The sequence below is a fragment of the Gouania willdenowi genome, chromosome 22 (genome assembly GCF_900634775.1).
Source record: "Gouania willdenowi chromosome 22, fGouWil2.1, whole genome shotgun sequence".
Taxonomy (NCBI): Eukaryota; Metazoa; Chordata; class Actinopteri; order Blenniiformes; family Gobiesocidae; genus Gouania; species Gouania willdenowi.
In genome coordinates this window covers 31,743,426-32,020,956 of record NC_041065.1, presented here as the reverse complement: position 1 = coordinate 32,020,956, position 277,531 = coordinate 31,743,426, and the positions used below count along the sequence as shown (strand labels likewise).

General features: G+C 42.9%; 29 protein-coding genes and 1 non-coding gene across 75 annotated transcripts in view; 13 read left to right on the top strand and 17 right to left on the bottom strand.

Annotated features, from left to right (window-relative positions):
• timm9 (translocase of inner mitochondrial membrane 9 homolog) overlaps positions 1-1,469 on the bottom strand; it is a 4,036-nt gene extending 2,567 nt beyond the window's left edge. The window contains exon 1 of the mRNA XM_028438502.1: positions 1,216-1,469. The gene's annotated coding sequence lies outside the window, so the exon portion shown is untranslated. The remainder of the gene's footprint in view (positions 1-1,215) is intronic.
• Positions 1,470-1,896: 427 nt separating this feature from the next.
• Positions 1,897-3,663, bottom strand: hikeshi (heat shock protein nuclear import factor hikeshi). Its single transcript, XM_028438501.1, has 2 exons — positions 3,573-3,663; positions 1,897-2,775 (listed from the first exon to the last, which is right to left on the bottom strand). The coding sequence occupies exon 2, from the start codon at positions 2,757-2,759 to the stop codon at positions 2,142-2,144; it is 618 nt and encodes a 205-aa protein (XP_028294302.1). The 5' UTR covers positions 2,760-2,775; positions 3,573-3,663; the 3' UTR covers positions 1,897-2,141.
• Positions 3,664-4,328: 665 nt separating this feature from the next.
• On the top strand, positions 4,329-33,471 carry hectd1 (HECT domain containing 1). 2 transcript variants are annotated; one of them, XM_028437310.1, is made up of 44 exons: positions 4,329-4,526; positions 5,683-5,811; positions 5,993-6,142; positions 6,221-6,455; positions 7,073-7,300; positions 7,751-8,032; positions 8,168-8,438; positions 9,059-9,135; positions 10,025-10,123; positions 10,704-10,818; positions 10,898-11,072; positions 11,142-11,280; positions 12,224-12,394; positions 12,463-12,685; positions 12,769-13,032; positions 13,105-13,316; positions 16,845-16,991; positions 17,068-17,162; positions 18,633-18,738; positions 18,854-18,988; positions 19,055-19,194; positions 21,043-21,255; positions 22,261-22,371; positions 22,464-22,630; positions 22,703-22,879; positions 23,457-24,161; positions 25,277-25,498; positions 25,613-25,746; positions 25,841-25,997; positions 26,055-26,125; positions 26,199-26,350; positions 26,451-26,505; positions 28,204-28,417; positions 28,494-28,576; positions 28,643-28,770; positions 29,678-29,879; positions 29,953-30,090; positions 30,498-30,970; positions 31,955-32,113; positions 32,178-32,256; positions 32,491-32,584; positions 32,647-32,797; positions 32,868-33,012; positions 33,089-33,471. In XM_028437310.1, exons 3-44 carry the CDS (start codon positions 6,003-6,005, stop codon positions 33,224-33,226), a joined length of 7,422 nt encoding a protein of 2,473 aa, XP_028293111.1. In that variant the 5' UTR covers positions 4,329-4,526; positions 5,683-5,811; positions 5,993-6,002; the 3' UTR covers positions 33,227-33,471. The 2 variants fall into 2 exon arrangements, with proteins under 2 accessions (XP_028293111.1, XP_028293110.1); XM_028437309.1 differs by having other exon boundaries at positions 23,325-24,161; positions 33,089-33,226.
• Positions 33,472-34,241: 770 nt separating this feature from the next.
• Positions 34,242-45,420, top strand: kiaa0586 (KIAA0586 ortholog). Of its 11 annotated transcripts, XM_028438813.1 has the most exons (26): positions 34,242-34,704; positions 35,128-35,200; positions 35,532-35,709; positions 35,841-35,911; positions 36,071-36,119; positions 36,193-36,286; positions 37,325-37,373; positions 39,371-39,476; positions 39,543-39,673; positions 39,743-39,779; positions 40,052-40,150; positions 40,220-40,400; positions 40,653-40,772; positions 40,885-41,000; positions 41,121-41,261; positions 41,510-41,688; positions 41,854-41,978; positions 42,059-42,222; positions 42,290-42,443; positions 44,192-44,351; positions 44,413-44,612; positions 44,733-44,788; positions 44,845-44,919; positions 44,981-45,053; positions 45,118-45,213; positions 45,282-45,420. In XM_028438813.1, the coding sequence occupies exons 1-25, from the start codon at positions 34,458-34,460 to the stop codon at positions 45,192-45,194; spliced, it is 2,955 nt and encodes a 984-aa protein (XP_028294614.1). In that variant the 5' UTR covers positions 34,242-34,457; the 3' UTR covers positions 45,195-45,213; positions 45,282-45,420. The 11 variants fall into 11 exon arrangements, 10 of the variants coding, with proteins under 10 accessions (XP_028294614.1, XP_028294615.1, XP_028294622.1 ...); XM_028438814.1 differs by having other exon boundaries at positions 35,131-35,200; positions 45,118-45,420; XM_028438821.1 differs by having other exon boundaries at positions 41,139-41,261; positions 41,528-41,688; positions 45,118-45,420.
• Positions 37,417-38,828, bottom strand: irf2bpl (interferon regulatory factor 2 binding protein-like). The gene has a single exon (XM_028438824.1). It carries the CDS (start codon positions 38,760-38,762, stop codon positions 37,581-37,583), a length of 1,182 nt encoding a protein of 393 aa, XP_028294625.1. The 5' UTR covers positions 38,763-38,828; the 3' UTR covers positions 37,417-37,580.
• Positions 45,421-45,863: 443 nt separating the features above from the next.
• Positions 45,864-50,931, top strand: dact1 (dishevelled-binding antagonist of beta-catenin 1). Of its 2 annotated transcripts, none has more exons than XM_028437751.1 (6): positions 45,864-46,210; positions 46,519-46,612; positions 46,805-46,927; positions 47,188-48,323; positions 50,726-50,744; positions 50,860-50,931. In XM_028437751.1, exons 1-4 carry the CDS (start codon positions 46,082-46,084, stop codon positions 48,246-48,248), a joined length of 1,407 nt encoding a protein of 468 aa, XP_028293552.1. In that variant the 5' UTR covers positions 45,864-46,081; the 3' UTR covers positions 48,249-48,323; positions 50,726-50,744; positions 50,860-50,931. The 2 variants fall into 2 exon arrangements, with proteins under 2 accessions (XP_028293552.1, XP_028293553.1); XM_028437752.1 differs by having other exon boundaries at positions 45,865-46,210; positions 47,269-48,323.
• A 3,286-nt stretch (positions 50,932-54,217) lies between these two features.
• Positions 54,218-62,249, top strand: lgals3b (lectin, galactoside binding soluble 3b). The gene is made up of 12 exons (XM_028437191.1): positions 54,218-54,358; positions 54,646-54,721; positions 56,747-56,934; positions 56,998-57,086; positions 57,178-57,337; positions 57,672-57,812; positions 58,582-58,607; positions 59,193-59,218; positions 59,291-59,730; positions 61,606-61,694; positions 61,766-61,937; positions 62,014-62,249. The coding sequence occupies exons 1-12, from the start codon at positions 54,353-54,355 to the stop codon at positions 62,170-62,172; spliced, it is 1,572 nt and encodes a 523-aa protein (XP_028292992.1). The 5' UTR covers positions 54,218-54,352; the 3' UTR covers positions 62,173-62,249.
• A 1,795-nt stretch (positions 62,250-64,044) lies between these two features.
• fbxo34 (F-box protein 34) lies at positions 64,045-66,959 on the top strand. 4 transcript variants are annotated; one of them, XM_028438934.1, is made up of 5 exons: positions 64,045-64,238; positions 64,637-64,747; positions 64,848-65,152; positions 65,235-65,734; positions 65,800-66,959. In XM_028438934.1, exons 3-5 carry the CDS (start codon positions 64,851-64,853, stop codon positions 66,381-66,383), a joined length of 1,386 nt encoding a protein of 461 aa, XP_028294735.1. In that variant the 5' UTR covers positions 64,045-64,238; positions 64,637-64,747; positions 64,848-64,850; the 3' UTR covers positions 66,384-66,959. The 4 variants fall into 4 exon arrangements, with proteins under 4 accessions (XP_028294735.1, XP_028294733.1, XP_028294736.1 ...); XM_028438932.1 differs by having other exon boundaries at positions 64,811-65,152; XM_028438935.1 differs by lacking the exon at positions 64,045-64,238 and adding an exon at positions 64,245-64,532.
• Positions 66,960-67,098: 139 nt separating this feature from the next.
• LOC114456887 (protein Hook homolog) lies at positions 67,099-69,353 on the bottom strand. Of its 2 annotated transcripts, XM_028438931.1 has the most exons (5): positions 69,225-69,353; positions 69,094-69,156; positions 67,662-69,026; positions 67,459-67,584; positions 67,099-67,384 (listed from the first exon to the last, which is right to left on the bottom strand). In XM_028438931.1, the coding sequence occupies exons 1-5, from the start codon at positions 69,283-69,285 to the stop codon at positions 67,104-67,106; spliced, it is 1,896 nt and encodes a 631-aa protein (XP_028294732.1). In that variant the 5' UTR covers positions 69,286-69,353; the 3' UTR covers positions 67,099-67,103. The 2 variants fall into 2 exon arrangements, with proteins under 2 accessions (XP_028294732.1, XP_028294731.1); XM_028438930.1 differs by having other exon boundaries at positions 67,662-69,289.
• A 12,129-nt stretch (positions 69,354-81,482) lies between these two features.
• Positions 81,483-83,205, bottom strand: LOC114456514 (adrenocorticotropic hormone receptor). 2 transcript variants are annotated; one of them, XM_028438327.1, is made up of 4 exons: positions 83,070-83,188; positions 82,095-82,941; positions 81,866-82,019; positions 81,483-81,770 (listed from the first exon to the last, which is right to left on the bottom strand). In XM_028438327.1, the coding sequence occupies exons 2-4, from the start codon at positions 82,786-82,788 to the stop codon at positions 81,599-81,601; spliced, it is 1,020 nt and encodes a 339-aa protein (XP_028294128.1). In that variant the 5' UTR covers positions 82,789-82,941; positions 83,070-83,188; the 3' UTR covers positions 81,483-81,598. The 2 variants fall into 2 exon arrangements, with proteins under 2 accessions (XP_028294128.1, XP_028294127.1); XM_028438326.1 differs by having other exon boundaries at positions 82,095-83,205.
• Positions 83,206-84,912: 1,707 nt separating this feature from the next.
• On the bottom strand, positions 84,913-92,600 carry atg14 (autophagy related 14). Its single transcript, XM_028438358.1, has 11 exons — positions 92,349-92,600; positions 90,167-90,229; positions 89,827-89,869; positions 89,623-89,704; positions 88,426-88,669; positions 86,691-86,896; positions 86,499-86,616; positions 86,234-86,324; positions 86,066-86,151; positions 85,778-85,958; positions 84,913-85,093 (listed from the first exon to the last, which is right to left on the bottom strand). Exons 1-11 carry the CDS (start codon positions 92,522-92,524, stop codon positions 84,971-84,973), a joined length of 1,413 nt encoding a protein of 470 aa, XP_028294159.1. The 5' UTR covers positions 92,525-92,600; the 3' UTR covers positions 84,913-84,970.
• A 13-nt stretch (positions 92,601-92,613) lies between these two features.
• On the bottom strand, positions 92,614-95,572 carry tbpl2 (TATA box binding protein like 2). 2 transcript variants are annotated; one of them, XM_028438367.1, is made up of 7 exons: positions 95,378-95,572; positions 95,220-95,307; positions 95,065-95,156; positions 93,716-93,883; positions 93,528-93,622; positions 93,347-93,456; positions 92,614-92,707 (listed from the first exon to the last, which is right to left on the bottom strand). In XM_028438367.1, the coding sequence occupies exons 1-6, from the start codon at positions 95,446-95,448 to the stop codon at positions 93,380-93,382; spliced, it is 591 nt and encodes a 196-aa protein (XP_028294168.1). In that variant the 5' UTR covers positions 95,449-95,572; the 3' UTR covers positions 92,614-92,707; positions 93,347-93,379. The 2 variants fall into 2 exon arrangements, with proteins under 2 accessions (XP_028294168.1, XP_028294169.1); XM_028438368.1 differs by lacking the exon at positions 93,347-93,456 and having other exon boundaries at positions 92,619-92,707.
• Positions 95,573-97,382: 1,810 nt separating this feature from the next.
• jmjd7 (jumonji domain containing 7) lies at positions 97,383-99,849 on the top strand. Of its 7 annotated transcripts, none has more exons than XM_028438361.1 (9): positions 97,383-97,544; positions 98,300-98,450; positions 98,513-98,651; positions 98,767-98,827; positions 98,903-98,959; positions 99,034-99,189; positions 99,290-99,366; positions 99,433-99,592; positions 99,688-99,849. In XM_028438361.1, exons 1-9 carry the CDS (start codon positions 97,496-97,498, stop codon positions 99,780-99,782), a joined length of 945 nt encoding a protein of 314 aa, XP_028294162.1. In that variant the 5' UTR covers positions 97,383-97,495; the 3' UTR covers positions 99,783-99,849. The 7 variants fall into 7 exon arrangements, with proteins under 7 accessions (XP_028294162.1, XP_028294160.1, XP_028294161.1 ...); XM_028438359.1 differs by having other exon boundaries at positions 98,713-98,827; positions 99,688-99,840; XM_028438360.1 differs by having other exon boundaries at positions 98,713-98,827; positions 99,034-99,171; positions 99,688-99,835.
• Positions 99,780-119,109, bottom strand: mapkbp1 (mitogen-activated protein kinase binding protein 1). 5 transcript variants are annotated; one of them, XM_028438353.1, is made up of 32 exons: positions 118,992-119,109; positions 118,249-118,467; positions 118,073-118,164; positions 117,555-117,617; positions 117,415-117,472; positions 117,138-117,308; positions 111,014-111,151; positions 110,764-110,946; positions 109,873-109,887; positions 109,157-109,317; positions 108,877-109,078; positions 108,688-108,816; positions 106,877-107,079; positions 106,703-106,794; positions 106,355-106,480; positions 106,207-106,277; positions 106,010-106,131; positions 105,848-105,923; positions 105,663-105,774; positions 105,356-105,419; positions 105,175-105,291; positions 104,931-105,034; positions 103,448-103,629; positions 103,212-103,337; positions 103,018-103,142; positions 102,839-102,942; positions 101,488-101,634; positions 101,354-101,408; positions 101,037-101,284; positions 100,404-100,970; positions 100,243-100,328; positions 99,780-100,171 (listed from the first exon to the last, which is right to left on the bottom strand). In XM_028438353.1, the coding sequence occupies exons 2-32, from the start codon at positions 118,384-118,386 to the stop codon at positions 99,935-99,937; spliced, it is 4,314 nt and encodes a 1,437-aa protein (XP_028294154.1). In that variant the 5' UTR covers positions 118,387-118,467; positions 118,992-119,109; the 3' UTR covers positions 99,780-99,934. The 5 variants fall into 5 exon arrangements, with proteins under 5 accessions (XP_028294154.1, XP_028294155.1, XP_028294156.1 ...); XM_028438354.1 differs by having other exon boundaries at positions 104,931-105,031; XM_028438355.1 differs by having other exon boundaries at positions 118,261-118,467.
• A 536-nt stretch (positions 119,110-119,645) lies between these two features.
• On the bottom strand, positions 119,646-145,182 carry mgaa (MAX dimerization protein MGA a). Of its 5 annotated transcripts, none has more exons than XM_028438348.1 (25): positions 144,780-145,180; positions 138,606-139,001; positions 136,733-137,196; positions 134,158-135,952; positions 130,228-130,650; positions 129,115-129,190; positions 128,876-128,974; positions 128,531-128,641; positions 128,241-128,375; positions 127,486-128,123; positions 126,597-126,864; positions 126,403-126,527; positions 124,732-124,788; positions 124,555-124,630; positions 124,126-124,448; positions 123,809-123,940; positions 123,579-123,729; positions 123,392-123,504; positions 123,160-123,276; positions 122,984-123,092; positions 122,861-122,910; positions 122,628-122,802; positions 120,890-121,003; positions 120,740-120,820; positions 119,646-120,647 (listed from the first exon to the last, which is right to left on the bottom strand). In XM_028438348.1, exons 2-25 carry the CDS (start codon positions 138,951-138,953, stop codon positions 119,902-119,904), a joined length of 6,726 nt encoding a protein of 2,241 aa, XP_028294149.1. In that variant the 5' UTR covers positions 138,954-139,001; positions 144,780-145,180; the 3' UTR covers positions 119,646-119,901. The 5 variants fall into 5 exon arrangements, with proteins under 5 accessions (XP_028294149.1, XP_028294148.1, XP_028294150.1 ...); XM_028438347.1 differs by having other exon boundaries at positions 144,851-145,180; XM_028438349.1 differs by having other exon boundaries at positions 123,809-123,937; positions 144,851-145,179.
• Positions 145,183-149,470: 4,288 nt separating this feature from the next.
• Positions 149,471-165,894, bottom strand: tyro3 (TYRO3 protein tyrosine kinase). Of its 2 annotated transcripts, XM_028437733.1 has the most exons (19): positions 165,772-165,894; positions 163,939-164,122; positions 162,685-162,785; positions 162,444-162,614; positions 162,289-162,375; positions 161,622-161,737; positions 161,096-161,273; positions 159,772-159,914; positions 159,538-159,676; positions 159,341-159,464; positions 159,154-159,242; positions 157,437-157,532; positions 155,378-155,458; positions 155,210-155,302; positions 153,791-153,912; positions 153,613-153,722; positions 150,651-150,810; positions 150,415-150,551; positions 149,471-150,030 (listed from the first exon to the last, which is right to left on the bottom strand). In XM_028437733.1, exons 1-19 carry the CDS (start codon positions 165,821-165,823, stop codon positions 149,775-149,777), a joined length of 2,439 nt encoding a protein of 812 aa, XP_028293534.1. In that variant the 5' UTR covers positions 165,824-165,894; the 3' UTR covers positions 149,471-149,774. The 2 variants fall into 2 exon arrangements, with proteins under 2 accessions (XP_028293534.1, XP_028293535.1); XM_028437734.1 differs by lacking the exon at positions 157,437-157,532.
• A 925-nt stretch (positions 165,895-166,819) lies between these two features.
• lrrc57 (leucine rich repeat containing 57) lies at positions 166,820-170,218 on the bottom strand. Its single transcript, XM_028438275.1, has 6 exons — positions 170,046-170,218; positions 169,650-169,815; positions 168,156-168,291; positions 167,816-168,084; positions 167,562-167,747; positions 166,820-167,484 (listed from the first exon to the last, which is right to left on the bottom strand). Exons 2-6 carry the CDS (start codon positions 169,731-169,733, stop codon positions 167,443-167,445), a joined length of 717 nt encoding a protein of 238 aa, XP_028294076.1. The 5' UTR covers positions 169,734-169,815; positions 170,046-170,218; the 3' UTR covers positions 166,820-167,442.
• Positions 170,219-170,449: 231 nt separating this feature from the next.
• Positions 170,450-173,115, top strand: haus2 (HAUS augmin like complex subunit 2). Its single transcript, XM_028438688.1, has 7 exons — positions 170,450-170,523; positions 170,602-170,664; positions 170,837-170,929; positions 172,019-172,088; positions 172,168-172,300; positions 172,782-172,890; positions 172,966-173,115. The coding sequence occupies exons 2-7, from the start codon at positions 170,602-170,604 to the stop codon at positions 173,044-173,046; spliced, it is 549 nt and encodes a 182-aa protein (XP_028294489.1). The 5' UTR covers positions 170,450-170,523; the 3' UTR covers positions 173,047-173,115.
• A 1,991-nt stretch (positions 173,116-175,106) lies between these two features.
• On the top strand, positions 175,107-194,617 carry mipol1 (mirror-image polydactyly 1). Of its 7 annotated transcripts, XM_028438311.1 has the most exons (14): positions 179,199-179,339; positions 179,670-179,731; positions 184,413-184,485; positions 184,744-184,769; positions 184,844-184,949; positions 185,288-185,384; positions 185,461-185,545; positions 185,618-185,744; positions 187,248-187,281; positions 187,351-187,527; positions 189,564-189,605; positions 189,957-190,051; positions 190,209-190,349; positions 194,479-194,617. In XM_028438311.1, exons 1-14 carry the CDS (start codon positions 179,245-179,247, stop codon positions 194,543-194,545), a joined length of 1,227 nt encoding a protein of 408 aa, XP_028294112.1. In that variant the 5' UTR covers positions 179,199-179,244; the 3' UTR covers positions 194,546-194,617. The 7 variants fall into 7 exon arrangements, with proteins under 7 accessions (XP_028294115.1, XP_028294116.1, XP_028294112.1 ...); XM_028438314.1 differs by lacking the exons at positions 179,199-179,339; positions 194,479-194,617 and adding an exon at positions 175,107-175,178 and having other exon boundaries at positions 190,209-192,898; XM_028438315.1 differs by lacking the exons at positions 179,199-179,339; positions 194,479-194,617 and adding an exon at positions 175,141-175,185 and having other exon boundaries at positions 190,209-192,898.
• Positions 194,618-198,637: 4,020 nt separating this feature from the next.
• foxa1 (forkhead box A1) lies at positions 198,638-201,041 on the bottom strand. The gene is made up of 2 exons (XM_028438394.1): positions 200,976-201,041; positions 198,638-199,844 (listed from the first exon to the last, which is right to left on the bottom strand). The coding sequence occupies exons 1-2, from the start codon at positions 201,039-201,041 to the stop codon at positions 198,813-198,815; spliced, it is 1,098 nt and encodes a 365-aa protein (XP_028294195.1). The 3' UTR covers positions 198,638-198,812.
• A 2,353-nt stretch (positions 201,042-203,394) lies between these two features.
• Positions 203,395-205,238, bottom strand: clec14a (C-type lectin domain containing 14A). The gene is made up of 2 exons (XM_028438513.1): positions 205,189-205,238; positions 203,395-204,988 (listed from the first exon to the last, which is right to left on the bottom strand). The coding sequence occupies exon 2, from the start codon at positions 204,959-204,961 to the stop codon at positions 203,804-203,806; it is 1,158 nt and encodes a 385-aa protein (XP_028294314.1). The 5' UTR covers positions 204,962-204,988; positions 205,189-205,238; the 3' UTR covers positions 203,395-203,803.
• Positions 205,239-214,458: 9,220 nt separating this feature from the next.
• Positions 214,459-224,929, bottom strand: srp54 (signal recognition particle 54). 2 transcript variants are annotated; one of them, XM_028438765.1, is made up of 18 exons: positions 224,865-224,929; positions 224,686-224,772; positions 223,122-223,180; positions 222,863-222,950; positions 222,694-222,785; positions 222,358-222,442; positions 220,159-220,263; positions 220,008-220,074; positions 219,871-219,928; positions 219,654-219,804; positions 219,433-219,581; positions 219,258-219,358; positions 218,714-218,800; positions 218,569-218,642; positions 218,374-218,482; positions 216,053-216,223; positions 215,889-215,984; positions 214,459-214,729 (listed from the first exon to the last, which is right to left on the bottom strand). In XM_028438765.1, exons 4-18 carry the CDS (start codon positions 222,938-222,940, stop codon positions 214,638-214,640), a joined length of 1,515 nt encoding a protein of 504 aa, XP_028294566.1. In that variant the 5' UTR covers positions 222,941-222,950; positions 223,122-223,180; positions 224,686-224,772; positions 224,865-224,929; the 3' UTR covers positions 214,459-214,637. The 2 variants fall into 2 exon arrangements, with proteins under 2 accessions (XP_028294566.1, XP_028294567.1); XM_028438766.1 differs by lacking the exon at positions 224,686-224,772.
• A 529-nt stretch (positions 224,930-225,458) lies between these two features.
• On the bottom strand, positions 225,459-233,752 carry traf3 (TNF receptor-associated factor 3). 2 transcript variants are annotated; one of them, XM_028438886.1, is made up of 13 exons: positions 233,484-233,752; positions 232,117-232,222; positions 231,629-231,782; positions 231,492-231,543; positions 229,526-229,630; positions 229,279-229,443; positions 228,866-228,946; positions 228,707-228,781; positions 228,125-228,217; positions 227,755-228,067; positions 226,886-227,229; positions 226,627-226,818; positions 226,150-226,185 (listed from the first exon to the last, which is right to left on the bottom strand). In XM_028438886.1, the coding sequence occupies exons 2-13, from the start codon at positions 232,208-232,210 to the stop codon at positions 226,150-226,152; spliced, it is 1,704 nt and encodes a 567-aa protein (XP_028294687.1). In that variant the 5' UTR covers positions 232,211-232,222; positions 233,484-233,752. The 2 variants fall into 2 exon arrangements, with proteins under 2 accessions (XP_028294686.1, XP_028294687.1); XM_028438885.1 differs by having other exon boundaries at positions 225,459-226,185; positions 227,755-228,217; positions 233,484-233,749.
• tecpr2 (tectonin beta-propeller repeat containing 2) lies at positions 229,246-256,167 on the bottom strand. 4 transcript variants are annotated; one of them, XM_028438880.1, is made up of 28 exons: positions 256,108-256,167; positions 254,610-254,708; positions 253,981-254,121; positions 253,341-253,469; positions 252,922-253,053; positions 252,107-252,264; positions 251,290-251,443; positions 251,067-251,219; positions 250,231-250,363; positions 249,986-250,158; positions 247,813-247,930; positions 247,355-247,466; positions 247,070-247,280; positions 246,827-246,979; positions 246,679-246,746; positions 245,429-245,547; positions 245,205-245,372; positions 244,815-244,995; positions 244,109-244,250; positions 243,803-244,028; positions 242,166-242,255; positions 242,003-242,100; positions 241,736-241,871; positions 240,685-240,833; positions 240,412-240,553; positions 240,179-240,328; positions 239,023-239,948; positions 229,246-229,278 (listed from the first exon to the last, which is right to left on the bottom strand). In XM_028438880.1, the coding sequence occupies exons 2-27, from the start codon at positions 254,682-254,684 to the stop codon at positions 239,803-239,805; spliced, it is 3,657 nt and encodes a 1,218-aa protein (XP_028294681.1). In that variant the 5' UTR covers positions 254,685-254,708; positions 256,108-256,167; the 3' UTR covers positions 229,246-229,278; positions 239,023-239,802. The 4 variants fall into 4 exon arrangements, with proteins under 4 accessions (XP_028294681.1, XP_028294682.1, XP_028294680.1 ...); XM_028438881.1 differs by lacking the exon at positions 256,108-256,167 and adding an exon at positions 255,115-255,245; XM_028438879.1 differs by lacking the exon at positions 256,108-256,167 and adding an exon at positions 254,997-255,192 and having other exon boundaries at positions 229,247-229,278.
• Positions 237,837-238,863, top strand: ankrd9 (ankyrin repeat domain 9). The gene has a single exon (XM_028438887.1). It carries the CDS (start codon positions 237,980-237,982, stop codon positions 238,784-238,786), a length of 807 nt encoding a protein of 268 aa, XP_028294688.1. The 5' UTR covers positions 237,837-237,979; the 3' UTR covers positions 238,787-238,863.
• znf839 (zinc finger protein 839) lies at positions 255,392-261,398 on the top strand. Its single transcript, XM_028438884.1, has 10 exons — positions 255,392-256,056; positions 256,143-257,120; positions 257,919-258,050; positions 258,463-258,564; positions 258,636-258,725; positions 258,807-258,953; positions 259,022-259,120; positions 259,186-259,270; positions 259,790-259,892; positions 260,545-261,398. The coding sequence occupies exons 1-10, from the start codon at positions 255,421-255,423 to the stop codon at positions 260,831-260,833; spliced, it is 2,661 nt and encodes an 886-aa protein (XP_028294685.1). The 5' UTR covers positions 255,392-255,420; the 3' UTR covers positions 260,834-261,398.
• Positions 260,905-262,462, bottom strand: cinp (cyclin dependent kinase 2 interacting protein). Of its 2 annotated transcripts, XM_028438888.1 has the most exons (5): positions 262,394-262,462; positions 262,112-262,264; positions 261,431-261,506; positions 261,229-261,349; positions 260,905-261,153 (listed from the first exon to the last, which is right to left on the bottom strand). In XM_028438888.1, the coding sequence occupies exons 2-5, from the start codon at positions 262,261-262,263 to the stop codon at positions 260,951-260,953; spliced, it is 552 nt and encodes a 183-aa protein (XP_028294689.1). In that variant the 5' UTR covers position 262,264; positions 262,394-262,462; the 3' UTR covers positions 260,905-260,950. The 2 variants fall into 2 exon arrangements, with proteins under 2 accessions (XP_028294689.1, XP_028294690.1); XM_028438889.1 differs by lacking the exon at positions 262,394-262,462 and having other exon boundaries at positions 262,112-262,384.
• Positions 262,463-264,483: 2,021 nt separating this feature from the next.
• On the top strand, positions 264,484-270,414 carry dkc1 (dyskeratosis congenita 1, dyskerin). The gene is made up of 15 exons (XM_028437840.1): positions 264,484-264,568; positions 265,033-265,076; positions 266,188-266,274; positions 266,550-266,641; positions 266,739-266,923; positions 267,081-267,145; positions 267,223-267,349; positions 267,521-267,651; positions 267,851-267,994; positions 268,062-268,182; positions 268,364-268,482; positions 268,551-268,654; positions 269,189-269,228; positions 269,297-269,410; positions 270,282-270,414. The coding sequence occupies exons 1-15, from the start codon at positions 264,553-264,555 to the stop codon at positions 270,345-270,347; spliced, it is 1,455 nt and encodes a 484-aa protein (XP_028293641.1). The 5' UTR covers positions 264,484-264,552; the 3' UTR covers positions 270,348-270,414.
• On the top strand, positions 268,209-268,283 carry LOC114456999 (small nucleolar RNA SNORD83). Its single transcript, XR_003672917.1, has one exon. It is a non-coding gene; the product is annotated as a small nucleolar RNA SNORD83 (small nucleolar RNA).
• A 6,094-nt stretch (positions 270,415-276,508) lies between the features above and the next one.
• Positions 276,509-277,531, top strand: part of ptafr (platelet-activating factor receptor) — a 3,140-nt gene continuing 2,117 nt past the window's right edge. The window contains exon 1 of the mRNA XM_028438328.1: positions 276,509-276,557. The gene's annotated coding sequence lies outside the window, so the exon portion shown is untranslated. The remainder of the gene's footprint in view (positions 276,558-277,531) is intronic.

Sequence of the window (277,531 nt, the reverse complement as noted above, 5' to 3'; positions counted from 1 at the left end):
GGTTCAAATAAAAGGGTTAGCGGGGTAGCTAAAAATAAATATGAGCTAAAATACAACTGACAGAACATTAAGTCACGTGGTGCACCTGTCACGTGACTTAAACGTGCCAATGACGCAGCGCCCCTCATTGAATCAGAATCAGAATCAGAAATGTTTTATTGGCCATGTACAGCCCCAAGGACAGTACAAGGAATTTGACTTGGTGGTTGGTGCACAAAACAAACAACAAAAACAAATAAAAACAAAACAACAAAGAACAACCCAGCAACAATAATAATAATAATAATGATAAATATAAAGGATGAGGGATAAATAAAGGATAGATAGAGAATAAAGGATAAATAGGATAAATATAAATATATATATACTGTGCAGCAGACATCAAGCTGGTGGAGGTGGTGATTGGGTGGGGGGGGGGGGTTCAGTGGGTGACCTGGGGTGTGTTCATGTGGATGGTGGCAGAGGATACGTTAAACGTATCCATATTCAATGAGGGGCCCAATTTTTATTACGCTATTATTTTAATTTCATTTACAAATTTGAAGGAAATGCACAATATGGACTCAACAGGCCGATAAGTGGAAAAAGCAGGAAAAACCTGAATATTTAGCTCGTGTGCAGCTTTAGCAGCAAACTCGGCATTTCTACCTTGCAGACCGATATCACGTTTCCGCTATTTATTTTTTTCAAAGAATCAATACTCCAACAGGGAAAAATGATCTAAACCTGTCAGACGCGCTGTTCACACTACTTGACCTTTGACCTCACGCACGAGAACTGAACAGAGCAAGATTTCCGAGTGTGAAAAGGATTATTAATTAAGTCCTGAAGATTTCATTATGGATAATTCTAACTTTTGTAACAATTTTAATGAGCATAAGTTGTTTAGTTATCTATATTTATCATTCATCGTATTTTTTCTTCTCTCACAAACTTTGGTTCTTTGAATGTTTTTCCCACAAAAAAAAATATTTCAATTAAAAAAATATTCTCGTTAAATTTTCCTGTGCTTCATAAAATAAAAATTATACATTTTAAAATACTTTATGTAGGTTAACACACTGACCTACAGACGCGCAGAGCCCTCTGATGCTAAGCTAAAGCCAACACACACAGATGGAGGCGTTTCCGGTTTGCTTTTTACGATTTTCGCCTCTTCAAGAGTTTAAACTTTAACAACAGGAGCTTCCAGTTTGTTTACATGTTGTTGTTTACCTGAAAAAACGCCTCGTGCAGCAGCTGAAGGTCACGCGGAGTCGCAGAGGTTTAATCAAAATTAGCTTTAAATCCTCACCTATAAATCATCTACTATCATAAATTATACTGTTATTAGCTAAATAACTAATCAGTTTAACAACTACTAGTAGTAGTTATTTAAATACTGTTTATCGTTCTCTCAGCAGCGACTCGGTCTGTGTGCTTCTTTCTAATTCCTCCGGGCCGCTACAGCCGCTCACAGATTAAAGTTCCGACCTCCGTCTGATTATTTCAGTGAAAATAAATGAAATAAAACAGGATTTATTGTGATTCTATTAGATTCAAATTTTGCCTTTAAAAGTTGAATTATGTTTAAATATCTTTAATTTGTTCACATTTCAAAAGCCTCATCAAAAATCCAAATGAATTATATTTGTGTATTTACAAAATATCAATCTATCAAATTACATTTATTATACTGGCTTATAAAACAATTAAGAATAAAACTTTAATAATATATTTATTATTATTTCATTACTACTACTAATAATAATAATAACTAGCAGAGGTGATAATATCTACATCTGTGTGGAGACCCTGCTGGTCAGCTCTGGACTCAGTGAACAGTGACATCACAAAGTTCAAACATAGAAACTTGTGTTGCCATGGAAACAAAAACACATTTTATTAACAAAGATATCTATAAATTTTCATCACAACATTTCCCAGCATGCCTTGCAATATCACACATATCCTGTTTAAAGTGTTTCCATGGCAACCACCCCAGGGTGGCAAGTCCCCCCAGCAACAGCAGCCTGAGAGGAACTAAAAGTCTTGAAGGTTCCTGGGTCAGTTCTTCTACAGGGCGGGGTCTCAGTTTGTTCTTTGTTCTAAAGGTTCCAGGTCTCGCTCTTGGCTTGGGTTCTGAGTCACTGGTTCCTGGGTCAGGTTTTCCAGAAGGTGGGGTTCTGGTCCAGCCGTCTCTTGAAGTTCTCGTACCAGCGCAGGACACAGCTGGAGGGGATGAAGGTCTCTGATTGGCTGGGGGTCATCTGTCCCTGGGTGAGGGCGAATGACGACAGGAAGTTGTAGAAGTTGTCCACCATCTTGTGCGTGAACATCAAGAATGAGTCGGAGGAGGTGGCGGTGGTGCCGCTAGTGGGGGTCTGCTGGGCCAGCTGATCCAGAGCCTCCACAGACACGCCGATCTGGGCCCCGGCCCCGCCCATCCCACCCATTCCTACCATCCCGCCCATGCCTCCCATCCCAAAGGGCTGTGGCACCACCTGCCGGGCTGCCTTTAGCCCTGAGATCTTAAAGATGGCACTGGGTTTGTCGTTGGAGATGAAGCCCAGCAGCTGCCAGGACAGCTCACCTCCAGGGTCCGGAACCGACAGGTAGACGGCCCCGCCCATCCCCGCCGGGAAAGGCTCGGTACCGAGCAGGAAGACCACCACATGGTTCACCTGCTCAAAGTCTGGGAGCAAGAACACAAATTTATCCTGGGACACACGAACCGGGTCAGTCTGGACCAACCGACCCGAAACCAGGCAGCCCAACATTCTGACTGGACCAGCTCTGTGGGACACAGGCACCAGGTTAGGCCGGTTTAAACCAAGTTAGACCAGTTTAGACTATGTTAGACTAGGTTAGACCAGTATAGACCAAGTTAGACTATGTTAGACCAGTTTAGATCAGTTGAGACTAGGTTAGACCAGTTTAGATTATGTTAGACCAGTTTAAACTAGGTTAGACCAGTTTAGACTAGGTTAGGCCAGGTTAGACCAGTTTAAACCTGGTCAAAGTAGTTTAGACCAGGGTTAGACTAGGGTGGACTAGGTTAGACCAGTTTAGACTAGGTTAGACCAGGTTAAACCTGATTAGAGTAGATTAGGTCAGGGTTAGACTAGGGTGGACGAGGTCAGATCAGGTTAGATTAGGGTTAGACTACGTTAGACCAGGTTAGCTCAGGGGGTGTTTCAGCAAAGATTCAATGAGCAGCAGGAAAAGTTAAGCCCGATTTTATCCTGGTTTATCCTGCACTGACTGTGTCTCCATGCCAATTGATGTGTTTAATCTTTAATGAAACAGCTGATCCAGTTACATCCTAGATAAACTCATCCAGGATATCAGGATTAGCCTGGCTATAGCGCGTATTACTCTCAGGTTAACCTGGCTCTGTGGGACAGATGTGAACAGGCCGAATTAACCATAGACCGAGTCTAACTAATTCAGACTCTATCAAGCTGGGTTAGCTAGAAACAGTCTTGGTTAAACAGAACAGAATCTGAACGGATTAGACTGAGTTCTACTGTATACTACCGGGTTATATCGGGTAGACTATAGTAATACCGGGTTTTGATCGGATTACATACCTGAGCCGAACTGTTAGAAAGTTCTGGAATCCTCCACTCCGCTCTGCTCTGCTCCGCTCTGTGATCGACTGCCCAGCCTACTTAGAATGTGCCCTCAGTTAGTTCTGACAGGCACCGAAAAAACCCACAGGCAGCGATTTTTACTGCTATGATAGATTTTTCTAATTAAGTGAAACATGTGTGACAAAAACCTACCTTTAAAACTCATTACATTATATGTTAAATCTATACAATTATATTTACATATTTCTTGTAGGTGAGCTCTGAATTTTATAACCTCGTTATCTTTATATATATATGACGTCACACCTAATATTATTAACTGCATCATTTCTTTAAGTTAAAAAAAAGGTTTAAATGCATAAAAAGACTCCAATATATATAACTTAGTATATATGCGTGTGTTTTTAAATGTTACTTACTAAACTGTCATTTATTTTGTTGTGTCCAAATATCAAACTTTCATACTAAATTTTTACACTTGGCACCCCATATGGGCCTGTTTATAATAATAATAATAATAATAATAATAACTAATTAAATTTATTTGCTGCCCTATTTTAGTTTTATAGTCCTGCATGAGATTTATAAGTGTTTTTTGCCATCATAATATTCATGCAAACCTTGCCCGCTGATGAACATTTTATGAAATATCATGTGGTGAAATCCTTTTTAAAAAAATAATTTAAATCTCTGAACAAAAGCTAGATCGATGAGGTAAAAATCAGTTTTCAGATGTAAATCGCTCGGCTCCGGAAAGCATCGTTCGGCTCCGTTCGGCTAAAGTCGTGTGTGTTCGGCTAAACTCAGCTCGGCTCTGACCTTTCAGACAGGCTCGTCATGGGAACTGGCTGATGTTACTGCGGACCTCCTCACACATACTCGGCCCTTTACACGTCATTGTTCGCGGACAACCGTCCCTGTCGGAGCAGCCGAAGCCTTAAAAAGCAAACGGTGAGTTGGTGCTTGGAGCTCCCGCGGCCTCGGCTCCAGGGCCGAGCTCGCTTGTGATGATTGTCCGCGACGGCAGCGCGGCCTGTCCGCTCTCCTAGAACTTTAGGTCCGAGGCTGTCTTTAAAAACTCAAGGCCGCATCAGGAGTTTTTCATTATTTAAAACACATTTACCCAGAAATTCCATAAAGATATAATAAAAACACATTAACTGAGTGTTGGAGTAAGTTTTAATCTTTGAAAACACGTTTTGATAAATGTCAAATCGAGTGTTGAGATTAGCCTCAGGGTGCTAGCGTTAGCTCAGCGTTAAGTGCTCAGTCTGTGTTTAATTTATTAGTTGGCTGGCTGACGGTGTTAAACTGATAATTCTCCGGTCTGTCGGTGGACCGGGGTGTCAGCCCCCACCAAAAAAACAGTATTTGTTGCTCGGCAGGAGCCCTCGGAGCTCCGAACATAAGCAGCAGAAGCAGAGACACCGGAGCCCAGATCTTCTGAGTCAGAGCTCCGCGGTGATGTTCGGGCCTTCGTGACGTCCAGCCCCTCCATGGATCTCACAGTCCGGCAGAGGCTTTAATTTACTCGGAATGAGGCTGATGGAGGTCTTACAGCTGATGATCTTCATCATTTAAATACAAACCAGTCACAGACATAGACATCAGTGTTGTCGGTGAGATATCTGTGAAGGCTGTCCGTATCGATACACCGATAGGGATTTTATCTTATTGATCCGTCAACCCATAGTTTGAATCTTATAATATCTCTAATAAACTTCAAAAGGTCAGTAGTCACTGAGTGACAGTTCCTATCCTTTACAGAAATAATAAATAGTTCCTGTCCTGTTTTTTTCATGTCTCCATCAGAGGAAATCTGATAACTTTGGACATTGTTCTCCCTGATTTGTTATAACTTTTGGCAGTCGATATAACTCCAAATGTTTTTCACGGTCTGAAACACGGCAATCATTCACCATTTCCTTTAGTTCGACTTTCGGGATCTGCTTTGTTTACCTGTTGAGTACCTCCAATATGGCTACTTCAGGTTTGATGACGCGCCTTGATTGCCCTTTATTAACGTGTGATAAATAACTTAGGCCACACCCACCACATTCCTAGCATGCACCTCTTCACCAACACTGGTGTCTTGTCCTCTCCACAGGAAAGACTGCAATCCCCACAATCCCCTGTGAAAAGGAGCCACGCCCCCTTACCTGTGACTCCACCCCCTGGTTGGTTGGATGAATCCTGAACAGCAGTTTTGAGCCGTGATTGGGCGCTGAGCGGCTAGGTGAGATTACATACACACGCGTGTATGCTTGGATAGAATTGAACACAACTGTCTCAGAGAGGGAGGAGCCATGATTTTGTGTGTGTGTGTGTGTGTGTGTGTGTGTGTGTGTGTGTGTGTGTGTGTGTGTGTGTGTGTGTGTGTGTGTGTGTGTGTGTGTGTGTGTGTGTGTGTGGGGCAGCCCCTGCAGGATGGCGGACGTGGACCCCGACACTCTGCTGGAGTGGCTCCAAATGGGTCAGGGCGAGGAGCGAGACATGCAGCTCATCGCCCTGGAGCAGCTCTGCATGCTGCTGCTCATGTCTGACAATGTGGACCGCTGTTTTGAGACGTGAGCGCCACAGGCTGGACTCAAGTGTAAAGCTTGTGTGTATTAGTGTGTGCGTTAATGCCCCGCCCCCTCCTGCAGGTGCCCCCCTCGGACCTTCCTCCCGGCGCTCTGTAAGATCTTCCTGGATGAGAGCGCTCCTGATAACGTGCTGGAGGTGACGGCCCGTGCCATCACCTACTACCTGGACGTGTCGGCCGAGTGCACGCGAAGGATCGTGGGCGTGGACGGCGCCATTAAAGCTCTGTGTAACCGCCTGGTGGTGGTGGAGCTCAACAACCGCACCAGCAGAGACCTGGCCGAACAGTGTGTCAAGGTAAGCCCCGCCCCCTCTGTCAGATCATCATTAAGGGCGTCAGAAAAAATTGATTTGGCGATATATTGTGAGATTATCATATTGATCTAAAAATGCTACATTTCTGGTTTTTAACAACAACAACAACAAGAAAATTATTTGCGCTAACATTAGCATAGCACGTAAACTCCTGGTCACTAGTTGTCAGAGAACGCATCATCAGACCTTGTTAAATTACCTCACTCCTCAATGCATTTTAGCTTTACTATCGCTTTTATAAATGTATGTAGTTACTTTTTATTAAGAATTAAAGAACTTAACAGAATCAGAATCTGTTGGAGAAGTAACAATTAAACTTTTTTGAAAAATGTAATTTGACACTTGATGAACATATTACTTGTATTTGATATTGGTACTTTAATTACAGTTCGTTACCATTTACTTGTTCTCACAAGTTGATAAACATAAAATAAATTGTATTTCATACCATTTTGTACTTAATTATTGATTGTATTTTTTAGTATCGGGATACATTGTATCGTGACATATAAATCATGAATTATATCGCCAAATTGACAGCCCTAATCATTATTTTTATTATTATCATCATCATCACCTCCCCCTCTATGCTGACCCAGGTCCTGGAGCTGATCTGCACCCGTGAGTCTGGCTCTGTGTTCGAGGCTGGGGGTCTGAACTGCGTGCTGAGCTTCATCAGAGACAGCGGACACCTGGTGCACAAAGACACGCTGCACTCGGCCATGGCTGTCGTCTCCAGGCTCTGCAGTAAGATGGAGCCTCAGGACTCCTCTTTGGAGACCTGTGTGGAGTCTTTGTCCAGCCTGCTGAAGCACGAGGACCACCAGGTACCAGAATTAGGTTAGACCAGGTTAGAACAGGGGGTGTTTCACCAAAGATTCATTAAATGAGCAGCAGGATAAGTTAAGCCTCAATTTATCCTGCTCAGGAGCAGGTTAGCTGCACTGACTGTGTCTCCATGGCAACCAATATATTTTATCTTTAATGAAATGGCTGTTCCATTCACATCCTGGATCAACTCATCCAGGATATCAGGATTAACCTGGATATAGCTCAGCCCTGTGAAACAGATGTTATACTGACCGGGTGTTGTATTACAGACTGAAACGGATAAGACAGCGTTGACCAAATTCAGACTCTATTAAACTGGGTTAACTAGAAGATGATCTGAATAGTATTGACTATAGAGTGAGTCCTACTGTATTATCCTGGGTTAGATTCAGTCTCTGAGCCGTCCAAACAGCGACACAAAGTGACTTCTGACCTCTGTCCTTTAGGTGTCAGACGGCGCTCTGCGCTGCTTTGCGTCGTTGGCCGACCGCTTTACCAGGCGTGGCATTGACCCCGCCCCCTTAGCAAAGCACGGTCTGACGGAGGAGCTGCTGTCCCGAATGGCTGCCGCCGGCGGCACGACAACGGGCCCCGCCTCCGCCTGCAAGCCCGGCCGAGCCTCCACCGGCGCCGCCCCCCCCACCCCCGACTCTAAAGTCAGCAACCAGGTGTCGACCATCGTTAGCCTGTTGTCCACGCTGTGCAGGGGCTCACCGCTTGTCACACATGTACGTTCGTAGAGATGGTAATGCAACTTCCTGTTTCACAGCAGCGCTAATGTCTTTTCCCTCCCCCTTTGTCTTGTTTTTTCTGTCTGTCCTGTGTTTGTTCCGTCTGTCCTGTGTCTGTCCCATACGGTTCAGGACCTGCTGCGCTCTGCGCTGCCTGACTCCATGGAGTCCGCTCTGGGAGGAGACGAGCGCTGTGTGCTGGACACTATGCGTTTGGTGGACTTGCTGCTGGTGCTGCTGTTCGAGGGGAGGAAAGCTCTGCCCAAGTCAACGGCGGGTTCTACCAGTCGGATCCCGGGCCTGAGACGCTTGGACAGCTCAGGAGAGAGGTCACACCGACAGCTGATTGACTGTATACGCAGCAAGGACACGGATGCCCTGATCGATGCCATCGACACTGGAGGTTAGAGTGAATGCATCACAGACTGTCCACGTCTCCTTCTGATGTTTGTGTATTTAATGCTTTAAAGGATTTTCCACTGTCACTGTCTCCACGAACAGCTTTTTTAGTCGCAACGACAACTTGTGCTGCGTTTAGTTGCTCTAAAAAACCAAGAAAAGTTAAAGATGTCGATTTAAATCTTGTTTTTACAGAAAGAGGATAAAACCAACTGTGACATCAGAGGGCAACAATTCCAACTCTGAGGTTTGGTAGTAGACAATGAAACAGAGAAGAGCTCTCCTAAGGGACCTTTACTCTCCCAGAGCTCAGTGTACTGACACGCTCTGGTGAATAAAGTTGATTGAGTAAATCACGGACTGTTGAAGACACACAAACCCTGAGAATAGAGGGACTTTAGGGTGGAAGTCCTTCAACAGTCTGTTAACTTCAGCCACCAGAGTGTGTCAGCACACTGAGCTCTTCTCTGCTTCATTGTCTACTACCAACAGATCGCTTGAACAGAGCGTCAGTTTGTTTATCTGCAGACTAACATTATTTGTTCATTTAAAGACAAACAATGAGATGGTTTCATATCATCCTCATACATGTGTGAATCTAACATGTGAATGTTTGTGTTGCAGCCTTTGAGGTGAACTTTATGGACGATGTTGGACAAACTCTGTTGAACTGGGCTTCAGCCTTTGGAACGCAGGAGATGGTGAGCGCACACACACACACCCACCAAACCCGCTCCCACGTCTGATCTTTTCCCCTAAAGCGATGGCCTAATGTAGCAAAATCTGAGCGACATTTCAAGTCTTCCTCCGAACCTGATGTGATATCAGTGTGTGTTTGTTTCAGTGCATTTCTACTGTGTTCACATTCAAGTTAATAACAATCGTTAACTCCATTAGCAACATTAGAATGTTTGGTACGATTTCAGGAAGTTTGAGTTTGAATAAGGGAAAGACGAGGAAACGGAAATGAAACGAAGAGGCTGTATACACACACACAGACACAAACATTTACACACATTCTCGGTGTCTAAAACAGAGGTCACCAACCTTTCTGAAACTGTGGCTACTTCATAGGTACTGTGTATTCTGAAGGGCTACCAATTAGAAAAGCACTTCTTAAATATTACATTTTCACTGTGTCACGGTAAGATAATAAGGAAGGCTACCAGTAACTTAAAATGGTAGGACAAGTTGAGGTTTTCTTGTGTTTTTAAAAATGTATTTTATACGTATGTAATATAACAATGACCATACACCAAATCTGCAACATTTGCCAGTGTTTCAGTGAAAGTAAACATTTAAAGATGGTTAATTTAATACTAAAACTTTATCACATGCAGCAGTATTTAACACGACTATGTACTAACTACATCTGTCATGTGTTTATTTTTGTGATTTTTGAATCCTGGACAGTAAATCAGATTTCAGATGGAGCTCATTGGTGACTAGAGCTCCTGAGGGCCCCTCACATGGTCCATGTGGGCTACCTGGGGCCCGTGGGCACCATGTTGGTGATTTCTGCTCTAAAATGTTGTCAGACTTTAACCCTTGCTCTCTGTGTTTGTGTGTGTGTGTGTGTGTGTGTTGCAGGTGGAGTTTCTGTGTGAGCGCGGTGCAGATGTAAACAGAGGTCAGAGGTCATCCTCACTGCACTACGCAGCCTGTTTTGGACGTCCACAAGTTGCCAAGGTGACACACACAGCAGCAGTCACTTTATTTATTTAAGAATTTATTTGACAGGGACAATGCAATTCAACGTAGATGCAACAGTTTGCAGCTGATGTGATGTACGTATGTAGCTAATGCTAGTTCACAACTCCTGTCCCTGGTTGGGTCTTTTTATACTACAGTCAAAACAATAAAACTTACCCAGCCACAATACAAAGATTATTAAAACATTCACATATACAAAGCTACTTACAAATGGGTCCAATTTAGATTTTCTTTCAGCCAAGCCTTAAGCCTACAGGTGAACGTTTTAAAATCTGACATGGTCTTGAGTTCCGTTGGTAGTTGATTCTATAGCGTAGCACTTCAGTAGATGAAGGCAGACTGACCAAATAAAGTTCTGCAGTGATGGGTCTGACAGTTGTGATTGATGGAAGCTCTGATGACTCTGTTGTTGATGTTTTTATCTGGACAAAGGAACTGAGCGGTTCAGGTGCTAGGTTATTAATACATTTGAATGTTAGTTTGAAGCTAAAGCTTTCAAAACTTAGCAACTTGTGCTTCTCCAGAATAATGTTATTGTGTGTTTGTGTTTGCGTAGACCCTGCTGCGTCACGGCGCTAACCCTGACCTCAGGGACGAGGATGGAAAGACTCCTCTGGATAAAGCTCGTGAGCGAGGACACAGTGAGGTGGTGGCCATCCTTCAGTCTCCTGGTGAGAGCAGCTTCGCACACAACCACGGCTGCTTCTTCTTCTTCTACTACATCACTGTGTGTTTGTGTGTGTGTATTAGGGGACTGGATGTGTCCGGTGAACAAAGGGGATGATAAGAAGAAGAAGGACGTGAACAGAGAGGAGGAGGAAGGAGGAGAGCCTAAAGGAGACCCTGAGATGGCTCCCATTTATCTGAGGAGGCTTCTGCCTGTGTTCGCTCAAACCTTCCAGCAGACCATGCTCCCTTCTATCAGGTAACACACACACCAGCATGTCACAGCATGTTCACAGTCAGTGGTTAATATGTGTGTTTGTGTGTGTAGGAAAGCAAGTCTGGCTCTGATCAGGAAGATGGTCCACTACAGCAGTGAGCTGCTGCTAAAGGAAGTGTGTGACAGTGAAGCTGGACACAACCTGCCCACTGTACTGGTAGAGATCACTGCCACTGTGCTGGACCAGGAGGTACACACACTAACACACAGGTTTTTCTCCTCAGTCACTTTGAATGTAGGACAGCAGAACCATGGATTAATTTATCCTGACATCTCTGTCAATCCCAGATCATCTGTTCTATGAAGCTGGTTACCAACAGGTTCACTTAACCTGGATCAGTGCGCTTACATCAAAAAGGGGTGGAGTTAGCAGTGTCTGACCAATCCCAAACAGAGCAGCCTACGTTAGCCTACATTAACATGGAGGAACAGACAAATATTGCTACCAAAGAAGAATAATTAAAATGTGAAGTAACACTGTTGGAAGGAAGGAATGCAGACACACTGAGTTAATGTGGAAACTAGAGAGATTCATCACATCATCAACGTTCACCATCATTACAGCACAGATGGGTTTAAAACAGTGGTTCTCAAACAGGGAACAAGTAACATCATAATAAATCAAAAATCTAAAACCAAATTAAACTAATTACCTGCATAAAAACAAATGTCAAAGTGTAGTAGTCGAAAATACAGGAAATAACCAAACGTCGTTTACAATCTGTGCCAAAAAGCATAAAAAACAGACTCTGTGAATCCAGGGCAAAGGTAGCTTTGATATTTTCTTTTTGGTTTGATGCCTCGGCCTGTCTATCCTGTGTGAGGGGCTGGCACGTAAACTTTTGTGGTCTAAAGAAAGTTTGTCTATTGTTCCACTCCATTTCACGTGCCGACGTAAATATTATTTTTACACTTACGTTCCATGCTACATTTTGTTCCCGCTCCATATCGTTATTAATTTCTTTGTATGTAGGCGTTTTGTAGTGTTAATGGTCTTTATTGTCAATGAAGAAGATTGGCATGAAACGGATGTCCTCCTGTTTGTCGTGCCCCAATAAGAGGAAAGCTTTGTAGTACAGTGACCTTTCGATACTGGAGGTGACTAAAAGGTTGTGAACTTGTGTGCGTGTCAGGATGATGACGACGGACACCTGCTGGCGCTGCAGATCATCAGAGACCTGGTGGATAAAGGAGGAGACGTGTTTCTGGACCAGCTTGCTCGTCTCGGAGTCATTAACAAGGTTTCCACGCTGGCCGGACCCACGTCTGACGACGAGAACGAGGACGAAACTAAACCAGAGAAGGTAGGAGACCTCAGACCTCACTTTTTAAAAACTCCAGAACATTGACTGAAGAGGCCGTGGGTCTGCAGGAGGAGGAGGCACAGGAGGACGCTCGTGAGATCCAGCAGGGGAAGCCATACCACTGGAGGGACTGGTCTATCATCAGGGGGAGGGACTGTCTGTACATCTGGTCTGACGCTGCTGCTCTGGAGCTGTCCAATGGATCCAACGGATGGTTCCGCTTCATCCTGGATGGGAAGTTGGCCACCATGTACTCCAGTGGCAGCCCCGAGGGAGGCTCTGACAGCTCAGGTACCACAATGATCAATAATCAATAATACTACTGTTATCAATAACAGTTAAAGCATTGATCGGGCATGGTGTGTGTGTATCAGAGTCTCGCAGTGAGTTCCTGGAGAAGCTGCAGCGAGCACGCTCTCAGGTGAAGGCTCTGAGCGTCAGTCAGCCTGTCCTGTCCTCTGTCAGTCCATCCAAACTGACGGTGGGGAACTGGTCCCTGACCTGTCTGAAGGACGGAGAGTTAGCCATCCACAACTCAGACGGACAGCAGGCCACCATCCTGAAGGAGGAGCTCCCAGGGTTTGTGTTTGAGTCCAACAGAGGAACCAAACACTCCTTCACCGCTGAGACCTCCCTGGGTCAGTCACAGACAGATGGCTCCTCCTTGTCTGTCCCTCACACCTCTAACCTGTTTATCTGTTTGTTTCCAGGCTCAGAGTTTGTGACTGGGTGGACTGGGAAGCGCGGCAGGAAGCTCCAGTCCAAGCTGGAGAAGACGAAACAGAAGGTGAAGCTGATGGCTCGCGAACTTTACGACGACCACTTCAAGGCTGTGGAGAGCCTCGCCAGAGGAGTTATGGTGACTCTGAGGAACATTTCCACTCAGTTGGAGGCAGCGTGGGAGCTGCACACACACAGACAGGTCTGTTAGACACATACTCACAGACAGGTCTGTTAGACACATACTCACAGACAGGTCTGTTAGACACATACTCACAGACAGGTCTGTTAGACACATACTCACAGACAGGTCTGTTAGACACATACTCACAGACAGGTCTGTTAGACACATACTCACAGACAGGTCTGTTAGACACATACTCACAGACAGGTCTGTTAGACACATACTCACAGACAGGTCTGTTAGACACATACTCACAGACAGGTTTGTTATTCACACACTCACAGACACAGACCGGTCTGTTAGTTACACACACACACAGACAGGTCTGGTTAGTTACACTTTCACAGACACAGACAGGTCTGGTTAGTTACACTTTCACAGACACAGACAGGTCTGGTTAGTTACACTTTCACAGACACAGACAGGTCTGGTTAGTTAGACTTTCACAGACACAGACAGGTCTGGTTAGTTAGACTTTCACAGACACAGACAGGTCTGGTTAGTTACACTTTCACAGACACAGACAGGTCTGGTTAGTTACACTTTCACAGACACAGACAGGTCTGGTTAGTTACACTTTCACAGACACAGACAGGTCTGGTTAGTTACACTTTCACAGACACAGACAGGTCTGGTTAGTTACACTTTCACAGACACAGACAGGTCTGGTTAGTTACACACTCACAGACACAGACAGGTCTGTTAGTTACACAGACAGGTTTGTTAGTTACACACACACACACGGATACATCTGTTAGTCTATTTTGCGATTATAACAATATTGCAATGTGATAAATGGTGTAATGACACTTCTTGCCTGATGAACAAACATGCAGAGTAAAAGCGGGCATACACTGTGCGATTTTTGGCAGATTTTTCACTCGTGCATCTCTTTTTGGGATAAGGCGAAGTCTCGGCTAAATCGTATGTCATGCATCATGTAATATACATGATGTAGTGTACATGGGATCACAAGAAGCGATTAATATCTCACGACCAGCTCCCAATCAACAATCGTATGGTCGTAAGTAAATCAAACTTGTCTGAAATCTTGGTCGTTCCTTGTGAGGGTATCGCTGTTGAGGCAGTGCCACGGGCAGGCTTACCTCAAACTCTCACACTACCCATGTGCGAATGAACACCGTAGGACTGCTGTAGAGTAAGGGTGCAACGATTAGTCGACATTGTCGACAAAAATCGATAACAGAATTAGTCACTGACAATTGTATTTCTCGACAATTGTCGGTTAGGTCATCGCCGTCTTTTTCAAGCTGTGGACAGAGCAGAACATTGTTATTCATGCGGAGTGGCTCATCGCACCGTCTATATATCTGTGCTCAGGGCTGTATGCACGTTACGGACAAGATTAGTGAGAGATGTGTTGTCAAAAACATTCCCACTGGTAAGAATGTCGTTGTTACCGGGAGCTCAGTGCTGTCAACGCCGCTCACAAACGTAGCTCCGTTCGTCACAGTCTACCTGAAGCTGTGACGAGCAGCGACACATCACGTACCGCTACTTGGTTAACACCAGACACCCACCCAACAAAGTAAACCAGTCTAAGTTCCTCCATCAGATCCATCCAAAGTTCCCACAAACACGGTGACGGTGTTCTACTGAAGCATGCTAAGCTAACCCACCGACACATAAGACTGAGCTAAGAGCTAACACTAACCAATGCATTAAAGGAATAGACCAAGTAAAATCTACTTGTCTTACTGTCATTAAACCACAAAGGGCCATCGATTTGTTTATGGTAAGATTTAACGCTTGTATGGAAGAAGAAGTACTTTGTGTGAAATAAATGTTAGCATAAATACTAATGTCAATATTAATCGGTCCCAACTTGTGAAATGCAATATATTTTACGTGTTCACAGACAAAGCTGCTCCCATTAGACAGTAATGTAACTTGTGATTATTACACCTAAATATCCTGAGTGATTAAATCATCAAGCTTGATCTGGTTTAATTATAGTAATCAGAGATATTTATCAACCTTAACTTTATGTAATTCATTAGATATAAACTAAACTAGATTCAGCAGCAATCGTTTATATTAAACAGTAAAAACACTAATGTAGTTGTTTTTGCTTTTCATGTGCTTTTTATTTTTTTAGAAAATAATTTCATTGTTAATGAGGAAATAAATTAATTATATACAATAACACTAATGGAATGACCAACATGCACAAACTTTTTAATGTGTAAATGCTATTACTGAAGCAGATTCTAGTGTCGATGTAATCATTTTACATTGTGTTTGTAAGGAATTTGCCCCAAAAAATTCAGACTGACCCGGGCCCGAACCATTACCCTAAATTGTAGGGTTGGGGTTAGCCCATGGGAAATCTCAGCATCAGTTAACCACCGAATACACACAAGTGGAACATAACCAGAACATAGAACCCAGTCCGTTACAGCATTGCAGACCAGACCAGGTGGCCCATGCGTGGAGCACAGACCTGACTGAAGCACCAACCATATTTGTTCCCTGTGCTCCAGCAGCAAGTGAGGAATGAGCAAAATCAGCAAATAATATTCAGTGAATATGAACGCTGAACAACAAAACACAACACAACACCGTCAATATCCCGTCCCACTACTAGCAGAAATCACTTTAGAAATGATACCACAACAATATAGAAGTGTTTTTGTGTTCATTACAAAATAATATTAATGAAATAGAGATTTAAAAAAATAAAAAATGAAGCCTGGCACAACAGCTGAGCGGGAAGATAAGGCCCGAAGTCGGTCTGGCTCGGACCAAGAATCTAAACTCTAGCCCCAAGCCAAATTTAAAAGATTGTAGCAACATAGAGCAAAAAAATTTATGATTTGTCATCAATAATTGATGACTAGTCCACTATTACAATAGTCATTAGTTGCAGCCCTCCTGTAGAGCACCGTCGGACCCCTGTAGAACACCATAGGACCCCTGTAAAGTTGACGGACTGTACTGCCCACGTTCCTCCAGCCAATTCCTGGTCCATCGCATTACCGCCTTTTTCTTTTTAAAGCTTTTTTTTTTACTTAGCGAGTGCTTCTCCACTTTCGTGTTCTTCTTCTGTTTTAATGGCGACACTTCAGAGTTATTATTCTTCTTCTAATTTGTACATTGCATTTCCGAAAACAAGACCCCGACGTGTATGACGGACAGTGTGAGCAGTCAGATCATGTCAGAGTGTTGGTCCGTATAGTGAGACCATGAATCGCGAGTTGAGCACATTTGAACTCTGCAATTGAGTCGCACAGTTTGAGCCGGAGCTGAGAACAACAATTGAAAAAATCACACGGTGTATGCCCGCCATAAGATCATTTACCTTACAACACACACGTATATTTGAATACAAATTAAATATCTTTAATGACTGTTTTCAATTTATTTTTTCCTGAAAAAGAAAAAGCTTTTTTTTTTTTAAAAGTGCAAAGACAATGGTAATGCAGCATTACTGTAGACTTAAGGTATTCCTTTATAAACCTGAAAATACTTGTTGTATTGATAGAGTGGAAACGTATGTGTGTGTGTGTGTGTGTGTGTGCACAGTGTGGTGAGAGCGAGAGCACGTGGAGGGATCTGATGAAGACGGCTCTGGAGAACCTGATCGTGGTGCTGAAGGATGAGAACACCATCTCCCCGTACGAGATGTGCAGCAGCGGATTGGTTCAGGCTCTGTTCACCGTGCTCAACAACGTCAGTGTGCAACACAATACGCTACACAACACTGTTTGTGTGTGTGTGTTAACAGTGTGTGTGTTTGTGTGTGCAGAGTGTGGAGCTGGACCTGAAACATGATTGTAAGCCTCTCATGGAGAGAATCAACGTCTTTAAAGCAGCTTTTAGCGAGAACGAAGATCATGAAAGGTAGTGACATCATCATCATCAGTGTTATTAATAGGGCATTATTGCCCCACCTTCCTCCTGTGATACAATGATCAATATGTTGGCGTGAGATTGCTTTTATTTTAGTTATTGATTTATCGATATTAGGGCTGGGATAAACAATTATTTTTTTAAACGTTTAATCTTGCGATTATTTTTTCGATGTATCGATTAATCTAATGATGAATTTTTCCAGTTCGATTCGACTTTATTCGATTATTGATTATCTCCCCATTAATTGACTAAAAGTAATTTATACATGTTGATTTACATATCTAAAATGAAAAAAAACACGAATTCCTTAAGATTGCAATATGTTTATTGTTCTTCAATTCAAAATTCCAAAATAAAGTTCAAGTGAGAATATAAAAGTACTAAATAATGCATTCAGAGTCAGAGGTAGCATTCAATAAAAAACTAAAAAGGCAGTGGGAGCTGGCAGCCTTTCATGTTTCATCAACCAACAGAATTTAAGATTTATGTTAAAAACACACAGGCCTAGCTTACTGAAAACAGTGCATCTTTTAGTTCTTCATTCACATGAAAACAACAACTTAACGTAATACACTCTGCCCCTCACATTTGTTTTAAACTAAAGTGTTTTTCCAACAAAAAATAAGAGAGAAGTTGGAAAATTATCAAATAAATATGGGGTTTTATAATGTAAAATTATAATAATGATGATGTAAATGATCTTGATCACAACATGAGCTGAAAATACAAGGGTCATTCTTGGTCCCACAGTAGGGGGGAGATGGCACGAAATGATAAAACTAGAGAAATAAATCTATTTAGGAGCTACTTAATACAGTTTTATTCCATTTATTTACAAAATCTGATTCTTTAAAATGTGTGTTATTACTCATTCATTCCATCATTATGATCTTTGTTCATATTTTAATCGTGAGAGCCATTTGATGTTATGCACACTGTTGTAAGGAGAATGTAGTTTTTTTCGTTGATGTCACAGCGGGTGTTTTCCTCCTTGTTCCATCGACGCGCTGCCGTCTGGTCACACCCGGGATAAAGAACGAGGGTTACGGGGAACAGCTACCTTCGCAGAATGAGTGTGTGCCTTCGCTGCCTTGCACGGAGGAGCCTCTCACGTTAGTTATTCTCTTGCGCCGCCATCTTTGTTTTGGTCAGACGATGCATCAGCGCGCATATTTTGCGTCAATTTATTTTTTGCGTTGATAACGACAACGCGTTGTCCTGGCCCTAATTGATATATTTATTCATGTCTGCATTTGTCAAGGAAGGCGGAGCCAAACGTAATTGAGAGAAAAGCTGCGGTGTTACACCTGAGTGAGGGGGGAGATAAAGGGTAAAGGAGTTAGGGAGGACAGGACACCTTATTTAAAGAGATTAAACGGAGGAATCTGCTGGTTTGTCTGACTTTTACTGTTACTGTGTCTGTGTGTTGTTGTGCGTGTAACTGTGTGTGTGTCTCAGTCGTCCTGCTGTGGCTTTGATCCGTAAGCTGATCGCTGTGTTGGAATCAATCGAGCGTTTACCTCTTCATCTGTACGACACTCCGGGATCATCATACAACCTGCAGGTGAGGCTCTGCCTCCTGTGTGTGTGTTTGTGCATGTGCGCGTAGAGACTCATACCTGTGTGTGTGTGTTTGTGCATGTGCGCGTAGAGACTCATACCTGTGTGTGTGTGTGTAGATCCTGACGCGGCGGCTACGTTTCCGTCTGGAGCGCGCTCCTGGAGAAACAGCTCTGATCGATCGTACCGGTCGGATGTTGAAGATGGAGCCACTGGCCACAGTGGAGTCTCTGGAGCAGTACCTGCTGAAAATGGTGGGAACCTGCAAACGCCACTAGGGACGTCACAGCCCTAACACCGCCCCCCTCTCTGTCCCACAGGTGGCAAAGCAGTGGTACGACTTTGAGCGCTCGTCCTTTGTGTTTGTGAGGAAGTTGAGGGAGGGGCAGAGCTTCACCTTCAGACACCAGCACGACTTTGACGAGAACGGCCTAGTCTACTGGGTTGGCACCAACGCCAAGTAAGTTCCGCCCACACAGGACGCCACAAGTCGAAATCTTGACTAAATTGCAATGCAGAAATTGTGGTCATCATGGTTCAATGTGATGGTTTTAACATTTGATCCTTGTTATCTGAACATTATTGATTGTATTGATTTCTTCTTTCATATAAGAGAAGACAAACTGGTGATGTCATCAGTCAAACTAACAATGCAGTAAAAGAGATGCATTGATAATTAAAAAAAAAAAAACCTAAATGGAGACTATAAATGTAAGAAAACAAACACAATATAACAAACTGAACCATCAATAATTTAGCAATATTTTTCAAACTGTTTCATACATGTTAGGAAAAGCTGCACAGACACAATGACGACTGTCCCTGAATGTTTAGAGCAGTGGTCTTCAAACTTTTAAAGTCCAAGATCCCTGACCTCCACCTTGGTGACGGCAAGATCTACTCAATGAAGTGTAAAAAAACTGATTTTACTGCCACGCTTTTTATTCAGGATAACTTTTTTTAAATTACATTAAATGCTTTGGTCCAACATTAAAAAATAAGGAATCCAAAACGCTATCTGTAACTGTGTGCCTGTTACACTGAAAGAATACATAGGACTGGGTTGACAGAAACATTAATCAGCCATAATGTATTTGTTATTTTTTTATTTATGTGATTATTATACATGTCCTATGTTTCATTTGTGTTCCGGGGAGTGGGTGGGTGGGGGAGGGTTACTATTGCAACAACACCATCAGTAGGGTAAAACTAACATGTCTCACGACGGTCTAATCCCGGCTCATATTCCCTATTAGTGGGTGAACAATCCAACGCTTGGTGAATTCTGCTTCACAATGATAGGAAGAGCCGACATCGAAGGATCAAAAAGCGACGTCGCTATGAATGCTTGGCCGCCACAAGCCACTTATCCCTGTGGTAACTTTTCTGACACCTCGGATCGTGAAGTCCCGAATCACACATGTATTGCGCAATTACACATGAATTAGCGGGATCTCCTGAGTCCTTGCTGCCCTCTGCTTGCTGCAACAGATGTGCAGCAAAACCGGAGGCAGTGGGGATTGCTGGACAGCAGATTGAGCTGAAGTCACACAGCGGAGCAGTTTCGGTGCAGATACGCATCCAGTGGAAATTCAGGGTCACACCCCGCAAATGATTGGTGCTCATGAGGAAATACCATTTCATCACATTGTTTATCCTTTACATAAGTGAACTAATGAACAGTTCATCACTGTTGTCATGCTGTGTGCTCTCTGACCAGAGCAATTGTGTGGATGAGGTGTCCCAGCAATCACACACTTTGCGATCGACAGGGAATGTTTCAAAGATCTACCAGTCGATCGCGATTGACAGGTTGGCAACCACTGGTTTAGAGCAACTCTGAAACATTTAAACAAATCCTTCATTTTGGAAAACAAAATTGGCATTTAACCATAATTGAGATTTTCAGTTCAAATGCTAAAGAAACAGACTAGTGACACCATTAGGGAGTTTAACACCAACATATAGAAAGAATAGGCTGCAGTACGTCCATTCATCTGCAGGGGTGTGATCCATTTACTAAATCAGGGGTCCCCAATCCTGGTCCTCAGGGGCCACTATCCTGTACTAAATGGTTAACAAAGCGTCTGTCCTTCATTTCACACTAACAGACATTCATTGTCTGTTCTTCATGTGATTGCTGCTATGACATGAGCGCAGCTTCAAAGAATTACTTGAGAACATTTGTTACAGAAAGTATTAAATACATTTTGATAAAGTTTCTTTTCATGTGTATTTTTTTACGTCAATAATCAACTCGTTTTCATCAATGCAATGAACAGTGTTTCACACGAGTCCTCCTGTGTAGGACGGCGTATGAGTGGGTGAACCCAGCCGCCTATGGCCTGGTGGTGGTAACGTCATCGGAGGGGCGGAACCTCCCGTACGGACGTCTGGAGGATATCCTGAGTCGCGACAGCTCCGCCCTCAACTGTCACACCAACGACGACAAGAATGCCTGGTTCGCCGTCGACCTGGGCCTCTGGGTCGTTCCCTCAGCGTACACTCTGAGACATGCCAGGTACGGAAACAAACATACCCACACTTAGGAGTGTGAAAAAAAAAGATTTTACGATATATCGCAATTTATTTATTTTTTTTTGGGGGGGGGGGGGAGGTATTTAATTAATATTTCTGTGTATTTGTGCAATATTTAACTGTTTACAATGCTTTCAATGTGTTGCATTGGTTACTTGATGCACTGATTTTATGATGGCAGTGTGTAATGCCTGCAATATTTATGTATGCACAGACATTTTATTTTCATATAATCTGTTCAGATCACTGTTAAAACTGACACAATAGGATAAATTATTTGTTCTTATTTATGTGCATTATCAGTAACTCAGGGTGATTTATCCTTAATGTTCTCACTTACAGTTGTCACAATGCAGTCATTATGTTGTCATGGTTACTTTGAGACTTCTACACAGTAGTTTCAGTGAAAAGAAACTTGTTGCACTATATTTTATGATGACAGTGTGTAACACTGCATTTTTTTATTTCAGTGAAAATGTGCAAAAACACTAATAATAAATGGGATGTTTTGAAGCAAATATTTTTGACTCAATTTGTCCTCTGAATGATCAATATCTTCTGATGAACATATACAGCAACTTGATTTTTCATCTCTACGTTTAATTTTGATATTAACTGGGTACAATATTGTATCGTGACCCAAGTATCGTGATACGTATTGTATTGCAAAATCCTTGCCAATACTCACCCCTACCCACACTCTGAGACACGCCAGGTAAGGAAACAAACGCACCCTGAAGCCCGAGGTTGGATGTGCCTAGAGATAGATATTGTATATCTCTGTTGATAATTGATCAATCTTTACAAAACGTGACTTAAGTCGGGTTCGTTCCTCAATTATTTTACGTTGTTTCATGTAGATCGGATCCAGATTGTGTATTTCATGGTGATGATAAAATGGGCGTGTCCACACAGTGTGACCTACTGTATGGTTAGTAAAGATATAAATTAGTTCCAATCTTTTAGTGTGTGTTTGTGTCTCTCACAGAGGTTACGGCCGCTCAGCCCTCAGGAACTGGGTGTTCCAGGTTTCCAAAGACGGTCAGAGTTGGATGACTCTGTACACACACGTGGATGACAGCAGTCTGAATGAACCAGGGTACGTCCTGTTCTTTGACCACGCCCATATCATGCTCACCTGTCTGTGTCTCACCTGTCTGTATGTGTCTCACCTGTCTGTCTTTGTCCCAGGTCCACAGCAACGTGGCCTCTGGATCCGTCCAAAGAAGAGAAGACAGGTTGGAGACACGTGAGGATCAAACAGACAGGAAAGAACGCCAGTGGACAGACCCACTACTTGTCTCTGTCTGGTCTGGAGCTCTATGGGACGGTCACCGCTGTGTGTGAGGACCAGCTGGGTGAGTCACACACACATCTCCCCCCACCCCCACATGGGTCTGTGTCTAACATGTCCTCCTGTCTGTCTCCAGGTAAGGCGGTGAAGGAGGCAGAGGCGAACCTGCGGCGTCAGCGGCGCTTGTTCCGCTCTCAGGTGATGAAGTTCATTGTTCCTGGAGCTCGAGTTGTTCGAGGGATCGACTGGAAGTGGAGGGACCAGGACGGAAACCCCTCAGGAGAGGGGACGGTCACCGGGGACGCCCACAACGGTATGCTTTATTCTGAAAGGACACGTACAGGAAACACAAACGATCAGCTGCTGTCAGGGTTAACATAGGTCACATGACTACTTTGTCCCAACTAACCTGTTTGTCTCTCAGCCTGTCGGTCCTCCTGTCTGTCTCTCAGCTTGTCTATATTCCTCCTGTCTTTTTCTCAACCTGTCTGCCTGTCTGTCTGTCCTCTTGTCTGTCTCTCACTTTGTTTGTCTTTCGCTTTGTCTGTCGCTTAGCCTGTCTGTCCTCCTGTCTGTTTCTTAGCCCGTCTGTGTGCCTGTCCGTCTCTCAGCCTGTCTGTCCTGCTGTTTGTCTCTCAGCCCGTCTGTCCTCCTGTCTGTCCTGCTGTTTGTCTCTCAGCTTGCCTGTCTCTCAGCCTGTCTGTCTCTCAGCCTGTCTGTCTCTCAGCCTGTCTGTCCTCCTGTCTGTGTTCCTACAGGATGGATCGATGTAACCTGGGACTCTGGCGGTTCTAACTCTTACCGTTTGGGCGCTGAGGGGAAGTTTGACCTGAAGCTGGCTCCAGGGTTCGACCCCGAGTCACCCAAACCTGTTTCATCCGCTGTTTCAGGCCCCGCCTCCTGCGTGATGCCGGCGGCCGGTGGCTCCGCCCCTTCCACGTGGGGCTGCGTGCTAAAAAATAACTGTCCCGACAAGAGCGGGGCATCGTGCAGCAGGAAGGGCAGCAGCAGCTCGGTGTGCAGCGTGGCCTCGTCCTCCGACATCAGCCTGGGCTCCAGCGCCGGGCTACGCATGGAGCGCCGCGCCGAGGGGCTGCTGTTGGACCACGGCGCCGGGCCGGGCAGCATCGCCCTCGCCGACGGCCACCCGCAGGAGCCCGTCGTCGTTCTATCCACCGCCACAGAAGGCTCCGCCTCCAGCTCCGGGACGCTCACCGCCGACACAGATGAGTCCAGGAACAAGGAGGAGGGGGTGGACGCCGCGAGCGCCATCTCCATGGGTCTGGTTAGCGTTAGCTCGCCAGATGTCAGCTCCGTCTCCGAGGTGTCCGGTAAGGACGCCCCATCCCAGCGGCCGCTCTGCTCCACCGCCAACGCCCGCCTGTCCGTCAGTTCGCTGCTGGCAGCTGGCGCCCCCATGAGCTCCAGCGCCAGCGTTCCCAACCTGTCGTCCAGGGAGGCCAGCCTCATGGAGTCATTCGTACGCAGAGCGCCAAACATGTCCCGCACCAACGCCACCAACAACATGAACCTGAGCCGCAGCAGCAGCGACAACAACACAAACACCCTGGGACGCAACGTCATGAGCACTGCCAGTGAGTTACTGACACACTACAGACACACACTACTGAAGTACTACTGACACACATGTACTACTGAAACACACTGCTAGTGTCACATGCACTACTGACAGACTACTGACACGCACACTACTGACATCTGCTACTGACAGATGGGTCATTCCAACTAATGTTCAGGACATCCCACGCACTTTGGTGTAAAACAAATTCAGAATTTTTCACCAATTGTTCCTTAATTATTCAATATTTAGACTGTAATTGTTTTCTTTGATCTGATGAATACGTTGAGATATGGACAATATAGTGAGGGAAGTATGTGTCCTTATTTTTTTTCCTATTTTCAGCTTCCAATATCTCAGGAACTCTAGCACGTAGAAGAGGTAAATGTGGTATATGAATACAGCCCCACCTACTCTCTCAGATTATAGAAAAAGATCATATCTGGTGAGTGTGTGTTTGGGCCTTCAGTAAACAACTTAGCATATGCCTCAGCTCCCTGTAATTTGGAGCTATGAACATAGACTGTACACATCACTGGGTGACACGCTCTGGAAATTTTTTTTTTAACTATTTTTATTGGCCCATAACTGCATGTGGGAATGTAAGAAAACATCTGTATCTGTAGTATAAAGGTTACTCTTTGTTGTGATATCAACTAGTTTTCGTTATGGAACTTTTTTTTTATTTTTATTTTGGACCCAAACTTTGGGTTATTTCAGATTAACTGAATATCAATCAATCAATCTTTTATTTGTATAGCGCCAAATCATAACCAATGGTATCTCAAGACACTTTACAGTAGAACAGTCTTAATATTGAATATTGAAAAATTTTCACAGTGTGCCTATTAAATGATCATGGAAGAATTCTTTTTTTTTTTTTTTTTTTTGACCTGGACATTTGTTGAAATGACCCAGAAACTACTGATGACACATTTGTCCCAGTGTTTCAGTGAAACTAGTAGTCAGTGCCTTTGCGTTACAGACTGCTGCACTGACTGTTATTAATGAGTGGAGTGTGTCTGTGTCACCATTCATCACACTCGCTGCTGTTGCCCTTTTTTATCTTCTTTTTTTTAGAAAATGGTACGACTTCAAATGTGTGTGTCTGTCTGTGTGTGTGTGTCACAGCCTCTCCTCTGATGGGTGCTCAGAGCTTTCCTAACCTCACCACCACCGGCACCAACTCCACCGTCACCATGTCCACCTCTATCGTGACCAGCAGTAACAACGTCGCCACAGCAACCACAGGACTGTCAGTGGGACAGTTGCTAAGCAACACCCTGACGACCAGCCTGACGTCCACGTCCAGCGAGAGCGACACGGGACAGGAGGCGGAGTTCTCGCTCTATGGTGGGAACGTAACACACCTGTTACCATAGCAACCGTGGAGGGGGGGTTTTTTTTGGAAGGGAGGGACTGTTTGATCACAACACTGTGTTAACGGATGTGATGCTCTGCCCTCAGACTTCCTGGACAGTTGCCGTGCCAACACGTTGTTAGCAGAGCTGGACGATGAGGAGGACCTCCCTGAACCTGACGACGATGATGACGAGAACGAAGACGACAATCAGGAGGACCAGGAGTACGAGGAGGTCCTGGTACGATCCTGATTTCACTGTGAAGTGACAGTCAGTGAGCCCTGCTGACGTGTGTGTGTGTGTGTCCGTGTGTGTGTGTCCGTGTGTCCATCAGGAGGAGGAGGAGTATGAAACCAAAGGAGGACGTAGGAGGACATGGGACGACGACTTCGTCCTAAAGAGACAGTTCTCTGCTCTGGTTCCTGCGTTCGACCCCCGACCAGGAAGGACTAACGTACAGCAGACCACCGACCTGGAAATCCCCACACCAGGTACTGCACACCCTCAGTTAAACACACACACACACATACTAATGAAGTGTGTTTCAGGGACTCCTCGCTCAGAGGTCCAGGAGGAGGTGGAGTGTGCTCCTTTTCCTCACCTAGCCCTCACTCTGAAGGTAACCTCATTCATTCCCATCATCCTGATTGTTAGCGTCCCCGCTGCATGCTGATTGGCTGTGGTCTGTCCAGGTGTCAGGTCTGGGGACGAACCGTGAGGTGGAGCTGCCTCTGTCCAACTACAGGTCCACCATCTTCTTCTATGTACAGCGCCTGCTGCAGCTCTCTTGTAACGGCTCCGTGAAGACCGACAAACTGAGACGCATCTGGGAACCCACGTACACGTAAGACCTCATGGGGTGGGGCTTAGGGACTGTAGGGATTTTAGATTTCATGGTAAATATTAGCCTATATTTCCCATGTCTAATGTGTGTTTGTGTGTAGGATCATGTACAGGGAGCTGAAGGACTCGGAGAAGGAAAAGGAAAGCAGTAAAATGGTGAGAGCTGCATTAGCTTAGCATATGTTTAGCATTAGCCTAGCAATATATTAACATTATCTTAGCATTTGCCTAGCATTAACATTCACCAATCATGAGCTAGCATTAGCAGTAGTCTAGCATTATCTTAAAGGTCCTATATCATGCAAATCAACTTTTTTGAGCTTTTAACCTTTTTACAATGTTAATTCCTCATCAAAAACACCCCCAAAGTATTATTCGGATTCCTTCCTGCATCTCTGAGAAATCCTCAATAATCATGCTCACTGAGCTGCTTCTTTGCCCTCTTCTGAAAAACTAGCGGTTCAAATTCTAGTGACGTCGCTAGAGTTCTGAACCGTCCCCTCCAGTAAGTGCGTGTTGCTGGTGCCGTGCCTCCACAGTGAACATACACGTCCATTTTCTCTGGTGCTAGAGGCATGCAGGCGACCGAGAAACATCTGTTTGGATGGTCATTGTCCTTTCTTATCCAGTCTGCACAGGGAAAAGAAACGGCCTTTGTTTTTGTACCAAAAGATAATATCTGGTAACAGAAAATACGTGTTCGACTGCGAAAGTCCTTGGAATTAGTTCAAACTTCCTAAAGAAAAGTCTACTCGCCAGAAGTGGTTGGAATTCATCTTTGTGAGCACGCAACACACCATCCAGCATACGTTAGTCTGTGACCGTCACTTTAGAGAAGACTGCTTGGCGAACTTTGGCCAGCTCCAAAGTGGATTGTCAAGTAAATTATTTCTTCAAACAGCAGTGATTCCCACAATAAAACCCACTGATGGAGAGGCCAGAGCCGTAAGTAAAATAAACCTCTCACGAGATGTTAGCCATACTCACTTCTTTGTTTTTATTTGAAATACATTCTCTGGAACCGTTTACAAAGTTTTGTGGGCGGGCCTGTTGCCCATGCTGCCGGGGCTCTAGGGCTACGTCATGAAATGAGAGGCACTCACACGGGGAGAGGCGGTGTTCCGAGAAACCGTGCGTCTCAACTTCCGGGTTGAAAGAAAATAAGTCATATTTTTAATAAATTAGTATTTTATTTTGCTAAATGTAAAATATTACCCATATGTGGCTGTAGTTGATTTTGGAAGGTCTTAATATAGCATGATATTGGACCTTTAAGCATTAGCACAATATTAAGATGAGTATTATCTCAGCATAATCATAGTATTAGCTTAGCATTAGCATTAACCTAGAATTAGTTTAACATTAGCTTAACATTAACTTAGCATTGGCCTAGCACTGGATTAGCATTAACCTTGCATTAATTTAACATTAGTTTAGCATTAATTTGGCATTAGTCTAACAATAGAATTGAATGGCATTAGCCTACCATTAGCACCGTATTAGGATTGTCATTAGTCTTTCACTTTCATTTTATTATAATGTTAGCATTAGGTTAGCATTAGCACTGAATTAGCATTAACCTAGCACTACTTTAATATTATTTTCGCATTAGCTTAGCCTTCTGCATCCTCACTAATGAGCTGTATTACAGTCTGTCACATAATGTGATGTAGTAATAAAACATCACATTTTTTAGTGCTTTTAAAAATCAACAACTTAAGATGTTTACAAAGGAAAAGAAGGAACAAACCCTTAAACTTTAGACAGATTAAAGAACAGGTGAAGTGTTAATGGAGGTTAGGAATGCCTGTTTAACATGAGATCACATTGTCCTTTGACTTCCAACCTTCTCAGGACTTCTGTGAGCATGAGGTCGGGGGTCGATCGGGTGGTCTGAGCCCGGGCTTGTCAAATCAGAGCAGTGAGATCCTGGGGGTGAACAGAGAGTCGGCTCAGGCTAAAGCAGGAAGTGGTCAGAGCGCCTCCTGTGGAGTGGAGGATGTACTGCAGCTGCTCCGCATCCTTTACATCATAGGAGGAGACGACAGGACACACACGCTGCAGGAGGGTATGCACGCACACACACATTGTGTGATCAGTAAGGTTTAGTGTGTGTGTGACACTGTGTGTGTGTGTGTGTTCAGATGTGGATGAACTACAGTTTAATGCGTCTCCTGAAGAATTCACCAGCAAGAAGATCACAACCAAGATCCTTCAGCAGATCGAGGTGTGTGTGTGTGCGCCTGTGTGTGCGTGTGCACGTGTGTGTAATTAAGCTCCGCCCCTCCCACAGGAACCGTTGGCCCTGGCCAGCTCAGCTCTCCCTGAATGGTGTGAGCAGCTCACCTCCAAGTGTCCTTTCCTCATTCCCTTTGAGACCAGACAGCTGTACTTCACCTGCACCGCCTTTGGAGCCTCCAGGTGTGTGTGTGTGTATGAACGTTAGAGCTGCAACTAACGATTATTTTTGTCGTTGACTAATCTATTGATTATTTTTTCGATTTGTCCACTAGTCAGATCCACCCAAAGTTCCACAAACACGGGCACAGAGATGAACCTGTAGCAACGATTATGAACTGTAAACTCAACTAAAACTAACTATGCTAAGCTAACACACCGACACGCAGACTGGGCTAAGAGCTAATGCTAACCACTCCATATAAGGAATAGACCAAGTAAATAGATTAAAAAAAAAACACATTTTACCGTCATAAAGCCAAAGAGAGCCATCGATTTGTTTATGGTAAGATTTAACACTTGCGTGGAAGGAGAAAAGCTAAACATGTCACATGTTGTGTGAAATGTTAGCATAAATACTAATGTCACTATTTCATGTGTTCACAAGACAAACCTTGTGTAACTTTATGTTACTCATTATCAAGTATGAAATAAACAAGATTCATCGGCAGTAAAAACACTATTGGAGTTATTTGTGCTTTTCATGTGCTTTTTTTTTAGAAAATTATTTCATTTCAAGTGAGGAAAGAAATAATTGCATATACAATAACACTTATTGTGATCCACATGCACAAATATATTCCGTAAAATATCAGCTCATGAGCTCTTTGAGTCAGTAGCTATTGTATCCTTTTTTAATGTGTCTAGTGTTGATGTATTCAGATTTATTTGTGTTTGTAAGGAACCTGTTTGTTTACGCTAAGTTGTGAATTTTTACAAATAGTTTTTATTTATCGTGATTTTTGTCATTATCGTGACAATCCCAGAAATTATCGAGATATTTTTTTTTAGTTAATATTGCCCATCTCTAGTTGACAGTATTGATTATTTCAACTAATCATTGCACGTGTGTAAATGTGTTTGTGTGCAGAGCCATTGTGTGGCTGCAGAACAGACGTGAAGCGACGATGGAGCGAACGCGTCCGTCCACTACAGCGCGGCGTGATGACCCGTCAGAGTTCAGAGTGGGACGCCTCAAACACGAGAGGGTCAAAGTTCCTCGAGGGGATGCCATGATGGAGTGGGCCATGTCTGTGATGCAGCTCCACTCAGACAGGAAGTCAGTGCTGGAGGTGAGCACAACCTCTGACCCTCACACAGCAGAGTGATGCTGATTGGCTACTGACCGTCTGTGTGTGTGTCTAGGTGGAGTTTCAGGGGGAGGAAGGAACTGGTCTGGGTCCCACGCTAGAGTTCTACGCTCTGATTGCTGCTGAGTTCCAGAGGACGTCTCTGGGAATCTGGCTCTGTGACGACGACTTCCCCGACGACGAGTCTCGACAGGTGAGTCAGACGGACAGGAAGTAGTCTGTGAGATGGACAGGAAGATCCCCAATAGGGAAGTCAGTTTAAAACCTGCCTTTTCCCCTCACCTCTCCTCCTGTTGTTGACCCACAGTTCTCTTGTTCTCGTCCTCCCATGTTATATGTGATTGTCTTTTTACGTTTCTTTGGACGAGATGAAACTTAAATAAAATGTTGTTGATCTGTGACATGTGCAATGACAAATAAAGCTGATTTTGAGTAGTTTGTTAGACGGACAGGAAGTAGTGTGTTAGACAGCAAGTAGTCCGTGAGACGGACAGGAAGTAGTCTGTGAGACAGGAAATAAATAGTCAGACAGAAACGTGGTTTCCTGGTGTTGCATCACAATCTTTGACCTGTTAGATTTAATGTGTGTGTGTGTTCCAGGTGGACCTGGGTGGGGGTCTGAAGCCTCCAGGTTTCTATGTGCAGCGCTCCTGTGGTCTGTTTCCTGCTCCATTTCCTCAGGACAGTGAGGAAATGGAGCGCGTGGTGAAGCTCTTCCACTTCCTGGGCATCTTCCTGGCCAAGTGCATCCAGGACAGCCGATTGGTGGACCTACCAGTGTCCCCGCCCTTCTTCAAGCTGCTGTGCATGGGCGACATCAAGTCCAACATGAGCAAGCTGCTGTACGCCCCACGTCGCTCCCCTCAGCACAGTGAGCGCTGCCCCCCCACACACACCCCCCTGCTGCTCAGTGAGCACCAGTCTGAGGCGTCAGAGGAGGAAACCTTCTCTGTGGACAGCTTTGACTCTGACTGTAAGTCTGAGTTCATCATGGACCCCCCTAAACCTAAACCTCCAGCCTGGTACCACGGCCTGCTGAGCTGGGACGACTTCACACTAGTTAACACACACAGGTTAGTCTCACTCGCACACATACACACTCCGTGCACTTCAGAGGAGCATTAAGAAGCCCTTTTTTATCTTCTGGTCACAGTAAACAATGCTTTATATTTTTAAAGCATCTGAAACTGCAATTTATTTCGGTATTATTCCTTACCTAACTAACCATGTGTGTCTTGTTGGACAAAAAATGAAAACAACTGTTTCTAAACATGTGCTTTATTCTTCAATATAAACATATACAACATGCAAACAAGGTATAAAGTATATGGAGCTGTAGATAACATAACGTCATGTCTGCTCCTCTGGTAGCCTCCACAGCTGTTAATGAAACACACACACTGTAGGTACAGAGACGAGGCAGTAGTAGTGATGATAACAGAAAACACGCATCTTTTGTCTGTGATTAACTCCTCTTTGGCGGTGCTTCATGTGGTGCAACCATGAAAGAAAAGAATAAAACTCTGGTACTTTTAGTCCGTCTCGGTTCTCTCTTTGACTCGATCCATGAACTCTGGTATCGCTACACTAAAAGTTGAAACATGGCGGTGTTGATTGGAAAAGGCAGTGACCAGGGCTGATTTTTTCCTGTTTACACAAAAGTAAAACACACTCAGTATAGAGCCCTTTCACATAGAGCTGCTGTTTAATTTGTACGTTGCAGGTAGTTGTAGTTCAGGGTTTTCATGATAAAGAAAGATGTGAAACAAATGTTGCTACAATACAGAGGTTGGTTTGATATGTTTGTTAAAGTTGTTTTTTTATTATTATTATAATGAGAAATTAATATTGTAAATTGGAACATTTTTAGGTTTTATTATTTGCCATTTATTACCACACAAAAGTATTAAAATTTGGTACTGTTGAGTACCGATACTGATACACAGGTACTGAGTATCGGTTCAAATATGAAAGGGAACCATCCCTACAGGTTATACACACACCCTCTTTCTCACTAACTCTGTCTGCCTGTCTGTCTTTGTTTGTCTCTGTCTCAGAGCTGTGTTCCTGAAGCAGATGAAGGATCTGGTCCAAAGGAGGAGACAGATCCTCAGCAGTTCAAGTCTGTGTGAGGATGACAAGAACACTCGTCTACAGGAGCTGATGCTGAGGAACCCTCTGGGCTCTGGACCACCACTCATCATCGAGGACCTGGGGTAAGAAACGCTGTTATCGTGTTACCACGGTAACGGGAGTATAACTATGGGCCTGTCTTTGTAGGTTGAACTTCCAGTTCTGTCCATCCTCCAAAGTCCACGGGTTTTCTGCTGTGGACCTGAAGCCCAACGGAGACGATGAGGTGTGTGTGTGTGTGTGTGTGTGTGTGTGTGTGTGTGTGTGTGTGTGTGTGTGTGTGTGTGTGTGTGTGTGTGTGTGTGTGTGTGTGTGTGTGTGTGTGTGTGTGTGTGTGTGTGTGTGTGTGTGTGTGTGTGTGTGTGTGTGTGTGTGTGTGTGTGTGTGTGTGTGTGTGTGTGTGTGTGCACCACGTGCGCATGTTATTCACATGTTGTGTGCTCAATGTGTGTGTGTGTAGATGGTAACGTTGGAGAATGCTGAGGAGTACGTGGAGCTGATGTTTGACTTCTGTATGCATACGGGAATCCAGAAACAGATGGAGGCCTTCAGAGGTACACACACACACACACGAACACGCACACAGAGACAGAGACCGGATGTCTGTGTGTTTCAGAGGGCTTTAACCGTGTGTTCCCGATGGAGAAGCTGAGCTCCTTCAGTCATAAAGAGGTCCAGATGATCCTCTGTGGTAACCAATCACCTTCCTGGACCGCTGATGACATCACTAACTACACCGAGCCAAAACTGGGCTACACCAGGGACAGGTGAGTCATACACACACACACACACAGGTACAGGCGTGTGACTGACAGCTCTGTGGCTTCGCCCCCTCAGCCCTGGCTTCCTTCGATTCGTTCGTGTCCTCTGCTCTATGTCATGTGACGAGAGGAAGTCCTTCCTGCAGTTCACCACAGGCTGCTCCACGCTGCCCCCCGGGGGCCTGGCCAACCTGCACCCCCGCCTCACCATCGTCAGGAAGGTAAGGACGGCGCGCTCTGATTGACTTATGCCCGTGTGACGTGAGTATGGGCTCTGATTGGCTGTTTTTCCTCTAGGTGGACGCCACAGACCTGAGCTACCCATCAGTGAACACGTGTGTGCACTACCTGAAGCTGCCTGAGTATTCATCAGAGGACATCATGAGGGAGAGGCTGCTCACCGCCACCATGGAGAAAGGCTTCCACCTCAACTGAGCCAATCAGAGGGGAGGGGGAGGGGCTTACAGCCGCAGCAGGCTGGGATTGGTCCATGTAGCCTTGTCCTCTGAGCGTGTGTGTCTGAATGTCTGTGTATATCTGACTGTGTGTGTGTGTGTGTGTGCGTGCAGCTCTCTTGTATTTTCTTTGTACATTATAAACTTTATTTAACTGCAGTTTGAGGTTAAACAGATATTTTCAAATGTGTCGCTGAAGAAGAATCATTAAATTGTTTGCAAAGAGTCGACTCAGTCTGTCTCTGCTCTTCACACTACACCCACACTACAGACAATCACACATGCATGGACAACAGAGATGCTCTTGGACTGGTGCATCATGGGAAATGTAGTTTACAACTTATGTTCAGCAGCTGAGGAACATCAATCTGAGAAAAATAAACGGGTTTCTAACACTTCTCTGAATGAAACTACCAACCTTCTGTTAAAATCTGCCTCATTGGGCTGTGGCTACAAATGTAGCTCACCTCCACCATCCTGAGAGGGAAAACATCAGATTTATTATAAATATACGCAAAAAAATGGTCATTGAAAAGAAAATGACCAATAAGGAGCAAAGCTTCTTAACTGTTGTAGTTAAAAGTAGATTTTATATCTGTCAGATTAAACAATAAGAGGTGTCAGATTACGTAAACAGCAGCTTCTGTGGTCCAATAAAAACTGCAAAGATTACAATGATTTTTGTGAATGGTTCCAGTTGATGATGGGCCACATCCCTGATGGTTTACCAGTCTGGCTTTTGATGAAAACTGAAAAATAAAACAGTTGCTAAAGGTGGGAAATAATCTCACTTTGGTGTAAAATATTTAAAATGTTAGTCAAAAAATCTCTACAATAAACAAAGCTCTTTGTGAATGATTTGTAAAAATATATTTTATATATATATTCGTTTTATTTGTGTAACCTGTTTTTACAGCTGTATAACAGAGTGAGACGTGTGTTATTCACAGGAACTTTGAACATCTGTCTTTGCTCAAGAGACGGAGTGACGCGTCGCACTGTATCATCCGCGCATGTCCGGTTTCCTTGGTAACGGATATCGAGGCGTAGTTCAGATGTTGTTTTTAAACTTCTTTGTAACTTTATATAAAGTTTGTTTCCTCGTGTTACCGGTAAAGCAGTTTTTATTCCAACCTCGACACTTTAAGGACTCTCTGACTGCTTGGAGCCACTTTTCAGCAGTTATTAGCCGCTAATGCTAACCCGTTAGCATGCCGCCTCCCGTCAGACACCGGGACCAGTGTTGCTCGGACACAGTGGGGGTCTTATTGCGCTCCACCCGGGTTAATCCACCGGACAGGGGACCGGGAGCCGCTCCGGTCACCGTCCGGGAGCTGCGAGGCTGTCCCCGCGGCCCGCAGCCGAAGATGGGTGACACTCGGCGGGCAGCAGAGGCAGTGCAAGATGGTGCAAGAGACAAACTGGAGACCGAGCTATGTGATGACCAACAGACACACTGCAAGTTTACACTTTTTAATTTACGTTATAGCTTTCTTAGTAATTCAACTCCCACAGAGGTGATTTGTCATTATTTAGGAAAAGAAACTGTTGATAATATTTACGAACAAACCGTGTATTATCATCACAGTGATACCAACTTATCAGGTACTAAACAATATTCAGACAAACAATACATCACAGATTTAAACGCAGCACTAATTTATTTATTCAGTCTGTCAGTTTTAATTTATTTGTCCCACAATGGATAAATCACTGTGAATATTACATAATTACACTAACGACACAGTTTATAGGAACAATAACTGCAATAATATCGACCATAATGTTATTGATAATGATCATATTGATTCATAATAATAATAAGCACATATGTCATCCTGACGTCACACTGACCCCCCAACCCCCCTCTGCTTCCCCCAGCAGCTCCAGAGCTGATGACGTCACGTTTCTCTGCTGGAGGTCGAGAGAAGCTGTTGGCAGCTCTCAGAGAGCGGTGAGAGAACACCTACTATTCATCTGTTTATAAACATCCATCTATCCATGGTGGGTTTGTGGGGGTAGCATCCTGAGCAGCGAAGCCCAGACGTCCTTCTCCCCACCCACTTCCTCCAGCTGTTCCCGGGGTCCCGAAGCGTTCCCAGTCCATCAGAGACACAGAGTGCCCTGATGTTTGGGACGGGCCCTGAACGCCTCACCAGGGTGGAGTCCACCTCATCTGGCTCTTTTTAATGCAAAGGAGCAGCAGCAGCTCTACTCTGAGCTCCTCCCCTCTTCTTTGTGTCACGAGTGTGTGTGAGACTTTAATCCATCGTGTTTCCTTTCAGCTCTCATAGTGCCCCCCACAGGAGGGAGGTCAAGGTCACACTGGCCCAGAAATCATTGTTTAGCTCCCATGATGCGCCAGGCCACGCCCAGGGGAGGGGGGCTCAGTGTGATTACCATGGAAGCGCCAACAACACAGCAGCAGCTTCATTGATGGAAGCCACTGTTCCTTTAATTAAGGTGTGTGTGTGTGTGTGTGTGTGTGTGTGTGTGTGTGTGTGTGTGTGTGTGTGTGTGTGTGTGTGTGTGTGTGTGTGTGTGTGTGTGTGTGTGTGTGTGTGTGAGAGATGATAATGTGTGTGTGTGTTCAGGCTCACACAGCGTTGGATGCTCAGCTAGATCAGCTGAATGATGGAGTGCAGAAGCTGCTGCAGACTGAGAGGTCCTACACACACACACACACAAAACTCTAACTCAGTCACCAGTTAACACAATCACCAGCTGCTTTACAGCATCTCTGATCAGTTTGTTTCAGTCTGTTATTAATTCTTCCAAACATTATGAACCAATAGGAGCTGTTTGTGTTGTCATCTGACTGTAGGGGGCGTGTCCAGCAGCACCAGGAGACGATGCAGAGTCACAGTGAACAGGTAAACCTCTCACCTCTCTGTGTTAGTCCTCACTGCTATCTCACTGCTCATTGGTCCATTCTGCTCCAATCAGAGACGACTGTTGGAGTCTGCCCTGCGCCTCGTCACAAGCCACGCCCAGACTGACAACACAGCTGTAGCTCCACCCACACTCCCCTACACAGCAGGTAAAGTGTGTAGAGCAGTGGTGGCCCCCAAAATAAAGGTTCCAGGGAGCGGGGACCCCCACTGTAGCTGAAGGTGGTTGAACACAGACTTGAACCGTGAAGAACAGTCACGTGGAGACAGGGTCAAATATAAGGGGGAATAAAGGGGAGAGATTTTTGGGGTCCATCCATAAAGTCAGTAAAATAATGGTCCATTGTTCTATGAATCTGTGATAACCACATTTATTTATTCATCTGAATAATATCCACTGTTATCCAGAAACTTTACTATTATTGTAGTCATCTTAAAGATGGAAATCCTTGTTTTAATCACAAATAAAATAAGTTAAACGTAACCAAAAAAATAATAATAAATTGTGGAAAAGGTGGTGAAATGATATTTTAAAAACCACAGAAATTGTTTAAAAGTTCCAAATTAAAGTAAGCAAAATGGACAGAAAACATGGTTTAAAAAAAAAAAAAGTCTCAATATTGGAACAATTAGTTTAAACTTGCAAATAATGGGCATGACAAATGGTGAATGTGCTTAAATTGCCTAAAAGAATCATGAAATATGGCGAAGAGGTTAAAAGTGATAATAATGGGTCAAAATGTGTGACATTAGGTGTAAAAGTGGTGGAAAGGGTTTATAAGTGCTAAACATGTCTTGAAAGTGGAAAAAATAAGACCTTGAAATGTGATGGAGAAGTGTAATGGGAGTAATGTAGCAAAAATGTTTTAAAAGGTCCAAAAATATGGCAAGAAAAAGTGATGAAATTATGTTAAAATGTGGCAAGTTTGGTGGAGTTGCAGAAAAAGGGTAAAAATAGTTAAAATATTTTTAGTTTCTTGAAGGCACCTGGCAACCCCTCCCAGTGTCTCACAACCCCAAATGGGCCCTGATTGTTGTTGTTTACTAACTGTTGCCATGGTATGTTTGTGGTTCTGATCTTTTTCCTGAACACTGATGAGTTCACATGTAGAAATGTTTCACATAGATTCAAGTTTCTCATTATGGGATGTTAGCATAGCTTCATCAGCTTCTGTTCTGTCCTGTAGGACCAATGCCTGTTACCATGGAGACGGAACCATGTCTCCAACAACCCAGGTGTGTGCACATGAACCGGAAGTACAAACACCACGCACTCCACAGTTGTTTTATTGCTGACACAAAAAAATGAAACTTTAATTTAATTAAAAAAGTCAAACTTATTAGAAGATTAAATTGAGGTGAGTCATTAGTTGACACGGACAGGTGGTTCTGGTTCTGGTCCAGGTGTAGGTCGGAGAGTTCACATAAGCGGTGGCTGTGACGTCACTCGGGCTGCTCCCTGGTCACGTGTCCGCTGAGGATGGAGCTGATCTCGGCCTCCATGAAGGCCCAGGGTCCGCGGCCCCCCCTGAGGCCGCAGCGCCCCCCGCTGGGACAGAACACCTCCCCCTCGCCCTGTGCGCGGATGCTGTCCCGCGTGCACGGGAAGCAGAACCTGTGCGCGTGCACGGACGGACACTGAACAAAGTGCGTGTCCTCGAGCCGGTCGTTACACACGGAGCAGCTGAGCGGGGAGCGCGTGCACTCCCGGTCCTTATCAGGAGGCGCGTGCACGGGCGGCGTCTCTCTGTGCACGCGGAGCTCCGGGGACGCGCACAGGTCCGGGTCACTAGGTCTGGGTTCTGGGTCCGGGAGAAGCTCCTCCTCTGGCCCCGCCCTGAAGCCCCGCAGCGGCTCCGGGAGCAGCTCCCCCAGGAGCCGCCAGTCCCCGGTACCGGTGCTAGTCCCGGTAACGGGTCGCCTCTGATACTCCAGGTACCGGAACCCGGAGGACAGGCTCCGGTTCGGGTCTCTCATGCAGTCCTGATACATCTGTCGGGCCGCGGCGGACGCGCTGGAGAACACGGTACCGGAACCGCTCGGGTACTCGATGAAGATCTTCAACTCGTGGTCCGCGCCCGGTTTGGACACCGCGTCGAAGCCGAACACTCGGCCCAGCAGTCCGTGGTCCTTCTTGAACCGGACCATGAACGGGGTGCAGGAGGACAGAAGCCTCAGGGTGTCCCGGACCCCCCGTGGCCGCCCGGTCCAATCCTCCTTCCGGTTCCGGAGACTCTCCTGGAGCTCGTTCAGCGCCTCCGCGTTCCGCTGCTTCTCCCTCACTTCCCGTTCCTGGTCCTGGTCCGGACTGCACTGCACCCCCCCGGCCTCGTTCTGTCCCGGGACCGCGTGGTTCCGGTCTGGTTCCGTACAGTGTGAACTCGGCTCCCGGCCTCGGTCCACTGCGGGCTGATGGAGGTCCTTGGGGGTCTTACCGGGGGTTCGGTGGAACCGCTTCAGGCTCCGGGTGCTCTCGATGACCCGCTCCACGCGCTCAGAACCTTCGTAGTTCACACAGCCCCGACACACCGGCTCAGAGAAGTCCTGGACCACCGCCCACGGTCTCCGGGGGAGGTCACACAGGAAACACTGGGCCCTGACCACCGAGAGAACCGGGGGGGACATACCGACCACTGACCGTCCCTACAACACTACATCCACACACATACACGTAAATGACGTACTGAGGCTGCGCAGAGTGTGTGTGTGTGTGTGTGTGTGTGTGTGTGTGTGTGTGTGTGTGTGTGTGTGTGTGTGTGTGTGTGTGTGTGTGTGTGTGTGTGTGTGTGTGTGTGTGGCGTGCGCGCGGACACTTACACGGACAGACACATGAACACTCAAGCCCTTCAAAATAAATGCGTGTGCCTCATGAATCATCGTTAGGTTTAGATGTGTGTAGGATGCTTCATCAGCGTCTCTTCTACTGTTGCCATGGTTACCTCTGTGGTGTTGCTTAGCAACAGCAGCTGTTTGTCATTTCTGAGCTGCACAGATGCAGCACTGTGTGTGTCATGTTCTTATTGTCTTTAGAGCTATAAGTTACTAACCCTTTATTTTGGTCTATTGATTATTTATTGATGAGTGTCGATAATTTTATTAATTTGCATTACATTTTTGGTCTTCCATTCTAATACATGCTAATATTTCCTTTTTCTCTGACAACATGTTTGACACAAACACATTTAAACAATTTCACGTATAAACTGGTCAGTGTCATGTCTACTTTAACTTAGAGAGAACCTGCAAGTCCACGATGCTTCTAAACCAGCCAATCAGAGCCACAGGGCAGCCATTAGGAGGTTAAAGGAGGCGGGACGTGTGAGAGCTGAGCTGAAACAGGTGAGACTGTAGGTGTGTCTGTAGTTTTTGGTCTGTCCGTAACCAATGTCTGTCCATCCTAACCAGTCTGTAGATCCTGGTCCACTGGAGGAGGCAGCTCAGGTTCTACGTCTGGTCCGTAGACAGAAAACTCTGCTGGAGGAGAACCTCCAATCTATGCAGAGGAACAGCAGTGGACAGGGACTGTCTGTCAACAGGTAAGGGCCACGACCTCATCACTTCATGACCTCAGGACTAGTTACTGACGTGTGTGTGTGTTTCTGTAGAGTCAGGAACACTGTGGAAGCCTGGATCAGTCTACAGGTGAGCTGCTGCCCCCTCTGGAGGAGAGGAGAACTACAGCCTGATAATTTTTGGATTAAATGGATGGATGATGGATGAATTCCATTGATTAATAATGGTTGGATGGAGGAATGGATGAATAATAGTTAGATTAATTGCATATGATGGATGAGCAAAGTGAGCAGTGATGACTTCACAGTGACAGGTGTATTAAATAATGAATGAGTGAATAGATTAATGAAATAATGAATGAATGAATGAACGTAGTAAAACATTAACTTCACCTTCCTCAGACTCAGAGCTCCGCCCATGAAGCTCCAGACACTGCTGTGATGTCACGGCGCCCAGCCAATAGGACAAAGCCAGGAGGTGGAGGACGGCGAGCGGGAAGGGTCAGTTTTTGTGTCCTGCTCTGACTGGTTACGTGATCACACACTGATGTTCTGTGTGTGTGTTTGCAGCCTGAGGGGGCGGAGCCTCACAGGGTGTCGGATGGTGAGAACCTCCTGACCCGTGTGTACGGCCGGGCCCCTCACCAAGGTTTGAGGAGGACTCTGAAGAAGAGTCCGTACCTTCGTCTCAGCTCACCCTCCTCTACGCCCCTAAAGAAGCCCCGCCCCCGCATCGTGGAGAGCGTCAGAGGTGTGGGCGGAGCTTCCTTAGACTCCATCAGTGATTAGAGAAACTTTATTAAACTTTTGTTCTTTGATTAGTGATAAGGCTGATAAAGCTCTGCTCCCTCACTGTTATTAATATTAATCACTGTTATTCATCTGTTATTAATCACTATTATTGTCACTGTGTTATTAACCAGCATATTATTAATATTAACCACTGTTATTAATAGCTATTATTAATCACTGTCATTAAACCATCTACTGATGATGCTTCCAGGGCTGAAGATGAAGTCCTGTAAGACTCAGACCAGCCCACCTGTAGCTCCGCCCCCACTTTGGATACCTCCCATTGCCTTGGCTCCGCCCCCTCCACCTGTTACCATGGCGATCCCCCTGGGTCAGTGAATAGATGTGAACTAAACTCCCCCAAACCAAACGTTTTTTAACTTTCACTGATAATGGAACATTTTATTTTAAAGTAAACTTTAGTGTGTGTTTATTATTCACAGGTCGTCCTCGGATCAAAACTACCTCCAGACACGAGCATCCAACACTGACATCATCACCTCCCACTGAAGCCCCTCCCACTGAAAATCCTCCCACTGATGTAACATCCCAACTTCAGGTCAGAGGACGTGGTGTGAGGCTGATTGGTCACTGGATCATGGGGGAGGGGCTAAAGATACACCAATGACTGCGGAGCCTTTAGGTAAAGGATTGAGCTGTATTTGAATCCCTTTGATAGGTGTTGTTATATCAGCAGGTACAGGTTGATCAAGTCCCGCCCACATTGAATATAGCTGAGGCGGTGGATGGGAGGAGTGACGAAGAGGAGGAGAAGAAGCTCCTCCCACAATCAGAGCTCCTTTGTGTGGCTGATGAGCAGGTACGTGGACATATCTGTAGTCTATAGCAGGGGTGTTGGACTCCAGTCCTCAAGGGCTGGATTTCTGGGACTTTTAGATGTCTCCCTGCTCCGACACACCTCGTTGAAACCAATATGTTGTCATCAAGCTCTGCAGAAGCTTAACTACGAGCCATTCACTTGATTCAGGTGTGTTGGAGCAGGGAGACATCTAAAAGTCTCAGGAATCCGGCCCTCGAGGACTGGAGTCTGACACCCCTGGTTTATAGAGTCTGTCTCCATCACAGGTCTATAAACAGGAGGAGGTTCTAGAGGTGGACGGGGCTCCGTCTCCTCCTCTCGTTCAGTACCAGGGTCCGTCCTTCCCTCCCAGAGCCCCTTCCACACACCATCAAAACCCATTGCAGTCCATCCAGCAGAATGCCATGGAGCACCAGCTGGTGGAGTGGTGAGTAACCAATCGAACCAGTGGACCCATTAGAAACAGTGGAACCAGTAGTACCAGTGGACCCATTAGAACCATTGGAAACAATAGTACCAGTAGAACCAATAGAACCAGTGGACCCAATCGAAACAATAGAACCAGTGTGTTTCTGTGCATGTTTGTGTTTAGGTTGGAGCAACAGCTGATGTTTAAGATGATCTCTGAGATGTTCCCTCCTCCTCCCTCTGACCCCGTGCTCCACCCACACGCTGACCAATCAGATCCTCAGGAGCAAAGCTCAGCCTCTGATACAGGTAGGTCTGACTCCTCCCCCTCCACTCTAACACCTACCTATTCTATGACTCCTCCCCCTCTCTGACTGATAATATTCCAGCGCCCCCTGCTGGAGGCCTCCAGCTCACTGTGGACCTAAACATGGACGTAGACCCTGAGGTTCTCCGACAGCTGGTCAACCAGGTCCTGACTGAGACCCTGAGCCGGATGCTGGGTCAGAGAGAGACCTTGGAACCAAGACTAGAACCAGAACAAGGGCCTGAGGTGCTGAGCAGGTCTATGAGGTCCACACTGGGTCTGGGTCCATGTCTGACTACTGTTTCTGTTACAGGACCAGCTCCTCACACTGCTGCCAACACCTGGACCATCGCCTCAGACCAGCCCCACCCCGTCCAGCACCAGGGCCACGCCCATAACCACGCCTATAGCCACGCCCCCTCCCACACAGCCCAATCAGGACCCTGCTCAGCCAATCACAGAGCCAGGTTTGACCCTATTGACCATTGGAGAGACTTTAGTGACATATATGTATACAGTCAAGTCCGAAATGATTCATACCCCTGGCATATTTTGACTTAAAGTTACTTTTATTCAACCAGCAAGTTTTTTTCTTGATTGAAAATGACACAGATGTCTCCCAGAAGATAAGACAATGTACAAGAGACATCATTGTGGAAAAAAAAAATTCCTAGCTTTTATTTACATTTGAACAAAAAGTGGCATGTCCAAAATTATTCATACAAGAATTAATAGAAAAGCTTTTATTGGCAATAAAAGCAATCAAACGCTTCTTATAGTTGTTGATCAGCTTTTTGTGTCCACTGGTATTTTTGCTCATTCATCATTAGCGATAAGTTACAAATCTTTCAGGTTGGAGGTTCTCCTTGCCATCACCCTGATCTTCAGCTCCCTCCACAGGTTTTCAATTGGATTCAAGTCAGGACTCTGGCTGGGCCACTGCAACACATTGATGTTTTTGTCTGCTAACCGTTTCTTCACTTTTGCTGTATGTTTTGGGTCATTGTCATGCTGAAATGTCCACTGGTGCCCAAAGCCAATTTCTCTGCAGACTGCTTGACGTTGTTGTTGATAATCTTGATGTATTGCTCTTTTTTCATGATGTCGTTTACTGTGATTAGGTTCCCTGGTCCATTGGCTGAAAAACACTCCTAAAGCATTAGGTTTCTATCACCATATTTGACAGTGAGGACAGTGTTCTTAGGGTTGAAGGCTTCTCCTTTTCTTTGCCAAATGAAGGATACGTCATTGTGGCCAAACAGTTCCATTTTTGTTTCATCTGACCATGAAACAGAGGACCAAAAGTCATCTTCTTTGTCCAGATGAACTTTTGCAAAGGCCAAACGGTCTTTTGTGTGCCTTATCTGGAGAAGTGGTGTCCTCCTTGGTCTGCCTCCATGGTACTCAGTAGTGTGCAGTGTCCATTGAACTGTCTGCCTTGAGATGTTGCCACTAGCGGAGCCCAGATTCACCAGAATGGCCTTGGTGGTGATCCTTGGATTCTTTTTCACCTCTCTCACTTTCCTCCAGGCCAGCGCGTGTCACTTTTTGCTTCCGACCACGTCTGCTGAGATTTTCCACAGTGTGGAACGTCTTGTTTTTAATAATACTTTGCACTGTAGCCACTGGAACTTGAAAACATTTTGATATGGCCTTATAGACCTTTCCTGATTTGTGAGCAGCCACAATGCGCAGCCTCAGGTCCTCATTGAGCTCCTTTGTCTTCTTAGCCATGACTGTCCACAAACCAACTGCAGAGAGCTGCTGTTTTTCACCTGTTGAGTTGATTAACAGCTGTTTCCAATGAATCAGGGTCATTATGATGCTTTGGAATGGTGTAGAACTTTGGATTTTCCCATACACTGACAATGTGCAAAGGGTATGAATAATTTTGGACATGCCACTTTTTGTTCAAATGTAAATAAAAGCTAGGATTTTTTTCCCACAATGATTTCTCTTGTACATTGTTTTATTATCTTCTGGGAGACATCTGTGTCATTTTCAACCAAGAAAAAACTTGCTGGTTGAATAAAAGTAACTTTAAGTCAAAATATGCCAGGGGTATGAATAATTTCGGCCTTGACTGTATATGTAAGTGTATATATATATGCACATAAAACATGTATACAGTATGTGTATATATACATATAAACATGTATTTGTAGAATAGTCATTTTAATTTATTCTGATCACTTTATTCTTTCTGTGATGTCAGAAAGGGTAGCCACGCCCACTTCCAGTCCAGGCCCCGCCCATGTAAAAGAAAGTAACGATGCTGATATTGAAGATTCGCCTCCTTTGACCCTGGGAAACCCTGAGCTTCCATTGGACGAAGAGAGACCAGAGGAGGAGCTGAAGCCCCGCCCACAGGCTCTGTGAGACACACACCTTAAACACACACACACACACGCACACTAACAGGATGCTGTCATGCAGGTGGATGTCAGTAGCTGAAGAGGAGCCTCCGCTTTGCTCCCCCTGCCCTTCTCCTGCTCCTCCTCTTCCTCCTGAGCTTGATCAGCGTGCTCTCAGCTCCTCCTCTTCCTCCTCCTTTTCCTCATACCCCTCCAGTTGTGTGCTAACAACTGCTGTCAGACACATCTCAGAAGGAGAGCTGCTCCACAGAGTGACCACAGGTATCTTCATCATCATCATCATCATCATCATCATCATCATCATCCCCATCCTCTTCCTCACTGTATGTGGGTTTGTGTGTGTGTGTGTTTAATATATGTGTGTGTGTGTGTGTGTGTCAGAGGAGGTGCTGCCCAGCCTGTGTAGTTCTCTACAGGAGCTCCAGGACACTGACATGGTGAGCATTCATTAACCATCATCATCATCATCATCATCATCACCTGTTCTCTGTAGGACCTGGACCCCCCCAGTGAGGGACAGGTGGGAGGTCACCAACTGCTGAGGCCTGACACACTCACAGGGACAGAGGTGTGTGTGTATGTTTGTGTGTGTTTGCGTGCATGTGTTTAATGTGTGTGTGTGTGATCAGGACCAGGTGAGCGTGGGGGAGGTGAGGGACTCCACCAATGAGATGTCACCAGGACGGATCAGCCTCACTGCAGGTAAGACACGCCCACTCTGTGACATCACCCTGGGGCCCCACCCTCTGACATCACTCTGTGTCAGACTGCTGCTCAGAGACCAATCAGAGGAGAGCAACCGTGGGACAGGAAGTGGATCAGAGTGACGACAACAGCCTCTGAGCTGGAGACGCACAACACGGCAAGACACACACAGACAGACATTTGAAACATTGATGTAATGATGAAGTACTCTGTCTGTTTGTGCAGGTACTTTCTGTGCAGAGCAGTGACACACACACACACACACACACACACACAGACAGATGTGTGTGTCTACACAAGAGAATTGATCCTATGAAGATGTTTTTACCTTCAATTTAAAGTTTTATTAAAATGTTTAACAATGGCAGCGTTTGTTTGTAATATAAATCATCAGAGGAATTTAAATTGTAACACGAGCAGACCACCAGCAGTCACTAAATAATCTGGTCACCAGTCCCACTGTAACACTAGGAGCAGTTTACAGGTTCTCAGAGTGTAAACTCAGAGCAGGAATGATGAGTGCATCCCTCTCTGTTGCCATAGAAACCCCTCCCCTCCTCCACAGGGTGCAAAGATGGGGTTTCAAAATAAGTGTAGGAACACTTCCTGTCCACCTTGAGTCTATGACATCATTTCAAGTCTTTTTCTAATGAAATAATAATAAAATGAGTCACTATTCTCTGTTGTCTCTGTTTTTTTTTTTTCACTATTCCTTATTGAAGCTCCTCTTGTATTAATGTTTATTATATTTGCTTTGTTTCTCTATTGCTGCGTCACTAACTTTTCTTTTTATCAATAAAAAATGTTTGGGAGGTTTGCATGTTCTAAATACCTTTAATGATGTCACTTTACCATTTTATCAACAAACAAACACGGATAAACAAAGCCACTGATCAATGCATTCGGAGTTTTACTCTGAAGGTACAGAACATGTCCGGTGACGTCATTGAAGGCGTGTCTCACGGACGGAGTGGGCGGAGCTTCATCGGAGGCTGCGTCCAGATCTGTCTGTGTGTGTGTGTGTGATGCCTGAGCTCCAGCAGAGGCTCCGGGCCGCTCTGTGCGGACTGACGGAGCTGCAGGTCCGAAGGGACCGGCAGGAGGTTTTGGTTCGCAGCGCCCTGAGCCTGCACAGCTCCGAGGAGGAGAAGCAGGTAATAACGTTATTATTTATATTTTTTATTAATATTATTGTTGTTATAAAGAAATGTCACTGATAGAACTCTTAAATTAAGACCATTTTTATTTCTGTTGGTGAATTAATTTGAGAAACAACCACAAATCACCTGAAGATGAAAATATGTGACGTCACACACACACAGACTGCTGCTCTGTTACTGTGTGTGTGTGTGCACTGAACAAGCGGCGTGTCCCATCACACTCACACCCGCTGGTTTTGGGGTTAAACTGGTTATTATGTTATCCTGTGACCTAAACCGTTGTGTTTGTGTGTGTGTTTCAGAATCCTGTGACTGACGTGCAACTTGTGGCTCAGCTGCAGGAGCTCCAGCTCCGATTGGACGAGCAGGAGTCACATGATCAGACGGACAGCTCAGGTATTGGCTGCTTCTTTGTTCATTGTTTTATATTTGTAACGTGCAGTGTCATCACATGTTTTATAACACACACACTGGTCCTCAGCAGCGTGTGTGTGCTCCGCCCCCTGTTCTGAACTCATTTCATAGTTTCACGTCTGATAAATTGATAATAAAGGATTAACTGAGGCCGTTTCCATGGTAACGGCCCAGGTTTCTACGAGCTGAGCGACGGCCTTGCTGGTTCTTTGTCCAACTCGTCCAACTCCCTCTTCGGCGACTGTTTCTGCTCCACCAACAACCACGACCAACGGCTACAGATGACGGGATGCTCAGGTCAGCCACGCCCCTTTCAGCTCAGCAGTGTGACTGATGGAGTGTTTTTGTCTCACTAAACACACATTTACATTTGTTTATTTGGAAAACAAGCGTAGGAACCTCCTACATGTGACGCATTAGCATGATTTAAGTGTAACTGTAACTCTCCCCGTAACCACATGCCTCGCCATCTTACTAGGCCACGCCCATGAGTAGATTAAGAGACTCCACCTGTCATGTTTCTCTCACTTCTTCTTTTTCTTCCTCCCCGCCTGTAGCCACGCCCCCCTGCTTGCGCTGCGTCGGACACAAAGACTCCTCCCTCTTCCTCACACTGTCTGCTCCTTGCCTTTCTGCAGGAGGCGGAGCCTCCAACGCTGGCTTGACGACCTGCAACCAGGAGCTGCTTCATGTCTCACTTGCACCAAGCCCCGCCCCTCCGCATTCTGAGGACCAAAGACCAAACTCAAACCCTGCCTTCTTGATGATGACATCACAGCAGAGCGTGCACAGTTATATTCTCGCTCTGCTGTGGCGCCGCAACCATCCGGTAAGAACAGGAAACAGAACCAGCATCAGCACCAGGGAGAGGTCCAGTCCAGGCTCTGCCTCTGGACCCCGCCCAGTGTCCGACCTCAAACCCAGTGGTTCCCCCCAGGGACAGACCAGGACCTCGCTCAGGGTGGGTTATTATAATTTAGGCTCCTTCCCTTCTCTGAATAAAGGCGGAGCCAATCAGAAGACAAGGTTCAACAGGTCTGGTTCCACCCACTTTAAGCTCCCCTGCAAGAGGGCGGAGACGAAGACAAGACAGTCCTCCAAGCATGGTGAGGTTCCACGTAAAGGGGGTGGAGACACCTCTCAGAAAAGGTTAAAGAAGCCCCACCCTCTCAGTAAAACAGTCTCCGCCCACACAGTGGCGTCCAAAAGGGTGACTTCGTCAAGACAACGCCGTCCTGCGTTCATCCCAGAGGAAAAAGCCCCGCCTACAGAAATGTTAGACAGCGTCGGGGGCGGGGCCACCGGGAACGAGCATCGCCGCCATTGTCATCATCACCACCGCAAGTCGAGAACCGGCACCAAAAAAAAGACAAAATGTCTGCTGTGCCGCTCTGATGATGTCATGGGCAGTGACTCCGCCTCTCTGTTTCGTTCCACCACTGTAGAAACCAGTGGGGACGAACGCTCCACGAACCCAGACGGCGAGTGTGAGGAGAGCGCACAGGAAGTGAGGAAGACTCCGCTGAAAGCCTTTGTCAAAATCAAGGCATCGCACGACCTGAAACAAAAGATCCTTCGCTTCAGGGCGGGGCCACTACGACTCATGACCACCATGTGACCAATGCACCAATGAGCTCACGCTTATGTTTATAAAATCAACCAATCACAGCCTGCCGTTTGGATTGTTGCCATGGTAAGGCCGGTTGAAATCCTTTGGAATGTTTATGCGTGTTTTTAAGCGAGGTTGACTGTGATGTGTGGGCGTTGCCCTCTGCTGGTGAGAGAAGGTAAACACTGAACCAACCAATGAGGAAGCTGCTCTTGATTGGTTTCACTTTATCAGCCACTCGTGATTGGCTCTGTCGGTGTGTGTCTGGGAGTGAAGGGGCGGGGCTACAGACCAGTGAACAGGAAAAGATTGTACCGGGAATGAAAGAAATTGGTTATTCAGATTACAGGGTGAAAGGTGAGGGAGACAGAATCAAGTTTAGAGACATGTTAGTGTGATAGAGACGCGTGCACACACACACAAAGGATGGTCCTCTCAAAGAACTCACTGAGGACAGATGGGGGAGGAGTTACACACTGGAGTCAGGACACACACAGAGCCGTCCATCATCACTGACACTACTGACCTTTGTGTCTTAAATAAAACCTTGTGAATCATAAATAATGGATAATTGATGTTCTTTTAACCCATTGTTTATAAATAACTTTAAAATAGTAACTGTTATGTTTCCAGTCGTTTCGTTTGTGTTAAAGAGCAAACTTTCTATTTCAATCACTCTTTAAAAACTGAACGCTGAGGCCATCGTGTGTGTAGGACATTTATATAATGCTTTAATATGGGCGGGGCTCCAGAGGTGTGGACACGCCCCCCAGTCAGGGCTGACAGTGGTGGATCAGTGAAGAAACGTTAACACACACAGGGCACTCAGTCCTACAGTGTTACTACACAATCAACACTTCATAACAAACATTTCATTTCAGAAGGAAAAGGTCATTTAGTTCATCTTTACCGATCTGTTCAATCAGACACTGTAACATTGTGACATCATCAGACTTTAAACATCAGCAAAGATGAATTAAAGTCTGATTTCATGTTGAAATAATGAACAGAGCAACACACACACACACACACAGTGTGTGTTGACATCAACCACATCCACAAGACCCAACATGCACACACACACACACACACACACACACTCACGAGGGGGGGCTGCTAACACACCAAAAAGATACACAGTCGTTTATGTGTTTGCTCCGAGGTGTGTTTGTTTTTCTGTGTGGCTGGGTGAGGGGCGTGGCCTCAGTTTGAACAGACTGAGTTTCTCCTGCTTCAGTTTCTTCTGCTCTCAGGATACCACAGGTATGTTCTGGTGTTCTTTATCAGCTTTGGAAACGTTTAGCAACTGTCTGTCTGTCTGTCTGTCTGTCTGTCTGTCTGTCTGTCTGTCTGTCTGTCTGTCTGTCTGTCTGTCTGTCTGTGTGTGTGTGTGTGTGTGTGTGTGTGTGTGTGTGCGTGTCTGTCTGTCTGTCTGTCTGTCTGTCTGTCTGTCTGTCTGTCTGTCTGTGTGAGACACAGACAGTCAGGGTTCTTCTCATTGGTTGTTTCGCACCTTTTTGTGTGTGTGTGTGTGTGTGTGTGTGTGTGTTAACTGAACTATTAACAGAAACTTTGTGAAACAAAAGTGTGAGGAGGGAGCCAGGAGACAAATTACCTTACCAGAGCAAAGCCAGCAATGTGTGCGCTCTGCTGCCCCCTGCTGAGCAAAATAATCTCTGCAGTGTCAGAAGTTTGGTCACCTGACCACCAAAGTGAGAAGAATTCTTTGAAGAATTCCTTGCACCGTCTGGATTCGACGTCACAATCTGCACCCTACACGGTATTGACAGTGCACTGTTTCACCCTCCCAAGATGCTGGATGGTCTCCCAGAACCTCTTCAAAGCCGTCTGGAAGTGCCCTCCACTTGGACTCAATGTTCCCTGCTCCCATAGACATTGTTGAAACTCCTTCTGACGGAGACTCTGCCAGGCGTTTTCAACAAAACCTCATAATACATTAGGGTTGCCAGGTCTATCTGCCATCCAACTCACAACCAGGTGGTGAACAGTTGAAGCTCTGCCCCTCTCTTCATCTGAGTACAAGTCCGACCACAAAGTCAATCATTGAACTGCGACCTAGGGTGTCCTGGTGCCAAGTGCACGTATGGACACTTCTATGTGTCGAGGTGAGGTTGACTATATCTAGTGGAAACTTAACCTCACAAACGAGCTCAGGCTCCTCCCTCACCAGAGAGGATCCCTCCAGTGGGTGGTGGGCCTTCGGGACGGTGTAGGCAAAGACCTGGCCACCAGGCGCTCGCCTTGAGCCACTAACTCCAGGGTGGGGTCCCGGTAGCGTTAATTTCCTGCACTGATTTCTAATAATATGTGGGTTTCAAATAGCTGTTGGTCTGAGCCGTCCTCTGGGATCTGCATTAAGCCCCTCACTACATAGCTCCCAGAATCATTCGGGTGCTCAAACCCCTCCAATATTTTCGAGGGTAAATTAGACAACACACTAACATATTTTTGTTTCTAAATTTCAGGACAAAGATGGAGCTTGACGTAAGTAACACTGCAAATTCCCATTTAACTTAAACAGATCAAATGTCCAACAATCCACAGTCAGTGAACGCACCACAGTCAGTGGATACAGTACAGTAACAACACTCTGTGTCAGTTGTCCGAGGCTCTCGGGGGAGATGAATCAGGGCAGCAGAATCTACGAGGACCTTCGGGGACCAATCCCATGTTTGGAGGAGGTCAACCAACCAATCCCATGTTTGGAGGAGGTCAACCAACCAATCCCATGTTTGGAGGAGGTCAACCAACCAATCCCATGTTTGGAGGAGGTCAACCAACCAATCCCATGTTTGGAGGAGGTCAACCAACCAATCCCATGTTTGGAGGAGGTCAACCAACCAATCCCATGTTTGGAGGAGGTCCGTGGCCTACAGACGACTCTAGAGGTGGAGGTCCTACCTCTGGAGGACACAGAACACCATCTACACCCAAAATCCAGCAGAGCCAGGTGAGATGGACAGACTAGATCTGCTTGGTTTGTCCTGTTTTTGTTGCAGTTTGTCAATTGTTAAGTTTCAGTGTTCCAGCTTCAACCTTCAGGAAGCGTCAAGTTTGTGTTCCTCACTGACAGGTTGACTGACTCAGATTAACTCACTCAGTGCCAGCCATTTTAGAGCATTTTGATTGATTTTTAAAGACCCACAGAATAATTTGTACTATGACAATCTGAAATCTGATTAAAATCTCTACTTTCATCGGGAAAATAAAAGTTTGTAGCTTCTTTAGTTCTTCCGTAATCAGCAGTTGAATAGAGCAAGTTTTACACAAATTGCCAGTTTCAGAGCAAAAAGGAAAAGCAAAAATCTCTTAATGACTTTAAGGCATTTTTTTTTTTTTGCTTTATTGAAAACTTTAACATTTGAACATTGATTTCCTTCTAAAAAAAACAACACAGAAAAGGCTTTTGATGGCAAAGTTAGTATTATTTTGCTATCTGGCTCACAGTTGAATGTGTTTTGCTTACTGTGTTTTGTATCTGCCCCCCCCCGTCAATCACACAGACATAACTTCCTCTTCCTCTTGACACGCAGAGATTGCCCGTTTGGCTCGGTTAGTAGTTTGTTTTTATCTCACGATCGCAACGTTATCAATAATCCACTCAGGTCCACACATGAGCAGTGTTAGTATATGGTGCTGTGAGCTGCTGGATACTTCATAATAGCACTTCATAGTGCCATAATCTTCCTCATCCCTTCTTGTCCCTCCTTAGCTAATGGTAGCATTAGTGGCTAATCTGTCATCAAAGGTGTCATCTGCCATCTTTAGGGCACTAGTTGGTCACTACATCAACAGAGAAGCCTTATATTCACAGCAGAACTCCGTCACAGTGTATCCTAGCAACTTCTGTGAAAAAACGCAATTGATGAGTTTTCTCGTCAATGGCACTGAGCGTTCGGATTTGAAATGATGAATTATCTTGTCAATGGGACTGAGTAAATTAAAGACTAACCAGATACTATGAAGTTGGTTACCAACACATTAACTTAACCTAGATCAGTGCCTGTCAGTGTCAAATCAACCAATGAGTGAGAGAAGGACATGCCCATTCTATGCTAACAATGGGCAGGGCATTTTCCAAGAGAACTGATTGGTCAGGAGGTGGGGCTTTAATACTCACTGATCTCTTATCCAAGAACTAAACCTGCTCCATACCAGGTTAGCCATTTAGCATCAGTTACCATGGTGATTTACTCGGTAAGAAGGTAACCAGTGTCATAGTACAGCACACACAGGGTTAATGCTGAAGTTAGCGCAATAGGAAATCCAGCTTCATGGTACAGGACTTGGGTCTGAGAGTTCATAGTGAGTCACAAACAGAGACTGACAGACTGTCTGTTTATGGTCCACTGACCAGCATCAGTGTGAGGGTAGACCAGGACTCTGAGGCTAACTGTCCTTCTCTCTGCAGGTAACTCCATGTCTCCTCGACCTTCCCGCTGGAGTTTACAATGGACTTCTCCTCACCATCAATGGAAGGATCAAAGCTCACCCCAAGAAGTGTGTGTGACTGAAGGCCACACAGCAGAGAGTGACACCTGAGAGTGCTGACATCTGTGTTTGTCCTCCAGGTTCACAGTGGATTTGAGCACCAGAAACGACATTGCCTTCCACTTTAACACTCGCTTCAATGACTGCGGTGACAGGAACGTGGTCGTCAGAAACAGCTGCCGTGGGAAGAGGTGGGAGAGTGAGGAGAGACAGCTTTCACACTTCCCCTTCACCCCAAACAGCAACTTTGAGGTCAGACTGGTTCTCAGGGTTTAAGGCTGGGATGGTGTGAGTGGGTCCATCACTGTGTGTGTTTAAACTCCTTCAGATGAAGATCCTGTGCACCAACAATGAGTACAAGGTGGCCGTCAATGGTGCTCACCTGCTGATCTTCAAACACCGAATCACCAACCTGAGGGAAATCAACAAGATCAGCATCTACTACGACGTGGAAAACATCTCCATCAAGGCAGAGACCATGCAGTGAGAGACGTCCTGGGTCCTCAGAGACTGATGGATCTGTACTCACATTACACTTCTAATGATTAAAGAGTTCCTCCTAAACGTTGTCCTTTTGTGTCACTGCTGGAGCTCAGGCTTCATAGATTAAAGTTCCTCTGATCAATAAACAAACCTCAGGGGGAGGCCGTTTAACCTATAGGGCTTAAATGCATCACCAAGGATTAAAAACAAGAAGAAACAACCAATCAAACGAACATAAAGAGAAACAAACGCATTTCCGCAGCTTCACGGTGGATCTGTTCCCTCACTTTGACAAAGGCGACTGTCAGGAGTTTGCTGGGGAGAGCACTATAAGATCAGAGGGTCATTGAACACATCACATGCTGCCTTTAAGGGTGCGTTCACACCGACGGACCCTAGAGTGTTTTAGACCCAGTAACTAGTTACTGTAGAGTGCTATTAGCTCATGGAACTGCACCAGAGGCTGTTGGTCCTTCCCTGCACAGACACACAGAGGTGTTCAGAATCTGTTGGGGTAACGCGTTATAAAGTAACATGTTACAATAACGATATACGTTTTTTGGTTAACGATATAAAGGAATTTACATGAATACTAACTGGAGTATTAAGCCCGTCTACCTGCACGTTCTGATTGGCTGAGTTGTTTGACTGACACCCTCATCAGCCAATAGAGAGCCCCCAATAACAGAAACACTCTATTGGTTTAAGAAGGAACCAATCATCATTAATACATGTTTATAATAAACAGGTGCATCATGCACACTGTCTTTACACTAACACTGTTCACTGTCAGTTTTATTATTCTAATATTTGAGAATGAGCCTTTACTTAGGGTAAACAATAAAAATAAAATAAAAACCCTAACACTAGTTGGACGTTGGATCATTTTATGTTCTGTCTGTTCTAATAAATAAAGCTAAGAAAAGGAGCGTGTTCTCACACACACACACACACACACACACACACACACACACCCAAAGGATCAGATAATTAGATGATATGTCATAGAACAGTGTGACTGTGGGGTGTGTGTGTCTGTGTTTCAGGTCAGGTGAGTTATTTACAGTTCGTCGTGTTCTCTCACAGATTTTTGTCTGCTCAACTTCGACGTCTCCAAGATGAATGTAAGTTTATCTCTTATTATTCCGGCTGTAGCATCTGTAACGTCTGTAGCGTCTGTAGTTCAGCTGTAGCAGTTCTAAGCATTGGTGATAAAAACATTAAATCTGTAGCCCAGGAAAACAAAGTCAGTGACGAACGACTAAAAAGTGACAGAACAAGAAAAACTGACACACACACACACACACACACAGAGAGAGAGGAAAAACACACGTTGATTTTACAGTAATTTGTATGTAAATGTAAAGGAACACAGAGGAGTTTGTGTTAGTAATACTGTGTGCGTGTGCAGCTATCTGCAGGGCGTTCTGATGGTGGTGGATTCAGTGTGTGGCCTTCAACTTCCATGAACCCTGTGAGTCGTTCAGGTGAGACCTTCAGACAGAGGTGTGTGTGTGCGTGCGTGCGCCTTTGTGTGTACGTGTATGTGTGTTGGTGACCGATCAGGTCTGGACCAGGATAAGTTATCCAGTATGATGATGATTATTATTATCAATATAACTATTATTATTATTATTATTATTATTATTATTATTATTATTATTATATCATCATCATTAATTATTGTAGCCAAAGAACTGAAATATTCAAGGATGTGGGTGTGGAGATTATGTGTTAAGTGGTAAAACCAGCATTTTAAATATATCCAAGCACCTTGTATCATATCTACATGTGTGATGTTTTTAAAAAATTAAACAGTTTGGAAATCGGTTCAAAATTCAACGAGTAATTCTACTTCGAGTTTGAGAAATACCTCTTTCTGTTGTAATGCCTCCACCACCACCTGTCCAAGATGGCAGCGCTGTTGACGTGTCCCTCCACAGTCGATGTGGCGTCTATGTTTATAATGTCTATGGCTGAAACCAATGTGATGTCATCAAGCTCTGCAGAAGCATAATAATGAGCCATTCATTTGATTCAGGTGTGTTGGAGCAGGGAGACATCTAAAAGTCTCAGGAATCAGGCCCTCGAGGACTGGAGTTGAATACCCCTGCTATAGATTAATATGTGATGGACTGACCTACATTAGTCATCTGATAAAACCTCATTCATTCATTCATTCATTCATTCATTCATTCATTTATTCAATCGTTCATTCATTTATTTACTAATTAATTAATTAATGTGTTCTTATAGTGTGTTGGTGAGTCCTGTAAATATTATAATGATGTTTATGAACACAGCATCAGAGACACAGACAACTCACAGGATGAGGAGGATACTTGAATAGAAACGTGTGATGTAATAAAGTCACAGTTTGTTCTCCATCGATTAATATTGATTAATCTAATTAATTGAATCATTAACACTCATCATTCTTTTCTTCCTGTTTTTTTTTTGTTGTTGTTGTTTTTGGTCTGAATCATGGGTTTTAATTCTTCATATTTTTAATGAACTATTCTTCATGGTGACGTAACAGTTACTCTGTGATTCAGATTCAGAAAACTTTACTTATCCCCGAGGGGCAATCCAGTTTTAGTTACATCCCAACCAAGAAAAATGAAAGACAATAACATATCACACGGGGGACAGGTACGGAAGTACTGAGGAGCAGCCACAACTGGACAGAGCTCCGTTTCTTAGATGAGAAATATGAAACAATTGGTTGGAAGAAAAGATTAAAAAAAAAAAGAGATAAAAACCAAAGTAGGCTCTTGTAGAGAGGGGCGGAGTTTGGGATCTTGAAAAAACTCTTCAGCAAATATTGCGACAAAAACCAACAAACACAACATTCAATACAACAACACGTTAGCACAGGGGATGGGTCTTTAGGATGGGTAGTTCGCAGATCAGCCACACGATAGCGCTGCCCTTATGGCTCACCTGTTGCTGCCTATGCAGGGAGGGAGGAGGGGTTGGAGCCAGCGGAGACGGTGAAGAAAGAGGTTGTGTATGTAAATGTGGGAGTGAGAGTGTTCCAAAAGCAAAGAAAGAGCAGCTAATCAATTCTATGACTGAGATTTAGGACCAGGATGCAGGTAGAGGCTCCTGTAGATACAACAAGACACAGAGCAGCAAGCAGGGATAAAAAGGATGGAGCGAGGGAAAAAGCGTCCTCCTCTGAGTGCAAGCAGGAAGTACGTGTGATTGGTCTGATGCCGCTAACTCCGCCACTTTTATGTAAGCGCACTGATCCAGGTTGGAATCCCTGTGTGAACCTGTAGAAAACCAGCTTCATAGTCCAGGTCCTGTGTGTTCCTCTGATGTTACTACACTTTCTCCTAAAGTTCACCTGGTATTCCCCCAGTGTTCTACTGATCTTGACTTTATGTTCTTCCAATTGTCACTCGGTGTTTCTCTGATTATCTCCTTATTTCCTCTTGATGTTCTCTGATGTTCTCTTGGTGTTCTCTGATGTTCCCTCAGTAATGTAGTCCCTGATTAACTTGCAGGTGTAAACCCAGCCTGGGGTGAAGACCAGCCTGGTAGAGACCCTGAACCAATCTGGCCTTCAAAAGGTTCTGCAGGTGGAAACTTCTGGACGTTAGAGTCCACGAGCAAGGCCAAAGGAGGAGGTCAGGAGTCTTCAGGACAGGCTGGAAAAACACCTTCAGGACCTGGACCAGGACCACAGTCCCTGGTGAGACAGACTGAGGTACAGACAACACCACAGACCTCTAACCTCTTTTCTTCATGTTCTCAGGCGGTTCCTTACCGCAGAAACTTTCTAGGTGGACTTCATGATGGGTTGTTGGTCATCATCACTGGAACTCCTGAGCAGAGCGTCAACAGGTCAGTGAGCAACCATCAAGGACCTCTATGAGACTGTTCCTTCATCAGGAGACCAGAAACCATGACGGAGATCCTTTTTCACCTTCCTCAGGTTCACAGTGAATTTTGAGACCAAGGAGGACATCGCCTTCCATTTCAACCCTCGTTTCGACGAAGGCGCAATCATCAGGAACAGCTGTATCCAGAAGAAATGGGGCAACGAGGAGAGAGAACTCAAGGACTTCCCCTTCATCAAGGGTCAGACCTTCAAGGTCAGTCCACATGAGTCCAATCTGCGTGAGAAGACCTGAACATAGTTTATTGTCCTCAGAGAAAACTGGTCATGGACTCACAATGAGTTTAAGGAGCTGCCCTTGTAGACCATCAACATGTGACAGCTGGAGACAAAATAAACCTTGTGGAGATCAGAACCAAAGACACTGAACACATCTCCAGAACTTGTGATTTAAAACAATTTTAAAAATGAGTTCAAACCCTTTAATTTCAAATTGATCTAAGACTATTTAGAATGTTTCAAAATGTGGTGGTTCTGTAGATGTGTGGAGGTCTGACAAGGTCCATCAGTGTGTAGCTTCTCTGTTTCAGATAAAAATCAAGTGCACCAGGAGAGGGTTTGAGGTCTTCATGAAAGATGCTCCTCTGCTGACGTTCAAGCACCGCGTCACAAACCTGAAAAGTGTCACCAAGCTGGGGATCGGTAGAGGAGTTCTGCTCTCTCATGTAGAGGTCCAGAATCCATGAAGGTCCTCCATCTGGTGACGGTCTGATATTCCTCTGAGCTCTGTAATGTCCTCAAATGTCTTGGTAATAAAGTCCATCCAGGCTTCACTCCATGTCCTGATGTTTGTCCTTCACATCACTGAGAACTAATCCAGATACAGGACTAGAATTAAACTGGACATCTACAGACCTCTACAGGCCAGTACAGACCAGTACAGATCTCTACAGGCCTATACAGACAGTGCAGACCAGTTATAGACCAGTACAGACCAGTACAAATCTATACAGGCCTCTACAGACCAGTACAAACCACTACAAACCAGGACATACCAGTACCGACCAGTTACAGATCAGTGCAGACCAGTCCAATCCAATACATACCAGTTACAGACCGCAGACCTTCATAGACCAGTACAAACCTCTACAGACCAGTACTGGCCAGTTATAGACCAATACAGACCCCTACAGACCAGTACATACCAGTACAGACCAGTTCCAGAACCCTACAGACCTCTACAGACCAGTTATAGACCAGTACATACCAGTAAAGACCAGTTATAGACCAGTACATACCCCTACAGACCAGTACATACTAGTACAGACTAGTTATCGACCAGCACATACAGTACCGACCAGTTACAGACCCCTACAGACTGCTATAGAGACAAGTTGAACAAGTTGGTGCTTGTTACAAAAACGTGAGTCATTCTCCGTCTCTGATGTGGTTCAGATTCAGGTTTAGTGTGTTTCACATGTGGGCGGTACTTTTGAGTAGGTGGAGCCGCAGTGGGCGGAGCCTCAGTAGGCCTATGTGAACAGCTCCAAGTTCTGTACAGGTGAGAGCAGCTCCCACTGAACAGGTACGTCTGTGTGTGTGTGTTCCTACAAATGGTGCATTCAGGGTGTGTCTGTGTTATTTTGAGTGTATATCTGTGTGTAGTGTGTGTTCTTGCTTTTGTGTATGTTTCTGTGATGGTTTTTGTGTCTGTGCCAGTGTGTGTGTGTGTGTGTGTGTGCATGAGTGTGTGTGTGGATCTGGAGGAGGACCTGTCTGACTGTCTCTCACACAAATCCCTTTTTCTGTGTCTCAGACTTGTTTTGTTTGTTGAGTAGGGTGTGTGTAAGAGAGAAATATGAGAAAACTTGAATCATATGATCAAATGAGTCACAAAAACCTTCCAAAACAGGGAACACACCCTCAGTCTACACACGCACACACACACGCGCGCACACACACGCGCGCGCACACGCACACGCACACACACACGCACACACACACGCACACGCACACGCACACACACACACACACACACACACACACACACACACGGGAGAATGAGTTTCCCTACAGATACTGAACCTACCAAATATTCTCTCTGTTTGCAGGATGTGGCCGTCAGCCTCAGGATCAGGTGAGTGTGTGTGCGTGTGCCTGTGTGTGTGTGTGGTATTACAACATTGCTTCATATCTCATAAACCTGCAGGTGGGGCATCAAACCCTATTTGGGGCAACAATCAACCACAAAACCCAGGGGGTTCCAACCTCCCATCAGGAGGATCATGGATTGGTCCTAACTCTGGTGGGTCTGGTGGGGGTTCAAACCATACACCAGGGTTTTCAGGTCCAAGTCCTGGAGGGGGATTAAACCCTTCAGCAGGAGGATGGTTTGGTCCAACCCAAGGGGGGGGATCGAATCCTGCACCTGGTTGGCCCGGCTCTGGAGGGGGATTAAACCCTTCAGCAGGAGGATGGTTTGGTCCAACCCAAGGGGGGGGATCGAATCCTGCACCTGATTGGCCCGGCTCTGGAGGGGGATTAAATCCTTCAGCAGGAGGATGGTTCGGTCCAACCCAAGGGGGGGGATCGAATCCTGCACCTGGACGGGGATCACAACCGACGACTCCTAGCAGCAGAAGTTCTCAGGTGAGTCCATAGGAACCTTTGGGCCGATAAAGTCCTCCTGTAGTGGAAATGTATTAAACAAAAAATGTGTTTAATGTATTACCAATGAATTAAATATCTGCATCTTTTTATGAAAAAAAAACATTAAAAGGACTTTTTAGAATGATTTTAAACCTTGGGGCATAAACTATGGAAAGTCTCCATTTTAGTAGACAGGATATGACACACATTGGTTGATTCCTGTTAGCCGTTGCTAGGTAACATTGTTACATTGGTCTACAGTTGATAAACAATGGAGTAGTGTAAAGCCAATGGTTGCTATGACAAGAAAAGAAACATTTGTTTAGGGTCTTTGAGCCAAATAACGACATTAAATCAGAGTTATCCAGCCGTTGGCTCCATAATATTGGTACAAGATACACACTTAAAATGTTTACATTCACACAACATTGGGTGGTATGTGAGGGATCTGTGGGCTAAGCTAATGGACAGAATTCCTTCACAGGAAGTCGCTGAATGCAGCTTGTAAACGTACTTGTTCAGAGCACTACTACTTTTATGCTTATAGTGGATACTATGGGGGGTGTCATGGCACTAACCACACCCCCACCACATTATTCCCTCATATTTCCTTGTGGCTAAATGATCAACTCTGTCAGGAGAACTTACCTGTGCTGATTTTCAGGGGTAGTGGAGCATCATCCAATCAATGAACACATATCCTTTCACGCAGCTTTCATCACAGTTTCTAGCCATATTTGTGCACTTCTAACACCTAACTACTCAGCCATGGCTCACACACGCAGCTCTGCCGTTCTGATAATGAGTGGGTGTAGGGAGGCTCACAAGAAGCAGGAAGTTGGTGAGAAAGGTGATATTTAATCCTCTCCTAATATACAACCTTTATCACTGAGGGAGGGGTTACACACAACTGCTGAAAAACTACACTTCCTGTTACGCCTCTACCTCCCACAATGCACCAGTTATTTAAAGCCACAGGCCGTGACCATCAACCACCGTGTGTCATATAATGATTAAAATAGAGACTCTCCATAGTTTATAACCCTAGGTATTAAATTGTTCTAAACAGTTCCTTTAAGGGTTATTTTTTTTAATAAAAAGGTGCAGATATTTTGTTTATTAGTAATACATTAAACACAATTTTTGATACATACATTGACACTACGGTTTAATGAGGGATCGGTGCAGACCCTGAACATCTAAACATCTACAATCTCATTCTGCCTCGGCCTCTACACTCGGATATCTTCAACTCTATCCTAAAGAGTAACTAAACCCCCAAAAGACCTTTTTCCTGCTGAATACAAATGTAGTGTTAATGAAGCTGTGCTGTTGATTGATCCTGGTTCAACACTCAACATTTTGGTCAAAGTATTTCAATGTGTCATATTTAGTTGTAAAATGTCAAAGTGACTGCCCTCCATGGGTTGAAACAGGATATTATAATGGATTTTTGCTATTTATAAGATCATGTGACATTTTGGGACCATCTTGCTGCACAAACTAGCACTTTAAGCTCCACCCATTATATAAAAACTATCACCAGTGGCCTCTACAATCTGTGGTGAGTAGGTTGGACTGATAGAATAGTTAAATCAAGCTATAGTTAGTAATGAGAAGCTAATTAGCATAGCATAGATTGTTCTTTGGAGAAACAGTATAAACTGGGCGTGTCCTAACTTCTCCAGGAGCCCCGCCCATAATTTTCTATAATCACTTTTTAAATTTTCCTCCTAGTGGCAGGTCAGGAGAAAACAGGAGTTTAGTTACTCTTTAAGTTTAGATTCAGTGAAATTAAGTCTATTTTATATTGTTCCCGAGCATCAGTGTGAGGGTAGACCAGGACTCTGAGGCTAACTGTCCTTCTCTCTGCAGGTAACTCCATGTCTCCTCGACCTTCCCGCTGGAGTTTACAATGGACTTCTCCTCACCATCAATGGAAGGATCAAAGCTCACCCCAAGAAGTGTGTGTGACTGAAGGCCACACAGCAGAGAGTGACACCTGAGAGTGCTGACGTCTGTGTTTGTCCTCCAGGTTCACAGTGGATTTGAGCACCAGAAACGACATTGCCTTCCACTTTAACCCTCGCTTCAATGACTGCGGTGACAGGAACGTGGTCGTCAGAAACAGCTGCCGTGGGAAGAGGTGGGAGAGTGAGGAGAGACAGCTTTCACACTTCCCCTTCACCCCAAACACCAACTTTGAGGTCAGACTGGTTCTCAGAGTTTAAGGCTGGGATGGTGTGAGTGGGTCCATCACTGTGTGTGTTTAAACTCCTTCAGATGAAGATCCTGTGCACCAACAATGAGTACAAGGTGGCCGTTAATGGTGCTCACCTGCTGATCTTCAAACATCGAATCACCAACCTGAGGGAAATCAACAAGGTCAGCATCTACTACGACGTGGAAAACATCTCCATCAAGGCAGAGACCATGCACTGAGAGACGTCCTGGGTCCTCAGAGACTGATGGATCTGTAGTCACATTACACTTTTAATGATTAAAGAGTTCCTCCTAAACGTTGTCCTTTTGTGTCACTGCTGGAGCTCAGTAACCTTTGAACACCAACCTTCATGGTTTTAGCTCCGTAGACAGAAACGTGCTGGTCCTGGTGTCGTTAGTCACATGGTTCCTCAGCAGCAGAACCAAGCCAGTGTCTAGTAGAAGTAAGACCTTAGTGAAAGACCATGTATACCACTAACACCTCTATCAAAGGTTGGGCAGAGTCTGGACTGTGGTCATTCTTAAGGTTCAGGTTTATCCACCTGATGAACAGTCAGTGAGAGCAAAGAACAACATTCAACAAGAACTCCACATATTCATGCAAATCCAGTCCAGTGGATATCATTACGTTGGAGGACAGGATATAGAGGTCTTCATGGGAACAAATGGCTTTGTAGGCGTGGTCAGTCTGATAAGGTTGGCTTTGAAACTACTGTAGTAGAGGTCTAAATCTACATGAATCTAGCTCAAGTAGAGTCTCTACTCTGAATCTGGAGGTAGTAAAAGTATCTGATGTTTCATCTGCCCTTATATAAAGTGATATATTAGTACTTTTCATTACTTCTTGTTGCTTCCAGCAGCCTTTGCTAACTGAATATTGAGATTAGTAGGTTATGATCACATGTGCCTGTTATACATTCTTTGATCGTTTTTACACAGAGCTAAAACACGGTCAAATTAATTAAAAAGTGAGTTAAAGTGAGAGGTTGTCACCAAGTATTTGTTAAAGCAGTTAAGACTATAGAGAGTTTTCACGGCACGTAATCACCGCATCATCAAACCGGAAGTCGCCATATCGGAGGTATTCAGCAGGTAAACAAAGCAGATCCCGAACGTCAAACAAAAGAAAATGGGGAATTTTTATGGTTAGCAAAGCTAAATCTGGACAACATCTGCATTTGTTCGACCCATTTCTTGTCAGGTAAGTGAATTGTTGAGACCAGCGGCTCTTAACTAATTTTCTAGTGTGATTATGATAATATAATTCATATCAAACTACTGCATGTGGCATTATTGACTTAATATAATCACATTTAATAGCCTGCTACATTTGCAACACAGTTGTTAAAATGTAGAGCTAAAATGTGCTGCATTTCTCATTGTATTCCAGGTAAAAGGTTTCACCTTTATCTAAAGGATGAACCAAATTGGGTTAGGGTTAAATCCAGGTAGTAGACCATATCAGGATACGCAATAGATGGAAGACTCTGCGGGTCATCATTGATCTAAGACAAGGGAACCAACTCGTATGGATCTGCACTACCAATAAAACCTAACTTTTCCAAGTCCTTCCTTGTATGCCTTTGCATCTATAACATATTTTGAAAGAGTTTTTTTTGTGGTTTTGGACATTTTTCCATTGCAGTGTTTACCTCCGAGTGCCTCCAATTAGGCCGCGCATTCAAGTTACTGCCCAGAATGTGACGTTAGTGAAAACCCTCTTTTTAAAAATGAGGAAGCAGATTAGGGCCAATTTTGATGGAGAAAATAATTTCAAGAATAAAGTTTAAATGTCGAGAATAAAATCCAAATGTCGACATAAAAGTGGAAATGGGTCTAGAATAAAGTCTAAAAGACGAGATTAAAGTCGAAATTTTGAAAATAAACTCAAAATACAATATGGTGATAAAAGTCGAATGATCGCTTATAAAGTCAAAATTACCCTAATCCGCTTAAAAATATATATTAAAAGTGATTTATTTTTCAAAATAAAAAACATCTGTACTTCATAATTGAACTGTTTTATGTTAAATCTGTTTCTAGTCCAAATACTTTACTTCATAGATCATTTCTGTCAGGCTGTACGTCGTTACGTACGGTGACGTCAGTTTGTAGTTCTAAAGTAGCTGTCCGTCCTCAGACTCTCCGGTTTAAAGCTCCGGTAAACCGCTTCAAGTGCGTTCACTGACTCCGGAAGGAGACGCGTTCAGGCCCCTGGGAGTGGAGTTGTTTGTGGGCTTTGGTGGAAGTCAGTGCCATGTTTTCAGGAGAAAGTACCGCCTCAGGTGAGCTGTCCTCGGGCTCCAGTTCACAGTGTGACCGTCAAACACTGCCTGTTCCCCGCTAACACCGCAGCTGTCAGCCCGGCGGAGGCCGCTCAGTGCGGAGAGGCTGTTAGCATGTTAGCATGCTAGCTGAAGTGAAACGAAGGAGTGTTTGTGCATTTGTAGACTTAGTCCACCGTCTGACACTCTCTGCTCCGGGCTGTGGGGCTGCTGAAGGCTGCCTCCAGGCCTCCGGAGCCCCGCACTAAGTTTAAATGCCTCCGTTAGCTATTAGCTGCAGGGGCACAGGAAGAGGTCTGTCAGACACCAAATATATTTGACAGTAATTTGAGTATTGAAGTAATCATTGCACAGTAATGTGAGTACTGCTGTTAATGTGTGTGTTTCTGTGCTGTCAGAATTGTGGGCGGAGCCTGTGACAGAGATGTAAAGTTAATTCATGGTGGAGCTGTCAATCAAAGCAATACCACGTCCCGAGCAACGGCAGCCAATCAGCTGACAGTGTGGAGGTGAGTTCACATTCCAGAGCCCAGTTATAACACACACACAAACACAAACACGTGTGTGTCCAGGTCCACGTCCATCATGCGTGCTGAGCTGTGTTTCCAGGTGATGTCCCCCAACCTCCACCAGGGGGGACTGTGCTCCAGTAATTGTGTCCTGAACACGACCAACACACTGTGCAGCGCCGTGACAACCATCCGCCTTAAAGCCCCGCCGCCTGCTGCCGTGCACCTCCTGGCTCCTCCCACAGTTGGCCAGGACACTGACACTGTCCAATCAGGCGAGGACGTGTGGACGCTGGTCAGACCGGGACATGTTCGTGAAAAAATCGCCATCTTCACGCCAGAGGGCGGGAACACAGGCTCCACCCACTCAGGAAGCATTAAGAGACAGAGACGATCCAAGAAGCTGTGAGCCTATCAGTGATCAGATTTATAGATAATCAAATACATCTGCTCTCAAATGATCATATCTCTTAATTTCTCTTTGTAGAAGCAGAGATGAAGCTCCGCCCTTCCTCAGCTCGTTGCCATGGCAGCCGGTTGGTGAGGAGGGGGAGCCTCAGGTTTCTGTGGGAGAGATGGTGGCGTTTCTGGAGCAGAGGGTGAGCGAGCCTCGCTCCAAACCGCTTGCTCTCCAGAGAAGCTCCACCTCCATTACGCTGTCCAGAGCCCCGCCCACTGATGCGACAGGGCCGGACGGCTCCCGGGTGCAGGTCATGGTGGCCCGGCTGGAGGGGGAGGAAGGTGTGTCTCGGCGAGCGGTATGTCGAGTGTTACTGGCCGCTGCTGCTCACAGGGAGCCAATCAGCTCTCAGATGAAGACGGACACACCTGTCCAAGCCCCGCCCTTTTCATTTCAGGCTGTCAATCAATTCCTGCCTAGTATGCCACAGGAGGCGGATCCTCTACCTGGACTGTTGTTTCTAACCACAGAGACACGCCCACTTGACTCCAGCCAATCAGGGAAGAGGAAGCGCTCTGAACAGACAGGTGTGTCTGTGTCTGTGTCTGTGTCTGTGTGTGTTCAAACCAATAAAACTCTTCTACTCTTTCAGGTGTGTTCATCCATCAAGCTCCGCCCCCTTTTCCTCAGTCAGTGGAGCTGCTCTCTGGCCTGTTGTTCCTGACTAATGAGCCCCGCCCACCTGCTAACTCCAGCAGCCAATCCCGTGGACAGGCTGTGTCCCCTGACTTCCTGGAGGTGCGCGGTCGCGTCCAGGCGCTGCTGGAGCGTCCTTCCTTCTTGTGGCTCCTCCCCCCTCACCTGCTGCTGCACGTTCTGCGGCTGCTGCCCACTCGCAGCCTGGCTGCGCTAAAGTGCACGTGTAGCTACCTGCGGCTGCTCATTGAGGCATACGGCGTGCGGCCGGCTGACTCCCTGTGGGTGTCCGACCCTCGCTACCGTGACGACCCTTGTAAGCAGTGCAAGCGGCGCTACGTGCAAGGCGACATGTCGTTGTGCTGCTGGCATGCCAAGCCATACTGCCAGGCCCTGCCCAGTGGGCCGGGCTACTGGATGTGCTGCTTCCGCCCCCACAGGGATGCCCCAGGGTGTCGCCTCGGTCTTCATGACAACCGCTGGGTGCCCCCATTCCACAGCATCAACGCTCCGCTGCACAGGAGGGCCACTGTGGAGTAATCTGATTACTGTGGGGAGCATTTTAATCTGAGTATTACTCTATAGTAATCAGAATACTGGGGACTATTCAGATGCAGTACTGTGAAGTAATGAAAGAGTAGTCAACTGAATAATTTGAAGAGTAATCAGATTACTGTTTATTTATTGCAATAATGTGGAGTAATCTCATTCCTGTAGAGTACTGAAGTACTTAAGGAGTAATCTGAGTCATAATCAAGTGTTTTAAAGGAATCCGAGTACTTCAGTAGTAATCAGATACTCTGGATGAGTAATAAGATTACATGAGTTATCGTGTTACTAATGTGATTACTCAGGCAATGCTAGCAGCGGTTACCGTGACGCCTAAAGACCCACTGACACTGAAGCCCCCCCACAAAGAGCCCTGGTTGGTCAAAGTATGGATGGGGCAGAGTCTCAGGTAGGACTCCTCCCCCAAACTAAACATGGTGATGCAATCACCAAAGTGCCATTCACAGTGTGGTTTGGAGGTGAGAAAGAGGGCGGAGCTTTGTTTACTGAATGTTTACTGTGTGAAAAAGATGATTTTATGGTTTAATAAAGTTCTTACTTTGAGAACGACGTCAACTGTTTCTGTTCATCCTGTTGGTGCTTAGCAGCGTTTGACCTTCACTTCCTGTGACCATGAGGAAACAAAGTGACATCACAGCATTTTTATTGGTCAAACAAGGAAACAAAGTGACATCACAGCGTTTTCATTGGTCAGACGGTGAGCAGGAGGAACCCTGAGAACACAGTGAAATTCCTGGAGTCGTCATAGATGCGGTAGGTGGCCGGGAGTCGCAGGCAGACCTGGTCGTTGAGCTCAAGCCTCAGGCTAAGGGCGGTGGATGAAGAGGCGTAGCCGCCGTGGTCGTTGAGGTCCAGGCTGGAGATGATGGGCTGGTCGTTTCTGTAGAGGCGGAGCCCAGTGTAGCCCTTCAGGAAGTCTGTGGTAGTGAAGCTGAAGAAGTACACGCCTGAAACTGGCGCCGTGAACACACCTGAGGAATCAGCAGGAAATGAACAGAGAGGCGAGGCTTACAGCCTCACCCGAGGAGAACATGCAACTAACTACCTGAGGTTTGGTTGTAGGCGTCGCCAAAGTTGGTGAAAATTTTAGAGAAGACGAGCGTGGATTCCTCATCAAACGGACCCACGGCGCCGACATCAGTGAGACCTGCAGAGAACGCCACCCTCACACCTGCACACACACGTATTTGTGTGTAGAACATTGTTGTTGAACATGTTAAATCTCATCTGTTCTTAGTGAACACTGACCTGAGGTCGGCACCAGCAGCTCATCCATTCTGTCCTTAAATTCTTCCATTCTGTGGACTGTAGTGTCTAGTCTGTCCTCAGCTTTGTCCATTTTAGTCTCCACTGTGTCCAGTCTGTCCTCATTTGTATTCACTCTTCTTTGTGTCGTGTTCGTTTGATTCCCAACTGCCTCCAGTCTCTCCTCTGCTTTGTCTAGTCTGTCCTCTGTTTTATTTACTTTTCTTCCAGTTTTTTCTATTTCACTCTCAGATGTGTCCAGTCTGTCCTCTGCTTTGTCTAGCCTGTCTTCACTTTTGTCCAGTCTCTTTTCTGTTACGTTTACTCTACTTTGTGATTTGTCCAGTCTTTCCTTCATTACGTCCAGTCTGTGATTGGCAGCATCCAGTCTGTCCTTGTTTGTATTTAGTCTTCGTACAATTTTTTCCATTTCACTCTCGGATGTGTTCAATCTACTTTGTGTGGTGTCCAGTCTGCTCTCTGTTGTGTCTAGTCTACCCAGTGTGGTTTCTAGCTTGTCAAAACTTTTGTCTAGTCTCCTTGCTGATATGTTTACTCTGCTTTGTGTTGTGTCCAGTCTTTCCCAAGTTTGATCCATTTTAGTCTCGACTGTGTTCAGTCTGTCCTCTGTTGTGTTGACTCTGCCTATTGTTGTGTCCAGTCTGCCCTCAAATCTGTCTAGTCTGCCCAGTGTAGTTTCTAGCCTGTCTTCACATTTGTCCAGTCTCCTTTCTGTTATGTTTACTCTGCTTTGTGTTGAGTCTAATCTGTCCCCATTTTTATCTATTTTAGTTTCAATTGTGTCCAGTCTGTGTTGGGTTTTAGCTTGTCTGCTTTCAGCTTTGTCCAGTCTGTCCTCAGTTGTGTCTAGTCTACCTATTGTAGTTTCTAGCCTGTCTTCACTTTTGTCCAGTCTGTCTTCGTTTATATTTACTCTTCTCATAGTTTTATCTATTTCACTCTCTGCTGTGTCCAGTCTGCCCTCAGTTTTGTCTAGTCTGCTCTCGGTCATATTGACTCTGTCTATTGCTGTGTTTAGTCTGTCCAGTGTGGTTTCTAGCCTGTCTAAACTTTTGTCCAGTCTACCTTGTGTGGTGTTCAATCTGTCCTCAGTTTTGTCTAGTCTGTCCTCCGTTGTGTCCAGTCTGTGATTGGTATCATTCAGTCTGTCCACGGTTTTATTTACTCTTCCTATAGTTTTGTCAAGTTCACTCTTTGTGTTGTCCATTCTGTCATTTGTTTTGTCTAATCTGTCCTCTGCAGCGTTTAGTCTACCTAGTGTAGTTTCTAGCATGTCTTCACTGTTGTCCAGTCTCCTTTCTGTTGTGTTTACTCTACTTTCTGTTGTGTCCAGTTTTTGTCTGAGAGCTGGAACAACAGGAGACCGAGTCATCATCATCATTATCATCATCATCACCTTCATCATCATACGAACCAGTGATGTCACTGAGTTGTTTTTCCATGGATGTGTTGACAGAGTAGAGAACAGTCTGCAGAGCTGCAACAAACAAGCAAACGTCCCTGTGTTGTAGTGAATGCTGGTCTCTGATTGGTCGATGATCTCACCTGTAGCTATGAGCTCCTGCAGGTAAACCGGGTTCTTGGTCTCATCTGAAGACTCGTCCATGATTCCTGTGAATCATAGTGTTTGACTCCGCGCCCTGTGTGAGTGGGGTGTGCTGTGGTAGGTTAGCTCCGCCCCTTGTGTGAGGTGTGTGATAGGTTGGCTCCGCCCCTTGTGTGAGTGGGGTGTGCTGTGGTAGGTTATCTCCGCCCCCTGTGTGAGTGAGGTGTGACAGATTGGCTCCGCCCCCTGTGTGAGTGAGGTGTGCTGTGATAGGTAGGCTCCGCCCCCTATCTGACTGAGGTGTGTGTCAGGTTGGTTCCGCCCCCTGTGTGAGTGAGGTGTGCTGTGTTATCAGACTTACCTGAGATCTTCCCATAGGCGTCCTCTATCACTGTCTCAGCCTTACAGAGTCGAGCCATCAGCTCTGAGGAGACACACAGGGTTTCTTCATCATCATCATCATCAGTGAGGATGATGATGATGATGATGATGATGATGATGATCACCTGTGTTCTTCCTCTTCAGCTGATCCACTGTGCTCTCACTAGCCCTCAGTCTGGCCTGGAGGAACGGGAGTTCAGAGGCTAGAGCTGGAGGATGACAGGAAGTGATGTCAATAGCTGTTTCCATTACCCTTAAAAATGCGCAAAGTCTAAATAGTTCAATAAAAACTGGTAATGGAAACACCTGAATTTCGAAAAAAAAAAAGCACAAATATCGCATTTCGTGTTTTCATGAGGAGGAATTTCAGATGTTTCAATATTGAAATGTGTCTCAAAAGCACAATGGAGACAATTTTTACACAAATACACGTCACAGGACGTGACGTACCTGGTCACATGACCACTTCTCTGTGAGAAAACAAAGCGTGGTACATGTGGACAGAAGAGAAGACTCAGACATTTCATAGACTTAATAATAATTAGTACCACATTAGACATGAAACAACAAAGGAATGCAAAGTGTTCTAAGGAGGTTTGGAGCGTTCCTGCAGAGAAGTCTCACAGGATGAGATTTCACCAGATTTACCAGGCTCCTCCCCCAAAACAATCTTCAATGGAAACACCTTCAAACACACATTAGACTTTGTCGACATTTAGAAATATCACTTTTATTTTGTGAAAATCTGTAATGAAAACCCAGCTACAGAGAAGTCACTGTGATGTTACTGTGATGTCACACACCTGTAGACTCACCCGAGTTTTGCTTCTTCAGCTCCACCATAGAACTCTCACTGCTGTTCAACCTGAGCTGGAGATCTGAGATGTCTGAAGACCATCCTGATACACACACACACACACACAGTGTGTGAATAGCTGATGTTGCTTCATATAGTGACTCTGAGGTGAACACGTGTCCTTCTCTGACCTCTACTGATGCGTGTCATCTGGTCTCTCAGTGAGTCCAGGCTGTGTTCCTGGTCCAGGGCCCTCAGCTCTACGTCCCTCAGGCGGATCTCCAGGCTCCTGCTGAGCTGTCTGCGTCCCACCTCCTCCGTCCTCAGGCTGAGCAGCAGCTCCTTCAGACCCTGGAGCTCATCTCTCACCTGGTCCCCCACCTGGTCCCTCAGCTGATCTCCAGGAACCTCCTCAGAGCGTCCCTCAGACACGCTGCAGCACAGCAGCAGCAGTGGGAGGAGCCAACACCTCATCCTGTCTGTTACTTAGTCCATCTGAGTCTATCCTCTGGTCCTCCTACAGACCTCAGTCCGTCCCCTGGTCCTCCTACAGACCTCAGTCCGTCCTCTGGGGCGACATTAGGCTGCATACCAAACCTGACAAACACTAATCTGCTTCAAGTGCTACTCATGGGATCTACGTGCACACTCACGTGCACAGCGTGTGTGTGTGTGTGTGTGTGTGTGTGTGTGTGTGTGTGTGTGTGTGTGTGTGTGTGTGTGTGTGTGTGTGTGTGTGTGTGTGTGTGTGTGTGTGTGTGTGTGTGTGTGTGTGTGTGTGTGTGTGTGTGTGTGTGACGTCGTCTTCACTTCTCGTCCATGATCAGCTAATTTTCTTACAGTGGAAAACATTTCACATTGTTCGCATTTATCACTGTTACTGTTTTCATTACTAAGGTATTGTTTAGGCTCCTCCCCCTGCTTTGTTCATCTGTGCTTATTCATCATCTTTGTACGTTATAATTTTTCTGCGTCTTTGTCCTCAACTCAATTTCTTCTGTTTTTGATTGTTGCCTTGAAAGCTTTGATAAGAGCTGTAAATGTTTTCCCTCAATCTTCATCTCCACCTGCTAATCACCTGATTGTAGAAAATAGAGTTTTGTTTTGTTTTGTTTTTCTTTTTGTTTTGGAGAATGGAGCCATGTCAGTCTGTGACGTTATACACAGTGGATGTTACACATGTTCACCAACATAATGTAAACGGATCTAATCTAATCTAATCTCTCCTGTTGGTTCTGCAGAGGGCTGACTGTGGTAGAACTTTGTATTTTCTATTTCTGGATAATAAACCATCAGCCCTACAGGCCTGTGTCATCATTTATTCGTCCAGTCTGGTTCAGTCTGGTCCAATCCGTTCTAGTACGCTGAGGCTAGTTTCTCTCGTGGCTTTTCCCACACTCACCTGTGCATAATTTCACTCCACAACCAACTTGTGTTTCTTCAGGTTGTTCTCTCGAGTAAAACATTTACTACAAACATCACATCTAAACAAGATTTCCTCCAGATGATCACAGCACTGACATTTATTGTCACATCCAAACGGTCTGTGCACATTTACCACAGTCTCCACATCCAAACGGTTTCTCTGCTGCTGAAATGTTTTGACGTGTGGTTGGGTTCATCTTCCGAGAGGGACAGAGGTTCCTGCCAACGCTCCTCCTCCTGGTTGTTCCCGTGCTGAGGAGAGCATGCTGGTGTTCTATCTCTTTCTTGGAGGACCAACTTTCCTGGAGATGATCTCCTGGTTCCCACCCTCTGTCCTTCCAAGGGCTCTATCTGAGGTGGAGGTTGAAGGTTCCTCTTCTATGCTGAGGCTCCTTGGATGAAAGGTCTGCGCAGAACCTTCACTGAGTGTCTCATCTTCCTCCTTGATGTGGAGACGTTCTAGGAGCAGCTGTTCCATCTTCTTCTTCTCAATGAGAACATGATCAGGAGGCACACAGCACAAGTTATCTCAGATCCTGATCAAGCACCTATAGGTCGACACAAAGAACAGGATCACAGTCCCACTTTGAAGTTTTCAAATAAAATGAGGTGGAAATGGATTGTTTTCATAAAATTTGAATTTTGCTTATATACTTTCATCACATGTTGACTGAAGGGGTTAAAAATTACCGCACAAAAGTCTGGATAACAAATAACTATACTCTAACTAACGTAAAACTCATCCTAACATACTACTCATACCAACGTACTACTCATACAAATGTACTACTCATATCAACGTACTACTCATACTAAAGTACTACTCATACCAACGTACTACTCATACAAACGTACTACTCATACTAATGTACTACGTACTATTCATCCAAACGTACTACTCAACCTAACGTACTACTCATACCAACGTACTACTCATACTAACGTACTATTCATACTAACGTACTACTCAACCTAACGTACTACTCATACTAACGTACTACTCATACTAACGTACTACTCATACTAAGACACTACTCATCCTAACGTACTACTCATACTAATGTACTATTCATACTAACATACTACTCAACCTAACGTACTACTCATACTAACGTACTACTCATACTAAGACACTACTCATCCTAACGTACTACTCATACTAACGTACTACTCATCCTAATGTACTACTCAACCTAACGTACTACTCATACCAACGTACTATTCATACTAACGTACAACATACGACTCATCCTAACGTACTACTCATCCTAACGTACTACTCATGCTAACGTAATACGTACTACTCATCCTAACGCACTACTAAGACTTTGTTCTACTCATACTAACGTACTACTCAACCTAACGTACTACTCATACCAACGTACTACTCATGCCAACGTACTACTCATACTAATGTACTACATACTACTCATACTAATGTACTACTTATACTAACGTACTACTCAACCTAACGTACTACTCATACTAGTGTACTACTCATACTAACGTACTACTCAACCTAACGTACTACTCATACCAACGCACTACTCATACTAACGTACTACTTAACCTAACGTACTACTCATACCAACGTACTACTCATATCAACGTACTACTCATCCTAATGTACTACTCATACTAACGTACTACGTATTACTCATACTAACGCGCTACTCATACTAACGTACTACTCATACTAAGACACTACTCATCCTAACGTACTACTCATCCTAACGTACTACTCATACTAACGTACTACTCATACTAAGATACTACTCATCCTAACGTACTACTCATACTAACATACTACTCATCCTAATGTACTACTCAACCTAAAAAAATGCCTTACCTCCGATTTTGGGTGATTTTTGTTTTTTGTCATTTTTTGTGCCTTACTGCTTTCTTAGCCCTGTTTAAGTATGTGCATTATATTTGCAGTACTTTTTAGGGTCTAATGATGGTCTTAACTCAGTTTTTTTTTTTTTTGAAAAAATATGCCTTACTATAGCCTTACCTCTGATTTTGGATAATTTTTGTTTTTTGTCATTTTTTGTGCCTTACTGCTTTCTTAGCCCTTTTAAGTATGTGCATTATATTTGCAGTAGTTTTTAGGGTCTAATGATGGTCTTAACCTTTTTTTTTTTTTTTTTTTTTTTTTTTGAAAATATGCCTTACTTTAGCCTTACCTCTGATTTTGGGTGATTTTTGTTTTTTGTCATTTTTTGTGCCTTACTGCTTTCTTAGCCCTGTTTAAGTATGTGCATTATATTTGCAGTAGTTTTTAGGGTCTAATGATGGTCTTAACTCAATTTTTTTTTTTTTTGAAAAAATATGCCTTACTATATAGCCTTACCTCTGATTTTGGATAATTTTTGTTTTTTGTCATTTTTTGTGCCTTACTGCTTTCTTAGCCCTTTTAAGTATGTGCATTATATTTGCAGTAGTTTTGAAGGTCTAATGATGGTCTTAACTCAATTTTTTTTTTGAAATTTTGAAAAAATATGCCTTACTATAGCCTTACCTCCAATTTTGGGTGATTTTTGTTTTTTTTCATTTTTTGTGCCTTACTGCTTTCTTAGCCCTGTTTAAGTATGTGCATTATATTTGCAGTAGTTTTTAGGGTCTAATGATGGTCTTAACTCAATTTTTTTTTTTTTTGAAAAAATATGCCTTGATTTTGGATGATTTTTGTTTTTTGTCATTTTTTGTGCCTTACTGCTTTCTTAGCCCTGTTTAAGTATGTGCATTATATTTGCAGTACTTTTTAGGGTCTAATGATGGTCTTAACTCAGTTTTTTTTTTTAAATTTTGAAAAAATATGCCTTACTATAGCCTTACCTCCGATTTTCAGTGATTTTTGTTTTTTGTGCCTTACTGCTTTCTTAGCCCTGTTTAAGTATGTGCATTATATTTGCAGTAGTTTTTAGGGTCTAATGATGGTCTTAACTCAGTTTTTTTTTTTTTTGAAATTTTTGAAAAAATGCCTTGCTATAACCTTACTTTTGATTTTGGGTGATGTTTGTTTTTTGTCATTTTTTGTGCCTTACTGCTTTCTTTGCCCCGTTTAAGTATGTGCATTATATTTGCAGTAGTTTTTAGGGTCTAATGATGGTCTTAACTCAGTTTTTTTTTTTTTTGAAATTTAAAAAAAAAAATATGCCTTGCTATAGCCTTACTTTTGATTTTGGGTGATTTTTGTTTTTTGTCATTTTTTGTGCCTTACTGCTTTCTTAACCCTGTTTAAGTATGTGCATTATATTTGCAGTAGTTTTTAGGGTCTAATGATGGTCTTAACTCAATTTTTTTTTTTTTTTTTTTTTTTTAATTTTTTTGAAAAATATGCCTTACTTTAGCCTTACCTCTGATTTTGGGTGATTTTTGTTTTTTGTCATTTTTTGTGCCTTACTGCTTTCTTAGCCCTGTTTAAGTATGTGCATTATATTTGCAGTAGTTTTGAAGGTCTAATGATGGTCTTAACTCAATTTTTTTTTTGAAATTTTGAAAAAATATGCCTTACTATAGCCTTACCTCCAATTTTGGGTGATTTTTGTTTTTTTTCATTTTTTGTGCCTTACTGCTTTCTTAGCCCTGTTTAAGTATGTGCATTATATTTGCAGTAGTTTTGAAGGTCTAATGATGGTCTTAACTCAATTTTTTTTTTTTTTGAAAAAATATGCCTTGATTTTGGATGATTTTTGTTTTTTGTCATTTTTTGTGCCTTACTGCTTTCTTAGCCCTGTTTAAGTATGTGCATTATATTTGCAGTAGTTTTGAAGGTCTAATGATGGTCTTAACTCAATTTTTTTTTTGAAATTTTGAAAAAATATGCCTTACTATAGCCTTACCTCTGATTTTGGGTGATATTTGTTTTTTTTCATTTTTTGTGCCTTACTGCTTTCTTAGCCCTGTTTAAGTATGTGCATTATATTTGCAGTACTTTTTAGGGTCTAATGATGGTCTTGACTCATTTTTTTTTTTTTTTTGAAAAAATATGCCTTGATTTTGGATGATTTTTGTTTTTTGTCATTTTTTGTGCCTTACTGCTTTCTTAGCCCTTAGCCCTTTTTAAGTATGTGTATTATATTTGCAGTAGTTTTGAAGGTCTAATGATGGTCTTAACTCAATTTTTTTTTTTTAAATTTTGAAAAAATATGCCTTACTATAGCCTTACCTCCGATTTTCAGCGATTTTTGTTTTTTGTGCCTTACTGCTTTCTTAGCCCTGTTTAAGTATGTGCATTATATTTGCAGTAGTTTTTAGGGTCTAATGATGGTCTTAACTCAATTTTTTTTTTTTTTTTTTTTTTGAAAAATATGCCTTACTTTAGCCTTACCTCTGATTTTGGGTGATTTTTGTTTTTTGTCATTTTTTGTGCCTTACTGCTTTCTTAGCCCTGTTTAAGTATGTGCATTATATTTGCAGTAGTTTTTAGGGTCTAATGATGGTCTTAACTCAATTTTTTTTTTGAAATTTTGAAAAAATATGCCTTACTATAGCCTTACCTCCGATTTTGGGTGATTTTTGTTTTTTGTCATTTTTTGTGCCTTACTGCTTTCTTAACCCTGTTTAAGTATGTGCATTATATTTGCAGTAGTTTTGAAGGTCTAATGATGGTTTTAACCTTATTTATTTATTTTTTTTATTTTTTTGAAAAATATGCCTTACCTGTGATTTTGGGTGATTTTTGTTTTTTGTGCCTTACTGCTTTCTTAACCCTTTTTAAGTATGTGTATTATATTTGCAGTAGTTTTTAGGGTCTAATGATGGTCTTAACTCAGTTTTTTTTTTTTTTGAAATTTTTGAAAAAAAAGCCTTACTTTTGATTTTGGGTGATTTTAGTTTTTTGTCATTTTTTGTGCCTTACTGCTTTCTTAGCCCCGTTTAAGTATGTGCATTATATTTGCAGTAGTTTTTAGGGTCTAATGATGGTCTTAACTCAGTTTTTTTTTTTTTTGAAATTTTTGAAAAAAATGCCTTGCTATAACCTTACTTTTGATTTTGGGTGATTTTTGTTTTTTGTCATTTTTTGTGCCTTACTGCTTTCTTTGCCCTGTTTAAGTATGTGCATTATATTTGCAGTAGTTTTTAGGGTCTAATGATGGTCTTAACTCAATTTTTTTTTTTAAATTTTGAAAAAATATGCCTTACTTTAGCCTTACCTCCGATTTTCAGTGATTTTTGTTTTTTGTGCCTTACTGCTTTCTTAGCCCTGTTTAAGTATGTGCATTATATTTGCAGTACTTTTTAGGGTCTAATGATGGTCCTAATTCATTTTTTTTTTTTTTTTTTAAATTTTTTTGAAAAATATGCCTTACTATAGCCTTATCTCCGATGTTGGATGATTTTTGTTTTTTGTCATTTTTTGTGCCTTACTGCTTTCTTAGCCCTTTTAAGTATGTGCATTATATTTGCAGTAGTTTTTAGGGTCTAATGATGGTCTTAACTCAATTTTTTTTTTGAAATTTTGAAAAAATATGCCTTACTATAGCCTTACCTCCAATTTTGGATGATTTTTGTTTTTTGTCATTTTTTGTGCCTTACTGCTTTCTTAACCCTGTTTAAGTATGTGCATTATATTTGCAGTAGTTTTTAGGGTCTAATGATGGTCTTAACTCAATTTTTTTCTTTTCTTTTTTTTTTTAATTTTTTTGAAAAATATGCCTTACTTTAGCCTTACCTCTGATTTTGGGTGATTTTTGTTTTTTGTCATTTTTTGTGCCTTACTGCTTTCTTAGCCCTGTTTAAGTATGTGCATTATATTTGCAGTAGTTTTTAGGGTCTAATGATGGTCTTAACTCAATTTTTTTAATTTTTGAAAAATATGCCTTACTATAGCCTTACCTCTGATTTTGGGTGATTTTTGTTTTTTGTCATTTTTTGTGCCTTACTGCTTTCTTAGCCCTTTTAAGTATGTGCATTATATTTGCAGTAGTTTTGAAGGTCTAATGATGGTCTTAACTCATTTTTTTTTTTGAAATTTTGAAAAAATATGCCTTACTATAGCCTTACCTCCAATTTTGGGTGATTTTTGTTTTTTGTCATTTTTTGTGCCTTACTGCTTTCTTAGCCCTGTTTAAGTATGTGCATTATATTTGCAGTAGTTTTGAAGGTCTAATGATGGTCTTAACTCAATTTTTTTCTTTTCTTTTTTTTTTTAATTTTTTTGAAAAATATGCCTTACTTTAGCCTTACCTCTGATTTTGGGTGATTTTTGTTTTTTGTCATTTTTTGTGCCTTACTGCTTTCTTAGCCCTGTTTAAGTATGTGCATTATATTTGCAGTACTTTTTAGGGTCTAATGATGGTCTTAACTCATTTTTTTTTTTTTTTTTTTTTTAATTTTTTTGAAAAATATGCCTTACTTTAGCCTTACCTCTGATTTTGGGTGATTTTTGTTTTTTGTCATTTTTTGTGCCTTACTGCTTTCTTTGCCCCGTTTAAGTATGTGCATTATATTTGCAGTAGTTTTTTGGGTCTAATGATGGTCTTAACTCAGTTTTTTTTTTTTTTTTAAATTTTTGGAAAAAATGCCTTGCTATAGCCTTACTTTTGATTTTGGGTGATTTTTGTTTTATGTCATTTTTTGTGCCTTACTGCTTTCTTTGCCCTGTTTAAGTATGTGCATTATATTTGCAGTAGTTTTTAGGGTCTAATGATGGTCTTAACTCAGTTTTTTTTTTTTTTTGAAATTTTTTGAAAAAAATGCCTTGCTATAGCCTTACTTTTGATTTTGGGTGATTTTTGTTTTATGTCATTTTTTGTGCCTTACTGCTTTCTTTGCCCTGTTTAAGTATGTGCATTATATTTGCAGTAGTTTTTAGGGTCTAATGATGGTCTTAACTCAATTTTTTTGAATTTTTGAAAAAATATGCCTTACTATAGCCTTACCTCTGATTTTGGGTGATTTTTGTTTTTTGTCATTTTTTGTGCCTTACTGCTTTCTTAACCCTGTTTAAGTATGTGCATTATATTTGCAGTAGTTTTTAGGGTCTAATGATGGTCTTAACTCAATTTTTTTTTTTTTTTTTTTTTTTAATTTTTTTGAAAAATATGCCTTACTTTAGCCTTACCTCTGATTTTGGGTGATTTTGTTTTTTGTCATTTTTTGTGCCTTACTGCTTTCTTAGCCCTGTTTAAGTATGTGCATTATATTTGCAGTAGTTTTTAGGGTCTAATGATGGTCTTAACTCAATTTTTTTTTTTTAAATTTTAAAAAAATATGCCTTACTATACCTTACCTCTGATTTTGGGTGATTTTTGTTTTTTGTCATTTTTTGTGCCTTACTGCTTTCTTAGCCCTGTTTAAGTATGTGCATTATATTTGCAGTAGTTTTTAGGGTCTAATGATGGTCTTAACTCATTTTTTTTTAATTTTTGAAAAAATATGCCTTACTTTAGCCTTACCTCTGATTTTGGGTGATTTTTGTTTTTTGTCATTTTTTGTGCCTTACTGCTTTCTTAGCCCTTTTAAGTATGTGCATTATATTTGCAGTAGTTTTTAGGGTCTAATGATGGTCTTAACTCATTTTTTTTTAATTTTTCAAAAAAAGTGCCTTACTTAAGCCTTACCTCTGATTTTGGGTGATTTTTGATTCTCATCATTTTTTGTGCCTTACTGCTTTCTTAGCCCTTTTAAGTATGTGCATTATATTTGCAGTAGTTTTGAAGGTCTAATGATGGTCTTAACTCAATTTTTTTTTTGAAATTTTGAAAAAATATGCCTTACTATAGCCTTACCTCCGATTTTCAGTGATTTTTGTTTTTTGTGCCGTACTGCTTTCTTAGCCATATAATGCACATATAATGCAAATATATGTGCATTATATTTGCAGTAGTTTTTAGGGTCTAATGATGGTCTTAACTCAATGTTTTTTTTGAAATTTTGAAAAAATATGCCTTACTATAGCCTTACCTCCGATTTTGGGTGATTTTTGTTTTTTGTCATTTTTTGTGCCTTACTGCTTTCTTAACCCTGTTTAAGTATGTGCATTATATTTGCAGTAGTTTTGAAGGTCTAATGATGGTTTTAACCTTATTATTTTTTTTTTTTTTTTTTTTTGAAAAATGTGCCTTACTTTAGCCTTACCTGTGATTTTGGGTGATTTTTGTTTTTTGTGCCTTACTGCTTTCTTAGCCCTGTTTAAGTATGTGCATTATATTTGCAGTAGTTTTTAGGGTCTAATGATGGTCTTAACTCAGTTTTTTTTTTTTTTTTTGAAATTTTTGAAAAAAAAGCATTACTTTTGATTTTGGGTGATTTTTGTTTTTTGTCATTTTTTGTGCCTTACTGCTTTCTTTGCCCCGTTTAAGTATGTGCATTATATTTGCAGTAGTTTTTATGGTCTAATGATGGTCTTAACTCAGTTTTTTTTTTTTTTGAAATTTTTGAAAAAAATGCCTTGCTATAACCTTACTTTTGATTTTGGGTGATTTTAGTTTTTTGTCATTTTTTGTGCCTTACTGCTTTCTTTGCCCCGTTTAAGTATGTGCATTATATTTGCAGTAGTTTTTTGGGTCTAATGATGGTCTTAACTCAGTTTTTTTTTTTTTTTTTTAATTTTTGAAAAAAATGCCTTGCTATAGCCTTACTTTTGATTTTGGGTGATTTTTGTTTTTTGTCATTTTTTGTGCCTTACTGCTTTCTTTGCCCTGTTTAAGTATGTGCATTATATTTGCAGTAGTTTTTAGGGTCTAATGATGGTCTTAACTCAGTTTTTTTTTTTTTTGAAATTTTTGAAAAAAATGCCTTGCTATAGCCTTACTTTTGATTTTGGGTGATTTTTGTTTTTAGTCATTTTTTGTGCCTTACTGCTTTCTTAGCCCTTTTTAAGTATGTGCATTATATTTGCAGTAGTTTTTAGGGTCTAATGATGGTCTTAACTCAGTTTTTTTTTTTTTTTGAAATTTTTGAAAAAAATGCCTTGCTATAGCCTTACTTTTGATTTTGGGTGATTTTTGTTTTTTGTCATTTTTTGTGCCTTACTGCTTTCTTTGCCCCGTTTAAGTATGTGCATTATATTTGCAGTAGTTTTTAGGGTCTAATGATGGTCTTAACTCAGTTTTTTTTTTTTTTTTTGTAATTTTTGGAAAAAATGCCTTGCTATAGCCTTACTTTTGATTTTGGGTGATTTTTGTTTTTTGTCATTTTTTGTGCCTTACTGCTTTCTTTGCCCTGTTTAAGTATGTGCATTATATTTGCAGTAGTTTTTAGGGTCTAATGATGGTCTTAACTCAGTTTTTTTTTTTTTTTTTTTTTTTTAAAACATAGTAAGGCATATTTTTCAAAAATTCCAAATAGAAAAAAAACTGATTTTGGGTGTTTTTACTTATTTCTCATTTTCATGCTTTACTACATTTTTATCTCAAAATTAAGTTTCTTTCACATATGATAGCATTTTCTCAACAACAAAAAAAGAAAAAAATGTAATGCCTTACTATGAGCCTTACCTCTGATTTTGGGTGTTTTAACTTTTTTTTTCATTTTAAGCCTTACTACATTTTCATCCTATTTTAAGTTTGTTCCACATATGCAAACTAGTTTTTAGGGTCTTATAACATTAACTAAAAAAAAAAAAACAACAGAAACCTTTTTTTTTTCCATTTTTATGCCTTACAGGTGAGTCACTAACCGATTTAAGTCATTCATCTTCAAACCCTTTCAGTTTAATCCTCATATTTTTATTTATTACAACAAACACACATTAGTTAGTTGGTCATGTGCATTTGACTGGTTCACTACATCTCCCAGAGTGCCCTCTGATGATGATGATGGTCACAGGGTGGTTGTTGTTGAGAAGGTCAGTGGTCCTGCTGATGTTCTTGTACTGATGTGATTGGCTGAGTCCTGGCAGTGGGTGGGTCTTTGTGGACGGGGATCCACAGATATCCCAGGAGGCCTCGGGTGAAACCGGCCAATCAGGCGCTGTGCTGCTGCCCTGAGTCTCCTGATGTTACAGCAGGGAGGAGAAGGGGTCAATGTGTAATTATGTAAATTAGATTGGAGTGACATCACAAACCTTTGGTCCTAATCAACACTTACTTCTGCGTCAGGATGTTGATCCACGGGTTGAGGGCGGAGCTACTGAGAACCAACCAGGTGGAGAGGGCGGAGCTCCACAGAGGGGTTTGTAGACCAGTGAATGCCTCGTACAGACCCACAGACACGTAGGGAGTCCAACAGAGCAACAGACACACTGACAGACAGATAGAGGTCAAAGGTCAGCGTCTCTACCTGACCCCCAGTGGACTCTGTAGGAGCTGCAGCTCACCTGAGTCTGTCACCATGACGATGGAGCTCCTCAGGTAGGCGTTAGCGGGAACGTAGAAACAATGCGTCTCGTTGCACATGAAGGTTCCTCTTAGCGCCTGCTTCCTGCCCACGTACACGATGTAACCGTACAGCGAGCACATAAGGACGATGGGCGTGGCCACGCTGGCCGCCCACAGCACCACAAAACCCCGGTGCGGTGGGGTGAAGCTGGGGCAGCACAGGAAGCGTCCGTGGCTGTAGGCATAGCGTCCGTAGCCCAGCAGAGGCAGAGCGGCGCCAACCACGCAGCAGAACCACAACAGAACTAGCGCCACCCGGCTACGGCGTGCCGTCCACAGGCGGCGGTACTTCAGGGCGAAGCATATCTCAGCAAAGCGATGAATCGTTAACCATGCCACGGCATGCAACGATGCCCACTGCAGCGCCACCAACAGGAAGCCCCCACCCTGGCACAGAGCACCGTCACTGTCAAGCCCCTCCCACACCCACAGGCTGTTGTGGGCAGCAAAGGGGGCGGAGCTTAGTGCAAGGGCGAGGTCGCTGAGGGCGGCGCTGAGGGCAAGACCAGGCGTGTCTGAGCTCAGCTCCTCGTTCAGGATCAGCAGCAGCAGAAGAAAAAGGTTCCCTCCCACTGCCACTGCCACGGAGAGCCCGGTCAGGACGGAGAACATGACCCTCAGAGGGTCCGCCATGACATCACTGATGTTACTTATGACATCATGGATGATATCACAGACCACATGACGACATCATGAGTGTTACTCTGCTCTCTTCTCTCTGAGCTCCTTCTCACCTGATGCTCAGCTCAGAGCTACAGGGGCGGAGCCTAACAACAGGCAGCGTCACTAAGACACACACACACACACTAATTAAATCACAGCAGAGTCAACACACAGGCCAACTCCAATATTGTGTGTGTGTATGTGTTTGTGCAGCTGTGTAATCATCCACATCATTCACACGTTCATCAGACCTGAACCGTCCAATCACAGAGCTACAGTCCCCTCCAAAAGTATTGGAACAGCAAGGTCAATTCCTTGGTTTTTGTTGTATACTGGAGACATTTGGGTTTCAGATCAAAACATGAGTATGAGACAAAAGTTCAGAATTCCAGCTTTTATTTCATGGTATTTACATCTCGACGTTAAACAACTCAGGACAGAGCACCTTTTGTTTGAACCCACCCACTTTTCAAGTGAGCAGAAGTATTGGAACAGACATTATTAAATTAACTTATCGTGAATAACATTTAATATTTGGTGGCATAACCCTTACTTGCAAAACCTGCATCAAGCCTGCGACCCATTGACTTCACCAGACTGTTGCATTCTTCATGTGGAATGCTTTTCCAGGCCTTTACGGCAGCTTCTTTCAATTCTTGTTTGTTTCTGGGGGTTTCTCCCTTCAGTCTCCTCTTCAGGAGGTTAAATTCATGCTCTATTGGGTTTAGTTCCGATGGTTGACTTGGCCACTTTTAGACTTTCCACCTGATGAAGTCCTTTGTTGTGTTGGCAGTATGTTTTGGGTCATTGTCTTTTTGCATGATGAAGCTTCTCCCAAATAGTTTGGATGCATTTTTCTGTAAATTGCCAGACAAAATGGTTTTGTAGACTTCAGAATTCATTCTTCTGCTACCATCATGAGGTACATCAGGAAAAAGACAAGTGAGCCTTTTCAGAAGAAGCCATGCAAGCCCAAGCCATGGCACAGGCTTGATGCAGTTATTGCAAGTAATATCAAATGATATTCACTTTAAGTTAATTTATTAATGTACCAATACTTCTGCTCACTTGAAAAGTGGGTGGGTTCAAACAAAAGGTGCTCTGTCCCGAGTTGTTTAACATCTAGATGTAAATACCATGAAATAAAAGCTGGAATTCTGAACTTTTGTCTCATATTCATATTTTGATCTGAAACCCAAATGTCTTCGGTATACAACAAAAACAAAGGAATTGACATTGCCGTTCCAAGACTTTTGGAGGGTCTCTTATTTTGAAAGGTTGATTTGTGTGTGTGGAGCAGAGCAGCAACTCTTCACCAGGAAGTAGCAACCCAAGGGGGCGTGTCTCCTCACATTCAATTACATAATAAAGTTCATTGTTTCAGGTAGAATTGAAATTGAGGTCACTGAAAATTAATCCAAAGTTTCCTTGTTTAATGTTAAAAGAAGTTATAATAAACTGAAGAAAATAAATCCTTACAATAAAATTACAGAGAGATGAAGTTTGGAATTCACATTTTGTAAATATAAAGATGAATAAAAGTCTTTCAACTTTGTTCATTTAAAACTATTAGATTTACTCCTGTAATGTTTTAGTTTCCAAATATTCTGTCATTTTTAACAATTGTTCCTTAATTATTCAATATTCGCACTGTAAATGTTTAGTTTGATCTGATAAACACTTCTGGAGATAGGGACAAATTATGTCCTTATTGTTCTTCCATTTTCAGCTTCCAATATCTCAGGAACTACAGCACATAGAAAGGTTAATATGGTATAGTAATAAGCTCCACCTACTCTCTCAGAATATAGAAAAAGATCTGCTATACATTCTATCTGGTGGACATGCCAGCTCCTCTAAATAGTAAAAAAGTGTGTGTTTGGGTCTGGAACATGTTTGGGCCTTCAGTAAACAACTTAGCATATGTCTCAGCTCCCTGTAATTCGATCAGCTTAGAGCTATGAACATAGACTGTTCACATCACTAATGATTAGTCACATATATGCATTGGTTCTTGGTTGACTCTCTGGAAATATGAACATATACCAAACATGACCTCAGATCATCATCAGAGATGTTCATGGACACATGGGCTGTGATGTCATCATTTAATTCAGATCTTCAAGCCTCGCTGTTATCCACACACACACTGTTAGCGCTGACTCGTGTAGGTCTTGAACCAGGAAGTGACGGATGCTGCAGCTGATGAGATCATTCCTCCAGATGGAGCCGACGGTTGAGACACCTGTAGAGCACTCTGGGACAGGTCCATGGACTGGATAAACAGAAACAGGACAACACGTTAGAGACACGCCCCATACAGAGGGACACGTACCCACTGAAAGACACAGGAGACAGAACAACACGTTAGAGACACGCCTCCACTGAGAGACAAAAGAGACAGGACAACACTTTAGAGACACGCCCCCTACTGAGAGACACAGGAGGCAGGACAACATGTTAAAGACATGCCCCCGACTGAGGAACACGCTCCCCACTGAGAGACACAGGAGACAAGACAACACGTTAGAGGTACGCCCCCTACTGAGGGGCATGCCCCCACGGAGAGACATAGGAAACAGGACAACATGTTATAGACATGCCCCTTACTGAGAGACACGCCCCCCCCACTGAGAGACACGCCACTCCACAGCGTCACATAACAATCATCTTTGTAATGGACACGTCCAGCTCATCCCACCTGATGATGGGCGTTGATGGGTTAATCTAATTCTGATCATTGATATCAGTGAGCTGCTCAGTGATTGGCCCTCACAGAACCATCAGCGTGTAAAGATTAAATTAAATATCTCCTGGTTTTGATTTTAATTTGAAAAATCTAAATATTAAATCTCTGGAATGTTAAGAATCGATTCATAATAGTTTCAATTATAAATCATGATTAATTGCTTATCTATCTGATGACATCACACATTTGGCCCCGCCCCCAGCGTCTCACCTGTGATGGGATGTCACAGAATCGAGGACTTGGAACCGTCTCCCAATCCGTCCCCAGGTCCGTTTCCTCGTCTGATATCTCGTCCTCACTGTCCTCAGCAGGCCCCACCCCCTCTGGGTCCACCAGCTCCACCAGCTCCATGGACTCCTCCAGGTCCGCCAGAACCTCAAACGGACCTGAGCTAATCACAGAAACACATGATGAACACAACGCCCCCCGTCTACACAAAACACACACAATACACACACACACACACACACACACACACACACACACACACACACACACCGGCCAAGGTTGGGGTTGTCCTCAGAGATCAGGAACATGATGTTTCTCAGGGTGTGATGTGGGTGGAGCTTCTCAGGGTCGACGTGCTGTCAGAACAAACAGATCAACTAACTGATTACAACCTGTGTGGTGAGCAGGGTCTTCCTGTTTGTGGTGAGCTGGGCTTACCTGAGAGAAGCACAGGTGGAGGATGTTGGTGTTGAGTTTGTTTAAAGCTCTGGTGAAACGATAACGACTCAGATTGTCTCCACAGAACTCACTGCAACACACACACACACCTGTTACACACACACCTGTCTCATACACACCTGTCTCACACACACACCTGTCTCACGTTACACACCTGTCACACGTTACACACCTGTCACACGTTACACACACACACACACGCACGCACGCACGCACGCACACACACACACACACACACACACACCTGTTGCACAGCTTCTTGGGCAGGTTCACATCCAGGATGTGTGACAGGATGTTGGTTAGCTGTGTAGCGTAGCACAGAGCAGCGCTGACCGTGTGGGCCGGGTTAATGTGGTCCAGCTCTGAGGTCAAAGGTCACAGGTCACAGACTAGCACATAGAGCGCATGACTAAGCACCGCCCCTCTGAGTCCTTACCCGGCCCATGATTGGTGCTCTTCTCCTCCACCCAGCTGTAGTAGGCGGAGCAGTCCCCGTTAGCAGGCAGACTGACGGGCGGACCCCCAATGCTGATGGTGGTCTCTCCGTTCTGATCGTCCCACACCCAGCGACCCGATAGGTAGGTGGTCCTCCTCGCCTCAGCTAGCTCACTGACCGTACTGGACGCTAGCGCTGCCTCATCCCTGAGTACACACACAAATATACAACGCCAACACATGAAAACACACAAATATCCAACGCCAACACATGTAAACACAAAGGGGGTATGCTACTAATCTAGATTACTTCTTATCGTGCTAACTTCCAGGATTTAATCCGTGTGTGCTGGTCTACAAAGCTCGCTGAAGCTGAATCACTATGGCAACTAATCTTTTACAGCTAACCTGGTCCAGACCAAGTTTTTCTCTATCTTAAATGTTAGCTCGTGATAAAGTCCCGCCTCCTGACCAATCAGATCTCTTATAAAACGAGCTGTCCAATGAAAGGTGAGGTGTGATCACGTCACTGTGTGGAGCTGATGTGACGCTGACCATAGAGAGATGTAATCCTTTCATTTACTGATGACATCCTATCGGAAAAATAAGATTTATATCTGATGAACTGATAAAATAAAATCAATAAAATAAGTCGGCTGATAACACCTGTGTGCATTTTCACACCGATAGATTAATTCATTCATTCATGTAGACTGAGAGCCTCAGTCCTGTCGATAATATAAAATATAAATATAATCCACCTCATGATGTAGATCTGTATTAATACAGTATCACAGCCACAGTAACACGTAAAAAAAAAAAGAAAGTGAAACTTATGAGAATGTCCGTTTATAATCTCACAAATGTAAACATTAACACTCATCAATTCCTGCATTAATAACTTTCTGCTTTTACTGCAGCACCAGTGGTAATTTTGGTCTGATTTATGGATTTTAATTCTTCATATTTTTAAACTTAAGCAACTTCTAACCGATCAGGACCAGATTATGAAATGGATCAGATGTGATAGTGAGTATAAAAGCTCCGCCTCTTGCACTACTGTTACTCTTCCCTGTCATTATGGATTTATATTTATTATATTTAATATCATAAACTGTTCCTCCTGTGAAGACGCTCTACCAGTTCTCTCCATTGATTGGTCAGACGCTGCAATCTCCACCTCTTTCACATGAGCACGCACGTACAAGGGTGAAATCACGGCTTAAATTAGCGTTTTTTGATCAACGTTTGTAGTCCAGCAAATATTTGGATGGTTAGTTCAAGCCAGCTAACAGAGATTAATCCAATCTAGATTCGTAGCATACCCCCAAAAATATACAACACCAACACATGTAAACACACAAACATATCTTTATCATGACTCAACAAACATGCAGCCAATTTATCCAAGATAGCACCGACCAGACTTAGTCTAACCACGCATTCTCCTTTATCCTGGATGTATTTATCCCCCCCCAGTGTAGTCAACATGTTTGTATCCTGCTTCACAGTACAGAGAATGTTTGGTTGGTTGAAGCTAACGCACACATCAGGATATACTGATCCAAGATATACTGATCTAGAATATACTGATCCAGCTTTGTAGTACAAGCCCATACTGTATAAACAACACAAACAATATGAACAAAACAACACTTTGAAAGTTCAGTCCCACTGCTGTTACTAGGTACCTACTGACCTGCTGTCTGTCTGTCAGTAGGTAGGTAAAAACTGACCTGCTGTCAGTCGCTGCCCTGTCCTCTTGCAGAGGAAGGATGTAGGTGGTGAGTTGTTGCAGGTGCTCCCTCCTCACAGCTCCCAGTGTTCCCAGACGTCCCAGCAGCTCCCTCCTCCTCCTCTCTTCAATCTCTCTCAGCTTCCTGTTGTGGCGTTGGATTCTCTCTCCTTTGTCTCTGTGACGTTCGGCACGTTTCTGCAGCCGCTCAGTCTCGTCCTGCCAGTGCTTCAACACCTCCTTATCTATCAGTGATCAATAACATCAATATTTAGAATAACCACTGATCAATAACTATCATTATTTAAAATAATCAGTGATCAACTATCATCAGTAATAACCATTGATCAATAACTATCATTTTTTTTCCAATTCAATTTCATCTATATAGCGCAAATTACAACAGTCATCTCAAAGAGCTAAACAAAAAATATTTATAATAATCTAATATAAAATACTATATAATAAATAATATAAAAATCAGTGATCAATAACTATCATCAATAACTATCAGTGATCATCTTTAATAATAAAATGATCATTAATTAAATCCTAATTTGAGGAGGAAAAACTGCATATTATTATTAATGATGAATATGACTGTAAATCAATCAATAAATCAATATAAAGTTAAAGAAGAGGGAAACCCTACGACTGCTGCAGACACGAGAAGTAACTAACAGTGCTATGAATAGCTACACACACACACACACACACACACACACACACACACACACACACACAGTCAAAAGTTTTAGAACACCACACTTTTTTCCATTTCTTTAATAATAACCTTTCACTATTAAGTCGTTCACAACTGCTTATGCAAAGAAAAATGCAAACTATTATTTATTTAACAGTCACAGCTGTTGTAAACAGACCCTCACTGAGTCAAATTGAATGTCCATAAAACAAACAAAGAATTAAATAAAATAAAATACACTTTTGAAAACAGATCTGGGGTTAGTTATGTCTTTATCACAACCATGGATTTTACTGATGCTGCCACACAGTGACCAATGCATCTCGATTTCACCCATAAATTCTACCGATGCACAATGAATGAATCGATTGACACGCATCGCGCACATTTGTGTCTCGATAACGATTCGAATCAATTAAACTCCACATGCTTAATGTATATGTAGATATATATATATATATATGTATATGGGGGGGGTCAGCTGACTGCACTCACCACTCTTCACTTCCTGTTTGGCTGAGGCCAGAGCTTCCTTCAGCTGTTCCACCTTCATCCTGCAGGACATCACCTCCCATCGCTGTAACAATCAATCATCAATAATCAATAACCTCCGTCACTGATCAATAATCTCTGTCACTCATTGCCTCCTATAACTGCTCATATTATTGATTATAAACATATTGTCTTTTTTAAACTTACCGTCTGATCCACCTGCAGCTTCCTGTCCATGGCCTGTAACACACTGACACACACACACACACACACACACACACACACACACACACACACACACACACACACACACACACACACACACACACACACACACACACACACACACACACACACACACACACACACACACACACACACACTTATTGATGACTAATTATGTCACTGGTATGTCACTTCTGATTGGCTAATTTAACACCATGTCCCGCCCAATGCGCCCATCATCTGTTTCTACTGATGTGGATGGAAATGGACCGAGTCAGCAGGAAGACACTCATCTGTGTGTGTGTGTGTGTGTGTGTGTTACCTGTATTGTAGTTGTTCCTTCTGTTCCTGCAGCTTCTTCAGATGCTCCAGTTTCTCTGAGTATCTACACACACACACACACACACACACACACACACATCACTGTCTCTCTGATGTGAAACGCACTAATAAAACCTTATGAACCATAAGTAATGAGTATTTCACCTGTATTTTAGCAGAAAGTCCCTTCGGATTAAAAGTAATATTTAATGCAGAAGTTACAGCTCCAGTATGAACCATATATATCTATTATCATTTAATATAGATATTTATGGTATGACTATTAACTAGGGATGTAACGATTAATCGTAAGGCAGTTAAAAATCGATTCATAGGTATCACGGTTGATATCGATTTTCTGAAAATTGAATCGCAGTACTTTTTTTTTACAAGTGTAGGCGGCGGGCGGAGTCTGCTAATACTTTCTTTCTGGCCGCCTTCTACTCTTAAATATGTTAATAAATGATTCATTACCCCTTAAGCACCGAAAGAATATCTGTAATAATACTTGAATATCTGTAAAAGTGAGGGCGCACGGTGGCTTAGTAGTTAGCACGTCCGCCCCACAGCAAGAAGGTCCTGGGTTCAAGCCCTGGGGTGGACTTGGGTCCTTTCTGTGTGGAGTTTGCATGTTCTCCCCGTGCTCCGTGGGTTTCCTCCGGGTACTCCGGCTTCCTCCCACAATCCAAAAACATGACTGTAAGGTTGATTGGAGTCTCTAAATTGCCCATAGGAGTGAATGAGAGAGTGAATGGTTGTCTGTGTCTGTGTTGCCCTGTAATGGACTGGCGCCCTGTCCAGGGTGTACCCCCGCCCAGCGCCCTATGAGAGCCGGAAATTGGCACCGGCAGACCCCCGCGACCCTGTTAAACGGGAATAAGCGGGTATGAAAATGGATGGATGGATCTGTAAAAGTCACGTTTTTCTATTAGGTCTGTCTGCTAGCATAGCATCTCTTCTTCACTGCAAGATATCTGCATGCAGACCGACCACTGTGTTACCAGCGCCCTCTGCTGGTCCAAACAAATATGACGTAAATCAGTGTTAATCACGGTTTTTTTTTTTTTTAAGTCCAATTGTTAAGGCACAAAATACATTTTCAGTTGCACTTTTAAAAGAAAAAGAACTATTTTGCAGTTTTGCATTGTTTATTATAGAACCAGAATTTAAATTAATAGGCTTCATTTTCATTATTCCTTTATTTATTTCATTCAAGATTTATTTTTAGTTAAATTGCATTGTTTTGAATAGTTTATCAAGGAATTCTTTTGACAATAAAAAATAAAAGGAAAACAGTACAGTATTTTCTAGTTTTTTTCCCCAAAAAAAAATTTGTCTACAGTTCCATTTTGTAAAATAAATCGTGAGAGAATCGTATCGTGAACCCAGTATCGTGAATCGAATCGTATCGGGAGTTGAGTGAATCGTTACATCCCTACTATTGACTGTTAGGGGATGTTTGGATCGTGACCCCATTTTTATATCACATATTTCTGGCGGCCACTTTCTTTTTCTAGAATTACTTGTTGATCGTGTTTGTTCTGTGTAACAATACACAGTAGACAGGATTAGTGACAAAGTGACCAGATACTTACTTACTTATTATATTTATTTTTCTCTTCTTCTCTTTATGCTGCATTTTGTTTAAACTAGATTTATATTTGAGAAAGTCAATGTATAAAATACAGTTAAGAATGTGTGTTGTGTTTTAATTTGAAAAAGATTCATTTTAATCAGTCAGAATTTTTGATCAATTACCAAACATTTCAGACAACCCCATGGTTGTAAAAACCCTGTGTTATGGTTAGACCTTTTACAGGCTGAGACAAACGGAAGTGTTTCTGTTTTAGAAACTAAACTTTCAGTTTCAGAATAAGAGGAAGGACAGTGATGACATTCATATTGATGTTAAAGAAGAAAACATCTATTCAGTTAATGTAAAACACACACACACACACACACACACACACACACACACACGCACACACACACACACACACACACGCACGCACACACGCACGCACACACGCACACACACACGCACACACACACACACACACACACACACACACACACACACACACACCACACACACACAACACACACACACACACACACACACACACACACACACACACACACACACACAACACACACACACACACACACACACACACACACACCTCTCCTTGGGTCTTCCGGTGTTCAGGTGAACAAAATCTCCGTCCTTAATGCAGCGGGAACAGGTGAGCCTCCTGCGGGAGGAGCAGCACAGAGGACACCGCTCCACTGCTACCGACAGAGCGTCAGTAACTACCGACACACCGTCGCTGTGTGCTGGGCCCGGAGCAGCCGCCATCTTCTCTGTTTACAGTAAACAAAGCTGCCTACGTCACTGCTGCTTCTTCTTCGTTTATTGTAATGATGGTTGGGAAAAACAACCACAGCTTTACCGCCACCCGCTGGTCACAGTGCGTTACTGACGTGTCTTCGGTCTGTAGTATAACGGACACTCCCAACCCACCGTTTAGGAGCTTTTATTCTAAAAACCAGCAGGAAGTAAAAACAAAAAAAGGACCCAAAAGGCGAATTATTTTCAGCTTCCTGTTCTTTGCATTTCACTTTTAAAGTATGAGGCCGTGTATTTTGATAACATTCCAAGGGTCGTGGACAAAATGTTTACCCGAAGCATCACTTCCTGGATAACAGTGGATATTATTCAGATAAATAAATGTGGTTATCACAGATTCATAGAACAATGGACCATCATTTTACTGACTTTATGGATGGACCCCAAAAATCTCTCCCCTTTATTCCCCTATATATGGCCCTGTCTCCACGTGACTGTTCTTCAATGTTCATGTCTGTTTCAACCACCTTCAGCTACAGTGGGGGTCCCCGCTCTCTGGGACCTTTATTTTGGGGGTTGCAGGCTTCAAAGTTTGAGAACCACTGGCCTAACTAGTTAGCATTAGTAGTGCAGGAGCTTCCTTCAAACATCTACAATATGAGCATCAAGTCCTGTTGGTTTCACTCACATACCACTGTGTGTGTATGTGTGTGTATGTGTGTCCAACACACAGACTGTTAGCAGAAGGTGTGACTGGACTTCTGTCCTTTATTTCCTGTGGACGGGGACGTTAAACACACACTGTAACACAAAGTGGTCCGTCACACTAACACAAAGACACACACAGTGTGTGTGTGTGTGTGGTCACTGCTTCCTGAAGCCTTTCAGGATTGGATAAATGTTCTCGAATGCCTCATAAATCTCCGCCCGCTCCTTAGCTCCTGAAACACACACAGTGTGGGTAACGGTGTGTGTTACTGTGCGTGTGTGTGTGTGTGCTGAACCTGATTACCAGTTAGGACCACCTTCCCTGAGACGAAGATGAGCAGCACAATCCGAGGCTTCACCATCCTGTAGATGAGCCCTGGGAAGAGCTCAGGCTCATAACTGGGACACACACACACAGGTCAGTGAGCTGAGCGTCTCACGGTCACACACTGATCTGATGTGAGCTGAAGAGACTCCGCCCCTGCTGCTCACCTGCTGAACTGCTGATGGGTCAGAACCAGTCCTTCCAGTCTGATAGGGAAACACACATCACAGCTCGCCACCATGTTCTGGATCTTAAAGTCCAGGAACCGGGCCGGGAAACCCAGTTTCTGAACCACACGGGCGTATTTACGGGCCGCCAACCGGGATTGCTCCTCACTGCACGCACACACACGAGCGAGCGCGCGCACACACACACACACACACACACACACTTAAAAACTAAAAACTTAATTTGCCCTGTTCCACATGGTGGAACAACAGCTCAAATCTTCCACTATAAATACAGCCCTGAATGGGCAGGACTTCCTGTTGAACCTGAAATCTTCAATAATTGGTCCTTACAACAAGAAACTGAGCCACACACCACACAGTGACCTAAAATGGCCGACTTCCAACCAAACACAAGGTCTACTGATGAACTGATGAACCCCCAGTGAGCACCTCCCTCCACTGATGGATCCTGAGGTGACACCGACATTACTCAGCATGACATGGACAATAAAGCCACTATTTCAAATGTCTCAAACATCACCCAAGCCATCTATACAAACTAGCCAAGCACCTAGCTCGTACAAAGAGGATGAAACTCAAAGCCAGGTCTGAGACCCAGGGGCTAGACCTAAAAGGCAAACGCACCCCCCAAGATTTATACACTATTTCTACAATACAACAAAGGCTGACTACGCAGTCCCATGGATTCCGTATTTCTCATAGTAAGAAGACTCATACTAAAACATTTAGTCTCAATACTAGATCTCACACTAGAAATCATTCTGGCAGCAGCTACTCTACTTGTTTGAGTGATCTCAGAGTCAGCATACTCCACACAAAGAAAAAGGGTGATGAACTGGATGAGCTGAAAGGACAAAGACAGGAGGAAGACGAACTGGATGAAAAATTCAAACTGATGAACATAAAACTAGAGCTGCTCAGCAACGACACGAAGAGGCAGAGAATGAAAGAGAAAAAATCGTTAGGCAGTTTCAGATTAATGGACGCATTCGCCAAAAGGAATTTGAGCTACAATAAATCCACCTTGTGTCTAGCGGACCTGATGGAGCTGCCACTCGACTTCTCTCTCACCCACTCCTAGGGTTCCCCAAACATTGCCCTCCACGGGTTCTCCAAACCTTGCCCTCCAAGGGTTCCCCAAACCTTGCCCTCCTAGGGTTCCCCAAACCTTGCCCTCCTAGGGTTCCCCAAACCTTGCCCTCCTAGGGTTCCCCAAACCTTGCCCTCCTAGGGTTCCCCAAACCTTGCCCTCCTAAGGTTCCTCAAATCTCCAACACACACATATTGACAGACACACATTGATACACAAAGCAACAGTCACTGACCTCTTGGCTCCTGTACAGACCATCTTCCCTGAGCTGAAGATCAGTGCAGTTGTTCTTGGCTCACGGATCCTCATGATGACCGCCGCAAACCTCTGCAACAACACAACCATGAAACACACACACACACACACACACTTGTGTACATACACACCTACCTTTGGGTTGTATTCTGCGTTGCGGGCCTGCAGAGCGATGAATTTGAGGTCCAAAGGACAGCCCAAGTTCACAGTGGACACAATGTTCCTGAAACACACACAGTAACACACGCACACACAGAGAACATGCAAACCCCACTGGAGGTGAAATGACTCACTGCAGCTGGGGGATGATCCCTGAGCGGTCGGTCATAGGGGTCATGGGGGTCATAGGGGTCATAGGGGTCATGGGACAGAAGGACGACGCCCCCGTCTCTGGTTCCGCCCTGGACTCACTCTGCTGAGGCTCAGCTGTGGAATTCTGGGAAGTGAAGTCCAGACCCACACCGCTGTCCTGAGACACATTGTGACAGTCTGTGGGAACCAAAAGGTTAACTTAGCAACTAGATAACCAACCCACGTAGTGATCCACTTAGCAACTAGTTAACCAACCCACGTAGTGATCCACTTAGCAACTAGTTAACCAACCCATGTAGTGAACCACTTAGCAACTAGTTAACCAACCCACGTAGTGAACCACTTAGCAACTAGTTAACCAACCCACGCAGTGATCCACTTAACAACTAGTTAACCAACCCACTTAGTGATCCACTTAGCAACCAGTTAACCAAACTACGTAGTGATCCACTTAGCAACTGGTAAACCAACCTATGTAGTGATCCACTCAGCTGAGCCTCACTCTGAATAGTTAGCACTAACTAACCAAACATACTACTCATACCAATGTACTACTCATCCTAAAGTACTACTCATACTACATGAGTCATTAGATAGTATGAAAAGAGTAGGTGAGAAATACCAGCATGTATACTATATGGGGACATTTTTTAAGTATGCACGGTGGGCACACTAGTCATGCTCAACCATCCCATGATGCATTGGGAGCTCAAGGAAAAATTGTCCTGGCACCGGCTTCAAACTAAAAATCAAACATCCCCTTTTCCAAATAATGGCATCTCTTCTAGTCTTCCAGTCTAACTAATTTGTAAATAGGGCTTTTATTTTGAAGTTAACAGGAAGTTTAGTCAGTAGACCAATGGAGGAGGTTCTCTGAAACTGTGTGAAATGTGAATAAAATGTGTCTATGTGAGTTTTATGGATCAAATGAGCACATGTTGATATTCTACTTGGTCACTTTCTCACTTCAAATGTTTTCAGAACTTTCAAAGTAAAGGTAGAGAATCAACAGAGATATTTAGTCTCAGTGTGATTCAGGTTTTTAACGCTGTAGGTTCCAAATGCATCTTGGGAAACTCGGAAGTGCTCATCATCTTAATCATACAATAGTATGTAGTAGACGTGAAATACTCATTGAGTTTGTAGTGTGTAGTACGCTAGTGGGACATGTACAACACAGACCTGGTGTTAGCTGGTTATCAGTTAACACAAGCACCATTTTGATCACAACAGCAGTGACGCTAATGGAATGTGACACAGAACTCACACAGGCTATGAACTGGTTTAAATAATGTGTATACTGGTTAATGTAATGTTTTTACTAGTTTATACAAAGTTAATGACGGACATGATCACAGTGGAGGAGCAAGCATCATAGTGATGTCACACCTGTGTCCTGTGCAGTGACGTCATCAGGCAGGAAGCTGAGGTCGAGGTCATGAGAAGGTCCAGACTGGGGGGTGGAGTCCTGCACTGAGGGGGCAGAGCCTCCGAGGCCAAGCTCCTCCCCCAGAGAGAAGCCGGAGTCCTGAGAAAGTAAAGAAAGTTCAACAGCAACAAACTACCACACACACACACAACTATTCACAAAAACACACACACAAAAACACACACACAAACACACACACACACACACACACACACACACTGAGTACATTAGCGATGGAGTCATCAAAGTAACGCTCCAACGCAGATTCATCCATCACTTTTTCATTACTTAATCTTCAGCTTCATCAGCCTGATTACCTTCTCAGCTGCGGCCAATCACACAAAGCTGTGTCTGTGACGTCATCCCAGAGCGGCGCTCTCCTCTACAAAAACAAAGATTAAACATCCCTTCACTTTATTCACTGCAGTGTCTCTAATCCGATCATATGTGCACTCTAATCTGATTATAATCGCCTGCACATTCAAACAGCGTCCGTCACGTGACTGTAGCCGCTGTTTGCTGCACTTCATCCTCCGACCTGTAGAGGTCACAACACGCTCACATTGCGCATGCGCTGAGACAGGCAGGTAAACACAAACACAGCAGCGTGGAGTCACAGTCCGATTAGTGAACACTCTGATCGGATTAATATTTACTCCGTGATGATCCCATGGAGTCTGTGAGAGAACGTTTGATCCGATTATCAGAGGAGGCTCACGGTGAGAGTAATCCGATTACATATCCTCACTTTCATTGATCGTGTGTGTGTGTGATAAAGTACTATAATAAATCTGATATAAATCCCAAACATTTACATCAAACTGCTCTTATGAAATGATTGACTTTACATTGAATTGATAGAGTTACAGGACATTTATATACAACAACTAGTATATTATTAAAACATTCATATATTAATAATACTAACTTATTGTGACACATTGACATTATTTAAGATTGATTCAGAGCTGATTGTGCATGTTCTTCTGTTTGTCTAAATTATAGACATTCACAAATAGACTCGTCATTGACGCCTGCTGAGCGGAGTTTAGGTCACGTGACCACGCGTCGGCATCTTGTTTGGTCTACTGTAGTTTATTAAATCTCTGAAGGAATTAATTATTAAAGTGTTCATTAATCACTGATTGGTCCAAACTGATTATTGACAAACGTCAGACAGAATGAAAACAAACTAAAGGTAACATTAAGTCTTAGTGAACATTACATATTAAACACTTTATTGATCAATAATCATTGATTTACAGCTAAAGAGCAGCAGCTTCATCTGTTTCTGTTGCAAAACAAAAAATTAAGCTCAAACATTGTGTGAGAGCAACATGTGATCAATAAATAAATAGAACTGTTTTAAACTCCTTTGATTGATGAGAACCTGTAAACTCCTCTGATTTGCAATCAGTCCACAACATGGCCACGCCCTTTCATGTCTGATGTTTGTCTGTCATTCACCTGTCAGATTACCTCGGCCAATCAGTGCCCTTCCTGGACGCACCACCTGACCCGCTGCTCTTCTACCGCGACTGGATTGGTCCAAACAGACCCTGCATCATCCGCAACGCCTGCTCCCATTGGCCGGCCCTCAACAAGTGGACCAATGAGTACCTGAGGTGAGGAAGTCCCGCCCTCTTTTGCTAACTGACCCGACCGTTGACCTTCACGTGTGACGCAGGGAGAAGGTGGGGTCAAAGGTAATCAGCGTGGCCATTACACCCAACGGGTACGCAGACGCTGTGCTCGGAGATCGATTCGTTATGCCCGAAGAACGACAGATGAGCCTCAGCTCTGTGCTCGACATCATGGAGGGAAAGGTTAGTTACACTTACACACACAGCAAGAGAGACAGACAGTGTGTATTTGTATGCGTTCCAGATGAAGGTTGGGGGCGTGGTCTACGTTCAGAAACAATGCTCCAATCTGCTGCAGGAACTCCCTGAGCTGACCAGTGACATGGAGCCTCATGTGCCCTGGATGAGCACAGCTCTGGGTGAGGCTAACACGCTAACATGCTAACACCTTTTCCTTCTCTAAAGTCTCCGCCCCACCTGTGTGTGTTTTAAAGGTAAACTCCCTGATGCCGTGAACTTCTGGCTTGGTGAAGCGAGTGCCGTCACCTCCAGTAAGAAACACACACTCACACATACGTGTGTGTGTGTGTGTGTTGTTGAAGTTGTGTACTTGTTGTGTTGTCAGTGCACAAAGATCATTATGAGAACTTGTTCTGCGTCATTTCGGGAGAAAAGCAATTCCTTCTGCTGCCGCCGACAGACCGCCCCTTCATTCCCTACGGTAACCACGGCAACCCACATCTGACTGCCCACTGTATCCATGGTAACCATCTCCAGGAGGGTATTAGATCAAACCCAGATTAGGCTTATTCCAGTTTAACCTGAGTGCGTGGTCAGAGGGCAGGTCTGGTGTTTTAACAATCACTTTGATCCAATTCCAGGTGTGTACCAGCCTGCTGTTTATCATCAGAGGGACGACGGTGAGTTCGAGGTCATCGATCTGAGCGACTCTGAGAAGGTGCGTTCAGGGCCTATCTGACACTTGGATTTTCTACACCTCTGCCTGACTCTGCTTCATCTCCAGGTGCCATGGATCCCCATCGACCCGTTGGACCCCGACCTGACCCACTACCCTCAGTACCAGCAGGCTCATCCAATCAGCTGCACCGTGAGGGCCGGAGAGATGTTGTTCCTCCCCTCACTGTGGTTTCACCACGTCAGGCAGTCACACGGCTGCATCGCAGGTCCCTGAACGCACCATGACCAACAGACACCTGAACGCACCGTGACTCTCTCTGTAAGGATGTGAATCTAAACCGTTTCTATGTTTGTTTTCCAGTGAACTTTTGGTACGACATGGACTTCGACATCAAGTATAATTATTTCCAGTTGCTTGAAGGAATGAGTGACCTGTTAATAAACTCCTCTGAGTAGCGTGTTGACACTTTTATTAAAAGTAAACATGAGGTGAGTTCTCTACAAAGCAATCCTAAAATGAGGAAAACCTTTAAAATCAGTCTTTAAGATCAGGTTCAGGTCCTTCAGTGGAAGAGGAATGTGATGGAGTGTGTGTGTGTGCATGTGTGTCACAGTGATGCATTGGCACGGCGATGTACAGCCTGCAGCAGGAGCAGACTGTACTCCTCCAATAGAGGCCTAAGCCCCGCCCCCTCTACACTAAGCCCCGCCCTATCCGCTATGGACCCCACCCCCACACTGAGAGGTAAAGAGTCAAGCTCGGCTTTCATGGACTGGAAGGCTTCTGATAGAAGGAGTGACATGTGACACAGGTCAGGGGTGGAGTCATTGGCGCCGCCGCAGACCTATGGGAGGAGGAAGTGGGGTTAATGATGGTCCGTTAGTGTCCGTTAGCATTCTTTATTTACAGACTTACCTTCCTGTACAGGTGAGTGGCTCTCCTAAAGCAGCACTGCAACTCATTGGCTAGAGCTTCACAGGACTCCACACTGATTGGCTGGTCTGCACAGAATCAGTAAAAACAATGGAGACAGGACTACAAAGATGGAAACAGGACCACAAAGATGTAGGACTAACCTGAGGAGTCTGTCAGCGGAGGGGCGCCCCCTGGTGCAACAGATAGAGGCGTCTGTGATGAAGAGGAGGAGGAAGATGATGAGGAGGAGATGGAGGGTCTGTCAGGGAGGGGCTTGCTGTTGCCAGGGAGACGAGCCTGAAGGCTGCGAGGGGGAGGGGCCATCTGGTTATTGTGGTTGCCTGGTAATGAAGGCAAGGTCGCCACAACGATGGGAACCATGGAGACCTGGAGAGGTGTGGCCATGGCTGGAGGAGGCAGAGCTTCTGTAACCTGAGGGGAGGAGTTTATTGGTGGGGTCAGTGATGTCATCAGGAGGTCGTCAGGGGTGTCGTTGAGGCCATCGCCCACAGATACAGAGCGGGACATCTTAGCCATGGAGCTGGCAGTCGGACTCATGTAGGACCGCGATGGCGTGGACGCCTTCCTGGGCGGGGCACAGTTTGTGTCCTGCTGCAGGGGGGTGGGGCTTGGTCTCTGACCGGACAATGTGATTGGAGGTCGTCTGGGAGTGGAGGGGAGGGTGGTGGGACGCTCAGGGAGCGTCTGGTTGGTCCCTGAGGACTCACCTGAGGAACAGAGAGGATTCAGAACCAGAACCTCCAGTCACACAGAGGGACAGCAGCTGGTCTGACCTGGGTCACTGAGCAGGTTCTGGACCGATTGAGCCTTCTTCAGACCAGGACCAGGGCTCAGGTTCCTCTTGGGTTCCTCCACAGGACCAGCCTTCTTTATAGAGGAGGTCTGATCAGTACCACGCAGGTTCTGGTCCTGGTCCAGGTCCAGGGCCATGGTCCAGTGCTGAGGGTCTGGCGGTGAGTCCTGGTCCTGTTTCCAAGAAACCCTCCTACTGTGGTTCAGAGGCTGGAAGTCCTGTTCTCCTCTGGGACAGAACAGGTGGGGTGAAGGCACTCAGCTCTGATTGGTCCTCCAGGAGAGGGGAGGGGCTTACCTTTCAGCAGAGTTCATGGACAGGAACCTGGAGGAGATGCTCCGAGCTGGACTTCCTGTGGACACAAAGGTCACATGATCAGCCAGGGATGGTGTTCTGCATGTGTGGGCAAAAGAGCTGTGGGTGGGGCTTACCTGAGCTGGTGAGCTCAGTCAGGGTGACAAAGTGTTCTTTGAGGAACGCCTCCTGGTCTGGAGTCTGAGGAACCGGTCCACCCTCTGGTCCTCCATCCTCATCCTCCAGATCAGACGAGTTCTCGTCCACACTGAGACGCTCTGAGTCTGACAAAGGAAAGCATGTTAGACCCTGCCCCCTTTTGTCCCTTACTCTTCTGGGGGTAACAGATGATGACCTCATAGATCTTTAAATCTTAGAGTTCAGGCTTAATTTCTATGTTTTTAAAACAGACTAGTTGGACTCAGATGCTCTGATGTAATTGAATTAGAGCCATAAACACTGACCAATGGGTAGTGAGGTGGTGAATGGATGACTAAATAAGGACTGGTTGTGTAGCTGTGTGTGTCACGTATGTATGTAATAGCAGTAAACCTCTATGTAGTTTAGCATGAAGCTATGTGTCATGTTTATAGTTGGATTTAGAACCAGTGATTTGACCCCTTATTAGATCTATGTCAAATAAACACATTCTTATGCACCATATTTATTTAATTGCCTTTTATAAGTGCGACTACTTTACAGTTTTATAGCCTTGTTCCTCCATCTTTAAACCACGTAGTTGATTTCACACGGCCCCACTGCCTGTAAACATCCCATTTTTTTTCTATTGGAGTGAAACATTTAGCCTGATTTTTAGATTATTTAGCAGCTTTTTAGATCATTTAGAAACTTTTTCAGTCAAAATGACAACTCGTTCTGCTTTTGGTTGCTCTTAAAATCAAGAAAAGTTAAAGATGTCCATGTAAACCTTTTGTTTACAGAAAGAGGGTAAAAACAGTTGTGACCACAGCGGGCGACAGTTCCAACTCTGAGGTTTGGTAATAGAAAATGAAGCAGAGAAGAACAGCTCTCCTAGGGGACCTTTGCTCTCCCTTAAACAGTGCGCTGACACGCTCTGGTGGCTGAAGTTAGAGAGAAAATCATGGACTGTTGAAGACACATACCCTGAGGATAGAAGGGCTTTAGGGTGTGAGTCCTTTAACAACAGAGGTGGGATCAAGTCCTTGTTGTGCAAGTCAAAGTCAAGTCCCAAGTCTTTGTAGTCGTGTCCCAAGTGGAGTCCCAAGTCTATACAGTCAAGTTCCAAGTCGAGTCCGAGTCCTAAACTTTTTTCCTCAAGTCCTAAACAAGTCTTTAAAAAAATGAACTGCCCAGGCACCAGTAAGGACGTTTTTGGCTGAGATATCCATACACTTGGCCTCACCATCTGTAGGTCTGTCTGTCTGTAGGGATGTCTGTAGGTCTCACCATCTGTAGGTCTGTGTCTGTAGGTCTCACCGTCTATAGGTCTGTGTCTGTAGGTCTCACCGTCTATAGGTCTGTCTGTGTATCCCAATGAGCAGCCGCTGTCAGGGCTGGGTTTGTCCTGTTGTTCTCCTGCAGTAAGCCCCGCCTCCTTCACCTGGAACTCACTGAGGAAATGGGGCAGGGTTAAAAAGAGAGGCGGGGCATGGATTTTAACTTGACTAACAGACACAGAATCCTACCTGCCTGCCAGGCTCACCCTGTCATCCCATTGATCAGGGTAAAGCACTGGCTCCTCCCCCTCTGTGCTCTGGTTGGTTAGCTGGGTAAAGCCTGGCCTCTGATTGGTTCTTGCTTCGTTAACGCCCTGAAGTAACACATGGAGGTTAGCCAGTGAGGAACCTCTGTGTGTGTGTGCGTGCGTGTGTGTGCATACCCATCCTGTAGGGACCTGCAGACTGATTGTACTTCCCAGGTCCTGATTGGTCCTCTGTAGTCCACCTCTGTTGCTCCTCCCCTTCTCACAGTGGGTGGAGTCACAGGTTTGGGGTTGTAGTCTCACCTGAGGGGAGAGCTCTGATTGGTTCACTGATGACCGGTAACTATCTAAACTCCATTGTTACAGAATGATAGGCATGTGACTGTTAGACAGCCTGTGATTGGCTAGCCCACCTGCTGAGAGGGTTCGTACGAGTCCAGCAGCCTCAGGTCCAACATGGAGGTGACGCTGAGCTCAGGGTCACAGCTGGTTCTCCTCTGAGCCCATCGGCGCCGGGGCAGGGGGAGGGGCCCTACAGGGACCCGCCCACTCAACTGTGTCCTCTCACTGCTGCTGCTGGCCTGATTGGTCGGACCTGAAGGACAAAAGTCATGTGACCACAGTCAGCTGATCATCTTCATCACAGCACTACAGTAATGGGTTAATTTAGCTCTTTACATTAATAGATCTATGAGTGGGGACAGGATGCCCACTTGGGCCAACAGATGTCTTTGCTTTGTTTCAACCCTGCATTCTTGACCCCCCATGGTGAGAACTGTCAAATCTAGCACTTTTGAATAAATGAGCCAGTCCATCTTTGGGAGGATTCTCGAGTTTTTCTTCTAACAAAGAAGTTCCTCCCAAAAACTTTAGTTTTGGGACGCTGGAGTCTTCATCTCACCCACGTTCCAGCATTAATTTCTTTTATTTCATTTTTAGTTACTAAGTCAGATTTTTAATACTAACTGGAGCCTCAGATGCTCGTTTGACGTGCGCAACAGCCAATATACAAACTTTGGCCCGCGGTTCCCCTGTGGTACACTACACGCTCAGGTCTCAAAACCAGCTGCAAACGACTACAACAAGTCGTGGATCGGCTGAAGGGGCATTCCTTTGTTCTGAAGAAAACAGAACCACCGGCTAGCCCCAACGACACGCTGTGCTCCGCCAGAGACCACCACCTGCAACGTTCTCCCATCAGCACAGAGGTATCTGAACAATTAACATCTTCAATTTGATCTAAAATTAATTACAACACATCCTACCTCCATGCAAAACACATCCATCACCTGCAAACATGTCTCCAGTTTCATGTCTTATGTGTTTGTTCGTCTGTTCGTCTAACCTTTGTTTGTTTTCCCTTGAGTCCCCTTTCAGTATAAATGTCATTTGAATATATACTCTGAATTTTTATTCAATATTTAGTCTAGATTAGATCTTTTTAGAGTAGCAATTTCACTTTCTTATGTTATGATCATCACACCAATTAGCTTAGAATTAGATTTTATCATGACATAATTACCACATTGTTTTGTTTATTACTGAATTATGAAAAAAGTTGAATTGTAATTGTTGATTCCTTTGAAATATTAAGCTGTGTCAAATAAATGTAGAGTTGGTGGTTCAAATCCATTCCCTGGTTCAATATTATTGCGTTTAATCTAAAAGTCTTAGACATATTTTCTCCTTTGGAGGTGGCACCCCGCATAATCATAATAATATTCTCATTCATATAACCCAATGTTCATCCCCCTACAAAATGTAGATCTATACATAGATCTAGATTTATAGATCTATGTTTATAGATCTACTTTATAGATCTATATTAACCCACACAGTCCTAGCAGGATGTGGATACTGACATGTGTTTGAGTCTCTGTAACCATGGTAACACACCTGTGCCTCCTCCTCCAATGACCTTATGAGGACAACGAAGCTCCTCCTCTTCGTCTTCGTCGCTGCCAGACGACGTGTTGGTAACGGGAGCAGCTGATTGGCTGCTGAGACACACATTAACATCAGTCTGTGTGTGTGTGTGTGTGTGTGTGTGTATGTGAATGATAAACAGTTTATTTTATAGGATGACGCCCTCTTTGTTGTTTTACAAACACACACATAAATATAGCTAAAAATGTCTCACCTGAGTTTGGCTCCTCCCACCTGAGGTACATTGTGGGACTTGGAGGGTCGGAGGTCAGCGAGCCGCTGCCTCATCCTGATGGTGAGCTCAGGACTCAGACGCCAGACAAACACACAGCTACACACACACACACACAGAGGTTACCATGGTAACGTGGATGACAGACTGAGTGAAGTCGTACCTGTCACCTGACACAGTGATCAGGTGTCTGCAGTCAGAGGTGAACTTTAACCCCGTCACAATCTCTGCAACACACACACACACAATAATAATAACATTAACAATCAGAGTAATTAAATAATAGTAATAGATTAGTAAGAGTAATAATAATGAATTAGTACTAGTAATAAAGTGATAATAGTAATAACTGATTAATAATAGTAATTGAATAGTAATAATTGATTAGTAATAGTAATAATAATAATAAATTAGTAATAAAAATAATGATTAGTAATAGTATTAATAAGAGATTTGGGGGGGCGTCCCACCTGAGTGTCCAAACATGACAGCCACACACTCTCCTGAGTAGAAGTCAAAGATGCTGATGTTCTTGTCTGAGCAGGAGGTGGCGATGTAGAGTCCTGATGGGTCGATCTGTACCTGAGGAGAGGGTGGAGCCAATAAGCCACCTGATCACCTGACTCATCACCATGGCAACCCGATCCAGTCTTACCTTAATGAGAGTCCCATCCTCGCCCTGAGAGCCTTTATACACCTTCTTCTGCTTCCCATTACTGATGTTGAAGATCCTGCAGGTCATACCTTCATCATCATTATCATCATCATTTTAACCATCATCATCATCATCATCATTTTAACGCCCCGCCCCCGGTACCTGATGCTGCGGTCCTGACAGCCCACTGCTGCGTACTTCTTGCTCGGTTCTATGTCCATGTCATACAGCGTGGTCTTCCTCACCACGTGATGCGTCCTCCTGAACTGTAGCCCCGCCTCTGTCTGAGGACAGCCCAAACATGCAGCTGTGATTGGTCGGCCTGCTGTGATATCATCACGTGTGTGTGTGTGACTGACCTGCTGTGCTGTCCTGAAGTAAACACTCTTATCAGCTCCACAGCTGATCATCCTCACCTTCCCCTCATTGACTGAGAAAACAGAGGGGGCGGGGCAATCAGCTCTTGACTGTCTGTATGTGTGTTTGTGCGTGTGTGTGTCTGTGTACCTGTAAATCTAATGGCAGTGATTGAAGATGAATGTTCATCCAGAGTTTGAAGCAGACTGTAATCCTGTTTAATGTCCAGGATGTGGATCAGACGATCACGGCTAGCTGTGGCTAATAGCGAGAGACCTACAACACACACACATATACACACATTAATACACACACAGCTGTGGCTAACAGCTGGAGACCTACAACAAACACACACACACATATACACACACAGCTGTGGCTAACAGCGAGAGACCTACTACACACACACACACACATATACACACATTAATACACACACAGCTATGGCTAACAGCTGGAGACCTACAACACACACACACATTAATACACACGTCTCACCTGTGTCAGGTTTAGTGAACTCTAAACAGAGGATCTCTGAGTCGTGAGCCTGAACATTCAGGATCTCTTCCATAGAGCTGAGGTCATGGACCCTGAGCAGAGGTCACACAGAGGTCACACAGTGGTCACAGAGGTCATACAGGGGTCACACAGAGGGGCGTGGCCCCTCCTCACCTGAGGACACCCATGCGGTCTCCAGAAGCCAGGTGCACTCCGTCTGGGCTGACCTTCAGGGTCCTAATGCCTGGTTTGACCTGCTCCACCTGTGGGCCGTCCACACCTGTTGACCCCGCCTTCTCTGACACACTGAGCGACACGCTGTCCACGTCCAGGAGCCCCCCCACACCATCCTCCACGTAGACCACCCTCTGCAGGTCCTGGAGGGAGAGGACACGCCTATGTGTGGTTGTGTGTGTGTGTGCGTGTATGTACCTATACAGTATACACTACCGGTCAAAAGTTTATATATACACCCTAATTTTTCCAGTTATTTATTGCAATTTAAGTCGTGCAAGTCCAATGAATAGCTTGAAATGGTACAAAGGTAAGTACTGAACAGCCAGAGGTTAAATAAGGTTTGGTTTCCAAAAACTGAAAAATAATGTACATTTCAGAATGAGTAGCACCAGCCTTGAAAGCTGGTGCTACTCATTCCAACAGGTGTTCCAACTTTTCTTGGTTCCTTCCAACACCCTCTATCTGCATAAAGCAGTGTTGGAACACATTGTGGTACCAGACCTTCATGAGCATCAGGTGAACAATATTGTTCATGGATTCCATGATTTCTTTTTCGACTCAAATTACTTATTTGTTCTATGCTTTCATTTCAAAGTGCAATGACACAATAAACTGAATAACTTTCAGTAAAAAACTGGAAAAAGTGTGATGTTCTAAAACTTTTGACCGGTAGTTTTTATATGTGTGTGTATATCAGTGGCGGATGCTTTAAGACTACAAGGGAACCTCAGCTTCCCCTAAAATCAGTGGTCAAATATGTAGTGTTGTGTGTACATTTCATTGACTAAATATATGACAGAACACATGTATGTTTAGTTCAGAATCAGCTTCTTATAACAGGAAACTGACAGTGACAGCGTGACGTTCTTCATTCATTACCGCAGCGTCACAGTGTTAATAAACAGTGGTGAAGTTCAGCTTCAATTGAATTCAATGGGAGAGGATTTAGGGGTTGATCCACTGCAGTCAAACTAGACGCTCATTGGATAAATGCTCGGTTATGACGCACTTAGTCCCGCCCATCGGACGCCGGGCTTCACAGGAGGTCTATGGAGCAGTGGGCTGGATCTGTCTGTTCCGGACGCTGGAATAATGGATGATGATTGGATGATCTATCTCAGGCTAATTCAATTTTGATTGACAGCGAAATGAGCCAATCAGAGAGTATGACGTTGTAAGCACACAGGCGGGTTTTTCAAATATTTCAGTCCGTTGCTCTGTGTTGACACGGAGACTTTGCTGATCCTCTCATAGGGAATTAACTTCTGACAAACCTAGTGTCTGTTTTTGGTGTTTGTGGAGACTGTTACTGCTTGTGTTGTGAGACTTTTGACCAAACACTCACACTCCAGCGCGCAGCAGCTACGCGCGCGCGTGCGTGTGTGATAATCTACAAATAGTTGTTGACAACAAAATGTGAATTCTACTAGAATTCACATTTAAATAAACAGATACATTTTCTAAAGTAGGCAGAAAATGAGCTTCCCCTGCATGAAAGACCAGCAGCCGCCACTGGTGTATATATATATATATATATATATACTGTATATGTGTGTCTGTGCATATGTATATACTTTATAAATGTCTGTATATATATGTGTGTGTGTGTGTGTAAATATGTGTGTATATATATATATACTGTATATGTGTGTGTCTATATATATATACTGTATATGTGTGTCTGTGCATATACTGTATATATGTCTGTATATATGTGTGTGTGTGTGTGTGTTACTGAGTGTGTGTACCTGGCTGAGGACGTTCCTGTGTACCGTGCTGTTCTCCTCAGTGTTCCACAGTCTGATGGTGTTATCTGAGGAGCAGGTCAGGAAGGACCCAGGTGGACTCACCTGAGTTCCTCCCACCTGTGGGTAGACCTGTGATAGGGGGCGGGGCTTAGGCATGTCCAGATAAGTCTAGGTGACGTTGTGACTCACCTCAGCGCTCCACACACAGGACGAGTGGTAGAGGGCGGAGTAAAGCTTTCCCGCCCTGCGGGGGTCACGCAGGTCACGCACGTCCCACACATACACACTGTGGTCATTGTACACACACGACAGCCAGTGTTTGGAGGGGTCAAAGGTCACCGCCACCGTGTCAGGGTAACGACGAGCTGCTTTCTGATTTGAGAACAGCTGACTGAGGGGAAGAGGGGGGGGTCAGCTGACCTCACTGTGTGTGTGTTACTGTGTGTGCGTGTGTTAATGTGTGTATTACCTGGCTTCCAACATGTTGCTGACGTCCACTCCTAGCCAGTGTGGGCGGGGCAAAGTAAACAGGAAGTGGAGGCTGATTGGACTGAAAGCTCTGACCATCCCATCAGAACAACCACAGAAGATCACGTCCTCTGACACGGACAGACACGTGGACACAGACGCCTGAGGACAGACACAGACACATGGCTTCTGATTGGTTGATGGGGGGTGACATCAACCAATGATGCTCAGAAAACACAAGTGGGCGTGTCTTTAAAGCACTGATTGCAAACCTTTAGTCTTAAGCCTACTGGGGGGAGGGGCTTTAGAGCTCAGTCCAATTAAAGTGAAGAAAATATGAAAACAATTTTAATAAATAATATTACAGAACATAAGATACGAAGTGATGTATGTGTGTTTGCAGCCTAGTACCACAGGCTCACAGACCAGTATGGGTGCACGCCCAGTGGTTGGGTATCACAGCTTTAACGCACCAATGAGAGAGCAGCTGGATGAAAGGACCAATCAGAGGAAAACCTTTACGTGACATTTCTGAATGTCTTCCTCATAGCGACACCAATGATTAGTGTGTGTGAGTGTCTAAAAGGTAAATCTGCTCATCAGGGGCAAAGCCAGCCATATTTAAGGCGGAGCTTAAATATCAGGACTTAATGAGTGACGTGAGAGACAGACGTTGGAGAAATGTGGAGAGGGTGGAGTTAGTGGGAGGAGACTTACAGCAGAGTCAGAGCGCTGCAGTGAAAGAAGGAAACACAAGTTAGACATGAGTCCACGCCATTTAGGTCCATCCACGCAACTACAACTCATCTATAGCTCCACCCACGCAACTACAACTCATCTGTAGCTCCACCCATCCTGGGACAAGTCCTCTGTAGCTTCACCCACTCAGGAACAACTCATCTGTATCCCTACCCACTTCACTACAACTCATTTGAAGCTCCACCCACTCACGGACAACACACCTATAGCTCCACCCACTGACAGACAACACACCTATAGCTCCAGCCACTCAACTACAAGGATAAAGATAAGGATAAACTTTATTGATCCCCCTCTGGGGGAAATTTGGATGTTGCAGCAGCTCCAAAAAACAGGAAATATAAACAGCATCAACAGAAAAAAAACACAGCTATTAGCAAATACACCTACATTAATTAAATAAAGGAATAATAATACATAGAATTAAATAATAGTAGGCATAAACACTATGTACACTTTCACTTGTGGAAAGACAGATCAGATCAGATTTTAAAAACCACACGGTGAGCAGCATGAGTGATGTTGATTATTATTCATCAGTGTCATGTGGCAGTGATGCCACACACCTGTAGCTCCACCCACTCAACTACAACACACCTGTAGCTCCACCCACTCAACTACAACTCACCTGTAGCTCCACCCATTCAACTACAACTCATCTCTACCTTCACCCAGTCAAGTACGACTCCGCTGTAGCTCCAGATCACTCAACTACAACTCTTCTGTAGCTCCACCCTGTCAAGGACAACTTCTCTAAAGCTCCAGCCACTCAAGTACAGTTAATCTGTAGCTCCACCCACTCAAGTACAACTCATTTGTAGCTCCACCCACTCATCGTGGACCACTCACCTGTAGCTCCACCCACTTGTCGAGGAGGCGGCGCTCGTTGAACTCACACAAGAGGCCAGAGGAGGTGATACAGTAGGTGGAGGAGGCATGGCGGCCCCGCCCACATGCCACGTCACTAAAGAAGTTGTTTCTGAGTTCTCCGAGCAGCCCTGAACGCCCCAGCAGAGGAACGGTGGCGTTGACCTGAGGACAGACGCCTGTGAGAGGTGGACAGATGAGGACAGGACACCTGAGGACTAGGACCACCCACCTTGGAGGCCTTGGAGTGGTCCAGGTACCAGAACTTGACGTGGCGGTTACCGGCGGTAACGAAGTAGGAGCTGTCGTCGGAGAAGGAAACAGCCGTCACCTTACTGGACACCTTATTGGCTGCTACCACCACGTTTTTCTGAGCAACCAATCAGACAGGGAGAGTCACGATGACATCACAGGTCTGTGATTGGTCAGTGGTTGTAAGTAGGTGTATCAGTAGTTGTCAGTAGGAATGTCAGAGTTGGTCAGTGATTGTCAGTAGGCGTGTCAGTGGTTGTCAGTAGGCGTGTCAGTGGTTGTCAGTAGGCGTGTCAGTGGTTGTCAGCAGGCGTGTCAGTGGTTGGTCAGTGGTTGTAAGTAGGTGTATCAGTAGCTGTCAGTAGGAATGTCAGAGTTGGTCAGTGGTTGTCAGTAGGAATGTCAGAGTTGGTCAGTGGTTGTCAGCAGGCGTGTCAGTGGTTGTCAGCAGGCGTGTCAGTGGTTGTCAGCAGGCGTATCAGTGGTTGTCAGTAGGCGTATCAGTGGCTGTCAGTAGGCGTATCAGTGGTTGTCAGTAGGCGTCTCAGTGGTTGTCAGCAGCCGTGTCAATGGTTGGTCAGTGGTTGTCAGTAGGTGTATCAGTGGTTGTCAGTAGGCGTATCAGTGGTTGTCAGTAGGCGTACTAGTGGTTGTCAGTAGGCGTATCAGTGGTTGTCAGTAGGCGTATCAGTGGTTGTCAGCAGCCGTGTCAGTGGTTGGTCAGTGGTTGTCAGTAGGCGTGTCAGTGGTTGTCAGCATGCGTGTCAGTGGTTGTCAGCAGGCGTATCAGTGGTTGTCAGTAGGCGTATCAGTGGTTGTCAGTAGGCGTCTCAGTGGTTGTCAGTAGGCGTGTCAATGGTTGGTCAGTGGTTGTCAGTAGGCGTATCAGTGGTTGTCAGTAGGCGTCTCAGTGGTTGTCAGCAGCCGTGTCAATGGTTGGTCAGTGGTTGTCAGTAGGTGTATCAGTGGTTGTCAGTAGGCGTATCAGTGGCTGTCAGTAGGCGTATCAGTGGTTGTCAGTAGGCGTATCAGTGGTTGTCAGTAGGCATGCAGGGCTCTACACTAACTTTCTCAGTTGGTCGCACCAGCACAGAATTTGGTCGCCATACATTCTGATGAATAGTTGACTTAACTGTGGTACCGTAGTTGAAGTAAAGGTTGACAGTGACTCAAGATATATTTGCAAAATATTTTAATGTTTTAGTGTCAATATTAAGTTTTCAAGCAGTGGCTGAAATAAAATGTCATTTCTTTTATATAATTTTAAAAAAACTTAAAAATGTTTTAAATAACAGCAAAGCATAACAACAGGTTACATGTTTTCTTTTTTTTATTTTGCAGAAATGCTGTACTTGAATTAAGTTAACAGTAGCATAACCAACTTAGCATCTGCATTGTTTCACCCCATGAAATTAAATTCAGAGGGTCCAGCTCTGATAGTGGGGTCTCCTAACCCTCTTCCCCTGGTCAGGGGTCTGCAACCTTTACTCTACAAGGAACCATTTAACCACATCTCACCTGGATTAACGTCCTCCTGGAGACAAAAATACCTTCTCAATGAAGACAATACAGTGTATTAAATTCCATACAGTTAAAATTATATAGAATAATGTTTTATTTAATTTGACTTGATTTATATTGATCATGAAAATGGAACAGTTTAAAGTAAAATAAAATAAATTGACATGAAAAAAATAAAACAGTATCTTTCATCTTCAAATTCTTACACATCTCAGTTTACATGAACATTTGATATAAAGAAGTTTTTTTTTAGTTAATGTATTTGAAAGGCTACAAAAAGTAACTTGAATTTGATAACACATGATCATGTGATCAACACATGCTAATTGCTCATTTCTTGCCACACATAAAACATACATATTGAACCTGTACATTGGTGGTTAAATGAATCTGTTCCCACACAATTAAAATCTCTATTTTCTTCCACAATAGTGTTTTTGTTGGTTTAGTTTCTTACCAGGGATTTAAAAGTTAAGGTTAGCCACAGGTGCAGGAAAGTTGATGGTCTATAGATGTTGCAGCAGGTGAAGTAGGAAGGTGCTGAGTCATTGCACAACGTGATTTATTTCAGGTTAACAAATTGTTATATCTTGATTTTATTTGTCATTAATCATTAATAGCATCTGTAAAAAAATAACTATTTATTTCAATAGTTTTTTTTAAAGCTATAGGGAGCCATTATATAAGAGTCAAAGGCCACATGAGGCTCCAGAGCCGCAGGTTGCAGACCCCTGGTCTGGGAGAACCACAGCTGAACATCCAGCCTGGCATCATAGTCCATCAGTTCTGGCCCCTCCATGCTAGTTCTGATGAGGTGTGGAATCGTGTATGCGCTGCTCATGTACGCTCTCCCCCCACATGCACTCTATTATTTTATGGAGACGGTGTCAGTCCCCCGACCCATATTTCACAATGATTTTAACATAAAATCAAATAAAAGAGCTATCAATTATAAAAATCTGAAAAAAATTAAAATCTCAAATCTAGAAACACCAAAACATAAAAGCATTAGATGTGCTCTATTAAATATTAGATCACTGAGATCCAAATCTCTACTAGTAAATGACCTTATCTCAGAAAATAACCTTGATTTATTCTGTTTAACTGAAACATGGCTGTATCAAGATGAATATGTTAGTTTAAATGAAGCCACTCCTCCCAGTCATTTAAATACTCATATGCCACGAGACATAGGCCGTGGAGGTGGTGTAGCAGCTATTTATCATTCCTCTCTCCTAATCTATCCTAAACCAAAGGCCAGTTACACTTCCTTTGAAAGCCTGGTTCTAAATTTATCTCATATCGAATCAAAAACCTGCCAGCCAGTCTTATTTGCGATAATTTACCGTCCTCCAGGCCCTTATTCTGAATTTCTATCAGAATTCTCTGAGTTTATATCAAACTTAGTCCTCAGTTCTGATAAAATACTGATAGTAGGAGATTTTAATATCCATGTGGACAAAGATAGTGATAGCCTGAGCTCAGCCTTTATGTCCCTAATAGACTCAGTTGGCTTTTTTCAAACTATTAATGAAGCTACTCATCGTTTAAATCATACTCTTGATCTTGTTCTAACATATGGTCTTGATATTAATGAACTAAAAGTCTACCCTGAAAATCCTCTGCTATCAGATCACTTTTTAATATCTTTTAACATTATCCTAGAGGATCTCGCACTGTGCAATAAAATAGTTACAAGTAGAAATCTATCCAACAGTGCTGTGGCTAAATTTAAAGAGGCCATTCCTGCTGCCTTAAACTCAGTGCACCATCCAATAAATAACTATGATATTAATTATAACCCCTCTCAACTGGATCTGCTTGTCGATAGCTCTGCTAGTCTACTAAAATCCACCTTGGACTCAATTGCCCCATTGAGGGAAAAAACTATTAAACGTCAGAGGAAAGCTCCGTGGTTTAGCTCTGAAACTCACACACTCAAACAGACAACCCGTAAATTAGAGAGAATGTGGCGCTCCAATAAAACAGAGGAGTCACGAATACTTTGGCAAGAAAGCCATAGTAAATACATGACAGCCTTACGACATAGTCGATCTACATACTACTCCTCACTAATTGAAGAAAATAAAAATAATCCGAGGTACCTTTTCAGCACTGTAGCCAGGCTAACACAAAGTCAGAGCTCTATTGAGCCCATGATTCCTCTAGCCCTCAGCTGTGAGGACTTTATGACATTTTTTAACGATAAAATTCACAAGATTAGAGATAAAATTAGCCACTCCCTGCCCTCACCTGGGCCTGCTGTACCATTAAATGTAAATAGGCCTAACCTAAACTGTTTCACACATATAGGACTTCAGGAACTTAACTCTATTATTTCATCCTCCAAACCATCGACCTGCCTTTCAGATCCGATCCCAACTAAGCTGTTTAAAGAAGTTGTTCCCCTAGTCTGCCCATCTTTGTTGGAGACAATAAATATATCCCTATCAATAGGCTACGTGCCACAGTCCTTTAAAGTAGCTGTAATCAAACCCCTTCTCAAAAAACCTACTCTTGATTCCAGCACTTTAGCAAACTACAGGCCTATATCTAATCTTCCTTTTATTTCAAAGATTCTTGAGAAAGTTGTGGCGGCTGAGCTCTGTGAATTTCTTCAAAACAACAGCCTGTTCGAGGACTTCCAGTCAGGCTTTAGAGCTCAACACAGCACAGAGACTGCTTTAGTTAAAGTAACTAATGATCTACTCTGGGCTTCAGATGAAGGACGACTCTCAGTGCTGGTTTTATTAGATCTTAGTGCAGCTTTTGACACTATAGATCACTATATTCTACTAGAGAGATTAGAGAAATTACTTGGAATCACAGGGACTGCCCTAAACTGGTTTAAGTCCTACCTATCTGATAGGTACCAGTTTGTACACGTGAATAATAAGTCTTCTGTGTACACTAAAGTAAGCTACGGGGTTCCTCAGGGCTCTGTGCTAGGTCCAATCCTCTTCTGTATCTATATGATCCCCCTTGGTAATGTTATGAGAAAATACTCTGTTAACTTCCACTGCTATGCTGATGATACCCAACTGTATGTATCAATGAAGTCAGGTGAGACAAATCAGCTATCTAAACTTGAGGCCTGTCTAAAGGACATTAGGGCCTGGATGGACCAAAATTTTCTTCTTCTCAACTCAGACAAGACTGAGCTCATTGTACTGGGCCCGCGACACCTTAGAGAAACCTATGCTAGCCTAACTGCCCTAGATGGCATTACTCTGGCACAAAGCACAACTGTTAGAAACCTTGGGGTTCTATTTGATCAGGACTTATCCTTCAACTCTCACATAAAACAAACTTCAAGAACTGCCTTCTTTCATCTCCGTAACATTGCTAAAATCAGATCTATCCTGTCTCAGGGCGACGCCGAAAAACTAGTCCATGCTTTTGTTACCTCTAGACTGGATTATTGTAATTCTCTTTTAGCAGGCTGCCCGAGCAAGTCGCTTAAGACACTTCAGCTGGTTCAAAATGCTGCAGCACGTGTACTGACTAAAACTAGGAGAAGAGATCACATTACTCCTGTATTAGCCTCTCTGCATTGGCTTCCCATAAAATATAGAATAGAATTCAAGATTCTTCTTCTCACTTATAAAGCCCTAAATGGACAGGCACCAGTCTATCTCAAGGAGCTTGTAGTGCCATACAATCCCCCCAGAACACTACGCTCTCAAAATGCTGGACTACTCGTTGTTCCATTCATCTCTAAAAGTAGTATAGGAGGAAGAGCTTTCAGTTATCAGGCCCCACTTCTCTGGAACCATCTACCAACCACGGTTCGGGGGGCAGACACCCTCTCTACCTTTAAGGTTAGGCTCAAAACATTCCTCTTTGATAAAGCTTTTAGTTAGGAACCAGCTCATAGCTCATAATTAAGATGCAATAGGCATAGACTGCCGGGGGGGGGGGTCTGGCATGCTCGGTTGGAGAGAGGTTGGAGAGGGCGTTAAGAGAGAGGTCATTTAGGTTAGAGAGGGACCGGAGAGGGTCCCATTCCTCTTTCAAACACTCCCTCTATGTCTGCTTACTCCCTTGTGTGTTTGCTCCTGTACTCCTTCTGGCTTTTGTCTTGCAGGTCCGTGGGATCCTCAGTGTGGAGTTACAGAGACTCAGCGGCTCTGTCTCCACCCTTTCCTCTGCACACACCCAACACAGCATAACGTGGATGGCTGTTCATCATAGGAATGGGATCCACACAAGGTTCCTGCTGCTTAACAGAAGGTTTTCCTTGCCGCCATGATGAATTCATGTTGGGTGTGGGATACATATGTATGTGTATATACGTATATATGCATATGTGTGTATCCATAAAATGAAGAGTCCGTCCTTAAGACTGCTCTACTGTAAAGTGCCTTGAGATACCATTGGTTATGATTTGGCGCTATACAAATAAAGATTGATTGATTGATTGATTGTCACTATGTCCGGTGAGCTCAGCGCTTATGCATATGCGACCAATTTGGTCGCAGCCTCGAGCCTTGGTGTGTCAGTGGTTGGTCAGTGGTTGTCAGTAGGTGTATCAGTAGTTGTCAGTAGGCGCGTCAGTGGTTGGTCAGTAGGCGTGTCAATACCTTCCAGTTCCACACGTTGATCATCATGTCGTGCTGGTAGCCCACGCTGACGATGTATTTACCGTTTGGAGAAAAAGCCACACAGGAAACTCCATATTTATGTTCCTGGAGCTCACACACCTGGACTCGCTCTGACACGTCCCAGATACGAACCGCCGGCATGTGGCCGCTCTGAAGACGCACAGGGACACGCAAATGGACACAGACCACATCAACACACACACACAAGTCTGCTGGATCTCACTCAGTGACTCAGCGCAGTGATGTAAACACTCACCTCTCCAGTGACAATATACTTTCCATCAGGAGAAAAGGACAGTGTAGTGATGGCTTTCCTGTGTACACGCACACACACACAGATTGTTTCTCAAAGGTTCTCGCACACTCAGAGCTGTGATGTGATTGGTCGGTTGTTACCTGGAGCTGTTAAAGATGTGATACTGTTTGTTCTTCCTTGGATTTAACAAGACCACCACACACCTGTACACACACACACACGCACGCACACACACGCACACGCACACGCACACACACACACATACACACACACATACACACACACACGTCAGGTCATGTGAAAAGAAAAGTATGGCTGGTGTGTGTGTGTGTGTGTGTGTGTGTGTGTGTGTCATTAGAGCTCGACACATTTACTGAGTGACATCGAAACAGGTTGAACTGGGAAAAGTACACAGGCGCACACACACACACACACACACACACACACACACACACACACACACACACACACACACACACACACACACACACACAGTGTGTTGACAGTGTGTAACAGTAGATTCACCACAGAGCAAACACTACACAGTCCATCAGTGTGTGGCTAATGTTGTTCAGGTTCTCAGATCAGCACACACAGGTATGTGTGTGTGTTATAATGTATGTGTGTGTGTGTGTGTGTGTGTGTGTGTGTGTGTTACCCTGCAGGGTACGCTAACAGTCCAGTTGTGGGGTCCGAGGACAGAGCTCTGTTTCCTGAGGCTGTGATTCCCAGGACTTTCTCCAAGGTCACCTGAAGGTCAGAGGTCAAGGTCAGTGAGTCTCACACACATGCAGACGCACACATTATAACACACACACACACACACACACACACCTGTGTCTGTACCTTCCTGTTCAGATCCTCCTTCCGGTGGGTTCTGGTTCCAGATCGACCAATCCTGATCGACGGTGATCGGTAAAGAAGGTTCCTGATCCGGTTCCGGATCGTTCCGGTACTTTCCCCCCCGCTCATGTCTGTAACTGACAGTTACTGTCAGTTATCCTGCTGAAGATGATCCCACCATCACTGACAGACCTGTCAGTTATCATCAGTCTGTAGATAAACACAGACCTGTCAGTTATCATCAGTCTGTAGATAAACACAGACCTGTCAGTTATTATCAGTCTGTAGATAAACACAGACCTGTCAGTTATTATAAGTCTGTATGTAATCACACACATCAGTTATCAGTCTGTATAAATACAGACCTGTCAGTTATTATACCTCTGTAGATAAATACAGACCTGTCAGTTATTATCAGTCTGTAGATAAACACAGACCGTCAGTTATTATCAGTCTGCAGATAAACACAGACCGTCAGTTATTATCAGTCTGTAGATTAATTCAGACCTGTCAGTTATTATCAGTCTGTAGATAAACACAGACCTGTCAGTCATTATCAGTCTGTAGATTAATACAAACCTGTCAGTTATTATCAGTCTGTAGATAAACACAGACTTGTCAGTCATTACCAGTCTGTAAATAAACACAGACCGTCAGTTATCAGTCTGTAGATAAACACAGACCGTCAGTTATTATCAATCTGTAGATAACTAGCTATATACATGAAAACTCACCTTCACTGAGAACAGGGAGGCCGTCAGTTGCCGGTCTGTAGCTCCGTGTCGGTCCATCTGTTTCAAACAGAGAAACGCCTGACGGACCGGAAGTAAAAACTCCGTTTGTATCCGTTCCGACGCCTACATTCCCGGAACAGCGTTCCACAATAAAACTAAACGCATATTCTGAATTATTCATTTTAATTACATTTGACCATTTCCAGTTCACAATAAAGCAAAAATGTATTTATATAACACATAAAAACAGACATTTATTAAAGAATCATTAAGAATATTTTAAAAATGTTCCGTCATTTAAAATTTTTTTCAAACTTAAAGTCCGAACCACGAACTGTTCGTAACAGCTGAACTAAACCATTAGAGCGAGTAACTGACCAGTCAGTCGCTAATGTTCAAACAACAACCAGGTTCTCCTCCAGAGCAACCAGAGGAACATCTCACAGCTCCACTGTTTTTGACCATCTGTTACTGGCCGTCTGTCTCACCGTCTCCTTGAGCCACACTTTGTTCTGGACTAAACCGCTGGAGTCATAGTGCTTTTATTTTGAAAAGAAAGTTTTACTTTATTAATGTACCAAATCCAACAGCGCCCTCTGCTGCTTTTGAGCATAAGAAGCATAAAGACCCAGTGATTGTTTAGGACACGCCCACTTTAACAACGTAAGTTTATTTACAAACACATTTTCATCTTAAACTCAACACTGATTGGTTTTCATTTGGTACAAAAATACAAACGGCATGAAGAAACTGAGTGTGAAACTCCGCCCACTCTTCCTTAGATAAAACTCAAACAATCATTAACATTACTATCTCATCACCATGGTAATAGCATCAACCAATCAAACCCGGTTGGAGAAGAATGGTGAAAAACAAATAAATAAACATTTGGACATGATGACATCACAGGTCAGGTGGGTGGATTTCCTTTAAGAAGGCGGGGCATTGGCCTCAGGGCCCCGCCCTCAACTCCAGCACCAATCTCCATCTCCGCTGTGCCAGTAGTGAGCGTGTCTATAAGTTTGGCCCCACCCACATTCATTTGCATTAAAGGGGGCAGAGTTTTTGTCTCCAGGTGGGTGTCACTTAGTCTGTTTAGCTCCACCTCTTCAGTCCTCTGGTTGGCCACGCCAACCAAAGTTTCAGTGGGTGGAGCTTCAGCCATGGGCGTGGCCTGTTGGTTAAAAAAGCCCAACTCGCTCAGCAGATTTTGCAGGTTCTCGTTGGTCGCAGTTGTCCAACCGTTGGTGGCAGAAGTTGAGTCACATGACACAGCTGGACCAATCAACTGCAGGGGCTGTGTTTGTAGGAGGAGCTTATGTGTTGGCAATGCCTGTACTGGTTGTTTACTTTGTAGCAGCTCTGTTTTCTGTTGTTGTGTGTGTGTGTTGTGTAGTTGTTGTGTTTGTGGAACAATGTGCACTTTGATTAGCTTTGTGTTAGTTGTTGGTTGTTGTTGTTGTTCGGTCTGTTGAAGTTGTTGTATTACATGTGTTGGTTGTTGTGTTGGTGAAAAATACACTTTTAACAAGTTAATGTTTGTTTGTTGTTGTTGTTGTTGTTGTGTTTGTTGCAGTTGTGTTTGTTGTTGTTGTTGGAGTTGTTGTTGTGTTAGTGGAGGGTAAAGCACTTTAATAACATTCTTTGTGTTTGTTGCTGTAAAAAACAAAACAAAGAGAATGAACAGAACAGAGAACATTAAGCTAGTAAAGCTACTAGTCAGTGCTGTTTTGGGTAGTTAACCTCACCAGTTTGTGGGTGGGACAAAGACACGAGGTGAAGCTGCTGATTGGTCGGATTGGGGACACTCAGAGTAACTTTATTCAAACCTGAAATCACACTTTTATAAAGAGAGTGCCAGGTAAACAATAGGTTAGTTAGTATAGGTTAGTTAGTACCTGGGTTGGTACGGCCCTGCAGCACTAGTTGTCCTGGTATCAGGTTACTGACGGTCAGCAGCGGTTGCTGTGGTAACAGAGGATGAACCTTTGAAGCTTCTTCAGCAAATTCACCTGGAAAACTTTGACTAGTTAGTAAGTTTGATAGTGGTTGTCAGTAGTAGTAGTGGTGCTAGTTAGTGGTGGTCAGTAGTAGTATTAGTTAGTAGTGGTCAGTAGGTAGTGGAACTAGTTAGTAGTGGTCATTAATAGTAGTCGTCAGTAATAGTAATAGTTAGTAGTCGTCAGCAGTGTTGGGGACGTTACTTTAAAAAGTAACTAGTTATTGTTACTCACTACTTGATCCAAAAAGTAACGGAGTTAGTAACTGAATTACTCTATAATAAAAGTAACTCATTACCAAGTAAAGTAACTATTTGCATTATTGTTACAAAAAAAGTTGTTAGTAGTCATCAGTAGGTAGTAGTACTAGTTAGTCAGTAATAGTAGTCGTCAGTAATAGTAATAGTGGCAGTCAGTAATAGTTAGTAGTCGTCAGTGTTAGTAATAGTAGTCGTCAGTAGGTAGTAGTACTAGTTAGTAGTGGTCAGTAATAGTAGTAGTCAGTAATAGTTAGTAGTCGTCATTAGGTAGTTGTACTAGTTAGTAGTGGTCACCAAACTGCAGTGCGCCTCTCCTGTCCCCCAAATATCTCAATTGACAACAATGGACTGGAAAATGTGGCCCACTTCCTATATCTCGACAGCCTCCAATCATCTAAAGTTGTCATTGATGATGAAATACTCCCATCGCCCCAGCTGTGCCAGTGGGGCTTTCTCAAGGCTAAGGAACCGAGTCTTTTGAGAACCGTGACCTCCAAGCTAAGACCAAAATCTTAGTCTACAAAGCTGTGGTGCTTCCCACTCTTCTGTATGGGTCAGAGACAGCAGGCACTTAAAGGCACTTGAGACATACCATCAGAGATGCCTCCGAAAAATCTTCAGGATTAGCTGGGAGGATCAACGCACCAACACCAGCATCTTGGAGGAGCCTGGCATGCCCACCATCACTGCCACCAACAACTCAGATGGACTGGCCATGTTATCTGCATGCCTGACTCTCGCCTCCCAAAGTCCTTTATTCCCAGCTTGTTAAAGGGAAGCGGGTCCCAGGAGGCCAAAAGAAGAGGTTTAAGGATAACATCAAGGCAAACCTGAGGAAGTGCCACATAGAGTTTTGGGAAGACAAGGCAATAGACAGGACGACATGGAGAAACCTTGTCCGTGAGGGTGCTGCACAATATAATCATGACCTCCGCCATGCTGCACAAAACAAGCGCAGACTCAGGAAGAAGGGAGCAACCACTAAACAGGCCCAATCCAAACCCACTATCACTTCATTCCCATGTCCACACTGCACCAGAATAATAGGGTCCAGAATTGGCCTCTATGCCCACCTAAACACCCACAAGGTCTATGTAAGCGGTGGGTAATCATGCTTTCATTTACGCACACATAACTTCTAGTTATCATTTCACCACCGAAGAATTGTTTGATTAAGAACCGGTTCCTAAACGAAACTGGTTAATGATGCGCATCCCTAGTTAGTAGTGGTTAGTAGTAGTAGTGCTAGTTAGTAGTGGTCAGTAGTAGTCCTAGTAAGTAGTGGTCAGTAGTAGTACTAGTTAGTAGTGGTCAGTAGTAGTACTAGTTAGTAGTGGTCAGCACTCGTAGTGCTAGTTAGTAGCGGTCAGTCTTACCGTCTATGTGGTTCTTCTTCAGGTGTTTGTTGTGCAACAGGATGTTTGGCATCGTTCGCTGAGTTTTGAAGAGCACCTGCACAGGTGAAGAAGGCGGAGCTGATACTGGAGGAGACGGGGCTCGTGGGACGATGGCTCCACCCCCTCCTGACAGCTGATTGGCTCCATATTTATCCTGTTGGAGTCACAATTAGTTCCTCATGTGACGTCATGCTGCCTGGTCAGCCTCCTACCTTATTGTCTGCAGTGACCTTTGGTGACCTTGCTTTAGGCTCCGCCCCCTCTGTGAACAACAACAACAGTCAGCTTGGTCGATGATGTCATTCATCTTCACTCAAAGCTTCGTTCAATCAGACCTTTGGATGATATGAGTAACAGTGTCTCGTCCCGCCAGCTCTGAAGATCGCTCTTCCTGCTTATAAGCTCCACCTCCTTCTCCTCCAGCTGCTTAATTATCTGCACCGCCTGAAACAAACACTTCCTGTCAGCCCCAGAAAACAAACAAACAAAACAAACAAACAAACAGTGGGACCTGGTTCAGAACCCGAATCTTGGCTGATCTGGGGTTTTTCAGTCCGATTTCTCTCCTCAGGAAGTCAAAGTGCTGACGCAGCTCCTGACGACGCTGCTTCTCCTGCAGATTGTGACGCTGTAACACACATGCATACACATTATTCTCTGTCAGAGTAAGAGATTTCAAAGTAAAAGGTCTATCCCAAAATAAAAGCCAGACAAAGGATTTCAGAAAGAAAGACCTGACTGACCTGGTTCTTTTCATCTACTTCAGAGTCCGTCTCACTGTCACTAGTCAGGTCCACTGGCTCTGTTTCCACGGAAACCACACCCTCATTGTTCACGCTCATGATGTCATCATTAACTACAGGTGAAATAATAAATCAAACGTGTGTAAGTGGTGAACATGTGAATTCAGTCCCTCGACAATGGGCTCACCTGTGGCAATGGGCGGGGCTTGTTGAAGTGATGGAGTAGGGCGCATCGACCCCACCCTACCAGTCAACAGAGCAGCCAGCCAATTGGCTGGATGCAGAGCTCCCATCATTCCCAGTTGGATCTTAGCCCGTGGGTAGAGCTTCCCGTTAACCTGGGAACCAATCAGCATGCAGCGTTAGACTGTGGCACCGCCGACAGGACAAGAAGTAACTTCAGTACACAGAACTCACCGCTACCACCTGCTTAGTCCCGCCCACCTCTCTACGATTGGCTGAGAGGAACCCAGCAGGAGAGACTCCAGTGAGGAGGGGCAGAGCACTGGAGCCACACCCCTCCACCTCACCAGGCTTCTCCCCCTGCTGCTGATACACACGTGAGTGAATTATTAATTTATTCATTTTTATTGGAATTAGAAAAGCCTTTTTTATTTTAAATGTATTTATTTATTTAAATTATTTATTTATTTTAAAATAGAAAAGCCTTACCAGTATATTACAGACATTATGGTAACTGTATCTTAAATGTAATCCCTCTCAGGGTCCCTCACCTGTGTGAGAACATTTGTCCCCTGGTCACATGGTTCCTCTGGTCTCACTGAACTGTGAGATTTCCTTGGTCTCCCTGGTCCTGGTCTCCCTGGTCCTGGACCCTGAGGCCTGCTGATGTGGGCCCTGTACTGCCTGTCGCTCCCTGCAGAGGAGGGACCCACTCGGACCAGGTAGTCCTTGATCCAGAAGGTCTTGCGGGTGTTCTGTGATGTCAGAGCCTCACAGAGCTGCTGCAGCACGTCGGAGCGTTCTAAATCGCTCCTCCACTCACAGTCTGCATGGACCAGAAGCCGACGGGATGGCAGTAGCCTGGGGGCGGAGCCTAGAAAAGAAAGGACGTGATAGGACTTCTAATAGAGTGGATTCTCACGGTGAAACCACACTGCAAAGCATTATGGGTAATTAGTGCGAGGTGGGCAGAGCTTCACCTGAAGGCATCTCAGAGGGTTTGACGCTCTTCACAGGTATTGTTCTTCCTGCCTGTTGTTGTACTGCTGTCGCCCCCTGGTGGAAAGACAGTTACATACGGTACCATGTCTGTGTGTCTGTTTATTATTACTAATGCTGTTATTAATCAACCTGTAGGACTTTGACCTCTGACCTACCTGTCTGTTAGTGAACGCTCGGACCCGAGCACAGCTGCTGGGAACACACTGCACTTCCTGTAGAGTTCAATAATCAGATAAATGGGTTAACATGTAATAGACTACTCCTATCTTTGTATTTATATCTAACACATCTACACTCTCTATAGCAGTGGTCTCCAACCTTTTCAGGCCTAAGATCCCTGACCTCCACCTTGGTGATGGCAAGATCAACCCAATGAAGTGTTTAAAAAAAAAAAAAAAACATTTTGCTTCCACTTCCACGCTTTTTATTCAAGCTAACTTTAGTTGAATTACATGAAATGTTTTGGTTCAACATTCAAAAATAATTAACCCAAAATGCTATCTGTAACTAGCATAATAAACGGGCCGTATCATTTGATCCCATTGGTCAATTTAATGTGCCTGTTATGCTGAAAAATACAAGGACTGCATCGACAAACATTAATCAGCCGTAATGTATTTGTGTTATTTTTTTTATATTTTATTTTTGCAATTATTATACATGTCCTATGTTTCATTTGTGTTCCGGTGGTTTTGTTCAGGCATCTAAACGGGCAGCTATTGTTTTTTTACACCGTTGTGTTCAGCCACTAAGGAGTCCTGACCGCGAAATGTACGAGTGATAATACTCTCACCCTGGATTTCCACCGCATGCGAATCTGCTCCAGCACAGCACTGTCACTGCTGAGTCATGCTGCTGCCCTCTGCAGCAAATACGCAGCACTTCTATTTTTGCTGGACGCTGGAGCTGTGCTGCATCAAGTTAGCAAAAATAAGTCTGTGCGGGACAGGAAGTAGTACAGACAAATAATAAAATATCCAGATAATTTTTAAAATAAAATACTCGTGTTCAAGGGAGAATACATAAACGGGCCCATTTCGGACTCTATCTGGAAACCAAGTATCTATGCGGAATCGGGAATAAAACCTATCCGCTGATACCACATTTTTGAAAAAATTAACACTTTTTTTCCGGCAATAAGATGCGTTTTGGCTCTAGCGGACGCAATTCGGACACTACCTGAAAACCAATACACATATTCGAGAGGGACCGGACCTCTCTGTTGATACCATAGCTGGCCTGATCCGAGCACTTTTAAAATCGTATTTCACATATAAATTTTGCATTTATCACACATATGTATCGAGAGATTTACAAGTGAATTTCTTCTGAGTCCTTGCTGCCTTCTGCTTGCTGCAACAGATTTGCAGCAAAACCGGAGGCGGTGGGGATTGCTGGACTCTAGATTGCGCTGAAGTCACGCAGTGGAGCAGTTTCGGTGTAGAAACGCATCCAGTGATAATCCAGGGTTACACCCCACAAATGTTAGGTGCTCATGAGGAAAATACCACATCGTTTATCTTTTACATTAGTGAACTAATGAACAGTTCATCACTGTTGTCATGCTGTGGCTGTGTGCTCTCTGACTGGAGCAACTGTGTGGATGAGGTGTCCCAGCAATCACACACTTTCATACACAGGAGAAGCGACCGACATGGAATGTTTCAAAGATCTACCAGTCGATCGCAATCAACGGGTTGGTGACCACTTCTCTATAGAATAGATGAACACATGTCCTAATCACATTGAAATGTGACATCTACCACTGCTCTTTAGTGTACATACTACCGTACTATATCTACATCTACATGGTTTGTCAGTGGTACCTGTGCAGCGGCGGGCACTATGACCCGGGGGACATGCAAAGGCTCTGGGTCAACTGCTCTCTGATTGGTCCACAGTGTGCGTAGTAGTGGCGAGGGTTCAGAGACATGGTCGACCTCCTTCAGAACTGAAACACATCAACACTTAGAGCAGGACTTTCCCATAATGCATCTGTTCAGATCACTGTGACACCCACTGTAGGCCATCTTCATCCTCCTCCTCTTCCTCCTCTTCCTCCTTCTGGGCCCCTGCGGTGAAGCAGAGTCCATGTTTCTCAGCACCACCACCTTTTGCTTCAGACAGCTGCAGGAGAACATACAGGTGGGCCGAGCGCAGTGGGCAGGGCGGCGCATGCCGCTGAGGCTGTCGCACACGCAGCCCAGCCTGCAGAAGTCATTCAGGCACGGAGGAGGACGCCTACACTCCATCTGCACAGGAGCCAGAGGGTCCTCACACACAAAGCCCTGAGGAGTCACAGATAAACACATGATGAACTCAGCACAGGTTGTTGGTTCCTGTCCTCTGACACAGACATATAAAGTCTAAATCTGTTTCTAAATCTACCAACATGAACCAAATCCTCCATCGACATGCAGATAAACATCTCTTTCGGGGCTTTCTTTGACCGTCTGTGCAGCGTCTGTTTCATATGTTCTTCCTCTGAGACATGGAAGGAGCTCCATACAGAGAGCATTCCATGCTTAATTAGCACGTAGCCACCAGTCCCACATGTTTGGGTTAGCTTAGCACGTAGCCACCAGTGTCACATGTTTGGGTTAGCTTAGCACGTAGCCACCAGTCTCATGTTTGGGTTAGCTTAGCACGTAGCCACCAGAACCACGGGTTTGGCTTAGCTTAGCACATAGCCACCAGTTGAAATGTATGGAGGATTAGCGTACATGCTAGCTAGTGTAAAGTGTTATTGTGAAGTTTCTCATTCGTTCACTGACACAGCACAGGAAGTAGGGCATGGCCTACCCTGACCACGTTGTTATAGTTGACTGAGAAATAGTGTTCCAGGACTGAGTGATGATTAGCTGTGAATGTAGCATGTGATCAGAGTAAGGTCTGCTGTGATTGGTTACCTTCAGGGTGAACAGTGATGTCAGAGCGACGCTAGCCCTCCCCTCTGTGATGGCGGTGCGAGCGTGTCCATCCCAAAGCGCTGCGTTCTCCAGGTCTCTCTGCCTCAGCACGACTCGTGGGCGAGGAGGCGGGGCCTCGGGTAGAGGGGGGGCCAGCTCTGAGTCCGACTCCAGTGGGGCCAGGTCATTGGATGGGGGCGGACTATTTAAGGGCGCCAGGTCATCCCTCAGTCCTTCAGTTTCTGAGATGGGTCCGAGCTCAGAGTCTGACTCCAGCGGGGCCATGTCATTGGAGGGCGGGTCTGTGAGGGGTGGAGCCTCAGAGCGTTTCCTCCTCCTCCTCCTGTGACCCGTGTGGGGGGGGCTCTGCTCAGCTCTGGGCTGTCTGGGTTTCCTCCCTCTGCGTTTGACCTCAGGGACCCGGGGCCTCTTGGAGGGCGGGACAAAGGCAGAGATGATCTGGGAGGCGGGGCTTGGTGTGGGGGCGTAGCTACAACTGTAGAGTGGAGGATTTTCTTCAGCCTGAGAGAAGCTGCACACCTGCTGCTCCAACAGCTTCCCCTCGTTCTCCAGATACTCATCCAGCATGTCACTGCAGAACGCTGACAGGTTCTTCTTCTTCTGAGGCTCAGCCAGCGCTACACACACACACACACACACACCCCCACACCCACTTTCAGCAGCCATATTTGATGTGTGTACGTGTCTCTGTGTGTGCGTCTCTCCTAATGAGCTATGAACCAAATCAAACTCACCCAGACCTTGGAGGCTACATTCTGCTGCAGGAGGAGGAGCTTCTGAAGGACTGAACCTGTCCCTCCAGCCTTTGATCTGAGTCACCGTGGAGGCTTTCCCCGTCCTTGACACGAACGCCGCTGAGCATGGAGGAGCTGAACACAAACACGTTACACACAACATTCAACACAATGTTAAACACTGACACACAAGCTGAGCTAAGCAAAGCTAACTACTAACAATCCTAGTCGTAGTCCGTGTGTGTGTGTTGAGCTTTAGGTGGTCCAGGTCTAATGAGGTTTTGGCTCACCCTGACTCGGTGGTCCTGCTTCAGTTCCTGGAAGTGGGATGGGCAGCAGGACTCCCAGGTACTGCAGGTCTACGGCCGACTGTGAGTCCAGGAGGTTCATCTTCAGTCCCACTGAGACACAGAGCACATGGTTAGAGAGTTAGATATGATTAAGGAAGATCAGAGAGAGTTAGAGACGGTTAAAGTTAGAGCGTTAGAACGAGTTAGAGAGGATTCGTTAGAGAGGGTTATAGTAAGAGAGTTAGAGAAGGTTAAAGAGTTAGAACTGGAGTGTTAGAGAGGGTGAGAGTTAGAGAGGGTGAGAGTTAGAGGGTTAGAGAGCCGCTGGGCCAGCAGTGAGCGCACCTTCCTGTAGCACTGGGTGGATGACCTGACGGTGCTTCATCAGCTGGAGGTCACCCAGGAGTTGGTCCTGGAACACCACAATGTTCTGCTGAGGGCCATCTGTGAGGGGGGAACAGACTGTCAGTTACTGTCTTATGTTGAGAGCAGATTTGTGCTTTGTCACCGATAAGTTTCAGACCACTGACAATAACAGACTACTGTTACCTCCTAACTCAGTCTGTGGCTGAGGTTTTTTTTACCGTGTTCAGGCCGTCGTTCTGCACGCTGAGGCTCCGCCTCCTCAGAAGACTCACAGGTATGAAGTTTAAGAGCCTCCTACACACACGCGCACACGCACACGCACACGCACACACACACACACAGATCTATCAATACAGATCTGATTGGATCCCTGTAGAACTGCAGCATAGCCAATTCAACTTTTCATAAAAGCACCAACATTGGTACATGTTGACCAATGTATTCGGAACAATTCTGGATAAAGAATGCCCCCGTTTTACTTTAACAACATGGGATATCTGTTAGTGTTATTCTCTTTGTAGGTTTCTCAGAGGTGATAAATATTCAATGACATTGAATCCTTCAAATTTATCCTTAAATTTTGACCAACTATCATTTTGAGGCATTTTCATCTCAAGTATTCTTTTGTTCATCATGCCACCACCTAAAAGTGCCACACCAGGCCAGCAAACTACAAAAATGACTAGATCTACAGCTAATGTTAACAAAGTAATGCAGCCACCGCATCTGACTCACTTTGAAGACGATGCTGGAAGCCATTAGTAGCGTGAAAGGGGATGTACAGGCACATTAACAAAGACTCGATGAAGCAGAGGAGCGAATATCACAAGCCGAAGATGATATATCCTCTCTCCAAGGGAAAGTTCAACAAGCAAACGATTGTGGACTTATCAGCAAGATTGCAAGTTATGAAGATAGAAATGGATGGTCTGACCTCTGATTGGTGGGACTACTCGAAAAATCGGAAGATGAAGACGTGTGGATTTCTGGAAAAATAGTTGTTGACGCCTATAAAACTTTGTAGATCCACCTGACAGGGCTGTCCCCTTAGCCCACTGTTATTTTTTTTTTCCATTGAGCCACTTGCAATGGCTATACGCAACTCCCTCGAGCTGACTGGGATAAAAATAGGACAAATTGAACATTGGTTATCTCTTTTTGTGGATGATATTGTTTAATTTCTAACTAACTTTGAAAAGTCAGTTCATGCATTGTGAAATCTTTTGCAGAGTTTTGTCATTTCTCTGGACACAAAGAAAAAAAAGCTCCTTGTTATTTCTGAACAAAAACAACAATTGTCTTCTGGATCATCTAAATGCTCTCTAGCAAACCTCTGTGATGGCGGTACGAGCGTGTCCGTCCAACAGCGCTGCGTTCTCCAGGTCTCTCTGCCTCAGCACGACTCGTGGGCGAGGGGGCGGGGCCTCGGGCAGAGGGGGGGCCAGCTCTGAGTCCGACTCCAGTGGGGCCAGGTCATTGGATGGGGGCGGACTATTTAAGGGAGCCAGGTCATCCCTCAGTCCTTCACTTTCTGAGATGGGTCCGAGCTCAGAGTCCGACTCCAGCCATGTCATTGGAGGGTGGGTCTGTGAGGGGTGGAGCCTCAGATCGTTTCCTCCTCCTCCTCCTGTGATCCATATGGGGTGGGCTCTGCTCAGCTCTGGGCTGTCGGGGTTTCCTTCCTCTGCGTTTGTACGGAGTTGAACCCTTTCTATTCCCGATTTCAGTTTGGTGTCCTCGCGAATACTGATCTTCTTTATAGAGAAATTATAGAGTATCAGTGTCTTTTCAAAATACAGTAAGTTATGCAATCTATAATAGAATTTATGATGACTTCAAACCAACTCAATGTGATTAATATCATTTGACTCAGGTTCTCTATGCAATAATGGGTACTTTCAAGCAAAAATGTTTCATGAGGGCAGCAATTTACATGTCTTTACATATTTTTTCATTAAAAATAGTGGCTCAGGACTTCCGGGTATTGCACTGAGCTGAACGGCAGCATAACCTAGAAGCTCCCAAATTTACAAGACTGAAAAATACAAAAGTCACTTTGTACTATAAAACGGGGGATGGAAAGAAAGACTAGAGAAAAATCGCAACAACGCAGAACTACAACACGAAACTTTGGATAAACATTAGCAACGTGTCTGAGCACAAGGCTATTCAGGCTAGCATCATAGCCAAGATACATGCATCACGGGCGGAGGTAAATAAAGATTTCACCAAAACTATGGGCCTACTGAGAAAAGAATTGGGATATTTTCAACAAGAGGTGGGTCGAAAGCTAAATAAAGGGGTTTGCCGAAAAAAGAAAGGCAGTGGCTATTCGTATGGTTGCCGTATCAATATATCGATATTCTATCTGTACGCAACACCCCTCATTGGCCAGTTTATGTCACGTGACTAAGAATAACCTAACCGTAAACCTAACCCTGAAAATGCTGTCCCTCCCAAACAACACCCTCAACATCCAACGGTGTCACAAGTCTCTCTGTGCCAAACCCTCACCCCGTGCCAACTCGAAATCCGTGCTGGTTTACCTCCAAAAACACAAAACCAAAGAACTAATACTCTGCTCTGCTTGGAAAATGAAACAAATACTCTACGATGGGAAAAGGGTGTTTTTTGGAACAAGATTACCCCACAGAGATTGCCATGAAAAGAAAAGCCTATTCCACAATCAGAAAGATGCTCAAAGAGAAAGGGCTGCGCTTCCAGATGCTCTATCCTGCAAAACTCTGCGGTTTTTTTGACACCAGACCGATCATCTACAGCAGCACATCACATGCAAGAAAGAAGCTCTACAGAAGAGGGGAATGATCATAGACAGCGCTGGAGAAAAAGAGAAGACCTCTACAGGAGCTGTGCCCTCACCCGGAGTGAGACACCCACCCTGGAAGATGGCAGGTGCGAGTGCATATATAAAATATTCAGGAAAAATTAAGTTTGTTCCGACGTAATGATGGAGTTTAGTAAAACTTTGTTTTTTCCTTCACAAAAGGACTGAGCAGCCCAAGTGGATTAACGCAGAGTTGACTACAGAGCCGTGAGTAACCTGGTGTAATTAATAATTAGTGACAATGTATTTTCCCTTTGACATGATTAGACATTAAAACTGATCACTGATCTGGGAGCGATCACCACACTGATGTTGTTCTGCTCTGATACGAACTTGTTGGAGACTCACGTGCACAAGAAGGGGGGGCCCTACTGGGAGTAGGGCAACCCCCCCTTGCCTTGAAGTTAAGTTCACACTTCAAAAATGGAAGTCACAATGTTTGAATATGTTTATTTATGTTGTTCCTCTACTAGCAGACAAATGTTTAAATGTTCAGGTCATGCAGCGTTTAAATGTAGCTTTCATATAAATTCATGCTTTATCAAGAATACAAAGTTATTACCCTAATGTCAATGGGCTACAAAACCCCATAAAATGAAGTAAAGCAGTTGCTAAAATGAAAAAAGAAAAACAAGATATAATCTTCTGGCAAGAAACACACCTCTCCAATACTTAACATGAGAAACTAAAGAAATTGGGCTATAGAAACACATACTATTCATCAGGAAATACCAGAGGAGTGGTTATTCTAATTTCAAATAAGTAAAATTTCCAGTTAAGGAAGGATGCTACATACTGGTAAAAGGTTTTATTGATGACAAGGAAATTACATTACTAAAAGTTTATAAACCACCTGGAAGTACTAAGTACTTAATCAAGAGGATTTTTGATATGCTATCTGTGAATTTGTCAGGTGTATTGATTTGTGGAGGAGACTGCAACACCCAGCTACATGCCTCCCAGGACTCCTCAAATAAAACAAAAAAGATTGGCTCTGAAGCAGCATACTGTACATTTGAAAACTAATGAAGAAAATTGGCGTGGGCGATGAGTGGAGGGAACTACCCTGCTAAGAAATGCTTTACTTTTTTCTCTCATCCCTACTTAGTATACTCAAGAATCAACTATTTTTTTACGTTTGACACAGATAGATACAGGATCATAAAAATTGACCACGGGGTGAGAGACATTTTAACTTAGTGGTTCATCTCGACAACAAACCCAAGGAGATTTTGTGGAGACTTAATACAGGTCTTCTCAATGACACACAGTGTCAAAAATATGTGAAAGAAGAATTAAGAGAATACTGTACATAGTTCACAATGACAACAAAACAGTGTCCCCAGCACACTATGGGACACTGCGAAGGCGGTCCTGAGAGGCAAACTCATACTGTGGTCATCCCGGAAGAAAAAAAGAGTAAGTTAAACAAACAAAAGTACTAAGTGAAAACATAAAGGTATTAGAGAGTAAACATGTAGAGAATAGTGATAGTAATATTTTAAAAGAGATTATAAACACACAAAAAAAATCCTATATGGTCTATTGAAAAACCAAGTAGAGAGGAGAGCAAAGCTAATCAAACAAAACTTATATGAAAAAAGCCCTAAATCTAAAATGTTACTTGCACGTAGAATAAAAAAGACTACAAGCTGAACGATGTATACAGAAAATAAAGACCCCTGTCCAAAAAAAAAAAATCAGGATTTAGAAAACATACAAAACTTTTTTGAAGTGTACTACAGAAATGTACAGACCCTTTCCAAAAAATTAGAATATCATGGAAAAGTTCCATAATTCCATTCAAAAAGTTAAACTTTCATAGATTATAGATTCAGGGCCCACAATTTAACTATTTCAAGTATTTATTTGTTTATTTTACATAATTTGGGCTTCCAGCTCATAAAACCCATAATTTGTAGAATTAATGTCTTTTTCTTTTGCGGTTGCCGAGGATATTGATGAAGATGAAGTACAAATTAATGTGTCTCTGGGACTCAGCTTCTGATCTACACTTTCGAAAAGATCAATCTCAGGAATTAATGCATGTTGAACCTTTACTGACCCTGTCTGCTATATTTGCTGTTATATTCTTGTTTTTTGTTTGTTCCATGTAAAAATAAAATAAAGTATGAAAAAAAATAGTGACTCAATATTTAGAAACGCCTTTTTCAAGGTCAGTTTAGTGAATTGTACACTTTCCGTATATCTACCACCAATACAAAAAAAGAGCATATAGCCCTTAGGAAAGCAAAAGTAGTACTAAGGTCAAATCTCGAAGGTGTCCCGATCCAAAATTACTCAGAATATACTATTTTACATGTGTACCAATGTTGGTGCTTTCATGCAAATTTGTACAATTGATCTGAAATATCAGTCTGTTACTGGTGCTCTGGTCATGTGTGGACAGACTTACTTTAGTGGTGAAGGACACAAAGAGCTGCTCCTCCACCTCCTCCAGACTGGGCTGCATGGTCCTATAGGCGGACTCTTCCATGGGGGGAGGACTCGGACACGCTGTGGTCCTGTAGGTGGACTCTTCCATGGGGGGAGGACTTGGACACGCTGTGGTCCTGTAGGTGGACTCTTCCATGGGGGGAGGACTCGGACATGCTGTGGTCCTGTAGGTGGACTCTTCCATGGGGGGAGGACTCGGACATGCTGTGGTCCTGTAGGTGGACTCTTCCATGGGGGGAGAACTCGTCAGGGTCCTGTAGGTGGACTCTTCCCTGGGGGGAGGACTCATCCTTGAAGTGGTCCTGTAGGTGGACTCTTCCCTGGGGGGAGGACTCATCCTTGTAGTGGTCCTGTAGGTGGACTCTACCCTGGAGGGGGGACTCGTCTCAGTCAGGTCTTCACCAACTGAGTTCTGAATGGTTGGGGGTTGGATGGAGGCGTGTTCGTCAGCGAGGACACAGACCAAGGGGTCAGTAGAAAGGCTGTGGTTGTCATCATGATGGGAGCGGGGCCCTCCTTCCTCTGTGCAAGTGGGATTCAAGTCCTCATCATCATCATCGTCACTGACTCGTCTGTAGCTGAGCTGGTCTACGGCTGAATCTATGACATCATCAGTGTGATTGTGGAGGACTCCTTTGTCATCATTCATGCCACCATTGTTGTTGTTGTTGTTGTTGACGTGACAACCAGTGGAAAAACTGTCAACGGAAAGGTTCTCATTGGCAAGGTCAGCTCCTGCTGATTGGTCATTGGTGAGGTCAGTAGTGGAAAAATCATCGGTGTTAGAGAGCAGCTGGACCAGATCAGCCAATGAGGACGTGGGTGAGAGTCCATCCCCGTCCAGAGAGGAGAAGGATGGGGAAAGAGAGAGAACCAATGGGGAGAGTGAGGGAGAACCCGGGGGTGCCCTGTGAGGACTCTGTGGGTCAGTGTAGGAAAGTATGGACGGAGCCTCCGCCTGTTGGTCCTGTGGCGGTAACACCGTGTGCCATTGGAACACTGAGGATGCGTGGCCGGGGCTCGCGGCTCCCTGTTGACCCACAGAGTCCTCCAGGTCATAAGTCAGGGAGGCGGGCAAAGAGGGGAGGGGCTCCGGGGAGCTTGCCGGAGACAACGGCTCGAACCCTAACGAGGAACACTCAGGGTCAGGAAGCAGAGCAGCCCAGTCTGAAGGTTTAGATGATGGCTGTGATCTAAGGGGGCAGGATGAGGGTGGAGCGATGGGAGAGGAAGCGTGGCTACTGAGAACATCACACACTGAAGGTTCAGGACCTTCAGAGGCCAAGCAGGTCCTGCTGTGGTCACTACGCTCACCAACATTTACAGTCTCTGGATCAGGACCAAGACCTGGGGTGTGTGGCCTGTGTTGGGTGGAGTCTGAGGGGTGTGGCCTGTGCTGGGTGGAGTCTGTAGGAGGAGCTTCCTTGCGTTTGCTGCTCTTGGTGGCGTGCTGTTTAAGGAACAGAGCCAAAGCGGGAAGAGGTAGACGAGCCGGGCATTTGTTCTGCTTAGGAGAAGCCTCAGAAGAAACGCCAGGAAAGCCCAGTTTGACTTCTGAGCTCTGGACCTTCACAGGCAGAGCTTCTGTAGGAGTCCTGTCACTAGAAACCACTTCCTGTTCCTTGGCAGTCAGGGAGGTGGGTGGTTTAGAGGTCGGGGTGACGCGTCCCAGATGGTCCACGTTGCATCTGTGCAGAGAAACGTGAGCCTCACGGATCAGCTCTGAGAAGAGCTTGTTAGGACGAGTAGAAGAGCTGAAGGAAAGGAATCAATGACAAAATGGGTCAACAAGGAAAACACAGCACAACAAGGAAACACACAACACAACACAACAATGTGTGTGAGAACAGAGGAACCATCCTTAAACAAAAAAGGAGGAATGATAACATGTTCTCTTCTGAAGATGGATGAAGGTCTACACTACATCAAAGCCTCAGGTTTTATTCTTCTTTAAAAATCTCTGACTCAATAGGACCTGTACCTGTTCACACATGGTAACTTATACACACATATTTATGTACATCTCAAAATTTTGAATATCGTGAAAATGTTCAATATGTTTTGGTCACTCATTTCAGAAAGTCAAACCCATATGATATAGGCTCATGACACAGAGCATAATATTTCATGCCTTTGTTTCTTGAAATTTGGATGATTATAATTAATCATCCAAATTTCAAGAAATAAAGGCTTGCAGTGCAATATTTCACTTTGTTTCATGAGCATATATCATATATGGGTTTGACTTTCTGAAATATTAAACTTTTTCATAATATTCAAATTTTTAGATGTACCTGTATATATAAACACGTTAACGTACATATATATGCAACAGTAACATACATATATGAATATATATGTATGTTAGTGTTATATATACTGTAACACAAACACACATACTGTATATATATATATATATATATATATATATATAAAACACGCCAACCTCTACAGTGAGCTGAATCTGTCCACCAGAGGGCGCTGGCAGAGGTTTACATCATTGTTCAAAGCAACAAAGTGCGACTTATTCTCACCTCAGTGAGTTTGGAGGCGGAGCTCTACACTTTCTCTCTTTGTGATTGGCCAGCAGAGATTTCAGGCTCTTTACAGGATGGGGCTGAGCCCCTCCCCCGCCTGTGCGCCGCTCTGAGTCCGTGTGGCGCCCCCGCCCCCTGGGGCTGTTTGGGGTGAGAGGGGCGGGTCCTTTAGAGAAAGGGTTGTAGTGTACCTTTAGCTGACTCAGCGCTTTGTTCTGATAGGACAACACGGCCATGAATTCAGTCTGAGGGAAGCTGAAGGACAGCGTCTTGTCTGTCTCCCTGTCAGCAGGAAGCACGAGCAGCGTGGGCAGGTATCTGTGGTTGGGCGTCAGTGGGACCGCCCCCTCCTGCTGCGTCGCTCCGTTCGTCAGCTTCAGACGGTAGAACGACACCGGGCTGTCCATCCAGTGTCGCCCGGGAGCCGGAGAGTCAGGGTGAGTGAAGGGCCGGCCGCTCACCTGAGAAAGCACAAATACTACATGAGTGTACTTTAGTATGTACTAATACTACATGAGTGTACGTTAGTGTGCACTAATACCACATGAGTGTACGTTAGTGTGTACTAATACTACATGAGTGTACTTTAGTGTGTACTAATACTACATGAGTGTACTTTAGTGTGTACTAATACTACATGAGTGTACGTTAGTGTGCACTAATACTACATGAGTGTACGTTAGTGTGCACTAATACTACATGAGTGTACATTGGTGTGTACTAATACTACATGAGTGTACGTTGGTGTGTAGTATTACTACATGAGTGTACTTTAGTGTGTACTAATACTACATGAGTGTACTTTAATGTGTGCCAATACTACATGAGTGTACATTAGTGTGTACTAATACTACATGAGTGTACGTTGGTGTGTACTAATACTACATGAGTGTACTTTAGCGTGTACTAATACTACATGAGTGTACTTTAGCGTGTACTAATACTACATGAGTGTACTTTAATGTGTACTAATACTACATGCGTGTACTTTAATGTGCACTAATACTAGTGGTGCAACGGATAAAAAAACTCACGGTTCGGATCGCATCACAGTTTAGAGTCACGGATGGGATAATTTTTTGGATCAGCATTTATTTTGTAGGACACTTAGTGTAACATTTTTCTGCTCATTAAATACAAACATTTAACTTGAGGTGTCAATCCAATGCTTAAATAAAATTTTGATTCATATGAAAACAGATTCAAGTGCAATATAAGGCATGACACCGTCATCCTTTAAAGAGTTAAGTGTATAGAAAAATAATGAAGGCATGACACCTTTTTTTAAACATGAAAAGTGAATTAAAAAGACCACCACTGTGTTTTAAATCAGAAGGTGGAAGCATTTTGGCTTCCCCAAGACAAAATGAAAGAGGTCAAAAAGAAAGATGTGAAATCAAAGGTAAGAGGGGCACAGAAAGAAAAGGGAGAAACAAGAGAGAGAATGAAAGCCAAAGTTTGTTTGTTTATATTATTTCTTTGATATGGGACTTATTATGCAGTTTTGCATAGTTTACTGTAGAGCCAGAATTTAAATGAACAGGCTTTTTCTTCATTTGTACTATTTCTTTTTTATTCCATTCTGGATTTATTTTTAATCAAATTCCATTGCTTTGCATAGTTTATCAAGGGATTCTTTTGACAATGAAAGAAAAGAAAATAGTACAGTATTTTTTTTTTGGAAGAATTTAAAAAAAATATTTTTCAGTCACATTTGTCTACAATCTAATTTTGTAAAATAAATCGTGAGTCGTATCGTGAGCCCAATATTGTGAATCAAATCGTATCGGGAGTTGAGTGAATCGTTACATCCCTATACATGAGTGTGTACTAATACTACATGAGTGTGCTTTAGTGTCTCTGTGTGTACCTTAGCCTGTGTGTGTGCTGGTCCTGAGGCCTCCCAGTTGGATCCGGTCCAGATGAACTGGTTCCTGTGGTTCAGTCGTAGAACCAGTTGTAAACAGTAGTTCCTGGAGGGCTGCAGTCCTGCTATGCTGAAGCGACAGTAGGGGAACATACGGCTGCCCTGATTGGACGCCACCATCTCCGTGCGGCAGCGGCAGAACTCCCTCCACATGCGGTGGTTCTCCAGGCTCACCCTCACGCCCCGACACTCCTGCTCGAGTTGCAGGTTCTCCTCCCGCCCGCTCCAGTGGACGCCACGGACCGATGAACCCGCCCCCTTCTCCGGGTCTGTCTTCCGATTGGACGCCATGGAGTGATCCAGGTTGAACCAACATCAGCCCAGTACTCAGAGCGGGTCCTGGAAAACAGACAGAAAGACACCGCTACAGACACAGCAACAGATGGAGCTACAGACACTGAGCCATCAGTGTCTCAATAACTCCATCTTTAATCTTTTACTGCTTTGAAAATGTTACTCCTTTATTCTCTCTGTGGACCAGGATAAACTCAGGCTTATCTTATCCTGCTGCTGATCTCACACAGTTTCTTTCACTTGTTTTAACACTAATATGATTATGTATAAACTAAGGCTGAGAGATATGGGAAAAATTATATTACAATGTCTTATTTGCAAAAATCAATTTTATCATGATTTCAGTTATTCAGACTATTTTGGAAGTTATTGATCAGTGAAATCAAAACAAATGATTTAATTACAATCATGGCAGTACATTTTTTTTATATTTTAGGAATGCAACTTAAATTTGTTCCAAATATTATTAACATCAAAGCAGAATGTTGGCATGCAGAACTTTAAGTTCTTTAGTCACACATTTTATTTATCTTTAGCTTAGCCTGGGCCTGGACTCTGAAACTGGATCAACTTATCCATGGTTTCTAATGGCTGTTCATTCACAGAGAAAAACAACTTCAACACAACATTAAAGTAAGCTACACACTGGCTACACAACAAGTGAACATACAGTGGAGTGACTAATCATGGTTAGAAAATCCTACTTAAATCAGTCTTTGAACACCTCATTTTCCACAGGTTGGAGTCCATCACATCCTTTACAGGATTAAACGTTACTGATTCAGGTCCGCCTCTCCACCTCTACTAACCCCCCCAGTGTGTTGGTTCCCTCCCAGTGCGTAGGTTCCATTCCAGTACAACCACTGGTTCATCTCCTTATCTAAAGTCTACCAAGCACTACGAGTAGAGGAGAACAAAGCTCTAGGACAGGGGTCTGCAACCTGTGGCTCTGGAGCCTAATGTGGCTCTTTGACTCTTGTGCAATGGCTCCCTATAGCTTTAAAAAAAACTATTGAAATAAAGTTATTTTTTACAGAAGCAATTAATGACAAATAAAATCAAGCTATAACAATTTGTTAACTTAAAACAAATCATGTTGTGCAATGACACCTTCCTACTTCACCTCCTGCAACATCTACAGACCATCAACGTTCGTGCACCTATGGCTAACCTTAACTTTTAAATCCCTGGTAAGATAACTAAACCAATAAAAACACTATTCTGGAAGAAAAGAGAGATTTTAATTGTGTGGGAACAGATTCATTTAACCACCAATGTGCTGGTTAAATATGCATGCTTTATGCGTGGCAAGAAATGAGCAATTAGCATGTGTTGATCACATGATCATGTGTTATCAAATTCATGTTAGTTTTTGTAGCCTTTCAAATACATTAACTAAAAAAAAAAAAATCTCTATATAACATTGTGTCCATGTAAACTGAGATGCGTAAGAATTTGAAGATGCAAGATACTGTTTTATTTGTTCTTGTCAATTTATTTTATTTTATTTTAAACTGTAAGCTTCCATTTACATAAATAATAAAAATCAAATTAAATCAAACATTATGCTATATAATTTTAACAGCATGAGAAGGTATTTTTCTGCCTCCAGGAGGACTTTAATCCAGATGAGATGAGGCAAAATGGGTCCTTTGAAAGTAAAGGTTGCAGATCCCTGCACTAGGAGTAGAGGAGAACCAAGCTCTAGGAGGCCATACCAGCCTGTTATTGCCCAATCCCATTAGATCGCTGAAGCTAAGCAGGTCTGGGCCTGGTTAGTAGTTGGATGGGAGACCACTGAGAATTCCAGGTGCCCACTGAGAATTCCAAGTGCCCCAGTGGTATCTGGCATCCTTGGGCAAGGCACTTCACCAAAATTGCCTCATATGAATGTAGTGGGTAAGTGAGTGTTGGTGGTGGTTGGAGGGGCCAATGGTGCACTATGGCAGCCTCGCTTCCGTCAGTTCGCCCCACGGCAGCTGTGGTTATGATAGTAGTTTACCACCACTCATCTTCTCACCCACACCAAACCAGGGAAATATAGGAATCTAACAAGTTAAATTCAGTATATGCAATAATGGTCCAAAATTATGGAATGAGTTGGATACAAAGTTAAAACAATCTACGTCATTATCTACATTCAAAAAGAAACTAAAGCATCAACTACTGATGACATACACATCTGATATGTAAAGCACTTTGTGAGACTACTTCAGTGTGGTCCATTTACATCCTGTGAATGAGGGTTCACTTCTTTTGCTTGTTTCATGATTTAAAAAAAAAAAAAAAAAAGTAATATCTAGTTAAGGTGCAGAGGTACTGTGGTTATCCATATTGTTTGCTTTGAGGGAACTGTTCTTAAGCACCCGAAAAATTAAAGAGATATGTTTTATTATTTAAGCACAAAATCTTGCCAGGTGAATGGTGGTGGAAAGGTGGTGGGATGGACCCCCTAAAAGCTGTTGCTTTTTGGGAGTCCTTTTTCACAATTGCACTTGACTAACATGATGTAACACAATGCAATGTATGGAATTGTGAAATAAAAATGAAAAAATTAAATGGAAAATGAACGTGCAAACTAAAGTTTCCACTGTTCCTGCTGTGAGGCATATGCGCTAATGTGCCAATACATCCATTATTAATCGCAATTCAACATGTGATGATTCAATAACGATTTATAAATGTTCAAAATCGATTGTTTTTCATAATAACTAAATAACAGGAACACGACTGCTGCTCGTGGAGCCAAAGTTAAAGTCGCGGATGCTTCCTGGACTGGATTAAAAGTTAGAGTTTGAAAGAATCAAATAATGTATCGTAGTATTTCAAAGTTGACCAGATGTATATGTGCATTCCTGCACCGGTTTCTCCTGATTGGTCCTCTTTGAATGCATTTCTTCTGTGACCAGCTCTGGGTCGACCTGGAACGGCCCAGTGGCGAAGGTGGCCCATTTACAGCTCCGCCCTGCTCCAACTCACCACTTGCTGGTACCGTGGACTAGGTCACATCGCTGAGCCCTCGCCGGTCTCCGACGAGGACCCGCCCACGACAGTTGGTACAAAGGGTCAGCGGCAATGTGGGCCACCCACCCCACCCGTCCAGAAACACGAGCACAGTAGAGCATCCTGACCTTTTATTCATCCACCGTTTCTTCAAAAACCCAAATTCCACAAGTGTTCTAAGTAGGGCTGGGATGAACAATTCATTTTTTCAGTTTGATTCGATTATCTCCTTATAAATTGACTAACAGCAATTTATATATGTTGATTTACATATCTGAAATGAAAAAAAAAAAAAACATGAATTTCTTGACTTTGCAATATATGTTTATTGCTCTTCAACTCAAAATTCCAAAATAAAATTCAAGAAATAATGCATTCAGAGTCAAAGGTAACATTTAAAAATAAAAAGGCAGTGGGAGATGGCAGCCTGTCAAAGTGTCCATCCTGAATCAACCAAATTTGAGATTTATGTTGAAAACACACAGGCCTAGCTTACTGAAAAAAAGCTTATCTTTTAATTCTTCATTCACATGAAAACAACTTATAGTAATACACTCAGCCAGTCACCTTTTTCTTAAACTCAAAATTACAAAATAAAAGTAGGAGTGTATAAGTGCAAAATAATACATTCTGATGTCTAGCATTCAACAGACAAATATAAAGGTCACCCATTTTATGTTTTTCTTTAAGTTTCTCCATTGAAATCTCGTATTTCCTCTCCATCATAGCAGTAAAATGGCGTCTACAGGGCAGAGTGTAACCTCATTCAAAAATGGTCATTTCTTTGAATCCACAGCAATCGGCCTCATGTCTTCAACAATTATGTTTAAGACGCTCTCAGTAAGTATGGCAGCCTCCTGGGGGGTGCAGGGGGTTGTGTTTGTCTTGCGAAAGTAATTCTCCACACTATTCTTCTCATCCCTGAAAACATAAGGTACACACACATGAATTAAAATATAAACCGACACACACACACACGCACACACGCGCACGCACGCACGCACGCGCACACACGCACACACACGCACACACACGCGCACACACGCGCACACACGCGCACACACACGCACACACACGAGTGCAAAGTTAAAGAAAAGAAAAGAAAAAAAAAAAAACTTACGGTGCTTTGTCATCTGCACTAGCTTCTCTGGGTGGCGCCTCTTCAAGTGCTGATGAATAGCTGTCTTGCTCGAATGAAAGGCCATTTCCATCTTGCAGAGATGGGCAATTTACGGAATCACTTTCTTTTAAATTAAGGTATTTCCATATCTTCGACGAACGAGTGCGTGCCTTCACTGCCTAGCACTTTTGAAAATCGGAGGAGCCACTCGCATCACAGCTATTCTCCGGCGCCGCCATCTTTGTTTTGGTCTGACGACGCATCGGCACTCATTCGATGTATTTTTTGCATTGACGTCATCAATGATGTCAACGCGTCATCCCAGCCCTAGTTCTGAGTTGATGTTGAAGGTTTTATATGTTTATTAATATGTTATGTGTTTTATATGTTTTTAAAGCTGCTTTGATTGGTCACAGCAACACGTTTAGTTTCTAGTGGGATTAATTCTCTCATTGAGGATTTTGTTTGGAAGTCTTTATTCGTTTTTACTGAACAAGAACTTAAGTGTTGTCTCAGATTGACTTAGCTGAATAAGATAATATTTTTGTTATTTTTATATTATTTTTTATTTCTTTTGTAATCTGATTACTGTTGGATTTGCTATTTGACAAAAATAAAGATAGTGATACATTGTTTGGTTACTTTAATAAATGGATACTGACACATAAACGTTAAAGGTAGGGAATAGACACAAAATGAGGAAAAAAAAATGTGAATGGGGGAAAAAAAAAAGATACATCGAAAATGGTGATAACCGTTGAATAATAGAATCGTAGCACCTGAAACAGACCTATTAACCAACACACACACATATATACACAGCAACAAAGGTCTGATATTAAACTGTACATGTGAGCCCTCGCTCTGCTGTGCGTGTCTGTCTCTTTTTCTTGACTCTCCTGTGGGACACATCAGAGGCTCTAAAGGGGCCAGATGTGGCCCCCGGGCCATGAGTTTGTCACGTGACCAACCTCAGGTATTGACTCACTAGTTATAGGCAGCCGCTAGCTCACAAACACGAGTTATAACATCTGGTTACCATCTTTACTAGTCCTGCTTTAATCTAATCACATGTATTGAATTATACATTTGGGATGTTCTCTTTGTGTTGGAGAGTAGCACTAATGCTAATGCTAAAGGAGCCATTAGCTCATGTTGTTTTGTACGCTAATAAGTCCCATCATATCAACCACAGACCATCAGATTAGCAGTCTGACCAATAACTACCCTCCACAGCAGCACTAACTAACTAACTCACGTGCTAGCTAACCCTCTAGCTAGCTGACTGGTTATCGGTAACCACTGAGTGGTTTGCAGACACAAGTTTACCGATCAAAGACTAGCTAGTTATCATGGAACAATCAACTAATCAATAACTACCCAACAAGCTAGCTGATTAACTAACTTAGCTAACCCACCAACTGGGTAAATAGTAGCTCGCTATAGCTGACTGGTTAGCGGTAATCACTGAATGATTAATCAACGCTAGCTGACTCTCTACCAGCTGGTTACCAGCTCATAAGTAACTAACTAAACACTAACTAGGCTCACTAACCTGCAGTGTTACTCTGATTGCTAACCTAGCTAAACGTGCTAGCTAGCAGCTGTTAGCTCCTGTTAGCTGCTTGGTTGGTAATGATTGGTAACATATGATGGATTAGCTGGTTAGACTAGTTAGGCCCTAGTTAACCCTGACTAACCTGTGCTAAATAAACAGCAGGCCCAAAGCCCGGTACCGGCCCAACCGAACGTCACGTGCTCCTCCGGTTACCTTGGCCCCGCGCGGCCCGGTTCGTATCCGGTTCTGGTCCAAATCGGCTCCTGTTGGCCGTTACCGTCGGTGCGGTTAGTGTGCGAGTCCTCCTCGGCGAGCACGCGGAGGTTTACCCTGACTGTGTGACGTCATCACCGTAAGCTTCCTCCGGAAACTGCGCAGCTGCGAACCGCCATTTTAACACCGACACGAAGCACCGGAGCACGAGGAGAGAACCTGAAAGGTCCGCTGAGTCCGAACCAGGAACCGGTTTAACCGAACCGTCAGTGAGCTCCGGTGTGTGTGTGTGTGTGTGTGTGTGCGTGCGTGCGTGCGTGTGTGTGTGTGTGTGTGTGTGTGTGTGTGTGTGTGTGTGTGTGTGTGTGTGTGTGTGTGTGTGTGTGTGTGTGTGTGTGCGTGCGTGCGTGCGCGCGTGTCAATAACATTTTAATGGGTGATTTATTGTTCTATAAATTATTGATAAGCAATATTATTCTAAACAATCTTTTAAAACTAAATTAATATTTAATTGAAAAACACTAATTTATCTAACAGGGGATCAATAAAGTTTGATCTGATAATATATCATAATAATAATAATTATAAGTACACACTTTAAAATGCAGTAGTTTTATTTCTCCTCAGTATTTGTTACCGTTGGAATTAAAATATTAAGAACTTTTAAACATTGTAAATAAATAAAACATACAATATAAAACATGGAGAATGGGGGTGGGTGGAGCTAAAAGCACACGTTTCTGCTTAATTAAAAATTCAAACCTGTCATTAAGCAGAAGAACTTCTGATGAAAATGGAAGTTGTTTTACAAAAATATGTGACGGAATATCACAAACTTCCTTCTACAAATCTGCTGCCCCTGGTCACTAAACCATAAGTAGAACCAGGTTTATCAGAGATTAAAGTGTAATTAGGAGATAACTGGACTTTATTTTTAAAGAGGGTGTGAGGTGTGTAATGCTTGGTAACGGAACCAGGGACTAGCAGTGGCCTCCACTACAGAACCATAACAGGTAGAACTATGCTGTTGGGTTTAGTCAATAAATCATTAAAGTGTGGATATCATTTTTTTCCAGGCACATGGTACCATTCTATAGCATACTCAAATAACTATGTTGCAAATTATTTGAGAAAATGCAGCAAATACATAAAAAAAACTTCCCTCTGTAGCACACCGTTCATGATGCTGCGATTTCGCCTCTGTCGCTTTAAGAAATTCCAAGCTTGTCTGACACACCCATGAACACTCCCCTTTCAGTACTCATACAACATGCATGGATTTTGTTTACTTCTGCTTTTCTGTGTGCTGTATTTTGCTACTTTCTACATTTTTGAATGGTTATGAAAGTGAGGAATGTTAACGTACGGTCAGAGGAGAAGTGATCTCTCCCCTGCCACTGGCTCACACACGCACGCTTACCCGTGCTGCTGACTCTGAAGAAGTAGTCCTCTTTAGAGTAGGGATTGCATTGTTTTTTAGTGTCAGTGTACTTATTAATCCACTTTCAAATAAGCTCTTGTTTTAAAGCAGTCATCTGAAAAGTGCCAGGAACAAACAAAGCAGATCTTTTTTGGACGAAGACCGCTTCCAAACATAAATTCCAACCATTGTTGACCAATTATTTTATCCAAAAGAGGGCTGTTTTTTTCACATCAAAAAATAAATGTTCTCGCTGAAGGCATTTTTAAAAACTAAAGGCAGATAGCTACTACGATGAGCAGAGTAAACCGATCAACACGTAGTTATCGCTCAGCTGTTTGCTGTGACTGCAGCTGTTTTGACGGAGCTGGAAGCGGGGGAGGGGTGAGAGTTTTATTTCCATTTTTATTTTAATGCGTACATTAATGGGTACAGACAACATAAGCTATGGGTTTCTTACAAAAGTATTTAAAATAAGTAAATTTAAAGCTAAATCTGCAGAGACGGGTGCTGTGGGATGAACTAAAGAAGAGAACATACGAGGGGGGGGGGGCCTCATCCCCAAGGAGGAGCCTCGTCCCCTTGAGCATAACAGCAGGAAAATGGCTGCTTGCAGGAGATTTAAAGATTACTCAAAAATATGTGAATCAATCTGAGAAACACTGGACATATGTTTTTCAGGAGGAAATGACACACTAACATGATATAAAGCTTAAAAAAGTGATTTTTATATGATACACCCCACCACCCCCTTTAAAGGATGGTTAGTCAGTTGCTGATTTATTAACACAACCAGCTAAAGGTAGAAAAAGAAACAGCCCCTCCCCCAAACATATCCCCAACAGTGGGTCCACCCTCCTCGGTCCATGTGGGGCATGAGGTTGGTCGTCCTACCTGTAGACAATATCACATCAAAATGAAGAAACCATTTTAATGTGATATTACACAGTATTTGTATGTTAGCAGACAAGATCAGCTTAGTGATGACATTGCCAAACTTAGTTATTGGATATATTAAAGGTCCAGTCTAAGAACCCCAACATAGTGTTTGAGGTTTATTTTCCCAAACTCACTTGTTTTCCCAGAGTTTTAGCCTCTGAAATGTAAATTTCATGATGCTTCTAAAAACAGGCTGTTTTGGGGGCTACTTATGCATGTTCATGAGTGGGCGTGTCTGTAGACACTGACTCCACACAACAGCTGATCACTAGCTAAATTATTTTGCTATCCACACACTCTTGTTATTGTTTTCAGGCAAAAAACTGCACATTACAGTAAAACACATGGCTATTTAAGCGGCTATTGTGATTGTGAGTCAGACAAAATTTCAAAACTATACAAATATGCCTTTTTCAGGAAACACGAAGTGACAATTTAAAGCTGTTCTGCAGCAATGAGGGTTGAATCAGCCTTGAAAGCTGGTGCTACTCATTCCTGCAGGTGTTCCAACTTTTCTTGGTTACTTACAACCCCCTTTGTCTGCATAAAGCAGTGTTGGAACACACTGTGGTACCAGACCCTCATGAGCATCAGGTGAACAGTATTGTTCATGGATTCCATGATTTCTTTTTCAATTCAAATTACTTATTTCTTCTATGCTTTCATTTCAGACTGCATTGACACAATAAACTGAATAATTTTCCATAAATAACTGGAAAAAGTGTGATGTTCTAAAACTTTTGACTAGTAGTGTATATCACTGTAGCAGAACCATTATAGTAATTTCCCCTTGGATAAATAAAGGACTTCTGATTTGCATAAAGTTAATTTTTCATAATACTGTCCCTTTAAATCCTGTAGTATTTGTGGGTGCACCATATTTTGTTCAGTTGGTCAAAAACCTAAAATAGAAAAGTCCAAACATTTAGTAAGAGGGTGTAAAATAAAGGACCAGTGGGGGACACACTCCCACTTTTTGCTTTTTGGATTGTTGAGTTATATGGAGATGGAGTAGGTGAGAAATACCAGGATGTATACTATATGGGGACATTTTTAACTATGCACGGAGGGCACACTAACCATACTCAACTGTCCCACGATGCATTGGGAGCTGAATGTAAAATGGTCCTGGGGCCGGTTTCAAGCTAAAAATCAAACATCCCCCTTTCAAAATAAAATTCTCTTCTTGTCTTCTATTGAGTTTTATGGATCAAATGAGCACATGTTGACATTCTACTTGGTCACTTTCTCACTTCAAATGTTTTCCGAACTTTCAAAGGTGGAGAATCAGAGAAATTTAGCCTCACTGTGCTTCAGGTTTTTAATGCTGTAGGTTCCAAATGCATCTTGGGAAATTTGGAAGTATACTTCAGTGGGAACGCTCATCATCCTTATCATAATATAGTATATACAAGACAGTATATACTCATTGAGTTTGTAGTGGATAGTGGGATACTTACTACACAGACTGTTTAAGTTCAGATTTACATGAGTAGAACTATAATGCAGTGTTTCAGCAAAATCAAGCTCCTCCTCACCCTCATGGGCCCTGGTACAATCCTGTTTGTCAGAATGTGTGTGATCTCACACACACACACACACACACATACTGTAGCTTGTCTAAATGTATAAACGGGTCCACCAGTGCCTCTGATCCTCTGTCAGAAGTTCTACAGCGTTTAGACCTGAGACAGAACCATAACCACAGAGACCAGAAGAAGCTCTCCTCCATCCCTACTGTGAGCACGATGGTGGCAGCATCATGCTGGGGGGATGCTTTTATGCTGCTGGAGCTGAGAGACAAGTTCAATCGGTGGGTAACACAGTGGTCTCCAAACATGAATGGAATGAAGCTTCAGGAGCAGGAGGAAACACCTAATGACGATTGAGACTAGGGGAATATTGACTTCAGTCTCCATGTTTAACAAAAAACCTGATAATATCACAGTCATGTGATCACTGAGTGTCTGTCAGTAGGTCAACGGTCTGTACGTGGCTCACTCTGGATCTAATTGGTTAGTGTTTAAAAAACACATCTGTGATGAAGAAGTACAGACAGACACCGCCACTGATACTACAGACACATACTGAATACTACAGAAATTCCTGGTGTTGATTTAATTTCACGTAGAAAAACCTGAACTTTCATAATAAAAGCCTGAGAGAAAATAAACAAACCAAGGATTAAAAATGAGTCAGTACCAGCCTGTCCTTACGGAGTTTGCAATTTCTCCTGGTGCGTGTGTGTAGCACAACGAGCATAGCATCAGTTAGACTTTATTAATCTTTACATTTCTTACACAGTAATGAATCTCAAACGTCCCGCGCTCCTTAAACACAACATCACATGACCTCAGTAGTAAGACTAAACAGTGTTGTCATGGTTACAGCAGGTCCTATCATCATTGTCACTGGTTCCAAACATGAGGCTCACAGACCTAATGTGGACCAGAAAATGACCTTTGAAAATAAGAGTCCAGTGTGATGAGATCACAGCTCAGGCAGCCAATAGACACGCAGCATTGCTGTCATGTGACCCCAGACCAGGTCAGTGCTTGGTCCTCCTCAGACGTTGATGACATCATCGCCTTCCCCTCCAATCGTGTACCTGTATTCCTCCCTGATGGCCAGGGCGGCGTCCGAGCCCATCAGCCAATCACGCTCCTGCTGTGGCAGAGGCCCTGCCCCCTGCAGGTTGACATACAGCAGCTCCGTGGAGGGCTTCAAGCTGGTCACCAGTCGCTCCAGTTCAACTAGTAGCTGCTGGAACGTGGGCCGGCACTTTGGGACTGGACTCCAGCACTGGTGCATCAGCTGGTACCTGAGGGGGCGGAGTCTACTTTTATTGGTTTACACTGACTCCATCACTAGTGCATCAGCTGGTAACTGAGGGGGCAAAGTCTACCTTTACTGGTTTATACTGACTCCATTACTGGTGCATCAGCTGGTAACTGAGGGGGCGGAGTCTACTTTTACTGGTTTATACTGACTTCAGCACTGGTGCATCAGCTGGTACCAGAGGAGGCAGAGTTTACCTGTTCTCACTGACACTTCGTGTTTTTACTAGTTTTACTGGTTTTCTTTCAGTAAATGTGACACTAATGAATAACGTTATTTAATGACGAGGCTGATAAACAATGCTCAGCACTGCACTGTGTGTAGTGTAGTTGTGTTATAGTAGTGTAGTTGTTGTGCAGTCACTCACAGGTCATCTCTACACGCCGGGGGTTTCTTTAGTCGTTCTCCTTTAATCAGAAATTCGTATATTTCTGAGTTTTCAACTCCAGGATAAGGAGTCTGACCTCGAGTCAGGATCTCCCACATCGTTACACCGAAGGACCACTACACACACACAAACACACACAGACAGACACAGGTTTAGTTCAGAGGAAGAACAGTGTGATAATGCCTGTGTGTGTGTGTCTCTATGCGTGTGTGTACCACGTCACTCTGAGTTGTGTACACGTTGTCAGCCAGGCTCTCCAGTGCGATCCACTTCACAGGGAGTTTAGAAACTGATCCTTGTCTGTAATAATCGCCACTGTAGATCCTTTTAGACAAACCAAAGTCTGCTACACACACCCTCAGGTCCTCCCCCAGCCTGCACACACACACACGCATACACATGACTTCTAATAGCCACACACCTAATGATGTGATATCTAATGTAACTATGGTAGAATACTAGTTCTAAGCATTTCTATTAGGGCTGGGAACCTAGGGACGATTTTATTGGATGAGGATTATAAGGACTGTGATTGGGATGATGGATCGAGGCACTTCTTAGTTTCTGTATCTGATGAAATGTGTTTATAAAGAGATCAGATATATTCACATACAGGGGATAAATGAAGCAGCAGGACATGAGGAACCTGTTAGCACTGCAGAGCTAATGTAGCAGCTACCTAGAGGTATTGTAGCAGCTAACATAGCAGCTAACTAGAGCTACTGTAGCTGCTAACGTAGCTGTCAGTGCCCAAACCTTTCATGGGCCTGATAGTTTCAGATTCTCTTAAAGCATGTGCGAAACGTGTCTCCATCTGTTCGGCCTATTTTACAGCAGTTTGTGTACTATTTAAAAAGTTGAAACCCTGCTATTTAAAAATAATTAAAAATGAATGTTTTTAGTGAATTTTGATTTATTTAGTTTTTTATTAGGGCTGTCACTTTAACGCGTTAATTAATTACAGGAAAAATTGCTTTAAAAAATAACGCTGTTAATCGCTATTTTTTTTAGCACTCCAAATAGTGTGGAACCTTATTATTTCAAGAGTTCCCGGTATACCCATAATACTGATACACAGACTACAATAACAAGACGGGAAACTGCTGAGCTTCTCAGCTTTGTTTGCGTTAATTTTGGATTTTAAAAACACTGGATGGGAAACTAAAGCCTCATTGTGTGTAAATTGTGCAAGAAAGAGTTTGCCTTATCACCGGAGCTTTGCAGCCTTCACTACCACCTCAATGTAGCGGCAAGCATGGACAGGTAACGCGGATACTCGGACAGTGCTAACTTCAACGTGCTGCAAGCATGCCACGTCTGACAAATGAACAAACTCACTGGATTAATATTATTATCTGTAGGAGAGAAAAAGCAACACGTTTGGTGTCAGAAAAGTGTTCTTATTGTTTATGATGTGCTAACTTACAGCACTCCATATGACGTTTTATTTTACTTGTATTTTCTACAATTTGGAGATTGACTAAAGTACACATCAGCATGACTGGTAGCCCTTGGGACTAGTCTCAAATACAGAGGAATGCAAATGCCTATGCCTGTATCTGTTCAAGTCTGATAAAAACAAACAATAAACTATGCAAGACCTGTATTAGCAAGGTGAATACGTATTTGGCAATTGAAAATTTAAAAAAATTGGCAAAAATGACTACCTGTATCTGGATTCGTTGACAAGTTTGTTCTTTTTACTAATTAAATTGAAAGTAATAATGCAAGAAAAACAGAAGACTGACCTTGACCTTAAATATGACCTTGAATGAAGGTCAAGGTCACTTATTGAAAGGAAATGTTGTTCAATGGTACCAGTCTGAGCACTGTATCTCAATTTGTGACCAAGTTATAGAGGAAAAAGTTTTTTGTTTTTTTTGGCTGAGCTTCGTCGTCCTGAGAGCATTGAGTTCTCACTTTATTCACATTTCTGAGGAGTTCTTGACCTGTTCATGTGATTAATCTCTCCTCAGCGCATGCCAGAGTTAATCATGGAGCTCCACAAGGTTCAGTTTTGGGACCAATACTCTTACATTATATATGCTTCCATTAAGTTACAGTATCAGAACATGACATATATTTCCATTGCTATGCGGATGATATACAGCTTTATTTGTCAATGAAATCAGATGAAACTCATCAGTTATTAAAACTCCAGGCTTGTCATCACTTCCTGGATGAGCCGTAACTTTCTCCTTCTTAACCAGGATAAAACCAAAGTGATTTTATTTGGTCCAAAACACCTCAGAGAAAAATTATCAGAGCAAATAGTGTCTCTTGATGGCATTACTCTGTCACCCAGCACTACAGAAAAAAACCTAGGCGTTATTTTTGATACTGACTTATCTTTAAATTCTCATATTAAACAAATCACAAGGATAGCCTTCTTCCACCTCTGTAATATCTCTAAAATCAGGAATATCTTTCTCCAGTATTTGCTTCCCTTCATTGGCTTCCTGTAAAATCTAGAATAGAGTTTAAAATCCTCCTGTTAACATACAAAGCTCTACATGATCAAGCTCCTGTATATCTAGACCTATTAGTGCCCTATTGACCGCGCAGATCACTCCGCTCTCAACTTGCTGGTCTTATGGAAGTTCCTAACGTGTCTAGAAGTAGAACAGAAGGAAGAGCTTTCAGCTACCAGGCCTCTCGCCTTTGGAACCAGCTTCCAGTCTCAGTACGGGAGGCTGCTACTCTCTCCACCTTCAAGGCTAAACTCAAAACCTACTTATATGCTGAAGCGTATACCGTATAATAGCATTAACTTAGCCACTAGAGCGGTCATGGGCTTGTCCATAAACTTTTTTACAGTCCTTGGAGTTGCTGTTAGATTGCATATAAACGGGAAGAGATTTATGATTTTACAGTCCGCATAAACATGACTGAATCATAACAATCCAATCGCTAGAGTAGACATGGGCTCATCTGTAAACTGTTGCATTTAATGGTTCAATAAACGGGATGAGATTAAAATTCTGATGTAGCTGGTTATGATTTACAGTCCGCATAAACAGGACTGAATCATAACATAAAAAAGCGCGACAATGTTCAAGTGACCAATTAGGGGCGATTTAAGTGACTATAGTAGATATACAGGTATATATAGATATATAGTATAATATTATAATGATATTATAATAACATTCTAATGAAGGAAACAAGCGTGCTCACATGCAGTTGCGTGCTGCCAGGTCTCTGTGGATTAGGCTCCTCCCACTCAGGTAGTCCATCCCTCTGCAGATGTCCAACATGAAACTCAGCAGGCTGTGAACGGGCAGCTCCTATTGGACACAACACACTCAGTACATCCACCAATCAGCTGTTGCCTGAGCCAGGGGCTGGGACTTACGAAGGGCTGCTCTCCAATCCTGGACAACAACAGGAAGGTGTGAAGATCACCGTGTTTCATGAAGGGAAGAAGAAGCATCGGGACAGGAAGACGCACACCTGGACGACTGTGGAGACTCACACCTAACACACACAGATATACACCTGTTACACAACACACACACACACCTGGGGGGTATTTTATCAAACCTAGCTCAGGTTTAAGTCCAGCTCCATTAAGCCGGGTTCTAACTGGAATGGCCGTTTCAACACCTTGTTTACCATAGTAACACAGTCCGTGGGTCAAACCTGTTCCCGACCAGGCTTAAGCTGCTGACGCACTCTCATGAAACCACATCATCATTTTCAAAGAAGTCATTTCATGATGCTTTAAAACACTCAACAAAAATCTACATTAGAAAAAAGGAGTCAAAAACACTTTTGTTATACTTTTTTTTTTTAAATACCATTTTAAAACGGTATTTTAAAAGGAAATTAAACAGAATATCATGGTAAATGTTCAAATATGATTTGAAATCAATACATATGAAGATAGAATCATTATCTTATTACGTGTTTAATGTGTCCCGTACTTATTGATGAGTTGATCACAGTCTCCATGTTTTTAAACATCAGTAATAATGTTTATATAAGGATATGTGCGTATCCATCGCTTTCGTTTACCACACGATATAAATGTCCATTCATACACACAGCTCACCTGCACTTGTAACATATTTATTTTGTAAGTTATAGATAGTCTTTTATTAAACACTGACAGGTGTTAAATTTTTTTTTTTATCAAACTCACAAAATCAGTGTGATCACATGCTTCAGTTGTTTTCTGTGATAAATCTTTAACTCTTTACTACTTTTAAAATGTTCAAACAACAGAAACTTCTTAAACGTGTTCGTCTTTTATTCTCATTGCTCAGTAACAGATGATGTCATATCCTGTTGGTCTCAGCATTGGTTTCTATTGGCTGTTTAATCAGTAAAAGCTACAGGGCATGCTCCCTTACGTCTCTAATCTTTAAATCTGTGATCAGTCTCGTGGGTCTTATGAAGACGTGCACTTAATCTAAACACTGTCAGCTGATTGGCTGAGCTGGAGAGCTCCAAGCTGAGAAGAGTTTGATGGAATGATTAAAGCCAGCGTCGTCACAGATGGCTTTAAACCAGGTTTAAACCGTAGGCCTGGCTCTACTAAGAACACTTTGATGAAATACCCCCATGGACGCCTGAGGAGACTCACACCTAACTCACACAAATACACAACTGTTACACAACACACACACACCTAGATGCCTGTGAAAACTCACACCTAACACACACAGATACGCAACTGTTACACAACACACACACACACCTGGATGCCTGTGGAAACTCACACTTGTTACCTGCGTGTGTGTGTTGTTAAATACTGTTGTGTGTGTGTTACCAATGAGTTTGATGACGTTGGGGTGGTTGAATTCTTTGATGTAGGCCGCCTCCTTCAGACACTGCTCTATGTCGTCACAGGAAGTGACATCAGCTGGAGGACAAAGTGAATTCAGTGAGACACTCATCATCATCATCATCACCAGGAGAAGAAGAAACTGAGACTCACATTTCAGAACCTTTACCGCCACCTTCAAGACGGACGAGTCGTTACACTTAAGGAACGCTTCACGCACTGAGCCAAACTCCCCTGCACATCATCATCATCATCATTAATAACATCATCATCAACATCATTAATAACATCATCATCATTAATAACATCATCATCAACATCATTAATAACATCATCATCAACATCATTAATAACATCAACATCATCATCATTAATAACAACATCATCATCAATATCGTCATCATCATCATCATTAATAACATCATCAACATCATCATCATCAATATCATCATCATTAATAACATCAACATCATCATCATTAATAACATCAACATCATTAATAACATCATCATCATCATTAATAACATCATCATCATCATTAATAACATCAACATCATCATCATTAATAACATCAACATCATCATCATTAATAACATCATCATCAACATCATCATTAATAACATCAACATCATTAATAACATCATCATCATTAATAACATCATCATCATTAATAACAACATCATCATCAATATCATCATCATCATTAATAACATCATCATCATTAATAACATCATCAATATCATCATCATTAATAACATCATTAATAACATCATCATCAACTTCATCATTATTAACAACATCATCATCATTAATATCATCATCATTAATAACAACATCATCAATATCATCAACATCATCATTAATAACAACATCATCATCATCATTAATAACATCATCATCAACATTAATAGCATCATCAATAATGATGATCCTGGTTGTCATTCTGAGCCTGTTTCATGAAGCTGGATTAATTTATCCTGATAACTCTCTGTTAGCTTAACCAAACATTATCAGATCATGTGTCCTATGTGCACTCAAATAGAAGGGGGGGTTATCAGTGTGTGACCAATCGCAGACAGAGCAGCCTATGTTAGCCTATGCTAGCCTACGTTAGCATGGAGGAGCAGACTGTTATTGTTACCACAGAACAAGAATTAGAATGTCAACTAACACTGAAGAACAATTGATCACATGATCAATGTTCAGCCTCATTACAGCACAGACTTATGAATGAATGAATGAGTCAGCAGTACAGGCTCCAGCTCCATCACATCATCATCTATTCCAGGGGTTCTCAACTGGTCTCACCCTGGGACCCACATTTTACCACGGTCATTAAAATGTGACCCAGTTTCTTTTTAGAATGCAACCAACCAAATTTATTTTTTCAAAAATAGCTGTTGAAAACATATCTAATCTTTTTAAAAACATAAATCTATATATTTTCCTGTGAAACATGCATTTCACAGCATGACTATCAAAAGAAAGGTTTCTTTCAAAATAAAACAGTTTTTAAGAATTTATTTATTTTTGACCAGCTATCCACGACCCACCCAGCACAGGTTCGCGACCCACTTTTGGTTCCCAACCCACCAGTTGAGAATCACTGATCTATTCTATATGTTTCTATGAAATTAAGGATTTAATCATTCATAAAAACTCGATCTGGTTGGATCGTTTATGCAGAACTAAACCCATTCCTAACCAGGTTAGCTGTTCAGCATCAGTTACCATGGTGATTTACCTGGTTAGAAGTTGACCAGTGTTAGTACAGCACTGGGTTGATCCTAAGTTTATACCAGTTTAGTAGTGTGTGTAGCTGTGTAGGTGTGTTACTTTTCCCTATTTTGTCACCCAGTGTGTGTAGTTATGTAGGTGTGTTACCTTTCCCCAGCATGTGACCCAGTGTGTGTAGGTGTGTTACCTTTCCCCAGCATGTGACCCAGTGTGTGTAGTTGTGTAGGTGTGTTATCTTTCCCCAGCATGTGACCCAGTGTGTGTAGTTGTGTAGGTGTGTTACCTTTCCCCAGCATGTGACCCAGTGTGTGTAGTTGTGTAGGTGTGTTACCTTTCCCCAGCATGTAACCCAGTGTGTGTAGTTGTGTAGGTGTGTTACCTTTCCCCAGCATGTGACCCAGTGTGTGTAGTTGTGTAGGTGTGTTACCTTTCCCCAGCATGTGACCCAGTGTGTGTAGTTGTGTAGGTGTGTTACCTTTCCCCAGCATGTGACCCAGTGTGATCTGTTTCTCTGAAATCAAAACATCCTGAAGTTTCATCTTCAGATCATCGTTGATACTCAAACTGTCCACTAGGAAGAGACACACACACCTGATGGTTACACTGGTTAGTGCTGTGTACTAGTTAGTGGTTAGAGTGTACTAGTTAGTAGTTAGAGCGTACTAGTTAGTAGTTAGAGCGTACTAGTTAGTGGTTAGAGTGTACTAGTTAGTGGTTAGTGTGTACTAGTAAGTGGTTAGTGAGTACTAGTTAGTGGTTAGAGTGTTCTAGTAAGTGGTTAGTGAGTACTAGTTAGTGGTTAATGTGTACTGGTTAGTGTATACTAGTTAGTGGTTAGTGTGTACTAGTTAGTGGCTAGTGTGTACTGGTTAGTGTATACTAATTAGTGGTTAGTGAGTACTAGTTAGTGGTTAGTGTGTACTAGTTAGTGGTTAGTGTGTACTGGTTAGTGTATACTAGTTAGTGGTTAGTGTGTACTGGTTAGTGTATACTAATTAGTGGTTAGTGAGTACTAGTTAGTGGTTAGTGTGTACTAGTTAGTGGTTAGTGTATACTAGTTAGTGGTTAGTGTGTACTGGTTAGTGTATACTAATTAGTGGTTAGTGAGTACTAGTTAGTGGTTAGTGTGTACTACTTAGTGGTTAGTGTGTACTGGTTAGTGTATACTAGTTAGTGGTTAGTGTGTACTAGTTAGTGGCTAGTGTGTACTGGTTAGTGTATACTAATTAGTGGTTAGTGAGTACTAGTTAGTGGTTAGTGTGTACTAGTTAGTGGTTAGTGTGTACTGGTTAGTGTATACTAGTTAGTGGTTAGTGTGTACTGGTTAGTGTATAATAATTAGTGGTTAGTGAGTACTAGTTAGTGGTTAGTGTGTACTACTTAGTGGTTAGTGTGTACTGGTTAGTGTATACTAGTTAGTGGTTAGTGTATACTGGTTAGTGTATACTAATTAGTGGTTAGTGAGTACTAGTTAGTGGTTAGTGTGTACTAGTTAGTGGTTAGTGTGTACTGGTTAGTGTGTACTAGTTAGTGTATACTAGTTAGTGGTTAGTGTATACTGGTTAGTGTATACTAATTAGTGGTTAGTGAGTACTAGTTAGTGGTTAGTGTATACTGGTTAGTGTATACTAATTAGTGGTTAGTGAGTACTAGTTAGTGGTTAGTGTGTACTACTTAGTGGTTAGTGTGTACTGGTTAGTGTATACTAGTTAGTGGTTAGTGAATACTGGTTAGTGTATACTAATTAGTGGTTAGTGAGTACTAGTTAGTGGTTAGTGTGTACTAGTTAGTGGTTAGTGTGTACTGGTTAGTGTGTACTAGTTAGTGTATACTAGTTAGTGGTTAGTGTATACTGGTTAGTGTATACTAATTAGTGGTTAGTGAGTACTAGTTAGTGGTTAGTGTATACTGGTTAGTGTATACTAATTAGTGGTTAGTGAGTACTAGTTAGTGGTTAGTGTGTACTGGTTAGTGTATACTAATTAGTCGTTAGTGTATACTAGTTAGTGGTTCGTGTGTACCAGTTAGTGTGTACTGGTTAGTGTATACAAATTAGTCGTTAGTGTATACTAGTTAGTGGTTAGTGTGTACTAGTTAGTGGTTAGTGTATACTAGTTAGTGGTTTGTGTGTACTAGTTAGTGGTTAGTGTGTACTGGTTAGTGTATACTAACTAGTGGTTAGTGTGACTCACAGGTGAACTCCAGCTGTTCTCTGTTGTTTCTGCTGAATGTTTGAGCTGCTGTGAAGGAAACTGAGCTCTCTGCATCTTTGAAGGCCGACCTGAACAAACAAACAAATACACAAACACACACACTTTAACCCCACATCAGTGTGTGTGTGTGTGTGTGTGTGTCTATGTTTGTGTGTGTGTGTCATACCCAAACTGTGTTTCCTTCTCTCTGTGCCGAGCGACCATCATCATCATCAGAGTGAACACACACACGGTGAGCAGAGCGAGCAGCAGAGCCACGCCCACATGGCTGCGACGCACCGACACCGACACTGAGAACAACAGTAAATAAACAAACAACTTAACATAAACAACAGCAACAACAACACGTGGGAAGGGACCCACCAGCAGGGGGCAGCACCAGCACTGAGCTGCTCCAGGGTCCACACCCCACCGCCGTACACGCACACACACGGAACGATGCGTTCAGGAACCGAGACGCTCCAGACAGCAGAGCCTGGCTCTCCTTAAAGAGCAGAGGCTCCTGAACACACCACAGAGAGAGAGAGAGAGAGAGGGTCACAGAGGGAGGCGTGGTGCGTTCAGGGTCTGTGGGACAGAGATGGTGCCTTCAGGGACCTGTGTCTCTCCAGCCTGAGTCCACTGCAGTCTGTACACACGTAGCTTCCCCTGTAGCTCCTCCTCCTGCAGCGGGCGCCACCTTAGGGACAGCAGCTGCTCCGACAGGTCAAAGGTGAGGTTACCGGGGGCAACCAGGGGCACTGACACACACATAGAAACACACACACACACATAGAAACATACACACAAACAAACACACACACATAAAACACACACACACAGACAAGGGTCAGAAACAGGTGGGACGTGAGTGTCTGTGTGGTTTTTATATTGTGTAGTGTTGTATTTTTGTAGTAAAGTTGTCTCGTTGTTGTTGTTGTTGTTGAGTTAGTTGTGTTAATGTGTGTATGTGGGTCAGTGTGTGACCTGAATGTTAATAGACAGCAGTTGTTTTCATCTTCCTGCAGGAGGCGCTGCAAGAACCCACAAACAAAGAGCTGATTGTAAGAGGAAAACACACACACATACACACACACAACCTCTGTTTACTGATGAAACACTGAGCTCAATCACACACAAACACGTCTTTGGTGAGAGTTCAGTGTGTGAGTCAGTAACAAACATTAATGTCACTGTCTCACACACACACACACACACACACACACACACACACACACACACACACACACACACACACACACACACACGCACACACACACACACACACACACACACACACACTAACTGCTATTGTTGTTATTACTTTATTACTTTACGAAAACGGTTTTCAGAAGTATGTTGGTCAGTTTGTTTGCGTGTGTGTGTCTTTGTGTGTGTTTGTTTGTCTGTTTATGTACACGATAACTTGAAAAGTTATAAACGGATTTTGATGACATTTTCAGGACATGTTGAAAATGGGACAAGGAACAGCTAATTCAATTTTGGTGATGTTCTGGCTACCAAAAAAAATATATAGATATTTATCCCATTCATTTCCCATCAACACTGCGGAACTCCTGGTAAACATTGTTTTAGAACACTGATGATGTCATCAACAGTGATGTCATCAGTGTGCGATCGTGTACACAAACAGACACACACACACATATAGACTAACCAACATACTTCCGAAAACTGTTTTCGTTTTGGAACAGTGTCTCCGTGGAGACATACAGATCCGATCGGCCGTTTTTGAAAGTCTGCGCTAAACGAGCGTGGGTTCATTTTGTTATTTATTGTGATTTTTGTTCCTCCACTTGTTTGGTGGTGTGTGTGTGGGCGGAGCATCCCCGTGTGGGTGGAGCCTCACCTGTCTCGGGTTTGTGTGTGTGTGTGGGCAGAGCCTCATCTCTCTCAGGTGTGTGTGGGGGTGGAGCCTTACCTCTCTCAGGTGTGCTGAAGTGTAACCAGGGAGAGAAAGGTGACGCTCCAACCTCATTGGAGCAGAGAACCCTCACACTGTAGTTACAGTGACTCCGTAGACCAATCAGCTGAAGGCTGTGGGGCGGGACCTTCACTTCAAAGTGGGTGGGGCCCGTACTCAGAGGGGGCGGGGACACCTGAGGAGGAGCGGCGTCAAATTGTGTCTCCTTTAGAACACAGGATGTGTGTGTGTGTGTATGTGTGTGTGTGTGTGCGTGTCAACCTGACACATAAACATCCAGACTCCATTGATTGCAGTTTTTTGCTGCCATCCTCACAAGATCACCAACAAAAATCAATGTTGGTGATTCTCAGACCCACTCAGTGTCTGCTTTGCGCCTACGTCACATTTTCAGACCAGGGCTGCTTTTTATGGAACCTCAACAAAGGAGGAACTACAATAAGCAGCACCGGGTGCCATGGAGGAGATACTTTTACCCAGTAGAAACATGCCATTACAGTGTGTGTGTGTGTGTGTGTGTTACCTGGACATTACAGGTGCAGAGCGCTGAGTGGCCGTTGAAACCTGGTTTCCATGACAACGTAAAGTTGTTGTCCTCAAACCTGAAAACGTGCAGGTCGAATGGCGCCTCAGGGAGGACTAACATGCACGCACGCACACGCACACACACACACACACACACACACACACACACACACACACACACACACGCACACACGTAATCCTGTTATTGATGACTGAGTCACCATGGCAACCATCAGAGGAGGTAATAAACATGTCCAATAACAGCTGGACTCTGATCAGGGATCAGTTAGAGCTGCAGAGCTGTGATCAATAGATCAGCTCATATTACACTTTGGATCAATAAAGGATCATCCTCTGCTCTTATTCATTATTTATGAATAGATTAGTTTAGTCCTCAGCTGATGTATGTGTGTGTTCAGTTTAGAAGGAGCCAATGGTTGAGCTGCTTTGATAAAGGAACATTTATTATATTGATATGTGATGTATTTAATATATATAATGTAATTATTGTAACAACCTCTGAAATCATTGATTAATGATCATTGAACTGATTACTCCTAATGTGTAATCAATGCCAGTGACCTGATGCACTTTGCTGCAATGCCCCCCCCTCCATCCCACAAAGACCCCACCCACTCCAATCAGCCAATCAGAGCAGAACTCACCTTTGATGTGAACGGTTCCCGTACGAGAAACAGAAATACCACGAGTGTTCTTAGCCTCACAGTAGAACTTTACACTGATGTTCACACCTACACACACACACACACTTCATTGTGAGTTTCTTACACTATAAACACACATACACACTGGTTCTGACCTGGTACGTGGAGGATGGAGGGTGATGCAGAGGCTCCGCCCTCCTGGGCTCCGCCTACCCACCACAGCACCTCTACAGGTTCTGGGGGGCCGACGGCGGAGCAGCTGAGGTTAAACGGTGTATCAGGAAACGTGGCCACGTCTTCAGGCTCTGACAGGAAGTGAGGTACGCCTGAGCAGGAAGTGGTCAGAGAGACATTCAGGGTCCACAGGACGTCACGCCGCCACCTTCAAACACTCACCTTCCACTGTGATCCAGGCCCGCTCCGACGAGAAGGTCCGGCCCTGGAACTCCACCTCACACCAGTACTGACCCGCGTCCTGCTGCTGGACCGAACGCACACTGCACCAGGACCAGAACCAGAACCACACTGTTAGAACCAGCACTGGAGCAGGCATAGGGAACAGCACAGGTCAGTAGACACAGTGAATGAAACCAGGACCAGAACCAGGACCAGAATTAGAACCAGAACCAGATCAACTGGACTCAGGTCTAGAACTGAGATCAGCATCTAGACTAAAACCAAAACCTGTTCTGGGGTCAGACTGACCCGTGTTTACTGCAGCTATGATGTTTACATCCAAACACAGACAGCTTTAGCTCCGCCCACCTCACCTGGGGACTTTGCTCCTACGGAAACCTGACACCTGAATTTGGACCAGAAACAAGACTTTAACAGGAACTCAAACTCACATGGAACAATGATCAATGGTTCAATTATTAATGGATCAATTGATCATTAACACCAACCATAACCCTTTACTTTGAAAATGTTCAGAAACGTCTTTTATTCTCACTGCTCAATAACAGATGACAGGTTTGTGTGTGTGTGTTACTGTGTTTGTGTGTTACTGTGTGTCACATGACCACTTCTCTAAGAGAAAACATGACACGGTACGTGTGGACAGAAGAGGAGACCCAGACATTTCTTAGCATTAGACTTAGTAATAATTAGTGCCACATTAGACATGAAACAATAAAGGAATGCAGAGTGTTCTATGGAGATTTGGAGCGTTTATCTTCCAGCAGAGAAATGTCACAGGATGAGATTTCACCAGAGTTACCAGGCTCCTCCCCCCAAACAACCTTCAATGGAAACACCTTCAAACACATAATAGACTGTGGAAACTTTGCAAATGTCACCTTGATTTAGAGAAAATCGGGAGTGTGGTCACAGACAGCTGGATAAACCAGATTTAAACTGTAGACATGGCCCTTTAAGAACACTTTGATCAAATTACCCCCAGATTAGGTGTTCAGCATCAGTTACCATGGTGATTTAGCACCAGTTACCATGGTGATTTAGCATCAGCTGCCATTGTGATGTAGCATTAGCTACCATGGTGATTTAGCACCAGTTACCATGGTAATTTAGCATCAGTTACCACTAGTGCAGTGCCCGTAGGAAGTATGTTATGCTATAGAAAAGTACAGTGTGTAGTGTGTGTACAGTGTAGTGTGTGTGTACAATGTGTGTAATATGTGTGTTGTGTACCTGTGTGAAGTCTCCCAGTGCTTCTCTCCCAGGGTGAGGAACACCTGGTCAGTGCTGAACAGGCTCCGCCCATCCTTCATCCACCTGATGTCGGGGTCGGCCACGCCCTCTATGGCACATCCCAGATGCACCTCGTTGCCCTGGGAAACCGTCTGATTGGATGGCTGCTTGGTGTACAGCACGGCTAGGGAGGAGAGGATTACTTTGTAATCAGATTACATCAGCAGTGTGATGATGTCACACTGCAGGTTATTGAGGTTTGATGTCATCATGGAGGTGGATATTCTGTTTCCTGTTCAAAAGATACTTCACAATAAAATACATCAACACTTTGTTTTATTATGAAGGAATGTATTCCTGATCATTCTTATTATTATATTATACACATTCAATACGCATAGATGTAAAAGATCACACTTTAATACTTTTAGAAAAGAGGTCACATTACATCAAATACTCTGAAAAACAAAAAATCTGTTTCAGCTTGTGATGTTTACAATGTTTGATATGTTTAACATGTGATATCCTCTAGCACTAATAGACTGTTCTATGAAACTGTAAAACCTAACCAAACATTCTCTGTACTATGAAGCAGGATATAAACATGTTCACAAACCCAGGTGATTTCAGCATGGCTACGTGCGCGCTCCTGTGACGGGGGCGAAGTTAGCAGTGTCAGACCAATCACAATCACAGAGAAACTGGAGAACAAATCATGTCACTATTGAAGAATAATTCTTTAAAATTATGAAGAATTCAAATCCAAAATTCAGACCAAAAACCCGAGAAAAAGCAGGAAAAAAAGAATGATGAGTGTTAATGATTATAAATCAGTGAGATGAATCAATATTAATTGATGGAGAATAAACAGTGTGACTTTATTATATCACACACGTTTCTATTCACGTATCCTCCTCATCCAGTGAGTCGTCTGTGTCTCTGATGCTGTGTTCGTATACATCATTATTTTATCTACAGGACTCACACTATAAGAACACATGAATGAATGAGGTTTTATCAGCTGACTAACGTAGGTCAGTTCATCACATATTAATTTATAGGTTTCCTATAGGATGTCACCGATCGATCCAATCAGCAACAAGGACACAAAGGGACACACCCACTTTTGGGCAGGTCATTTTACAAGAGAACTGATTGGTCAGGAGGCGGAGCTTCACACTGGATCAGATGTTATCCGAGAACTAATCCTGGTCCAGACCAGATCAGTTACCATGGTGATCTAGATGGTTAGAAGTTCACCAGTGTTAGTACAGCACACACAGAGTTAATCCTGGAGTTAGAGACTGGAGCTTTGCATGATTGAAATGTTCTTTAAACTGAAATAAATTAATGTTGTCCACGTGCATATATTAATATATTTGATGAAAAATTGTCATATTCAAGGGGCCGTGTTTGACAAAGAAAAACTTAATAAAAACGTTTTGTTTTTTTAGCCAAAAAAGACCAATATTTAAACCAGGAAGGTTTTCACTGAAAAGGTGTTTTTTTTAGCCACTCTGGTGTGTTTTTATTATTTATCTCTTAATGTATCTGTTTCTCTTATTTTAACATTAGATTCTTCACTGTGTCAATTTGTTTTTCTACTCAAAGATGAATAAAGTTTTGGAGGAAGAAAAAAAAAAAAAACCTGATTAGGTGGTGACGTCACGTGTTCAATGACTTGTTTTTCAACACACACACACACACACACACACACACACACACACAGGTCACGCCTCTCTAAAGTTCCGGAGCTCTTCGGCTCTTTCCGTGGCTCTCGGCTGTAAGTACCGGTTCGGTCGATGATCTACAGACACAGACACAGACACTGACCTTGTTGTTGTGAGTGAACCCATAGCAGGAGGAAAAGGAGCAGGACCTTCATCTCACCATGACGGACTGACTCAGAGACTCAGAGAGAGGGGGAGGAGCTTAACACACACAGTGACGTCACTGTGGATGGGAAAGAGGAGCTTTTTCTATTTGAAGATCATCATCATCACACACACACACCATCTCTTACAGATTAATAAAGTGTTTCTTGTTTTGACTTGTGTAACTTTGGTCTGTAGATCGCCTACTGTCTGTATAGCACTGATCCACTCCAGCCCTCATGTCTGTTACTGTTTACAATAAAACGCTACATTTCCCACAATCCCGTCTGTCTGACACAGTAATGCATTAAAGCTGCAGCATGTAACTTTTTTTTTTACAGCTATTGGTCATAAATCCATAATCATCTTTGATTATACATATATATATATAAAGCAAGGAACCTCTGTCTGTGGCTCAAATATCTCAGCGATTCAGGGACAGACAGAGCTGAGACTTTCAACATGGCTGCTGCTATGGTCAAGGGTGTGCAACGTCGAATTTGTTTGGACTGCAATGATATCGTTCATGAATTATTTCATTAACTATCTTAAATGCAGCCTTGCAGAGCAGCTCAATGTTGACAGGTAGTCATGGTAACTGAGGAGAAAGCTGCGTAGAATCATTGGGCAGTAACGCTTCTTGCCTTGATTGCCAACTGCCGTAAAACTACACAGAAGAAAAACAATCTACAGGAGTGGCTCCAATATCCTAAAAACACCCCATAAATATTGACCAGTCCTCAGTGAGCAACGTTTGTAACTAAGGTGAGTAATAATAATAATAAAAAGGGAGGTTGAGTTTTGGTTTCAAAATGGAGAGGATTCTACATCCTGCAGCTTTAACATGATCAGGTCTGATCAACACACACACACACACACACACACACACACACACACACGTCGATTGTTAGTGTTTATGTTTATTACACTGTGTGTGAGGACAACATGTTAGAGAATCCATCCTCCATTCATCCATCCATAAGTACAAACCCACAGAGCAGCAGTGGTTGCTTTGTATGTCTTTATTAATCCATGCTGAGTTAATAATGTTTACACATCACTGAGAAATAGGCCATGCCCACACAATATGTGTGTGTGTGTGTGTGTGTCCTTTCACTGATTGGACTTTAAATGAAGGCTGAAGCAGCGACTCTACAAGCCCTACATGTTCTATGAGCCAATCAGTAGTAAGCTCTGTGTCAGGGCCAACCAGTAAGAACCAGTTATTAACTAATTAATAAGTTAATAAAATTAGACTGAAACCAGAAATGATTTTCTTTGATGTAACATACATAGTGAATATATAAATATATACATACAGCTCCATCATTTATTATTAATGTTATAAATATCACTGAGGAGGTGTAATTACTGCTGTGATACAATGTGATAACATGTCAGTAAATCTATGTAGGTTCAAACTGCAGCAGGTTCTGGTACTGTGTGTACCTGGTGATTGGATGAAACCACTTTAATCTGAGGACCAATCACTGATTAGAGCACAGGTCACGTCTCTGCAGGTCTGTGTGCACAATCATTACTGTCATCATCTTCTACTTCCTGCTCTTCGTGTTCTACTTCCTGTTCGTCATCAGGGAGATGTTCTCCTCTGAAATCCACAACTCAGCGTTCAGATGAACTTCTTTTTGGTTGCTGTAAAACGCTCCATGTACTGAAGAGAACATCAAAGGAACATCAGAGGAAAATAAGAGAACATCAGAGAACATCTAAGAATCTTCTGGTCCTCACCTGCTCATACCCCTCCAGCTCCCGGAGCTTCTTGACCTCGAACAGGTTCCCCTCCAGGGACAGCAAAGACACCTGAGACTGACTCAGAATGGACTGAGGAATAGAACCCAGGTCTAAACAGTTCTCCTCCAGACGTAGAACCTTCAGCCGAGGACAGAGGGCCACCTCTGCGGACAGAGCTGAGATCTGTGTGAGAAGAACCAGATCAGCTTAGAACAGGCCTCAAGGATCAGGGTAACCTGGTCCTGGCTCACCTGGTTTTGGTTCAGGTTGATCTCAATGGCCTGAAGCTCCGACACCTCAGGAGGAACATTCTGCAGTTGGTTCCTGGAAAGATCCAAAACATTTAGCTGTCTCAGTGCTCCCAGTCCACAGGGGAACTGGGAAATTTGGTTCCCAGCCAGGACCAGGGTCCTCAGCGCTCGGAGCTGGTTCACCGATGGTGGCAGAACCTGGATCCGGTTTCCTCCAAGACTCAGAGTCTCCAACTTTTTCAGCTTCCCGATTTCAGCTGGAAGTCCAGCTGTAAAAGGAGAACAGGGTCAAAGCCTGTCCTGGTCCTGGGCTGGTCCAGGTCCAGTCCTGGTCACTCACTCAAACGGTTGGAGTTCAGCGTCAGGCTCTTCAGCTGCAGGAAGTTCCCAACGTTAGCAGGAAGAACCTCGATCTTGTTCCCAGAGAGGTCGATGGTCCGCAGGTTGTTGGAAAGTCTCTGAAGCTCCTCAGGAAACTACAAACAGCAGGTGTAACAAACCACATGATCACCAGACTGATCAGTGATCACACAGAGTCACACTCACACTGATGTTCAACATGTGGCTCCACATTTGCCCTGAGAGAGCAGAGCGTTAACAAGGGTTAGCAGCTGATTAGCAGCTGATCGCTAACTAGGGTTAGCAGCTGAGCGCTAACAAGGGTTAGCAGTTGATTTGCAGCTGAGCACGAACAAGGATTAGCAACTGATTAGCACCTGGGCGCTAACAAAGGTTAGCAGCTGATATATATCCCATTGTTTTTCCCATCCACACTGTGGAACTTCTGTTAAACAATTGTTCAATTAGAATGTTCTAACTGATGATGTCAGAATTCTATGATATGCTAATGCTAATGGTAAGCTAATGCAGTGCGATGCCGTCTGCCAGTTAGCAGGATAACTTGAAAAGTTATGAACGGATTTGGATGAAGTTTTCATGAAAATTGATAAATGGGACAAAGAACAGGTGATTATACTGGTTCATACTAGTTATTATACTGGTTCATACTAGTTATATTACTGGTTCATACTAGTTATTATACTGCTTCATACTAGTTATATTACTGGTTCATACTAGTTATCATACTGGTTCATACTAGTTATTATACTGGTTCATACTAGTTATTATACTGGTTCATACTAGTTATTATACTGGTTCATACTAGTTATTATATTGGTTCATACTGGTTATTATATTGGTTCATACTGGTTATTATATTGGTTCATACTAGTTATTATACTGGTTCATACTAGTTATTATATTGGTCCATACTAGTTATTATATTGGTCCATACTAGTTCTTATTATACTGGTTCATACTAGTTCTTATTATACTGGTTCATACTAGTTCTTATTATACTGGTTCATACTAGTTCTTATTATACTGGTTCATACTAGTTATATTACTGGTTCATACTAGTTATTATACTGGTTCATACTAGTTATATTACTGGTTCATACAAGTTAATATACTGGTTCATACTAGTTATTATACTGGTTGTGCTGATATTTCTCATTAACACTGATGACAGCGTCAGAAAGTTGTTGCTGAATTTGTTATATTTTTATATATGTGTATATTTTGCTAGCATGTGTGCACTTTTATTTAATTAAAATATTTTTTTATTTAACTATGGGTATTTTTCTTCAGTGTTTAGTGTTTTTTCTTTTCATCTGTAATATTGATTCAGCTGATAAGTCACTAATCAATCCTAATCAATCACCTGGATCATTATTACATGACTCTGACTTCAATGATCAATTATGAGGCTGATAAACAGCACCAGTAACGCAAGCTCAGTGTGTGATTTAATGAACAGATGTGATATAATGACCTCCAGTAGGCCACGCTCCATCAGTTGAAACACTCCAGTCTTCTGAGACGTTTCCAGGTGAGACTTCAGAGCACTGTTCCCCATCTGGACCTGATGTTCTCCTATGGTTCTCCTATGGTTCTCCTATGGTTCTCCTATGGTTCTCCTCTGGCCTCCAAAGCTTCCTCTATGGAAGAGCAGATGGAAGTCACACACTCACTCACTCACTCACTCACTCACTCACTCACTCACTCACTCACTCACTCACTCACTCACTCACTCACTCACTCACTACACCACTCACACACACACACACACACACACACACACACACACACACACAACACACACACACACACACACACACACACACACACACACACACACACACACACACACACACACACATTTTCTTACCGGTACCGCGCAGTGTTTCTTCTGTGATTTAAAGTTTTCAGGGGTGAATAAAGACAATTGATGTGCTTAAATGTAGAATCCAACCGTAGAAGAAGACCATCCACCATAACACCCAAACATGACGTCACAGACTAAAGCCGTCCAATCAGCGCTCTGCTCTGTTCTTCTTCTACAGGCTGATTGAAGGTGGTTTTCGCTCCCTGCTGGCTGAGTGGGACACTGCGTGTGTTTTTAATGCCTTAATGGCTTGTTTCCGTTCATTTAAAAAAACAGAATAAAAAATAAATTAAAATAAAATAAAGCGCTTTTTATCTGATAAAACTAGCTCAAACATCACCGTTAGCGACTAAAGCCTTGCTGTAGTCCTAAGTGTGTCCTGAGGAAGCGCTGTCCTCCAGCACCAAAGAAGAAGAAGAAAAATTTAACTGTTTGGCGCGGGTTCACATCGAAAAGTTCCTGATCATCGGTAATAATAACGGTGAGTGTGTCCGTTCATTTATTATGAGTACACACACTCGGACTATAGTCTGTGACACGGTGTGTGTGTTTGTTTCAGATGTGTGAGACTTCAGCTCGCAGTTTGTTGTCTAAATGTGTTTCTGCAGGAATCGTGAGTCAGGTCTGCACAGAACCACACACTGCCCTACACACTCTAACACACACTGCACTATAAAAATACACACCCTATCAACTACACAAAAATACAAACCTAAACTACACACTTTAAAATAAATGTTCAGTTTCCTGAATGAATGTGTACTGCAGAGCTCTGATTGGCTGTCTGTCATCAGGAGGAGATAGGCTCCGCCTCCTTGACCCCAGCGTTCACCAGTGGGTTGCTGAAAGCTGAGCAGCGAATCACAGCGCAGAGACAGCTGAAGGAGGTGCGTTCAGGTGCCACGTGTTGACTGTCGTGGTGCGTTCAGGTGCAGTGTGTTGACTGTCTTGGTGCGTTCAGGTGCCACGTGTTGACTGTCGTGGTGCGTTCAGGTGCAGTGTGTTGACTGTCTTGGTGCGTTCAGGTGCAGTGTGTTGACTGTCATGGTGCATTCAGGTGCAGTGTGTTGACTGTCGTGGTGCGTTCAGTTGCAACGTGTTGACTGTTGGTGGTGCATTCAGGTGCAGTGTGTTGACTGTCGTAGTGCGTTCAGATTCAGCGTGTTGACTGTTGGTGGTGCATTCAAGTGCAGCATGTTGACTGTTGGTGGTGCATTCAGGTGCAGTGTGTTGACTGTCGTGGTGTGTTCAAGTGCAGCGTGTTGACTGTTGGTGGTGCATTCAGGTGCAGTGTGTTGACTGTCGTGGTGCGTTCAGGTGCAGCATGTTGACTGTTGGTGGTGCATTCAGGTGCAGTGTGTTGACTGTTGGTGGTGCATTCAGGTGCAGCGTGTTGACTGTTGGTGGTGCATTCAGGTGCAGTGTGTTAACTGTCGTGGTGCGTTCAGGTGCAGCGTGTTGACTGTTGGTGGTGCATTCAAGTGCAGCATGTTGACTGTTGGTGGTGCATTCAGGTGCAGTGTGTTGACTGTCGTGGTGCGTTCAAGTGCAGCGTGTTGACTGTTGGTGGTGCATTCAGGTGCAGTGTGTTGACTGTCGTGGTGCGTTCAGGTGCAGCGTGTTGACTGTTGGTGGTGCATTCAAGTGCAGCGTGTTGACTGTTGGTGGTGCATTCAGGTGCAGTGTGTTGACTGTCGTGGTGCGTTCAGGTGCAGCGTGTTGACTGTTGGTGGTGCATTCAGGTGCAGTGTGTTGACTGTCGTGGTGCGTTCAGGTGCAGCATGTTGACTGTTGGTGGTGCATTCAGGTGCAGTGTGTTGACTGTTGGTGGTGCATTCAGGTGCAGCGTGTTGACTGTTGGTGGTGCATTCAGGTGCAGTGTGTTGACTGTCGTGGTGCGTTCAGTTGCAGCGTGTTGAAGGTTGGTGGTGCATTCAGGTACCGCGTGTTGACTGTTCACTGTTGTGTGCATTCAGGTGCAGCTGCAGCTGGAGCTACTCAGGCTAGAGCAGCAGAGCACAGATGTGACCAACAGCTTCTATCTGGGTGAGTTAACGTTTCTAACCTGGTTAATCAATGACATCCTGAGTTAGAGAGTCTAAGCTCCGCCTCCTGGTGTGCTCAGGTACCAGGTGTGAGCTGTTCCAGATGTGCAGTGAACACCTGCAGCAGCTGCTCAGAGAGAGGCCCTCCCTCAGACAGAGGCTGATCAGCCCTCTGATCACACACAGCCTCCAGCTCCCAGCTCACCTGCACAGGTAGCACCATTGCCATGGCAACGCCACTAGGGCTGTACATTATCATGAATCTGTTGATACGATACATTCTGATACTAAACAATACGATATATATCACAATATCAATAATTACATAGTCAAAGTTATTACAGGTTTACAGCTGCTACAGATGATGGGTTTTCTTTGTTCCTTTTTCAGAGCACATAAGATCTTAATTTCTGTCAGGACATAAAGACAATTTCAACCAAAAACTTAAAAAGTATATCTGGAGAAAATTGCCAACCCTCGCTTTAAAGTGGTTTTTAGTTCAAAAACATGATTTATAAAATCAATTTGGGCATTTTTTGGATCAATACGATAATCACACAGTGAAAAATTGCGATATATGGCAGAATTGATTTTATTCTTACACCTTTAGTAAACACACCCCCAGGGAGCAGAGTGGGTGGAGCCTGTGGTTAGTGTACTGGTCTGTATGTAACTGGTCTGTAACTGGTTCCAGGTCTGTGGTGGAATCTTTAAAGCTGATGTTGAGCTTCATGGAGATGTTAGAGGAGAAGATAAGCTCCGCCCACAAAGAGTCCTCCATCAGAGAGAAGATGGATATGTTGGTGAGTCTGTGCAGGATAGTACTGGTACTAGTTACTAGTTCACACTAATCTGACCTCTCTCTCTCTCTCCGTCAGAGCTCCTCTCTCGCCCATCTCCTGGCTCAGGCCACTGAGGTGGAGAGTTTGACTAATCAGCTTCTGACAAAGGAACCCTGACCTGTGTGTGTGTGTGTGTGTGTGTGTGTGTGTGTGTGTGTGTGTGTGTGTGTGTGTGTGTGTGTGTGTGTGTGTGTGTGTGTGTGTGTGTGTGTGTGTGTGTGTGTGTGTGTGTGTGTGTGTGTGTGCGTCGCGGTCAAAAATAAATAAATACTTAATGTCTCCCTTGTTGGAGTTGTCTTTTATTTTGAAAGAAAATGTTCTTTTGAAATGCATGATGCACAGGAAAATACGTAGATTTATGTTGTAAAATATTATATATGTGTGTTTTCAACAGCTATTTTTGAAAAACTAGATTTGGTTGGTTGAATTCTAAAAATAAAAATGGGGGATGATGTAATGACCGCGGCCTGATGTGGGTCCTTAGGGTGAGAGAACCCCTGCTTTACATAATATAAATACATTTTATGATGTCGGCTGAGCTGTATGAACACAAAATCAGAATGAGGAGGATACGTGAATAGAAACACGTGTGTGATGTAATAAAGTCACACTGTTTATTCTCCATCAATTAATATTGATTAATCTCACTAATTCAACTTCATTAACACTCGTCAATCTTTTCTTCCTGATTTTTCTGCAGCAACAGTGTTGTTTTTGGTCTGAATAATGGATTTTAATACTTAATATTTTTAAACGTGTTTATATCCTGCTTCGTAGTGCAGTAGTAGTGAAGCCAATGGAGAGATACCAGGATTAGTTTATCCAGCTTCATAGTCCAGGCCCTAAACAATGACTAAACTTGTTAATTGCAAACTCACACTAATAAATAACATCATAGATTAGAGGTGTTTGATCAAACTCACACTAATCAATAACATCATAGATTAGAGGTGTTTGATCAAACTCACACTAATCAATAACATCATAGATTAGAGGTGTTTGATCAAACTCACACTAATCAATAACATCATAGATTAGAGGTGTTTGATCAAACTCACACTAATCAATAACATCATAGATTAGAGGTGTTTGATCAAACACACTAATCAATAACATCATAGATTAGAGGTTTGATCTTTTTTTTTTTTTTTTACTTGTCTGCACATGCTGTCAAAGGTCAACACCACAGGAAGTGCAATCATTATGAGACAGCAATGCATATTTTGTTATTACAATAAAATACATTGATTTATTTTATTGCTTAATTGTGACCATCACCAGCCCCCCTAAGGAAGGGTAAGAAATCTTTTATTATAGGGAGGATATAAAAAGGGAGAGCAGTGTTACACCTAAGTGGAGGGGGAGGGGAAAGGGAGCAGGGAGAAGAGACTCAAGGCAGGAAATAGAAAAGGTGGGGAAGAATAGACTGTTTTGCAGTGAGGGTGAGATGTGAGGTTGTAGAATATATTGTGCTTATTATGTTGTGTAATCCAGCCAGTATGGTGACAAGTGTGAAGCTTAGCTATAATGGTGGCTGTGAACAGGGGGAATGAGTGAATGGTAGTACCTAAAGCAGGTATTTGGGATTAACGTGTCTAAGGTTAAGCCCAGTATGAGTTTTATCCCACATCCCAAGGCGTGCCAGTGCATCGAATACCAGTATATGTGCAAAAAAAAAAAAAAAACCGCCACTGCAAGCCCAGGAAGAGGTGTTTGATCAAACTCACACTAATCAGTAAGTTCACGTGCACAGTGCCACACGTTCTCCTGAGAAAGAAAAATACATTTGTATAACATTGCTTTTTATTTACACATCAGATGAATGAAGAATCAATGATTGTCATTGATAATCAATACTCTACTACAGCTGTGATCATTGTTCCTGTTTGGAATGTAACAAATATAAACATGTTGCTGTGACTGAAAGATTGTGATTTATTAAAACATGAAACTATAAACGTCTCTAACACAACAACCTGTTTTATTAAAGAAACTCTGAGACTAGGTGCCGTCTTAAGGAACAATCTGATTGGCTGCTGTGAGTGAACAGCGAAAGATTTGCGTCTATTTATGTATTTATTTATTTTGTTTCCATCTTTTGACGATTTCAGATTTTTTTTTTCTTCTTGTAAATCTTGTAGTAATAAAAATAACGAGGCTCCTTTAATCCTTTACGCACCGTCACAAGGTGCTGACGTCATATCCTCCCGGCACACGGTGAGCGGAAGTTAGAGAAGAAGAAAAATCAGGTGAGAGGTTAGTTTATTCTTTACTTTAAATTTTACTTACACACATAAAACACACACACACATATATATAAAAATACACAGGGAACACAAGTGTGAGTTGTGTGTATGAGTGATGCACTCAGTGTAACTAAGTCAGTGTTAAAGTGTAATTAATGTTACTAACTAGTGTAACTAACAGGACGATGCAGGGATCTCTCTTTCTCTCTCTGTGTGTGTGTGTGTGTGTGTGTGTGTGTGTGTGTGTGTGTGTGTGTGTGTGTGTGTGTGTGTGTGTGTGTGTGTGTGTGTGTGTGTGTGTGTGTGAGAGAGAGAGAGAGAGAGAATCTGTGCGTTACGTTTATTTCAGTAATACATTCACACGCCAGCCGATCCACAAACACAATTGCATATTTACACGTGAAATGTATGATAAATACACACGTGTAAATTGTGGATCTAAAAAAAAAGTCTCAAAAATACATGTGAAAATTGTGGATATTATTAATATTTTTGACAAAAAATGTCTCCCCACATTCCACTAGATGGCAGCACAACATCTGAAGTTTTTTTGCCAGAAAAGTTTTAAAACAATACAAGGAATGTGAGTTGGTGGATGGTATAATAAAGACAGTATAATAATGTAAATAAATGTAAAAGATTAATATGACTTGAAGTCATATTCTTGCATTATTTTATATCATAATATAAATCACATTGTTAATTGTTAAGTCACAATATTGTGCAGCCCTAGTCAATTCTGTTGGTTATTATCACTATAACAGAAATAAATGTTGTTCTCACTGTTAATCAATCAACTTTATTTGTCCTTTATCGTGTGCAAAGATTTGAGAGGATAAAGGACATAAAATCCAAATAAAACACATAATAGTAAATAAAAGCATATAAAAACATACAAACATGCAACAACAAGTTTTATTCTGTATATATTAAAACACAAAAAAGTTATTAATTCATTTGCTAAGTTAGTGCCTTATATTAATTTACTTGCGGTTAATAGTCCATGCACATTTGTTGTTGCTTTTTCTAAATGCACATCTTGCACAATATTTGCACCTTTTATTTTTACCCTTTATATTCTGTATATAAAATAAAATCTCTCTACTGTTAGTTTACACCGTGGCTCAGAGAGAAACGTTTTTTTGAATTTTCTGTATGTCCAGCACATGTTGAAAAATTGATATTAAAGATGACTTTGACTTTAAAACATGTAACAGTGCAGTTTGAGCCACTAAAACACAAGGTAACATCAAACAATGAGACAAACATGAATCTAACAAAGAAACAGATCTATCAACACATCAGATGCTTCCTGTTTAGGACTGGTTCACAATGACACACACGCACACACACACACACACACACACACACACACACACACACACACACACACACACACACACACACACACAGAGTAACTACAGCCTAAACATTTTTTTTCTGCCAAATATAAATGTATTAAATAGTGCTGTTATGGAAGTGTGAAGCGTAGGTATAATGGTGGTGGCTGTGACTGAACAGTTACAGGAGTGGTTATACCTAAAACAGGTATTTAGTTTAAACCGACTAATTGCACATTGTATAATGTTGTTGTGCTTTACTGCTACTTATCCGTCCTGTACTTTTTGTTTTACTTGTTTGTGTACTGGTATATTTAAAGTTCAATAAATGTTAAGAGTTCTATTGGTGTATTTAATTTAATTTCTAATATATACATTTATATCATATGAGTGTTTAAATTGTCTTTCATTATCAATGTGCTTTAAAAAAAAGTATATCAGCCTCAAAATCGGCTTTAGCTATCGGCCATCGGCTGAAATTTAGGGTGTCGGCATCAGCCTTTGAAAATCCCACATCGGTTGACCTCTAGTTTATTTACAGTTTAAGTTGGAAAATTATGTCATCAATGCTGATGATGTCATCAATGCTGACGATGTCATTGTTGATCAGTTGTCTGATCTCTGGTCTCTGATTGGCTGTCCATCAAAGCTGCTGTATTGACTCCTCCCTGAAGTACGAGCATCTCCATATAAACAGGTAAATATATCTGACCTTTGACTTCTTTCTGAAGGTAAACACTGTGTCCGTGTTGATGATGTCATACTAACGTACTACTCACACTAAGTGTGATGTCTAAATGAGTATGTGAGAAATACCAGGATTTAGGGCTGCACGACTACGGCCAAAATGATAATTACGATTATTTGGATTAGTATTGTAATCATGATTATTAATCACAATTAATCATCATGTCTGTATTTTTAATTAACTCCGACTAATTACATTAAATATCAATGTAAATGACGCAACGTCAAGCAACGCAACTCACACAATTCTGAGTGACCTGAAGTCTCGCTCGCTTTTTTTTGAGATGGTGGAATGTAGCCTTCAGCATGTGATCGCCCCCTGGTGGTTGGATGACTACTGAGATTAAGAAAGTGTGTGATTAGATCTGTAGCAGACACACATTTTAAATGTAAAAATTACCAACCATCAGGGTCATTTAATCATGGAGGCCAAAGTCGTAATCGCGATAAAAATTTGATGAACCGAGTATGCGAGAAATACCCGGGTGTATGCTATATGGGGACATGTTTTAAGTATGAACTGTGGGCACACGAGTCATACTCAACTGTCCCATGATGCATTGGGAGCTGAATGTAAAATGATCCTGGAACCAGCTTCAAGCTAAAAATTAAACGTCCCCTTTTCAAGATAAAAGCATCTAACTCTTTCGTAAATAGGGCTCATATTTTGAAGTTTAGTCAGTAGCACAATGGACTGTCTCTGAAAATGTTTGAAATGTGTGAATGTGTCTACGTGAGTTTTATAGATCAAATGAGCACATGTTGATATTCTACTTGGTCACTTTCTCATTTCAAATGTTTTCAGAACTTTCAAAGTAAAGGTAGAGAATCAACAGAGATATTTAGCCACATTGTGCTTCAGGTTTTTAACGCTGTAGGTTCCAAATGCATCTTGGGAAACTTGGAAGTATACTTCAGTGGGAACGCTCACCATCCTAATCATACTATAGTATATAGTAGACAGTATTTACTCAATGGGTTTTGTGTGTGTGTGTGTGTTTCAGGTCAAAGGTGAAGATGTTTGTTTGTTTACGTTCAGCTCAGTTCAGACGGTTCTCCTCCAGAGCTCTACCAACTCTCACCCTGTTCACTAAGGTAACCACTCCCTCACCACTTAGCCACGCCCACTTAGTGTCCTGCTCTATTACCACGCTGCCTGCTGGTCAGCTGTAATCAGATTTCTTCTCTCCATAGGATCCCTGTCCTCTGTGTGATGAGGCCAAAGAAGCTCTAGAACCTTTCAAACACAGAGTGAGTCCCACTTCGCCGTGGCCACGCCCCCTGTTTCTGTCTTCACGCTGGGGCCCCACTCCTTTCCGTGTTAATGCCCCCTGTCCGTAGCCACGCCACCGTCTCTGTGCTCACGCCCCCTGTCCCGCATTAACGCCCTCTGTCCTATGTTAACACCCCCTGTCCTATGTTAACACCGCTGTCTATGTTAACGCCCCTGTCCATGGCCTCACCCCATGTCTATGTTAATGCCCTCTGCCTATGTTAACGCCCCTGTCTGTGTGAATGCCCCGTCTTATGTTAATGCACCCTGTTCTATGTTAACACCCCCTGTTTGTGGCCTCACCCCCTGCCTATGTTAAAGCACCCTGTCCTGTGTAACATCTCCTGTCCCGTGGCCACGCCCTCTTCCCATGTTAACGCCTCCCCCTTCTGTTTCAGTTCATGCTGCGGACAGTGGATGTGCTGCTGCCTGAGAACCGGTGCTGGTTTGACCGGTACCGCTGGGACCTCCCTGTGTTCCATGTTGACGGGTGTGGAACACAGCGTGTGGTGATGAAACACCGCGTTGACTCCGCCCTGCTGGACAAACTGTTGCCATGACACCTGAACATTAAACCATGTGACTCTCTTCATGTGTCCCGCCTCTTCTTTCACCTTATTAATATTTAACTTGCTGCTGTGAGCCAATCACACATCAGGTTACAGCATGTGCTGCTGGGGGGTTGTCATGGTAACTAGAGAGAGTAGACATGGCGTCCAGCAGCAGCCGATCAACAGAGATGTTTATCACTGTGGAGAGACTGAAGAGACGCATCAGAGAGCAGCAGGAGGAAGCGCTCACCTGGTTAGCCTCACCTGGTTAGCCTAGCCTCGTTATAGAGCACTGCTTAGAGTCACCTGGTGTGTTCTCTGGTTTGTGGTTAGTTATGGCAACCTGTACCTGGTGTAATCTGATGCTTTAGTTATTCAGTGTCTGTCCTGTAGGGGCGTGGTCTAAAGCTACATAAGCACTGTTGTTTACTGGTTGTTTACTAGCATTAACTCATAACTACAGCTGAGCAGTGATTAATGCCAGCTTGTGACCTCAGCATGTAATCATGTGGTCATGTGATTAGAGGGTAGTGAGAGGTAACTAGTTCTACTGCTTAACGTGTGTGTGTGTGTGTGTTCACAGTGAAAGAAGTTCACCCACTCCCAACAAAGAGTTCCGAGACTCTCTGGTTAACATGTACCGTGGTGAGTAACTACACTAACTACCACAATAGCTAATACCAAAACTAGACTAACTACTGTAACTAATACCAAAGTTACACAAACTATAACTAATACCAAAACTAGACTAACTACTGTAACTAATACCAAAGTTACACAAACTACAACTATAACTAATACCAATACTAGACTAACTACCACTGTAACCAATACCAAAGTTACACTAACACTGTAACTAATACCAATACTACGCTACCACTGTAACCAATACTACACTAACTACAACTGTAACCAATACCAATACTACAGTAACTAACAGTGTAACTAATACCACACTAACTACTACTGTAACCAATACCAATACTACACTAACTACCACTGTAACTAATACTGATACTATACCAACTACCACTGTAACTAATACAAATACTAGACTAACTACCACTGTAACTAATATCAATACTAGACTAACTACCACTGTAACTAATACTGATTCTATACTAACTACCACTGTAACTAATACTGATACTATATTAACGACCACTGTAACTAATACAAATACTAGACTAACTACCACTGTAACTAATACCAAAGTTACACTAACTAATACCAATACTACGCTAACTACCACTGTAACTAATACTACACTAACTACAACTGTAACTAATACCAATACTACATTAACACTGTAACTAATACCACACTAACTACTACTGTAACTAATACCAATACTACACTAACTACCACTGTAACTAATACTGATATTATACCAACTACCACTGTAACTAATACCAATACTACGCTAACTACCACTGTAACTAATACCAATACTAGACTAACTACCACTGTAACTAATACTGATACTATACTAACTACCACTGTAACTAATACAAATACTAGACTAACTACCACTGTAACTAATACCAAAGTTACACTAACTAACACTGTAACTAATACCAATACTACGCTAACTACCACTGTAACTAATACTACATTAACTAACACTGTAACTAATACCACACTAACTACTACTGTAACCAATACTACACTAACTACCACTATAACTAATACCAATACTACACTAACTACCACTGTAACTAATACTGATTCTATACTAACTACCACTGTAACTAATACTGATACTATATTAACGACCACTGTAACTAATACAAATACTAGACTAACTACCACTGTAACTAATACCAAAGTTACACTAACACTGTAACTAATACCAATACTACTCTAACTACCACTGTAACTAATACTACACTAACTACAACTGTAACTAATACCAGTACTACATTAACTAATACCACACTAACTACTACTGTAACCAATACCAATACTACACTAACTACCACTATAACTAATACCAATACTACACTAACTAACACTGTAACTAATATAAATACTACACTTACTTACCACTGTAACTAAAACTGATACTAAACTAACTACAACTGTAACTAATACAAATACTACACTAACTTACCACTGTAACTAATACTGATACTATACTAACTAACACTGTAACTAATACCAATACTACTCTAACTACCACTGTAACTAATACTACACTAACTACAACTGTAACTAATACAAATACTACACTAACTTACCACTGTAACTAATACTGATAATACACTAACTAACACTGTAACTAATACTGATACTATACTAACTACAACTGTAACTAATACAAATACTACACTAACTTACCACTGTAACTAATACTGATACTATACTAACTGCAACTATAACTAATACAAATACTACACTAACTTACCACTGTAACTAATACTGATACTATACTAACTAACACTGTAACTAATACCAATACTACACTAACTACCACTGTAACAAATACTACACTAACTTACCACTGTAACTAATACTGATAGTATACTAACTAACACTGTAACTAATACTGATATTATACTAACTACAACTGTAACTAACACAATTACTACACTAACTACCACTGTAACTAATACCAATACTACACTTACTTACCACTGTAACTAATACTGACACTATACTAACTAACACTGTAACTAATACTGATACTATACTAACTACAACTGTAACTAATACAATTACTACACTAACTACCACTGTAACTAATACCAATACTACACTTACTTACCACTGTAACTAATACTGACACTATACTAACTAACACTGTAACTAATACTGATACTATACTAACTACAACTGTAACTAATACAATTACTACACTAACTACCACTGTAACTAATACCAATACTACACTTACCACTGTAACTAATACTGATACTATACTAACTACAACTGTAACTAATACTGGTACTATACGAACTACAACTGTAGCTAATACAAATACTACACTAACTTACCACTGTAACTAATACTGATACTATACTAACTACAACTGTAACTAATACAATTACTACACTAACTACCACTGTAACTAATAACAATACTACACTAACTAACACTGTAACTAATACCAATACTAGACTAACTATCATCACTACTTTAACTACCATTTTATATCACTAACTAACTAACTCACTAATCACTCACTGCTGTAACTAGTCGAGTTCAGTTAAACCACAAGTCAAAGTAACTACCACGCTAACAAACTGATAAACTAACCAAAGTCATCCTTGAAGTGCTTCGCGCACACAAAAATGACCTTACCCACAGATGTGGTACATTTCTATAAAAAATAAAACTCAACCAGACACTTTGAAAAGGTTCTGATGCTGGGAGACGTTGTAATGAAGCGTGTGGGTTACTACATCCAACAACCCAACATTTTGACTTATCCTCTCCTAACTTCTGCATCCTTGAGCTTGGACTACAAAATAAAAGCGAGAAATAAAAATGGCGGATTGCTCGAAGTGTTGGACCTGGAGTTGATGAACTAATTTGGCAGTTCAGCTGCAAATACTGTGACGTTATTGTTCAAAAAACGTAATAGAGAATAGAAAAATCGAAACAGATTGAAAAATATGAGCAAAACAGAATATAAAGATATCTACGGAGCACCTGAAGAGACTAATTTGATTTTTTCTGTACTTCTAAGCACTATAAATATACAACAAAATGCATTTAAGGGCTAAAAAAATGGATTTAGCATGATATGTCCCCTTTGATGTAATAATATAAAGCTGTAGTAATGTAATGCTGAGCTCTGTCCAGCAGGTGGAGCTGTTTGTTTAGTGATGAACTGACAGATTAACATTAATTATCTGATCAGTTATTGATCTCACTAACACCATCATGTACGCTATGTCTGTGTGTGCATGTGCGTGTGTGTGTGTCAGTAATGTGCGTATCTATATTCATGTGCTGCTGTGTGTGTGTGAGGTGGATTGTGAGGCTTTGAGCTGAAGCCTCTTTAATCACAGTTACTGTCATTAATATTCATGTAGTCAGCTGGACTGTATTAAACACAGCTTAAAACATTAATGATATTACACCCCCCCCCCTTCTAGAACCTCAGAGATGACTTCAAAGAGAGAGCAGAACATGAACGGACATTTAGAAGGATTTAGTCACATCAGCACATCTGAAATAGAGCCAGATAATTAGACACTGAGTCCACACGGACAGTAAAACACACACATACACACAGAGAGAGGATTTAAAGTAGGAAACACTGTTTCTGATCAAAGTACACACACACACACTACTCACACTACGCAGTAACGTAGAATTTTAATGTAAACTACGAGTAGCAGCCGTAGGAGTGGAACAGTAACCAGAGGTAGCCAAAGTACTAGTCTTGAGTAATCAAGTAAAAGTATAGATACTTGAATAAAAAATACTCTTGTAAAAGTAGTGAAGTGGTTGTCTTATTTAAGTAAAAGTAAAAAAGGTACATGAACCAAAAAAAAATCAGCTAATTCCATCTTTTTTTTTTTTTTTTTTTAACTTGTAGAAACTGGTTCGTGGAAACAAGTTAAATATGTTACCTTTAAACATCTGAAAAATGTATCAATTATTATAGATTATAAATCAGTACACAAAATGTTTCAAGCTCGTCCTCCAGCTGTTGTTGGTTTGAATCTTTTTTACGTCATCTTCTAAGGTCTTAAAAGTAATGAGCCCATTTTTAAAATGTAAGAAGAAGAAAGTACAGATATTTGTTTGAAACAGTAAGGAGTAAAAGTGAAACGTCACCAAAAAATAAATTAAAAATTCAAGTGAAATACAGATACCAGAAAATACTACTTAAGTACAGTAACAAAGTATTTGTACTTCATTACTTGTCACCTCTGGATTTAACTATTCACCACTGTTCAATGTAAACACCATCAACTCAATTAAAATATAGATAATTAATTAAACTTTAGCTTTACTTCACAACATGTAGGAAATAGTGTTTCACAGGGTTCGACTTTTCCACATTTTTCCACAACACACACACACACACACACACACACACACACACACACACAATCCCCTAACCTCTGATGATGATGAGTAAGTAAATCTGTAGAAGCTGGTAGAGGTTGAAATGCAGCGTGTGTGTGTGTGTGTGTGTGTGTGTGTTATATTAATTAGTGTCTAACAACATGTTAATGAATGCTGTATGATCTAAGTGGTGGATTAATTAAGGTGAGTTATTAATTACCTTTAAAGAGATGTTTGTCCTGCTTATGGAGGAGCTACACACACACACAGATACACTTTCATCAACTGTTGTGTGATTCAGATAATCCTGGAGTGAATGAGGAGCTACGACTACGTCTGCCTCCACCAATCAGAGAGCAGCTCAGCCCAGACAGGTGTGTGTGTGTGTGTGTGTGTGTGTGTGTGTGTGTGTGTGTGTGTGTGTGTGTGTGTGTGTGTGTGTGTGTGTGTGTGTGTGTGTGTGTGTGTGTGTGTGTGTGTGTGTGTGTGTGTGTGTGTGTGCGTGCGTGCGTGCGTGCGTGCGTGCGTGCGTGCGTGCGTGCGTGCGTGCGTGCGTGCGTGCGTGCGTGCGTGCGTGCGTGCGGGGGGGAGTGCCAATAACTGACCATCATTAATTATTATTAATTTTACAGATCAGACATCAGTGACTGGCCTCAAGGTACACTTAACACACACACACACACACACACACACGTGTAACCTCTCACACACACACTCGTGTGGTCCTGTCAGCCCCTGTGTCCCCAGAAGACAGTCCGTCTGTTCTGTTTGAGGACATGAAGGAGAACAAGGAGCTGAAGGAGAGCCAGGCTGTGGGACACGTGGACTCTGAGGCCAGGTGAGGTGGCCCCCTGCTGGGCCAGATGCTCCCTGTCACATCAGATTATTGTTATTATTAAAGTCTTATTACTTCTCATTAAACACGTCTCACTGCTGTTTCTCATAAGTCAGCGCTGGCAGCGGATTGGATGACAGTCAGCGCTGGCAACTGATTGGATGACAGAGGGACAGAAATAGAGGATTAGAAACAGTCAATTAGAACTGAAAGTGTCTCCGCCCACATATTTACTCTCTTTATTAGACGGAGCAGAGCCTGACCTTTACTGAGGGGGTTAGAGTGCACACACACACACACACACACACACACTCTAGTAGTCTGATTGTGTTGTTGTTCAGTCCAAAGGTTCTGAAACATTTTCCCACTTTGGATCGACACAAAAACATCTCGTTTCTCCTGAAGGAGCTTGATGTTCTAAGACACACCAACAACAAGGTACACACACACATGCAGTGTGTAAATGTGATCTATATATATATATATATATCTATACATACTGTATATGTTTCAGCTTCATCATCAGATCCTGAGGATGGAGGAGGATGAAGTTCTACAGGAAGAACAGAAGAAGAAGAAGAATTGGGAGGAGCCAACAGGTATATCTTCATCATCATCACCTTCATCATCTACTATCTAATTGATAAACTCTCTCTGTGATTGGTCCTCAGCTCTGATGATGGAACTCATGTCCAATCAGAAGAGCAGAGACCAGGCTATGATGTCACGGCTGCTGTTAGCCAATGAGGAGAGAGATGAGGCTCTGCTGCGTGTGGATCAACTGCAGCGATTGGTCCAGTACGTGTGTGTGTGTGAGAGAGGGAACTAAGGTTGCTTTAAGATCAGAGTATCATCATCAGCGGTTACCATGGAAACCACACACACACATACACACATGGCCTGTCTTATTACAGTTATTGAAGCTGCTCCATCCCAGTGGAACATGTCAGAAACGGCTGCTAACATCAGGAAATGAACTTTCCTTTGCTCTGGTCTTAAGGTTAGGGTTAGTCCCATTTTTCATGAGCTGAAGTCAAAGATCTAAAACATTTTCTATATAAACTAAAAAGACCTATTTCTCTCAAGTATTGTTCACAAATGTGTCTAAATGTGTTAGTGAGCATTTCTCTTTTGCAGAGATAATCCATCTCACCTCACAGGTGTGGCATATCAAGATGCTGATTAGACAGCATGATTATTGCACAGGTGTGCCTCAGGGTGGCCACAATAAAAGGCCACTCTAAAAATGTTCAGTTTTAATCACACAGCACAATGCCTTATGTGTCATTTGTTCTGAGGGAACGTGTAATTAGCATGCTGACTGCAGGAATGTCCACCACAGCTGTTGCCTGTGAATTGAATGTTCATCTCTCTACCATAAACCGTCTCCAAAGGCGTTTCAGAGAATTTAGCAGTACATCCAACCGGCCTCACAACCTCACCAGCCCAGGACCTCCACATCCAGCATGTTCACCTCCATGATGGTCTGAGACCAGCCGTCCGGACAGCTGCTGCAATAATCACTTTGCATAACCAAAGAATTTATGCACAAACTGTCAGAAACTGTCTCAGGGAAGCTCATCTGCATGCTCATCGTTCTCATCGGGGTCTCCATCTGACTGCAGTTCGTCGTCGTAGCCGAGTGGGCAAATGCTCACATTCGATGGCGTCTGACACGTTGGAGGGGTGTTCCCTTAATGGATGAATCCTGGTTTTCACTGTTCAGGGCAGATGGCAGACAGCATGTGTGGCGTTGTGTGGGTGAGCGGTTTGCTGATGTCAACGTTGTGGATGGAGTGGCCCATGGTGGCGGTGGGGTTATGGTATGGGCAGGCGTATGGACAATGGACAATGAACACAGGTGCTTTTTATTGATGGCATTTTGAATGCACAGAGATACCGTGACGAGATCCTGAGGCCCATTGTTGTGCCATTCATCAGCGATCGTCACCATCACATGTTGCAGCATGATAATGCATGGCCCCATGTTGCAAGGATTGAAACACAATTCCTGGAAGCTGAAAACATCCCAGTTGTTGAATGGCCAGCACACTCACCGGACATGTCACCCATTGAGTAACTGCACATTTCAGGGTGGCCTTTTATTGTGGCACATAGAAAAATGCTTTAGATCTTTGAGTTCAGCTCATGAAAAATGTTGCATTCATTTTTTTCTTCAGTGTATATCTGTAATGCTGAGATGTGAGCACATTAAAACATGAATGTTGTCTCAGAGTGCACGTGCCTGTGCACGTTGGCACGTTACGTTTGGTTTGTGTCAGTGTGTGTTTTTGTCTCCAGGATGGAGAGCGTTCACCCTGACTCACCTGATCAGGTAAGTCAGCAGGACACATTGTTCAGGTGATGTTTGGAGCTGATGGTCTGTGTGATCTCTGTGGACCAGGACCAGGACGTGGACCAGCTCCTCCAGAGAGTTTGCAGCTCTGAGTCTGCGGTGGAGGTCCATCAGGTTGGATCAATCATCCTTCAATGTTTGCGGTCGGCACGGCAACGACGTGATGACATCATCGTTCAGGAGATGAAGGCCGTCATGGAGGAGAGAGACAAATCTGTTGGCACGGTAACTATCCCCTCTTCTAGTACCATCACTTTAACAGTGCTGTGTTTCCATAGCAACTATGCTGGTCCTTCATTGGTCCTGAGTCTGGCGTCGCCATGGTTACTAGCAAACATGAAGGCCAGGAGGAGCTTCTAGTGTTTCTGGTCCACAGGGACCAGTACCAGCTCCTCCCACTCTCTGTGATTGGTGGGTTGTCTTCCTCTGGTTTAGAGTGAGTGAGACCACATGAGTGGTCCTGGTCATCAGGCAGGTTCCACTGATCTCAGGTGATCAGGCGTGTGGGTGGAGCTAGACCGTGGTCAGCTGATCGCTGCCTCTGATTGGATAAAAGCTGCTCACTTCCTTTGAGCATTTGTTAGAAATAATTATCCAGTGTTATTTACAGCTCAGCCAGAGCCGCTGAGGGTGGAGCCAGAGCCGCTGGGGGCGGAGCCAGCGTGTGTGTGTGTGTGTGTGTGTGGAGGTGCTGGTTTTGTTGACCAGTTCTGTGCAGCTGGGTGGGATAGAACATAAAGAACGTTTAGAACATATAGAACAGAGTTTTGCAAAATGTTTTGGGATGGAAGTTATAATAAGGCATTACCATGGAAACCCATGGAGGGAGGACCCTGTAGGAGTTCAGCTTCAGGCTCTAAGACTGTTGGCTCACACCTGAGGTTCTGGGACATAAGGTGGTCCAGGAGGTGGAGAGAGGGCTGAGGTCACCTGATGTTCTGCCTCCCAGTGACTCCGCCTCCCAGTGACCGTTGTATTGACTGATATGAAGCAGTAATGAGACATGAAGCTGTACAGGAAGGAAGAGCTGAGCAGTAACTCACACACACACAATCACACACACACACACACACACACACACACACACACAGTCCCTCTCCGTGTGTTTCTGATTAAAACTTTGTTCAGAGTCCCTGAGCGTACCCACACTTTGATTATAAGTTTATTACCAACCTGCAGAGCCCAGGATTTATTACCCACACCTCACCATGATTCATATCAACGCTCACACACACACACACACACACACACACATTCTCTGTGGGAGGACCAAATGAAAAACACAGGCCCCGCCTCCTTCTGTGAGGGACAGGAGGCTGTTGCCGTGGTGACGGGAGTTCAGATGGCCTGTAACTATGGTAACGGTTGTCAGGGGAGCAGGGATTGATGAATTCACCTGTGCTGTCTGCTCACCTGAACATGAGTAGATCACATGATGATCACTAATGAGTCCTAGAGCAGTATTTCTCAGTGAACCATTGAAACTACACTGTTTCCACATGATGAGCATGTGACTCTTAGACAGCCTGTGATTGGTCGGATCACCTTCAATACAAACAGCTGGTTTGTATTAGTCTGTCTGTCTGTCTGAGGGGATGGACACCATCATAATAATTTTATTATTACCTTTATTGATAATAATAATATGATGTAAGGTATGTGTGTGTCAGTGTTCCTAACAGGCGTATCAGTGGTGCTTTAACCCTTTACCCTCCATGCTAGAGCTCAGATCTCCTCCAGTGTAACACTTTAATCTGCTGCATGAATGTGTTTCAAACACCGTGTAATCCAGCAGGAGAAGAAGAAGAAGAGCTCTCAGACTGGAGGACCCACACACACACACACACACACACTCACACACACATACTGTGGGCTCATCTCTGAGGGATTACTGAGGGGAATATGAGAGTGTGAGAGCAGCAGCTGCTTCTCACTGAGCTAATATCAGGTAATTACAGGATATTACACTTTATTAAAGCTCACACACGCTCACAGAGAGGTTCAGGGTTTGAATCCCACCTTCACCACTACCCACACACACTGTCAGCTCCTCACTCTGCTCTCATACTCCTCTCTCTCGCTCTCTCTCTCTCTGTGTGTGTGTGTGTGTGTGTGTGTGTGTGTGTGTGTGTGTGTGTGTGTGTGTGTGTGTGTGTGTGTGTGTGTGTGTGTGTGTGTGTGTGTGTGTGTGTGTGTGTGTGTGTGTGTGTGTGTGTGTGTGTGTGTGTGTGTGTGTGTGTGTGTGTGTGTGTGTGTGTCAGTACCAGCAGCTCCTGCAGCAGGTGGATCAGAGGCCGACTGAGGTCAGTGACACACACAGCGGGGTCATTAAAGGTCAATAAAGGTCAGCAGGTCCTGATCTGAATAGTCTAATGATGTCGTTAATGAGACGATGAGGTCACACCTCGTTAGGAGCTCAAGCTCTCCTGGAGAAAACACATATTGACTCAGCTTTGAAGTCCAGACACCTTCAGCCTGGAAGGTCACACACACACACACACACACACACACACACACACACACACACACACACACACACACACACAGACATACTGTACACACACAGTAACACTCACACACACAGGTACATACACACACTCACACTGTGCACTCTGTATGAAGGTGTGAACATGTGACTGTCCTTGTCCAATCAGGAGCAGCTCCTTGCTCTGCAGAGAGAGAGAGACGTCGCATCGGACGAGCTGCGACGGGTGGAGGCGGAGCTTCAGTCACTGCAAACCAATCAGATGTCAGCTGAGTTCACCTGTTAACTTATTAATCTGGTTAAGAGTTAAACTAGTAAAGGTTAAACTAGTCAAACGTTAAACTAGTAAAGGTTAAACTAGTCAAACGTTAAACTAGTTAAGGTTAAACTAGTGATGAGTTGCTGTTTGTTTTCCCTCCAGTTCTCAGACTCCACCCAACCAGCATGAAGCCCCGGCCCTTCTACTGCAGCTGAATCAGCTCTCATTGGACAAGCAGAGAGTGGAGGCGGAGCTTCGACGCAGCCAAGAGGAGGAGCAACAAGCCAACGAGAGAGTGCAAAGGTCAGAGGTCATAGACACTGGTTCAGTACTAGTTAGTCAGGCTGTCAGTAGTTGTGTCAGTACTATGTGTCTATAGTTGTGTCAGTAGTGTGTGTGTGTGTGTCAGTAGTGTGTGTCTGTTGTTGACTGTAGTTGTGCCAGTAGTGGTCAGTAGGTGTGTCTGTAGGTCAGTAGTTGTCTGTAGTTTTGTCAGTAGGTGTGTCTGTAGTACAGTAGTTGTCTGTAGTGTGTGTCAGTAGTGGGGCTGTAGTTGTGTCTATCGTTTTTTGTAGTTGTGTCAGTAGTGTGTGTGAGTAGTGTGTCAGTACTGGCGCTGTAGTTGTCAGTGTGTGTGAGTAGTGTGTCAGTACTGGGGCTGTAGTTGTGTCAGTACTGGGGCTGTACTTGTGTCAGTAGTTGTCTGTAGTTGTGTCTGTAGTGTGTCAGTAGTTGTGTCTGTAATTGTCTGTATTTTTGTGAGTAGTTGTGTCAGTATTGTGTTTGAGTAGGGTGTCCGTAGTTGTGTCAGTACTGGGGCTGTTGCTGTGTATGTACTGTAGTTGTGTCAGTATTGAGGCTCTAGTTGTGTCAGTAGGTCTCAGTAGTTGTGTCAGTACTGGGGCTGTACTTGTGTCTGTAGTTGTGTCAGTAGGTGTCTGTAGTGTGTGTCAGTAGTTGTGTCTGTAATTGTATTTTGTGAGTAGTTGTCAGTAGTGTGTTTGAGCATTGAGGCTCTAGTTGTGTCAGTAAGTCTCAGTAGTTGTGTCAGTACTGGGGCTGTACTTGTGTCAGTAGTTGTCTGTAGTTGTGTCTGTAGTGTGTCAGTAGTTGTGTCTGTAATTGTCTGTATTTTTGTGAGTAGTTGTGTCAGTATTGTGTTTGAGTAGGGTGTCCGTAGTTGTGTCAGTACTGGGGCTGTTGTTGTGTATGTACTGTAGTTGTGTCAGTATTGAGGCTCTAGTTGTGTCAGTAGGTCTCAGTAGTTGTGTCAGTACTGGGGCTGTACTTGTGTCTGTAGTTGTGTCAGTAGGTGTCTGTAGTGTGTGTCAGTAGTTGTGTCTGTAATTGTATTTTGTGAGTAGTTGTCAGTAGTGTGTTTGAGCATTGAGGCTCTAGTTGTGTCAGTAAGTCTCAGTAGTTGTGTCAGTACTGGGGCAGTAGTTATGTCTGTAATTGTCAGTCGTTGTGTCTGTAGGTGTGTCAGTCATTTGTCAGTAGTTGTTTGTTGTTGTCTCTGTAGTTGTCTGTAAGTGTATCAGTAGTTGTCAGTATGTGTGTCTGTAGGTCAGTAGTTGTCTGTAGGTGTGTCAGTAATTGTGTCAGTGGTGTTTGTCAGTAGTGCGTGTCAGTTGTTGTCAGTAGTTATTAGTAATTGTGTCAGTAGTCTGTGTCTGTAGGTCAGTAGTGTATCAGTAGTTGTGTCTGCAGTTGTCTGTAGTCTGTCAGTAGTTGTGATAGTTGTGTCTGTAATTGTCAGTAGTGTCAGTGTATGTGAGTAGTGTGTCAGTACTGGGGCTGTAGTTGTGTCTGTAAGTGTCAGTAGTTGTGTCAGTACTGAGGCTGTGTGAGGCGTTCACAGGCCTCTAAGCGTGTAGGATTTCTAATGATTGGTATTCAGAGCTGCTCTGAGAGTCCATCAGAGGAATTAATCTGTCAGATTTGGGCTGAAACGTGTCTTTGTGGAGCCGCTCCTTCATCAGATGAAGATGAAGATGAAGATGAAGAGATGAAAAGATAGAGGATGAAGATGAGATCTGTGATGAAAACAGATTAAGTCGTCGTCTGCTCTCACGTCGCTCACAGAGGAGCTCACACTAATTTATCTGTCAGTGTGTGTGTGTGTGTGTGTGTGTGTGTGTGTGTGTATGTGTGCGTGTGATATCTATAGCATATATAACAGTAGAACCTATCCTTACTGTAGATTCTGAACCAACATTTTGTTAATTACTTATTTATTTGATCTTTTTAAATGTTTTAAACAAACTAAGTAAATATTCATCAGTAACAGCTGCAGGACTTTAGTTAAAATATGTTCTACTTCATAACATAATCTGATTGCGAGAGCGGACATGGGCTCATCTGTAAACGGTCAAATTTACTGGTTCAATAAACAGGAAGAGATTCAAATTCTGATGTAGCTGGTTATGATTTACAGTCTGCATAAACAGGACTGAATCATAACGTAACTTAATCACTAGAGCGGACATGGACTCGTCTGTGACCGGTCGCATTTACAGACTTTGAAGTCGCTGTTAGTTTACCAATAAACAGAAAGAAATTGATCACCTTTATAATAAGTGACTCGGCCACTGGGAGTGAGGCCCAAGACAGACTGACTTAATAATACTGTATCATATTTTTCTGCAGTCAGTGTCTTCTCCTCGTCCTTCTCTCTCTGCTCTGTTTCAGGTGTCGTGAAGCTGATGATGTCAGTTCCTAATCTGTGGTTCATGACTCAACTCGTCTGAGACACTCTGATGTTCTATCTCTCTATCCTGTTCTGTTGGTCCTTCTGTCCACTAACACCAACCAGTCGACGCAGATGGCTGCCACCTCTGAACCTGGTTCTAACGGAGATTTCTTCCTGTTAAAAGGGAGTTGTTTCTTCCCACTGTCACTAAATGCTTGTTCATGTGGATCTTCTTTGATTTTTTCCTTTCTTATTATGAATTTTGTATTTTGATAAGCGCATTGAGATGACTTTGTTGTAAATTGCGCTATACAAATAAAGTTGAATTTAATTCATTTGTAGCAGAACATTCTGACGATGCGTTCAAGGTGTATTTACAGTAAAGACCATAACACTATGATCATAACAGGGTTTTTCTATTGGGCCATAAGAGCAACACAACATAATGTAGAACATTCACAGAGATTTACCATACAGGACATACAATACATTTAAAAACCATGGAAACCTCTCATTTCAAATCAAAAGGATATGATGTAAACAAAGCCAGCATTACTGTATTAACAACAGGATCGGTGAATATTAATTATTAATATTTGCTTGGTTCGACTTTATGGAGGAGGAAAATATTTGTATAGAACATTTAATACACAAAGCAATTCAATGAATAAAAAGTGCAACAGAAAACATTTAACAGTTTAAAATCAATAAGAACATTCAAATCAACAGTAAATAAAAAACTAAATCCACAATAAAATGATGATAAATCTCTTTTTGGTCATTGTTAGTAGAGACTGTGATATTGACTTCAGCTCTGCTGCTGCATAACAACTAAAATGTTTGCTGTGAACTCTGGGCTCCACTATCTGTCCTGTGTCCATAGATGTGTGAACTCTGGGCTCCACTATCTGACCTGTGTCCATAGATGTGTGAACTCTGGGCTCCACTATCTGACCTGTATAGCATATAAAGGCTAAACAGAAAGGGTCCAAGAACAGAGCCCTGAGGAACCCCACAGGACTTTGATCATCTGTCACATTCAAAGTTTACAATGTTTATAAAATAACTATAAATAACCTCAATAAATAGGACTTAAACCATTGGAGTACTTTACATTTAGTGCAACACACGTACAACAAAATGATCTGGTTCACATAGTCAGTACAGCACTGAGATTATATATATATATATATATATATATACCCTTTATTTATCCCTTATCTTTGATATTTATCATTGTTAGTGTTTCTGGTTTGTTTTTTATGTTCTTTGCACCAACTACCAAGTCAAATTCCTTGTGCTGTTTTAAACTGTACTTGACAAATAAAACCTTTTTGATTCTCAGATCAATAGAATGAGAACAGAATCAGTTATTGATCACTTTGATCTCTGTCCTCTGTCCTTAAGACTGCTCTACTGTAAAGTGCCTTGAGATACCATTGGTTATGATTTGGCACTATACAAATAAAGATTGATTGATTGATTGATTGATTGATCTCGCTAAGAGCCACAGATTGGATGAACAGCACCTGAGTGGGCCTTCAAAATCAAACACAATAAAGTATTGGCAAGAATGCATTTCAAAATAAAAGCCCTCAGTACTCCTGTAGAGGTCAGTGATGGTCAGGGTGTTGACCCATACAGCTGTGCTCTGTGGGAGTGACACTCTGGATAGCTTTTAGCTTCTATGCTAATGCTAGCTAATACTAACCACTAAAACCTGTGTGTGTGTGTCCTCAGGTTGGAGCGTCTGGTGGAGGTTCTGAGGAAGAAGGTTGGAGGCGGAGCTATGAGACCTGTCCTCTGATTGGTCGAATTATCTCGTCGTTTTAGTTTGTTTTTATATATATATAAATAAATAAAAATAATGGACAAACAACTCTTTGTCAGTTACACACACACACACACACACACACACATTGATCATTTGTTTGTTTGTTTGAAAAACTTTGAAGTTGTTTTTTGACTGAAAGTTTCAGACTTTGAACTTTCTCTAAAAATCTGAAAAAAACACCAACAACTGAAGAAACAAAAGATCAGTTTGGTCGACTCCTGACTTTAAAACACACACACACACACACACACACACACACACACAGTGGAGTGGTTGAGCAGCCTCTCTGCATACTAACACTGTTCAAACAGGATCAGTCTGAGCTCAATGCGTTAACACACACACTCACACTGACACACACACTCATACACTGACACACACACTCATACTCACACACTCATACTCATACTGACACGCACAGAGACTCAAACCTTGAACTTTGAGCACAGACTGTTTGTGTCGTCTGAACAAAGTTCGGTGAACATGAAGTAAATCTGTGTGTGTGTGTTGTGTGTAGGGTCGCGACCCCTCTGGGGGTCGTGGGAAAAGCGATAGCAACGTTTCCTTTGGACTCAGACGCAGATTTTCAGGTTTAAATGATGAAGGGGTTAAAATCAAATGTGGGGGGGGGGGTTACCATGGAAACCACTCTGGCTCTACTTGGGTGTTCGAGTTTAATCCTGCAGCCCATAATCTGTCATAAAAAGAGGCGTTTGTTGGAGCTCTCACACAGAGTGTGTGTGTGTGTGTGTGTGTGTGTGTGTGTGTGTGTGTGTGTGTGTGTGTGTGTGTGTGTGTGTGTGTGTGTGTGTGTGTGTGTGTGTGTGTGTTAGAACAGTAAACAACTCTTCACACACTGACAGAGAAATAAAAACTGAGAAGTTGAAATGTTTCCGTCAAACGTGATAGTTTGTGTATTTACGAACAGATCTATTATACGTATGTCTGTAGATAATATTAAACATGTGTCTGTGTTTATCCATTGTTGGATATAAAACTTTAAAATGTAGTGATTGTAACGTCACACGGTCACGTGACGTCTTTCAAAATGAAGTTTCATCTTATTCTTTGTTTCTTTGATCAAACTTTAGGTTCAAAGTCAAACTTGTGTGTGTGTGTGTGTGTGTGTGTGTGTGTGTGTCTCAGAGACCACCTCAGAGCCGCTGCTCTCACATCCCATAATAACACAATCCAGCCCATAATAACCTCCACCCCCCGTTTGTTCTTCCTCGGTGGTGTCTTTGCTCTTTTGGTTGGAGAAGCTCATTGAACATAATTAATTCTTCTTCATCAAAAGACTTCACACACACTCACACACACACACACATTAACACACACACACTAAGCAGGTCCGGCTTTGTGTCCAACATTGGCTCCATAAGGCCCGGGGCGCGAACATATGGGCCGCATCAGGGCCGCGCACTACACACAAATGCACAACTAAAATGTAACTAAGGCCTCATGCTTCTTTTGTTTTTATTATTTTATTTATTTGATCATTCACTTTTTATATTTATTAAATTAGAATACATTATTTAGTTTATGTGATTTATATTAATGGACAGGACAAACCTAAAATAACAATTGAATGATTGTTAAACATGTTAATAATCACTGATCGCGATCATCGATCACATGTTGAACTCACGGAGCAACGATTTAAGAAAAATGCATTTTATTGGATGGATTATTTATATATTTATTTATTTCGTTGGCGCGTGCCACGGGACCGCGCACGGAGTGTGACGCGCTCCGTTCCGCGCGGGCTTGATTTGTTTGATTTGAATTAAATTAATTGATCGGATTAGAAACGGAAAAACGATGTGTGTGATGTGAAAAAACTCACGGTTTGTTTATTTGTGCTTTGGTTTAGTCACGCGGCTCTGGTTGTTGTGACGTCAGAGCTACAAAGGCCTTAATTTATTTCATGAAAAATATTCGGGATTTTCAAAGATTCAAAACTTTAAGGTAAAATCTAAAGTTTGTTCGTTTTATTCAGTTTTATTCAGAATTATTTTTCTATAATGATAATAATAATCGTAATGATAATAGAAATAATGATAATAATAATAATTATTATATTGATGATAATAATAATAATAAAAGCGGATTATGAACCTGACTCTTTATTTCTGCTCTTTTTTCTTCCGATGGTTTTAAATCAAACTTAAAATAAATACTGAAAATGTAAACAATTGAAATACTTTATAGTTATGATTATTACACACTTTAAAACATTAAAGTTCGAATGTTATATTCATTTAGATATAACTTTATGAACATGACGTTATAAATAAATATATATCACGCAACACTTTCCGGAGCTTTAAGATGAATTTAACGTTAATAAAACGGACCTATGTGTCGGTCTGTCTGTAGCTCAGAGCTCCTACAGACGGTCAGTCACTGTGAACCAATCACTGCGTCTGAGGAAGGAAGCAGGCCTTTATATTATTAGTATTAATATTAGAATCATATTAACGTAATAACATAATAATAATTATTATTATTATTTACATTATTATTATTATTATTATTATTTGTATTATTATTAATAATAATAATAATAATAATAATAATAATAATAATAATAATAATAATAATGTTTAACAGCTTATTTATTGGTGGTTGATCTTCTGAATCCCAATAATTAAATTAATCTCCATGTATTGATTTTATTTGATTTTATGACTGAATGAAACGGTTTCTTTTTGTTTCCGTGGATAATTCACACGTTATTGGCGGGTGATTGGAGACATTTGGCGGGTGATTATAGATTTGGCGGCTCTAAGTCGCGGGAAAAGCCTGAGATCAAAGAGAGTCTGTGTGATGTGTTCAGGGTCAGCAAACAAACAAACAATGGATTTAAAACAAGAAGATCAAACACACACGGAGGAAATTAAATGAGAAAATATAGATAAACAATAAATTAAATATTGATAAACAATAAACTAAATATAGATAAACAATAACTTAAATATAAATAAACAATAAACTAAATAGATAAACAATAAACTAAATAGATAAACAATAAATTAAATATAAATAAACAATAAACACATCTAAAGAAATTAGGATAGAATCAACAGCATATAACTTTTAAACACAAGAAACTGAAATGAGGAAGAAAATTAAATGTCAAATGTGTCCGTCCGCGCGCGCACACGCGCGTGATTGCGCGCGTGTGTAACAGCACATACTCTAATATACTCTATAGCCATGAATGGCCTTTATTATAATATATTATAATATGTATTCTTCTAAGTGCTAATAATTTAGTAAAAATAATTAAATGCTGTAGAATGTTCGTAAATTTATTTTATTCAGTATAAAATTTTAATCACAGGAATGTGAGATAAGATAAGATCACCTTTATTAGTCCCACAAGGGCACAGTTTAATAGAATAAAATAAAGACAGCATAAGATGAACAGTGATATATTATATTCAAGCATATTATTGTAATTTGTGTGTATTTATACACATGTATATATAAAAAGTACTATGTTTAGAAAATCTCAATTAAAATTATTGTAATTATTATTGTTGTATTTATACTGCCAAGGTTAAATAATAATGTGGACATTGGTTTAGTGTGTGTGCGTGTGTGTGTGTGTGTGTGTGTGGTGAACTTAGACACAGACTCCATCATCATCATCAGTTTGATCTTTATTTAAAAAGGACAATAAGTTAAAACATGCACGAGGAGAAGAAACATCACAGAGGAGCTGCACATGCACACAGAGAAGAACCAGAGACAGACGGACGGAGACACCAGATAAACCACAGCTCAGAATTATCCATAACACCTCCCTGTGAGTCCAAACATCTACGACATGAAGGTTCTGCTCGTCAGAGGGGGCAGAGCTTCAAACGCTCGTTTATCAGCAGACGTCAGTTAGAAAACTACTGACCTCCTGTGTGTCTGTCGGTATGTACACACTAACCAATCAGAGACCAGGCTCTTCCCACTTCAAACATGGTGCGTGACTGACCTGAAGACTAGTTATCCTTAGTTAACCTGGTTAACCTGACCAGTACCAGAGGATCCAGACTGGTCTACAATCAGAGACTGAAGCTCCAACAGAACCAGGACCAAGACCAGGTGACACAGGTCCAGGGCTGTGTTGGCCCCTTAGAGACATGCAGTGATGAGGACAGTCTGAGGAGTTTACAGGTGCTCACAGTGCAGGACTTCAGAACATGAGAAGTCCAGACGGTTCCATGCAGAGTGTTGAGGACTAGGAGGTGTTGAGAAGGGTCCGGGGGTAGACGCTCTGGTAGTAGGAGTTGTCCACGGGTGTGGCCCCCGGCCCGTACGAGTACTGCAGTTCATAGGCCTTCAGGTCCAGTTTGTGCTGCTCAGACGACATCAGGTTGTTGATGGAGAACGGGTGGTTGAAGGCGTAGTGGTCGCTCTGGAGCGACGACACCTTCAGCTCCCCGAGGCTCCTCAGGTCCGAGCGGGTCATGAGGTCCAGTCCGGGCGGTGACCCCGTGTGGCTGACGGATGCCTCCAACAGTCCTGGAGATTTGAGAGAGTCTCCTTCGGGAGACAAAGGCCCACTGGTGCTCAGGTCCTTGCGGTCCGTCTTGGTGGACATCTTCTTCTCACACTTGAACCTCTTCTGGCGCCGGAGGTAGCAGCCGTTCTCAAACATGTTCCCAGAGTCCGGGTGCAGGGTCCAGTACGAACCCTTGCCCGGTTTGTCCGGAGAACGTGACACTTTGACAAAGCAGTCGTTGAAGGACAGAGAGTGTCGGATGGAGTTCTGCCAGCGCTGCTGGTTCTGTCGATAGTACGGGAACAGGTCCATGATCCACTGGTAGATCTCGCTCAGCGTCAGCATCTTACTGGGTGCCTGCTGTATCGCCATGGTGATGAGGGAGATGTAGGAGTAGGGCGGCTTGGCGTGAGGGTAACTCCGTCTGAAAGCTTTGTTCTCCCGCGCTCGGTTCAAACCGCCGTAAACCACGCCCGAGCTCACGGATGGACTCATTCCTCCATATGGGTTCAGGCCCATCGACGTCTGCGGCCCAGAACCCATGGATGGGCTCAGAGCCCCCCCGACCGAGGACCCGCCCACCGAGGCCACGCCCGACATGGCGGCTTGAGCCGAGCTGCCCATTGGTGCCATCGGACCAGGACTCAGACCGGCACCACCGTACGACATGTTGAAGGAACCCGACGTGGAACCACTGCTCATGTACCCTGACACAGAACCCATCCCAAGACCAGAACCCATCCCTGGACCGGCCATCGAAGAGTAGACCTGGAGACACCAGCATAGGAACCAGAGGAACTGGTCAGGAGCACTAATCATATCAATATTAATCATTAGAATAATGTATAACGAGATCAATATTATAATGATTATTATTATTATTATTATTAATAATAATAATAATAATAATAATAATAAAACCTTATTCATTATTAAACCTGATCTTTATCAGAAACAGTAACTATTGTTAATCTGTTTATCTTTTAACTCCGTGATGATAAAAATGTTAATAAAGACATTTTAACGCTTTTTTTTTCCTTATTCTGAAGCTTCATAAAACCAGTGTTTGATTAAATGTTTTTCTGATCAAACAAACACTGATGATTGTTTTTAATATTTAACACCTTCTGTCCCTGATGAACATTTAAACGTTTTATAATAAAAGCTTTGATGAAGAGTTTGTGACGGACACAGTTTCATCTCATTAATAATCATTATGTGACAAACTAATTATATTTAATATGTTTAATGTACATCAGAATGATTAGAAATAAAAACATGAACTTTCAATAAAGCAAAAAGCAATTTAAAATAAAACAAGCCAAACCTTCACTAATAAAACTAACAGGGACTTATTTATTAAAAACTGAGTTTACTTAAAATCAATCATTACAACGTTTTAATGTTGAAAATAAAACATTAACAAAATAAAAGAGGAATGATTCTTTTAGATAAAAAACAAACAAACTGGCAGTTATGTTTAATTAAAATTACGGGTTCTATGATATTTTCATGGATTAATAATATTAATATGAATGATAAACGTATTAGTTACTCAATAATTCATTATTCACTCAAAAAATATATTTACAACGAAAATTAATTAAAGCCATCGGAGTTTGACACAGTATAATAATAATAACAGTAATAACAGTAATAATAATAACAGTAATAATAACAATAATAATAATAATAATAATTATTATTATTATTATTATTATTATGATTTTTTATCATTATGGGATTAGTTCGGACTGACTTTGGTTTCCTCTGTCACGCGCTGCGTTTCTCTCTCCACATACACACACATATAAATACTAACACATATATTATACAAATTATATCATATATATATATAGTATAATATCTATATTAGTCCGGTGGTGGTTCCGGTCTCACCTCGTCTCCGTAGTAACCGCTCCAGTCCGGAGCCTCGTGACCTTCCATCTTCACGGAACCCAACATGACTGAGAACAGAGAGAGAAACACACACACACACACCGAAGAGGACACACACACACACACACACACACACACACACACACACACACACACACACACACACACACACACACACACACACACACACACACACACACACACACACACACACACACACAGAGAGAGAGAGAGAGAGAGAATGAATGAAGTTGATGATCTCACTCCTCCATCAAACTCTCGTGATGCTTCCTGAGCGCATGCGCCCCGCCCCCTGCTGGACAGAGGTGTAACATCTGCTTTGAGCTGACCGAAGACTTCTGAAACCACGTGACCTTTTTCATTCAGTGGATGGAATACAATCAGTTAAATAAAGTAATAATAACAATAATAATAATAATAATAATAATAGTAATGATATAGATTATGATAATGACCATAACAATGCTGCTATGCTGATGATACCCAACTGTATGTATCAATGAAGCCAGGTGAGACAAATCAGCTATCTAAACTTGAGGCCTGTCTAAAGGACATTAGGGCCTGGATGGACCAAAATTTTCTTCTTCTCAACTCAGACAAGACTGAGGTCATTGTACTGGGCCCACGACCCTGAGAGAAACCTATGCTAGCCTAACTGCCCTAGATGGCATTACTCTGGCACAAAGCACAACTGTTAGAAACCTTGGGGTTCTATTTGATCAGGACTTATCCTTCAACTCTCACATAAAACAAACTTCAAGAACTGCCTTCTTTCATCTCCGTAACATTGCTAAAATCAGATCTATCCTGTCTCAGGGCGACGCCGAAAAACTAGTCCATGCTTTTGTTACCTCTAGACTGGATTATTGTAATTCTCTTTTAGCAGGCTGCCCGAGCAAGTCGCTTAAGACACTTCAGCTGGTTCAAAATGCTGCAGCACGTGTACTGACTAAAACTAGGAGAAGAGATCACGTTACTCCTGTATTAGCCTCTCTGCATTGGCTTCCCATAAAATATAGAATAGAATTCAAGATTCTTCTTCTCACTTATAAAGCCCTAAATGGACAGGCACCAGTCTATCTCAAGGAGCTTGTAGTGCCATACAATCCCCCCAGAACACTACGCTCTCAAAATGCTGGACTACTCGTTGTTCCATTCATCTCTAAAAGTAGTATAGGAGGAAGAGCTTTCAGTTATCAGGCCCCACTTCTCTGGAACCATCTACCAACCACGGTTCGGGGGGCAGACACCCTCTCTACCTTTAAGGTTAGGCTCAAAACATTCCTCTTTGGTAAAGCTTTTAGTTAGGAACCAGCTCATAGCTCATAATTAAGATGCAATAGGCATAGACTGCCGGGGGGGGGGGGGTCTGGCATGCTCGGTTGGAGAGAGGTTGGAGAGGGCGTTAGGAGAGAGGTCATTTAGGTTAGAGAGAGACCGGAGAGGGTCCCATTCCTCTTTCAAACACTCCCTCTATGTCTGCTTACTCCCTTGTGTGTTTGCTCCTGTACTCCTTCTGGCTTTTGTCTTGCAGGTCCGTGGGATCCTCAGTGTGGAGTTACAGAGTCTCAACAACTCTGTCTCCACCCTTTCCTCTGCACACACCCAACACAGCATAACGTGGATGGCTGTTCATCATAGGAATGGGATCCACACAAGGTTCCTGCTGCTTAACAGAAGGTTTTCCTTGCCGCCATGATGAATTCATGTTGGGTGTGGGATACATATGTATGTGTATATACGTATATATGCATATGTGTGTATCCATAAAATGAAGAGTCCGTCCTTAAGACTGCTCTACTGTAAAGTGCCTTGAGATACCATTGGTTATGATTTGGCGCTATACAAATAAAGATTGATTGATTGATTGATTGAACAATAACATGAACAATAACAGTAACAACAATAATAATAATTATTATTATAACAATAACAATGAGTTCGCGCTTGAGTTCGTACTTGAGTTCGTACTTAAATTCATACTTGAGTTCATGCTTGAATTCGTACTTGAGTTCATACTGAACTCAGGGCTTTAGGCTCAGGGTCACCCTTTTATTATTAGAGAAGCTCTGCCCCCTCTGAGTTAACACAGTATGATGCAGACTATAAACAGTGACCAGCAGGTGTCGCTGTAGAAACAGACTAAAATTCACCTCAGGTGAACTTATTGGACTCATTGAACTTATTGGACATATCTGACTTATTTAACTTATTGGACTTATTAAACTTAATGAACATGTTAGAAACATGATTAGTTATTTTATTTGTGTAAATGATGCTATAACCTGTTCTACCACCAGGTATCAATATTTTACCAAAGATTTTACAAACTCAGCTCTTTCTTTTTCCATAAATGACTTTTATTGTTTTTTCTTCAAATGTAAAGTCAGAAAAACAACACAGCTATCATCAGTACAAACTCTATCAGCTGATGGAAAGAATTAAATAAATCAATAACATGGTTAGAAATAAACAATGAATAAAGTTCATGTTGTTCTAAAATCTAATGATGACCTAAAAGTTGTGATAGAGAAAAAATAGTTTTAAAGTAAACAATCAACAGTAAAGTAAAAACAGGACATTGATTATTGTTCCTACAGAGAAGAGTCTGTGGACAATTGATTAACATTAACTTCATTAACTTTATAAACGTGCTTATGTTTCAAACTGGGCTGCTCATTGTAAGGACTTAAACTGATCCAAAGATAGCCTGTGTGTTGCACTGACTGGTGTGTGTGTGTTGCACTGACTGGTGTTTGTGTGTGTGTGTATGTCATCAGCTAGTTTCTGAAGGAGTCCCGCACCTCTCACTCCTCATTGGCTCTTTTATTTAAGCTCCTCCTCCTCCTGCAGCAACAAATCACCATTACCACGACAACCGTCACCAGCACCACCAGCGCTGCAATGGCAACTAGAACCGGGACCAGGACGGTGGAGCTGGTCTGCTGGTCCTGGGTCTCTGTGGGGTCACAGGACCCGTCGTCATGGCGACCGTCACAGACACAGCGGAAGGTTCCGTGTGTGTTGAGGCAGGTTCTATTTTCACAGGGGCCGCTGACGCACTCGTCAACGTCCTCACACTGACCCGACGCTGCCTGTTGGAAACCGGGAAAACATCCGGAACACACGGTGCTCAGTTCGGCCTTCGACCGGTTCTGGAGCCGCCATGTCATGGGCTGACCTCCGCAAAACAGGTCCACCCTCACGGACGACCAGCACTCCACCAGAATCCGACCAGGGTCTTCCGGATCCAGGCTCAGAGAGCGGGAACCCGGCACCACGGGCCGACCACACGGGTCAGGAGGAGGAGTGGGTCCACCCGGAAGTTCAGGAGGGTTTGGTTCTGATGGTTTGGGTTCAGCAGCTTGTTTGGAAGGTTCTGGTTCTGGTTTTGCTGTTGAAAATTCTGCTAGAGGTTCAGACACTGATGGCCCAAAGGATGTGGGTTCAGCAGCTGGTGTTGAAGGTCCTGGTCCTGGTTCTGGTTCTGGAGTGGTGCTGGTGCTGGTTCCATTCTCTGCTGGTATCTTACAGATGAAGGGGTAGGCGTGTCTGCAGCTGATGGGGTTCAGACTCCAATCCGGTTCTGGACTGGTTCTGTGAACGCTGAGGGCCGCACAGCGCACGGCGGTGCAGGTGGGCTTAGGCTCCACCCCCCAGCGGCTGACCATGGACTGGGGGCCGCCCCCTGCCGTCCATCTGAAGCCTCTCAGCGGCAGGGCGGGGTCCACACAGGCGGTCCGGTCCTTCCTCAGACCTACCCACAATGTATGCTGGTTCTCAGAGTCCGACAGCAATGCCAGAACCGCGCCAACTTCTTCTCTGGACCACAGCGAGGTCAGCGTGCCTGGGAGGCACTTCTTGTTGGCCTCGTCAAAGGAGGAAGGGATTAAATGAAGCACGTAGCGAGGAGACGAAGACACGACAGCCAATGAGAAACCCAGGAACCATAGAGACGCTTCCATGGCTCCGCCCCTCAGATGATGATGTCACTGCACACAGACGGATTAGTTAATTTGATCCGAAACATTTGATCAAAGCTTCATTAATCCAGAGAAGAAAAGCTGAGAAGCTTCCTCTGTAGCTTCAAAATAAAAGCACACATCTCTGATTTATCATCAAAGTTTAAACTGAAAATGAACGTGTATAGTAAATTAATCCTAAATTAACATAATATTAAATCCGTGCTCACCTCCTGCTTCTTGTTCTCCTGCTGCTCCCACTGTGACTGCTCCACACAGGAAGTGATCCACATCCTGATACAGCAGCTATTTCCTGTTCAGCCTCTCATTGTAACCAGTGAGGAAGTGACAGAACATCAGCCCTTCAGGAACACACACACTTTTTTCTAAGATAAAGCCATAGTAAGGCATACATTTTTTGATTTTTTCTCATCAATTTTTATGCCTTAATATATCCTTACCTCTGATTTTGGGTGTTTGTCATTTTTAAAAAAAATAATTTTTCATGCCTTACTACATTTTTATCTCAATTTAAGTTTGTTCCACATATTTTAACTAGTTTTTAGCGTTTTATGATATAGGCCGCCAGCCCAGACAGCCTACCATGCACCCCCCCCAACAATTTGCCACTTGATTTTTTCAACCCTTGGGATGTCCTGATCACTTTATTGAGTGGTAACTCAATAAAAACTAAATCCCAGGTGTTTGTATGATGTTTCTAACATGACCCTAAAAACGCTGTTTATTGCTATTGTGATCATTTCAGACAAAACAGATTTTCTACTTCTGTATCCAGAAAATATGCAAACCCTGATTGTTATATATCAAATGAAAGCCTATTACCTCAAAAACGTGCCGGTTTTAAATGTTTGCCACAAACTTTGACTGATATCAAAATGAATCCACATCACAACACAACACAGTTACAGTATTCAATTCAACTTCATTTATATAGCACACATTACAGTAATCTCAAAATGCTATCAAAATACAAAATTCATAATAAGGAGAAAACACAACAAGATCCACATGAACAAGGAAGAACAGAACAGGATAGAGAAATAGAACATCAGAGTGTCCCATGAACCACAGATCAAGAACTGCCAACTCCAGCTTCAAGACACCTGAAACAGAAAAGAGAATGAAGGGCGAGGAGAAGACACAGACTGCAGAAAAACATGACACAGTAATACAGTGGAATGAGAATGACAATGGGGTGGACATCAGTGTAAATGGTGTGTAAGCAGTGTGAGCAATGTGATGGGTATACAACAAGGTTCAGAAGTGGGGGTTGGCTGCAACCCGGCACAACTTTGTCTGAATGGACTTCACCCATTGCAACCCTGTGTGTAGATGGTGGATTGCGATTGAATGTAGTGTTAGTGTTCTACTATATAATCTTACTTTTTTGTTCCTATTTTTAAGTTTAGGGCTTTGTTCCCAGTGGTTAGGTTAGCGCTATTATATGTTATATGCTTTAGCAAATAAGTAGATTTTGAGTTTAGCCTTGAAGGTGGAGAGAGTAGCAGCCTCCCGTACTAAGACTGGGAGCTGGTTCCAAAGGTGAGGGGCCTGGTAGCTGAACATTCTGCCTCCTGTTCTACTTCTCGACACTTTAGAAACTTCCAGTACACCAGCAAACTGAGAGCAGAGTGTTCTGCCTGGACGATAGGGCACTAACAGGTCTTTAAGACATACAGGAGCTTCATCATGTAGAGCTTTGTATGCTATTCTAGATTTTACAGGAAGCCAATGAAAGGAAGCCAATACCGGAAAAACATGCTCTCTCCTGTTAGTACCTGTTAGTATTCTGGCTGCAGTATTCTGAATTAACTGGAGACTTTTTAGTGAGTTACTGGAACATCCTGACAGTAAAGAGTTAGAATAATCTAGTCAAGATGTAACACATGCATGGATTAGTTTTTCAGCATCACTCAGAGCCAAGACATTCCTGATTTTAGAGATATTACGGAGGTGGAAGAAAGCTGTCCTTGAGATTTGCTTAATATGAGAATTAAAGGATAAATCAGTATCAAAGATAACGCCTACATTTTTTACTGTGGTGCTGGGTGACAGAGTAATATCATCCAGAGTCACTATTTGCTCTGATAATTTATCTCTAAGGTGTTTTGGACCAAATAAAATCACTTTGGTTTTATCCTTGTTAAGAAGGAGAAAGTTACAGCTCATCCAGGATGTGATGTCTTTAAGACAAGCCTGGAGTTTTAATAACTGATGAGTTTCATCTGATTTCATTGACAAATAGAGCTGTGTATCATCTGCATAGCGATGGAAATTTATATTATGTTCTCTGATAATGTTACCTAGTGGAAGCATATACTGTTTAATGTAAAGTGTATTGGTCCTAAAACTGAACCTTGTGGAACTCCATGATTAACTCTGGCGTGCGCTGAGGAGAGATTATTACCATGAACAAAGTGGGTTCTGTCTGATAGGTAGGATTCAAACCAACCCAGCGCTGTTTCTTGCATGCGTTACATGCAGTGATTGAATAAACTGTTATCCGAAAACTCCCCTGGCTTCACACGCAGCTGTAGTGAGGAGGAGGGTTAAAAACGGTGAGCAATTATGAGTGGCTAAGGCGGCGTAGCCAATCAGAGCCAGTGTTTTTACACATGTGCAAGCACACGTACCACACACACAACCACTACAGATATGATGAAGCAGCAGAGATGTTGAGCAGTCAGATGAAAAGTTGGCATTTTTAAGGTGGCGATACAAACACTACTTTAAATTAATTGTGGTCAAAGGCAAGAACGTGTATGTGAAGTTTAGATTATATACAGGAGCAAAGACTTTGTCGACATCTGTTGTAAGCAACTCGAAATTAATGGAGCGCCTCACGACACACGCATCTAAAAAATCTTAATTCTTTAACATATAGCAACTTTTTTTTTTTTTTTTTAACAGTAACGCAAATAGCTACTTTCCTTGGTAATGAGTTACTTTTATTATAGAGTAATTCACTTACTAACTCAGTTACTTTTTCGATCAAGTTCCCAACACTGGTGCTAATTAGTGGAAAAACGTCTTTAAATAGTGGAGTTGGGATTGAATCCAAAAACAGGTTGTTGGTTTAGAAGCAATGACTATTTAGGTCAGTTCAGACAGACCAATTGGAGTGAAACTTTGTAAAAAAAAACCTTTTTATGACATATCGTCTTCTTTTTAGGCAGAGCAACAGCATCTAGAGCTGTGTACAGTGACAACATTGTTGACAAGATCATCTATTTTCTCTGTCGTAAGACGTTGATAGCTATTCTCTGTTGAGGTATCATATGGATCCGAAGTAAGCAGTGATGGAACTGAATCTTTAAATTTACTTACAGCTTTTTCAGACAGTGATCTACTATAGTGTACTCTTCTCTCAGAATTAAGCAAACTGATATTCTGAATTCAAAGGATAACAAAAAATTATCTGAAAGAATAAAATTTTGAGAATATATTGTCAAGTGATCAATATCTAATCCATATGTTAGAACAAGGTCCAGGGCATTATTAAGATAATGCGTTGTTTGTTTACATTTTGTGTAAAGCCAATTGAATCTAATAGTGAGGTAACTTATTTATTTAGGCTGTTGTTTTCATCATCAACATGAATGTTAAAGTCACCCACTACGATAGCTTTATCAGTGCTCAGCACCAGATTTTTTTGAGCCAGGTCTCCGTGAGGCATAATAAACCTAATTGATGGTCAGTTACAAGATCATTCACTAAGAGAGATTTAGATGAAAGTGATGTGATATTTAATAGTCTACATTTAATAGTTTTTTCATTGTTTTGTGTTGTTTGTAGTTTTAATTTTGATTAGATTTTTATGATTAACTCCTCTAATGTGGGTTCTATTTCATAATATTTCATGAGATGTCTCACTATAAGATTGAACCTCTGTCTGCATTTCTCAGAAGCATTTCTTTCAATCTGACAATCCTGATTGGCCGGTGAAGCACGTTCATCCACTAAGGAGTCACCCACCTCCTATAGAAGGAGGACACAGACAGACATGCACCATTCAAACACCCCTTCTCTCAGCTATCTTGCTTTTTTTGCCAGCTTAACTGTCCACAGGTGGATTGTCTTTAATCCAGTCGACAGATGCTGGCAGAACTAGCGCCTGCTATAGACCACAACAGGTCAAGAAGGTAAATATAACAACTCCTACCTTGCTTTGCTTGGTAGGTGTTGTCCTTCACTGCCGAAAAGTAGTGAACCTCCGAGCCTCATCTCCGGCTGACGGCTCCTTCCAACGCTGTTGCTCCGGCACACATTGGTCCCCTCGACGTCTCAGACGGTCCAGCACATGTTGGCCTGCATCCCTGTTAGCACTTGTGGTAGATGCCTCGTGTAGCGCAAGCCAGCCACCTGCTCTCCTAACTGCGTCACGCGGTGATGGAAGCTAAGGCCTCTCTCAAAGGGAAAGCGGGATGCTCTGGGGCTCACCTCTGTCCACGTGGGGGTAAAATCTCCACTAAGGACAGGCACAAAGTCTGCCCCAACTGCCTGGGTCTGGAACATGCCCGCATGGTGGTTGAAACTCCGGGCTTGTATAAGCACTGCGCCGTGTTTGACGCATGGAGCCTCCACAGGAGACTGGCACGCCTTACTGAGCAGGACTCCTTACCCCCTCACGGTGTCCCTGTGGAGGGAGAGACTCCGCTGATGGAGACTGCAGCTGCTCAGGGTTCCAGCTGGGGTTCCCAGCTCGACCTGGCATCTCCCTCCCTGCTTAATAATAATAATAATAATAATGCATCAATTTTATATAGCACTTTCTCATAGACACTAAAAGTTGCTTTACAGAATTAAGGGATTATTCTTTCACTCCACACTTAGTGGTGGTATACTACGATTGTAGCCACAGCTGCCCTGGGGCAGACTGACGAAAGCGAGGCTACCATAGTGCGCCATCGGCCCCTCCGACCACCACTCACACTACATTCATACTAGGCAATGTGGGTGAAGTGCCTTGCCCAAGAACACAATGACAGATACCACTGGAATGACTGCCACCCCACTGTGGCATCTGGAATTCTCAGTGGTCCTCCCATCCAACTACTAACCAGGCCCAGACCTGCTTAGCTTCCAAGATCTAACGGGATCGGGCAATGACAGGCTGGTATGGCTGAGGATGTCCTCGTGATTCACTGTAGAGAGTTTGATTAAGACTCCTCTGACCCTCTTGGCTCGGGTGTGGACAAGGAGGACAGACCTTTCATCACCCCAGCTCGGGGCGGGCTTCAGCCGCCACAGCCTCGATGAGGCCCGCCTACCTGGCCCGATATTCCTGCAGCTCCAGCGGCTGGAACAAGTACCTCTAGAACAGCCTGCTCAGCGCATGCAGATGAGGAGGAAGAAAAAGACTGCCTGACAGCTTTCTTCTCCTCTGATGACAAAACTGAGCAGTGTGTGCTCACCACAGGGGGTCTTGTCCTGTTCCACCGACTGGAACAAGTACCGCAGGAAATACACTTTCAGGATACTCACGCATTCCTCTGGTGCGAAAGGGCGATTGGTTCACGTCTGTCGACCTCAAGGATGAGTATTCCCATGTATATCCCCCTTACAGAAATTACCTATCGTTTGCTTTCCAGGTGGTGTGTTACGATTACCGCGTTCTCCCGTTTGGCCTCTTTCTGAGCTTGAGGGTGTTTGTGCACTGCACGGATGCTGTGATGGCTCCACTGAGGAATCAGGGCATTCACCTGGCTACGTACCTGGAAGATTGGCTGCTTTTGTCACAATCAGAGGCGGGGGCCAGGGCGTACACGCGCATTTTGCTGGATCACCTGTCAAATCTGGGAATTGTGGTGGATGCGGAAAAGAGGCGTGTTGTACCCTACACAGGAGATAAATTTCATTGGTCTGTCCCTGTGCTCGATGCCGTTCACGGCACGTCTTTCACCGGAGCGGGTGAAGACATTCGGGGCGTGTCTCAAATTGTTGACAGGCAAATCTGTTCAGTTCAGATTGTGTCTTCGTTTACTCGGGTTGATGGCTTCGACCATCTTCGTGATCTGCCTTGGTCGCCTTCACATTTTCCAACTGTGGGTGGCCTCACATGGGCTTGATCCTGTGTATCATGGCGCACGGAGGATCTTGGTTACGCCAGTGTGGTGCGGCTCTGCGCTACTGACAAACGGTGTGCCTATGGGCATCGTTACGTCCAGGAAGGTGGTCTCCACGGACGCCAGCCAGACAGGCTGGAGCAGGATCCACCCGTGTCCAGACCGTCTGGCACTGTGGGCTTGGCCCCTGAGTGGCTCAATCTGTCAGCCATGGGATTATCACAGAGTGAAACTTCAAGAACTGCCTTCTTTCATCTCCGTAACATTGCTAAAATCAGATCTATCCTGTCTCAGAGCGACGCCGAAAAGCTAGTCCATGCTTTTGTTACCTCTCGACTGTATTATTGTAATTCTCTTTTAGCAGGCTGCCCAAGCAAGTCGCTTAAGACACTTCAGTTGGTTCAAAATGCTGCAGCACGTGTACTGACTAAAACTAGGAGAAGAGATCACGTTACTCCTGTATTAGCCTCTCTGCATTGGCTTCCCATAAAATATAGAATAGAATTCAAGATTCTTCTTCTCACTTATAAAACCCTAAATGGACAGGCACCAGTCTATCTCAAGGAGCTTGTAGTGCCATACAATCCCCCCAGAACACTACGCTCTCAAAATGCTGGCCTACTCGTTGTTCCATTTGTCTCTAAAAGTAGTATAGGAGGAAGAGCTTTCAGTTTTCAGGCCCCACTTCTCTGGAACCATCTACCAACCACGGTTCGGGGGGCAGACACCCTCTCTACCTTTGAGGTTAGGCTCAAAACATTCCTCTTTGGTAAAGCTTTTAGTTAGGAACCAGCTCATAGCTCATAGTTAAGATGCAATAGGCATAGACTGCCGGGGGGGTCTGGAGAGAGGTTGGAGAGGGCGTTAAGAGAGAGGTCATTTAGGTTAGAGAGGGACCGGAGAGGGTCCCATTCCTCTCTCGAACACTCCCTCTATGTCTGCTTCTTCCCTTGTGTGTTTGCTCCTGTACTCCTTCTGGCTTTTGTCTTGCAGGTCCGTGGGATCCTCAGTGTGGAGTTACAGAGTCTCAACAACTCTGTCTCCACCCTTTCCTCTGCACACACCCAACACAGCATAACGTGGATGGCTGTTCATCATAGGAATGGGATCCACACAAGGTTTCTGCTGCTTAACAGAAGGTTTTCCTTGCTGCCATGATGAATTCATGTTGGGTGTGGGATACATATGTATGTGTATATACGTATATATGCATATGTGTGTATCCATAAAATGTCCGTCCTTAAGACTGCTCTACTGTAAAGTGTCTTGAGATACCATTGGTTATGATTTGGCGCTATACAAATAAAAGATTGATTGATTGATTGATTGATTGATTGATTGTGATTTTTACCATACAGAGTGCTCGAGCCCCATCCACTAGGTCTCTCTATAATTTTAGGTGGAGGCTGTTTGAGGGATGGTGCCTCCAGAGGAACCACATCCCTTTTTAGTGCCCGGTGGGAGTGATTTTGTCATTTCTGCAGGAGATGACTGACAAAAGTGTATTTGGCAGCGATTGCCGGCTGTCACGATGACTTTAGGGATAAGTCTGAAAGTCAGCACCAGCTGATCTGCTGGTTTATGAGGGGGGCATGTAGGCTCCTCCCCGTGTCCAGACCACTGGTACCAAGGTGGGATCTGGCGGTGGTTTTGGAGGGACTTAAATGTCCTCCTTTCGAACCACTAGAGGAGGCAGGCCTAAAGTACGCCTCTCTTAAGGCTGTCTTGTTACTGGCTCTGGCCAAGAGGGTCAGTGACATCAATGCGCTCTCCGTTCATCTGTTGCGTGCTCAGCTTTTCCCGGATGATGCAAGGATCATCCTGTGAGATGATGTAAGATCCTTGTTGAGATGATCTGAGCAAGAAACTTCCACTTTGATATCGTCCTATCATCTTCTGATAAGAGAAGAGATATTTTTTCCTTCACAACTCTCCATGAATACGTAGATTAGGAGCATATTCATTGTCACTCCAAACACTAAGATGTTTGGTCAGCTGAGGTTTGTTTTCATCAGTACGTCATGGTCATTGGTGGGTCTCCACAAAGAGAGGACTTCATCATCTGTGGTATGAAGGTGAGGGACAATCATCAAATATGGAGAACATTGTGCAGGACAAACAAAATCCTCTTGCTAGCCAAACACAAAAGCTCTACATGATCAAGCTCCTGCGTATCTTAAAAACCCGTTAATGCCCTATCGTTCAGGCAGAACATGCCGCTCTCAGTTTGCTGGTCTTTTGGAAGTTGCTGCTACTCTCTCCACCTTCAAAAATCAACTAAAAACCTACTTTTTTGCTAAAGCATATATTTTATAATAGCAAAAACCTGAAAGTGACATAGTCGCGTTTGTAATAGTCACAGTCACTGATCATTACACGTAATGGTCAACACCTCAGATCATTACGTGCAACCGTTAAACTCAAAACCTACTTATTTACTAAAGCATATACCGTATAATTCCCAAAGCGTACAGGGTCTTGGCTGTAGTGATCGCTGCCTTAGATCGATACACGCGCCAAGTACAAGACAAAATCTTGTCTGTAGTGGCATTTCAAACCATGGCAGATGCTGCAAGACATTCGACGTTGACCTAACCACTAAAAATGAAGCCCAATACCATGCAAGAAGACCTGCTAATAGTGCATCATGTTTTTCTGCAGTCTGTGCCTTCTCCTCGCCCTTCTCTCTTTTCTGTTTCAGGTGTCTTGATGCTGGAGCTGACAGTTCCTGATCAGTGGTTCACAGCTCAACTTGTCTGGGCCACTCTGACGCTCTCTCTCTACCCTATTCTGTTCGCCCTTCTGTCCACTAACCCCAACCAGTCAAAGCGGATGGCTGCCACCTTTGAACCTGGTTTTGCTGGAGATTTCTTCCTATAAAAGATAAAAAGAAAAAAAAGTTTTTTCTTCCCACTGTCGCTAAATGCTTGTTCATCTGGATCTTGTTGGGTTCTTTCTTTCTACTATGGACTTTATATTTTGTTAAGCGCACTGAGATGACTTTGTTGTAATTTCCACTATGCAAATAAAGTTGAATTGAATTTTTGTTATTGTAAACGCAATCGTAATTGACTTTCAGGAAAAAAAATAATTGTAAAAGGAGAAATGCACATCACTGTAATCATAATTGAACATGGATAATTGAAGATGTTATTGTAATTAAAAATGTAACTGAGTCTATCTCTGGTCAGTCCTGATTAAACTTTGTTGTTTGATGATGATGTTTCCATAGAGACGAAGGAGAACCAGTGGTTCCTCTAACGCAGACGTGTTTGACAAACTTTGTTAAAAAACCAATCACTTTGTTATTCCATTTTATTTTGAAGGTTTGAAACAATCTTTGATTCCAAAAAAAAGTAACTTTTTAACTTGCTTTGTTGTGATGGAGAAAACAGAGCGACTCGTGACATCACAGAAATTGATCTCTGATCAGCTTTTATTGATCCACTGATCAACGGCACATTAAAAAATCAACAGAAGAAGAAAAACAACAACAAGCTCCATCTGAAAAACGTTTCCTGTCCAATCAGGAAGGTGCAGCCTGTGACAGGGCGGAGCTCCCAGTGTGATAGAGGCAGCTGATTGGTGGAGGATCACATGTTGTTGAATCCCATCATTCCTTTCATGTTCCCTGCAGCACCTTGTTGGAACTGACGCATCATGGACTGGAGCCCGGCCATCCCTCCTACACACACATTAAATACACGTACAGTAAGGTAAGGCAAAATTATTTGTATAGCACATTTCATACACAAGGTAACTCAATGTGCTTACATGATAAAACATTCAACAGCTTAAAATCAATAAGAACATTTAAAATCATCAACAAACACATTACATCAACAACATGACCAAAAATCTCTCTCAATCATATGCAGTAGAGAAAAAGGTTCCTTTAAACTTTGATTTAAAAATGTTCACATGTGATGCTGACTTCAGCTCTGCTGGCAGTTTGTTCCACTTCTTTGCAGCATAACAACTAAAAGCAGCATCACCATGTTTACTGTGAGCTCTGGGCTCCACTATCTGACCTGTGTCCATAGATCTGAGAGACCTGCTGGGTTCATACCTGACTAACATCTCACTGATGTATTCTGGGCCAAACCCATTCACAGATTTATACACCAGCAGCAGAACTTTAAAGTCTATTCAGAGGCTGACTGACTTGTTCTGGTTCAGACCTGAGCTGCAGCGTTCTGAACCAGCTGTAGATTTTTGATGAAGACCATTACAATAGTCCAGTCTGCTGGAGATAAAAGCATGGACCAGTTTCTCCTGTGATAGATTTGATCTGATGCTGAATGGAAGATCTGAGTCAATCACAACACCAAGGTTTTTGACCTGGTCTTTAGCTTTTAAAGATCGAGACTCAGATACTTGCTGATAGCAGTCCTCTTTTCCTTGTTACCAAAGACAATCACCTCCATTGTCATGGTTTAGTTGAAGGAAGTTTTCACTCATCCAGCAGTTTACTTTTTCTAAGAAATCACACAACACCTCAATGGGACCATAGTCATCTGGGTTCAGTGATAGATATAGTTGTGTGTCATCTGCGTAGCTCTGATAATCAACCTTACAGTTCTGTAAAATTTGACCTAAAGGAAGCATATAAAGGCTAAACAGAAGGGGTCCAAGAACAGAGCCCTGAGGAACCCCACAGGACATTGGTAATCTGTCAGATTCAAAGTTTACAATGCTTACAAAATAACTTCACTCCTCCAAGTATGACTTAAACCATTGCATTACTTGGAGGAGGAGTCTAATATAGTACATGTGAGATACCATTTACACCAAATAAACAACACACGTCTGTATCTGCTCAGAGAGTGTGTGTGTGTGTGTACCCATATGGTGCAGGACTCTAGGATCCATCATCTTTGCCATCTGTTGGTTGAGTTTTGCCATCTGAGAGGGATTCACATTCTTGGACATGTCTCCACCTGAGGAACATCACAGGTTAACAACAACAACAACACACTCGGTAACACAATCGGAAACACACACTGACCTTTGAAGAGTCCTTTGATCCCTCCCATCTTTTTGACCATCTGCGCAAACTTGGTGTACTGTGTGAGCAGCTCCTGGACGTCTCTGGTAGAAACACCTGAACCTCTGGAAACTCTCTGGATCCTAGACGCTTGTTTACTGAACAATTTAGCCCCGTCCTTACTGTCGAGCTCTACACACACAATAACACAATCAGACACACAGAGAGAAAGACACACACTCACATTAACACAATCAGACACACAGAGAGAAAGACACACAGAAAGAAACACACTCACATTAACACTATCAGACACACAGAGAGAAACACACACAACACACACAAAAACACAATTGGACACAGAGAGAGAAACACAAACACAATCGGACACAGAGAGAGAAACACAAACACAATCGGACACTAGGGTCGTCACGATACTAGAATTTTAAACTCGATACCATTTTCCAGACCGTGGGACTAAATACAGACAAAAATTTAGAAGCATAATTTCCTTTAATACAATTGAGAATACAAACTATGAACCGTATACAAAGTATTTTTAAATTAAGTCAAATGTTGTGCAACATTTAACAACACTTGTTAACAACAAAAACTATTACACTTTTTGAGAAAAAATAACAAAATTTAGCAAATTTTTCCTTCTCATTTTTGACTAAGGCCCCCCAGCAGCAGCACTAGCCAAACTGCAACCATGCCGACATCAGCTAACTCAGTGTTATGATGAGGTAATGTAATGTTTTTTTTTTTTTTTTTAGAAATATCGTTTTTTTCAGAAAATATTAGTTTAACTCCTGAGGAAACAAAATAAATACTAATAACTAAAAAAACATAATTAAACAAATGTATGTAAAAATATAGTAAAATACAATTAAATGGTAGATTTAAGTTGTAGTGACATGGATTATTCTGACTGCTCCTTTTTAATTATTTATCTAATATAAAAATGTATGAAAACAGCGTTATAGTCAGTCACCCAATTTCCCCTCAGGGATCGATGATTTACGTAATCTGATCACGTTTATTGATTAAGTTTTGATCAACTTAATTTAAATTAAGCTAATTTAAATGATCTCGGTGACATCATTCCAGACCATAATGATTATACAAAAATAAATGGACACAAGGATGCATCAGTTATTTCACCACTAGGGGTCAGAATATTTGACAGTATCAGAAGTGATCAATAATCTACGATGTTTCAGACTCTACAATCCCTGGCATCGATGGTTTCGTCCACAACAACAGAACAACTTTATCCACAGATCTTCTATAGCTCTGATGAGATGTTGTTCAAACGCTCTGAGCAGGTGAAGCTGATTAATTAAGATTGACGATGTTTTCACGGAGCGCCGCTGCGCTACATGAGAAACGGATGGAGTTTTACAGGCACAGCAAAGTTAAACAGGCACTGGTGGCTCTGTATTTAGGAGTCAGTGATGATTTGCACAGTTTTAGGCAGTGTTTAATGCAACCAAAACAGGAGGATAGAGAGCGGTGCACCTAATGAGCGGTCCCCAAAACATTTCCCCCTAGGGGTACGCAATGACAATACAGAAAAAGAGAGAAAGTGGAAAATGAACAAATAAAGTGTCAGTGTTGGTCCCTTTCCAGGTGTGAGATGACCGGAAAAGATAAAAACTATAAAAATGAATCTATTCAGAAGCAACTAAATCAGTGTTTTTCAACCTCATGGTCAGGACCCCATGTGGGGTCACCTGAAACTTCTGGAAAAATTTCAAAATTTTTAAAACATATTCTTTTTGTAAACTTACAATACACACACAACTGTATTTCTATATTTTCACTTTGCAAGATATAAAGCTAGCTCAACTAAAATGCAGTAAAAAAAATAAATATATATACTATATATATATATAAGTATGAGCACAAACATGATCAAAAACTAATTCGAAAAGAAATGTCTTTGAGGTCTTGATATCAAAGTGGGGTCATGACCCAAAAAGGTTGTGAACTGCTGCATTAAATACTGTTTATTTCACTTTTTTTACAAAATGAAATTATTTAAAATATGTGTAATCCCTAGTTCATTCCATCATTATGATTTATAGTTGATCTAAAGTTTGAGAACCACTGGCCTAGCCGATGAACCATCTATAAAATAATTCAGAAGATATGATGAAAATTGTTGAAATGGGAGGACCTGAAACTATGTAAATAAAGGTTGACAGTGAACAGAGCTGAACATGTTAGAGGGAGAGCATGCAAACTCCTCAGAAAGGTGGACTGGATCATCAAAGCTGTCAGTCAATTAGTTACCATGGTAACAGTAGTGATTACTGTTGTGTGTGTGTGTGTGTTACCCTGGTCGTTCATGCTGTCCATGATCGTCATCAGTTTCTTGAGTCTTGCCATCGATTCCTGTTCATTTCCTTTACTCATAAAATCTGTTCCAAAGCCTGGAATCATTCCCTACACACACAGACACAGTATGTGTTCTGAAAGGTACATCACAGTGTGTGTTTGTTACTGTGTGTGTGTGTGTTATTGTATGTTACCATGATCTGTCCGAAGGGTCCCATCTTCATGATGTTCTGAAACTGTTCGTACATGTCTCTGAGGGTGAACTGGCCTGAAGGTCAGAGGTCAGAGGTCAGTGTGTGTATGTGTGTGTGTGCATGTGCATGTGTTACTGTGTGTTACCATGTTTCAGTTTGTCGATCAGCTCTTCGTTGTCGTCCAGCTTTAATTCGTTCACTCGATCGATCAATCCTTCAATGTCTCCCATTCCTGTTACACACCATTACCATGGTTACTATGGACAACCCTTAACCCGGTTACTACAGACTACAATTAACACACTGTTACCATGGTTACTACAGACAACCCGTTACACGTTACCATGGTTACTACGGACAACCCGTTACACACCGTTACCATAGTTACTACGGACAACCCATTACCATGGTTACTACAGACAACCCGTTACACTCCGTTACCATGGTTACTACAGACAACTCGTTACACACCGTTACCCTGGTTACTACAGACAACCCGTTACACACCGTTACCATGGTTACTACAGACAACGCGTTACACACCGTTACCATGGTTATTACGGACAACCAACACCCAGTGTGAGAGAATCTGTGTGTTATAGTGTGTATTATTGTGTACCCAGCAGTTTGCTGATGAAAGGCTATGTGTGTGTGTGTTATAGTGTGTATTATTGTGTGTTGTTGTGTACCCAGCAGTTTGCTGATGAAAGGCTGTGTCTTGAAAGGTTCAAAGTCATCGATGTGCTCTCCCGTCCCGATGAAGATGATTGGACTCTTTGTTGCCGCCACCCTGAAAAGCAGCAGGAAGTGATGTCATCACAGAGTGCTGTGACAGGCCAATATGTTTAGGAGGGGGGTACTTACGCGCTCAGAGCTCCGCCCCCTTTGGCGTGTCCATCCAGCTTGGTGACGATGACTGAGGCCACGTCCACCTTGTCTTTGAAGGCTTTAGCCTGGGACTCACAGGCCTGACCGATGGACGCATCCATCACGTACACGATGTTGTCTGGTTGCTGTGGTTACAGAGACACAACATGCTGACCATCCTGTATCTATTTAGAGGTGCGCTAAATTCAGGGACTCACCACAGCGTTGGAAACCTGCAGCATCTCCTCAAACAGAGAGTCCTCCTGCTTGTGGCGTCCACTGGTGTCCACAATGATGATCTCAAAGTTCTCCGTCTTGAACTTGTCCACACCCTCAGCGGCGATCGCCACTGGGTCCACCTCTGTGTAACTGAATCAGAGCAGCAGTCAGAGCTCCGCCCACCAGCAAGAGGCGGTGCTCGACTGCCACACCTACCTGCCATAGAAGGGGATCCTGGCCTTGGTGGCATTCTGTTTGAGTTGATCAAAGGCACCTGGGGGGGGGGGGGGGGTTATATCAAGGTGACACATAGTCACATGGTCTCACCTGCACTATTGGTCACATGGTCTCACCTGCTCTGAAGGTGTCTGCACAAATCAAACACGTCTTCCAGCCTTTCCTCTGGTAGTAATACGCCAACTACACAAACACAGAACACATGCTGAGGGGTGGGGCCTAGTTAGTGGGTGGGGCTGTGCAGCTGAGGGCAAGGCTATGTCTCACCTTGGAGCAGGTGGTGGTTTTCCCACTGCCCTGAAGACCCACAAACATGATGACGTTGTTCTTTCCTTTGGTCGGAGTCCAAGCTTTCACACCAGGGTCGACCAACTACACACACACACACACAATATTATATATTATTATATCTACATATCATTACATTATTTATATATATATACAATATTACAATTACAATATTACATTGTATTAAATGTCCAGTGTTGTATAAAAGGATTTGTATATTGTATAAAAGGATTTGAGGTTATAGTATTAGTTATAGTATTTGAGGTTTATTTTCCCAAATTTGCTTGTTTTCCAGAGTTTTTGCCTCTGAAAAGTCACTTTAATGATGCTTCTACCAACAGGCTGTTTTGGGCCTTCATGTATATGCATGTGCACAGGGCGGAAACATCCAGCATGTGCGGACAAACGTGAGGGGCGAGGTCCAACTCCCTGAACAATGTCCAGGATGTGGCAAGACCCAGAGCCAAGTGAGCAAGCAGACCCATAGGAGGCTGCAGACCCTGACACGAGTAAGCCAAAGCAACAGCCTCCATCACCCAGTGTGACAGATGTTGCTTAGCAACAGACTTCCCCTTGCGGGGATTGACCCAGGAGACAAACAGCTGATCGCTCCTCCCAAGGCTCCTCATCATACTAATATAAGTCCGAATCGCACAATCTAGACAGAACACATTCGGCTGCTGCTCACCCTGTGAGGCAGAAAAGGCCAAAAGGTCAATGGGAGAACACAAGCCCACAACCTTTGGCACAAAGGCTGGGTTGGGTCTCAGGATGATCCTCGCTTCACCTGGGAAAAGCTGAACGTATGACGAAATAACCGAGAGCGCATGGATGCCACTGACCCTTTTGGCCAAAGCCAGAGCCAGTAACAAGATAGCCTTAAGAGAGGCAAACTTCAGGCCCCCCTGCTCCAGTGGTTCGAAAGGAGGAAGTTTAAGTCCCACCGCCAGATCCCACGGTGGTACCAGTGTTCTGGACACGGGGAGGAGCCTACGTGCTCCCTTCATAAACCGGCAGATCAGATCACTCTGGCGTAACCAAGACCCACCGTGCTCCATGACGCACAGGATCAAGCCCATGTGAGGCCAACCACAGTTGAAAACTCCTCATGTGAAGGCGACCGAGGTGGATCACGAGGATGGCCAACCTGAGTAAACGAAGGCAAAATCTGAACTGAACAGATTTGCCCGTTCAAAACAATTTGAACGTCTTTGAGGTTGACAGATGTGAACCAATCGCCCTGTCGCACCAGACACAGTAGGGAGGAATGCGTGAGCATCCTGAAGGTGCATTTCCTGAGATACTTGTTCAGGGCCTGTAAATCCAGGATGGGACGGATCCCGAACCCCTGTCGTTTGGGGACCAGAAAGTACCTGGAGTAGAACCCCTCATGAGACTGAGCGGGAGGAACCACTGAGATCTCTCCTGTGCAGAAAGGACATGATCTCTTCCTGTAACACATGGGCCGACTCTCCGTGGGCCAGAAAGTGATTAATGCTGGCAAAACGGGGAGGAACAGATGCAAACTGCAGCCTGCAACACTTCGATATCACCCGTAACACCCAAGGCAGAGCCGCAAGCGCTCTCTATCCTCAGGGAGAAAGAGGTCAAGCGCTCTGGTGTACCCACTGAAAGAGGAGCCATACACGGAGCGATGGCACCCCCTTTCGGAGGCCGCACACGCAGCCTGAGGTGGCCCAGCTGTACAACAGTGGAGCCCCCTCGCGGCAGCGGGCTGTACATCACCAGAGGGCCCGTCCGCAGCGCAGTGGAGCCTTCTGCCAATGGCCGCCCAAACAACAACAACAGAGGGATCTCCCGCACAGCGGAGGAACCGCCTGCCAGTGGGACAGGGTGATGACAGGGAAACCGCTATTCCTGACCAGGAGGGGGCCGAAACCTCCCTGTTAGTGAGAATAACGGGACCTGTCATCAGTCTGCTTATACTGGCAAACATTGCTTTCACATGATGCGCCACTGTGATGAACACATCACTCTGTTTCGAACAGGTGTGCAAGTGCATGTTTGTGAACATGCAGGAGGGGGCAACAGCCTTTGCTGCTTTATAGATAGATAATATATAACAGGCTATTGTGTATGAGAGTCTGACAAACACTGCTTTAGGGGGTGAGTGTGTGTGTGTGTGTGTGCGCGTGCATGTGTGCTAGTGTGTCTTACCTTGACCAGCTCCTTAAACACAGCGTGTTGGATCATCCTCCTCTTGTTCAGACCTGAGGCCATTTCCTCTAAGTCTATAGCAGACCTGAGGGACCACACACACACACACACACACACACACACACACACACACACACACACACACACACACACACACACACACACACACACACACACACACACACACACACACACACACACACACACACACACACACACACACACACACACACGGTTACCTACACGACCAGAACCAGGACCAGAATTAGGACCAGAATTAGGACCAGAATTAGGACCAGAATTAGGACCAGAATTAGGACCAGAACCAGGACCTACTTGACGTTCTCTCTGAGCTGCTTCACCAGTTTGATGTTAACGTCTGCTTCCAGCAGAGCTGCACACACTTCCTTTAGCATGGCATTCAGCACCTGGAACCGCAACACAGTCAACCAATCAGAAGGGACCATGTGGGCGGAGCTTATATTTAGATATTACACACACTGACCTCCTCATTGATGATGGTGGCATTGCTCAGAGACCTCAGAGCTGAGGTGATCTTCCTGCCTAAGTCTGCCAGCACCATGATGGAGAACCTGCAAACCCACAACACTGTTACTGTGACCTCTGACCTTTGACTTGGAACCACCTGTTCTCACTCTAATCACCCCATCAATCAAATACATTGATTATTAACATTTATGACCTAATCAAAGCTGAGCCTGTCACGTGATCAGTGTCACCAGGTGTGCGTGTGATGAACTCACCGTGTGAATCCGAGCACAGAAACACTTCACCGAGCACGCTCAGTGTCAGGCAGCTGATCCTGTAACGAGGAGAGACAGCCAATCAGAAACCTCAGGTAAATACATCATTAACATCATCATAAACATGACAACCAATCAGCATCAACAGACGGTGATTGAAAACAATCATTCTGTTACCATGGAGATGTCACGTTTGTTGTACAACAATCCAAAACCACAACAATTCAAGCCTTTTAAAAAAAAAAACTACAAAGAAAAGACAGAATAAATACATCACAATTTATGGTATAATCTGATAGTAATACATTTTATTTATAAGCGCTGTACACTGCACTGACTCCCCATTCAGTCCCTCATAGAATATAAGATCATCCTGCACACTCAGTGAGGTAAGTGGTGGTGACCACTTACCTCACTGAACTGCTCACACCACACACCTCAACCAGGACCCGGTCAGACCAACAGCACCGTCTGGTCATGCACAGGACACGGCTCAAAACAATGTGCGACAGGGCCTTCGAAGCCGCTGCTCCCCGCCTGTTCAACGCCCTCCCAGACCACCTCAGTGCACCGCACACGGTGGACACTTTTAAGAAAAAATTTAAATAACACCTTTTTACAGATAACAGTTTAACAGTTAATGCCTCTTTTTAGTCCTGTCTTTTAATATATGTTGTGTTGTATTGTTTTAATCCTGTTGCACTTTGAGGTTTGGCATCAAATGTAAAGTGCGCTACAAATACGATTTATTATTATTATTATTATTAAGGTAAATACAGAAAATACATAACAATCATAAGTTAAAAGCTTGGGAGAAGGAATGTTGCTTTGATATTGCTTCTAACATCGGTTATTAAAAGTGCTCAGATATGACCATCATTCCCGGTAGTCTGAATTCTGCCCTCTGGAGACTAATGCTGCGTTCACACCAGATGCGCAAAAGTGTCGAACATTTCGTGGGGCAAACGCGTCCGGTGCCGCAGAAGACGCATTCAGTGTGAAAGCAGCATTAGGGTTATCTGTGTTTCCGTCCACGAGGGGTCACCTGTGTGGAAGCGAGAGGACTGCCCTTGCTTCCACACTACTGCTGAGCTGCTCCCATTAATTTTTAAAAGGCTCAGATCGGCCCAAAGTGGCATCAGTGGAAAACCCTTGTCCTCTTGAGTCCAAATATGTGTAATATGAATAATATTATGAATAACACAATTAAAACACTAAAGATCTCTGGAGCAGAATTACTATTGCAACAACACATCACCAGTAAGATAAAAGATAAAAACCAACCTGTCTCACTGCGGTCTAAACCCAGCTCACGTACCCTATTAAGGAGTGAACAATCCAACGCTTCTTAATGATAGTGTGAAAAAGCTTGTTAAATATGTATTCATTCCAGCTGTAAATAAACTCCCTCTGCTGGTGGAAAAACGTCACTGCATTCTAATCAACGTGTTTACGGCTGCGTCTCCAAAACTCGTTAAAGACGTAGAATCTCATGTACAACAGTCCAAAATGCTCAAAATTTCCATTTCAAAATGTTCTACTTCCTTTAAAGGTTTAAGCTCACCTGACGATGCCGCTGTTTACAGGCTAGCCTTTAGCCGCTAGCAACGCCGTTAGCTCGGAAAGGAGGATTAGCCTTTAGCTCGCTGAGCTAAGAAGTTCAAAACAATAAACAATAAGCTCCGGGAATGTAATCTACCAATAACCGGATAATGTGATACAAACACCAAAGATATTATATACCGGAAACCGACGTCATCATTTTAGAACCACTGCTTCCGTCTTCTTCTTCTTTGGTTTAATTAGAGGTTTAGTAAACAAACAAATGGAGCATTTCCGCCACCTATTGGTGACTAGAGGGACCTACACCTCATCTGACTTTAAAATGAAAATATTTCGTGTATGTTTGGTTCTATTTGTGACTCAGAATTATTTTTATTTTTTTCAGTTTGAATTCATTTCTATTTGATATGTATTTATGTATGTATGTGGGAGGAAGCTGGGGTACCAGAGAATGCCCTCTCAAGCATAGGGAGAACATGCAAACAGTCACTCCAGCGTGTCCTGGGTCTTCCTCGGGGTCTCCTTCAGGGACGTGCCCTGAACACTTCACTAAGGAGGTGTTCAGGGGGCATCCGAATTAGGTGCCCGAGCCACCTCATCTGGCTCTTCTCAATGTGGAGGAGCTCTGAAATAAATTTTATAAAATACTTCATTCCTGATCTGTTTGATGAGGTGAAGCTTAATAGAGATATCCAGGATATATGAATCTACTTTTAACGATCACCCCTAATGGACAACTAACGCTACTGCACATAAACACACAGACACATTTAATTGAATTCAAACACAATTTAATTCTAAATCACTTTATTTAAGTTGAGGGGAGATTGAAGAGCACAGAGTTGTAATGTTAATTCTAGTAAATATAAATTAGAAATAAAATATAAATATTAAATAGATTGATGGACATATAAAGCAGGGTGTCAGATATCTGCTGACATGTAAAACCATGAGGACAAACATTAGACATCAGTATTAAAATGACGGGATATAATAAATAAGTGACAGGAAGTGTATGTAGGTGAGGATTAAACTTCAGCTCTTTATAAAACTGTTTGTAGTGAGGAACTCTTCATGTTTCCAGGTGTTTTAATGGGAGGAGCTAATGTTTCCTGAGCGTAAAGAGAGGCAAGCCACAGTTTGTTCATGTTTATTACACTTTGTCAACATCTGGACTTACTGATGCCTCATCAGACTAGTTAGTCCTCATCAGTCCTGGTTAGTCATATAACTACCCATGGATGTGTTGGACTTCCCAGCATGCCTCTCTAAATGTGACACGGTGTTGTCATGGCAACAAACATCCATCCTCACAGAGCCAATCAGAAGAAGCGGTTTTCCTCCACGCTAACCAGAGCTGCCCTGATTGGCTGCACCGAGCCGGGCGAGCCTTCCCATCATGCTTTGCTGCTGTGGGCGTCGGCCTCAGCGCTGATTTGACCAGGTCAAAAGTCGGAGGTCAGGATCAGGGATCAGGGAGGTCCGACGTATCCACGGTAACCTGCCAACGACCGACCAACGATTATTATTATCAATGAAAAAACAGTCACGAATTAGTTCTGGGGCAGTATTTCTCAGTGAACCATTAGAACAATGTTACCAAATGTTTGAATGAAAAGTGAGACACATCTTTAACTTACCTACTGATTTAGTTACACTTACACATTTAGTTTCTTGTTTATTTTATTACTTATTTACCTTCAGTGTTACTCATTCAGTTACTTTATCAACGTGTCAAAAAGGAAAGTCAGCCCTTACTTTTCTTAGCATTTAATACAGACAGGATCTGTAACTGTGTCTGAGACAACAACAACAACAACAACAACAACAAGCCAACAAACAGGCCATCATCCTGTAAAGCCGTTTATGATCAGGCCCCTCCCCTGATCGATGGCCTTGTGATTGTTTCAGTGAGTTTTAGCACTAGTCATATGATGTGTACCTTGATGAAGATGGTGTCGTCTTTGATGTAACTTCCTGTCTCCAAAACACTCTGAGAGACGAAGAGCGGACATCCCGACGCGATGTTCATCTCTGCCCCAGGACGTCGGAAACTACTGCTGTTTGGGTCGGGTTTGAAGGCGTCGCCCAAATGTTTCCTGGACGGACTCTGGTCCATTAGCATAAGGGTCACCTGACACACACAGATAACCAGGTAACCAACCGCTCTAACGAGTTAACTAACCCTAACCTTAACCTACCTTCTGTTTGAAGGGCCAGGGCAGCAGGGCGTCGTACTCGCCCCTCATCACTACAAAGAACAGGGATAGGTGTGTTCCTTTTCCCATTCCGTCTCCGTTCAGATAGACTCGAGCACACATCTTATAACCAAAGTATCCGGTGTAAAATGGCTGTGAATACAGCGACAGCGTCTTGGCCGATACGGCGTCTTGTTTCCTCCTCTTGTATTCACGGATCTTCCAGATCAACGTCCCGTTGTAGCTCGCCGTCTCCAGGACCTGGAAACGCAGGTCCATGTCGGCCAATCGGATCTCGTGGACGCTGAGCATTTCGTCATGGCGATTCATCTGCGTTTCCAGTGAGGCTGCAGAAAGGAATGAAGTAACCAATCACAGCTGTTCTACAGACCATCACAGTTCTACAGGTCTGGTACCAGGCTCTGCCCACAAGATGTAGACTCGACCCTCACTGAGAGGAAACTGCTCATTACCATGGCAACACACCACACCAGAACCAGACTCCTGACACCATAATGGTGGACTCTCTTTAACATCAGAACATGAAGTGTTAGCATGAAGCTATAGAAGCTATTGAAGCTACACCGTGGTGGAGGTGTCTTGCTGGTTAGGAGCAGAGCCTGGCTGGGCTCCATGACAGGAACCTGGACCAAACTAGCATTCTTCAAATGTACCATCATCCTTCAGGTGTTCAGAACACCTGGACCTGGAGCTAGAGCTGGATGAAGGTCTGAGCCCAGAGTCCACCTGGAACCTGGAGCAGCTCCAGGTCCAGCCTGTGACCCCCACTGAGGGAACACCTCTCTACACCTACAGGAGATGTTGGAACAGCACAACCTTCATAACCTCATACAGTGTGTGTGTGTCCTTACCTACAGTGTGTGTAGTGTTGCTCCGCCCCCCCTGCTGTTCCACAGCACTGAGTCGTAATCTGAGGTTGTCCAGGGTTCCTCTGAGGTTCTCTGTGTCCTCTCTGAGCTGTCTCAGGGTTCTCAGCTCTAGTTCTACATCCAGGAGCTTCTCAGAGTGAGAACTCATCAGTTTGGTGATGGCCGACACCTTCACCTCCACCTGTCTCTGCTTCTCCTTCAGCTCGTCCAGGCTGCTGTGGAGCTCCGTCAGACGGCTATTCAGAGACACCAGCCCAGAGCACCGCTCCACCAGCTCCACCTTCACCTCCTCCACCTGGCCACAGGAGCCAATCAGCATCCAGCACATCAGCACACTCACCTTCAGGGTTACCTTGTTCTCCAATGACACGTTCCTATTGGCCAGCATCCTCAGGTGATCAGGGGCAAAGGTCAACTCATGCTGCTTCACATCCTGATTCAGACCCTGAAAAAACACATACATTATTTTACAAACCATGCAGAAAGGATCCCAGGGCTTGAACCCATGACCTTCTCGCTGAGGACGATGTACTAACCACAACTCCACCGTGTTTAAAGGGCACCTAAATGTAAAAATGCACTAAATATTTTACAACGGTAACTCCATCTGATATTACATTTGGATTATTACTCTTACTTTTCTGTTTCTTTTCAGAGCACAAACATATACTGAAAGAGACGGATCATGCCCATCATCATCATCATCATCATCATCATCATCATCACACAATGCTCTGAGCCATAATGAATGACATCACCTACAGTATCTATAACTGATCAATAATCACTAATCAATAATCACTGATCAAAAACACACCCAGTGTCCCATGTGTGATGATCAGAGTAAAAACTCAGCAGCTGATTGGTCACTGAGCCACAGGGGAGGGGCTAAAGATCCACCAATGGCTGCGCTCAAACATTCCCAGTGTCTCACCTTAAAGCTACAGCCGTACCGATGGAAGGGACACGTGACCACAGCTTTAGGACACTCCTGCTGATGGAGTGTCATCTGGAACACAGCACAGCACAACGTCAGAGTGTGTGTGTGTGTGTGTGTGTGTGTGTGTGTACAGAAGATGATCTATGTTGGTACCTCACTACGTGGACGGGATGAGGACGAGCAGTGGTTTGGACACGACACTGGGAATGCTGGACACACTGTGTCTTTGTGTTTCTGAAAGAACACACACATTAGCACACACAACGTTAGCACACGACATTAACACACAACATTAGCACACGCACACACAACGTTAGCACATGCACATACAACGCTAACATACGCAAACAGGTTAGCACGCGCACACACGACCTTGGCACACGCACACACAACATTAGCACACGCAAACACGACGTTAGCACACACACACACACACACACACACACACACACACACACACACACACACACACACACACACACACACACACACACACACACACACACACACACACACACACACACACACACACACACACACACACACACACACACACACACACACACCTGCAGGTCGATCAGGGCCATCTTGCTGCAGCAGAACTCACAGCTGCTCTCTCTATGTTTACACTTCCAGTTCAAATGTTCAGGAATTTCTTTCCTCATCATTCGTTCTTTACATTTCATCAGAGGACAGGGAACCTCGAAGAAAGGACACACGTTCAGGTGCTCCTGAGACAGACAGGTGAGAGGCAGACAGATCAGACACAGCCATGTGAGGACAGCCAGTGTTTCCATGGTAACAGGGACTTACAGGAATCTGTTGGAGGCTCATTGTCTCTTTACATCCATTTGATTCACTGCGACACAAAACCTTCAAAGCCATGATTTCCCGGTGACAGCAAACATCTCTGAAGACCTGAGACACACCAACCAGTGACTAATTAGTACATAAAGGAGCAAAGAGCAGGATTTGTGAAAATATAAACATTCATTTTAAGTCTTTAAATGCTAACGGGTGATGAAGCGCTGTAAACCAAAGAGAAGAGCCCACACACATTTCTCCCTAATGCTTTGAACAGGTTGTGTCATACATTTTGTTCTGCTTTGCTGGGCACAAATTTCCTGCACAGTTCTGTAGACGTTAATACAAATGACGCTTGTGCGCATTCTCGACGGCATGGAAAGGCGTCCCAATACCCCGGAAAAAAATAATAAGAAGAAGAAGACGGCTTGGAGACTGAAAGAAGACAAGCACAGTGGACTAAACTACTGTTTGCTTCCACAGATGTATGCAGAGGCATGTGCACAGGTCTTGCAGTAAGCAGTCATATGAACGGCGAGTAAATAAATAACCGTGTCACAGTTGGAGTGCGGATCGGGCCGCATTTTCTCAGTGAAAACCTCATTTTTTCCTTAACAAAATGACATACAGCATTTAGGTTTGTTTTAGTGATAAGCACCGATTTTATTCACAAACCACTGTTAATGTCAACATCAGATCAGTCCATGGGTAACAAGTGAAAGTGAAACAAACAGTGGCACAGTGCACGCAACAGACCCATCAGATCTATTTACAGTATATAATCCATGTATCAAAGATAAAGATAACTCAGGTTATTGTTTCAATGGTGTATTCCTTGATAAGTGTCCTCATCTGATCCATCCTCCCTCCACTGGGAGGGGCATCAAAACAGTTGACGCCTCCGTGGCAGCGTGGCTGATGACTGCAGTTACACTAACCACCGTGATGTCACTATGGAGTCTGATTTATACATCCTGCCCTATGCTCCTTTAACCAGTACTAACCTGTCAGTAACTAATGCTTAACTCGTCACTAACTAATCATGAACTAGTCACAAACCAGTCTTTAAATATTCACTGACCTGCAATAATCAGCAACTAACCAGAATCACTTTGATTATTGATCATTGACAGTAATAACAGTAACAAAAGCCTGTAATAAAAGTCAAAACATGTTATGATATTTAATAAACAACAGCAATAATCATGTGTAGTAATAATAGTGATAGTAATATTAATTTTGTATGTGTATGTGTAACAACAGTGTGTATAATAACCATGTGTAACAACAGTGTGTATAATAACCACGTGTAACAACAGCGTGTATAATAACCATGTGTAACAACCACGTGTAACAACAGTGTGTATAATAACCATGTGTAACAACAGTGTGTATAATAACCACGTGTAACAACAGTGTGTATAATAACCACGTGTAACAACAGTGTGTATAATAACCACGTGTAACAACAGCGTGTATAATAACCATGTGTAACAACCACGTGTAACAACAGTGTGTATAATAACCATGTGTAACAACAGTGTGTATAATAACCACGTGTAACAACAGTGTGTATAATAACCATGTGTAACAACAGTGTGTATAATAACCATGTGTAACAACAGTGTGTATAATAACCATGTGTAACAACAGTGTGTATAATAACCATGTGTAACAACAGCGTGTATAATAACCATGTGTAACAACAGTGTGTATAATAACCATGTGTAACAACAGTGTGTATAATAACCATGTGTAACAACAGTGTGTATAATAACCACGTGTAACAACAGCGTGTATAATAACCATGTGTAACAACCACGTGTAACAACAGTGTGTATAATAACCACGTGTAACAACAGTGTGTATAATAACCACGTGTAACAACAGTGTGTATAATAACCACGTGTAACAACAGTGTGTATAATAACCACGTGTAACAACAGTGTGTATAATAACCATGTGTAACAATCACCTTGTCTTTAAACAGTGGCTCCATGTCAGCTGGACAAACTGGACTCTGCTGACTGAAGGACAGACACAAAGACAGTTAGTGACGATCTGTGTGTGTCTCAGTGTATGTGTGTCTCAGCGTGTGTGTGTCCGTCCCACCTGAGGATGTTGCTGATGCAGCTCAGACAGAAGCGATGTCCGCACTCCGTCTGCTGAGGCTGACAGAGGACGTTCATACAGGCCTCACAGCAGTACTTCTTCTCTGGTTTCTCCACAAAACGCTCCTTAAAGCCTCCCAGGACGGGCAGGAAGCCTGAGGAGCAACAACAGACACATGATGGTCACATGAGTTTCATTAAACAGCTCTAATCAATGGCATTATTGAGTGTAGACGCAATCAATAAGTGATCAGACCAACTTTAAGCTTTACTTTCAAATGTTTGACCTCATTATTTTGTCTCTGCTCAGTGACTGATGATGTCACATCCTGTTGCTCTCAGCTCTGTTTCTATTGATCCTCACCTCTCTGTGAATACTGACACCTGATTGGCTCTTCAGTCTGATCTGAGTTTGAACAAAGTGACAAAGCCAGCGTGGTGGGAGAGGGGGCGTGGCTAATCACAGGTCATGTGACCTGAAGGACTCACCTGGAGGCCAGTGGTTGGCGGAGCGCTGGGAGGGCGGGGCGGCAGAGAGGGGAAGCTGCACCTCCCTCCCATCAGCGCCACTTCCTGTCGACATGAGGGCGCACGCCTGAGGACAGGAAGTCACACAGAGGGACTTCAGAATAAGACAACATTGATCACGTGACGTGTTCCTCTGACGATACGTCTTCATCATCATCTCATATTGTACCTGACAAGACGTTTTAACATTTAATCAGATATTACTTTAACTAGTATGAGTGTGACGATATCTCAATACACCGATATATCACAATATTTTTTTGCACGATCGATTATCTATATGCTCGCGCATATCAAAAAAATATTTTTTTAAACCTTTTCTGCTTTTTCACTAAAATGTGCAGGTACGTCCACAGAAATGTTGTCACTGTTTGTTGAAGGAACCAATATATTGTTTACTGTAATATTACACTATAATAATGTCACTGGTAAGAAAGACCCTATTTGTTGTTTACACAAAGCACTATTACAGATATTTATTTGTTTACATTGATATGTTGACACTTATTTACAGAAATGTTGCACTAAAATAGTGTCACTGTTCATAGGACACTTTTTATATTTATTGTCTTTCAAAGATATAAAATAAAAATTGTATTTTTTCACTTAATCTTTTTTTTTTCTTGTTATGTCATAGATTATCGTAGATTAATTTCTGACCAATATATCGATAATCGCAGTATCATCATATTGTGAACTTTGTATCACGTATTGTGAGGTAACCAGAGGTCACCATTGTTACTAGTGGGAATTGAATTCTACATATCAACAATTACAATTGCAACTAGTCAAAATTATATTATTTATATGTAACCTGTCGAAACTGATTTGTAGATATCTGAAATTAATTTTGAATGGAAGTCAGTGTGACATTTGGACTGATTGTAATGAAGCTTCAGATTTTTATTTGTTAATATCAACAATTAATAGTGTAACTAGTGAGAATAGAAGTGTAGATATCAATAATTAGAACTGCAACTAGTCAGAAATTACATGATGGTTATGTGGACTTCAAATTACAACATGTCAAAATTGAATTACAGATTTCTACAATTACAAGCTTCTTATTAAATGTTAAAACGGCTTGACACACACACACACATATAAAAATACACACACACACATACACACATAAAAATACATACATACACACACACACACACAAAAACACACACACACACACACACACACACATATATATAAAAATACACACACACACACGCATAAAAATACACACACACACACACACACACACACACACACACACACACACACACACACACACACACACACACACACACACACACACACACACACGTTGTACTCACATGAATCGCTCCTTCGTCGGGATTCAAACCTTCAACCTTTCGCTGCCTCGGAACCTCGTCACACTCTCCATGATCCTGCTCGGGTGTGTGTTATTGTGTTGCAGTGTGTGTGTGTGTGTGTGCGTGTGTGTGTGTCGGTCCGGTTCAGACCCACAAACATTGGAAACCCCCTCCGCTGCTTCCGCCCAGGAAATCCCCTCCAATCAGACATGAGCCACCAGAGGGCGCTGTAGACACATATACAAACCAGAGCCGTGTAGAGAGAGAGTAGCGACAACTCCGTTCACTCCAATGGTTCGTTTACAGCAATGGCGGCTCATGGAGCCTACAATAGTTCCCCGGAAGTGAGCAGTTGACTTGCAGCCAATGAAGCTGGAGCGGAGTAAACAGTTTGTGATGCACTTTTGAACGGTAAGAGTTTTAAATAATCATTTTGGATATTATTATTATTATCATTATTATTATTATTATTATTATTATTATATGAAAGCCCGTTTCCGCCACTAAAAAAAAAATCACCAAGGAAAGTCATAATTATGGGAAACAAAGTCATAATCATGCGATAGAAAGTCATAATTATGAGATAGAAAGTCATAATTATGAGATAGAAAGTCATAATTATGAGATAGAAAGTCATAATTATGAGATACTTAAACACATTTACAGCATGTGGTGAGCTGACACTGAGAGATGCTGATAAGACTATCAAAGACTACTTTAGACGGGCTTTACAAATGATGAAATACTTTGTTTGCTTGCAAATTCACATAGAAATATGCTGAGTAAACGCAACCTTGAAAACAGGCTCTGGCGTCAAAGGATAAAACTGATGTGGCTGAAGTAGTAGGATTTATTGAACAACACATGGAGACTTCTGGTCAGTGCCATGGGTACAGGTGGATGTACCAAAAATATTTTCTCTCATAATTATGACTTCACTAACTCATAATTATGACTTTCTTTCTCATAATTATGACTTTGTTTCTCATAATTATGACTTTCTAACTCATAATTATGACTTTCCTTGGTGATTTTTTTTTTTTTTTTAGTGGCGGAAACGGGCTTCCATATTATTATTATCATCATCATCATAATTATTATTATTATTATTATGATCAGCGTATCTGAACCCAAACGTGTGCATTAAAGCATGTTAGTTGATTATCCCAATATATTTTAGATTAAGAGATCATTAGCAGATAACTGATGAGGATATGTTAGCATTACTGGATAAAGTTAGCAACACACAGCGTTAACCACAAGGTTCAATTTTATTAATGAAATGTGGAATTAGAGAAAATACTTAAAACGTCATTTATTTTGCTGTAGTAAATTAAATTAATTAATTAATTGCCTGCAGAATATCAGTTTTATCTACCCACATTGGTTACATATTTTCATTTTTTTTTTTTTTTAATCAAACAGTTAGCTTTTCAATTGTGTCATTTGTGGAAAAAGTCCAAATTAAGTGTTTGAATATGATTACCTCACAGATTATTTATTGTTATAATCCTGATTTTTTTTTAATTTTAGATTGCTCCTGCTGACTTTGGCTACCCATTTCTTTCTCCTTTCTGGTTCGGTGGAGAAGCCATACATTTTCCCTCCTTTTTCGGAGCGATTGGAGATTGAACATTTATTTAAGGAATTCATCTTGGTACATATGTGCATAGTAAAAATCCCATTTCTATTTTCATATATGTATGAATATAATAAATATGTTTTCAATGTGTCCTTAGATGTGGTCTGTTTTTTAATGAGCACTTTTTACAGATTTCTGCACATGAAAGCTAAAGATATATTTATGCCTTTTGCAAAACAAAAAGTACACAGTGAAGTTATTCTGAATTTCTAAATGTTATGTATTCATGTGTATATAGTGTTATATATATATATATATATAAGTATATGAAATATATAGATATCTGAAAGTCAAAAATTACATTAAATAATTAAGATTACTAGTATGAATTTTTAAACCCCGCCTTTTAAATATAAGTTGGTTGTCTGCATAAAAGTCGCATGGCTATCAGTATGTTAATATACATTGGGATGTGATTGTTCTTAATACCATATACGTTTGAGAACATTAAAGAAAATTCAAAGCAATACATCCTGTATACAATACATGTCAACACGGTTTTTAACCAAATTAATGTTGTCCTTAACTACGTCAAAAAAGCAGGCAATGTAGCTGTTTACGCTAATCTTTAAAACAAATTTATGTTAGAAAAAAAGTATTAAAGTACATAAACATATTGTATATACACATACAAATGAGGGTGTACTGTATAAATCAATGCAGTTATTGATGACAAATTACCAAAAATCCCAGTTATGTCACTAGGAATCAATGGATTTGAATTGCCCACCAATAACTTTCGGGAACAAATTCGTCTACATGAATCACGTGACGGTCAAGCATTTTGAACTTCCGTTGTCGCAACTCTCTCTTTAAACGGCTCTGGTCCCTCCAAGGTTTATGCTAATGCTAATATATTGCTAGCTAATGCTATTGCTAGGCTAATGCCATTGCTAGGCTGATGCTAATGCCAGATCATTGCTAATGCTAGGGTAATGCTAATGTTAGCTCAATGTTAATGCTAGGTTAATGTTAACTTTAGGTTAATGCTAATGTTAGCTCAATGTTAATGCTAGGTTAATGTTAACTTTAGGTTAATGCTAATGCTACATAAATGTTAAAGCTAGGTTTATGCAAATGCTAAGATATTGCTAGCTAATGCTAATGTCAGACTAATGCTAAAACATGTTAAATGCAATATCTCAGCTGTTTTTCCACCAATTTATACCAAATCCGATCAGACCGAACCTCGATCACCAACATTGGGATACGCGACCTTGAGTTACCGACCCTGGCCACATCTTCGGATCCTTCGCTTTAATTGCAATTGTAATCTCATAAACCATAAAATAGTGTGTAGCTTGAGAGGAACCTTCATGTGTTTACAGAGCAGAGGCTGCAGAGCAGGAATAGCAACAGATAGATTTCAGCAGTGAAAGAAGAACCTGCAGCACTGAGTGAAACATTCTGAGAACCTCAGAGTGGGTCACCATGGTAACTGATACTGAATAACACTGGTTAAATCACCATGGTAACTGATACTGAATAACACTGGTTAAATCACCATGGTAACTGATACTGATTAACACTAGTTAAATCACCGTGGTAACTGATACTGAATAACACTGGTTAAATCACCATGGTAACTGATACTGAATAACACTGGTTAAATCACCATGGTAACTGATACTGATTAACACTAGTTAAATCACCATGGTAACTGATACTGATTAACACTGGTTAAATCACCATAGTAACTGAAACCAGCTCCACAGCAGGGTCAGTTCTGGAGAACAAATCAGTGAGTAATAAAGCCCCGCCTCCTGACCAATCAGATTGTTACTGACTGCAGTATGCCCCTCCCCTTTTAACACCTTGTGCTGTAATAAACCAAGTCACTCTAACACTCAGTAAAATCATACGTTTCCCACAATCCTTTGCTCTTCTCTGTAGTCCTTTAGGGTTCTCACCATGTGGTTCTATCATAGATCATCTCCAAGTCCCTCCTTCTCTGTTTCACCAGGAGCTGAAATAAAACTTAGTTTTTTTCCATTTCAGTCTCACTTTAATATGAACACATTAGCATCTGTGGAGCTAACGGCTAACTAAAGGAACACATCTATAATTTACAATAGAGCTATAACTACACCTATAATATATATAAATAAGTACATCTATAATAGATCTATAACTACATCCATAATCTATAATAGATCAATAACTACATCTATAAAAGTTCTATAACTACATCTATAATAGATCAATAACTGTGATGTGAGCATTAAATGGATGAATTAATTCACCATCTCACATGTGGAAAGTGTCGTGCACATCTCTCCAGGTTCTGATTGATCAGTGGTTCAGTTTTATGTTAAAAGGAGGTTGTGAGTTCAAATCCTTCTCAGTTTCCTTTAACAATGTTTGTTGCTTTGAGGAAGTTTCTTCATTTTTCTGTTGTGTTCACTTTGTCCAGTGTGTGTCTGTGACTTCCCCCTCCCTCTAATCTGCTCTCAGGTGTTTCCTTTATTATTAAAGAGTTGTTTGTAAACACTTTGATCCACTAATGACTTTGTTCTTCTTAAACAAAATGATCTGATTGGCTCTCACCACGTTTACATAATAAATATGAATATTACACACCCTGATGTTTACTGTCCTCATCTGAAATAGGACACAATGTTCACTATGTGAGACACATGACACACACACACACACACACACACACACAGAGGGGGTGGGGCTCTGAGCTGCTATAAATGTTCACGGTGTCAGTAGTCGGAGGTTTGACCATCACAACAAAGTTCTGCTTCAGACGTTTGTGATAGCAACGATCCTCCCAGGTTATACTAGTTAGTACTTAGTTATATTATTTCTAGTTAGGCCATAGTTCTCCACAGTTGTTGGTGTTCTGGCAATGCCGTGGCGTCTGTCGTCTCAGTTGGAGCGAGCATCGTGCGCTCCGTGTCAGCGTGAGTGCGAACGCACAGCGTTTTCCTTCTACTGCGCCGTGAGGGAGAAGCTGCCGCCGTGGCTGCTGGAGGAGACCAGAAGGTTGGAGGTGTTCAGCTGGGATGACGGCGTTCCTCGAGCGTTCCTGCCCTCTGAGGCTCTGCTGTACGCTCTGGTCCACGACCATCAGGACTACGCCGTGTTCCTATTGGACCGTTTCGCGTTAGACGCACTCAAAGCACCGCGCTGCTCCTTCTGCTGCTGCGCCGGCACTCCTCACCTCAGCGTGGCGGTGCGTTACGACCGTCTGGAGATTCTAGGGATGATGGTGAGGACGCTGAAGGCCGGCGGAGGACGTAGCGAGTACCTGGACGGCTGCGGCGGCTGTTCGCACGTGGCCGACGCGGGAAAGACAGCGGTGCAGCTGGCGGCGGAGCTGCTGCGGCCCGACTGTCTGCTGCTGCTGCTGCTGCATGGCGCCCGCCCCCAAGGCCTGGAGGGGGCGCTGCAGAGGCTGCTCTCCTGTACTCCGTCAGAACGGCGTCTGGCTCAGCGCTGCGTGGACACTTTGCTGCTGTTCCTCAAGGAACCCACGGCGCCGCCGCACGCCGTCACCGAACAGCCGGCACGCCTGCGCCTCCTGCTGGGACAACAGGTGTTTACATGGCTGAGTGGCCACGCCCCGCCCCCCCTCCTCCACCAGGCACTCAGGTGCCTGGTTCGAATTGGACCGGATCGGATTAGCGCGCTACCGCACTTCCTGCAGCCGTGAGACGCCATCGGACGTTTGTGTAAATAGTGACTGATCTACCTCAGTGTGAATAAAGTTATTTATATTAAAACACGTTACAGAACACAGCAGAGTGTGTGAGGCCAACACCACAAACAATAAACAAACAAACAATAAACAAACAAACAATAAACAAACAAAGAAAGGAGGAGAGAAATCAAAGTGTCTGCAGATGTTTTAGCTTCATCATTAACCTCACGAACTAATGACACACGCACACACACACACGTGTGTAAACATTAAAGCTGCTGCGGCTCTAAGTCTTGAATCGTTGATCAGAGTTTGTTATAATACTTCTTGTTTTTTGTGTTCCATTAAGGTTTTTCAACCTTGGGGTCGTGACCCCATGTGGGGTGAGGTGAAATGTCTAGTAATTAATTAAATCATTATTTTCAAATTACAACTGTATTCTAAGTCTAATTAAAATAAAATGCAGTATAAAAACGTTGTCTCTATTTGTAACAGTTTAACAAACATGATCAAAAACTAAATCTTCTTTTGGGTCACCAGAAGATTGTGATTCTCAATATGGGGTCACAATCCAAAAGAGGTTTGGAACCACTGCATTAAACAGACGTTACAGGGACACTGTGTGTGTGCGTGTGTGTCACTATTTTAAACCCTTTCACTATCAAATATGCAGTAAAGGAAGCTAAATTTTTGTGTCAGAAGACTTAGAATTTATTCATTTATCACCGACGGTTACAGACCAGCAGCTTTTCTCTTTAAATTAATCAGATATTATTCACAGCTACACATACACACACGCGCGTGTGTGTGTGTATGTATGTTACACAGAAATAAACTGTCAGTACATTAATATCCATCAGTCACTTCTTCAGCATCTGTTGCCATGGTAACAATAGAAACAAGTGCGTCCTACCAGTTCTAGTGTTAGGGTTCCTTCATCTTTTTTAAAATAAAGTGCATCGTATTCCCTTTCAGAGGAGTTTCTAGACAGGAAGTGATGTCACTGCCCTCTCAGTGACAGTGTCACATTAAATGACCTCCCATTCCTCTTCTGGGTCACCAAGGGTGGGACCTGCATGGGTGGGGCTAACTCCAGTCTGTAGGAGGAGCTTGGTAAGCCGACGGGACAATCCACCAGTCAGAGTCACTGCCCACAGATCTTCATCAGTAGTCACTGGAATACAAAAAGTCACTGAGTCATCAGTATCCTGATAGGAAACCAGTCTAACCAGTAATATTAAACCAGTCTAACCAGTAATAGTAAACCATCCTAACCAGTAATATTAAACCAGTAATAGTAAACCAGTCTAACCAGTAATAGTAAACCATCCTAACCAGTAATATTAAACCAGTCTAACCAGTAATAGTAAACCAGTCTAACCAGTAATAGTAAACCAGTCTAACCAGTGAACCAGGCGGCCGTCCCAGGGATCTTCTTCCAGTAATCTCCTCCAGGATTTTTCTCAGAGACGCCGTAACGTCGACACATTTCACCGTTAGAACAACGAGCCCAGACCGTCTGAGAACTGAGAACCATCTGGTGGACACACACACCTGGAGACACACACACACCTGTAGAAATACACACCTGTAGAAATACACACACACACACCTGTAGAAACAAGTGTGTACTGTACCTGGTACACACTCCCAGTCCGTCCCCACAGGCATCTGATGACTCAGCCCGTTCCTGACGTACACCCCCCCCCTGTTGTCCAGGGCCCAGAGCCGCCCATCGTTAGGACTAGTCTGGATGGACACCAGCTGCACTCCTATTGGCTGAGGACACACACAGCATTAGATGTTTCTCCTGTGGGGGCGGGGTCAAAGGGGAGGGGTCTATCACCTGTGTGTGTGTGTGTGTGTGTGTGGGGGGGGGGGTTACTACATGTGTAGGAGGGGTGTCCTACCTGTGGGGGGGGGTCTATGAGGATCCAGGCTGGTAGCATCATGCTACTGTTCAGAGGCTGCGTTCCAACTCTAAAATAAACGAGTCCTTTTGAATCCACGGCCCAAACATTCTGAGAACCACAGCTGATGTTCTGGAGACGCACAGAACCTGGAAGAACCAGCATAGAGATTAGGTACACGCGCACACACACGCTCTGACTGACTGTACATTATTGTGTGTGTGTTTATACTGCATGTGTGTGTACATTACGTCTATGTGTGGGCAACCGTGGCTCAGGTGGTAGTGGGTCGTCTTCTGATCGAGAGGTTGGGGGTTCGATCCCAGTACCTGACTATGTGTCGAAGTGTCCTTGGGCAAGACACTGAACCCTAAGTTGCTCCCAGTGGTCGACTAGCGCCTTGCATGGCAGTCCTGTCCCACTGGTGTGTGTATGTCTGTGTGTATATGTGTGTGTGTATGGCTGTGTGTGTGTGTGTGTGTGTACAGTATGTCTATGTGTGTGTGTATGGCTGTGTGTGTGTACAGTATGTCTGTGTGTGTATATATGTGTGTGTGTCTGTGTGTACACAGTATGTCTACGTGTGTATGACTGTGTGTATATGTGTCTGTGTGTGTACAATATGTCTATGTGTGTTTGTGTGTGTCTGTGTGTGTACAGTATGTCTATGTGTGTATGTGTCTACATGTGTGTGTGTCTATGTGTGTGTTACTAGATGACACACACACTATATCTGATGAACTGTGAAATACAAACTGTGATGTGCTAATAAACACTGTTACATAACAAGTGTTACATGTACAGGTCAGTGTGTGTGTGTGTGTGTGTCTGTTTTTAGCTGCCCTTCTCTGTGTCTCACATCACATGATGATTCTGTATAGAGCTGAAATTACCCAATCAGACGACCTGAGTGTGTTTATGTGTTACTGTGTGTGTGTGCGTGGTGTGTGTGTGTGTGTGTATATATATGTATTGTTTTGTTATATTGTTGTTCATAAAAATGTAAATAATTCCATGGATAATGGAATAATGGATAAGCCCCTTCCCCTACCGAGCTGGCTCAGGTCCAGTTGGGTCCAGTCCAGCCCAGTGGGACAGGACGGGGTCAGAGGTCGAATAAACACCTGACCCTGGGCGTCCAATCCCCACAGAGCATCAGGACAGGACGACAGGTGTAGCAGCTCCACCTGAGAAATACACACACAGATACACACAATCACACACGGAAATACACGCACCCACAGATACACACACACACCCACAGATACACACACGGCCTTTACAGTGTGTGTTAGTGTTTTTGTGTATGTGTGTGTACCTGAGGGGGCAGGGCAATGGAGGAGGGTCTCAGTTCTCCATCCTGGTCCCAAACACAGAACAGATCCTTCCTGCTCTGAGCCAACCACAGGAACGCACCTGTTACAGGTCAGAGGTCAAGGGTCAGGGATTAGAGGTCAGAAAGATCATCTGCACCACATCACCTTCTCTGTGAGGAACTGCAGACGATGTGATGAACGTCCACCGTGTTGCCGACACCGTTCCTCGAGGAACCACGTTCTGCCAGAATGTTCCTGAAAGACCACAGAGTGTCAATGAGCTACAGACGAGCTCCAGACGACTGTGGAGCTGCACTGACTCACTAACAGGTTTAGGAAGGCTGGACCTTTACAGACCAATATGTGAATGTGTATTAAGTAAATGTGTGTAAACTTACAGTATGTGTGCATATGTAAATATTTGTAAAGTTTTTGAACTTGTGTAAATACTTATAAATGTGTGTAAACATATGTATGCGTATGTAAACGGGTTTGAATGTTTGTAAACATGTCTGAATGTTTGTAAATGTGTGTAAACATATGTATGCATATGTCAATATATATATAAACATTTTTTAACATGTGTAAACATTTGTAAATGTCTGTAAACTGATGTATGCATATGTAAATGTCTGTAAACATTATTTCAACTTGTGTAACATTTTTAAAACATTTGTAAATGTTTTTAAATGTTTGTAAACATGTCTGAATGTCTGTAAACATGTATAGGGATGTAACGATTCACTCAACTCCTGATACGATTCGATTCACGATACTGGGTTCATGATACGATTCTCTCACGATGTATTTTACAAAATGGCATTGTAGACAAATGATGATTGAAAAATATTCCTTTATTTTTTTTGGGAAAAAGACTAGAAAATACTGTATTATTTTCCTTTTATTTTTCATTGTCAAAAGAATCCCTTGATAAACTATTCAAAACAATGCAATTTAACTAAAAATAAATCTTGAATTAAATAAATAAAGGAATAATACAAATGAAGCCTATTAATTTAAATTCTGGTTCTATAGTAAACAATGCAAAACTGCATAATAGTTCTTTTTCTTTTTAAAAGTGCAACTGAAATTGTATTTTGTGCCTTAACAATTAGACTTTAAAAAAACCAAAAAAAAACCCATACATTGCCCTGTATTTACATCAGATATTTGTTTGGACCAGCAGAGGGCGCTGGTAACCCAGTGGTCGGTTGCCATGCAGATATTCTGTTCAGAGAAGAAAAGATGCTATGCTAGCAGACAGAGCTAATAGAAAAATGTGACTTTTACAGATATTAAGGTAATATTACAGATATTCTTTCGGTGCTAAAGGGGTAATGAATCATTTATTAACATATTTAAGAGTAGAAGGCGGCCAGAAAGAAAGTAGTAGCAGATTCCGCCCGCAGCCTCAGCATTTGGACAAGAGAAGGATGTATACATAGTGTCCTCTGCTGTTTAAAAAAAGTACTGCGATTCAATTTTCAGAAAATCAATCTCAATCGTGATACCAATGAATCGATTTTTAACTGCCTTATGATTAATCGTTACATCCCTATGTGTAAACATATGTACACAAATGTAAAAGTGTGTAAACATTTTTAAATGTCTGTAAACAGATGTATGCATGTGTGAATGTGTGTAAACATTTGTAAATGTGTAAATAACTGCTTTAGTTAACAATTTTTAACCAGGTTAGTCAGAGAAAGCATTTCTAGGATCAGAACCAGTAACCTCATGGGTTCAGAGCCCCTGTGGTCCTAAATGTTACATAAACCTGAAGTGGACCAATTGTTACTCACCAACCAGACTTCCCCTGGCCAGGTGGAGTTGGTTCCTTCCTGATGCGACCCAAACACCGCTGCTATTGGCGCTGACCAGACTAGGCTGACACTGGGAGTACTGGGACAGGAAGGCCACCACACGCTCCACGGGAGCTTTGGTTACCGAGGCAACGCTCTGCGTGGCCTGAAGCAGCGTCTGGAATAGGCTGCCCTGATCAAACACCACGTAGTCTGAGATACTGATCTAAGGATCACATAGACCAAGAGTCACATCATCATCACCATCATCACCATCACCACCATCATCATCACCATTGTGTATACCTGCCACCAGTGGTCGTCCTCTCCCTGAGGCCTGGACGCACTCACACCGGTTCGGAACCACAGACTTCCGCCAGAGTCCAGAGCCCAGGCCACGCCACCTTCTGCCAGCGCCACACACATCAAGTCCAGACCCTGAGCTTCACTACACACACACACGCACACACACTTGAAGAAAATCAGTGCTCCTTTTGTGATTATGCTAGTAGAAATCATTTGATTAGATCGATGTAACTTAGAGAGAGAAGGATGATGAGAAATGATGAAGAGTTGGTGGTAGATGGATTTCAACACTTTTGCTTGTAGCTGAATTTTTCCACTGTATGAACAACTGTCAGGCAGTATTTGACCGTCAGGCAGAAAAGCACTATTCAGATGTTCAGTTTATGTTTTATCCTTTGTTTTTAAGAAAATATGAAGGATTAATCTTTTGATCAATGTAACTTTTAACTTAATCAGTACAGGTAATTGTCATGACTTTGTCTTTTAAAACATGTAACTATCGAGTTACTGTAACGATTCTATAATCATAAAAATGTGTTTTACTTAAGGTTACAAAAGATTTATTTTCATTTTATTTTGAAATCACTGCGGGTTAGGCTGGAGAGGGGGAGGGCCGTCTGCGTTGCCGCGCTCACACTGACATACTAGCAAAGCTCACACGCACGCACACCACACGCAAACGCAAGCACGCACGCACGATGTTTACCTGACCGTGTCGCTCCTCCAGCCGTCCCCCTCACTGCAGAAGGTGCTCAGACCCTCCCGGTAAAACAAAGTTCTGTGTTCACTCAGAGCCCAAACCACACCTGACCTCACACACACCTGAGTGAACAGACATGGACACTCCAGCTTCACTGAGAGAGAACATGGACGCTCCACACTCAGGCCTGACAGGGAGAGAGAGATAAAGACAGCTTTAGTTTTATTGTCAAAGTTTAGACTAATGTTTACTTGAATATATTACTATATTATTTATTCATTATTAGTATACATTATTATGCAGATACTGTATGCAACTATTGTAAAGCTCAGTGCGCCCCCTGCAGGTCTCATGCACACACACTCCCTGCCCTGCTGTGATTGGTCGGTGCTGTACCTGTCTGCAGGTAGAGGTCTCCGTTGGTGCGTATGATCCACGCTGAGTCGTCGCTCAGAGCCACAAAGTTTGTTTGATCCTGAGCTTTGTACCAGTGACGTTTTCCTCTCACACAAACTTTAGCACACGCTGATGCCACGCGCTGCTCCACCTTCCACAGCAGCTCACCTGTCAATCACAGGGTCACTTCCAGTTCATTCAGAGCCACTTCGTGTCTGACTCACCTGAGGGCGACACTGCCACCTGCTGGACGTTCTCCTCAAAGCGCTGCCACAGCAGTGGGTTCCCCTGAGGTAGAACACTGAAGAACAGCCCTCCTTTAAAGTCCAGACACCACACGTACCTGCAACCACAACACACACCTCAGCTTTACAACCACAGACCGTCAGTAGCTAAACACACCTCAGCTTTACAACCACAGACCGTCAGTAGCAACACATACCTCAGCTTTACAACCACAGACCGTCAGTAGCTACACATACCTCAGCTTTACAACCACAGACCGTCAGTAGCTACACATACCTCAGCTTTACAACCACAGACCGTCAGAAGCTACACATACCTCAGCTTTACAACCACAGACCGTCAGTAGCTACACATACCTCAGCTTTACAACCACAGACCGTCAGTAGCTACACATACCTCAGCTTTACAACCACAGACCGTCAGTAGCTACACATACCTCAGCTTTACAACCACAGACCGTCAGTAGCTACACATACCTCAGCTTTACAACCACAGACCGTCAGTAGCTACACATACCTCAGCTTTACAACCACAGACCGTCAGAAGCTACACATACCTCAGCTTTACAACCACAGACCGTCAGTAGCTACACATACCTCAGCTTTACAACCACAGACCGTCAGTAGCTACACACACCTCAGCTTTACAACCACAGACCGTCAGTAGCTACACATACCTCAGCTTTACAACCACAGACCGTCAGTAGCTACACATACCTCAGCTTTACAACCACAGAACATCAGTAGCTACACACACCTCCGCTTTACAACCACAGACCGTCAGTAGCTACACATACCTCAGCTTTACAACCACAAACCGTCAGTAGCTACACACACCCCAGCTTTTAAAAAAGGTAACAAACAGACCAATGTGTCTAAATCTTGTTTAAAATCTTCTGCTACGTGTTACGGTTCATCTAGTGATCATGTTATCCTGTGACTGTAAATAAATGAAGTGTTCACATTATTCTGACTGCATTGAAACGTGAAAAGCCTCTGGTACAAAGACAGGTTTAACTGATGGTGTATTGGCTGAACTGGTGATCAGTTTACCTGGTGACACGTCACAAGAGAAGCATCCAATCACATGCTGTGAGGCGGTTTAGTGTAAAACATGAGGAAATTAAAGGTTTCATAAATAATGTTTGGGATCATACTGTTCAACAGTAGCTAAGGGTTAGCATGTGGGGAACAATCATGTTAATGCTCTGCAGTAGGTACAAACTGACCTGTCAGTTGCCTGCAGACTGAGGATCCCACATCCTGGTCCTGTGAACCTGCTCCAGCTCTCTGAAACCTGAAAGGAAAACTCAGCAGCTGATTGGCTCTCCTGCTGAGCTGTGTGTGGTTCCTGAAGCTGATTGGCTCCTGACTCACCAGGTCTGTGGGTCTCTCTGTGGTTCCCACACACTGATTGGATGGAGAGGTGTGGGTGTGTCCTCCCTCTGTGGTGCTGATTGGACGATGGCTGTAGATGTCTCTTTCCTCGTCACTGGATTGGTCCATGTGACCAGCAGAGGGCAACGTTTCCTGGTTCACACGCACACACACGCACACTTCTTTGGTCTGTGGGTCATCATCATCTTCATCTTTGTTGAGGGTCAAGGTCAAAGGTCACACCTGCTCACTCTCCTTTGGGCCTATCAGAGGGCTGGATGTTGGATCCTGCTCATCCATTGGCTGATGCTCCTCGTTACAGTTCTTCATGTAGGAGAAGCTGCAGCTCAGCAGCAGGTCCACGTCAGGGGTCAGAGCCCCAGCTTTCACCTCTGGGTCAGGAACAGAGTCCAGGACTGGGTCAGTGAGTGGGTCCAGGAGGAGGAGGGAGGTGCTGGAACAAACGAGGGGTGGGGGATCAGCGATGGATAAGACACACGTCTACAGGTCATTGTCTCAGAGTCTGACCTGGACTGGACCTCAGTCAGGGTCTCCACAGGGTCCTGATGGTTCTCCGAACCCCCTAGGGAGACATGATCACTGCCTGCATCACTGCTCTCAGAGGGGGGGGGTCCACTGTCTGTAGAGCACAGAGAGTCAGTAATTAATACCACACATTATTTATAATAATCTGTCTATAGTTGTCCTGTCTATAGTTGTCATGTCTGTATCCCAGTCAATACCTGTCTATGTGTCGAAGTGTCCTTGGGCAAGACACTGAACCCTAAGTTGCTCCAGTGGTTGACCAGCGCCTTGCATGGCAGCTCAGTCCCATTAGTGTGTGAATGGGTGAATGAGCTGATACATAAAGTGCTTTGAGACTACTTCAGTGATGGGATTAAAGCGCTATATAAATCAAGTCTATTTACCATTTACCATAGTTTTCCTGTCTGTAGTTGTCATGTCTGTAGTTGTCATATCCTCACCCGTCCGTCTCCTCCTCTTCTTCTTCAGTCTAACAGCTTTAACCACCAGCTCCAGCTCCTGTGGTGGTTGCTCTGACCACTGGGGGGCGCTGCAGCTGGAAGTGAATGAGTCGCCCACCTGCACAACAAACAGCAGAAAAAAGCACATGAAGATCCCATCTGTTAGTTATTTCTGTGTCAGTAAATAGATTTTCATGTTTTGTTATCAGCTATAAAAATAAATAAATTATCTATATATATATATATATATATATATATATAAATATAAAAGGAAAAATAAATGAAAATAAATACAAATACAAACTACAAAACAAAGGCCATTCACTCATCACATTAGCAGGTAAGGCTAATACAACAACTTAGACTATACAAAATCTATATATAATTGCATATCTACTAGGGATGTAACGATTCACTCAACTCCCGATACGATTCAATTCACGATACGATTCTCTCACGATTTATTTTACAAAATGGGACTGTAGAAAAATGATGACTGAAAAATATTCCTTTATTTTTTGGGGGGAAAAACTATAAAAAAAACTATACTGTTTTCCTTTTATTTTTCATTGTCAAAAGAATCCCTTGAAAAACTATTCAAAACAATGCAATTTAACTAAAAATAAATCTTGAATGAAATAAATAAAGGAATAATACAAATGAAGAAGAAGCCTATTAATTTAAATTTTGGTTCTATAGTAAACAATGCAAAACTGCATAATAGTTCTTTTTCTTTTTAAAAGTTCAACTGAAAATGTATTTTGTGCCTTAACAATTGGACTTTAAAAAAAAAAAAAAAAACAGTAACTTTAATGTATTTAGGTCAGATATTTGTTTCAACCAGCAGAGGGCACTGGTAACCCAGTGGTCGGTTGGCATGCAGATATTCTTGCAGTGAAGAAGAGATGCTATGCTAGCAGACAGAGCTAATAGAAAAATGTGACTTTTACAGATATTCACGCAATATTACAGATATTTTTTGGTGCTAAAGGGGTAAGGAATCATTTATGAACATGTTTAAAAGTAGAAGGCGGCCAGCAAGAAAGTATTAGCAGATTCCGCCCGCCGCCAGCACTTCTGGATAAAAAAAGTACTGCGATTCAATTTTCACAGTATCGATGTGAATCGTGATACCTATGAATCAATTTTTAACTGCCTTACGATTAATCGTTACATCCCTAATATCTACAATTACACTGATTTATGCATATACTATATACACACATCTACAGATTTTTCTTGATTTCTTTTAAAACACTAAATACTGAGACATGTCTTTACATAAACTGTTAATATAATCTTTGTATCACGTAGGAGTGATGCAACCTCACCTGCAACGTGCAACAACACATGGATTTTTTTCTTTTTGCCATTTGCTTTTGTGTTTATGGTATTTATTAACAACTATCACTATGTTACAGTGCTTTTGTTACTAATTTGCTCATTTCACGTCGCTTTTAAATAATAATAATAATAAGAATGGACCCTTTATTAATCACCGTAGTGTAACCGTAGTGAAATTCTTTCTCTGGATTTAAGCCATTTTAGCAATGGGCTGCCACATTGGAGCAATTAGGGTTAATCTAAGGGACTGATCAACTTCCCACAGAGATGGACCAGGTGAGATTAGAACCGGTGACCCTCTGATTGCATGCCCGCTTCCTAAACCACTAGGCCACCACCCTCCCTCACACACTTCCTGATTGTCTAATGGGACAGCCCTGAGCCCTAAGGACTTAGTGGAGCCTCAAAGTCAATGAATGTGTGAGTGAACACTGGTGTTGAGACACACACTCCTGTACACACACTCATGTACACACACACACACATTGGGATTAGGACACACACTCCACAGATTCTCTTTCTTTCTTTCTTGGTTAATGGCGTGTTACAACCCAGTAGAACAGGTGCATATCGCCACCTACTGTACTGGAATGTGTAAACAACAGATTTATCATGTGATCACAATTATTAATGCAATCCCAGAACTTTCTACACTTTCATATTCTCTGAACTGAAAACCTTTCAAATGTGAATAAATTATTTTTTATGTTTGTTCAATGATTACTGTTAAATAAAAAACAGCCTTAGTATTCACAGAATCTTTCCCGTCATAATGTCACATGACCTGGTTACGGGTCTGATGATGTCACAAACCACAGCCAATGGTTACCTGCTCCGCCTCCTCCTGTTCGTCATCACTAAGGCCTGCCTCCTCCTTCTTTGATTGGCCTTCTACCTCAATGGGAACTGTTCTGATTGGCTGGGCCATTTCCACTGATCCCATTGGTTGGTCAACAGAAGGCGGAGTCAGTGGGGAGAGCTGGCCAATGGAGAGCTTCAATGCTGATGTTTAAAAGCAAAAAAACATTACAACATGTTTACAGATGTTTACAGATGTTTACAGTGAGTGCTCACAGGTATGCGTTATTCCCTCAGGACTGTCTGACAGGCGGATGACGTCTCTGTCTCCTTTAAGGACAAAGATCTCATTGTTGCAGCAGGAAACAGAGACGATGTCCCCACTGCTCTCCAGGGCTCCGACTACCTCCTGGAACAGGTTTAAGAGTTAATGTGACCAGGACAGGACATTACAGGACAAGGAAAGGATGGGACATCCACCTTGCTTCTGAGAATGAACATTTTATCTTTTCCAATATTTTTTCCCATATTTGAGGTCCTGATGAAGAAATTATCCCAAAATGGGAGGCCTGAGCGATAATGTCATGGAGCTCCAACCAGCTGTGCTGCTGGCTCTGCACCCTGAGGTGTGTGACATCAAGGACACAGCAGCAGGTACAGATCAGCTGTGTTCATCACAACATGGGCCTCCATGGACTAATTCAACTCTGTGAATGGAAACTAACCAAGCTTAAAGTGAGTTAGTTAGAGACCAGTCAGTTTTACACGCCTCTAAAAATGACCCGGCGAGAAACAAGTACCAAGATCTGGAGGAAGGCCTCTGGTTAAGACCAGAACATGTGACCAGGACCAAGGCTATCGTCCTGAGGTTGGAATATCTGGAGTTATTGGAGGGGGATGTGCTGTGACGATAGGAAGGTAGAACCAATTTTGTCATCTTAAATAGTCCAATAGATAGGGAAATACTCTAACACCTGTTAGACAGAGATGATCCTGATCTGATCATCCTGTAAGGGTTTAAAACAGGACATCTCACAAGCTTTCATTCAATCATCAGAGCAGTGCTTTGACCTTCTTTAGTTTTAAAGTCAGTGGTTGGTGCACACTCATACCTGTCTGACACAGTCCACCACATACAGACTGTACTCGTTCCAGCTGAGGATCAAAGCATCTGAGAGGAAACAGCTGATCAGACCCAGCTGAGGCTCAGAGGGACGGAACCCTCCCACTGACCCTGGACGCGGAAACAGCTCGATCTGAGGGACCTGTTCACACACACACACAGTCATGTTAAACCAGCAGACACCAGTGTAACCAGTATGTGTGTGAGGTCACCTGTGGGTGGAACAGCGCTCTGAGCTGCTGAGTGACCTTCACTCGTCCTCTAACGTCCGCCCTCCACAGCTTCAGATCAGGACCGGCTGCAAACACCTCAACGTCACTTTGTTTACAAAGAGCAGGAAGGAAGCAGGCCCCGAACCTCCCACTGCTGGAACACACACACACACACCACAGACACAGGCACAGACACAGACACAGACACCAGTAGAGGTGTATCTGGTTCTTAAAGGCAAACATTCTGTTCCTAAGATGTGTTCAATCTGTAACCAGACTAAATGGTGATCAAAGCTAAATGGTGATCATAGCTGATGTTAGCTGATTGTAGCTAACACAAAGCGTTGTGCCACTGGATCAACTGGGACCACCATTTTGTTGGGTCACAGAATTTGTCCCAACACCTGTCCTAGAATCCTAGTTCCTGTTGTCATACTCTTTACTTCATCAGAGGAGAGGAAATGTTGCAGTGATTGGATGAAACGATCGTAACATGGGGGATGGGGCGTGTCCTCCTGACTGGCTCAGGTGTGCCCCCCTCCTTAAACCTGACCACACGCAGGAGGAGGCGTGGCCTCCTCCCTAACCCTGACCATGCCCAGGAGGAGGCATGGGTTCCTCTCTAAGACCACACCCAGGAGGAGGCGTGGCCCCCTCTCTAAGACCACACCCAGGAGGAGGCATGACCCCCTCTCTAACTCTGACCACACCCAGGAGGAGAAGTGTCCACAGGTCAGTGACATCAGAGGGGGAGGAGCCACTGCTGTCAGGTATGATGGCCCAGAGTACATCACCTGTGTGTGTGTGTGTGTCCTACCTGTGCTGTGATTGGTCCCCCAGCTGTAAGACTTCCTGTGTCTGAGTGCAGTAGAGTAACTTCTTGTGCTGAGTGGAAACCAGTAACACCTGATGTTTGTATTCCAGCTGCACAACAGCAGAGGATTCCTCCATCAGCAGCTGGGGCTTACACACACCCTGAAACACACACACGCACACACACAGTTACACACACCCTGAAACACGCACGCATGCATGCGGACACACACACACACACACACACACACACACACACACACACACACACACACACACACACACACACACACACACACACACACACACACACACACACACACACACACACACACACACACACACACACACACACACACACACACACACACACACTGTTCATGCTGTCCCATAGGTGAATATACGGGGAGCCAGAAATATACCGAAGTGCAGCATGATTTATTGACTGTCTGAACAATTTGGGAAAAGCTGAATGATATTGCTGCCTTGCAAAAAGGTTGCTTTAAGCTATTCCCAGAGGGAAAATAAATGTTTGTGTTTTAATTTCAAATTCTGTCTGGTGCCTGGTTTATAAAGTAAACAAAAAAAGAGCTAATTCACCACACTCAGCTAAAACTCAGACTACTGGTATTTGAGGGTTACACATGTGTTGTACGTTAGCTTGTTGCTAACATGTGTTAGTCTTATGTTAGCATGTTGATAGTGTGCTGTTCCATCCATCCATCGATCTTCAAACCCGCTAATTCCCGTGTATCAGGGTCGCGGGGGTCTGCCAGTGCCAATTAGCGTGCTGTTCCCTTGTTGTTGACATGGTCTTACCTGGTCCAGGTCCAGAGCAGAGAACACGACTCGTCCTCGATCGTCTCCAGAGAACAGCTTCATCCCATTGGTGCTCCAGGCCAATGAGGTCACAGAGCCTCTGTGTAAGCCAGTCACATCGAAGCGTCGCAGCTGCAGGATGGTGTTACCAAACAGTGAAAGTAATAATGAGTCATTAATTAGATAAAAGTAGCAAAAGGGATTCCGCACACCAGATATTTACACTTTTCATTAAACCTGTTTTTTAAGCTATATCTGATGTGTGGACTCGCTTTTGCTACTGTCATTGTATTGTCATCATTTTTCCAGTCCAGTCATCCTCTGGAATGTGCGATCCATGTGTGTGTGTGTGTGTGTGTTGGTTCTGACAGATTACAAACTAGTTTATCACTGTTGCTATTACGTTTTTTTTTTCTCACCTGTTTGTTACGACCAGGAAGTGGCGACACCAGCTGGAAGATGGTCACCTGGCCTGAGGCTGTTCCCACGGCAACCAGATCATCAAAACAACTCAGCAGCTTCACAGCTGACACTGGACCACACTTTCCCTGTTACACAATAATTGACACAATATGTACACACTGTACGATACATCTACATTTCAGGTCATTGTGTTTGTCATATGTGACGATTATGTATTTATTTATAAACCATGTGTCTCGTCTGATCTGATCTTTTGTATCCGTTTACCCTGAACAGGGAGGGGGTGGAGCCTGTCCAAGCTCTGAGTGTCTCTAATGGTAACACACTGTTTACTACAAATGTGTGTGTGTGTGTGGGTGCTGTGTATAGACCCCAGTACAACATTTAGGGAGCTGAATACTGACAGGTGACAGGTGTGTGTCTTTTTATTGTTTATTCTACTTTTCATGTTCAGTTGAAAACTTGAAAATCTCTGACAGACCTCAGTCTGATATATTTTAATAACAATAATAAATTAACAATATAAAATATTTCCTCTTTTCCAAATATTGCATCACTCACACACACACACACACACACACACACACACACACACACACACACGCACACACACACACACACAGAGTGACCTCTGACCTCCAGGCTGTACTTGTTGAGCTGAGCCAGGTGTCTACAGTAGAGGTAAATCATCCCAGTGCTGCTCCCTAGTGCCAAGAAGTCAGTACTGCAGTCCAACGCTGTGAGATACACCAGCACTGACTTGAAGCCCCTCTGCACCTACAGACACACAATTACAGATACACAACTGACACATTATTACAGACACACAACAGACACATTATTACAGACACACAACAGACACATTATTACAGATGCACAACAGACACATTATTACAGATGCACAACAGACACATTATTACAGATGCACAACAGACACATTATTACATATGCACAACAGACACACAACAGACACATTATTACAGATGCACAACAGACACACAACAGACACATTATTACATATGCACAACAGACACACAACAGACATTATTACAGATGCACAACAAACACACAACAGACATTATTACAGATGCACAACAGACACATTATTACAGATACACAACAGACACATTATTACAGATACACAACAAACACACAACAGACACATTATTACAGACACATTATTACAGATACACAACAGACACATTATTACAGAGACACAACAGATACACAACAAACACACAACAGACACATTATTACAGACACACCTTAGCTGGGATGCTGCTGGTCAGGTAGTGGAGGGGACAGAATTCCCTGAGCACAGACACAGGCTGAGGGTCCATGATGATCAGAACCACAGACACAACCTGTCAGACAAAACCCAGGGTTAAACAAGGATCAAAGTGATTGACTGATTGATCAGAAAGATGAATAACACACACACACACACACACACACACACACACACACACACACACACACACACACACACACACACACACACACACACACACACACACACACACACACACACACACACACACACACAGAGCATCCTCCCTGTCCTGTAGCTGTTAGCTTAGCATGTGCTAACTGTGTTAGCAGAACCATCGGTCCGGTCCAGTATGAAGGATGGTGGAAGTAGAAACACGGACCTTGATCCAGATGTTGGAGCAGGTGTTGATCCAGATGTGCAACAGCTGTGTGCAGGTGCTAAGCAGCTGTTAATGCGTAACCCTAACATCAAACATCGAACATCGCCCCGTCACTGACTGTAAACAAAGCGCCTCCTGCTGGACAAACAGGGCTCTACAGTCGTCTGCTCCGGATCCCGTGCTGATCCAGTCCTGGTTTGTGTGATCCAGTCCGGAGCTTGTGTGCTACCTCTCCGCTCTCAGCTCGTGCTTCTAACGGCCTGGTCTTCGCGGCTTTTCGGTAATTTCTCGGTGAGTCTCCGTCCAAGCGTCCGTTTGTCCCGGCCCGTCCTTTATCGGTGGTCCCGGTTCCGTCCCGGCCCGTCAGCGGACCGAACCGAGCCCAGTTCTGCCGGGCCGCGCTTCCCGCTAATCGACAGCCAAAATGGCGGACAGCGAGGAGGACAGCAGAACAATAACAGCAGAGCCTCCTGCAGGGTCCGCGGACCAGGCCGAGGTCGCGGCCGGGCCGTTGCTGGACCTGCCGACCTCCACCACCATCCTGTTCCTGCAGCCGGACGGAAGCCTCCTGGAGGCCTCGGGCCCGGAGGAGCAGCTGCTGCTGGAGCAGCTCCACCAGCACAACATCGTCCAGGTCTCCGACACCGAGGCCGTCCAGCTACTGCAGACCAGCCCCCTTAGACCCTTGCACGGCCCGGGTCTGGACCCCAACCACCTGCAGCAGGTCATAGACCAGGTCACCAAGGCCCAACAGGTCCAGGTCCAACACACCCAGCAGGTCCAGGTTCCCCCTCCCGCCCAGAAGGTCCAGGTCCAGCTCCATGTTCCCCCTCCCGCCCAGAAGGTCCAAGTCCAGCTCCAGGTTCCCCCACCTGCCCAGAAGGTGCAGGTCCAGGTCCCCCCTCCCGCCCAGAAGGTCCAGGTTCCCCCTCCCGCCCAGAAGGTACAGGTACAGGTGGGCCTGGATCAGGTTTCACAGAATAAAGCCTCCCAACAGCTGAAGACTGTTCAACATGTAGCGTTACAGAACCTACAGAACCCAGGCAGCAGCACCAAGAAGGTAGGACAGACACACACACATTGATACATTCACACACATACTGATACTCACACAGTGACATGGATGATGATGATTTTGTGTTTCAGTCTGATCCTGTCAGGATTCAGATTCAGGTTCCTACCAAACAGGAAGTGAAGCCAGGCCCCGCCCCCAAACAGAGGGTAGTAGCCGTCAATCACCCGCAGGTGAAGCTGTCGACCAATGGCAGTGCTCAGATCATCCACCTGCAGCCTGTGATTGGTCAGCAGGGTCACTTCCTGCTGCAGAGTCCAGTTGATAATCAGATCCAGGTTCTGCTGCAGAGCCCCACCCCCGGGGCTGCATCTCTTCTACCATTGGTCCATAAGCTGCCAGAGTCTTCGCCTACGTCTACAAAGGCTCCTCCTCCCTCCGTAAAAGCTCCGCCTCCCTCCATAAAGGCCCCTCCTCCCACTGTAAAAGTTCTGCCTCCCTCTATAAAGGCTCTGCCTCCCTCCATAAAAGCTCCTCCTCCCCCTGTAAAGGCTCCTTCTCCCCCTGTAAAGGCTCCTCCTCCCTCAGTAAAGGCCTCACCCCCCTCTGAGCCCCAGAATGTTGTCATAGCAGCTCCGCCCCCGTCGGCTCCGGCACCATCAGCTCCGGCCCCGTCGGCCCCGCCCCCATCAGCTCGTCTCAATAAGGAGAAGAAGAAGAGGGAGAAGCGTGTGGCGAAGGTCCAGACTCGTTCTGGGCGTGTTTCCCGCCCACCGAAGCACAAAGTGAAGGATTATAAATTCATAAAGACTGAAGACCTCGCCGACGGCCACGTGTCCGACTCAGACGACTACTCTGACATCAGCGAGGAGGACGAGGAGCGCAGGATGACCTCTGACCCCGGAGCGCCCTTCAGCTTCAGCCACCGGGCACGGCCCCATCGCTGCCCCCGCTGTGAGAAGGCCTACATCGGGCTGGGGGGGCTCAACCGCCATTACAGGCTCAACCCCACCCACGGAGAGCCCCTCCCCCTGCCAGACAACAGCCAATCAATGGAGACGGCTGCTCCAGTCAAGGAGGAGGACAGACCTGCTGCCATGGCAACCAACAGAGTGAGTGGTTACAGAGGCTCCTCCCCCATCACAGCAGCTCTCACTACAGCTATTGATCAGTTTAGTTTGTTAGTTTGCTGCACTGCCTATGCTAACGTTTGCTTGATGAGCTGCGTATGCTATCGTTAACTTGATGCGCTGCTTATGCTAATGTTTACTTGATGCGTTGCATATGCTAATGTTTACTTGATGCGTTGCATATGCTAACGTTAGCTTGCTGTGCGTGTCTGCCTATGCCGAGATTTGCTTGCTGCATAGCCTATGTTAACATTAGCTTGCTGCATAGCCTATGTTAACATTAGCTTGCTGCATAGTCTATGTTAACATTAGCTTGCTGCATAGCCTATGCTAACGTTAGCTTGATGCACTGGAAATGCTAACGTTCGCTTGATGCACTGGAAATGCTAACATTAAATTGATGCGATGCATATGCTAATATTAGCTTGATGCACTGCAAATGCTAACATTAAATTGATGCGATGCATATGCTAACATTAGCTTGTTGTGTGGTGCTGCCTATGCTAGCATTAGCTTGTTGTGTGGTGCTGCCTATGCTAACATTAGCTTGTTGTGTGGTTCTGTCTAACTTTAGCTTGCTGTCCTGCGCTGCCTATGCTAACGTTAGCTTGCTGTGCCATGCTGCCTATGCTAACGTTAGCTTGCTGTGCGGTGCTGCCTATGCTAACGTCCAGCTACTTCCACACAGTTATAGGTTGAATGTTGCTGACCCTAGAAAACATAAACCAGTGACCCTCTGGTTAGTAACTAGTAACTTGTAACTAGTTTCTCTCTCTGCAGGTAGAGGGGGGGCCGGCCTCAGCAGCAGGACTTAGAGCCAATCACCACCGAGGACCAGGACGACCCCCGGGGCGAGGGCGTGGTAGAGGGAGAGGCCGGGGAAGGGGCCGACCATTGGGACCACCCCCTAAGGTAAAGAGGTGTGTGTGTGTGTGTGTGTGTGTGTGTGTGTGTGTGTGTGTGTGTGTGTGTGTGTGTGTGTGTGTGTGTGTGTGTGTGTGTGTGTGTGATGCAATATTTGGAAAAAAGGAAATGTATTTAATATTATTATTATCAGACTGTGTCACTGAGAAGCTTGGACCAATCACAGAAGACTTTAGTGTTTAAGCTACATTGAGTTTGAATATTTTTCACATTTAGTCTGAACTAAATCATAAGAGTTTATGGATTCAGCTAACATGTATTAATGTTTGTAAATACACACAGACCTCACTACACATCACTGACATGAAACACTGGAAACAATCACAACAATCACACGTTCTGACGTAGAACGACTTAAAGACTTTAACAAACACTGACTCTGATTGGTCGGGCCTGTCAGGTGACTGTGGGGCTGGTGAGCAGACGCGGTCGTCGGGGGAGACCACCAAAGCTTAGTGTTGCCATGGTAACCACCCAGCGAAGGAGGGAGCGGCTGCAGGAGGTTTGTTATCACAGCCTGATTGTCTGGGAGGGGATGTTGCAGGTTCTCATCGTTTGTGTTTTCTTTGTCAGCTGCTGGATCAGTGCGAGTCTGAGGACCTGATGGAGGTCGTCCTTCCTCACTTTAGCAACGTCAGCCTGTGGGACCTCCTCTCAGCAAAGGTACGGTACAGTAACCGCTCCTCCTGCAGAGGGAGCCTCTACCTCAGAGAACCTCTCAGAAAGCTGATCTGTTCTCCACAGGTGGGTTCTGGCGGTTCGGGACGGTCCAGGTTCCCTGACGTGTACAGAGAGTTTGAGGCACTGCAGGCGGATGTCAGAAGAGCAGCTCAGGACTACATCAGCAGCCCGGGGGCCGGAGCCTATCCTCTGGAAGTCAGGAACATTGAGGTGAGTGTCTGAGCTCCAGGAGTCATGTCACTGAGCCATGTGACCTGTGTCATGTGACCCGCTCTCAGGTGGCTCGCTCTCTGGGGATCCTGGATGAGGTGAACAAGATGAAGGTGGTTCCTGGGACGCCGTCAAGCCTGACCAACAAGAACAGTCGATACTTAGAGGTAGGTCAGATGGACCAGAACTAGGACCAGAAACAAGCTCCAGTCTGACTTGTGTCTGTGCTCAGAACTCCAAGATGTTACCGCCGTCCAAACGCTTCAAGATGGAGAACAGCGTCCCAGCGCAACACAACGGACACCAGACGCCTACAGGTAGCCTGTGCCACTGTGAGCAAGCTAATGTGTCAGAGCAAACGTAAAACACTCAAATATTGCTAAAAAGTTTTTATGCCTTCATGAGGTGGTTTTTCAGACGTTTTGAGATTGACATGTCGCAAAAGCTCTATGGAGACCCTAACGTGACGTACCTGGTCACATGACCACTTCTCTGTGAGAAAACATGGCGCGATATGTGTGGACAGAAGAGGAGACCCAGACATTTCTTAGCACTGGTGGCCTAGTAGTTAAGGAAGCGGGCTTGTAATCGTAGGGTCACTGGTTCGAATCTCACCTGGGCCATCACTGTGGGATGTTGAGCAAGTCCCTTAACCCTAACTGCTCCCCTGGCGTTACACTGTGGCTGCTCACCCATGCATGAGTGATGGATCAAAGCTTCCTCTATGTTAGTGTAATACCGTTACCATAGAAACCATCACATCTCCATGTTTCTTCTACTGGAGCAGCTCTTTGTTCAATTATATTTATATATTTTTTCCTCTTTTTCTTCTCTAGCTGCGACCTCTACAACCCTTGTTGACCCCCTGACCCCTACCACTCCTGTGACCTCTACGTCTGTTTCTCCTCCAGAGAGTTTGGACAAACTCACGGCTGAGAGGTCAGTGTTCCTGTAAATAATTTATAGGGTGTTTTACATAGACCCTTAGAGTGAGATCACAGATTAGTTCTGGGTTCTAATCCCATGTTCAGTGGTGAATGACTCTGACCTCAGGCTGTTCAATATTACCTTTACGTCCACAACACTAATGGTTTTGAACCTAGTTTAACCAGTGACGGCGATGTCAGTGCTCACTGTGTGGGGAGGTGAGTCATCTTATTGATGTAGTGATCATATATTGATGTCTTCATTTTGTGATCAGAGATGAATGTTGCGATCGTCTCAGTAGAAAAGATCAATAACATGTTGTGGATCAATGCTCAACATCACAGAGAAGGGTTTATCACACCAACACATTTTATTAGTTAACAGAGATTATTGTTTTGTTTATTTAATCATTTATTTGGCTCCGCCCACGCAAATAGGTACACAACTAGGAGACGAGGCTGCTGCCATGGCAACACAAACAATTCCACAGTTATTAGAACATCTGAACAGAGGAGTGACACTGTGTGTAGCACTTAAGGAATGTGTCGTTCAATCAGAGGACTCAGTGTTGTTTAATTAAGGTTATTCTTACATGTTTAAGATTGGTCTTCTTATTGGTCCTGCTCTGGTACTACGTTGTCTCAATTTGTCTCTGGCCTTTTAGGTCTGCTGCTGACCCCTCAGATCAGAGCTCAGGTTCTGATAAAGCGGAGTCTAACCCGGTCCAGGATGTGGTCCAGGACCCTGTTCAGGACGCGGTCCAGGACGCGGCCCCATGTGTGGACAAACCTGTAGAGGAGATGCTGATCCAGCCGAGCTCAGAGGGGATCCTTGTTGTTAACGGACCCGATGGGACCACCACGCACATCCAGAACCCAGAGGAGGTTCCCCTGGAGGCGGTCCAGACCCTGCTCGACAACGAGGTGTCGGACGGAGCCAAAGCTCCTCAGTGACTGAGCGTGTTGGTCACATGACCAGGTTCAATGGGTCATGTGACCTGTTCATATGTAGATAAAGGACAAAGTTTAAGGAAGTGAATTATTTTATTACTTTTATAAAATGTTGTTAGATCACAGTGGACGGAGCCCCGTCTCCATCAGCAGGGCCTCCACAGTCAGTCTTGTCCTATCGGTGATGAACGGCTGGTGCAGCCAACCAGAGAGCAGCACTAGGCCGAGGTCAGAGGTCACCGTGTGCGCCACTTCCTGTAGGATTGTCTGCTTCAGCCTCAGCTCCTGACGGAAATCAACCAATAGCGTGGCGGTGGCGACCTCTGAAACGTACAGCGTGAGGCCTTAGTAATGGTTACTACAGTAATGCTGGATGTTGCGTTGCCACGACAACCCACCCAGATCTTTGCAGCTCCAGCCGTGAAACAAATGTCCTTCTCCTTGGGTTCTAAAGTCGTCCAAAGCTCGAACTCCGCTCTGCGACGCCGTCAGACGCTCCATCTTTGTTACTATGGTAACCTGACATAAACGGGAAGTGTAAATAAAAACATGTACTTTTTTACTTTGATCTGTTTGTTCATGTTTTTGATCAACTCTCACCATCTTGTCCACCACGTCCTGCAACGTCCTGCAGTCGTCCTGTAGGGGGGCGGAGTCGGACACGCCCTGCTGTGAGCTGCAGAAACACACACGTTTATTTACACACAAATTCACTGATATGCTATCCATCTAACCTTCAGAACTACTGACTCCAGTCTGTCGAGTTTCCAGGACAACAGCACAGTTAGACTCTGGGGTTCAAACCTAGCCCTGGAGGGACACTGATCCTGCAGGTTTTAGACAAGTCCCTGTTCTTCGAAGGGTGGAGCAGGGACACGTCCCTCCAGGAGCCTCATGGTGGAACTGGCAATCATGTCACAGGTTTAGCAGCTGATGTAACAACTAAAGGAGGTTCTAGATTAACATCTGGGGCCTGTACTACAGAGCTAGATAACATCTTACCAGGCTAAATCACCATTATAACTTAGGGTGAACACCTAACCTGGTTTTATTCTGACAAGTATCTGAGCGAGTACTAAAGTCCCGCCTCCTGACCAATCAGATCTCTTATACAACGAGCTGTCCAATAAAAGCAGGGTCATTGGGAACACGTGCCTGTGTGGATCTGATGTGACACTAACAGGAAAGAGAATATTCTTTATTTACCATCACATCCTTGCTGTGGGTCTTGACCCCTAATGTCCTGTGGGTCTGGACCCCTAACCCGTGCTATAAACTGACCGCTTGCTGTTGACGATGTTCGCTGCAACGTTGAATCCCTCGTCGTTTAATCTGTTCCAGCGAAGCATCAGATTGAACCAATCCGCTGCATTGTCTTTGGTCTTTCGGCTACTTCCTGTGAGAGCTGAGCACTTCCTGTTTGTAGAAGTCATCCTTTACGAAAAAAGAATTTATTTTCCCCCAATCAAACGTATAATGAATAGATCTGTTCCTAAGTGTACAAACATGAACCATGAAGGCAGCTGTTCATACATTCCATAAGTCTATGATAGATCTACTCACCGAAATGCGATCGATCACGTGACAAACTGAAACACGTGCTCCAACTGCGTCTCTTCTTTGGTGGTGTTTAAACGCTCTCTGCTGCCTCCGGCGGTTTCTTTGAACAGAAACAGTGAGTCTTTAAATTCTCTGTTATTTTATTTTAATCTATATTCTAAAGTGGTTTGTGTTTCGTTCTATTGTTTTTATGTTCGTGCTAATGTGTTTTTTATGTTAGTCAATGCTGTGGAACTGTAATAACGTTTTGAAGAAAAAAGAAATGACATCAAACACCTAGACCCACGTCGTTCCTGTAGGGGCGTGGGTAAGGGCGCCATCTTGTGTGGGTCTGAGCGACAGAGTTTGGAAGTTGGGTTCAGTTTGAGTTTAAAAATGTTTTTTTCTTCTGACATAACAGATAGTGTGTGTGAAATAAATATAGACGGGAAGAATAAAGCTGCTCTGTGTAGCCTTTATAACATCTATTATTTACATACAATTATTTACATTATTATTATTAATAATGAGAATAATAATATGGGTAATGACTGAAATGAGATAGGGTGAGAAGCTCAATCATCCAGGAGGGACTTGGAGTAGAGCCGCTGGTCCTCCGAAAAAGCCTTTTCACACTCTGGAAGTGCGCATGCGCGACCGGTGGGAGTCATAGGTCAAAAGGGATATAAATGTAAACACGGTGCTGTTTGTGCTATGCGCTGAGATTTTCAGCGGACTTTTTGTACGATAAAGGTCGGCCTAATCTATCTGACATTCAATATATTGTAATTGCAACACTAAGACTGCAGTTACTCACTTATACCTGCTTTCAACGAACTCCTTTCAATAAATATTTGCGCTTTTAATGGACAAGGAGTCGCAAAAAAAAAAAAAAGCATAATCTTATGTTGCTTTGTTGTAATAATAAAACAGTATGTTGTATGTAAATAATATAAGAAAAGTGACTTGATCTAATCCCACGTGTTCATGACTAACAAATGATCCATATCTTTACATGTACTGTACATGTATATAAACTATAGCCATTATATGACACCAGGGATGTGGACCAGGCAGGTATTACAGTAGGAGTTCTCACTTTGAAAAAGTACATTTATGAGGTACACCATTAATTAACCAGGTCCATATGATTATTTTTAATTAAGCTATTATATTATTTAAATTTACAAATTTGAAGGAAGTGCACGATGGACAGGTCATATCATTTGCACATTTTCTTTGTGTAGTCTTGCTCCTTTTTTCTGCGTGTGTATAATCACTATTATTGGTGTGTGTGTGTGTTTTTTAAAAAATACAGCTCTTTGTAGTTTATACTATGCTTATATTATACTATATTAACACCCCTTGCTGTTTAATAAAGTATTTTCTGATTCTGATTAAGTGAAACAGCACTGATCTGATTCATGTTTACAAAATGTGACTATAACCTGGGTCACTGTTGAAACGTCAGGCAAAACCGGAATTGTCAGCTCGATGCCAAAACATCTTTTAAAGAATCAACACTCCAACTACAAAAATAATCAAAACCTCTGTCAGACTTGTTTCCTACACCATCAGCCATGGCCTGTTTATCCCTCTTGACCTTTGACCTAATGCGGAACAACTGAACCATAACGAGAGTGTGAAAAGTTTTATTGACAAAAGCCATGATGAGGTGGCTCGGGCACCGGGATGCACCCAGGACGCCTCCCTCCGGAAGGAGACCCCGAGGAAGACCCAGGACACGCTGGAGAGACTATGTCTCTGAGCTGGCCTGGGAACACCTCGGGACCCTTAGGAAGAGCTGGAAGAAGTGGCAGGGAGAGGGAGGTCTGGGCCTCCCTGCTGGGGATGCTGCCCCCACAACCCGGCAACGGATAAGCGGAAGAAAATGGATGAAAAATGGATTAATGGATGATTATAGTAATAATTATAATTGATTATTATAATATAATATAAAATAATAAAAATAAAAACAATATTATTATTATTATTATTATTATAATGATAAACAGCACTGATCTTTATTAATCTGAGCAGAAAGACACGATGTTAAATATTCTGTACAGCGGGTGGCGCTATGCTCATAGAGGTAGTGACTGCCAACAACCAGAGAAGAAGAAGAAGAAGGAGGAGCTTAACAGGCTGTAGGTCCAGTGCCCGCGTACAGTACGTCAGTCAAGATGGCGGAGACAAGCGGTGAGTTGCAGAGAGCTTTAGCTTACACACACAAACTAACTAACTAACTAACGAGGATAATCTAAACACTAAACGTACAGACGGTTATTTCCCGCTAAGGTTTAAACAATATGCGTCATATTCACGTTAAATCAACCGTATTTAGCAAAGTTTCATTTCAGTGCACGATTCCCGTAGGGCTGTCCATATGTTTCCGATGTTTGTATAAACACGGTTTGGGACATTTTTAAAGCTTTACACCCACACGCACGTCGATGAATCACAGGCATTGACACATTTAAAGTGGTTAAACGGACTTAATCTACACACCGTGTTTCTGTGAGCACGTGGATGCTTCCCGTTAGCTTTAGCATGCTAGCTGGCCTGCAGCAACTCCCACGTGTGCTAACGAATACCACGTGGCCCTCCTAATGATGGACATTCCAATGAAAGTGGATCAGATTGTTTTTTTTTTTCCGTTTCAGAGAAGAAGAAAAAGAAGTCGAAAAGGATCAGTGAAGAAGTCGGAGTGAGTCACTTTGTTCTAATCAATTGAAATGGTTGATTACAGCTGCTGTTGATTCAGAACCTTCTTAACCATTTAATCCGATTTCATTCACAGTAACAATTTCACTTGACATGAAAATATTTTCATAGAACTATTGTTGTAAATGTAAATTAACGTGAATTTAAGATTAGAGCCATGAATTCTACATTTAACAAAGTTTAAAACATAATACTTAAGATTCTTTGAATCGCCATCAAGCCTTTGAATTAAAATGGATTTATGTTTTGTTTTTTAAACCAGCCCTTTTAATGTTTACTATTAACCTGTGATCAATCAATTAAATATAAAATAATTTGCTTTATTATGGAGACTGTTAGAGTTAAACTGTAACTATGAAGCTTCAAATTACATAGTGCAGGGGTCTGCAACCTGCGGCTCTGGAGCCTCATGTGGCTCTTTAGCTCTTTTGCAATGGCTCCCTATAGCTTTAAAAAAAAATTAAATTATGAATTGGTATTTCTTACAAAGGGTATTGATGATTAATGCCATTAACTTAAAATAAAAATCTGATAAAACAGTTGTTTAACCTAAAAATAAATCACATCCACTACAGACCATCAACTTTCATTGCCCCTGTGGCTAACCTAGGTTTTAAATTCCTTTTAAGATAACTAAACTAACAAAAAGACTATTCTGAAAGAAAATAGAGATTGTATTTGTGTGGGGAAAGATTTATTTCATTGCCAACATGCCAGCTTATTATGTATGCTTGATATGCTGCAAGAAATTAGCAATTAGCATGTGTTGACCGACATGATCAAGTAATATTTTGTAGCTCTTCAAATCCATTAACTCTAAAAATTATTCGATATTATTTTAACTGCATAGCATTTTATACACTGTATTGTTTTCCTTGAGAAGGTATTTTTTACGGCTCCGGAAGGACTTCAATCCCGGCGAGATTAGGCAAAATGGCTCCTTTAAAAGTAAAGGTTGCAGACCCCTGACTTAGTGTATACTAGTTTTAATGTACGTTTGTTTAGGATGCACTGTTTTATTTAGTGTACTCGTTTCTTTAGTGTGTACTAGTTTATCTAATATGTACTTTTTGTGATTGTTTCTTTGTTCCCAGGAGATCCAGCAAAGCGAAGACTTCTTGATCCGACCAGAGTCCAAAGTTCCCGTCCTCGACACGTCTCAGTGGCCTCTGCTTCTAAAGGTGTGTGAGCTAAAGTCATGTGACGTGTTGAGTGTGTCATGTGACGTGATGAACCAGTTTATCCATTCTCTGAGCGGCGCCACGCTGCGTTCGTGTCGCTCTCTCGTTCTGAGTGAGCGACATCGTCACAGATTCTGACGTTCTGTCAGATTCTGACATGTGACGTTGAGCTCAGCCAATCGCTGCCAAGACGATTTTCTGCTCTGATCACATGACCTCTCTCTCTGTGTGTGTGTAGTGTGTGTCACTGAACTGATGAAGTGTTTGTTCCTCAGAACTTTGATAAGCTAAATATCCGGACCGCTCACTACACCCCCCTACCCAACGGTAGCAACCCCCTGAAGAGAAATATCCATGACTACGTCAGGTAAACATGGCTTAGCTGTTAGCATCTGTTAGGGTTAGTAAGTGTCTGTTAGCATTGAGTGTGTGAAGGTGATTGTGATGTGGTGCCATTTGCTCAGGTCTGGTTTCATTAATCTGGACAAACCTGCGAACCCATCGTCCCATGAGGTGGTGGCGTGGGTCCGGAGGATTCTACGTGTGGAGAAGACGGGTCACAGTGGGACGTTGGACCCTAAAGTCACAGGATGTCTGATTGTTTGTGTGGATCGAGCCACGCGATTGGTCAAGTCCCAGCAGAGCGCTGGTACGCCCCTCCAAAATAAAAGCCCTAAATTATGTTTGGAACAAGTGTAGTGTCGAGTGGTTGCCATGGTTACATAACCCACTGTTAACTGCTACTGACTCAGTTTAGTTGTTGGTCGGTGAGTAACCATGGTAACTGAGTTTTCTGTGTGTTGCAGGTAAAGAATACGTGGGAATCGTGCGTCTACACAACGCCATAGAGAGTGAACACACACTGGCTCGGGTCAGTTCTTCTCACAGATGCTTTGCACATTAAAGAAGGCGGGGCCTCAAACTCAAGCTCCTCCCCCTCTGTTGCAGGCAATGGAGACGTTGACTGGAGCTTTGTTCCAACGACCACCTCTGATTGCTGCTGTGAAACGGCAGCTGAGAGTGCGAACCATCTACGAGAGTAAACTACTGGAGTTTGACTCTGAGAGGAGATTAGGTAAGAGACTAGTCTTTGGTTAGTTAGTTAGCCAGCTTGATAGGTAGTAATAGTTGGCACTGGTTAGTTTGGTTAATTAATTGGTTAGCAGTGTTTGATCGTCTGTGTGAAAGTTAGTTAATTAGGTATTAATGGTTAATGATTATTAATTTAACATATATCTGTACGCAGGGATCTTCTGGGTGAGCTGTGAAGCAGGAACCTACATCAGAACTCTGTGCGTCCATCTTGGCTTGGTGCTGGGAGTCGGAGGTCAGATGCAGGAGCTGAGACGAGTCCGGTCCGGGGTCCTGGGAGAAAAGGTCAGAGGTCACCCACAGGTCACATGTCACTCAGAGTGTTGAGTACGAACCTGCTGCTTCGTGCACGTTCGTTATTAGACTCTGAGACAGAAAGAGCAACGGACCTGCTGATTGGTTCAGACAGGCTCACCGCTGCTGACATCATCACTAACCTCTGACCCCTCCAGGACATGACATCACTAACCTCTGACCCCTCCAGGACAACATGGTGACGATGCATGACGTGATGGATGCCCAGTGGCAGTTCGACCACAACAAAGACGAGACTTACCTGAGGAGAGTGATCTTCCCTCTGGAGAAGCTGCTGGTGTCTCACCGACGGTTGGTGATGAAAGACAGCGCTGTGAGTCATCGACCAATCAGGGAGTCAGTAATCACTACCAACTGTAACTATAATTACCCATCTACAGGTCAATGCCATCTGTTACGGAGCTAAAATCATGATTCCTGGAGTTTTGCGCTACGAGGACGGCATCGAAATCAACCAGGACATTGTTGTCATGACAACCAAAGGAGAGGCTGTCTGCACAGGTGTGTGTGTGTGTGAGTGAGCTGAAGCCACATGATGACGCCAGTGTGCAGCAGCCCTCGGGCTCTGATGACACCTCACCTATCACCCTTGTCTGATGGCTTTATACAGTCAGTTGATCAGTCATGTGACCTGTAGTCATTGACACTATCATGCTAATTCGTGTGACCCCTCCCTCTGCAGCGGTGGCCCTGATGACTACAGCAGTGATTTCTACGTGTGATCACGGCGTGGTGGCAAAGATTAAACGAGTCATCATGGAGAGGGACACGTACCCTCGGAAGTGGGGGCTCGGCCCCAAGGTGAGTACGGCGGCTACTACCAGGGGTCAGGTGACCTCTGACCTTTCTCACCATTGTCTCCTGATCAGGCGAGTCACAAGAAAATGATGGTCCAGAAAGGACTTCTGGACAAACACGGGAAACCCAACGGCAGCACGCCGCAGGGCTGGACGGAGCAGTACGTGGACTACAGGTGGGTGGGGCTGAGGGGGCGGGGCCTCCTGCAGACTGTTATCCCTCTGAGAGCTGTTCGTGTTCTCTGAGGGAGTCGATCTGCTACAGTAACACTCGGCCTGATCCCTTCACTCTGACACCATCAGAGCTATGGCTTCAGCTGAGGACAGTGACATCATCATGATGTCATAATGAACTGTTATTGTTCACCATCTTCTTATTTCTTTTTTTTTATGTCGAGGCCTTCAATAATGATAGACTCAAAGTTTTTTTTAATGTATGCGTGTTTACTTTCTAACAAACTACAAACATCAGTTTCTCTTAAAACATAAAGTGCTTTTTTTTTTTTTAACCAAAAAGCTGTGATAAATTTCTGCTGAGGTTCGTTCATGCATCTGTGACTGTGGGTGGGGCTTAACTACCACTCTGTGAGGGGGGAGGGGCCAACATCAGTTCAGTAATAAGACAAATGTCAGATTTTAGTGTGACTCAAATATTTGATCTTTATCAATGAGACGTTGACACTGATGCTAACGTTGTTTCTGGTTGACAGTGTTTCTACGGTAACACCAGAGGCTGAAGCTTCATCAAAGGTAAGGGTTTAATTGGCCACGTTAACGGCATAGGAGGAGCTCCACTGACTCTGAACTTTGACCCTCAGAGGAAACGGGAGCCAGAGAGTGAGGAAGAAACGACGGAACCCACGAAAAAAGAGAAGAAGAAGAAGAAAGAGAAGAAGTCGAAAACAGAAGCTGAAGAAACGACAGAAACAGAAGTGAGACTTTATTTAATATTTACCCACAGATTAATGAGAAATATTTAATATTTTACACACAGATTATTGTGAAATATTTAATATTTACACAAATTAGTGAGAAATATTTAATATTTACCCACAAAATTAATATTTACCCACAGATTAATGGGAAATATTTAATATTTTACACACAGATTAATGGGAAATATTTGATATTTACACAAATTAGTGAGAAATATTTAATATTCACCCACAGAATTAATATTTACCCACAGATTAATGGGAAATATTTACCCACAGATTAATGGGAAATATTTAATATTTACACACAGATTAATGGGAAATATTTAATATTTTACACACAGATTAGTGAGAAATATTTAATATTTTACAGATTAATGGTAAATAATTGATATTTACACACAAAGTTTTTTTTTTTTTTTTTTTTTTTTTTTTTTTAAATTAACCAAATCACACACAGCGGAGTACACACATGTGCACACGCTCTAAATCAGCTGAACACACTGAGCTGTCAATCAATGGTCACGGAAGCACAAGCCCCTCCTACAAGCTTTAATTAAAAAAACAGGGCGGGGCCAACGTTGATGGTCCAATCACATCATAGAATGTGTTCTCAACCTATAGTAATATATTCAGTGTTTATTTTTTTCCTTTGATTCTTCACTGTTTTACATCAAAGCGATATTAAAGCTCCTTCAAAGTCATCTAATGATGTCACATGTTAAAATAAAGATCTACACACTGATGTTTGTGTATCTCAGGCTTTAAAACACTAAACTGTTGATAAGTAGTGTTAATGGCATGGATTTATAATAATAAATAATGGCTTCAAATAAATGTATTTTGATTAACTAATGTTTGTGTCCAGGATGTGGAGAGTGCGAAGAAGAAGAAGAAGAAAAAGAAAAAACAGGAGGAGGAAGTTTCGGAGTGACATTGAATGTATTATTTCTGTAAATATTCATGAACTGTAATTTCAAAATAAATTTTTTTTATTCTAATTGTTTCTTTTAATTTTTTTATTAAACTTCAATTTGAAATCTTTAACATGTGGTTTCCATGTTGATCATTTTGATCACATGATGTGGTTTGCAAATTCTCACTTAAAACATGGCAAAAACAAATTGACTTTTACTCTGAAAAGCAACAGACTTGCCGACGCATTATCGGACCTCCAAACCTTTCATTCAGATGTCATTTGCACATTGATGTTTAACTTACAGTTTTGCACTGCTTATCATATGCTTTGTTTAATCGTGCTGCAGAAACATCTAAATTTTCTGTTCTTTAGATTAATTAAGGAATTGATTATATTTGAGCATTAGTGGCCATTCATCAGCGCTTCACTTTACTACATTTTGTTATGACGCAGCCTTATTTTAAATATTTTACCTTTTTTAAACAGCCACAGAATCATAGGGTATTTCATCAGTGTTCTTAAAACCAGGCCTACGGTTTAAACAAACAATTAGGGGTAAAAGCGCTGCATCACTTACATATGGTTAGGGTCCCTTTTTTCTGTCTAGCAGAGGTGCAACTGACGGCCCTCAAAGTAAACACAAATACACAACAAAAAATAGATCAAAATCACTCCAAAAACACAAGTTGATGACAAAATAGCCAGAAATCTATAAATCAAAAAATAAAAGCCATTAACACAAAGGCCTAATGTTCAGATTCATTAACTCAATGCCTTTTAAGACATTTTAAGGATCCGCGGGAACCCTGAAGATTATATACATGTTTTCAACAGCTATTTACAACTGACAAATGTTTCAAAATTGAATGAAAATAATGCTCTTACATGATTTAATTTTTGGCCAATCAGTTGCTAATGAAGTTGCATCAATTTGTTATTTGTTTTAAATATTTTTTGTGAGTTTTAATGTAACAACATATCACGTGAGTCTGAAAGGTTGAAAATAATTAAGTTTTATATTCACGCCTGAATGAGTGTTTGTGCTAATGTTAGTAAATGAACATTGAGGGAAATGAGCCATTTGTACCTCCAACTGATTACTGTACGCAGCACATAAACAACTCTTCACACGTTTAAATGTATTAGAAGTGCAAACAGGAAAAGGTTAACTTATGAATGGTAGTTGTAGTAGTAGGGTGAAAAGATTGACGATACTGGGCTCATGATAATGATATCGGAGAAGATTTTTGGAAAAAGAAAAAAAAAAGCAATTTTAATTCTTGATTTGTAATAATTGCAGAGAATCTCTGTGATGTTAATCCCGTGCGAATCGTCCATGTCAGTAATTTGTAAAAAAAAAAATTTCCCCGTAAATGACCTACTATACGTATTTTGCTGAACTTCGAGGTCCTGTGACGATACTGATCCAATGCGAATAGGCATCTGATTTGGACGGAAATGGGCGGCATCTGATGCATGTTTACGCGTGGTTTTGTTTCCGGTGTCTGAGTTTACCTAGTATTGGAATCGATTATGAGCATGTATGCGCATGCACACACAACCATAACCCTATCCAATAAACATTCAAAACAAAACTTTATTATATTTTTTAGCAAAAAAATTGTTTTCCGGTTGTGCGCATGCTCATCGATCTCAGTACGAGGTAAACTCAGACCGTGACACGGTGTTTGTAGCCTTCTATTTAATACAGCTAGCGCTAGCGGTAACACCGATCTGTGGTCAAAAGCCTGCAAAGTCATTTTAACATCAACTCATACTGTTTCACGTTTTTAGATGTTCGTAAATTTCAGCAAAATCTCAGTGTGTGAATGCGCCACATGAAAAGCAGACGTTGGGGGCTCATTTATTTATTACATGGGGTCCCTAGGTAAAACTAATCCTGTGCAAATAGTGCTTATGAAACCAACATCCATTTTGAACTTTAAAAAAAAAAAAAAAAAATGTATGTTTTGGATGTATATTTTTGGAAAAGTTTTTTTTTTGTATTCATCTGTTGCTTTGTGTATGTAAATATTTTACCAAAATGTAGTTGGAATTGGTGAGATGAATTTATAAGACCCTGTGGTCTTCTTAACCTCTACCAGCACAGTGGTGTTATAAATGTTCGATTTTTTTTTAATATTTTGTATGTGCAAACAAATTAATACTCTGGGTAGCTTTTCAATTCAAATATGAAATATAAAATTATACATAAAAACTTTCTTTCCTCCTATTTTAACTTATAGATGTCACTGTATGTGTAGCTAGGCTACAGTGTTCGAGAACGGTTTCATTTCGTGTGTGTGTGCGCGCGCGCGGGGTCCAGTTTGGTGCGCGCGCGCTTGTGTGTGTGTGGTCCAGTTTGGTGCGCGCGCGTGGGGTCCAGTTTGGTGCGCGTGTGTGTGTGGGTGTGTGGTCGTTTGGTGCGCGCGCGCGCGTGGGGGTGTGTGGTCCAGTTTGGTGTGTGGTCAAGTTTGGTGCGCGTGTGTGTGGGTGTGTGGTCTAGTTTGGTGCGCGCGCGGGGTCCAGTTTGGTGTGTGTGGGTGTGTGGTCCAGTTTGGTGCGCGCGCGTGGGGTCCAGTCTGGTGCGCGCGCGGGGTCCAGTTTGGTGCGCGCGCGCGTGGGGTCCAGTTTGGTGCGCGCGCGGGGTCCAGTCTGGTGCGCGCGCGCGTGGGGTCCAGTTTGGTGCGCACGTGCGTGGGGTCCAGTTTGGTGCGCGCGCGCGTGTGGGTGTATGTGTTTGGTCTAGTTTGGTGCGCACGTGTGCTTAAGTCATTTTGTATATTTAACACAAATGTATGTGTTTTGGTGCCATCTTGTGTTTTTGTTGTCCTATATTAGTTTTTTTAGAGTAATTTTTTTATATTTTACACATTTTTATGTATTTTTGTCGTCATTTGGTGTTTTTAGAGTCATTTTAATGTGATTTTGTGTGTTTTGGATGACATTTTGTTTTATTCGTGTTGTCATTGCGTATTTTCATTATTTTGTATGTTTTTGCTGTTTAATGTTTAAGGAGTAATTTTACATACATTTTATGTATTTCAGGTGTCATTTTGTTTTTGTTGTCCCATATTATTTGGTTTTCATTTTGTCCGTTAGTATAGCTCATTTCATATGTTCTTGCTGTCATTTTGTGTGTTTTCAGAGTCATTTTGTTTCTCTTTTTTGTCTGTTTCTCTTTTTTCTTAATTGTTTTTTTTAATGTATTTTTGGTGTCGTTTTGTGTTTTTAGAGTGATTTTGGGGTGATTTTCGTGTGTTTTTGTTGTCCCATGTTATTTTTTTTTGGTTGTCCTTTTGTTTATTTTTGTTTTCTGTTAGTGTATCTCATTTTGTATGTTTTAAGAGACATTTTATATATTTTACACACATTTTACGTGTTTTTGGGGTCATTAAGTGTTTTTGTTGTCCTATATTCTTTTTTTTAAAAGTTTTTTTATAGTCATTTTGTATATTCTAATCAATTTTTATGTATTTTTTGTCATTTTGTGTTTTTAAAGTCATTTCAATGGGATTTTGGTGTCGTTTTGTGTTTTTGTTGGCATTTTGGTTTTTGTGTTGTCATATTGCATATTTTTTTATTATTTTGCATGTTTTTGCTGTTTTGTGTGTTTTAGGAGTCGCTTTGTATATTTTGCAGGCATTTGTTGTATTTCTGCTGTCATTTTGTGTTTTTGTTGTCCATGATTTGTTTTTCATTTTGTGGATTTAATTTGTTGTGCGTTAATATATCTCATTTCAAATGTTTTTGCTGTCATTTCGTATATAATTGTCGTTCTGTGTTCTTAGAGTGTGATTTTTGTGTTATTTGTTTTATGGTTATTTTGTGTCTGTTCTACATGAGCCAATCAGAGGTCGTCTTTGTGTGTGAAATCAAGATAGATATGCAAATACGAGTTACCAAACAATTCATCTATTTAGTCGACAAAGACAGAAATAAATTAAGTGAAAAACTGAATTTTTCACTATTGTTTGAGGAAACTTAAATCAAGTGACACACAGCACTACACACTACACACACACACACACGGTAGTGTTAAAAGCTTCCTGAGCTTTTTTTAGTCTCTACCACCATCCAGTGGTTAAAAAGCACCACTGTTCATTTGATGATCTAATGCTGACTGAAGGCAGCAGATTAACTTGTAAAATGTAGATGTTCTTTAGCTATGACAGAAATATTTGTCTTTAATTTTGTGTTTTTTTTTTTTTTTTGAGTAATTTTTTGCAGTTGGCTACATTTGCAAAAAAACTTTACACACATTGTGACAACAAAAATGAAAAGAAAACGTACAAAAACAACAACAGAAGTACACAAAATTCACCAAAAACACATTATGACAACAAAGATGACACCAAAAACACACACAATGACATCAAAAATGCACAAAATTACTCTCAAAATACACAAGACAACTGTGAAAACACACAAAATGACAACAGAAACACACTAAATGAATCCAAGGAAACACAAAACAACAAGAAACATACAAAATGTGAGGAAAAATATACAAAATGACTAGAAAAACATCACAATATGAATCCAAAAACACGAACAAATGAATACAAAATGAGATAATAAATATACAAAATGACCACATGTACACACAAACCTGTATTAATGTTAAAGATAATAAACGTTGTTCACAGAATGGTGCATTCTGGACCTGAACCTCGTATAATTTAAGTGTCTTCATCACAATGTGTGAAGGAAGGAATGCTAATGACAATAAGTGACGCATCAATCAAATCAGTATTAATGCTAATCATTTAGCAGCAGTCGTTTTGACTAATCACTTCAATCATGACTCAGTGATGATACAGAAACTAATTTCATTAAGTGTGTTGATTAATCACTTGCTTTAATGAAACGTATAACGTGGGAGGTAAATGTGAAAATGAAGCAAACCATGAAGAGAGTTTAATGGAATCGAGTTGTTAATTAATGTTGGTGTTAAGGCAGATTTAAAAAGGCTCAAAATGTCCTAATGGCTTTTATTTTGTAATTTCTCTAAAACACTCAGAGAAAAGAAAGTGAAAGCTTTTGTTTATACGTTTGTTTTCAAAGGATAAGAGGTTAGTTGTTTATTGACTGCTGAGGCCAAGAACCCACACATGTGGCCCTCAGTCTAGTGTTGTGCACACTCCTCCAAAGTAAATACGCAAAATGACTCCAAAAACACACGAAAGGACAGAATGATACACAAAACAAAAAAAAACAAAACAGCAAAACTACAGAAAATGACTTAAAAAAGACTCAAAACAACAATAAAAACACACAAAATGATGACAAAAAATTAGGAAACAACAAAAGTATACAAAATGACATAAAAAAAGACAAAACGACAACAAAAATATACATGACAAATATTTATCAAAACAACAAAAACACAAAACACAAATTATTATTATTATTACTATTACATAAACACATAAAACAACAACAAAAATTCTCAAAGTTACAACATATAAAACAAAATGACAGAAAAACACAAACAACAATGTAAACACACAAAATGACAACAAATATACACTAATATGACAGAAAAACACACAAAACACTTACAAGAACTTATAAAACAACAACAACAATATAAAAACAACAAAAATACACAAATATGACAGAAAACAACAACAAAAATACTCAAATTAACAACAAATATATACAGAAATGACAGGAAAACACACCAAACAACAATGAAAACAAAAATTTAACAAAAATGACAGAAAACAACAACAAAAATGCACAAAAAGTCAAAAACATACAAAAATGACAGAAAAACATAGAAACCCATTGATCCTCACTGTCTTAGTTTCCCATATCTGCCTTAAAGCCTCTTATCATGATCGACTGACAGCAGAGCATGAAATCCTGATGCTGAATTAATAATAATAATAATAATAATAATAATAATAATATTTGGAAACCTGCACCTTTCAGGTCACTTTACAATGCACAGAATAAAACCACAATAAAAGTTTAGTATCTTACAACACACTTTCCACAGTCGTCTGCCACACCTTCATCTTGAACTGTTAAACACTCCCACACACACACACACACACACACACACACACACACACACACACACACACACACACACACACACGCACACACACACACACACACACACACACACACACACACACACACACACACACACACACACACACACACTCACTCTACTGTTACAGACACAGCAGCAGGCGTCTAAGAAGCTGCCAGGTAAGGAGGTTTCTTTTCAAACAGAAAGGGAGGCAGATTTAAGTTACATTTATTTAAATCTTTATGTGGCTTTTAAACCCTGATATAGAAAAAGTGTTGGAGTTGTGGAGAAAAAAGTAGAAACGAACTGTAAAGAAAGTGTTAATTTTACTCAACGGTAATGACGATGATGAAAAAAGGAGTTGCTTGTTATCAGACTTCTGTTACCAAATATCATTAAAATGTCTTACATTCCACAAAGCCTTTGATTTATTTTCCTCTTTCTGTGTTACCGACAGTATATTCACTGTAAAACTACATTTGATGGAGATGAAGTTCTTTGTGAGTTTCTGTAGCTTATCAAACAATATTTAACAATTCTTTCCCATTTACCTGGATCTATATTAGCTACTGTTGTCTGTGAAAAAAAAAAAAAAAGAAAGAAAGACAAAACTTAAAACATGGTGCCAAGAGCACACAGATAACTACAGAAATACACAAAATGAGAGAATAGAACAAAAATCACACAAAATAACAACAAAAACAACCAAAATGAGAGAAAAATGTACTCAATGGGACCAAGAACACATTAAAAAAAGACAAAAATAGAGAAAATAACACCAAAAACACACAAAATTGAGAAAAAATTTGATTAAATTAAACTCGACACACAAAATGACAACAAAAAAATGCAAAACTGACAATAAAAAATAAACAATTCAAAAATGACAATAACAATATTCAGTTTGGTCATTATTTTAAATGCTTTAGTGGACAGGGACACTATGGTTGCTTTCATTGTATGAAGGAATGCATTGGTAGCTTCAGTTAAAGAAGCAGATTGTAGAGATGTGTGCATCTGATTTAATTTCAAGGGAGATGCTGAAAAAGAACAATGACAGAGGAGAAAAAGGATTAAAAGAAATGGATGAAAATAAGAAAAGCAAAGCCTTTTAAGGCAGAAATAGTTCAAGTTCAGAATGAAACGTGAAGGA

Bases quoted from the DNA above. Each gene is read 5' to 3' on its own strand.
- srp54 (XM_028438765.1), bottom strand. From the start codon at position 222,940: ATGGTGCTGGCAGACTTAGGCAGGAAGATCACCTCAGCTCTGAGGTCT. The intron at 219,805-219,870 runs GTAGGTGTGGCA...GCTCTGATTCAG, and splicing joins AGGATCCCCTTCTATGGCAG to TTACACAGAGGTGGACCCAG. The intron at 214,730-215,888 runs GTACACACACAC...ATGTGTGTGTAG, and splicing joins TAGAGTCCTGCACCATATGG to GAGGGATGGCCGGGCTCCAG.
- mgaa (XM_028438348.1), bottom strand. From the start codon at position 138,953: ATGGCGTCCAATCGGAAGACAGACCCGGAGAAGGGGGCGGGTTCATCG. The intron at 123,730-123,808 runs GTGAGTTCTGTG...ATTGGTTCCCAG, and splicing joins GGACTAAGCAGGTGGTAGCG to GTTAACGGGAAGCTCTACCC. The intron at 123,277-123,391 runs GTCAGTCAGGTC...TGTGTGTTACAG, and splicing joins AAGTAGATGAAAAGAACCAG to CGTCACAATCTGCAGGAGAA.
- irf2bpl (XM_028438824.1), bottom strand. From the start codon at position 38,762: ATGTCCCCCCCGGTTCTCTCGGTGGTCAGGGCCCAGTGTTTCCTGTGT.
- hectd1 (XM_028437309.1), top strand. From the start codon at position 6,003: ATGGCGGACGTGGACCCCGACACTCTGCTGGAGTGGCTCCAAATGGGT. The intron at 25,499-25,612 runs GTGGGAACGTAA...CTCTGCCCTCAG, and splicing joins GGCGGAGTTCTCGCTCTATG to ACTTCCTGGACAGTTGCCGT. The intron at 28,577-28,642 runs GTGTGTGTGTGT...CCCCTCCCACAG, and splicing joins AGATCCTTCAGCAGATCGAG to GAACCGTTGGCCCTGGCCAG.
- ankrd9 (XM_028438887.1), top strand. From the start codon at position 237,980: ATGCCGTGGCGTCTGTCGTCTCAGTTGGAGCGAGCATCGTGCGCTCCG.
- tbpl2 (XM_028438367.1), bottom strand. From the start codon at position 95,448: ATGACCCCTATGACCCCTATGACCCCCATGACCCCTATGACCGACCGC. The intron at 95,308-95,377 runs GTGAGTCATTTC...TGTGTGTTTCAG, and splicing joins GGGATCATCCCCCAGCTGCA to GAACATTGTGTCCACTGTGA. The intron at 95,157-95,219 runs GTAGGTGTGTAT...GTGTTGTTGCAG, and splicing joins ACGCAGAATACAACCCAAAG to AGGTTTGCGGCGGTCATCAT.
- lrrc57 (XM_028438275.1), bottom strand. From the start codon at position 169,733: ATGGGGAACAGTGCTCTGAAGTCTCACCTGGAAACGTCTCAGAAGACT. The intron at 168,292-169,649 runs GTCATTATATCA...TGCTGTTTGTAG, and splicing joins TGGAGCGTGGCCTACTGGAG to TTTCCTGAGGAGCTTCAGAG. The intron at 167,748-167,815 runs GTGAGCCAGGAC...CTTCTCACACAG, and splicing joins TCAACCTGAACCAAAACCAG to ATCTCAGCTCTGTCCGCAGA.
- clec14a (XM_028438513.1), bottom strand. From the start codon at position 204,961: ATGGAAGCGTCTCTATGGTTCCTGGGTTTCTCATTGGCTGTCGTGTCT.
- mapkbp1 (XM_028438353.1), bottom strand. From the start codon at position 118,386: ATGAGCGGGGGGGAAAGTACCGGAACGATCCGGAACCGGATCAGGAAC. The intron at 106,278-106,354 runs GTACACAGACAC...CTGTTTTCTCAG, and splicing joins CACTGCCATTAGATTTACAG to TCAATGAGGGGAAGGTGAGG. The intron at 103,338-103,447 runs GTGGGCTAGCCA...CTCTCCCCTCAG, and splicing joins CGTACGAACCCTCTCAGCAG to GTGAGACTACAACCCCAAAC.
- mipol1 (XM_028438308.1), top strand. From the start codon at position 179,245: ATGGCGTCCAGCAGCAGCCGATCAACAGAGATGTTTATCACTGTGGAG. The intron at 185,385-185,460 runs GTACACACACAC...TATATGTTTCAG, and splicing joins TAAGACACACCAACAACAAG to CTTCATCATCAGATCCTGAG. The intron at 185,745-187,247 runs GTACGTGTGTGT...TTTTGTCTCCAG, and splicing joins CAACTGCAGCGATTGGTCCA to GATGGAGAGCGTTCACCCTG.
- tyro3 (XM_028437733.1), bottom strand. From the start codon at position 165,823: ATGAAGGTCCTGCTCCTTTTCCTCCTGCTATGGGTTCACTCACAACAA. The intron at 162,786-163,938 runs GTACACAACACA...GTCCTGGTGCAG, and splicing joins CACTGGGAGACTTCACACAG to TGTGCGTTCGGTCCAGCAGC. The intron at 159,465-159,537 runs GTGGGTCCCTTC...TGTTGTTCTCAG, and splicing joins GCTGGTGCTGCCCCCTGCTG to TGTCGGTGTCGGTGCGTCGC.
- tecpr2 (XM_028438880.1), bottom strand. From the start codon at position 254,684: ATGGACCCTCAGCCTGTGTCTGTGCTCAGGGAATTCTGTCCCCTCCAC. The intron at 246,980-247,069 runs GTGTGACCTTTG...CGTGTGAACCAG, and splicing joins GCCCAAAGGAGAGTGAGCAG to GAAACGTTGCCCTCTGCTGG. The intron at 245,548-246,678 runs GTCAGTTTGTAC...TTGTGGTTGCAG, and splicing joins AGTCTGCAGGCAACTGACAG to GTACGTGTGGTGTCTGGACT.
- znf839 (XM_028438884.1), top strand. From the start codon at position 255,421: ATGGCGGACAGCGAGGAGGACAGCAGAACAATAACAGCAGAGCCTCCT. The intron at 256,057-256,142 runs GTAGGACAGACA...TTTGTGTTTCAG, and splicing joins CAGGCAGCAGCACCAAGAAG to TCTGATCCTGTCAGGATTCA. The intron at 259,121-259,185 runs GTAGGTCAGATG...GTCTGTGCTCAG, and splicing joins AGAACAGTCGATACTTAGAG to AACTCCAAGATGTTACCGCC.
- traf3 (XM_028438885.1), bottom strand. From the start codon at position 232,210: ATGTCGACAGGAAGTGGCGCTGATGGGAGGGAGGTGCAGCTTCCCCTC. The intron at 227,230-227,754 runs GTAAGGACACAC...TCCTTTCTGCAG, and splicing joins CAACACTACACACACTGTAG to CCTCACTGGAAACGCAGATG. The intron at 226,819-226,885 runs GTAGGTTAAGGT...TGTGTGTGTCAG, and splicing joins CCTGGCCCTTCAAACAGAAG to GTGACCCTTATGCTAATGGA.
- haus2 (XM_028438688.1), top strand. From the start codon at position 170,602: ATGTGTGAGACTTCAGCTCGCAGTTTGTTGTCTAAATGTGTTTCTGCA. The intron at 170,665-170,836 runs GTCTGCACAGAA...GTCTGTCATCAG, and splicing joins CTGCAGGAATCGTGAGTCAG to GAGGAGATAGGCTCCGCCTC. The intron at 170,930-172,018 runs GTGCGTTCAGGT...GTGTGCATTCAG, and splicing joins CGCAGAGACAGCTGAAGGAG to GTGCAGCTGCAGCTGGAGCT.
- foxa1 (XM_028438394.1), bottom strand. From the start codon at position 201,041: ATGTTGGGTTCCGTGAAGATGGAAGGTCACGAGGCTCCGGACTGGAGC. The intron at 199,845-200,975 runs GTGAGACCGGAA...TGGTGTCTCCAG, and splicing joins GCGGTTACTACGGAGACGAG to GTCTACTCTTCGATGGCCGG.
- LOC114456887 (XM_028438930.1), bottom strand. From the start codon at position 69,285: ATGGACGAGTCTTCAGATGAGACCAAGAACCCGGTTTACCTGCAGGAG. The intron at 67,585-67,661 runs GTCAGTGTTCAC...GTGTGTGTGCAG, and splicing joins GCTGCTGGTGCCGACCTCAG to GTGTGAGGGTGGCGTTCTCT. The intron at 67,385-67,458 runs GTAGTTAGTTGC...CTGATTCCTCAG, and splicing joins CGCCTACAACCAAACCTCAG to GTGTGTTCACGGCGCCAGTT.
- kiaa0586 (XM_028438813.1), top strand. From the start codon at position 34,458: ATGCCGCCTCCCGTCAGACACCGGGACCAGTGTTGCTCGGACACAGTG. The intron at 36,120-36,192 runs GTAAACCTCTCA...TGCTCCAATCAG, and splicing joins TGCAGAGTCACAGTGAACAG to AGACGACTGTTGGAGTCTGC. The intron at 42,223-42,289 runs GTGCTGAGCAGG...TTTCTGTTACAG, and splicing joins AACCAGAACAAGGGCCTGAG to GACCAGCTCCTCACACTGCT.
- LOC114456514 (XM_028438326.1), bottom strand. From the start codon at position 82,788: ATGGCGGACCCTCTGAGGGTCATGTTCTCCGTCCTGACCGGGCTCTCC. The intron at 82,020-82,094 runs GTGAGCTGCAGC...TCTGTCTGTCAG, and splicing joins CGTCATGGTGACAGACTCAG to TGTGTCTGTTGCTCTGTTGG. The intron at 81,771-81,865 runs GTAAGTGTTGAT...CTGTAACATCAG, and splicing joins ATCAACATCCTGACGCAGAA to GAGACTCAGGGCAGCAGCAC.
- atg14 (XM_028438358.1), bottom strand. From the start codon at position 92,524: ATGGCGGCTGCTCCGGGCCCAGCACACAGCGACGGTGTGTCGGTAGTT. The intron at 90,230-92,348 runs GTGTGTGTGTGT...GTGTGTGTGTAG, and splicing joins ACCGGAAGACCCAAGGAGAG to ATACTCAGAGAAACTGGAGC. The intron at 89,870-90,166 runs GTAACACACACA...TGTGTGTGTCAG, and splicing joins AAGGAACAACTACAATACAG to TGTGTTACAGGCCATGGACA.
- fbxo34 (XM_028438932.1), top strand. From the start codon at position 64,824: ATGCGTGCTGAGCTGTGTTTCCAGGTGATGTCCCCCAACCTCCACCAG. The intron at 65,153-65,234 runs GTGAGCCTATCA...TTCTCTTTGTAG, and splicing joins CAGAGACGATCCAAGAAGCT to AAGCAGAGATGAAGCTCCGC. The intron at 65,735-65,799 runs GTGTGTCTGTGT...CTACTCTTTCAG, and splicing joins GAAGCGCTCTGAACAGACAG to GTGTGTTCATCCATCAAGCT.
- jmjd7 (XM_028438359.1), top strand. From the start codon at position 97,496: ATGGAGTCTGTGAGAGAACGTTTGATCCGATTATCAGAGGAGGCTCAC. The intron at 98,451-98,512 runs GTGAGGAAGTCC...CGTGTGACGCAG, and splicing joins TGGACCAATGAGTACCTGAG to GGAGAAGGTGGGGTCAAAGG. The intron at 98,828-98,902 runs GTGAGGCTAACA...TGTGTTTTAAAG, and splicing joins CTGGATGAGCACAGCTCTGG to GTAAACTCCCTGATGCCGTG.
- lgals3b (XM_028437191.1), top strand. The intron at 56,935-56,997 runs GTGAGACAGACT...TCATGTTCTCAG, and splicing joins GACCAGGACCACAGTCCCTG to GCGGTTCCTTACCGCAGAAA. The intron at 61,938-62,013 runs GTCAGACTGGTT...AAACTCCTTCAG, and splicing joins CCCCAAACACCAACTTTGAG to ATGAAGATCCTGTGCACCAA.
- cinp (XM_028438888.1), bottom strand. From the start codon at position 262,263: ATGACTTCTACAAACAGGAAGTGCTCAGCTCTCACAGGAAGTAGCCGA. The intron at 261,507-262,111 runs GTCAGTTTATAG...GTGTTTCTGCAG, and splicing joins AACATCGTCAACAGCAAGCG to CTCACAGCAGGGCGTGTCCG. The intron at 261,154-261,228 runs GTGGGTTGTCGT...TGTACGTTTCAG, and splicing joins CTGGAGCTGCAAAGATCTGG to AGGTCGCCACCGCCACGCTA.
- dact1 (XM_028437751.1), top strand. From the start codon at position 46,082: ATGCCTGAGCTCCAGCAGAGGCTCCGGGCCGCTCTGTGCGGACTGACG. The intron at 46,613-46,804 runs GTATTGGCTGCT...GTAACGGCCCAG, and splicing joins TGATCAGACGGACAGCTCAG to GTTTCTACGAGCTGAGCGAC. The intron at 46,928-47,187 runs GTCAGCCACGCC...CCCCGCCTGTAG, and splicing joins ACAGATGACGGGATGCTCAG to CCACGCCCCCCTGCTTGCGC.
- hikeshi (XM_028438501.1), bottom strand. From the start codon at position 2,759: ATGTTGGGCTGCCTGGTTTCGGGTCGGTTGGTCCAGACTGACCCGGTT.
- dkc1 (XM_028437840.1), top strand. The intron at 268,483-268,550 runs GTGAGTACGGCG...TCTCCTGATCAG, and splicing joins AGTGGGGGCTCGGCCCCAAG to GCGAGTCACAAGAAAATGAT. The intron at 268,655-269,188 runs GTGGGTGGGGCT...TCTGGTTGACAG, and splicing joins GAGCAGTACGTGGACTACAG to TGTTTCTACGGTAACACCAG.